The sequence below is a fragment of the Neovison vison genome, chromosome 12 (assembly GCF_020171115.1).
Source record: "Neovison vison isolate M4711 chromosome 12, ASM_NN_V1, whole genome shotgun sequence".
NCBI lineage: Eukaryota > Metazoa > Chordata > Mammalia > Carnivora > Mustelidae > Neogale > Neogale vison.
Genome location: NC_058102.1, coordinates 129,983,813 through 130,230,798, shown reverse-complemented (window position 1 = coordinate 130,230,798; position 246,986 = coordinate 129,983,813). Strand labels below are relative to the sequence as shown.

General features: G+C 40.3%; 2 protein-coding genes and 1 long non-coding RNA gene across 10 annotated transcripts in view; all 3 read right to left on the bottom strand.

Annotated features, from left to right (window-relative positions):
• The window catches only part of MSRB2 (methionine sulfoxide reductase B2), a 20,408-nt gene extending 9,731 nt beyond the window's left edge, over positions 1-10,677 (bottom strand). Inside the window, exons 1-2 of the mRNA XM_044227952.1 lie at positions 10,558-10,677; positions 1,824-1,924 (exon numbers count right to left, since the gene is read on the bottom strand). Coding sequence (XP_044083887.1) covers positions 1,824-1,924; positions 10,558-10,669 — 213 coding nt within the window. The 5' untranslated portion in view covers positions 10,670-10,677. The remainder of the gene's footprint in view (positions 1-1,823; positions 1,925-10,557) is intronic.
• A 48,420-nt stretch (positions 10,678-59,097) lies between these two features.
• On the bottom strand, positions 59,098-156,922 carry ARMC3 (armadillo repeat containing 3). Of its 7 annotated transcripts, none has more exons than XM_044228021.1 (19): positions 156,836-156,922; positions 148,126-148,174; positions 136,824-136,941; positions 129,092-129,217; positions 123,799-123,867; positions 123,385-123,560; positions 120,970-121,164; positions 118,444-118,627; positions 107,980-108,132; positions 107,773-107,878; positions 90,963-91,212; positions 86,927-87,063; positions 85,917-86,085; positions 83,105-83,202; positions 82,082-82,183; positions 81,550-81,657; positions 67,695-67,895; positions 65,443-65,605; positions 59,098-60,358 (listed from the first exon to the last, which is right to left on the bottom strand). In XM_044228021.1, the coding sequence occupies exons 1-19, from the start codon at positions 156,844-156,846 to the stop codon at positions 60,149-60,151; spliced, it is 2,625 nt and encodes an 874-aa protein (XP_044083956.1). In that variant the 5' UTR covers positions 156,847-156,922; the 3' UTR covers positions 59,098-60,148. The 7 variants fall into 7 exon arrangements, with proteins under 7 accessions (XP_044083956.1, XP_044083958.1, XP_044083957.1 ...); XM_044228023.1 differs by having other exon boundaries at positions 81,550-81,645; XM_044228022.1 differs by having other exon boundaries at positions 123,385-123,557.
• A 7,917-nt stretch (positions 156,923-164,839) lies between these two features.
• LOC122891295 lies at positions 164,840-193,259 on the bottom strand. 2 transcript variants are annotated; one of them, XR_006381270.1, is made up of 5 exons: positions 193,142-193,259; positions 179,237-179,407; positions 175,694-175,835; positions 172,724-172,935; positions 164,840-164,862 (listed from the first exon to the last, which is right to left on the bottom strand). It is a non-coding gene; the product is annotated as an uncharacterized LOC122891295 (long non-coding RNA). The 2 variants fall into 2 exon arrangements; XR_006381269.1 differs by lacking the exon at positions 164,840-164,862 and having other exon boundaries at positions 172,232-172,935.
• Between the last annotated feature and the right edge of the window lie 53,727 nt (positions 193,260-246,986).

Below are 246,986 nucleotides of genomic sequence, written 5' to 3'. Positions count from 1 at the left end.
GCAGGGTGCGCACGCTTTCACTGCTGCCTGACCAAAACGTGTGCGACTGAATTCTCAAGTTTGAGTTACCAAATAGAAAACTGAGATGTGTTACTCCCCTTATGTTAGCCAGGCTTACAGTGGGTTCGGCACCATTCTAGAAAGTTACATGTGGACATGGACCAACTGAAAGGGATTATAACATTACTTAAAATAATGGAAGACGCTCATCCTGTAAGATGGCCAAACGCGCAGAATACACTGCACCATCTGTTTGAGAATCCCACAGACTTATTCTCCTCAACATCTGTCAGCTCATCTCCAGGCTCTGTACATATACCAAACCCCGCCGGGCTGTGTCCCTGGGAAGGGGCTGGCTTAACTCTTCTGGGGTGTACTCCGTGTACTGCACACGGAGCCTCACACGTGGCCCCCAACCACCTGCGGTAGCGAGCGTTTCTCTTTCCCTAAGAAGCATCATGAAAGTCCCACCCACAAGAGGTTTGGAAAAATACCAGTACTTTGCAAGAATCTGGGGGATCTGCTGCCTAACGACGTTAGCATCAGAGAAGCGGGGGGTGCGCCGTGACGAGAGGGCCACACGCACACGGTCTGAACTTTGCGGGGACTGCGAAAGAAAAGATAAATTCTCTACAGCTTTGCAAAACCGCTGTGGCCCACTGCCTGGGGCCCGCCTCCCGAGCCAGAATGTCTAGTAACAACGTCCAACGGCTCCGTTCCAATGGTTATATTTGGGTCTAAGAGAGAGGACTTGTGAAGAAGCGCTATGCTGGGAAAACAGAACTATAATGAGGAACCACTCAGGGCAATTCCCTCTAGAAAGGAACGAAAGCCGAGCTTCTTGAATGGCGCTTAAATATCATTAGCGCCTCCCAGCCTGCCCTCCCTCAGCATTCCCAGAAACGTGCTCTCTGAGCACCGGCTCTAGCGGGCCACCGTGTGCGGTGCCAGAGCTGTCCCTGGACGGCAAGGGCTCTGCAGGGAAAGCGCTGGGAAAAGCGAGCCTGGCTTGGGGCTGAGAGAAGGCTTCCCTGAGCCCATGGGATTGGGACTGAGGGCTGAGAGGGAGGTCTGAGCAAACGCGGCGAGGTGAAGAGGAGAGAAGGTCACAGGGGCGAGGGCCTTGGGGAGAAGGGAGCCCAGGGCATCTGAGAGCTGAAAGAAGGGCGGCGTGCTCGCAGTGTGGGGAAGAAAAAGAAAAACAGCCAGACTGAGGATGGGGGCACAAGGCAGGGGGCAGAGCCTCCAGGGCCCAATAAGCCATTTGTAAACCTTCTTCTTAACCTTGGAAGTGTGGGAAGCCCCTGAGGGATTGTTAGCAGTGGGGGGATGTGGCTGGATTTGTGATTTTTAGAACTCTTCTGCCTTTTTTTTCTAAGATTTTACTTTCGTGACCCAGAAAGAGAGAGAGAAAGAGAGAGCGAGAGCACACAGGGCACAAGATGGGGGAGCCCAGGATCCCAGGATCATGACCTGAGCCAAAGGCAAACACCTCACCCCTGAACCGCCTGAGTCACCCAGGGCCCCCCCCTTGGCCACCTTGTAGAGAGCGGCAGCCGCATAGCGGAGGCTGCACATGCCGTCCCCCCTGCGAGAGGGGACAGGAGCAGAGCAGCTGGAGGGTTACGGAGGAGGCAGAAGAGGCCTCGGGGTCTCCTACAAGTGGATGGAGCCCGGTGCCTGAGAGGGCCCGGTGCCCGGGAGGGCCAGAGTGGTGGAGGGGAAGCAGGGGTGAGGGCTTCTGCAGCTGCATCTATCCCAACCCGCCCTCCGGCCCCCCCAACCCCCCCCCCCAGCCCCGACACTATCATCGGGGAGCTTACTGGTTCGGTCCCTTTTTCCTGAGTGACATAGAACTGCTCTGGAGTCAGCTTCCTCCGCCATTCGCCCTTGCTGAGGGACGGCTCATGCTTCGTGAGAGAACCTGTGTTGTTCAAGAGGAATTTTTAAAAAATTAAAACAAAAAGGCACAGTGACATTTTTTCTTTAGCTTCTCTCCTGAAGTGCACGGCCACGGGCAGCACGAGGCCGCCCCTCTCCTAGTCCACAGGGGCCAGAAAGCTCCAGTACAAAATGCTTCAATCGACTCATTAGTTTCACAAGAAAGAAGCAGCAAGCAGACAGGCAGTTTTCTGGTTCCACTGGGGCCCAGAAGCTAAAGAGGCGGTTGAAATATGGAATAATGCAGACTAAATTCCCCTCAGGTACCGGGGGGGTAGAAATTGATCCTCCTTCTATTACTACGCTCAGAGGAGTATTTCCTGTTGGGATACGGCTGGGAGCAGCAGTGATGGAGAGGAAAGAACCCTGAGCTAGTGGGTTATTAAACTCTTCTCCTTGGCTGGTTTAGAAAAATCTCTCTGATTTTGTTTGTCGACGGAGGTCTTTATTAAAAAAATCTTCTTGTGTGGAACAAAGGGGAGACTCCTAGAGCTGATGCCCCTAAAAGGAAATGGAGACCGACCAGAATCTATTCCAATGCCTCGATCTTACTCCCCTTACTCCAGTGACTGTGAACAAAGCAGCTGGGACAATACTCTTTTTCGCCAAAGGGGAGTAGGAAGCCTGACTTATAGAATCAGTGTTTCAAATCATCTAACACTAAAAATTGGAAAGGATATTATAATCTGTCCACCTTGACTTACAAATGAGAAAATAAGAGGGCTGGAGGCTTAGTAAGCTGATCACAGCAACAAAGATGAAAGGTTAGACTTGTGGTATCACCATGAAATATGAAACGTGTCTGAAAATCATATTTGAAATTCATTTTTGGTTACCAAGAGAAAGTCCTGAATTATCTTTTAGGTAAAAAAAAAACTTCTTTCTTCACTGCTAGCTCATAATACTATACAATATGGTATGTTCAGGATTGTATATTATTGATTGCTGATGGTTGTTTATATTTTATTAAAAGGTTTTTAATCTGTTAACTATATTAAAAGTTGTCCTTTCTTAAGGACTTTTTACAAGGACATGGGAATTTCCTGTTTACTCTAGAAATACACCTCTGAAATTGCCTATGAAAATATAGCTCAGGTACACACAATTTTTCTGGAACTCATTTCTTGGGGAGCAAAGCAAAATGCATTTATGTGACAATTATTATTGCTCAGTCCCTTTCAGAGGTACCAGGCAGAATGACAAGTAATAAATGGACAAGGAATGATAAATCTTTTATTTTTATTTAAAGGTTTTATTTATTTATTTGAAAGAGAGAGCCAGAGAACACAAGGTGGGGGAGGGGACTAGCAGAGGGAGCAGGAGAAGCAGGCTCCCCACTGAGCAGGAAGGCCAATGTGGGGCTCCATCTCAGGACTCTGGGATCATGACCTGAGCCAAAGGCAGACACTTAACCTACTGAGCTATACCCAGGTGCCCGGTATGATAAACCTTTTAAAAATCTTTATAATCACTAAAATAATAACTAATTCAAGTAAGAATCAGGGGATTCTACAACCCTGGGTGGGAGACTGTTTTAGAATGGAAGAGCCACACATTTTCAAAATATTACTAATAGCAAAGGAAGAAAAGGTACCTTTACAATGAAAAATGAACAAGTCATCACCTTAACCAAGTAAGCCATGTTAGCATCACCGTCAGTGGGCCAAGCCAACATCGTGTGCCTCCGTGTGTGACGCACTGAAGACAAGCACCCCCCCGGCCTGCACCCCTGCACTGCAGCCATTCTCAGAGAGGCCACTGAGGACTTCTCAGTAAAACCCAGAACACGGCGTCCTTCTCTCTCATTTCTCCGTAGTATTGACACTCGACATTCTCCTGTGGTAGCTTTTATTTCCCTTGGCTTCCATGGCACCCAATACTCTTGTCTCTCCTGTTATTCCTTGTCAGCATCCTTCCTCAGCCCCACTCCCTCTAGCCATCTCCCAATACTGGTGTTCTCCAGATGGATCTATTGCCCTAGGCTCGCTTCTATCACATCACACCTGGCCCTTGAGTGATGTTATCCAATGAGTAGCTTACAGCACCATCCACATGATAAGACTCCCTAATCTCTTTTACCCTCCATTCTAGATCTCTGCAGAATTCCAGATCCATTTAAAAACATACCTGGATATCTCAACAAGAATGTCCCATTTCAAACACCACACACAGAAAAACTTCGTGTACCTCTCCTGCCCAAAAGCAAATCAGCTCCTTCTCTCACATGTTCTAGCTCACTGACCCCATGCTTCAAGCCAGAATTCCAGACCATCAACGCATGACTCTTCCCCTTTCCTTGCACCAAGCCATGTGGGTTCTACCTCCTAAGAAACTCCAGGATCCGCTCCTTCTCACCCCTCTGACACTACCATGGATCAAGGCCACCATTATTCTCTCCAGTATTGACGATCACAAAAGTCTCCTAACTTGTATGCTCTCCCCTATTTGCACCACTTCTTTTTTCTCACTGCCCCAAACTGTTCAGTGCTGTCACACTGAGATGAGAAAATATGCCATGTGAAAGCCTAGGAGAGGAGAATGTAGGCAAGAAAAAAAAAACTAGTTAGGGGTGCTTGGCGTGTTTGGTGAGTAGCAGGAAGGCCAGGGGGAATGGGTGGAGTGAGCAGGAAAGTTAGTAGAATTCACAGCAGAAAGCTAATGGGAAGGGGGCAGACCAACGAGAGTCTTGAAGGCTACGCTTTTACTCTGAGTGTAGAAGTCACTGGAAGGCAAGCAGAGGATTGACATGACCTAGTGTATTTAAAAGGATTACTGGCTGATACACTAAAAGAAATTGAAGGAGGACAAAGGTTGCAGCAGGGCACCCAGGACAGAGGACATTTTAATAACCTGGTTGAGAGATGGAAGAGTCCTACGTAGGGTGGTGGCCGTGGTCAGAGGGGTCGCACACCAGATGTATTCTGCTAGCAGAGCTGGCGGATTTGCTGACGTACAAGAAAGAACACGGTCAAGGGGCACTACTCCGAGTTTCTTGGTCCGAGCAGTAGAAGCTGGGGAAGCCTACAGGAGGAACAGGTTCGGAGCCTTGTTAATAAAAATTCAGTATTTTCAAAATTCAATATTCAGTTCAATATTATTCCAATGGAGATATTAAGTAGGCAGTTGGATATATAGATTTAGAAACTGGGGAGAAAGTCCAAGGTGGAAATGTAAATCTGGGACTCCCCAGCATTAGAGTTATTTAAAGCCATGAGCCTGGAAGATTCCCAAGTCAATGACTGTTGAGAGAACAGAGAGGCCCATGGGCTGGACTTGGAGACACTCCAAGATACACGGTTGAGGAGATGGAGACAAGCAGACGGAGAGGTAGGAAGGAAACTGCAAGAATGTGGTGTCCTGGACAGAGAGGACTAATAAGTAGCTACTGGGTTTAGCAATGTGGTGGTCAGCGGAGGCCTGAAAAGGCAGTTTAGGTGGAGGAGAGAGAGAGAGAGAGAGAGAGAGAAAGAGAGGGAGTGTGTGAATCTGACTGCAACAGATTTGATATAGAATAGGAAGAAGGAAAGGGAGACAGGACAAACAGGTAAGTCCTTTCAGGAGTTCTGGAGGTAGCTTGAAGGGGAAGTGAGGTCAAGAGCACTTTTTCGGATGAGAAAGTTCACAGTATTCTAGTATGCTGTTGGGAATGATCCTGCGAAGAGGATAGTATATGTGCTGCCGAAGCGAGCACTTCCCCGCGAAGAGGAAAAATTGATCATTTAGGAGAAAAAGGCGAGAGCTGCGGAGCTGTTCTTGAGCTTGACCTTGGGTAGATGAAATATGGGAGACCAGTTAAATTGTGAAAATTTTATTGACTGTATAAGTCTGAGATAACTATTCAAGGTAACAATAAAAGGGTTTTACAAAGCAATGCCCGCTTAACCACCAACTGAGTGGTGGAAACACTCCGAAATCTTTTCTGGCTGGGTTATCAGGAAAAGGTGTTTTTACTGTTTTAACAGCAAGTGGGCACCTGGGTGGCTCAGTGGGTCAGACTCTGGATCTCAGCTCAGGTCTCAGTTGCAGGGTGGTGAGATCAAGCCCTGCATTGGGCTCCACGACAAGTGGGATTAGAACTGGTTTTAATGGATGTAACTATGTGTTGAATCATAAGGGAAATGGAAGGCATTCCGTTTTTGAAAGTTTAAAAGACAGAGAGATGTGTGTATATTTTGTAAGACTTCAACAAAGGGTAAGATCTGGCCAGTGCCAATGTGTAGGCATGACCTAACTGGGATTGTTCACACAAAGGCCACCTCAAACAGTGGAAAAACAATGAAGGCAAGAGCAAGATTTGCAAATAGGATGTGATTCCTCCTCCCAGAATCTAACTGGTCTTGAGGGGAATGTGTGTAAACTGAACCCTGGCTATCAGTGACATCTGTTAAGGAAAAGGAGTAACAGAGGACCGTGATAAAACATTTTCTTTACCCTTCGAGTGCCTGTCCGGCCATGCCGCTCTTGGCTTTGGCAAAGATCTTGCATTATTTCTACAGATTTCTAAGAGGAAAACTGACTCTTGGTACTAAGATTGGGAATTATAATCTGGAAAGCTGCTATTATCTTCCCTTCCTTTTGGGGAGGAAGTAGAATGGATTAGAGAGAAAAAAAAGGGATTGTCTCCTGGAAGCCTGGTCCTTAGTATCTTACCACATGCAGTACAATAGTGGACACCAGAGAGTGGGAATTCAAGAACGGGGAAATTCAGCAGGACGCCCACACTCCAGCTTTAACCTAAAGTCCGAGACCCGGATGAACCCCAGCTCCCTTTCCAACTGTTCTGTATTTTACTACATGTATCAGACTGATTACTTGTTTTTGATACTCCCGTTCTCTTTTTTTTAGCTTAAAATTTAAAACTAATATTTAAGTTGTTAGATGGAAGAATCACTCCTTTATTTAGATCAGAAAGTACATTTCTCATGGCTCCTCTAATCCTCATCAGTACGTACCTTTTACATGATGTGTATGAAAGGCTTCATAGGTAGGTAACAATTTCCAGACTAGTTGCTCTTGGAGCACCAATTATGCAAATTTAACTGTAAATCTGCCAGCCTGGAACACTCTGCCTTGATAGCAAAATGACCAGTGGTCAGCTGGGGGCAGCGTGTATGTGGTCCGCATTTACAGAGGGTTCTGTAACCACAGTGTTATGGGTTGAACTGTGTCCTCCCAAAATTCATATGTTGGAAGTCCCAATGCTCAGTACTTCAGAATGCAACTATATTTGGTGACATGGCCTTTAGAGAGGTAAGTAAGGTCAAACGAGGTCACACGGGTGGGCCCTAATCTATCTGGCTGTATTTTGGAGACGGGGCTTTTAAAGAGAAGATTATGTTAGCATGAGAGTGTAAGGATGGGCCCGATCTGACCGGTGTCCTTATAGGAACAAGAAGAGACTCGAGCGGTGCGTGAGCAGAGAAATGGCCAACTGCAAACCAGACAGAATGCAGGAGAAACCAACCCTGCTGGTACTTTGATCTTGAACTTCCAGCCTCCAGAATGATGAGAAAAAAATGTCTGTGTTTCAACCTTTTAGCCTGTGGTATTTTGTTGTGGCTGTTCCAGCCGACTAATATACTATGCTTTAGGAAACAACTAAATTCTGAAGGAAAACTACATTATGCATAAATTCTGATGGTTGTACCAATCAACAACTTGGTACCTGTACATACAACATACAACAAGTGAGAACTTCGACATGAGTAAGGTCACTTGGCCACCAGTGGCCAGAGAACTCTCAGCATTGGTCTTTGCATTCTTTTGTGTACAACTGGGGTGTTTTCCATCCTCAGCCCACATCACCTGGTCCTTTTGGGGCAGGATGTCTTCCAGATTCCCTCTGTATTCTCTTGCTATCTTCACTATGAAAAGATTTGGTTGCTCTCGCTATTGTACTGGACAGCTATACAGCTTTTCTTTGAACTATGTTTTGATAAACTCAGGTTCTTTTGGGTTCCTTTCTCTCTTTGTGCTGTGATTAGCATAGTTTGTCTTCTTGGTCATATATTATCTGAGGTGGGCTTACATCTTCTCTCATCTTTAAAGAACACCGTCTCGGGGCACCTGGGTGGCTCATTTGGAGAAGCGTCTGCCTTCAGCTCCGGTCACAATCCCAGGGTCCCAGGATCAAGCCCTGCATCAGGCTCCCTGCTCAGTGGGAAGCCTGCTTCTCCCTCTCTCACTCCCCCTGCTTGTATTCCCTCTCTCGCTGTCTCTCTGTCAAATAAATACACGAAATCTTAAAGAACACCCTCTCTTGGTCATATGGTCACCTAGCTGCTATACTGCCAAGTGTCACACATACAAACAAGCCTTGTTTCAGTAAATACTTGTTGAGACTAAGGGAATCTATTACAACTGGTACAGAGAGAATCCTCAGCCCACTCTAATTTGCAGACTAGTTTTCTTTCCCAACTCAATGACTGAACTGGTTTAAGCAATGCTCAGGATGGTTTCTGAGCAGAGTATTTCTAGAGTGTTTTCCTGAAACAAAAGTTTTCTCCACGATACTTCTTACTTACCTTCCTCTTTCGGTCTCAACTGAGAGACCTTGCTCTGGTTAGTCTCAACAACAAAATCACAGAGGTTATGCCTCTTGCATAACAGAAGTCTTAGCTCTGTAGAACTGTCCTCCATTACTATCAACATCTTCTCGTTTCTCTCTCAACCTTCCCTAAGTCTATAACATAGGCTAAATGTAGCTACACTTTTGTTCTTTCCATTTATTTATGTAATTATAATTAACATTTATTGTGTGCTTACTAAGTGCCAATCATTGTGATGAAGCATTTTAATTTATTTTTCATTTATTCTGTACAACCCTACTATTATCATTATCCTTATTCTATAGAAGAAAAAAAATAGGTTTAAGCTTACCAAGTTCAGGACGTGCCCAAAGACATATAGCCAGGAAGTGGTACTATCAACACCAAAGCCCTTAGACACCAAACTATTACCTATGTATAATTTTTTTAAACATTTTTTAAATTTTATTTATTTATTTGACAGGCAGAGATCACGAGTAGACAGAGAGGCAGGCAGAGAGAGAGGAAGGGAAGCAGGCTCCCTGCCGAGCAGAGAGCCCGATGCGGGGCTCGATCCCAGAACCCTGGGATCATGACCTGAGCCAAAGGCAGAGGCTTTAACCCACTGAGCCACCCAGGCGCCCCCCCTATGTATAATTTTTAATGGTTGCCTAATGGTTTGCTGAGTTGAACTTCTCTGGTTTACTCAAGCATTCCTTAACTGATAGACATCTGGGTTATGGCCAGTTTCTGGTTCTTAAGAGTGGTGCTGTTAAAAACATCTTTGTACACATAGCTTTGTTCTTTTGAATTATTTCCTTAGAATAAGGAAGGGAGACACCCCCCAGGGAGGGGGTGTCTGATAAGTTACACAGCTCCTGTTATGTATTAGAGTCTGGTCAAATTTTAAATGCTGCTGAAGAACTTAAGTTCCTAAGGCAATTCATTAGGATTTTTCTGACAACACCAGTACAAACATAAAGGACAAGCTTCCATTGAAACCACTATCCTATAAAGGGGAATGAGGAGAGCTCCAGCCCACAAGTATGATGTTTCCTTTGCCTGTGGTTCTCAGAAACAAAACAAAACAAATAATGCTTGACACACAGTAGGTATGCAACAAATATCATTGGGTTGGCTGGCTAGGACACCAAGAGATGCTGAAGGCCATGATTGGAAGTTATGTTGGATCAGCCACTCCTACACACTGCCTGTGCTTTTATTGATTTAAAACTACATTTTGAAAACTTCAGGGGATGAAAAGAATTCTAAGTTGACTAGACACATTTTCAGACAAGATAAGTATCTTTAAATTTCTTCAATGGACACATAACAATCAGATTCAGAGATGGGACTGCTGGGCAGTTGCCCATGAAGCCAATGCACAGGGAACACTAAATTATCCTGAAATGTATCTGAAATACAGTGCCATTGACACAGGTGTCCACAGGCGACTCCATACTAAAAGGTGAAACGCAAATGTAATCCACCAAAGGAGCCAAAGGCATTTCGAAGAAACACACACACACACACACACACACACACACTTTTCCCTGTCTCAGCCATTGACGAACAAAGACTATCAGTCTAAAAGGGAACAAGTTAATAGTCCACACGTCTCCCTGGGGCCGGGACACACACATAGAAATGTAAGGGACACACACAGGAAGCAAATTAACAGGAATCCAAAGCCTGAACTGCTTGCTTCTCACCTGGGAAAAGAAGCACGCAGAATTTAAGAGGGATACAGTGTTAAGAGATCACGGGCCATTACAGGAGGGAGCGCACGGTGTCGGGTCGCTGCCCTAACCACCGGGATTGTTCGCCTGGAGTCCGGGGATAAACACCAGGGGCTCCTGAGCCCGACATTTTACAGGGGATGGAAGTCAGTGACAACCACCCACACCCCCTCTAACTGTACATCCCACCGTCCTGGACGGCAAGGAGGGGCGGGCACGGGCGCCCCAAGAAGTTTCTAGAGAAGGAAGCGCCAGGTGCAGAACCAGCGCTCGGACTCCCTAGTCCAGGCCGTTGAAGTAAAATCGAAAGCCAGGAGGCGGTGGAGGGGCTTGAGCGGTCTGCGTCCTACCTGGGTCCTCGGGATCGGCCCCCGAGCCACCGCTGCCGGCTCGACCCCTCACGGCCCGCAGGGGCGCCCCTCGAAAGGGCAAACGCCAGAGCGCACGGAGCAGGTGCGCCATGACGCCGCGCGTGGGGGCCCCGCAGAGCGTACGCACGCCGTCCCTTTCCGCCCCGCCTCCCTCCCCGCGCGCCCCGCCTCCCTCCCCGCGCGCCCCGCCTCCCTCCCCGCGCGCCCCGCCTCCCTCCCCGCGCGCCCCGCCTCCCTCCCCGCGCGCCCCGCCTACCCTTGCCTCTCCTCCTGCTTCTCTCCTCCCACTCCTTCTAGGATCCCTGCCTCCCCTCTCCCAAGTCCTGCCACCACCCAACTCTCCCAACTCCTGCCACCACGCCTACCCCTACCGGCCTCCCCTTGACCCTCCCCCTCTCCCTTGCCCACCTGCTTGCTCTGGCGTGCCTACCACCTCCCCAGGCTTCTCCCTCGGCCCTTCCCTCCACCACCCCTTCCCTACTCCATTTCCCACCCCCCCCAGCCCAAACACTGATCTGTTTTACTTAGTTAGCAGTTGGTAGAATTGTATGTATTGTAGAACTGTAGATTATTTTTGCATTTTCTTGAGGTACATATAAACGGAATCTTTGTTCATGCTGAGTAGTATTCCATGTATGGATATACCAAATGTATGTATCTAGTCATCTATTGATCGACATGTATATTATTTCCAATTTTCCCTTATTTGAAATAAAGTTACTAGGAACATTCCTGTACAAATCTTTGTATGCATATGTGTTTCCTTTTCTCTTGGGTAAGTAGTAGTATCAAAGATGTCACAGCTCTGCAATGTTAAGTAATCAACCTCATTTTGGATGATTCCAGTGGTGTAATTTTTCCAGTGTTTGCATGCCATGTCCTAAAGTTGTATGTGTAGAATTCATATTAAAATAGTGGGATTACTTTAAGCATGCTGTGTGCTTGGGATTGGAGTGGCAGAGATCACTCACCTGAGCCATACATTTTGTTTAGAGCTGGAAGGTACCTGCAAGATCATTTGCTCATCTACTTTATGTGGTTCATGGGGAGATGGGGCCAGTGTAGCTAGTGGTTTATCAACATCACACAACCAACCAGTATGCAGTAATCAGAATCAGAAATGTGGCTTCCCAAAGCCAGGGCAACACTATTTTTTTTACAGAGATAAATGGAAGTGTCACCAAGCGGAAGACAAGAAGAGAAGTCAGAAGGATGTTCTTGAGGTTTTCTTTCTTTCTTTTTTAAAAGATTTTATTTATTTATTTGACAGACAGAAATCACAAGTGGGCAGAGAGGTGGGGGGGGGGAGTAAGCTCCCTGCTGAGCAGAAAGCCGGATGTGGGGCTTGATCCCAGGACCCTGAGATCATGGCCTGAGCCGAAGACAGAGGCTCAACCTACTGAGCCACCAAGGTGCCCTCTTGATACGGATCTAGATACACACACACACACACACACACACACAGCCCTCTCCCAGTGCCAAAAATTCCTACTTCTTACACTTTCCACCTGAAAGGTACAACATCTCTTCTGGAAGGGACACTTGGCACCAAGCATCTCCGATGTTCCCGTCTATACCTGCAGAATTTGGATGTTCTGTTTAATGTGTGCTTTACTCTAAGTGTAACAGCTTTTTGTATCCTCCTCTGAGATCGCTCCTGCCACTCCCCCTTCCCCTCTTTTGAATTTTGATAGATGAGGCTTCCAATAAAGTTATGCATCTTTTTTTAGCTTTTGTTGCACAATTTCAGTTCAGAAATGGTAGCAAAATCAAGAAGCCAGACAACCGAATTTGAAGCTTTTTTTTTAAATCTTCCCTAACCCAATACTGCAAGCTACAACCTTGCTCATTCTTCTTCAACAATGTATAATGTTTAGCTCACTATTGAGAACCTCCTAGGCAGATCTTCAAAAGTTATAAAAAATAAATAAAAGAATGAATCCAGGATTTATAGATAAAGATATAGAGCTAAACACACATGTATATGTATGCTAGATCAGAAAATACAGTTAGATTGCATTTTTAAAATTTTTTATTCTTCTAATTTTATTAGAAATTTTGTTAGATTTTTTGCATCCATGTTCATGAGGGATTGCAGTCTATAGCATTATTTTCTTGTAATGTCTGACTGGTTTCGTATTTGATTCAGATCCAGGCAGATTAAGTGGCTTGTCCATGATCACTCTGCTACTTGGTTGAAGAGTTTGTAGAGTCCCCCTAAAGTTTGGATTTTAAGAACTATCAAGAAGTAGCAGAAGTATATCCCACTCATCTTCATCCCTCCCAATCCCAATAAATAACTTTATTCCCCAGAAAAAAATTTAACCTTGTGACATTGTGAAAAACCATGGAGTCTGGCCTAAGACCCAACTCAGGGTATCTTATAAGATGTATGATCTTGGCCAAATAGTCAATTTCCTTATCCCTAACTATTGCCCACCACCATTTGTCTAAGTCCAACTTAACCATGAAGACCATGTGCAATCTCTGATTAACAACTGGTCTTGGGGGCGCCTGGGTGGCTCAGTGGGTTAAGCCGCTGCCTTCGGCTCAGGTCATGATCTCAGGGTCCTGGGATCGAGGCCCACATCGGGCTCTCTGCTCAGCAGGGAGCCTGCTTCCTCCTCTCTCTCTCTGCCTGCCTCTCTGCCTGCTTGTGATCTCTCTCTGTCAAATAAATAAATAAAATCTTAAAAAAAAAAACAACTGGTCTTGGTCTAAAGAGAACCCTTGTTTATGTTTTATTACAGATGCTGAGTGATAGAGACTACAAGCTGCCTAGTCAATATCCATTCTCCTGTCTTTATTTACAAAGAGAGCTTTGATTTTATTGAGGGTAACAGTGTGGCTAGCTAAACATGTTTCACTTAGCTCCCTTGTTGCTAGTGATGGTCATTTGAGACAGTTCTGGGCAATGACAAAAGCAGACATCACCTAGAAGCTTCCAGGAAAACAAGTTAAGGAAGATCTGACTTACTTAGTATTGGCCTATTGCTCTTTCTTGGCCCTGGACATTAGTCATGATGGCTAGAGCACTAGCAGTCCTCAGCTATACATGATCATGAACCCCACACCCTGATATCAAAGTAGAAGTGAGGAAGTTGGCCTGGGTCTCTAATGACACTGTGTAACCAATGTAATGGATTGCCTACCTTCAGATTTCTCATTACGTGGACAAGTCTGTATTTTCTTTAAAGCACCGTTACTTGGGGTTTTCTCTTGTTTGAAACTGATACTCTATATCTAGTGTTTGGAATTTGATTGTGAGAATCTCTCAGAAAGGCAAAATTCTGTAACTTTATCTCTTTGTGTATCTAACATACTTCCCTGCAGACTGTAGTACATAAGAAACTACTGTTCATAATAAAATCCTTAAAAAGATAAGAGTGACCCAGAAAATGGGAGATCAGTTCAAAATCCAGTTAGCTTTTCCCTACCAAAAAAAATTTTTTAGAATAAGCTGTGTGCATTTTCTCCCCACCAAAGAAAGCATATGCCTGAAGTTCAGTATCAATGTTCTTATTTTCTATGGCAATCTAAAAAAGTCCTAGAAATGAACCAACGGGGATATACCTAACATCTGTAAACATTTTACGCTTTTAAGATTTATTTTTTTATTTTTATTTTTTAAAGATTTTATTTATTTATTTGACAGAGAGAGATCACAAGTAGGCAGAGAGCAGGCAGAGAGAGAGAGGAGGAAGAAGGCTCCCTGCGGGGCAGAGAGCCCGATGCAGGACTCGATCCCAGGACCCTGAGATCATGACCCGAGCCAAAGGCAGTGGCTTAACCCACTGAGCCACCCAGGCGCCCCAAGATTTATTTTTTTGAGAGAGAGAGTGAGAGAGAGAGAGAGAAAGAGAGACCTGTGGGGGGAGGGGCAGAGGGAAAGAATCTCAAGATGTCTCCCCACTGTGCTTGGAGCCCAATAGTGGCTTGTCATGGGGCCTGTTGTGGGTCTGCCATGGGCCCGTCCCAGGGCTCAAACCCATGACCCTGAGATCATGACCTGACCTGAAATCAAGAGTCGGATGCTCAATCAACTGAACCACCCAGGAACCTCAAAATCCTTAAATGTTATAAAGTATTAAAAGAAGTGAATGAAGACTTGAATAAATGGTGTGATAGAAGAAGTACCAAATGAGAGGCAATATTTTCAGATATTCTCTAACCAGATATAGGTTTGGGGGCCTTGGTTTGATCATCTGTAACATAGGGTAAGTACAGAGCGGGATGGTCTAGAACTAGAAATTAAATGATATCTGAACTCTCGTAAGTCTGTAATCATGTGACTTTTTGTGAAAAATGGAGAGTTATATTCTTCTTCTGACCAGAGAGCTGAAATAGTGAAGATTAAAATAACATTCAAGTTAATGTATAGATTTAAGCAATATCATTTATAATTTCAATGAGTTACTTCATCAAAATTGACAAAATAATTAAAATAAGTGCAGAAAAAAAGAATACTTTTGAATAAAGATAACCCTGGCTATACCATATATTTAAGTTCATTATTAGAAAACAGTATTTTTTAAAAGACTTTTTATTTATTTATTTGACAGAGACACAGCAAGAGAGGGAACACAAGCAGGGCGAGTAGGAGAGGGAGAAGCAGGCTCTCCAAGGAGCAGGGAGTCTGATGTGGGGCTCAATCCCAGGACCCTGGGATCATAACCTGAGCCGAAGGCAGCTGCTTAACAACTGAGCCACTCAGGCACCCCAGGAAACAGTGTTTATCAAAAATAGGCTAACCAAAAATTAGGCCTGGGAGGCAAATAGAGATTCCCCAAATCAATATATATTTAATTTATTACAAACAATGGGAGATAAAATCATTCAATGTGTGTTTTGGGGGAAGGTTAATATCAAGACAAGAAAGTAAGTTCAGAGTCTAAGTCTTAGAGTGGTAACTTACATCAAGCAAAAGTAGTAATTTTTGAGTTAAATTTAGTGTCATATATATGTGTGTATACATATGTACCCATAAAATAAAACAAGGCTACACAAACCCATTTGGAAAGAAAAAGGATTTTGGGGCAATGGAAGCAGCAAAAGGAATTGCCCATGAATCCATGCAAGGATGGACAGGTTCAGGTGCAGGAAAGTTAAAATGCATACATGCTGACCACAAAATACAGAACAAAAAATGATTGGTCCTTGATCAGGGTTGGCCAGAGACACAGAACCAATGGGAGGTATATGTAATATAGAGAAATTTATTGTAAGGGGTTGGCACACATGAAGATGGAGATTGAGAAGTTTACAAGCTGGAGACCCAGGAAGTCAGGTTGTAGTTCAAGTCCTGAGGGATGGAATGTTCAGAAACAAGTGAGCTGAGGTCAGGAGGAGACTGATGACCCATTTCAAGCCGTCAAGTAGAGAGTGATTTAACCTTCCTCTGCCTTCAGTGATTGGATGCTGGCTCATGCCGGGGAGGGCCACTGGCTTCACTCAGCCCACCAATTCAAACACGAATCTCCTAGAATCGCCCTCACAGACACACCCAGAAACAATGTTTAACTAGTCATCTGGGTATCCCATGGCCCTGTCCAATTGACACATAAAATGAACCACCGCAGTCCCAAATTGGAAAAGAAAAAAGGAAAACAACAATAATGTATAAACATTTACTATTAAAATATAAGGGAAATTAATATTATCTATATGGGCAAACTCAGATCTGAGTGGACAGATGGTAAAAGGGTTTGAGCAGATGGTTTGCACAAGAGAAAATACAAATAGAGAACAAATGCTGGGAAAAATGTTAACTTCCCTAATAATTAAAGAGTTGCAAGTTAGAATAGTCCAATATACTGCTTTATATATATTAAATTATTAATAACAATTTTTTAACCAGAGTATAGTACCTTTGGGGACTCAGGTATACTCGTACATTGATTGTAGAAATGGTAACATCATTTTTCTAGAAAGAAATCTGACAACATATACCCAAGGATCACTGAACTCACCCTATCCTTTGATTTGGCAAATCTGCTTTGGAGAGCAAATCCTAAGGAGAGAACTCAGTAAGGGGAAATGCCCAATTTTTGCAAAGATGTTTATAGCTGTGACTTTCATAATGGTGGAAGAATCTAAAATCTTTAACAGATGGGAAGTGGCTAAGTAAATCTTGCCATAGTAATACAGTGAATCATTATAAAACCATTAAAACATCCAATATGAAGATTATTTGGACTTATGGAATGATCTATATGAGCTAATGTCGAGGGGAAAAGTAGAAAACAAAATAGGTAATACCAAGAATGAAAACACCTAAATGTGTGCAGGGTGAAACCAATCTGTTCTGAAGCATAAAATCTTGGAGAAAATATGTTTTGGTGAAAAGACACATTTTTTGTACTTTCAAAGTATTTTCTTTTAAATTTCACAAATGCTCATGTTACCTTTGGATAAATCAGAAAGTAGAAGTATGCAAAAAAATTCTTGAGCTCTGTCTCAAAAATCCTTAACTGATCATATTTTGGGGATATCTTCTTGAGGTCTTTTTCATATATACTTTGATTGATATGTTTTAAATACTTACCCTTCTCCTTGACCTCTACTTTGATTTTTCTTTAAAGAACGAACTCTTGCCCCACTCAGGTAACCACACCCCCAACCCCCATTCTCAGTTATGTGATTTGAGTAGGAAGGATCTAGAGCAAGGTTTCTCAACCTCAGAACTTTAGACATTTGAGGACAAATAATCCTTTGATGTGTGTTGGAGGGAGGGAGGGAAGCCGTTGTACAATGAATGCATTGTAGGGTATCTAGCAGCATTCCTGGGCTCTACCCACTAGACACCGAGAGGATCCTCCTCCAGTTGAGATGTTGTCAAATGTCCCTTGGGGGCAAATTCACCCTCGGTTGGGTACCATTCATGGGATACAAATAACTTTAAATTATTGTTTAGGGTGTTTTTAAGCCCCACATAAGAGGTATCATACTGTTGGTATGCTTTTACAACTTGATTTTATCTTTCAGTATTTTATATGTAGACAAATACAGATTTCATTCATTCATTAAACTGCTGTATGGACTATGTTGGTGCGATAAGCCAGAAGATATTCATTATTCTACTTAGAGACAGTGGGACATTTTCATTGTTCAGCTCTTGCAAACCATGCTATGGAGGCGTAACTGTATACAAACCTTGTTCATGCCGGATTTCTCTAGAGTAGACCTCTAGAAGTGGAACTGTTGGATCAAACAAACAAATGAACATCTTCAGCTTTCCAGGCCTTTCTTATTTCTCTTCAAAGTGGTGGTACCAGGGCGCCTGGGTGGCTCAGTGGGTTATGCTGCTGCCTTCGGCTCAGGTCATGGTCTCGGAGTCATGGGATGGAGTCCCGCATCGGGCTCTCTGCTCAGCAGGGAGTCTGCTTCCTCCTCTCTCTCTCTCTGCCTGCCTCTCTGCCTACTTATAATCTCTCTCTGTCAAATAAATAAATAAAATCTTTTTAAAAAAAAAAGTGGTGGTACCAACAGCATGCACCACTTGCTGTTTCCCCACACCGTCAGTATTTCATGTTACGGGATTTACTAGTTTTTACCAATACAATGGTGCAAAATGGGGCTTCATTGGTCTTTAATTTTCATTTCCCTGATTGTTAATGGGGTTGAGAACCTTTACAGACATTTACTACCCAGTAAGGTTTTCCGTTTGTGAATTGTGTGCGTTCTTGTCTCCTTTTCTTTTAAAGATTTTATTTATTTATTTGACAGACAGAGATCACAGGTAGGCGGAGAGGCAGGCGGGGGAGGGGGAACAGACTTCCTGCTGAGCAGAGAGCCCAGGACGCTGGGATCATGACCTGAACCGAAGGGAGAGACTTTCATCCACTGAACCACCCAGGTACCCCTTGTCTCCTTTTCTTTTAGATTGTTTCTCTTTGTTTTATAGCTTGTTAGAATTTTTTTATTATTATGCATATCAATTTTTTGGTGAGTATACATGTTTCAGTTGCTTTCTCCTATAATGTGAATTGGATTTTTACTTTGCTCATTATACCTTTCGTATGGAATTTTTACCTTTAAATAGTCAAATCTATCTACCTTTACCTTTAGAGTCTGTTTATGCTCTTTAACTATTTATTCTCATATGTGGTGGGCATCATATTCCACAAACAGTACACACTATTGTCATCATACGGTGTGTACCCTTCTCCAGCTTGCTTTTCTTAATATTTTGTTTTAAAATTTAACCTGTATGGATTTAAAAGAAGCTCTAATTTATTTGAATGGCTCTTATGTAATAGACATTCTTTAATGTTACCTTCTAAAGCTTCTAGTTTTATTTCACACATTTTACTTTTTTAGTCCAATTGAAATTAATTTTTGTGTATAGTATGAGGTAAGGGTCTACTTTTGTCTTTTTCTACACGGAGAGCCAATTGTCAGAACTACTTATAACTGTTCATTTACTAAACCATTTATCAAAGAGTCTATTCTGTTCCATTGCCCTATATGTTTATCTCTGTACTAGTACCACACTGTTCCAATGCTATAATTTTATATTAAGCTTTAATACTTAGCAAATATAAATCTCCCTTCTTCAACACTGTATTGACTATCCTTGGCTTTTCATTCATCCATGTTAAATACAAAAGCACCTTCCATATATTTAGTTGCATGAAAATAACTCTTATTGGGCTGTTGGTTGGAATTGCATTGAATTTATAAACTAAGGGGTAGACAATTGCTATTTTTGATAATATTGATAAAAGTAATGTAGGTCTTCATCTGTTTAGGTTTCCTTTTGTATTTTTCCAGTGAGGTTGCCTGTATTTTATTATATTTATTTATAGAAACTTTGTAACTTCTGATGCTATTATGCATGTTTAATTACATATTCCAATTTCTAATTATTTATTGTGTATCTGAATACAATTTTGGCATATTGATATTTTATCCAAGAGTCTTTCCAAACTGTCTTCTTATATTCAGTGGTTTGTCTTGAGGAGCTTCTTGAATTTTCTATAAAAACAATCTTATTGTTAAATCATCTTTCTTTCTTTCCAATCCTTATATCTTTAATTTCTTATTGGACCTGAAGTAAGTCTTGAATGGATACGGGGATAGCAGGAAACTTTGTTTTGTTCTGACTCTTAACAGAAATGCATCTAATATTTCTCCAATATACATGATGTTTGTTGTAGATTTTTGGTAATCTTTACTAGGATAGAGATATTCCTCTATTCCTAGTACACCAAGTTTTTGTCATAAATGAGTCTAGACTTTTATTTGTTGGCTTTCTTGTATCTAGTGAGATGATAATATATGGCCTTTCTTTTTTACTATGTTAATGTAGTACATTAGAGTAATAGATTTTCTACTAGTGGTAAACCATTGTTGAAATCTTGGTCATGATTTATTTTTTACACATTTTTCAGACAGTTTGCCAATATTTTATTTAGGATTCTCACATTTATATTTAAAACTGAGCTTCCTCTGTTGTCTTCCTCGTGGTACTACTGGCTGGTTTTAATATCAATCTTATGCTAGTCTCACCAAGTGAGTCTAGAAGGTTTTATGTCTATTGTTCAAAATCAATCAATGTAGCTAAGTCATAACTTTAATGACTTCACTCTTATTTGGATTATCAAAATTTATTTACAAACCTAAGAAGACATGATGTGTAGTTTGTCACTAATTTTAATTGTGAGAATGGTAAATAATTGATAAAATCAAGTTTAAAATGATTTGTTATTTTCCTGATCTACCTGGTTCTGCCCCCATATCACAGACATTTCCTGGCCAAATTGGTATGGCTGGCACTTACTTTTTCACTGAGGTTCAGTTCTCCCTCCAGTGGACTGACATACTGTTCTGAAGACTGACATCATTTCAGATAACCTGAACTGGCCCAGGGAATTTTGGGTTGGCCTGTGATCTCCCGCACCATCTTGTCTCTATCCCCACACTACACTGATTGGTTTTCCGTTAAAATATGAAGGCTTTCTTTGCCTTCTGTGCTCCTCTGAGTCCTCTGCTTTTTGCTTATTCTAAATTGTATCTATGCTCTTCAAGGGAGTCAGCCATCATCTGACATTCTAGAATGATCCAGAGAGCGGAGTTCTGACTTAGAGTGATTTCCCCATTAGTCCCTCCCTTCACTCCCTTTCCTTTTCATGAGCCTTTCTATTTATCTATATACATTACAATTACAGGACAATTTTCCACAGTGGTTGTTTTTCTTTGTTTGTTTGTTTGTTTGTTTGTTTTTGGTCATAGCTTTACAAGACTCAAGCCAGTCCTTAAAACCCATATATCGCCCTCCTGGGGCAGAGGAATATTTCAGCATGGAGGGAGGTCTAGATTTTCCTCTCATTGCATTTTAATTTCACTGGGTCAACTGAGCAAGGCTTTCATAGGAAACATCACTGTGCCTTAGAGCACCTTCAGCAACCCCTTCAAAATCATGGTGGCAAATCTCTGAACGTATTTCCCAGTGATGGTGAATGTCCCCTCTCCAGATGGCTCACCACAACAAGCTAATCCCACTTCATGTTACTGGTAATTGAATTCTCCCCAGAGAAGGAAATTGTATGAGATCCATGCACATTTGATGTATGGATATTTCTAAACAGCCTGACTTGGAAAAGATTAAAACAGCCTTGTATTCCCAATCCCTCAGACCTCCTCACCAGCAGGACCCAGATTTTAATCTGCTCCAGGTGGTGAAATTCAGGAAGGCTTATAACTCCCGGCATCTTCAATTAATGCCAAGTGTAATCGTAGTTGGCAGAGTGCAGGGTGTTCTGGCACATTTAAGGGATGGGCTTAGAACCTTACTGCCAAGTCCTCAAAGTACCATCTCTTGGATTCCACTTTCCATAATCAAAAGCTCCTGTGATTAATGAGCGACAGGCCATGGGTAATCCCCTACACTTAAAGAATCAGAACCAGGGGGAAGGAAAAAAACAAACTAAGAACAAATTATTCCGCATAGCCCTGGGTTTCCCAACCTCAGAAGCTTTGTGCAAAGCCTTTCTTTTCGGACCCTTGCCACGCAGACAGCTGAGTCTCATTGAGTTGTGTTATGTCTGAGTGTGAGAGAGGCTGTCTGCCGCTCTGCACCAGTGTGTGTATCTGTTTTAATTTTGCTCATGAGCTCAGAGACGTCTGGATTTGGCCACATTTAAAAGTAAAACAAAAGCATTGAAACACTGGATTTGGGAAATAATCACAGAACTGGAATGGCCTATGCCTCCTAATTGGTCTGAGGCCATCTGAGTCGAGATGTCTCTAGAGCTAATTATTGGGACAACTCCACAATGGAAATCTCAATGCCTCGGACACCACCTCCAGCAAGCCAAGAGAGTCCGATTTATATTCTAGGATGGAAGTTCTACCCCAAGAAAGATCAGGAGTTGAGTCAACGTTTTTCCTTCCTTTGGTAGCCACTGTGAGGTTTAAAAAGCGAAGCATTCTAAATTTCACTAGAAAAGCAAGGAAATCAGTCACCAAGCAGATGAAATTCTAGTCCTTGTGCTCAATGCCTAGTTAGAAGTACTACCAACATGGAGGAATGAACAACCACCTTCAAAATCTGTAATAGACTTACAACATTTTTGATGTGGGTAATATCTTGGCTTTCATGATTGTCAAGAGGTCATGAAAAAACAAGAAAATAGTGTTCATATGTTTTGAATAAAGTAAAAAAAAAAAACCTCAGTAAGTCATTGGCATTTCTTTCTGTTTTATAAATTACTAAAGTTTGTATTTAAATTAGATTTTATTAGTTACTGTAAAATGGTGCATTGACTTCATTACACATTGCTTTTAAAAGCTGGAGAAATGGAATCCTAATTCCATTTTATCACACATGACATAAAAGTCTCTGTAATGACTTTGTCTCAGGAGACTCCCCACCAGTTGGGTGCATTGTAAATCTCCCGTTGCACAGTTTATAGATGAAGATAACAAAGTACATGAAGGTTACACTGCTTGTGTTCACATTACAAAGGCAGTGGTGGAATTAAATCCGAGACATTATCTGTGAGGGAAGGACTTGCCTTAATACGTAAAACTCTGAGCCCTTCATTGTGTCGGCAGAGAAGAGCTGTAGAAGGATATCTCCAGACTGAACAAAGAGGGTCCACACCTGGGTCTCTATCCTCTCCCGTTGGACACCGTCCAGTGTCCTGTGCTGCCAACAACAATAACAATGGAAGAATCTACTGGATTCCTTTCTTAGCAGCACCTAGGCCAAATGTCAGTTTCTAAAGAATGGGAGTCAATGCAGAAGGAAAGTCAAAGGAACAAACAGAATCAAGTTCTTCCATTTGCTTCTTCTCTCCCCTAAGCTGGTTTCCCTGTGCCCAAACTCTTCTTCCTCCAGCTTCCCTTCCAGTGTGTCCTCTGTAACTCCTTCTACCATAAACAACCTCCTGCTTTGAGGCTCGGGTTACTTGTGTCTACAATACCCATGACCTGTCCCTCAGTCCCTCCATCTGTCAACCTTCAGGTCACTCTCTCCCATCCGCTGAGGACATTTGCACCTGCTCTTTGTCTTTCTCTGCAGCCCAGCTGCTGGGTGATCTAGAGGACTATTCGACACCCTAATGGCAGGTCGGTAGGCTCCGAGTTTAATACTTTCCATCACCTCCTGCAGCCAGATAAAGCATCAGAATCATTAAGCCAATCAACTTAAGTAAAAGGTGACAACCAGAGCTTTTTGTCTCTAGCTGCCACAGTGGAACTCCCAGACACAGAATCAGAAATACCTCAATCACTGGGGAACTAGCTCTTAGTCTTAAGATGTATTTTACTGGAGGCAAAGGAGATTCCCAAGCTGCTTCTTCAAACTGCTAGGAAAGAAGGTCCTAAAATTTGTGGGGCGTACCAGAGAGTCAATGGGGATTATTAAAAACCCACTCATACTAATTTAATATTAGAACTAATTAATTAGAATTAATATGAATATGTAAATTATAGTAGGTATTATCCTTGATTTTGGGTCCATCCTTACATGATTTCGTGAATATAACAATCTTTGTAAGGGTTTTTTCCCCACAGGAACTGAGCTACCCCTACCTAGGACCATAACACTTGTTTGGGGGAGGGGGATATGGAGTTATTTGCTATTTGTTTTCCAGTTGTCCAACTTTTTGCTTCTTTTTTTAATCTCCTTCCCTGATTTTTTAAATACATTTTTTTTCTTTCTTTGGTATTTGATTTTTCTCCTTAAATAGGCTTTTTAGGTTATACCTCTCTGTTTTTATTTTTTTAAGATTTATTTATTTAAGTAAGCTCTACATCCAATATGGGGCTCGAACCCACGACCCTGAGATCAAGAGTCACACACTCCTCCGACCGAGCCAGCAAGGTACCCCACCACTGTTTTATTTTTCAATGATTGCGCTAGAGATTATCATATACACCCTTATCTTATCACATGCATAGCATACACACTAGCTGACTTTTTAAGGTTCAATTTTTAGCGTTTCAACTATGATGTGCCTGGATGTCTTTATCACTGTGTTTATTCTGTATTGTTTGAGGTTTGTTGAGATTCTTAAATCTTCAGGTCGAAATATTTCCACATGTCTTCAAATGTTCCACATGTCTTCCATTATGTCTTCAAATGTTTTTTCCTGTCTCAATCTGTCTCTCTCCTCTGCTTCTGTGACCCTCATTATGGGTAGATTAGATTACTTGATGCAGACCCACAGGTCACTGAGGCTCTGTTAAAGTTAACTGAAAAAGTTCTTTTTTCTCTCTGTGCTTCTGCTTTGAAAGTTTCTATTATCCTGTATTAAAGGTCATGTGCTTTTGTCGTGCAGTGTGTAATCTGCTATTAAACCATATAATAAAATTTATATTATAAATCACATCATTATATATTACTATATATTTTTATATAATTACATTATATTTAAATTTAAATATTTTATTTTTCAGATATATAGTTTCCATTCATTTTCTTTTTATTATACTTTTAATTTTTAGGCTGAGAGTCCATATCTGTATCTCATATTCATCTTTTCCTTTAAATCCTTGAACCCATTTCTCACATCTGTTCTAATAATTCCAGTAGGTGTCATCCTTGGATCTATTCCTATTCATTCTCATTCCTCCCAGTGATGGGTCACCTTTCTCTGCTGCATCGCATCTAGTAATTTTTTTATTATATACTTTGAAAAGACTACTTTGTGCTGCATTTTGATGTCTTTCTTTAAAAGGTGTTGGGTTTGCTTATGGCACTCGGTTGATTTATGGAGGGACCAGTTGACTCCTGCTGAGAGCTGTTCTAGGCTTTGCTAGGGCAGATGACAGACTGTCCTTGCTCTACATGTAGCCTTTCTGAGCTCTCAGCTCAGTGCCTCAGGGGTTTGGCAGGTTCTCTTTCCCCTGGGTGGTGGGAACTCCAACATCGTCCAGCCCTGCATGGCCGAGGGTGACTCGGTCCTGCTCAGACAGGGTCTCAGCCCAACAAGGTCTCACCCTGCATGTGCACAGCTTAGACCACTGCCAAAGACTCAAGAGGACCCACTGAAAATCCAAGGTCTCTGGAGCTCCTTTTCGGTGAAGTTCCTCCCTCTATAACATTTTATTCTCTTACCTCCATTTTAACACCCTTGAACCTGACCTCTGGTTCCTCAGCTCTGTCTCTTGGGCCTCCGTTTCTTGCATCCTAGTTTGGAAACCACCATCAGGCAGATCACAGGGTGAATGCACAGTTTCCTTCCTTTCAAAGATCACAACCTTGTGGTGTCTGTTGTCCACTGCCTGAAACAGCTGCATGTACTGTGTTTGGGTTTATAGCTTTCATATTAGGAGGGTGACGCTGGTACTTGTTACTTCACCGGGACCAGAAGCAAACAGCTCAAGGGTTTTTAGAAATATAAACCTTCACGTTTGGGGGAAGGAGTACTATATTTGCATTTGGTCATTCATCTTCCTAAGGTGGCACTGGAAAGATTTCTAGTCCTTTCCCCTTTTTCTCCTCTTTCCTCTTCTCTATATCCCATTCCTTCTTTTTCAAATTCTCTTTAATAGGACTGACTTGAGGTTTGCTCATACACAAACTGGAGTTTTGGCAGCTACAGAAAAGTTTTATACACCAGTAAATCTGCATCTACTAGAATTTTACTTAAGAGAAATCAGAGGGGGACTGATGCATATAAGGCGTATAAACATCTAGGTTTACAAAGCTGGCAGGAAACTTGCTTGCCCTTTTCCCCCTCCTAGTTCCATGTTCATGTCCATATGAACACACTCTGATTTCTCACTATTCAAGAGTGGTCACAAAACCCTTACTTTTTTTCTTAGACAAGGCCGAGGGATACCAACCAGTTCAAGCTTCCTGACTTCCCAGAACCTTCAATTCATTTTCTAGTCTCGGACAGTGCCTTGATCCCAAGCAAATAGCAAGACGTTTACGGTCCAAACTCTGAATTTAATCATGGTCCAAGTGAAATCCCACCCTCAAACCTATCCAACCCCAGCCACCCAGCTAGAGAATAGTCAGCCCATTACAGTTCATGAAAAAACGTTTTGATGATACCATAATCTTAACATTCAGAAGTAAGAACTTGAGCACATACTAGAATCCCAATGTCGTGCAAGGTTTGTGTTGAACGTACGAGTGGAAAGTCACCAGGTTTGACCTCTTCATTTTCGTCTTAGCCAACTGAGGTCCAGAGAGTCTGATGTTGTCCTTGATTTCACACATCTAAAGGATCAGAACCATTTCTAACCATTAGCGGGGATTCTTTATGCTTCACACCTCAACACAAATGTGAGTTTACTTTGTCCTGATTCCCTAGTCCCTAATAGATCTGTTTTTCAATCCATTCTAGTCACCGGAGAACTCCCTAGGAGGACCCGGATGAAGCAGAAATAGCAAAAACGATCCTATCTGGTTTATCTTGAATATATCGGTGCATTCTAACTTTCTTAATTCTTGGTTCATTGCTCCTTTAGAGCCCATGTTTTAATTAAACATACTCGTTTTTGTGATGACAAGTGCATACATTTTATTTCAAAGTATCGGTTTGCATGTTTTAACAGCTGAGTAAGCAGTTTGTTGCAGCCTGTTTCGATGACATTTTACCTCACTTGTCTTCACTTACCCAGATCTGCGTGGGCTTTTGGATGACTGGATTGCAACAAGAAAAGCCGAGCATCACACACCATTTCTCTGAAAACCAAGTTCACGTAAATCCAGTAATTCTCTGCACAGGTTATCACCTATTTTTGTGCCTTTGTAAATAATCTTCCCTTGAATAAAAATCATTTGCTTCTCGATTATTTATTATTCCTAATTTTACAGAACTTTAGTAGGTACAAAGTATGATCTAAAGAGACATCATCTCAGGGTGCCTGGGTGGCTCAGTGGGTTAAAGCCTCTGCCTTCGGCTCAGGTCATGATCCCAGGGTCCTGGGATCGAGCCCCGCATCAAGCTCTCTGCTTCAGCAAGGAACTTGGTCCCCCTCTCTCTCTCTGCCTGCTTCTCTGCCTACTTGTGTTCTCTGTCAAATAAATAAATAAAACCTTAAAAAAAATAAAAATAAAGAGACATGATCTCTAACCTGTCAGCATTTTAGCTCCTCTCTCAGGTAGGGACTTAATTCCATGAGTATTCAGTCGGTGCTTATAAAATCCACCAAATAAAGGACATGCTGTTATTATCGTCTTTATGATGTCTCTCACCCAGCGGGGCAGTCAAGATGTTGACCCACAGGAAGGGAAAGATCCTCGTGGCTGAGCCGGGTGAGTTAGGGATAGTGTTACAGATGTGAGAATGATTGTACGTATGGAAAGAGAATTTGTGAAGCTGAGGGGGGTAGGGGGGAAAGCACCCAAAGTGAGAATAGCCCAGCCAACAGGAATAAAGAAAGGGAGGAGGCTATCCGTGGGGACTACAGTGGTTGAAGGAGTGAAGAACCAACAATGTGTGACATTTCTCGAAATCCAGGCACTCGACCTATCCCTGGACACACATGATCCTATCTCGTTCCCCCAACCACGAGGCCTTGGTTGTCAGCTGGCTTTGGTAGAAAATAGATATTGTTCCTGCCCCTCTTTCACAGACAAGGAAATTGAAGTTCCAGGGGGAAGGGACTCTAGGCAGTCACCTCAGCCAAGAGTGACAGGGACCAGGTGGCAGCATCTGATATCCAGATGCCTGTCCCCGTGGCCTGGGCGCTCACCCCTGTACTCTAATCTGTCTTCTACGAGGGGCTCAGGGCTGACCACAGCCCAGGGTTTTTCTCTCTTCATACCGACTGTGTGAGACTGTGGGGCTGATTCCAGTGATGTGTTTTGCAAATAGCGCCAGGCTCGCTGCGCTCCCCTGCCCTGCAAACCGCAAGGCCCAGAAGACTCACGCCCGCTCAATACTCTATTTCCATGTGCACTCAGAGTGGGCTTCCTTGGATTTGTCTCACGGCGGGCTCCAGCCTCCGCCGGCTCTGTGACCTGCGTCCTTTGAAGATGACTCTCTCGTTGTGGGTAAACTCTTGTCATAGCCGTGATTACTTACTAGAGCTTCTCATTTTCAACTTCTAACCATGATCGCAGAGAGGTGAGACGTGAAACAGGTCTTCAAGAAGTCAACCAGAAGGAGTGACGGGTGTTATAGGTCTGAAGGAAAACACGCGCAGAGTCCTGGGGTGTCACCTGCTGTGTCACAAGTACTTTGGCTGGCATTACATTTCTAGTTTCATGTACAGATTTATATCTCGGATAACAGGTGCTGAAAATGATTTCTGCTGAAATGTCAGAACGCCGTGCCACCCGAGTCTGATTTGTCTTTAAAAGGACTCTGCTGTTCAGCTTTATCCTGTTACGGTAAAGGGTGAACCCTGAGATGCGATGTCATCTGAATGTCTACCTGTGTTTTGTAGATGTGTCGTGTGTGTGTGTGTGTGTGTGTGTGCGTGTGTGTGTAAATGCTGAACATTCAGAGGGGTATCTGAGGATAATGAGACTCTCAACACATAATATCACTATAGAAACCAGTATTTAATTAGTCTCTGAACAACAACAGATTGGTTAATGCTTTAATCCTTCAAAATTGTGGATATTTACTCATAGAACCAAAATATTCCTAGTACTTATTATAGGCAAGAGTAAGGAGACTTTTTCTGTTGGAAAGGGTACCCCATAAGAGTATCCGTGGGATGAATAATAAGTCAGTAACATTTTCTGGGCGCCACACAGTGCTTAAACCAATATTTACATTTAATAGTTGATGGAAAATGTTTGCATTGATTCTGATGTGTCAGGCTATCTCTCCAATGGAGATTTCTGTTATTTGATTTTCTAACTAGACTTCAGTCATTGACCAAACTATGTAAGTCAAAGTTTTTAACTCACCACAGAGAGAGAGAGAGAGAGAGGGAGAGAGAGGGAGAGAGAGGGAGAGGGAGCACTAATGAAAAGCTCTAGTCATGCATGCATATTCATTAATTTCTCCCCAAGGAACACTCCATCAATCTTAACATACTAATGCCTGACAAGTCGAGCTGGTTGAAAGTTCTCTTTGAACCATGAAGTAATATTTTCCTGTGTTGTAAGACACGATGCATAAGGAACTCTCTTTTATAAGCTAAGAGATAGCATGGTTCCCAAACAATGAAAGAGAAAACCACAGCACTTACACCCTCATAAACAATGGAAATCTGGAAGGTTCCCTGTACCAGTGGGTCTCCTTTTCTTCTTCCGAGTGAACTTTTTAGGAGTTAACTCTGAGAGAAGTGAAACAACACACTAGTTCTTTCCCTGAGGGCTTTTGTTCTACTCCACTTCTTGCTGAGTTTCCATTATTGGACATAAGCAAATTCTGCCCACCCCCCCAATTTTCTTTACCTTAATTTTCTTCTTTTTTTTCCTAAGATAATCACTCATAGAAATTGCCATGCCCGCAGAAGATTTCTCTCTGATCCCCTCACGGGAGCCTTAACAAGTAGGAACAAAGAGCAGTGATAGACTTCTTAGCAACACATGACATGCATTGTCTGCAACTGGGGCCATGCAAGACCCTGGGGGATGTTGCCAATTTTTGGCCTGGTGTCTAGTCAGGTGCTCTGTACTGGCGAGTCTTGAACCATGAGAGTAGCCTGGGAAGACATGGGGTACAGTCCCACCCCAACCAACTTCCCTTCATTTCTCGAGAGATGGGAAAGGTAATCTAATCATTCCGATGGCTCCACATAAAGAAGAATGGAGCCTAGAGAAAGGGTAAGAGCTCGGGGGCTTCCCAGGAGGTCACCAAGCCAAAGGATGGAGTGCTCCATTCTGGAAGAAGGCTGGAAGTGTGGACTGCCAGAGAGGACAGATGAGATTATCACTCTGAGGGGACTCTGGTGACAGAGGAGGCTGGGATGAAGCCAGACACCACCAACCAAGCACCTACGTGGAGTCTACCCCCTGCCCCCCCACCAGGCCACCCACTATTAGACCACAGGAGAGCTGTCATTCTGAGCTCTATAAAGCAGTGTGTCAAAGTCATCTGTTCGCTTGCACTTGAACATCCAGCGGCATACAGAGTTACCGCAAGACAGTCAGAGCAGTTCCTGGAAAGTATTTCATTATCATAACAATGGCTACCTAGGAAGTACTGCGAGCACAGTACTCTCTAAGCACAGCGCTGTTATGGTACTCTTGCCTTAACCTTCCCCTCTGCTCCCAGCAGAGAGCAGAGCTCCAGCAGAGTGGGGACCGCCGCTCTCTCCAGACCCATGCTGGGATGGGAGAAAGAATGGATGTGCAAACCATGACCCAGACCCCACTCCAAGCCCTTGGCCCCCAAACCTAGCCTGTATCAGGGACAGAAGGTACTTTGAATTGAGTTGACCATGTTTTAATAATTGAAAGTAACCAGAAATTATGGATTCTGCCTGAGCTATCATTAGGAGAAGGGACTCACCGAAAGCTGTGGTTGGGGGAAAATAATATCTATAGTCTCAAAGAATTGAAATTCTTTGGTAAAGCAGTTACCTATTTGGTTCATTGTAGAAAGATTTCCATCCAAGGTGGCTGGGTTTTTACTTCCTTTTTTTTTTTTTAAAGGTTTTATTTATTTATTTGACAGAGACCACAAGTAGGCAGAGAGGCAGGCAGAGAGATGAAGGGAAGCAGGCTCCCTGCTGAGCAGAGAGCCCGATATGGGGCTCTATCCCAGGAATCTGGGATCATGACCCGAGCTGAAGACAGAGGTTTTAACCCACTGAGCCACCCAGGTGCCCTGAGTTTTTACTTCTTGAGAGTTTAAAGAAGCAAGCTATCTAGAAAATTAATTTATGAGTTGCTAGGGGTTTTTTTTTTCAGATTATATATAAAGTGTTAGTATACTTCCTATTTCATCCATTGTCTTAAAAAATGGAGGGAAATTACTGTAATCAGAGATGGATATTGTCATTAGTGGAAGGAATTCTTTAAATAGAAGACATCTTATCTCTTTGAGTATGAAGAAGATATCACTTATATTCTTTTTTTTTTTTTTAAGATTTATTTATTTGACAGACGGAGATCACAAGCAGGCAGAGAAACGGCAGGGGGGGTGGAAGGCTCCCTGCTGAGCAGAGAGCCCGATGTGGGGCTCAATCCCAGGACTCTGGGATCATGACCTGAGCTGAAGGCAGAGGCTTCAACCCACTCAGCGACCCAGGCACCCCGATATCACTTATATTCTTTTTTTTTTGAAGATTTTATTTATTTATTTGACAGAGAGAAATCACAAGTAGATGGAGAGGCAGGCAGAGAGAGAGAGGGATGCAGGCTCCCTGCCGAGCAGAGAGCCCGATGTGGGACTCGATCCCAGGACCCTGAGATCATGACCTGAGCTGAAGGCAGCGGCCCAACCCACTGAGCCACCCAGGCGCCCCACGATATCACTTATATTCTTAACTGGAATAGCAGTTTTCCAGATGGAGACCGAATGAAATGCACTTACGTATCTAGCCAACTTGAGCCAGGAAGACCTCTCACCTGGAAGACTTGTCCCCATGTGTCACAAGAATAGGAAGTAGAGCTAGTGAAAAAACTACAGGACAAAAAGGGGCATCTGGGTGACTCAGCTTCCAACTCTTGATCTCAGCTCAGGTCTCCATCTCAGGGACGTGAGTTCAAACATTGCATTGTGGCGCCTACTTAAAAGAAAAAAAATTACAGAACAAGATACGGATAACCCATTCTTCTTTTGTTTTGTATGAGTTCCTTTGTTTTCGTTACAAGATCTATGTAAGCAGCCCCAACCCCACCACCAAGACCAGAGTGAAAATAGACAAATTCCTGTCATGTTAACATGTAGAATACAAATCTGTGCCTCTGTTTTCGATGGTCATTTGCTAAAATTTTCACTTTGGCTTTGTGACACTTTTTAGTATTTGGTATTAGAAACACTCTTTTATTTTACAGAACCTTTTAAGATAAGCACTTGATATCCTCTCTACGTGGCGTTAGGAATGAAATATGATGACTTTTTAAAAAATGAGTTTACAAAACAAAATTACTTTTATTGCCAGAGCTCCTCCTTAGGCTTTTCTGGGTGTGCAAAACCTTCCCGGGTTTTACGTCGGGCTGTGCACACAGAAAGGGTACAGAGGAAGGATGCTGGAGTGAGTGGGGGCAAGAAGTAGAAATTGGGACAGGTGAACACATGAATGCACTTTTTAGATTAATCTCTGTTTGCTGATCAAGACCGGAGAAAGCCTGGAATAATTTGGGGACTCTTCACAATTACAGATAACTGAGAGTCAGATCCTGAGGTCGATCAGCACTCCAGGACATAGGCTGGTTTTGAACTTGAGATGTTGAGTGCCCCTGTGGACCCACAGATTCAGGAGGACATGTGGGAGGGCGTGCATGACCTTTCTGGGAAGGAGGGCTAAAGCAATAATAAAGAAAACATGATTTTAAAATGCCCTACCTTTGAACAACGCTTCAAAGTCTTTGTTTCTCCCATCTTAATTTTCAAGCCAGCTATGGAATACGTTTTGCTACTTTAAAAAAAAAAAAAAGTATTTATTTATTTATTTATTTATTTATTTTTAGGGAGAGAAAGAGAGAGAGGATGAGAGCAGGGGGAGGGGCAGAGGGAGAGAGAGAATCTTAAGCAGACTCCATCCTGAGCCAAGAACCTGACACAGGGCTCAATCTCATGACCCTAAGATCATGACCTGAACCAAAATCCGGAGTCAGATACTTACTCCAACTCCAGGATTCTTTTCCTGATGGGCTCGAGTGGAAGTGAATCCAACATGGCCAGGCCATCTCCCATAGGAACTGATGTGCAGGAAAATTCTTTCAACCTAAAAATCGAGGAAAGCCTTTCTTTTGATGACTTGCTATATTTTCCTTGGCTAGACAGCATGAATTTTGCGTTTCTCCTATTTTCCTTTGGCTGCTGAAAAGCCCAGGCCCCAATTTCTGGCCTGGTCTCCCATTTTGGAAATTGCATGAGAACTTCTAGTCCTATTTTCCCATTCCCCCCGTGTAATTCCTCACCCTGACGTATAACTCACATTTCCTTATTTTAAAGTGGCATATATATTATAAGCTTTTTCAAATTATTTGTAGGACAAGGTGGGATATAAATATATAAACCAAAAAAAAAGCAAGTATGTGACATCTGACGGCTTTCTGGTTCTAGAAGCAGAACCATCATTCCACACAACAACGCCTAACTAGATCTTTCTACCTCTGCTTGGGCGAATAACCAGCTGTATACATAGGGACGTTGCAAAGCATTCAAGCAAGAGTTCCTGACAAACATTTCATTATAACAACTGTTTTTGTGGGGTTTTTTTGTTTTGTTTTTTTTTTTATGGTGGGCCGTGAGCACAGGGCTGCCGTACGTGGGCTGCCAAGAGATGGTTCAAGTTCTTCACGTTCCCATGGGAAGCATGTGTCTTTGTCTTCAATACTGAGGAAATTCCCACCCGGAAGAGGCATAAGTTTGGACATGCCAAGTAACCAATCTATTTGGGGAAGGGAGCCCGTGGTCCTACAGCGGCTTTGTCTGCTGATTGCCTTGCCTGGCCATTCTTCTGCCCCCAGTTACACCCCAGGTCCCAAGTCCCACCCAGTCTGTGCTCGGTGATAATGCGCAGCCCAGAGCTCCCTTCTCCTCCTTCCTGGAATCCTAAAATTCTTTCTTTCTTCTTCCTGCTCTCTGTGTAGAAGAGCTGCACCCGTACTTCGTAATCTCATTGGACCAGGACACATACAGTCTTGAAACTCAAGGAAAACGTGGCCATCACTCTGTAAAACCTCAGTCTCACCATCACATATAAATAAAGCACATGGGGGCACCCGGGTGTCCAACTCTTGATTTCGGCTCAGCCCCTGATCTTAGGGTTGTGAGATCGAGTTCCAAGTCACCCTCTGCACTGGTCATGGAGCCTCAAGATTCTCTCTCTCCCTCTCTCTCTACCCCTCTCTGCTCACACTCTCTCTCTCAAAAAATAAAAAAATTAAAATAAGGACATGATGTAATTAAATATGCTGAACCACGTAAAGCTTAGTTGAGAAACCACATGACACAACTTTTGAAAAGACACCGAAATTTACAGCTGAAAATTTATAAGCCTACCATGGAATTTGGATGTGTTTATTCTGTCATTTTTTTTTTTTCCACCAGTGTCACCATTGAGAGTCCTACTCAGGCAGTTATAGACCTGGTCCTTGTTTTCTCATCACCGTCATGAACTATGACAAAGGAAAATAATCCCTGAATAAACATGGACTTGGGCCGAGCTCTTTGCTGAGGATGTCAAATCTTTAAGACTGTGAAGCTCATGGTGGAGGGCATCTTTCTGGCACAAAGGATTTAGCCAAAGCTGTACTCTGAGCACATAATTACACATGAATTACCCATATAATTACACATTAGCTCATTTGTATTATCAACCTACAAATCTGCGGGGCTTGGGGCCAGTGAGTCAATGGCGAGTCATTTTGATAAAGATACGGTGGAATTTGCTCTCTCTTTCCCAATTTAAAAATCCTGTGCTACCAGGTGGGCAATCTCCTTCCTTGCTTTCGAATTATTGCATTTAGATCTTAACTCTTTGCTTTCCATTCTTTGTCCCAGACATCTTAGAGATTCTGCTGACTTGCAATATATTCAGTGTACACAGTAAGAGAAAAAAACAGTCGAGTATAACTTTTTTTGGGCCCAAAGACCCTCAAGGTGGTGACAGCTGTTATTGGAGGTTGACCCATTTCTGAATGTAGTGCTTTCCTTACTTCTAGTGATAACCTCTCTAGTGCATGAAAAAGGCTAAAATGGAAATCCCATAGTTTATTAATGAAGAGACTTTAGAGATTCTCGAAACTGCCCGTGTCCTTTAGTTATAAACCAAGATGGTGGTTACCTCTTCAGGAAGGAGTCGTATCTGCCATGTTTCTTGGTACACAAACATTGGGAAAGGACAGCTAGCCTAAGTGGAGCTTTCTTCAGATTTTAGGTCAGTGGTTCTCAAATGGTAGCCCCAGACCAGCAGAGGCAGGATAATCCGGGAGCTTGCTGCACATGCGGATTCTCAGGTCTCTGCCCAGACCTCCTGAATCAGGTCCTCTGAGAGTGGGGCCCAGTACTGAGCAGAATACAGGAGATTCCGATGCCCACTGGAGTTTGAGATCACTGCTCTCTTAGTCTAGCGTGAGAACAAACCCTTGACTAGGATCTCACTCTGAGAGCAGTGAACACACTTCAGCTTCTTGTATCAGAGTGTATACCCTGCTTTAGCTGATGCAACGTAGGAGTTAATGAAGGGAACATAAAAGAACAGCTTCTCTTTTAAAGTGGCTTGTGGCTTTGGGGTCGTAACTCCTTAGCCTCAGTTAATGGTGTAATTACTTAACTGTTTACAATTAGACAATGATGTCAACAAATTGGGTAGTTAGCTTCCAATCTTCTGGAGAGATGCTTGATCCTCGGCACAGCCCACAGCTGATTACCCAACCTTGACCAAGGGCATATCGGAGAGAAACGACCAGATTTTGTAGGGTGCATTATTTCTTGAATGGCAATGAACGGATACCGCAGACAGAAGTGTTTTAGCCCTTGAATCACTGATCCTTGTCTCCTCTCTATTTTTCCATGTCCTTTCTTCTATGGCCCTCGTTTTAAATATATGTCCAGTTCTGCGTTTTACAACGGTTTCCATAAAACTGTGACAAGAACTTTATATCAGAGTGTACAATTAAAAAGAGAACTTCTGGCATTGGCATTCCTGATAGATCTTTCTGGACCTTAACCTCCAGGAACAGCCAAGAGAGAATGTCTACTCAGCCTGAGCGAGAAAAAGTCTTTCCCTTTCTTCGAGCTTCCTGCGAGAGCTTCCTGCGATTAATGAGATAGGCAACCGCAAAGGAAATCATTGGGGCCAGAATATAGTAGTCTCTGCCCTCGCGTCCTCGGTTTCTCTCTGCCTCAAGCAGCTGCCGTCACCATACCCCCACCATGTCCTGTTCTTCCTCTGGGACACGAGTGGGAATTGTTCTTTCTCAGGAAAGAACTATTCGTCTTGGCTTCCCGAAGGTATCACTATGAGACCCAGGGGCCTCAAATCAAATCCATTTGAACAAGGTAGGAATTAGCATGTCTCAAATAAGACCGAGGAGTAATCACCGTCTGCATGAACCCTGTTTAAAAAAAAAAAAAACAAAAAACAAAAAACAGTCACCCCGGCCATATATTTATGTCCTGCCATTTGCCTAAATGGAAATACCATTCCCAGCCTAACGTGAACTTGAGCCTGTAGCTGAGGAAAGGTCTCTCCAATCTTCCTGAACAAGCAGACAGTTATGAATGGAGACGTTCTCCCTTCTTATAGAAGAACTAACATCTGTTAAAAATGTCTTTGCATGGGGTTGCACAAATGATGGATACAAGAACCTCTCCCTTGGAAAAACACAAGCCCTGTGATTTCACCATGATGTTTCCCAGAGTTCTAGGTGAGGGCAATAGGACTTGAAAAGTTACAAGTTAGAGCCATCTGCTGTCATCCTGGGCTAAGTGTACAGGAGAGATTTTTCCGTTGGAACCATCTGCTCTTGAAAGAGAATGGGGTCTGGGCACCGGAGGGAGCAGAATGTGTGTCTGGGGGAGTCCTTCCGGGCCTCTCGAGGTAGCCGGGTAGTAGCCTGGCACAGTGTGCTTCTTCCAAGGACCCCTCTGAAGCTCAGAACAGGGGAATGTGCTCTATTAGTGGAGATGGGGGGTCTCCCTTCCTGCCTGCTGCGGAGGGCGACTGCAGGGAGGGAAGCGGGAGGCCGAGCCAACACGTCCCATCTTGCTCGCACGTCGCCCCAAAGGGCATTCAAGCCCCTGAACTTCACTTACGTTCGGGTGGAAACCAGCAGGCTCCAAGTGCCCGCGGGTCGAGCCTCAGCTACTGCCGGACCCACATGTCTCCAGCCCTTGGCTTCTTCCGGTCGCGTCTCTGCATCCCTGGTTACCCCCAGCGTTTCGCTCTGTTTTCCTCTTGGAGGGTCTCCCTAGGAGCTCGGGCCGCAGGGAACATCGCTGCAGAGTGCAGCAGCTCTTGGCTTCACGGCTTTCTCTTTCCTCCTTCTGCCTTCTTAGGAAGCCGTTTTTGGAGAGTGAGGGAGCTGAGAAGGTCTCCACGGTGCTGCGGGATCACTAGAACAGAATCATTCATTACCTTCCTAACTGGCGTCCTCCCGAGAAACAGGCATTTCCCAAAGGGGCTGAGGAGGCGACGGGGTCTGTGCTGTGCGCGCGAGGAAGGGCCACTAGGGGGCGCCCGGCGCCTCGGAATGGCTCGCCTTTCCGCACACACAGGGCAGGCGGCCAGCCCTGGTCTTGGGATGCCTCCGACTCCCAGAGGCTCTGGAACTGTTCCTGGAAGACCTTCATCTGTCGGTTAATGGGTTTGACAGAGAAGAGCACCGCCAGCCCCCGACGGGAGGGTGAGGAGGGGGACCAGGGAGAAGGAAGTGGTAACTGGTGAGCTGGTGAGGGCTGCAGGACAGGAGGGAGAGGGAAGAGAGGTTGCTTTTTGTGGGATTGGGGAGCTCCAGAGACACCGGGATATGGTGTTTTTGCGGAGCAAATGGAGGGGCAGTGCTGGGGTTAGGGAAGGAGCCGGGTTTGGCCTTGATTGGGGGAGAAGAATGTCTCCAGGCGCAGAAGGTGGTGGGCGTCCTGTGGGCCTGGCTGTCAGGGTCACTCAAGTGCTCCCAGTCCCCTGTGTCAACCGCAACCTCCGTGACTTTTGTCTCTTGCTTTAGAGTCCCGCGCCTTCCTCACGTCCTCTTTCTGGAAAACAGCAATGATCCATTTTGACTTCAGGACCTGCCTGATGGAAACAAGAGGCAAAGACGGAGAAGGCCAGTTTTGTATTGGCTTCCCGCCTTTTAGAATGCCTAGGTGGTTGTGATGGACGATTTTGAACCGGGAGATAATGAAACAGGAAGGAGCTTGTCCTCTTGCAAAATGTTTCAGGCTAAAAATAGTTTGGGGCTCTTCCTATGCTGGAGGAACAGGTGTAAACACTTAGAACCCGAGCCATTTAAGCCTCACAGCCACTGATGAAGGAGTATTTTAGTTGTCTCTGTTTAGCAAGGTAAAATGACTCAGCCAAAGTCACACGGCCAGCACACAGTGGGGCCACATCGTGGCCAGACAGCTTGACCTGTACTGCACTTAATTGTCCTTCCTAAAATAAAATTCAGTTAAGTGACAAAACTGGGACTCGAATTCAGAACCTCCACCTTCAAATCCTGTTGTGTGCCTTACATCATTGTTCTCAAAGGCTTCCGTCTCAGGACCCCTTATTGAAGACCCTGAAGAGTATTGCTTCTGTAGGACAGATCTATTATGATTGACTGTATTAGAAATGAAAACTGAGAAATTTAAATATCTATTAATTCATTAAAAATCACAGCAATAAACCCATTCCAGGTTAACAAGCAATACATTTTTATGAAAAAGAACTACTTTCCAAAATAAGAAAAAAATTAATGAGAAGAGGGTTCAATTTTCTGGTCAATGTAAATGTGGTATTATGTGATACAGAAAAGCAGGATGAAAAGAAAAAAAACAAAAACCACCTGCGGGGCACCTGGGGGGGCTCATTCAGTTAAGTGCCTGACTCTTGATTTCAGCTCCGGTCATGACCTCAGGGTGGTGAGATCGAGTCCCACACTGAGCTCCATGCTGAGCATGGAGCCTGCTTAAGATTCTCTCTCTCCCCCTGCCCGTTACCCCAGCTCACACATGTACTCCGCCTCTCTTAAAACAAACAAACCCACCTGCAAACCCACCACCTAAGAGAGAACCACTGTGAGTATTTTTATACATTGTTCTAGCCTGCTAGAAAGACTATATCTGCCAGACATTGTGCCTTCCAGAAACTAAAACAGTAACCTTAAATTGTAGCCATTTAAAAATTCCTATAAAATCGGGGTGGGATACCTCAAAGTTGAGCCCAGACCTAGAGGGGAAAGGAAGGGATTCTTGACCACATATTTCTAGATGGAATCAAGGCCCTAGCATTCATTATCCAGAAACCTGGGCTTGGGCAAGTCATCCAAATTCCCAGCTTCAGGTTTCGTCTCTCAAAGGGAAAATAATAATTGTACCTTCAAAGGATTAGAGATAATTAAATGAGTAATGTGTGCAAAGACTTTGAACAGTACCTGAAAAGTAAGCATTCAATGTTATTATGCTTACCATTTAGAATGATTTTTTTGCACCATTTATATCCCTTATTCAATCATATGTTCCCTTTGGCTTTAATATCTATTGTATGTTGTTATGTGTAATCTTAAATAATCAGGTAATTCTGGAGACAGAGATAACATCCATCCTGGTATAGTTCAATCTCAGAAGATCATGATTTCTATTCTATCTATTATCACTTGTGGTTTTCTTCCCACACCAAGAGATTCTGATAAAGATGTAGGTGTTGTGGATCCTCAGGTTGGGTAGAGAAAACTTCTTACTGTTAATCTGTTACATGTCCGTGAGAGTATACTATATCATCTCTGTATAAAGGAAAGAGGTTGGCAGTTGGTTGGCACTGAATGCATTGCACATTAAATGGACAAGTTAGTGGAACTTGATCTGGCCCATAGCTCTCTGAGCAGCTTTCTTCAAAATCTGGAGGTTGGAAATCATCTAAGTGTGGGATGCAAGCAGCAGAGGGCAGGAGGTCTCTACTGTACAAAGAAGCCGTCTTCTTTGTAAGGTGTTCATTCAGTAGGGATGATGCCAGGGGAGTAGGAACACCTTCCATAAACGATCCGTACACCCTGGCAGGCTGCTGAAGATTCCTGCTCATTACCTGCCCGTAAGATGAGGAAAGAGCAAACAGGTTTCCCAAGGGTCCATTTGTCTACCTACTAGAGCAAGTAACCCTGCCTTTTGGCACCAGGATAGGGACGAACATAATAGATCTACTATTTTTTAGTGAATTCCCAAATATTCCATATTAACAAGCCAATCTCTCTCTCCCTGCACACATACTGGGATTGAGCATATCGTTGTCCCCAGATCTTTCCCCCTCTCTATATTCACTCCTCTTTCCTTGTGACTTTGCAGTTTTTCCTACCAAAGGGGCAGAGTATATTTTCCAACCCTCTGACCTTGTGCTTGACCACATGAATTGTTGTGGCCAAAAGAACAGGACAAAAGACCTGCAAGTTCTGAACCCAGGTCTTGAGGGGACTAGTGGGTTTTCACCTCTGCTCTCGAGATTTTAGCCATTCCGCTGAGAAGAACAGGCTTAGGCAGACTCTCTGATCTGAGAAGGGGGATGAGAGACAAGGAGCAGAACCATTCCAGTGAAGCCCCACCTAGATCAGCCTATCTCTAGCATACCCACAAACATGTAAGCTAAATAAATGCTAAAAGTCTACGGCACTAGGATTTATAGTTGTTTGCTACACAGAAATAGCTAAGTCATACACCAGCTCATCATTTGGCTGGAGTAAGGAAGAAGGCAAATGTGATAGTAAGAGAAAAGCCCTTTCCCTCTACTGGTTGGAATGTGGGGAGTCAGAAAAGAAGTAAGCTGAGAAGATCAGATGCCAACCTTCTTATTCTTTCTTTGTTCTTGAGTATGATGGATGGGGATGGCAAGAGACATTCTGTCGATTTTGGAAAACCTGAGAACTTCGGGAACCAGTGGCCCATTTTCCTGGGCTAGCATGGGGGAGGCTGCGAGCCTCCAGAAGATGCCTACATTTTGCTTAACACTGTGCCGGGGAACGATCATAGAGGTTGGACAGGTGTCTGGGCTAGTGGTCATGGCACTCAGTGCTTCTGGCTTTCCCCAGTCTTTAGAGAGTTTGTGGGGGATCTAGAAATTACTGCGTGCTCCAGAAAAGAGGCTTAAAAGGGTCAATGGCCTGACGGAAGCCCGGTGTTAGAACAGAGAAGTCAGAGAACAGGTGGAATTTGTGGCCAGAGACAAAGGGCTGGGGCTTTGGTGTCAGCATAGTGGTCCCTCCTCCCTGAAAGCCAGGTCAGGGACCAGCGGCTCTCTGTCCATGGTCTCTCTGACCCAGCGGGGCTCTGCAGACCTCTGCGCACCCAGACATCATGGCAGGGAGGAACGGGGTGGTAGGCGATGCACAAGGAAAACCTGCCACATCAAGCATCAACCTGAAAGATGCTGGGTCACCTCTGCCCTTCCCCCCAAAGCAGCATCAAATAGCAAGTGGCTCATCTAAGGGGTTCCCTCGCCACTCTGGGTATTACGACCAGTATTCTTGCGAACTTTAAACCGGTTCCTGAGCTTGGTTTGCTCTTCCTTAGAACCTTATTCTTTATCATGTTGTTTTCTCAAATGGTAACAAATGTTAAGGTTTTCGTTTACAAAGAGCTCCTCAAATGCCACGACCCATCTAAGACGTCAGCGCACCAACATATGCCGGCCAGGACCAGTTCAAACGTCTTCCTTCAGCTGTTGCCTGTCAGCAGCTCTTTGCGGGCTGGGTTAAGTTGGACAGGAACAATTGTAAGGGAGGGCCGCATGGAATTATCCAGATGTTATGTAACCGAAACTGTATTTTCACGGCAGAGAGAACAGAAGCAGGCCTCGGAGCGGATTTCAGAGCCGTTCCCGATTCTCATGCCCAGGTCCGGGATCCAGTTTCCTCACCTCGTTTTACATTTCAGCAAAAGAGCAGCGCCTCGCAGAGTTTATGGGGCCAATGTCATCTGAGAAGGCAACGGGGTGATTTGTGGCCGTAGTGATGTGCTAACTGGGGCCCAAATGCTATCCAATACCCCCCACCCGTAAACCTCTTCCTGGGGGTTGAAAAAGGAGCTGAGCCTTTTGGCAAGTTTATCTTTCTTTCTTTCCTTTTTTTTTTTTTTTTTTTTTTGAGGCCTTCCAACGTTTTGGTTGCAGCTGGGTGTGCTCTCAGAGCAGAGGAGATGCTCTGGGAAAGCGCAGACACGGTGTCCATCATCCAGGTTGGCTGGGGCAGCAAGACCTGGAACCTTCCAGGCACAGCGTGCCCTGCCTCTGTGTCCCAGCTCCGCCGCCTGCAGGGCCCAGGGGCTCCGCCGATGGGGAAGAGTCCCTGGGCTGGTTGGATTCTCCAGGAAGAGCCTCATACAACCAAATGACTTCTCAGCTCCTGTATAGTGTATTTTCCCCAGTCAGGCATCTTCCCCAAGTATTTGTTAAGCAAGTGGTGGACACCCTACTGGGAGCTCACGACCATTTGTCAGTTATTCCTTCGGAAATAGTTTTCCAGGCAAAACGAAATGTTTGATGATTAGCAGAACTCCTTACTTCCCTACATACGCAGTGCTGCCGGACTTAGGATCAGATCTAGTTTGAAAACACAGTGTTTTGCGACTTTCAAACCCAAGCCCAGGGTTCAAGGGTCTTGAGTAGAGTTCTTGCGATTTGTTCCCAAGACCGTTGAGGGCCGAAGGGATTTGTGGGAAATGTAGTTTCTACTCTTGAGGCTTCCTTTCCCACCCCCACCTCAGTAATTAGGAAGGAGTTTTAACGGGCAAGCAGGAGTCTTCCCAAATGGGTAAGAGGTTGCTGGAGGTGGGGGTGTGAACAAGGCCCCGGTCCTGGTGCCTTGGCTTCCCGGGAGGCATTTGGATGACTTACAGCGAGGGACACTGAGCAGCCGCGGCACGCCTGCAAATTTATCTCCCTGAACTACGGCCTCCCCATCTGTTCCAGCCTCTAATTACAAATGCAAAAAATAGCTAATTTGCAATGGCATCATAAAAAGGGAAAATATAAATGATTTAAGAGCTGCTCTATGTTACGTTGTTCATGTTTTACACACTCCGGGCCGAGACGAATTGCTCTCTCTCCCCACGTCAGGAGAGCTCCTTAGCCAGTGTCTGATTTGGCCAGACTGTGGGAGAATTCCCACAAAGTTGCAAAGAGGAGGAGGGGTCCCAGGACGGGGTCGGGTGCTGGGGTTACTGCTGAAGGCCAGGAGTCGGCCGCCATGATTTCTGGATTATTTGACCTCTTTGGGAAAATCTATAATGTGAACATAATACCAGGAGTCTATGATCACTAGGAATTATTTTTTTAACTGTACCTATGATGAAATAAAGAGGGTTTGCCATGAATCGTCCTAGAAAAAAGATGTAGAAATGTGTATGTATGCACAGAGCCAAAAATCTGACTTCCTTTTCTTCCTCTCTTCCTCCTTGCCCTGCCCTCCGTCCTCTACCATCTGTTTGTAATTACCACGAGTGGCAGAGGCATGGGACAGAGGAAGGAGCAAGTGGTTTGGAGTTCGGGACTGCCTCTAGATTCCTGGTGTGCTCCTGGCACCAGTGATTACCTAAAAACAGAGCAGGTGACAGCCTCCCCAACATGGCTTCTCCTGGGTGTGTGTGGGCATAAGCTGCACCTGCTGTTTCCCAGGTCTCTGTGGTCATCCCATGGCCTCCTGTGTGGCAGTGTTTGGTCAACCAGAAATCCCCGGTCCTGTCCAGCCCTTTTATCCTCTATCACGCTTAACCCAGAGCCTCACCCTTGCACTTGGCCCCAGCACTCACCCCTGTACTCACGATGCATTCCACACTCCCTTGGAGGGGTCTAGGGAGGTGGAGACAGGCTCTGGTGGAGGTCACGGGGGAAAAAAAGTCACTTTCTTTGCTTTTCGGATCGAGTTGGTCCCACTTTAGACCTCCTTCTGGAGTGGAAAGACAACTTCCCTGGGAGTACAGAGATCTGTATTCAGAACTAGTGTTGCCAGGAACTGATTAAGAACCCTGAGCCAATCACTTGGTTTCTCTGGGTCTCAGTTTTTCCCTGCTATAAAATAAGAAGGTTGAACAAGAGGGTATCTAGGAATTCTTTAAGCTTTAAATCACTATTGTGAGAATATTATTGTGTCTAGGGCAGCCTCTTTTTTTTTTATTAACTGTAGATTTGAAATACACATTTTCTCCGGGATGCTTTGGTTGCCTTAAACACGCTATGACTTGTCTTTTCCATTTTTAATGGTGGTATATGTGCAAAGGGAAGATAATACACAAAAGTTCTTTCAGAAAAAGTGAAAACAGGGATGCCTCGGTGGCTCAGTTGGTTCAGTGTCTGCCTTGGGCTCAGGCTGTTATTCCAGGGTCTTGGGATCGAGTCCCATGTCGGGTTCCCTGCTCATTAGGGAGCCTGCTTCTCCCTCTCCCTCCACTGCCTGCATTCTCTTTCTCTCAAATGATTAAATAAGATCTTTTTTTAAAAAAAGAAAGAAAAAGTAAAAACAAAATATCAGTGGACAATTCATCTAGGTAAGCTCTAAATAAGTTTTAAGTAGTGGGTTTTTTGGGGTGCCAGGAAAAAATTATTCTGATATTTGTTAGAAGGATAAGGAAGGCTGTATTGAGGACTATTGCAATAGGCATTGCTGTATTGCCTGTTGCTGTAGGGGAGAGAAATCAGGCTTAATTCCAAATGCAATAAAGACAGCTAGGGATTGGGACCCCTGGGTGGCACAGTTGGTTGAGAGCCCAACTCTTCGTTTTGGCTCAGGTCCTGATCTCAGGGTCATGAGATCGAGCTCCATGTCAGGCTCCACAGTTAGGTCAGAGTCTCCTGAGTTTCTCTCTCCTCTCCCTCTGCCCTTCCTGCTCATGCTCTCTCTCTCTCTCTCTCTCTAAAATAAATAAATCTTAGAAGAAGAGGAAGAAGAAGAAGAAGAAGAGGAGGAGGAGGAGGAGGAGGAGGAAGAGGAAGAAGAGGAAGAGGAAGAAGAAGAAGGAGAAGGAGAAGAAGAAGAAGAAGAAGAAGAAGAAGAAGAAGAAGAAGAAGACAGCTAGGAATTTATAGCCCAGGAGCAGAGTGGAGGGCAATGAAAAAATCACTAAGTGGAGACATCAACGGTGGGGTTGGTAAAAAGCAAAATTCAACTGAGTACATTTTAAAGGTCTTTTTGGCTTTGCACAATGATCCATGAATCACGTAGCATCCAGTCTAGCAGACAGAAAGAAGCTCCAAGGAGACGGGAGCAGGAACAAGGAAGTTGTTCTAGGCAGAAAAGCACGTGGTTATTGCAAGGTCACTTTCCTTACAGGGGATGACAAGGCTCTATCAGGAAGATTGCCCAACTGGGGCTGGTCAGGAAATTCCTGATTGGTTTCAGATTCCATTTCCAGGAAAGCCAAAACTGTAGTTAAGTCTTGGTTTGATGAGCTGGGTCTTAGCACAAGCAACTCCATTTTGGACCTGTTGTCCTGTTTTTAACAAGAGATTCTTGATAAACCCATACAACAGGATGCTCATTGGAGGCAAGATAGTAAAGGTGGGGGAATTCTTACCAAACTGACTTGGCAGGATTTTTGCTACAACTGGACGAGGCAGGCCCAAGACAAGGTCTGAGGATGAGACCTAGTTGAAAAGGAACCTCAGGAGAGCCTGCGTAAAGTTTGGTCAAGGAGAGAATCTTGGTCAGTGGGAACAAATAATCTATTATCTAGGATAGTGAAAATCCTTTTAGGTGATTTTTTAGTACAATTATCAGATAATGGGTTCTTCATAGTGACTTTACAAAGGAATTAAATGATAGAGGAGGGGAGGGTCATGTAGGATTTGCACTGGAGTTCGGTATCTGGGATTACATGAGACGGGGAGAAACTACATCTGAGTCCACCATCTACGTCTCCGTGAAAAGAGCTGCCATTACATGATGTTTCCCAGGAAAAGAGTTCTGCTGGAATATTTCTTGGATTTCTCACAATCCCATCATTTTGCACGGAAAGAAGTTTTAATAACCCTGGGTACTATAGACTAGTGTTCAGAATGTGCTAAGTAAATTTCTCAGCATAGACACCTATCACATTGTCTGCAACGCATGCTTCTAGCCCCTCCCTCTTCGTTACTTCTCCGTCCCCACTGAACACTCAGGATCCTTGGTTCTGGGGGTTCAATGCTACTGTCTGCAGAACAGTTCAAAAAAGAGAACAAGTCTTCTGGGTCCTAATCCACTATTTTAATCCAAGATTTAAAAATGCAAACAGTTTTGAGAGAGTGATTTTGAACTAAGGGGACAACATCCAGGCTGCTCTAGGGGCTGGGATAAGGCTGGTCTGGACTCAATGGGGATAAGAAGGCAGACACAATGGTCCCGTCCTTCAGGAGTTTTTGGTAATGGGGTAAAGCTGGTTGGAGGTGCACAGAACCACTGGTACCGCTGGTATGTTAGAGAACACTCAGGAGAAAGGTCAGTGCAAATGGGAAAAGAAACCTGAGCAGAAACCACCCCCGAAGACTTAGAACAGTGGAGACTCGGAAAAATGTCCATTTCTACGTGGCATTCTCGGGGCTTCAAACCCTTTCAGAAGCAGAAGAGAAAAATGGCCAAACAGAAGAAACAGAGCACCTTTCTGCAAAGGGAAAGAGAAAAATGTTTCCCACATACCGCAGCCAAGGAGAGTGGAGAGCATTAAGAAAACCAAAAAGCTTTTTGCTTTTCATTTATATGTATGAATACTTTGTTGTTTCCAGTGGCAGAAAGCAGTTTTCAAATTGTACTCGCAGACTGATTTTGCAGAATAGATGCAGCCTCATTTTATTCAATCGGGAAATAATTCTTTTCAATTATAACCCTATTTGCAAACAGCGCATTTTAGGAACTTTGGGAGCTGAGATTGAGTCTGGGAGTTGTGATGTTTGTATTTTCTCTATTCAGGCACACAGACTTTGGAACCTGTGTGAAAAGGCATTCTTCAGCTGTAAATGGCACAGAAAAAAAAAAAAAAAGCGATTCCTTTGCTCCCATCCGCAGTCCGAGGGACTTCAAGAAAGCATTCTCTGGTTAATCTGGACACAGCTAACCCAGCTGAAGTGGATTCTAGAAATGACTTTAAACATAAATTGTATTCCAGTTGCTTCCATCTAAGCCACTCTCACTTCCTGGGCTCCTAGAATTCTGATTTAGCATTTCCATAACACCTCAGCGAATTAGAGGAGCTTTCTGGGTAATTAGCATGCAAATGTGCATTTCAATGCAAGATCTAGACAAGCTTTCACTCTCCTGCTGAGGGACTGATTTTGTTAGAGGGCCCTAGAAGGTGTGTTTTTCATTTAGACATGCTTCTGGCAAATTCCATGTAGGACGTAATTGATAAGGAGCCTTATGAGAGATGAGCTATATCCCCACAGCAAGTAAAAAAAAATATATCTGCGCCCTGTCCTGGGCTGCATCTGCTGGCTGCAGGACAAGGAATCAAGGACTGTTCGTTTAAAGCAATTTCTGCTTTGTATGAATTTAAAATGTTGCAAAGGGGCTTTAAAGAAAGCTTCAGTCATTATCTGCAAAATAACTGTATTAGAGGACTTTATTAAGTCTCACAATCTGACTTCATTTATTATTTCTAAGAATGACTCCCATAGGAGTGAGGGAATCAAGCCTTTGTTCGGTCTTCCCTCCCAGGAAGGAGCCCCACTGGAGAGAAGTCTGTGAAGGTTTTCCCTGGTGACGTTCAGGACGATGGTAGCCACGCTCTTGGGCAAACGGTTCTGCTTGGAGGCCGAAAATGTGTACCAGATTTCCAAGTTTTTCTGTTTTGTTTTCCTTATTGCTTTTTTGTTTTGTTTTTGTAGTAGGATATTTTTCCTGTCTGGGTTGAGATTTTGTGGATGGGAGGACCCTCTTTGTAGCATGTGAATTCAGACCGAGCAGGGAGGATTTGGTGTAAGGCATCAGGGCAGCTCCAAGCTTCTGGAACCATCTTTTGACAAGTAAGCAGTTGCCCATCATTTGAGCTCCCTGTCCTTTGAACGAGGGGAAGACAAACTGCCCCCCCCCCAGTGGTGGTGTGGAGAGCAGGGTAGCTTTGTCCTTGAATGGGTGATGATGAGGTCAGAGGATGAAAATGCACCACTTTTTCCGCACCAGGGATTATGGGTATGCCCTTTTTTTTTTACACCAGAAAGGGGACAAAATGTTAACAGTGGTTAGTCACCTCTGGTTTTGGGACTGTGAGTAGAGCAGCTTCTTTATATATTTGCAGAACATTTTAAAAACTCTCTACAATGAGGCTGTATTACCCACAGAATCCTAAAGCACTATTTTAACCCACCCACCCGCCATGCAGGAGGAGGTCACAAGGTGTCACAGAGCTGATAATAACAGGAAGGCATCAAAGCCAGAGACCAGCCTCGTTTGGGCTAGATCTCCTCCTGAGGCTCCACGAACCCGGACCGTGGCGGCCACAGCGTGGCTCCCCACTTAGGAGAACTCCCATTCTTTGCCCCGTGCTCTGAGGGGCCGCCTCTGCTCCCCGTCCTCCCCTTGCAGGGCTGCGGGACCTGCGTTTGCTGAGAGCTGCCCTTGACTGTGGTACCAGCTTCTAGCACGTTGATTTATGGAGCTATTTGGTGTCAGGTAATTGCCCATCAATATCCTATTTATCACCCGGCTTGTCACGGGTTGTGGCTGCTATTCCACAAAGCCAAGGCCTTTGAGAAAGGTCCAGGGGCTCCAAGCACAGGAAGAGGAGGTAGGAAATGTACCATGGCCAAGTTCTTTTCTCCCCACTTGGCTTATTGCTGGGCTTTCCCTTGAGCGAGGGGAGGGACGGTGGCACGTGTCCAGAGAGGGGAGCTGCTGACTGTCGCATGACTTCTGGACGCCAGGAGGATCTCTCTTGTTCCAGCCCTTCTCCCCCTAGCATCCTTCCTAAATAAATGGGATCCACATTGGAGAGGAACAAAATCGGCTTCTTAGCAGGTCATTAAGTTTTTTTAAAAAGTACATATGAAGAGGCTGGAAAGAAATCTATCAAAACACAAAAACTCTGTGGTTCCTGGAAAACTTCTTTGCCTTATTTTCCATACTGTCTGCAATAAGCATGTATTTCTTACAAACAAACTAATGAATTCAACTTCCCGTTGTTTATATCTTTAAAATGCAGATTCGCAAGAGTTCATCATTTTAGAAAGAAGCCTTTGGAATTGATAGGCCACCAGAGAGCTGGCTCTGAAGAGCCTGAGGGTGTGTGGGGGCTGGTGGGGGTGGGGTGTGCTGGGAAAAGAGGATGGAAAGCAAGCTGGGAAGCCAGGCTTGGCCACCACAGGGTTTGCTGGGGTGCACCTGCCGACCCAGCACGCTGGGAGTCTCAAGCACAGACATGAAGACGCACCCCGCTTTGCAGCACTGAATTCCTGGAAAGCCCAGCTGTTGTCTGGAGCCCTGGAGATCAGGAAACACTGGACTTCCCCAGCCCTCCCTGCCCTTGAGTTTCAAGGGCTCGGCCCGGATGCCCTTGCCACCTCCCACCTGGCTCTGCAGGGGGAGCAAAGGAAGCTGGAGCTCTGGAAGTTTCACAGCAGAAAGTCCTGACTCCTGACACTGAGTGATTAGAAGTGATTTTTCTTTCAAGAAAAAAGAAGCCTTTTATCATCCTTCTAGGGCTGTCAGAAACCATTCGGGCAGATTTTCCTGGTCTTGTGTTTTTAGATGCAAACGTGGGAGGGCTGAGCTGTCCTCACCCCAACTCACTTTTCCCAACCATGGGGAGAGGAGAGAGGGTTTCTGGTGTGGTCAGGGAGGTGGCAGGCTCCACTGTTCTTACATCCAGTGCGACCCTCATCGAATGGCAAGAGGCTGTGGGTTGTTTCAACCCCCAGATTCCCCTTTATGTGGATCATGTCTGAAAATCTGGGGCTCGGGACGTGGTGTGAATGGGCTTAGGAAAGTGAACATTTGCTGGATTTGTTCTCTGTGCCAGGCACTATCTATAACAGCGTTGCGTTTATTCATCAGTTCAAGTCTCATAATAACCCAATGAGAAGGGAGCATTGTCGCTGCCATTTTCTTGGCGAAGAAAGAGAGAGCCAGAGTCACTCATCCAAGACCTTGCGTTCAGTGAGTAGGTGACCCAGGCTACGGACCTGGCCTTCACCCGATAAGCAGACTCAAGTCTCCCACCATGGTGTTTGCCCATGGTCATTTCAAATTTTGCTTACAGCTGTGCATAAAAGTTTTAAAGATTATAATGAGATACCTTTCTAGGCATTATGCTAATTACAATGTGCTCACAATTTACATGCGTAATTAGGAGACTGGGGACTGCGTGATTCCATTGCTTGGAAAGGGAGAGTACAAATACACTCTCTATGGAAACCACATACCCAAGTCCCAAGAATAGAACTAGCATACCAGCGGGTACTGGCGCCCAATGGGAACTCATCCTCCAAATATTCTCAAGGCCCAAGGATTTTAATGATTGAGTATCTCAGGGCCAACCAGTTCAAGCCTGTCCTCTTCAGTGCAGGGGAGGGGAGAGGGTCTTTTTCTACCTACCTTCTTAGGTTCTCTGGCTGGAGTTCTGTAGATTGAATGGACAAAATTCCATAACAAGAGAAAAGCATGCAAATTTACTTAATATAAGTTTTACATGACACAGGAGCCTTCATAAGAAAATGAAGACCCCCCAGAAAGGTGAAACCTGTGTGTTTGTATACTAGGTTTGATGAAAAGTGAAAGTCATGGAAAACACATGAGGACAAAGATATGAGTTAATTGTTGTAATGTTGGAGAAAACTTAACAAATCCTCTTCGTTCAAATTCTTCTCAGAGCCCTTCAATCTCAGAGTTGGGCTGTCGCCCTCGACCCGCAAGGACGACAAGAAGCCCTGGTTCAGATGTATCTTCTCTCTCTTTATTTCCGCAAGTCTACACAATTATATACGTTTACATGACCAATCAGTGAACAAGGTGACCAATAAGGGGCCAAGCAATGGGGAGAGCCAATGAGAGTCCTGTTACTATGCTGATTAAATTTGAAACAGCCAATGACTATGTCCTCCTTTAGGCAAGCTTCACCAGAAAGTTCGTTGTTTACTTGCAGCATATTTTGCTGGCAGTGAGCCAAGCGCCATCTTGTAATGGCGGGGACTTTCCCGGCCGGAGGCGGTCCCCGACATTGGGCTGTTCCTTTCCTCTGGACATAGAGAGGGCACCTCTCACATGAGGATCTCATGACCTGTTTTGGGGGATGCAGGGAAAGTCAGGGAGATCTTCCTGTACCTGGCATTTCTCAAATTCCTTCAGCTAAAAATTTTGTCAAGTTGCCAGATTTTGGAACAGTGTGTGAACCCTGTCATCAGTCAACGAAACTGGAGTAACAAAATTTTAAAGCCAATGGCATCTTGCAACCAAGGCATTCAGGGCAACACGCATCTCAAGTTTCTTAGACAATTTATTTCATATATTTTTAAATTGTCTTTATAGAAATGAATACACTCATTAAAAAAATTTGGGGAAGAAGCCTGGCTGGCACAGTTGGCAAACCATACAACTCATGATCTTGGGGTTGTGAGCTTAAGCCCCATGTTGGCTGTAAAAAAAAAAAAAAAAAAGTTTGGTTCTTTTTTTTCAAAAAAACTTTGAAGAACAGTTACTTGCAAATCTCTGCTTGGATTAATGTCTTAACATCCACACTTAACCTTTGACATTGAAACCTGAGCTAAAAGAACACTTTGGAACACTTGCTAACGACCCACTCTGACCTTGCCTGTGGACATTTCTAGTTCATAGCTGACCTCTATAGGTTGTTGTGTTCTTTCTACATGGTGTCTTTGACAGAGATGCCAACTGTACATGAAAAATGATAATAGAACATGTCCTTGGGGAAGCTATTCTCTGAGCATCCTCTCCCAGGCTCTGAAGCTCGGCCAGTGACAGGCCGAAGGCAACACTTGGCTTCTTTCCTGGAGTGATTTACTTTATAGCTCTGGCCTAGATTCCCAGCCAGACATCATTCCCAATCTAACCCAGGCCTTCGGGACTATGCCAATAATGTAATGGTGAAGCTAAAACTAAGCATAAAAGGAATCAGATGGTAGGTATTTAAGAGAGAAACCCAAGGCTTCCTCATTTCTTCATTGGCTTTCTATGGGATTTCATATTCGTGAGCATATTCTCTGAATGTGTTGGTGTAGCAGTGGCACATGGCAATCCTGAGTCCCAGGGCACTCATTTAGTAAAGAACATGAGCGAGAAGGGAGCATTTGAGTTATCTTATAAATGTTTTTAACTCACCAATAATGTCTGTGTAGCTAGTAATCGTGGCTCCCGGCATGGAGAGGGCTTTCCTGTGGTTCAATTTTGTGCTGATCCTTAAAGCCAGGTAGGGTGATTTCCATATTATTACTTCTGAGTGGGGGCAGTGACGTCCATCTCTGGCAATTCTTAGCTTCCTTTTTATTTTTTATTTTATTATTGTTTTGTTTGGCTAGAGAAAATAACTGCATAATGAAAATCTCATCTCATCAAACAATTAAGTTCTCTCTCTCATCCTAATCCTTAAAGGAATAAATAATTGCATACAAGCCAAGCTTTTTATTCTGTAAGCCTCTATCCTATTGATCTCTCTTTCTGCATTTCTCTCTTTATGTATTAATAAAGTTAAAAGAGATTAAAAATTTTTTCCCCAAAAACAAATAAACGAAATCACACAGAAAATTGTGTATGTAGGATTGACTTTCAATGATTTAGCAGATAAATGACTTGATAACAAAAATATAAATGCATTCATCTGGGGTTTTCAAAAGTTTTTTTTTTTCTAAAAGTAAAGACTATAGAATCAAAGAGGAAAGATAGACACTACGATTTTTCAAAGAAAGGAACCTATAAATAACTAATTGGACTATCACTTGATTTGTATGTCAGATATGTAAGTACTTAGAGAGAACACTGTTTGTTTCAGCTGTTCTCATCAGTATGATTAATGACTACTTAAAAGTGCTTGATTCCATTTGTATGCCAGCTGTTCTTGTGTAAAACAAACTGGGACTTTTTCAAGATAATCAGAGTCGGACTGTCTGCAGGATTTGGGGGCTGATACCTATGAGCTGGAGAAGGAAATTGATGGCTCTCAGCTCATCATCCTGAGGTCAGACCCAGACACTCGTGACTGAAATATACTCAAAGCAGATGCTCACTACAAGGGCCTGCTCCTTTGCAGAATTTGGGTGATGGCGAGATCTCAGCCAATATGGAGAATTTGCGTGCTGTTAGCAAGTTAACAACGACCTGAGAAGTCTTCACGACACAGATTACTTGAAAAGGTAAATATGCAAGAAGAATCATTCAAAATCACAGGCAAGCTGGGCCAAGCAGCAGTACAAAATCATTAAACCACGGAAGCGATGCTCCACTCTTTCCCACTGAAGCAATCACGACAGGTTTCATCCTGTGGGTAGGCAAGGTGATGGTTATGTGGGAACGCACAATGAGGATGATTTCAGACAAAATCTCCAAAAAGAGGGAGCGGTTCTGACTTTTCATTCCCCATTGCACAAATTCAAAAGTGGCGGTGCAGTCATCATCTCTTCTACACTGAAAGGTAGAAGGAAACCAGTACCTAATCGGAGATGGCAGTGTTCTTGTTCACCCCTTGGCTGATCTCATAAGCACCCAAGTGAAAATGAAAATCCCCTTTCAGTCTTTAAAGTCAGTTAGTTTAAGGCATCAAGACAGTCAACAAATATCACTCAGGTTAGCCTTGTGCCGGCAACTCTCTGCTGGTAAGGGGTTTGCCAGACCTGAAATAGCTTTCCGTCTCATTGGAGGAGATCAAAGCATAAGAGCTAACGATTGTTAGCTGCTTACAAGGGTTAGCTCCGTACTGAGCACATTACATGCGCTGTCTTATCTATTCTTTAGAGCAACTTTATGAAGTCACTACTATTATTACATCCTCATTTTAAAGACAAGAAAATCAAAACATTTGCTCAGCATCCCACAGCTAATAATGGCAGACGGAGGACACAAACCCAAGTTTCTCCAGCTCCAAGGGCACGTGTGCTCTCAACCCGATAGTTACATGTGTTAGGAAAATGGCAGTGCCGGGCAGGAAGTGTACGGGGAGAAGCCAGAAAGTGTGCCGAAGATAGGGTTGTAGAGGTCATCAGAAGAGTGAGAGGCATGGGGGAGCTTAGGGGAGAGAGTGAGGCTTATCTGAATTTGGGTTTGAACTTGCAGACAAAAGATTAGTGGATGATATTGAGGATAACTACCATACTCTCTCACCAACACTTCTTTGACTCGAAAGAAATTTGGACGCATGAGTTATTGAGCTGATACACAAGTCATTGAACTGATATATAATGTATTTACACAACATTTTATAAAAATATATATATTTTATAAAAAATATATATATGAAAATTATAGAGACAATGGCTAGGGTAGGTTTTCATATCCATGTGTTAATTATCTCTATTTTATACATGAGAAATTCCATAAAGCCTTTGATACTATAAGAATTGATCAGGCTTCTGGGAGACAAATCTCCATGAGTCTCCTTTGTTTCTGTGTGTCTTATAAACAGAGGCTTCCTAACTTCCCTTTGTTCCAGATTATCTTTTCAAGGATGTTGGCACACAACCTGGAAAGATATGGTGTCTCCCTCTGGTGAAAGGGCAGGTAGGCTTACTGCCTATTATAAAAGACTGGGCTCTCTAAGCCCAGGGTCCCCCTCCTGAAATGCAATCCACTGCACTTATAGGCATCCTTCCGGGTCTATCCGGGTTATCCCCATGACACCTGGGAGTAAGGAGAATTAACCCACTGCCCTGGCTCATGCTGCTTGCTGTGCTATGAGTAACAAAGTCCTTTGTCTCTAACCCAGGAGTCTCATGTCTTACGCCAGCAACCATGAAACCATGGCAGTTAACTTGCCACTGGGGTAAAATCTCAGGCCCTTCACACTTTAGAAGACAGGAAAATTTATTTTCTAGAAAGGTCAAATTTGTCCTCATCCTTATAGAAAAATAAGGCATGTGTTTTGGCATCTGTTAGATTAATATCAAGTAGGTCCATCTTAGAGCCTAAAGAAATAAAGGAAGACAAAATGGCCGTAGGTGGGGGGTGCCCTTGAATGTTAGCCAGGTGCTCAGAGACAAGGCTAAGTAGAGTACTACTGTTCCCATGTCCATACTTTCAAAATGCTCATCACTGAAAGCAAGGGTTGACGGACTGGCCCATAAGCCAAATCTGGCCCACACCTTTTTCAGTAAGTAAATTTTTATTGTCTAGGCATTATTGGTAGCGCTTTGTGTGTGACAATAGCAGAACTGAATGGTTGCAACAGAGACTCCATGGTTTGCAAAGCCTAAAATAATTACTTTCTGTTCTTTTTCAGGAAACACTTGGTGACCTCTGGTCTAAAGAAATAAACAGATTCACGTAGAATAAAGAATTCCCCCAAAATGTGCTGAAGAGGTATGAACAGAACATGATGTGGGCATAAAAAAGAGAGCCGTAAACACAGGCACATCCATGTTTGTCCACACATACACACACACAAGCATGTACTCACATGTGTACACGTCCTTTCCTGCCCCTAATCATATGCCTGTCATTCACCTGGTGGTCTTATTTCATCTCCACAGCTGGGCTATTAGACATATAGATTTGGGAGCAGAGCCACTGGAGACAAATTCAGTCCAAATTTAAAACTTTGCTACTTACTAGCTGAGGGATTTTTTAATAAGTCACTTAACTTCTCTGAGCCTCAGTCTTGTTACTTGTGAAATTCCTACACCTACATGGTCCATGGAAGGATCACACAAATGCATGAAATATTTGTTATTGTGTATCCCCATTTTCCAGCAGAGGAACTGAGGGACAGAGAGGTTGGGTATTTTTTTTAAGGTCACATAGGTAGGAAAAGGTAGATGCACAACTTAATTTCAGCTCTGGCTTTAAAATCTGGACCTTATTACTGCTATTATATTGCCTCTCAATATTAAAGGCCTATAGAATTCATACATAAAATCACAATAGAATTTACCCTTTCCAGCAATACTTATTTTTAAAATTGTGACTTGTGGGTTGTTTATTGGCAGATCCTACAGATCTCTTGTCCTGTCTGGGTTCTGCAAGAGCCTTATTTGAATTCATTATATTAATATATTCCCACCTAATGCTTTGATGGTTATCCTTTGAAGTCAAGTCCATTTTTATTATTAAAATAATAACATTCATGGTTTTAAGAGTATAAGTCTAAGCAAAGCTTTTGCCAGTTACCTATATAACAATATTCAGGTAATTTTAATGAGAGAATAGTGCTTTTAAATACTAAACTGTAGATAAGTGATTTGTTACTATTGCATTGTTTTAAGAATCAACCCCCAAACAGCGATATTTTCCATATAATTCTCATAGAGTCCTTGATCCTACCCTGAGCAGGGCTGAGTTAGAGGGCTCAGAGGGGGGAAGAAAGCAATGATCACCACCAGTATGTATATTCCAGGCTTTCTGTGAAGAGTTCTAAAGGAAAATGTACCATCTCCCCAAACTCCTTATGTTGTATCCCCAGATACTCCTTGGGCAGAGGAATAGCCTGGTAATAATCTTACTGTGAAACAAGTTAGCATATTTAGAGAATTCTGTGTCAATAAAAAGAAAAGGTCAGTACTCATTCGATTTTACATATTATTTTGAGCATCTAGAAAAGTGTTTCTCATAGATGACAATGCCGCTTCTTTGACAAGGAAACAATACATTTGCCATCTGATGTACGCTACTTAAAGTGCAGTATAGTCTTGAATCCTCGTTATGATACCTGCCCCAGAGGGGAAAGGATTTTACTTAACTGTCCATTTCTCCATGCATAGCTGCTTTAAAAAGTTAGATATTAATTTTAGGGGTGCCTGGGTGGCTCAGTTGGGTAAACATCCGACTCTTGATTTCAGCTCAGGTTATGATCTCAAGGTCATGGGATCAAACACCACCTTGGGCTCTGTGCGGGGTGTGGAGCCTGCTGAAGATTCTCTCTCCCTCTCTCCCTTTCTTCCTTTCCCCACCTCTAAAGAAAATAAAGGTCAGATATTAATTTTAATGAAATGGTTTGATCTCCAGAAGAGAAACTGTGGCTTTTGATTCTGACAGAATAACAAGAAGCTACTTTAGATCGTTTTGAAACCTCACAGCCACAATGGCTGCCAGAGTTTGCACACTTTTTAGGTGACAGGGTAGGATTCTAACTCAGATCTTCTTGGTTCCAGACATTACCCAATATTTCCTGGGTCTAGTTCTGACCAAATTACATGGTATGTCAGCAGAAAGCAGGTGATTCCTGCATTGGTGGTATAGTGGTTAGCACAGCTGCTTTCCAAAACAGGTAATTCCTGAAGAAGATCCTCAGCCTCTTCTCCTCCTAAGCAGTGGCTTAGAAGGTCCTATATTCCAGGCTGCTATTGGCCTGGGTCCTTGGGTGACTGTGTGAAGCAGAGCCCCTCTACCGACCTCTGTTTGACATGTAATGTGATAAAAGACAAGCTCCTGAGATCTGGGAATTGTTTGTTGCCACCGTATAGATGTCTTATTTAAATACTGTTGTCTTTGGCTATTCTCCAAGTGCATTGTCCTTTCCTCATTGGTTTATAGAAACTCTTTGTTAAGGATATTGACATGGTCTGTTAATGTATGCTGCAATTATTTTCCTCCTATGGTTTTGCTTCCTTTTTTTTTTTTTTTTTTTTGCCGAACAGAAATATTTTTGCTTATGCTGTATTTTTCTGAACAGAAATTTAAAGTTTTATAGAGCTAAACTTGTCAGATATTTTCTTCTATGGCTTCTAGTTTATCTGTCAGAAATAGAGGATGTTCCTTTGCTAAGATAAAAATTTTCTCATAGTCATTTACTAAATAAGTTATCATTGTGCTATCATTTGCCTTGTTCCTGGCAGAGAATTAGAATTAGATTTATCAATAATAAATCTGTGTATGTATATATATATATATTTCATTTTTTAAAATATTTTTTATTTATTCATTTGACAGAGCGAGAGAGAGAGACGGAATGTGCCCAAGCAGGGGGAGTGAAGAGGAGGAGGAGAAGCAGGGTTCCCACTGAGCAAGGAGCCAGACATGGGGCTTGATCCCAGGACCCTGGGATTGTGATCTGAGCTGAAGGCAGACACTTAACCCACTGAGCCATATTTTATATATACATATAAAATATGTATCTGTGTCTGTACTCTTGATATTGTTCTATTTTTATGCCCATTCCATACTAATTTCTTACCACTTTTTAATATATGTTCTGATATATGATGGACCCAGTTCCTCTTCATTTATTGCAAATATTATTGGCATGCACATGCATTCATTCTTCCAGATAAAGTTTCCTATCTGTCAGGTTTCAGAAAAGGCCATGTGCTGGGATTCTAAATGAGATACTAAATGTATATATTAATACGGGGAGCACTGAAATCTTTATATTGCTGAGTTTCCATCAAGGAAAATGATGTGTATCTTCATTTATTCAGATCTCATGAAATAGTTTTCCTTATTAAATCTATTTCTAGGTACTTTATACCTTGTGTTGCTATTGTGAACATGTTGTCTTTTGGTAACACAAAATAGATGAACTTCAAAGAACTGTCTCAAAATAGAATTTAAACTCAAACCTGCGCAATAATTTCTTAGAAGCCAGCTGAGAGAGACATTATACACAAATGTTTCTTAGATGAGAAAAGGGGAGGGGGATGGCCCTTGGCCTGTACCAGGCTGAAAATAACATTGTCTACCCGATCCGCAGCACAGTGGCTCCGACGGGAACTTTTGCTTCATTCCATCTTGCCGTTAGGCCATTGCCTACAAAAACCCTTTTCAGGACTTACTAGGAGGTTGTTTTTCAACGATGTTATTTTCTATATTACATTTGTCATCTGTATGAAGCTCCCAAAGAGGAATTCCCCTGGTCTTTGTTCCTCCTGAGAAACTGCTTTGTGCTTTTAGCCAGCGGACCCTATTATAAATCATGTAACTGATAGCATTTCCCACTGCCTTGTCTGCTAGAGAGCTTAGCGTCAAATTTTCACCCACTGCTAACAAATGCATGGGATTTTCATGGATGCATTTGAATTCTAAGCTTATTCCTGGCCTTGTTGAACTTGCTTTCCAACACTTACGCCTGTTTTTCATTTATTTTTATCTTGTTACATCTTACATATCTTTGTAATCCACTTTAAATGTGTTCTGGATCAAAACAGACTTGAAAATGCTTAGACGGGTTTGCATCCTATAATCCATGCCCCAGTTCACGAAATTGCATGATAAATATAATTACCACACCATTTGATATAAAGAACTTTATTTTGAAATAAGGAAATACAAATTCTTTGAAGTTATACATCGGTTCATACAGAATCATCTCAGCCTTCATTTCTAAAACCAAGCTGACTTTTAAAAACCTTCTAGTAAAATGATTACAGTAAACTTCAGACTTAAAGTCAGGCTAGGATATGTGTAGTTTAGGACAGTCATCATATTACTAGTTTTTATTTATCTTTTTAAATGTGTGTTTGTTCCCTGTTTCGCTCTCCATACTCAGAACACAATTTCTCACAAAGATTTACTCTCTTTCCTTATCTGAAATTTTCCAAAAAAGGATTTTTAGGCTACACAAATGCAAACAGCTCATTTCATGGCCCAGCATGAAAATGTGTAAAAGCAAATCAGAATTGTTTTTAACTGGAGGTATATATTAAGTAAAACTCAGACAGGACAAAAGACAAACACAGTTTATGGGAATAGGTTTTAGAAAGATTTTTAGTTCAGTGACGTATATTAAGTGATTTTCTTAATACATTTTTTATAGTGGGAACAAAAAATTTTTAGAATTTGTAATACTAAAATCGATCTATAGATATTCAAACTATCAATACTCTGACTTAGTGAGACAAGACATAGTCTTAGTCACTTAGTCTTAGTGACTGAAGACATAAAATACTATTGAATTTATTTAACCTAGTGTTCCTGAAGCTTCTGGACATGACAGGCATGAGGCCATGGGATTGTCCCTGGAATAGTGGTCAGAAGCTGGGTGTTTTACCACAAGGTTCCCAAAGGGCAGAGGCTCCTCAGGAAATAGTGGGATGGATTAATTTTGACAATAATAAACTTTACATGAGGGTCAGTGTGCGTAATAGGATCTAACCAGACTGAACTCTCACCAAGAGCCTGAAATCAGAACCACCACCAAGTTCAATCCACGTGTCCTCGTTTCTACACAGAGAGAACATTTCTAATACTTTTATTTAAAGAAATAAAATCAATCGGTGAACTTCATAGGAAGTGTACATAATACATTTCTTGTGTGAACCCTTTTTTTGTTCTTTTGGTAGCTTAGAGATATCTGTAAAGATCCGCTTCTTTACTTTTTAACTTCATCAACCCACCTGGGTGGAACATGAGGTCAACAATATATACCTCAGGGGGAGGGAGAGCCCCAATCAGTCCCTTACGAGTTTCATTCATCAACTTAATTTCATTCCAAGCTCTGCCATACTCCCCACGAACCAGAGAGCAGCCGATGCCAATTTTATCAGCCAGCGCCTGTGGGAGAAAACACAAGAGCAACCAAAAGTGGGGAGGGAGAGGGACAGGGAAAAATCCTTAGCCGGAAAACCCACCTTGTTGAAGGTGAAACGTACAACTCTTGCAAAGAAGGGCTTAGAAAGGAGGCTGAAAAAAATGTGGAATGTTGTGGTAGGAGCAAATACAGTATGATAAGTTCCCTTGTTCCCTGAGATCCTGTAGACTCAAAATCTCTGTGTAGGTCCTGCTGGGAAGTGACATTTTTCAGGCAGTTACACTGCATTGTATCAGCACAAGATTGATAACGTCATTGGAGGAAAGCTATTCCACGGGCTTTCAGCGCTACCACGCCCATCAATCTTTCTGTGTTTCTAGGCTGCTCTGTGGGTGTGATATGCAGTGGATAGAAGGGAGGGATCAAATCGGTGGGGACCTTTTCCTTGCTGATTTATTCTGTGTGATGGGGACGGTGCCGTGCGCCACGGGTCCGTCCTTCTTGGGCTGCCTGATGCCACTTCCTCTGGAGTGGCTTATGTCCCTTGGAAGTGCGCTCCTCAGTTTGCCCTGATTTTGAGGTTATTTTAAAAAGTGTCTTTAAAATAATCTGGAAACTTCTTAGCCACATCGTAGCGTCTTAGCCACTTTCTAGTTGTTGTCAACTCGGGCAAATGACTCAGCCTCCCTGTGCTTCCATTCCTTCATCTGAGAGATGAGAACAACAGAAGAGCCTCCTTCCTCGCAGGGTGTTTGCGGAGATGAAGGGGACGAATGCGAGACAAGTGTTTAGAGTTATGAATGCTGCACAGAGTGGGGACTCAACAAGGGTTCCCAGTAGTAGAAGGGAAGAATTGTGTGGTTTTAAAATAATCCGTGTATATAGTAACGTGATTTATTGATTATTTACAATGTATTGACTACACCAGGTAGACTTTTTTGGGTGGACCAAGACGATTAAGACATGGTTGTCCCTCTTAGAGCCTTCCGTCCTATCTAGTCTGAGCCTGCCTGATAGTCAACTCCAATACAACAGTATACAAATGGATGGCATTCTGTGGTATCATCATTTATAATAAGAAATACACATTGGATCTTTGTCCCATTTCTGGCACGGAACTCCTAAATCCTTGGGATCTCCTAAGCGATGAGAACCATAAAAGTGTCTTTATGTTTATGAGGTGACTTCTGGACCACACTTAAGGATGGGGGCTGTTTGGCAGGGGAACCAATCTTAATTGGAGGGTTACAACATTCAGTCCCACCCCCACCTCTGGGGAGAGGAGAGGGGTTGCAGGTTGAATCAGCCACCTGTGGCAATGATTTCATCAATTGTGCCTATGAAATGAAGCTTCCCTGAAAACCCAAAAGGTAAGCGTTTGGAGAGCTTCTGGGCTGGTGACCATGTGGAGATCCAGGGAGTGTGGTGCACCTAGAGAGGGGGACCGAGGCTCCAAGCCTTCTCCCCATACCTTTATCCATGCATCTCTTCCATTTGGCTATTCCCGAGTTATATCCTTTTATGATAAACTGGTGATTTAGTCATTCAAACGTTTCTGAGTTCTGTGAGTCCCTCTAGCAAATTAATCAGCCCTGAAGGGGCTGTGTTCTCGGGAACCTCCAATCTACAGAAGCACAGATGACAGCTGGGGCTTGGGACTGGTTGGCTGAAGTGTGTGTGGCGGGGACGGGACAGTGTTGCAGGACCAAGCCCATAACCTGTGGCGTCAGATGCTGTCTCTAGGTGGGTAGTGTCGGAATTGAGTTGCATTGAGCTAGCTGATGTTGGAAGACTGGCTGGGTGTATAAAACTGCCCCCTACCCCCGGGTCTGCCACCCCTCCCCTCACTGGAACTGGTACTTGGATCCTCTTACATTCATTGTCTAGTGGGGTAGAGAGTTGAAAATAAACACGTTTTCTGAAATAATATTTATTGCTCTCTTAATTCCATGTCAAGGCCCTTTAAATCATCAAAATAATTTCATAAAATAGATAATGATTTCCCATTTTAGATAGCATTTCCCATTTTATGGAGAGTAAAACTGAGGCCAGATCAATTTCCCGAGGAAGGTCACCATAAGTGGTGACCTGATGTGAAAGCCAGGGAATCTGTCCCCAGAATCTGAGCTCCTAAGCTCAGGGTGATCCTGCCTCCCACTGAGTGGAATGAGTTCCCAGCTGAAAGTTTCCATCTTCTCTGTGAAGTGGGAAACAAGGTCGTCTGCTCCAAGAAAGAGGCAGAGATGAAAGTGTTAGTAGAAGGACAGGCAGGTGTAGGGCAGAGCTGCTGAGGTGAAAAGGGAAAGCTTGTGACCAGGAGCTGGAAAGGAGTGGCCAGGCTACATGACTGTCCATGTGAGTTGGGGATGCTGACTTGGCTGTGGCATTCCCCATTGTCAAGTTCCAAAGCCCGAGCATCACGGTGGAAAGGGCAAGCAATCCAACTGGGCCTGGGGGGACTGGCAAGGTAGTGGGGAGGACAGATGGGGTCAAGAAAGTGAGGGAAGTTGGTGAGCCAGTTATAAGGTCCAAGGATAATTCATCCCGGCTGCCAAGGGGGAAAAGCAAAGCCAAAAAGGAGGCAGCAAACTGGAAGAAAATAGGAGGATGAAGAGTATTCATAGGAGTGAATGATTTAGGAGGGCGGAAGGATAAGATTTCATCATTGGTATTGGCGGTCAGAATGTCAGGGGTGGGCAAGACCCGGCTATTGAATTGTGTGACTCTACGCAGGTGTGAGGGTAATAGTTTCACTCTGGCATGATGAGGCTGAATATTCGTGCCCCTCCCCACCCCAAAAACATATGCTGAAAGCTTGATTCCCCAGTTGGGTGGTATTGGGAGATGGATCCTTTAGGTAGTCATGTTCAGAGGAGGCCATGAACATGGAGCCCTCCACTGTGGGATTAATGCTCTCGTAAGAGGAGGAAGAGATCAGAGCCATCTGTCTGTCTGGGATGTGAGGACTCAGGCAGAACGTGGCCATTGCAAATCAGGAAGAAGGTCCTCACCAGATGCTGACTCTGCTGGCAGCCTGATCTTCGACTTCCCAGCCTCAGCAATTGTGAGAAAAAAGTGTTCACTGATTAAACCCCCCAGAGTATGAGATTTTGTGAGGGTAGCATGAGCACACTAATACAGTGCCTGGGAGACACTAGGGTGCAGCCCACTGTGCGCAGACACACAGATCAGGAATCAGGAGAGGTTTGTGAGACAGAGGAAAGAATCTGGGTGCCTTTGGCAGTTTGTATTTAAGGCCATGTGACCGGAGGACCTCACTGTAGGAAATATATAAAGTAAGAAAAGAGAAGGTCTGGGGTGGAACCGTGAGGGAGCCCCACATTGAAGAGGGGTCGAGGAAAAGAGGTCACCAAAGGTGACTGAGATGAAGGGGAGAGAGTTCAAAAGACTAAAGAGAGTGGTGTCAAGGGACAAGAAGGACCAGTGACAATTTTTTTGACATATCAAGTAAGACAGACGATAGATTCCTGGGGTCCGTTCTAACAGGAAGCCAAGGCCAGGCTTCAGTGGGCTGAGGAGAAAAACTAAGGAAACAGAGGAAGGACAAGGTGCTGAGATGATTCTGAATTTTGACCCAGAATGAGAATTATCTACATATAGAAGCAATGTGGTAGGTTTGATTCAGATAGGCACGGGTTCAGGCTCCAGTTGGGCTTCTGGTTGACCTTGGGTAAGTTCCCTCTTTGAGTTCAGTTTTCTTGTCTTTCAAACAAGGGTAGTAATTTCAACCTTTGGCATTTCTGAGACTTTCACAATTGCATTTATCAAGTGCTTGACACGTAGTTCAAAATGATGGTGGTCATGGTAATAGGAGCTTTGGGAGTAGTTGTAGCTATGATGAGAAAAGATTTCTATTTCCTCTTTAAGTAGTATAGACTTAACTTTAGATTTTCAAGGAAAAACAGCTAATAGAGAGAAAGATTGAAGATAGGAGAAAATTCGATAAAGCAAAAAATCCAAGAAAATAGGGAAGACTGGCATTTGGATTAGAGATCGAATTACCTTAGAACTGGAAACAAGATACACATGGATGTAAAGAGGTTTGTAGGTATTTGGGAGGGGGTAGGAATCTTTACATTCAGTCTATATTTCAAAAACCATTTTTGCAGCTACTACTATAGTCCAATACTTGAGACAATGGAGGAAAAAACCACCTACTTCTTTATTGAATCTGATCCTTTTTGAGTGTCCTCATCTCAGTGACTAACGCCGTCATTACCAGTTGCCCCGCCCAGGACCTGAAAATCACTTCTCATGTTCTTCTCATGCAATCAATCCCTCATACCACACCTAGGCAGACACCAACTGTTTTCAGTTGTATCTCTTAAATCTCCCTGTACACTCACACCTTTTTCACGCCCTCACAGCTATGGCTGTAGTAAAGGTCATCCGTAGTTCTTGCTCCAGTGATCTTCCAGTTGGTCTTTCTGTCTCCAGTCCTGCCCCTGCTCTAATCGATTCCCCATTCTGTTGTCTGAATGGTGTTTCAAAATCACGTTACTGCTTTCCCCTTAACCACATTCAGTGGCTCTCACAGATTTTAGGGTCAAGTGCAAACTCCCATGGTGCTCTGTGATCTGCCCGTTAGCCTCACCCAACCCCTCCTCTTTCCTACATCCAGACAAACTACTCTGCATTCCTCCAATGGACCAGGGGCTCTCATTCTTGTTATTTTGTATAAGATGTTAGCTTTGTTTAGAATGCTCTTGTCTTCCTTCTTTACCTGCTGAATTTCTACATAGTCTCTAATATTCAGGCTGCATATCACTTCCTCCCCTGAAATTTTCCCTGACACCTCCTTAGAACCCACAAGTCTCCTTGGGTAGCTGGTGGGCTACCAATTTCATATCTCTATATTCCCAGATCGTAGAAGAGCCCTTGGCCTATAGTAGATGTATGATAAACGTTGAATGAATATGTTTCTGATAGTCTAACAAATATACACATACATACATATCTCAAATAGAAGTAACTCTAAATGATAGGATTAATACGAGCCAGTTAAATGTTAGCCACTGGCTCACACCATCATGATAAAGACAAACAGTTTTACCTACTGGCAAATGAAACAAAACATTTTAAGTACCTTGAAAAGCAAAGCTCGATGGTAGAAGATTCCTTGTTTGATCAGTCCAATTGGTACGACATTGGATTTAAGTTGAAATTTTAGTTCACTTATATGAAGTTCCCAGCTGAAATCATGTAGTTTCTCTTTTGAAACTTTACCACCCATTTTTTCTGCCACATACCTGTTTCAGTTACATTGAGATCATATTAATCAAGTTTAATATCTCACTTTAGATGCTTTGAGTATAACTATATGTGCAAAAACTGTATTTCCTCTGACTTTTATTATTGGCTTTATTTTTTAAACGTACTATAAGAGTGTTAACATTATGCCTGTTGTCTTCAAACTATCATGTGTAAACTGAAATTCTCTTTCATTCAACACAATTCAAAACTCTTTCATTCAACACAAAGGAAGAAATAAATGTTAATTTCAATATTTACAACAAGATACAAATCAATATCATACTAAATTTGTATCAGAGCAGTCTTAAAGTTCTATCTTGCTCTTGAAAAATATTTTCAAACGTTTCAATCTGAAATCCAAGGCATTGTACTAAATATAGTCCTTCTTTTAAGGAATTTGAACAAAAGGATAATAAAAACACACTGGAAATTTTCCCATTGGGAATATATTTGGAAATATTTTCAAGTCCTATAAGTGTTTTCCTTTTAAATTGTCTTATATTTTTTTATTTAGAGGCATTTATGTAACACTGAAGTGAGAGGAGAGTGGAAGGGGGCAGAAGGAAAACTAATTAAGTTGGGTGGTGTGCTTTGCCTGGGGGTTTTCTCCTTATTGGCTCTCCCAGCAGAAGTTAGTACACACACCTCCAAAAATCCTCTGTTGAAGGCTCCTACATCTTGGAGTAGAAGCAGAATTGCAAAGTTTAAGAACGAATTTCCTCTTGCTGCCCATAGGATCAAGCAAAGAAGAACCATGCGAAAACCAGAAAGGGGTGGGGAGAGAGCCGTCCCATGGGCTTTGCCAGGAGTCCTGTAATGAATGCCCGGAACCAAAAGCACAGGGACAAAGCTCTGGATCTCGCCGCATAAAGGGCTCAGGTTAAAAAAACAAAAACAAAAAAACACAATTATTTGGGAATGATGAAAAGTCTTCCTGATAGGAACAGAGCATGGGGCACGTGACAAATGCTGAAATGAGCTCAGAGTTCTGCGCACGTCATCACTTCTCAAGGACATCAGGAAAACTTCCGTCGCCAAAAATGTTCTCTTCCAGTTCTGGCTGCCGAGAAGTCAATGATCTGGCGGCTGTGTTTCTTGCAGTTGTCACACCCAGGTTTGATGAGTGCAAGGCACGTCTACTTGGAGTAGATCCAGGCTCTTGTGGAGACTACAGCTGCTGTAGGATCCACTAGCTCACTTACGGGTTGTCGGTGCCAGCTACAGAGGCCACCCTCCGCTTCCTGTGATTCCTAATCCCTTACAGCTACCAAGTCCAGTTCTCAGATTTCTCTTAGTGGACTCACATTAAATGTTCTAATGAGGAAGGTAACGTTACCTGGCGTCTGCAGAGTGTGGAGCCTGCCCAAACAGCCACCCCATAGAGCGCGCACACCCTCACTTGAGAGCAACGCAAAATGCAAAATACCAGACATCTATCTGATCAAAAAATCAGTGACAGCTGTTTGTATCAGAAAAGAATTTGTGGGGCTGGGGTAACCTGGTGATGGGCATTAAGGAGGGCGTGTGATGGAATGGGCACTGGGTGTCATAGAAGACCGATGAATCACTGAACTCTACCTCTGAGATGAATAATACACCACATGTTAATCCACTGAATTTCAATTTAAAAAAATCAAAAAAAGGAAATAATTTGTGAGTTTGCAAAGAATTCACAACAGGATTCCTTTAAATCATGAGTACCCCATGTACCTAAGGGGTAATTTAATTTTTTCTTTCTTTCTTTTTTTCTTTATTTTTGGAGTAATTTAATTTTCAAACTTTTGATTCATTCCTAACTTCTCCAGGATCACATCGAACGATGCCGTTAATGGTTCAGCTGGAGAAAATGACAAAAGCATTTTTCTTTAAGCAATTTCCAGCTCCTAGCTCTGATTCTTGGTGGAAATGGGACCTAAAATAGAAATTGGGCATTTTTTCAATTTATTGTGTTTCTGCTTCAGGGTCAGAAGTGGGGGCCAGAATTATGGTGTCGTTAGCTGAAAATGGGCTAAGAAATGCAAACCACTAAAATCAAAAACTTTGCTTCAGAAACTTTAAATGCCTATGTAGATAGAGACAACTTACTTGGCAAGAGCCTCAATCTGCTCCTTGATATTCGTTATGGGGAATATTGACTTGGTCACTTCATACACATAAACACAGAAGTCCGGGTCGGAGGGAGGGTACCATTCTTTATCGGGGCTCCCTTCTCCAATCAGTTTGGGGACTGCTGCAACCTCTTCTTCCTCCTTCACTTTTTCCTCTTCTTTTTTCCCTCGGCCTTTCCTTTGAGAGGAAACGGCAGCAATCAGAGTCATGAAATGAACAGGCAGTAACTGCGCTCCGAGTTCATCTGAAGAGCACCCCAGAAATAGAGTATTTTATACCTTAACGACCATATCATATGCAGCTTTCAAATTTTTGATGACAACGATAGCATTTTATAGTCTCTATGTTATGTAAGAGAAATTAGCTTTCAAGATAATATGACATGACTGATACGTATTATGAAAATCGTACACTGGTCTTGCCTACGATTGCCTAGCCAGATGTCTGGTGCATAGTAGGTACATAATAAACATTTATTGAATTGGGGAAAAAATAGGTGGCCTCCTCAGGGAGTCTAAGCCAGTCTTACATCCCTTCTTGCTTCGGTTGAGACCTTCTGAAGGAAGAGCCTGAATCACTGTTTTTTTAAAAAAGAATGATCCAAAACATGGAAAAAAAGCAAAACAAAATAAGGCTGACATCCATGTCACACAGGAGTGAAGACTTACCTAAGTTTATCTTTTTTCTTTTTTAAAGATTTTATTTATTTGACAGAGAGAGACAGCATAAGCAAGCAGAGGGAGAGACAGTAGTAGGCTCCCCGCTGAGTAAGGAGCCCGATGCAAGACTTGATCCCAGGACCCTGAGATTTGGACCTGAGCCAAAGGCAGTGCCTTAACTGACTGAGCCACCCAGGCATCCCTTACCTAAAGTTTATCTGGTGAAATGCACTTAATTCTGTATTTAGGAAAACTGGAATGTACTTAGTTGTAAAGATACTGTTTAATTAAAACATTCTGTGAATTAATTGCTTCAAACTTAGAGAATTTGCTAGCTAACATGTGTTTGTTTAGTAGAGATGCAAACTATTTCTGTGGATTGAGAAGATCTTGCCAGAGGCTATAGTTTATTGTCCTGTAGGATGCTAACTAGTTGTTGTTGTTGTTGTTGTTTTTTATGTAACTCAGTGATCTTTTCCTAACATTCCTTAATTAAACTGGATATAAATACCTAGATCCTCAAACGTCCTTTGGACCAAATGTCCTTTGGACTAATATTAATGTCTTACTGGTTCCCTCATTAACTTCTGAGTTGGGCAAAAGTAATGACATGTGTTCTCATTCCAGGTAACATGGAGTAGGCACATTTAATCCTGTTTCTCCTACTGAATACAGTCCATCAAACCTGGACAGGATTCGACCACTACTTGAAGACTCTGAAAAGCAAATGGTAGCAGGAAGATCTGAGAAAATCTTTTTAATTATTAATGAACAGATGGTGAGTTTATTTTTTCCTCCAGTATTCTCCAAACCAGACACAGCTCAAATCTGGAAGTAGGCATTCGCACAGACAGAGCTCAAGGAGGAGCCCTCTTGAGAAACAGGAAAGACACAGGGTGGAGGAAAGCTGTGTTTTGTTGTGTTCTTTTTTTTTTTTCCCCTCCATTCTTTTGTGCCCCAGCCCCTAAGGAATCCTGTGACAGTGGTGGCAGTGGTGACATCAGCATTTCATAAGAACCTAAAATAACTTTATACTTGCTCAGTCCTCATGTTGTTTGGCTGGAGATATAGGGGCAGTCATGGTAAGAGTATAGCAGGGCAGGATAAATGAAGTTTTCTGGCTTGAGGACCAAAAAGAAACCTCCAAGGAACCAACAAAGACAAGGGAGATCACGAAGAGCGAAAAGCTCAGGAAAAAAAAAATCAAGTTATTTATGAATTCTTAGGCTTACCCGCTGCCCACCCCCAAGCTGTGTATACATAGTTCTGACCCTAAACAGTACATCACAGATTTTAAGGATGGAACAATGGAACTGACCACCACCCAAATCCTAAGCTGGACACACAGTCAGGACTGTTCCAAATAGCACTGCCAAGCTTTTGGAAACCAGACGGACTGTGGAAATGACAACCCACAGAACACTGGCTGAAACTTGCTGAAGATTGGAAGCAGCTGAGTCTGGGTGCCTGACTGTCTCAGTTGGAAGAGTGTGTGATTCTTGATCTTGGGGTCGTGAGTTTGAGCCCCCACGCTGGGTGTAGAGATTAAATAAATAAAATACAACTTAAAAAAATACAACTTAAATAAATACAACTTAAAAAAAGAAGAAGAAGAAGAAATCAACTGCGTCAACTACTGGCTAAAACAGACACACAAAATAGACATTTTTCTTAGAAGGCATATAAGACTCATTCACTAATATCTTGATTACTGTATTTTTATCACAAATCATTAAATCAGAGAGATTCAACTTTATTCTTCTTTTTCAAAATTATTTTGTATACCTTCCCATAAAGTTTTTAGAATTAGCATGTCTGTATCTACAGAAAATCCTACTGGAATTTTGATGGAATTATACCAAATTTATAGATCAATTTGGGAGAAAACCGACATTTTTACTATGTTGAATTTTCCAACACATGAACATGGTATATCTCTTCACTCATTCAGTGACTCTTTGATTTCCTTTGTATTTGATGGTTCTCAATGTATAAGTGTTGTTTCACTTTCATTTTTATTTCATATTTCCTTTTGAAATCTATTAAAAATGGTAGTTGACAAATTTTGGGGTTTCAATTTTTTATTGTCAGTATATAGAAATAGGATTTTTGTGTAGTGACCTGATATCCTGATCTGTTGTTAAACTCACCTATTAGTCCTATGAGTTTTTTAAAAAGTAGATTCTTGGAGCACCTGGGTGGCTCAGTGGGTTAAAGCCTCTGCCTTCGGCTCAGGTCATGGTCCCAGGGTCCTGGGATTGAGCTCTTTGCTCAGCAGGGAACCTGCTTCCTCCTCTCTCTCTCTGCCTGCCTCTCCATCTATTTGTGATATCTCTCTCTGTCAAATAAATAAATAACAACAACAAAAAAGTAGATTCTTTTCTTAACAACAACAAAAAAAGTAGATTCTTTAAGGATTTTCTTTTCTTTTTTTTTTTTAAGATTTTATTTATTTGACAGACAAAGATCACAAATAGGCAGAGGGGCAGGCAGAGAGAGAGGAGGAAGCAGGCTCCCCACAGAGCAGAGAGCCCAATGCAGGGCTCAATCCCACGACCTGAGCCAAAGGCAGAGGTGGTTCAACCCACTGGTTCAACCCACTGAACCACCCAGGTGCCCCTCTTTAAGGATTTTCTATTTAGACTATCTTGTTGTCTGCAAATAGGAATTATTTTTCCCCCTCACTTTCCAATCTTCATACTTCTAAAAATTGCCTTATTGCAATGTGTAGGCCTTCCAATACAATGTTGAATAGGAGTGATAAGAATAGTTACCCTTGTTTTGTTCATGATCTTGTCAGAAAAGCATCCAGTCTTTCACCATTAAGATATAATCAAGTAGTTTTCTTCACCCCCCCGTGGATGCCTTTCATCAGATAGAGAAAGTTCTCTTATATTCCTATTTTGCTGACAGTTGTATTTTTTTTTATCATAAATAATGTTAAAATTTGTCAAATACGTTTTCTGCATCAATTAATATGATCATGGAGTTTTTTTAATACTGTCAATATGATAGATTACATTGATTTTCAAATGCTGAACTGGCCTTACATTCTTGGGATAAACTCCTTTTGGATGAATTATTCTTTTTATGTATTGCTGGATTTGATTTGCTAATATTTCATGGAGGACTTTTACATCTGTATTCATGATGGTTACTCAGCAGTAATTTTCTTTTTCTTTTTTAAATATTTTATTTTTTTATGTATTTGTCAGAGAGAGAGAGAGAGAGAGAGCAAGCGCACAAGCAGGCAGAGGCAGAGAGAAAAGCAGGCTCTCTGCTGAGCAAGGAGTCTGATGTGGGACTTGATCCCAGGACCCCGGGATCATGACTAGAGCCAAAGGCAGTGGCTTAACCGACTGAGCCACCCAGGCATCCCCATAATTTTTTGTATAACTGTCTTTTCTGATATTGGCATTAGGATAATACATTGGGAAACATTTTCCCTTATTTCCTGGAAAAGACTATTTGGAGTTGTTATTAATTCTTGAAATGTTTAGCAGAATTTACAAATAAAACCATCAAGGTCAGGAGATTCTTTTTAGGAATGGTTTTATGAATTCAATTTCTTTCATAGTTCTGGATTATTTAGTCATCTATTTCATCCTTGGTGAGTTTTAGTAGTTTGCAGTTTTTTTTTTTTTTTAAGATTTTATTTATTTATTTGACAGAGAGAGATCACAAGTAGGCAGAGAGGCAGGCAGAGAGAGAGAGAGAGAGGAGGAAGCAGGCTCCCTGCTGAGCAGAGAGCCCGATGCAGAACTCGATCCCAGGACCCTGAGATCATGACCTGAGCCGAAGGCAGCGGCTTAACCCACTGAGCCACCCAGGTGCCCAGTTTGCAGTTTTTGATGCATTTGCTCATTTCCTCTAAGTGGCTGAATTAAAGTGCTCATAGCATTATCCTTCAATGTGTGGAGGGTTTGTGATGACAAATCCTTCTTTCATTTCTAATATTGATAATTTACATATTTTCTTTTTTATGTTTTGTCAGTCTTGCTAGAAGTTTTTCAATGTTATTGATGTTTTTAAAGAATAAGCTTTTGATTTCATTTGCTTTCTCTGCAGTTTCTGTTTTCAATTCCATTGATTTCTGGCCCTTTTTATTTTCTTCCTTCTCCTTGTATTGGGTTTTCTTTGCTTGTTTTTTTCTGGTTTGAGGTAAGAGCTTAGCTTACTGACTCAAGACCTTCCTTTCTTTTTTTTTTTTTTTTAAGACCTTCCTTTCATTTTAATATAGTTAGTAAAATAAATTTCCCTCTAAGCACTGCTTTGCTTTTATCCCGCAAATTTTGATATGCTATATCTTCACTTTCATTCAGTTCTTTGTAGTTTTAAACTTCCTTTGAGACTGTTGTCCCATAGTTTATTTAAAAATGTGTCATTCAATTTCTGCCCATCTAGAGATTTTCTTGTTGTCTTTCTGTTGTTAATTTCTAGTTTGTTTCTATAATGGTCAGAGATCATATCCTGTATGATTTCAATTAATTTAAAGTTGCTTAGCTTTATGACCCTGGGTATTTGTAAATGTTCCACATGAAGTGGAAAAAATACGTTTTCTGTTGTTAGTGGTGGAGTGTTCTACTATATATTGATTAGATACTATTTATTGTTGTTCAAATCTTTTATATCTTTGCTGATTTCAGGTCAAGTAGTTCTGTCAGTTGCTCAGAGGAGAGTGTTGAAATCCTCAGCCATAATTTTGGACTTGTCTATTTCTACTTTCTGCTCTATGAGTTTTTGCTTCATGTATTTGAGGATCCGCTGTTTGGTGCAACGTTATTAGACCATTATGTCTTCCTCATGGATTAACCCATTTTGTCATATGTAATGTTCCTCCTCTTTGTCTCTAGAAGTTCTCTTTGCTCTGAAGTCTACTTTATTACATATTAAAAGGCCACTCCTGCTTTTTAAAAAATTAATGTTTACATGGTATCTTTTTCCATCTTTTCACTTTCAACCTACCTATACCAATGATTTGAAGTGAAGTGTCTTTAAACAGCATATAGTTCCACATAACATTTTAAAAAAGATTTTATTTTTAAGTAGTCTCTACACCCAACATGGGGCCCAAACTTACAACCCTGAGAGATCAAGAGTCACATGCTCTACCAACTGAGGCAGCCAGGTGCCCCTCCATCATAACTTTTTAATCCACTCTGCCAATCTCTGCCTTTTGATTGGTTCTTACTCCTCTGTTTTTCCTTTTTTGACTTTTTGTTGGTTACCTGAACATTTTTTAGTTTTCCACTCTGATTTATTTGCACCATTTTTGAGTATAGCTCTTTGTATAAGTTTGTAGTGGTTACTGTAAGATTTTAGTACACATACATAGTTTATCACAGTCTGCTGGTATCTACATTTTACCACTTTGAGGGAAGAGTGGGAACTCACATCCATGGAGGTCTCTTTACCTTTCTTCATTTTTGTTTCAATCATCAAACATGGTTTATAAAACTCATAAGGAAATAGGCTATTGTGTATACCCATATTCCAATTCTTTTTGCTATTCCTTCTTTCTTCCTTGATGCTTCCAGTTTCTTTCAACATTTTCTTCTTGTTTGAAGAACTTCTAGTAACTAGTCAGTATGTAAAGGTAGAACTATCGAGAATAAATTCTTTGTTTTCCTTTGCTTGGAAATGTCTTTACTTCCCCCTCTTCGTTGCTAAAGGTTAGTTTCCGAAGAGACAAAAGAAATGGTTGATTTCTTTAGCAGTTGAGAAATGTTATGCCATTTCTTTTTAGCCTGAGAGAAATGTACTATCATTCAAACTGGACTTTCCCTATAGGAAACTGGAGCATGTGCTTTTATGAATTTTGGATTCCATGACTCAGGTGGACTTCCTTGGGCAGAGTTATCTCCCACAAGAAAATTGCTTCCTATGCTATGATAGCAGAAAGGGAGGGAGGACAATTCCCTCTGTGTGGGAAGGACAGAAACCTCTGTGTGATTTCTATAGCCTTTGCTTAAGTGTGTCTTTTTCCTGCAGCTCCTGTATTATATCTTTTGCTATAATAAATCTCGGCCATAACTGTATATAAATATAAATATAATATATCCCCAGCTAGCCAAGAAAATGGGGCTAGGTCAGGTGAATTTCCCAAATTATGTCCTTGCAACTATTGAGCATTCTGTTCCACAAGCAGTACATTGGCAGGAATTATCTTTAAGTATTTCTTGAAGTACAAGGTGAAGGGAGGGGGGATCAGCTAAAGGCCACATGAATTTTCTCTTTATTTTGATGTAAAAATACAAAAATAATTTTATGAAATGCTTTTGGAGAATTACACAAAACTCTGTGATCATAACAAATACTGAAAGTTTTATATTTTCTTTTTTAAATTTATTATTTATTGGAGAGAGACAGAGGGAGAAGCAGGACTCTGCTGAGCAGGGCCTGATCTTAGGACCCCAGGACCATGACCTGAGCCAAAGGCAGATGTTTAACTGACCGAGCCTCCCAGGAGCCCCAAGTTTTATATTTTCTAATTCAATATTCTATTGACTATAGCTAAGTAAAGGGTTGAACCTAATCATGTATGAAATGCACTCACCACATATTATGGTAAAATCTTTAAGCAAAAATTAGTATTTTTCCAGCTCTACCATCTAAACACTTTCCTTTGTTTTTTTGTAAATGGAACATCTTCACACCCATAGGAAGACTTTGGGAAAAAGCAAAGGACCACTGGAAGGTCAATTAGAATGGTGGGAAGCATATTTAGGTTTACCTGTTGAGGGTAAACCCAGTTACAGGGTAGCTTTGTAATATTGGACAATTTGACTCAGAGCCACCTACAAAACAAAGCAGGTTGTATTTCTCACTGAGTGTGCCTCCAGGAGAAAGGAAGAATGATTTGGCACATAGAAGATGTTAGCCAGCACACAGGGCTAAGTGCATCATGGAGGGCAATCTTATTGAACGATTAAAAAGGGATAATTTAATGGAGCTCTTGAAGTGTAGTTTCCCACAGCTCTTTATGGAAGTATTTCATTTGGACTTCTTTCCCATGAAGTCTGCCCAGTTGTGTTAATAAGGGCTTTAATACTTAAAGGAATTTCATTTCTAAATAAATATGGAAACAAGTGCTCAGAAATAACAAAATTAACTCTTGTAAAATTAATCCTCAGAAAGAACATCAATTTGTGATTAAAGATAGCAGGACTTTTAACTTTCTTACAGAGGCTTGAGCAAAACTACCTCAGAAAACAGAGATTTACTGTGGGAATCTAGAAAAATAAAGATCGTTTCTGTGTTCATAGGTAGATGGGAAGGTAGGCAGCTAAGATTTGTCTGTCTCCAAATTGTGCATTGACATTTTCAAAGTTTAATCACTCACTCCTTTTTGACATCATCAACTATTTGAATAAATTAGAAGGCAAGCCTGCTGGGAGAACTGTAAGTCATGAATCTGGCCCACATGGGGTTTCAATTTAGGCAGGAAGATTTTGGTATATGAAAAATAACTATCATGCCTGGTAGTGTTCAATAAACTCCACATGAGTGATAAAAATACGAAACTCAAGATGTTCTAGAAATCTATCCCAACTGGGCGTCCTGTTCCACCTACTCTGTTCCAAAGAGAATATTGTACAAAGTGGACACACAATGTATTCTGGGCTTAGAAGGATGCATGCATGTGTGTGTGTGTGTGTGTGTGTGTGTTGTGTAGTTTATTTTGTTATTTGTTAACGTCCCAGTAGGGTGTAAGCTCTTTGAAAACAGAGGTTTTTGTTCACTACTCTATCTATAACACTAGAACAACTCCTAGCACCTAGTACAGTAAATATTTGCTGAATGAATGAATAATCTCAAGAAAAGAAGGTGAGAAGGTATTTAAATGTGATTAAGATGTTAAGGGTGATTAAGAGACAGTATCTATTTCTGAAAGACTTTTGTAGTCAGTCCAGATTTGGGGGGGGAAGGGAAAAAACGGCTAAGCTAAGGTTAAAAAAGAAGGGCTCGAGGGAAATTATTTTAAAAATAAAAATGTTTTAGGAAGTCACGATGATGAAGATCAAGACAGAACAGCAGAAATGTTTAAGTACATGTGGTAAATTTCTAGAAGACTCCAGAGATAAACAGAACGGAAGGGAACAAAATAGAGACAGGAAAGCAATAAACTTTTAAGTGTGTATAATAAACTCACACACAGTCAACTTAAATATTTATGAAAATTGGTCTGAGTACAAAAATACAGCACAGATAGAACTTATAATACGTTTACAAATAGGTATAGTAAATGTTTATTGCAAGGAGAATGGTCTTCATAAAGAAAAGCTTCAGAGGGCATATTAGATTTGTTGGTTCCGGTGAAGCCTAGGAACGTATCAAGGATAAAGAGGAAACTAATCACCTCTCCCATGAGTGTTTTTCCATGAAGGACAGCATGACTGAAACCTTCACATGCAAAAATAATCCGGTTGCTCGTTACCCAGTGAGACCATGTTGCTTCCAGATTTTAATATATGTAGAATATGGTGACGATATTCATGAGGAGAAAGAGAAAAATCATTCCTTCCTTATCCGTATTAGGCTACCCCACACACATAATTGATTTGCTTGTTTCCCATCCCTTCTCTCCATTTCCCTTCAAGTTAGCCACTTTGTGGCCCTAGATGGCTCATTATTCTTTGTCAGTATCTCTCAGTAACTTTGTGGTAACATTAAACATTCTCAGATGAATAGAGTTAAAATGTTTTATTCAATCTCCACGATCCAAAGGACTAATAGTCACAAGACAAGAAGGGTTGACCAAAAGACAGACAACAAGACAACAAACAAGATTATGACCAACCTATCTCCCCAGTGGACCCAGGAATAAGGAAGGGGTAAAGGTCTGGACATAACTGATCACTTAAGTATGCCAAGCAATGGTTTAATTACTGGGCAAACATAGTTTCACTTACTGTCCCAGAACCTCTATGAGGCAAGGATCTTTTCTGTTTTAGAGATATGAAAACAAAGGACCAGTTTTGTCTGAACGTAAAATGTGTGTTCTCCTTCCTGCTAACAATCTGTTTGAATGTTGGGAGTACATCAGGGTTTATCTTCAAGTGGGGAGAAGATTCAGGGACAAGGAGGAAAATGGAAATGGTGTGAAATGAAATAATTATCTTCATTTGTTTACTTATTCTCCTGGAGCATTTTTGGAGGGAGTCAAACCTCTATTCCCTTCAACAACCAACATTCAATACTTGAAATTATTTATGAATATTTAATCTATAAATATTTATTGACTGTCCCCAGTGTTCGTAATACTATTCTAGCCTCTACGACTATAAAAATGAAAAAGGCCTGGTCCCAGGTCTCAAGTTGTCCATTGCTGAGTAAGAAAGACAAATAGCTCAAAAGCAAGAAGTTCAGGTTACATATGAGACCATTTGCATTCATGAAGGAGTGAACTCAAAGAGAATACCTAATGTGGGGTGGCCAGGGAAGGCCTCACAAAAACAAAATATATAATGAGTCAAAATTTGCCATGCCAAAAAAAAAAAAAAAATTTGCCATGCATAGGAGACATGTAAGACAATCAGAAGGGGCGCCATGATGGCTGTTTGGACTTCATCTGGAGGATGGCAGGGAATCATTGCTTTAGGCAGAATAACATCATCAGCCTTTCATTTCAGGGAAGGTAATTCACGGGGGTCGCATGGAGGATGGGTTTGTGGAGGGCTATACAAAAGGCAGAAGAATCTTACAAAAAGGAGGTTAGTGACTTGAGATGTAATACAAAGGCCTGAACTGGGGACATAAAGGTGAAAATGGAGGAAAACCATGACTTAGGAGACATTGAATGCATGGGACTGAGAGTCAGTGTAGGATGGGAAAGGAGAAGAAGGACTTTAAGATGATTCCTAGGTTGAGCAATTACATGAGAAGATGGTAACATTCACCAGCCTAGGGAAGAGAGGAGGAGGAAGTTTGGCAGTTGGGGGAACAATGAGTTTCATCGGGAACACATTGTTTACAGGGCAGCAGGAGAGAGAAGGCTGGACTCAGGAGAGGGGTATATACATGTCAGCAGTAGCTAAAACCATGGAGAGTGAGAGCGGGAGTACATGAAGAATCCTGGAGAATGGGAGTAAATGCAGAATTCTGGAGCATGTCAGTATATAAGGTAGTTGTGATGGGTAGACGAGGATATAACAAAAAGGGCCAGAAAAGAGTGGACTTACCATCGAACAAGAAGGTAGGGATCAAATGAGATAAACATGTGAGTAGTACAGAAAAATCAAACTATCAAATATTGTAATTAAGAGCCCATGGCTATCTGAAGATCAGCACTTTTAAAAATTGATTTAAATTCTAGTTAGTTGACATAGAGTTCAATATTGGTTTCAGAAGCAGAGTTCAGTGGTTCATCATTTACATAAAACACGCAGGTCTCATCATCACAAGTGCCCTCCTTAAGCCTAATCACGCATTTAGCCCATCCCCGACCCATCTCCCTCCATCAACCCCCAGTTTGTTCTCTATAGTTAAGATCTTGTCTCTCATAATTTGTTTCCGCCTCTCTTTTTCTGCCTCCCTGAAGATCAACATTTTGATATTTACAAGTAGGGCGCCTGGGTGGCTCAGTGGGTTAAGCCGCTGCCTTCGGCTCGGGTCATGATCTCAGGGTCCTGGGATCGAGTCCCGCATCGGGCTCTCTGCTCAGCAGGGAGCCTGCTTCCTCCTCTCTCTCTGCCTGCCTCTCTGCCTACTTGTAATCTCTCTCTGTCAAATAAATAAATAAAATCTTTAAAAAAAAAAAACACACACACAAAAAAACACAAAATAACTTTCAAACCAGTTGGACTGTCCATTCTCTCCCCAAAGATTTAGGATTAAGAACCAGACTAAGCTATAAGAAAAACAAGGCGATATTCTGCCAAGAATGGCAGAATCACCAAGGATTAAAGCTGATGCGTTATCAGAGGCACCAGAGGGAAAAGTACACTTTGACTGATGATGTTAAGTACAATATATGTGCAATGGTCTCCCATCAGACCAGTGCCTACCCTTCCCTTATCAAGAGGGCAGAAGGCCAGTTCTTCCCCAGGGCCATGGCTAGGTAGACCAAAGGGAGACACCTGCCTCAAAGCCAGCCCATACGTTGTGTGGCCTATGAAGGGGAAGATGGTCTCTCTGACAAGTATGCACTGGATAGTTCTTGGGCTTTAGAACTGAAAGTTTGCTTGGAACTGGAGCGAGATCTGTCCCCATGGCAAACCAAAGTCACATAAAAACTACGGTTACAGATGAGGCAGTAACCAAAAGAAAGTCAAGGAGGATAACAAAGCATCTGTAAAGAAGATGCCACACACATGGAGAGAGAAAAAGAGAGGGAGAGAGACAGAGACTCTATTGACTTCCTCCCAGCTCCCGTCCTTGAGGGGATGGCTGCATTTCCCGCATCGGACTCTGGCGTCTCCTCCGCATCCCTGCAAGGGCTGAGTGGACTTGGGCTCCCTGCAACTGTCTCCTACAACTGTACTGACTTTGCTGAGTGTCTCCTCTGTGCCAGGCACTGCTCTATACGCTTTCCGCACGCTAATTTATTTAAGCCTCAAAACACCCTATGTTATGTCCATTGTACTGAGGAGGGGGCTCAGGCAAAGAGAAAATAAACAACTTGCTCAAGACACATGGTTTATCACGATGGACCTTGTCAGAAATAATCTTTTCCTGCAGACGTTCAGATTTCTATCCTCTTTTTTTTTTTTTTTAAAGATTTTATTTATTTGTTTGTCAGAGAGAGAGAGAGAGAGAGAGCGAGCACAGGCAGAGTGGCAGGCAGAGTCAGAGGGAGAGGCAGGCTCCCTGCGGGGCAAGGAGGCCAATGTGGGTCTCGATCCCAGGATGCTGGGATCATGACCTGAGCCGAAGGCAGCTGCATAACCAACTGAGCCACCCAGGCGTCCCAGATTTCTATCCTCTTGAAGAAACATGAATGCCTCTGTATGCCCACCAAGCCCTGGGCTAAGCACAAGGGATGGAAAGAGAAATCACTCAAGTCAGAACATGGTCTTGTCCTCAAGGAGGTCTCCATGCAAGTAGAATGAAGCACAGAGAAGCCCAGGGAGGAAAGGAAAGACAGGAAGAGAAGGTGGGGGGCGGGGCAGGATAAGGAAGGGAGGGGAGAGGCAGGAAGGAGCGGGGTGGAAGGGAAGGGCAGTATCAGTCCTGGAGCAAGAGGGGCAGATAAGAAGCAAAGGAGACTGACAATAGAGAATGAGGTCAGAAATAGATGAGAAACAGCTCTGAGGTCTGAGGAGAGCAAACCACTGCCTGGACCTCAGGAGACCGTAGAGGGCCGTCTCAGTTTAGAAAGCGGATGCTCGAAACATGTGCCAACAGCCTCCAATACCACAGTGGTTCTGAAGGGCTTAAGTCAACAATAATTAAAGGGTCACGGAGTGTGGCGAGAGGTCCAAGTGGGTTTTTGAGGAATCCAGGAAAGTGCTCATTAGAGAAATAATAGGTTTAAAAATACGTAAACATATAGAAAGCATGTTTGAAACATGCCAGGCCTAAAGAGCATGAAACCACATTCTAATTGTTCTATCAAGGCAGAACTGGGTCCTATTTCCCTTTCCTCTCTCTCCCTGCCTCCTGAAGGGTCAGAGGTTTCTCTGGGTGAGCAGGATGCCCGGGGGGGGGGGGGGGGGGGGGGTTGGGTTGGGTGGGAGGGGCTTGAGGGGGTGATAGAAGCACAAGGTAGACAGAGAGGGGACCGCACTCCGGTGTGTGGGGCTCACCACCTGCGAAGGCAGTGGGGGGGGCATGGGTGGGAAGGGAGGGCAGAGGGTCATTTTACGTTGATTGCGACACAGGGCTGGACTTTTAAATGACTGGGTAGAGACTGCTGTTGCTGTTTTCAAATGCACGTGTCTGTAGGACAGTACACAGTTGATCAAAGTGACCCAAGTTCTCACCCAGAGGCAGGAGAAGAAATTCCCTCTGGGTGGGAGATTCCAAGAGACAAAAATTCCAAGAGATTCCAAGAGACAAAAACGAAGTTACTTTTTAATTACATTTCATGAGTCTTGCCTCGTACAACATCCTGATTCCACAAGAAAAGCTTCCTATTTTAAAGGCCGCCCCTTCGGTTCACCAGCTTCGGTGGGGAATCCAAACCTCCCATGATGATCATTTGGAAAAGGAGACAGTCCCACATTTCCTACCTTGATCCTTTCTCTTTAATGGCAAGTTTGCTAAGAGCCGTATTTCGTCCAGAAGTCGGTTCTGATCTGTCTTCCGTAGGGGATCCAAATCCGGCACTAAAATGAAGACTATTTGTTCTTAGGACAAGATAAAACTCATCATTGATTTCCATCATGAGAAATAATAAAACATTACATTTGCCGGGCATTTGGTCATTTGGAAGACGTGTTTCTTTGCCATGACATGCCTGGGCTCCCTTTCCCTTCAGGAGGCTGAGCACCAGGCATGACTCCAGCAAAGATAATCAAACAAAGCCAGCTCACAGCTCCAATGTCCTGTGCTCCAGGGCTCACTGGAAGTTCCCAGCACACGGCACCCAAAGCCTACTTGTCCCAGAGATCTTTTCCACAACAATTTAAAAAGGCAATTATGAAATGATCATACTAGAAGCATGAGAAGAATTAACTGGCCCAAATCTACACTCTAATTTCGTTCTTACTCCCAGACTGAGGGGAGAATTATTTGAGTACAGAAAAGATACCGTTTTCTTACTTTGTCTTTTCTTTGCTTGCTCTTCTTAAAGAAGATGAGGAAGAAATACTCCGTCCGTAACCAATGTCTGATGACTTATCTTCCATAGATGGAGGTGGAGAACTAAAATTTTTGAAATTATATACAAGTTAAAATGCTTTATTTTTCAATACCAGATTTGTCCTACAAAACAGATTTCCCCTCCCCCCCCCCCAGAAAATCACAATGGGAGCTGACTTTTAACAGTGACAGAATGAAAGCATAAAGGAGAGGTGAAGGTAGGACAAAAAGATTTACTGTTCATGAGCTGGAACTGGAAATATTTTTATAAAACACATCACATAGGGGCGCCTAGGTGGCTCAGTGGGTTAAGCCTCTGCCTTCAGCTCAGGTCATGATCTCAGGGTCCTGGGATTGAGCCCTGCATCGGGCTCTCTGCTCAGCAGGGAGCCTGCTTTCCCCTCTCTCTCTGCCTGCCTCTCTGCCTGCTTGAGATCTCTCTCTCTCTGTCAAATAAATAAAATCTTTAAAAAAAAATACATCACATAAAATAAATTATGACAGATATGTAGATATACATGAACACTTTAAGGAAACATTTTGAAGCTTTCATTTTTAGCTTTACTATTTACTTCTTATTTTATATTTAAAAAAAGCAACAACACAGAAAACCTCTGGGCCGAAGTTAGAGTCCTGCATACAGTTGTGGAGGCTTATAAACATAATTCGTTTTGGTTTGCTCCTATCTACTTACACTTTCTTCAATTACTTCATGTTACCAGCAGAGTAAGAAGCACTGACTACAGAAATACATCTGGAATTGAGTGGTAAAAGAGGGTCAGAGGAAAAACCACGTTGGTGGTGATTTCATGGTCTTTACTATAGCAGGCTATGAGTTTACGGATTGGTGTTTGTTTTCGGGGTAATGCCAAATACAGGGGGGCAAAAGGATACCGTCCTGGAAATCTTATATATTCACGTGATGATGGACAGACAAAAAGCCTTATGTGTTTCCCTGCACCCCTCCTCCCCCACGAGACTCACATGTCGGATTTACTGTTAACTAAGAGTACAGCACGTAGATCACTGGGTTCTTGTAAGCAGAGGTCCTTCAAAGGCAAAAGTTTGGTGCCGGGATTAATCTGTAGGTAATTTAAGAACAAAAAAGTAATATCCGCATGGGTTATATTGTTTTAAGTGAATACTGATGTTCTCGACTGTTTGAAGTAATGTAATTTCACACACACAAAGGCACAGTCAGAAAGAGGAACTTGAACTTGTGGGCAGCTCGCCTCCGGTTCCCCACAATCTGTGTTGTTTTATTCTCTCAGCTGTTTCGCACCATCATTATCAGTTCGGCCCCTGAAAATAGTTGAGTTTTTGATGTATGTAATGTATACATAAGAGAGAATTTGTCTGTGAGAGTAACTAATTACCAAACAGATGACTGACAATGTTGTGAGGATATGCAAAAACAGGCTAGTCCTGGTCCTGTATTAGCAAATTTACTAGCCTGCTGAGGTGGATTAGACCATACCACCTTCTGGGGTCTTTCCCCAATTGTATTATACTGAGATCCCTCTCTCATCCAAGATACTTTACAAGATCCTTTAAAAATCAGACAGAGCATGTCATTTTTCTGCCCACAACTCTGCCAAGTTTTCCTACTTCATTCAGAACAAAGGCGAAACTCCTTCCGGTCGTCTACAAGACTTACATGGTCTGGGCTCTACCCCTGCGGGTTAGTCCTTACTAGTCTGCTCCTTGGGTCACTCAGCTACAGCTACACTGACTGCTGTTTCTTAACGGTACCAAGCACACATATTCCTCTGCTTGGAAAGCTCTTCCCTGAGCCATCCCCGCAGCTAAGTCCCTCAACTTTCTAGTCTTTGCCTTCCTGACCACAATTTCCAAAATTACTGTAAACATCAACCCCAGTCCCCACCCAGCACTATAGAGCCCCCTTATCCTGCCTCTGTTCTACTGCCCCCACCAAGCTCTGATCATTTTGATCATGTGATAAACGTTATTTATCTCTTTGTCATGTTTACTGCTTATTGTCTGCTTCTTCTCACTGGTGTCATGAAAGTAGAGATCTATGTCTTTTATTTACTGACATCTTCAACCTATAATACTAGAAACTTAATATTTACTGAATGAAGGAATCAGTGAGTTCTCCTTTATAAAGAATATGGTTTCATTAAATTTTTTAGAAAAACTGTATGAACAAATACATTTGTCACAGTTTTATCTGATTTATGGCAACATTTTCCTGAGGAACTTGTTCTTTGTTGGTTTTTCTGCTCTTTTCCTCATCTCTCTCAGAGCATCTTTGTCCTGATAATGGTGTGCTTGTTCTTTTTGAACGACGCATCACTGAATGAGATGGGCTTTCTGGGAGCACTGATTTCTCAGTGGCGTGTGTGTGTGTGTGTGTGTGTGTGTACACGTGTGTGTGTGTGTGTGTGATGTTAGGTCAGGTGGTGGCGGCAGCCAGGGAAAGCAGAAGGAACAGCAGGAGTCCAGTTTTCGGCTAGCCATTTTTCATTATTCAGAATGTCTCAGGACGCCTGGGAGGCTGTGTCGGTTAAGCCTCTGCCTTTGGCTCAGGTCATGATCCCAGAATCCTGGGATCAAGTCCCACATCGGGCTGTCTGCTCAGCAGGGAGCCTGCTTCCCCCTCTGCCTGCCACTCACTCTGCTTGTGCTCTCTCTCTCTCTCCGACAAATAAATAAAATCTTTTAAAAAATGTCTCCAGGGGTGACTTGTTGGCTCGTTGGTAGAGCATATGACTCTTGATCTCGGGGTGATGAGTTCGAGTCCCACATAGCGAAGATTACTTGAAAAATAATATAATTTTAAAATGTCTCCAATTCTATTACCACGATAGTGTTTCCTTCAAATACAGTTGGCTATGTGATTCTTTCATGGCCCTGTCTCCTCTGCCTTTTTGGACCAAACTGGTCCAAACTGGTTTTTGGTGCCAGCCTTGCTCAACCCAGGTCTCTGGTCCTGTACCTGCCTGGCAAACAGAGCATTTGGCTTTTGCATTTCTGAGCTCTCCCCTCAGCTGAGAGGGGGATGGTGTTTTCCAAGACCTGCTACCACTAGCTGCAGCTGCCTTGCCCCTCTCTGGGCTTCTTTCTTTCCCCTTTTCACTCCTCTTCCTGCACTCCTTTTGTCCGATCTCAGGCATTTTCAGTAACTCCTACATTTTTTAAAAAATGAAGTCTGGGATCATATCTGTTTCCTAGTTTTGCCGAAAGTGGCATTTGTATATTTAAAAAATTTTTTCCATTCTCCTAATGGCTCTTGGTTTCCAGAAGAAAGGAAAATGCTGGCTTAAGCAGCAATGCTGAAAAGTCCTTAAGATTCTAATTTTTAGCTTCCCATTTCTCTTGACATTAACCTTGAATTACACTGCATATTGTTTTTAAAATCATAGAAATGCAGCTTAAATAACGTTCTTCTATACTGCATTTTAAAATTTGGTATTACAGTCTGCTTAATTTCAGTTAGATTATAATAGAATGAAACACTTATACTTCTATCCTTATCACGGTTTATGAACCATAGAAATATTAGAACAGAAAATGCTCCTTCTTTTATGTCTTCTCCGAAACTTGAGAGTAGCCTCAGCAAGCTGATTCTAGTACAAGTAATCAGATTCTAGTTAAAACTGTACACAAATGCAAAATCTTACAGCCAAAGTTAAGAATAAAGCTCTGATTCCCAAGTTTCTGCCTATAAAAATATACATTCTGTAAGGTGGTTATAAAATTGCAATGAAAGGGCACTGTGATTAAAGAAGAAATGATCGTATATACTAAAATACGAATTAGTGCTGTCACTCACCCGACCATAGTCATAGAATCCATCACCAATTATGTTACTTGATGACAAATAGCCAGTCAGGCTGTATTTCAGAGACAGGTAGTTGTTGAGCAATTTGTTATAAGCTGCCTCACTGAATTTATTTTTCCGACTTACTGATAGATTAACTTCTTCAAGGATCTCTAAAGCCCTGTCAATAAGAGAAAAAAAAAAGCATTATTTGCTTTAAACAAGCAATCCAGCATTAAGTTCTCATTTATATACCCGGCCCAGACCCTGAATGAAGAATTGAGATGGAAAGGTTAAAGTTATCTCACCCTATTAGATAAAGCAAGACTGACAGAATTATGAAGACAAATCAGTCCTTTTGAGAATATATATGCCACCTAGTGACTCATATTCAAACAGCTGAAAAGGACAACGAGCGGTGTGTGTGGGGGGGAGTTCTTCATTTAAAGCGGAAGTAGTATTGGGTTCCCAGTTTTCCAGCTAACCAGGCAATATCCACGAACACAGAGATGGTTAGAAGTAGGGTGACCCCATCCGTGGAACCTGAAAACCCTATTTGCCGGTGTGCTAAGGCAACTCGCTCACCTGCTGCGGCTGGAGAAACCATTCTGGTGAGGCTGGTGAATGCCTAATTCTGACGGAGAGGTCTGGGTGGAGGAAGGAGACTCACCTTTTATTTTCACTTCAAAAGTGGCGACGCAGAATTGCGGGTTAGCAATAGCAGGAGGAAAGGAAAGAGAGGGATTGATCAGGGTGAAGAGGTGGACAGGGAAATGGTGAAGATGGTTGTGTAAGCGTGCTGGAAAGACCTCCAGTTGGAAAGAATGGAGAGGGACCCCCCACACCCCCACTGCCAGGCCGCCCCTTCCCAGGGAAGACCCACTGCACGGTCCCAGCTCTCGAGGGCTCCGCCGCATGCACGCGGGAGTGTGGACTCTGCCTGACTTCCTTGGACCCGAAAGATGTGCACCTTCGTCTTCTGCCCTTAATCTGAGCCTGAAACTTGAGGCCGCTCCACTCACCCAAGCTTGCACAATTCACCAGCCGTCAGCTCGTCGCTGGCGCAGACGGTCACAGCCCAGCTGGCGTGCCTTCTCACTTCATCATTCTTGGAGCGCAGTAGCTCCACCAGTGGCCCCAGGCCACCCGAATTTCTTAACTGGACGTGGAAACCGAAAGTTTATGCATCGGAAGTATACAGAATATAAACACTGATTTTTTTTTTTTCAAATCTCATTGGATTTTTAAATGACTTTAACCATGTAAGAACATTTTAGGATTTTTAGAATTGATTACATCCAGAGGGAAACAATTTATTACAAAACCTTAGAGACAGGAGCCCAGATTTCTGTTCAAGGTCAAGAGGAGGCCACAGTCAAATAATCGAGGGAGGTCACTGTGATTTTTTGCATGGGAGGGAGACAGAGAGCCTGTCCTCCTGTTCCCCTGTGTTCATTCATTCTGCTCATCAACACTGAATGTTCATTTGGCCCTGTGGTACAGAATGATGGTCCCCCAAAGGTGTCCTTTTCCCTGGAAGGGATTTTGCAGATGTGACAAGTTAACAGTTTTTTTTTTTTTTTTTTTACAAGTTAACAGTTTTGAGATGGGGAGATTGTCTCGGATAATCAGGTGAGCCCAAGTTAATTGCAAGAGTCCTTGTAAGATGGAGAGATGGGTACCTGGAGCCAAGAGCGGAGCCGTACAGACACAGAGATTGGAGTGGTATCCTCTGAAGTTGGAGGGAGGGGCCATAGCCAAGGGATGGGGGGGGGTGGATGGTAAAATCTAGAAAGGATAGACTTTCCCTTAAAGTCTCCCGAAGGAACATAGCTCTGCCAACATCTTGATTTCAACCCATAAGACCTGTGTTCAGACTTCTGATGTCCTATACTATACGATAATAGATTTCCATTACTTTAAACCATGATGTTGTGGTCATTTGCTACAGCAAGAATAGGGAAGGAATCCAGTCCCCAAGGCTGGGCAGGAGGAACCGATACAGTGACACCAGGGGACCCATGTCACTGGCCACCACTACCAAATCATCAGTGTGGCCAAAGAATTACCATAGCAATGCCCTAGAAAAAGACTGATTTTTGTTAATGCTGCATAGTATCTTCTCTTCATTTCTCCCAGGAGTGAGGAAGAGATAAAAAGAATAAGAAGAGAATTGGACAGAACTACATTAATTACACTGTTAAAGGAAATTCAGGTAATAAAGGTAATTATTCATGGATAAAATTATTCTAATCGGGGGAAAAAAAAGATTTGACAGAGCTCTTTTCTCACTGTCTGAAATGCAACACTCTATCATATGAACCTAGAGGACAAAAAAAGAACATTCTAGCAGTTTCTATGTGTAGTATCTGAAGACAAGAGCCATTATGGGGTATGATCCATTTGATCCACAGTCAGTCATTTTCCATCAATGTCCGGAGACATTTTCTTCTCAGGGATCACACTTTAGTACATGGAACATTACAGCTTCAAAAAGTTTACTGGAAGCATCTTAAGCTCAGGAACTCAAATTTCTGAACCTCTTTATTTCTGAGTATAAGAGAAGATAGTCTAACTCTTCATGTGTTCTTGTGGCAAAGATCTAATTCATTGATTAATTCATTTCCCTATTCATTTAATGACTGTTTATTAAGTGTATGCCCTCTGTGCCAGATATTTATTAATGGCATAGACACAGGGAAGGAAAAACTCCTAGGTCCCTTCTCTAAAGACTCAAGGAGCTTATAGTCTTTCATACAAGAACCATATACGCAAAGCAGAGGACACGGGAAGCATGCACAGAGCGTAAGGGAAGCATAGAGGAGGGCGGTTCCCAGCTTGAAGACTGAAGAAAGGCATCATAGAGGACAGGATGGCTTGAAGGACTTGCATTTTGAAAGAGAAGTGTGATTTTATCAGGTGGACAAAAGTGAGAATATTTCTCCAAGTGGAGAAATCAAAGACATATAAATAAGAGAACAGAGCATATGGACAGAATTACAAATAGCATGGGATTTCTGGACTATGGAGTTAAGCCTGGTAAGAGACTTCAAGAAAGGTGGGTAGGTGCAGGTCACTGGGCGTCCTAGCCCACCATGCTAAGCAGCTGAACTCTTCCTCTGGGGCAATGGTGCACCAATGGCCACATCAATGATGTGATGACAGTCATATATTTGAAATCTCGGTCTGGGGACAGTGTGGGAAGCAGGAAGTGGCAGGCGTAGGGAGAGCAGGAGACTTAGCTGTGATATTCCTGGAAGGAGACGGACTGTTCTGCAGACAGCATGGACACAGAACCAAAGCGCTTTGATTGCCGTGTTGCTGAAGACTAGCATAGTGCCTGACATGGAATAGAGGGCAAATAAATATTTGGTAGTCTTGGGGCACGTGGGTGGCTCAGTCCGTTGGGTGTCCAGCTCCTGGTTTAAACTCAGGTTTTCGTGATCTCTTGGGTGGTGCAATCAAGCCCCCTGTTGGGCTCCTCACTGAGCATGGAGTCCGCTTAGAATTCTCTCCCTCTGCCCATGCCCCCGCTCTTGTGTGTGCACATATTCTCTCTCTAAATAAATAAATATTTTTTAAAAATTTGGTAGTCTTAATGCCTTAATGGATGAATACAAATGAACTGGAGTCAATGGGAACAAAGAAGGGGATAGAATAGAAAGGGACTGTCTATTCTTCCCTAGGGGACAGAAAAGCTTTTTGTTGTCTGAGCAGAGAACCCAGTGCAACAGCTTGGGCTCTGGATGGCATCCCTGATATTCTAATTTACCAACTCTGCTGCGAGTATAATGTGTCTTTAAGCCTCGTTTTCCTCACCTATAAAATGGGGATTACAAACATGCCCATCACAAGTGATGGTGTATGCTTGTAGAGTGCTTAGCACAGTGCCCATTGCCTAGTAAGTGCTCAGTAAGTGTTCGCTACTGTTATTTATATTGGCGGGAGAGGAACAAAGCCCCAAGATGTTTGAATGAGTGCCCTGTGACAAGTAAATAGGAGAAAAGAAAGAGAAAAAAAAAAGATATGTGTAGGTTTGCATTATTTTTATGAATAGAATAAAACACACTTTTATATGGTACACTTGTTAAAAAAATACAATTCTAGGTTTTAAAACTTTGAAATATGCAAGAAACACGAGAGTATGTGGAACCCACCCGTATAATGTAACACATCATAGTAAAGGCACACCTGTTTGTCTACTGATCAGTTTAAGAAATGACACATTTAGATGACCTTGAACCCCTGTTTGTTCCTCTCAATTACATCCACTCCCTTGATTCCCTAAGAGGATTTCTTTACTTTGCGGTTAATCAAGGCCTAATCATTGACCTTTGCCTTTACAGTTGCAACTCACATGTATGTTTACCTAAACAATATCTTGCTTAGATGTGTATATTTCTGAATGTTACATAAATAGAATCACAAGTTGTATTCTACTGCAACTTGATTTTGCTCAGCATTATGCTCCGTTGATGTCTGTAGCTATAGTTCATTTTCACCGATATGAAGTTCCATTTTATGAATATATTACAAATTTATTTACCCATTCTCTTAAAAAATGAGACAATTGGTGTGTTTCCAGTTGCTTAGGTATTAGAAACAATGCATCCTGGTGCAAAGAGGCAAGAGACCGTCCTAGGTAGAATTTAGAAACAGAACTGCCAGATTATACCGGATTAGAGGATTTGCTCTTCTTTGCTAGATAAAGCCAATTTGCTTTCCAAAGGGTCACACCAATTAAATAATTTTATCTTTTTAGAGTAGTTGTAGGTTCACAGCGACATTGAGCAGCAGGTGCAGAGGTTTCCCACACTCCCCTGCGCCCAGGCAGGAGCTGCTTTCCCATTATCAAATACATCCCCTGTCGGACTGGTACATTTGTTACAACTGATGAAAGTACACTGACACATTATTATCACCCCGCGCCGGTGGCTGAAGGGCTGCACCAATTTTGAAGGCTCTAAATGATGGGTAGGTTCAAACCCTTGAAAATGTTTCAAATTAATCCACCCGTAGGCACAGACCGGAAAAATGAGCGGACAGACAAGCTCTCACCTCTGTCCGGGCCTCCACGTCGCACGCCGTTGCAGCCACCAGGAGAGCCGCCTTGCTCTGCACGACCGTGTTGGAGGAGCGGAGCGGGCCGATGAGCGCGTGCATGACGTCGTGGTTCTGCATGTTCACCCGCAGGGGCTCCTGCATCGCCATGTTCGCTAATACTGTAGCGGCGCTGGCGATGGCTCCGTCTCGTTTACTCGACAGGATGCTTATCAGTGGATCAATTGCATCGGCTTCCGCAGCAGCACTGGGTACACAGAAGAGAAATGCGCGTCATCTGAGTTCAAGAAACGGTCCTTGGAGGGTACAATGGAGTTTATTAAACAAATGAGTACATAAATACGGTTTTAGAAAAAAAAAATTAACGTCCAATGCAATGAACCCAGACTTGAGGTGCCAGTGATTTAAGTGGAGGCTGGGAAAATGTCAGTTAAGAGTGAATTTAAATTGTCCTTTTCCTACTTCTACAGCTTGTCATTATAGAAAAATGCATGACTACTTCTTAGAAATCCTCCTACAGCTGTTTTTTTTTTTTTTTTTTAACTCCGTGATACTTATAAGACCAGGAAATTTTATTCAAAGAAAGTCAATTAAGATATTCTCAACCAGTAGGAAAGCAAAACTATATATTTCTTTATTCTTTTTTTTTTTTTTTTTCTTAGAGAGGAAGAACCTTAATCTTAATCTGGGCCTCAATCTCACAGCCCTGAGATCAGGGCCTGAGCCAAGATCAAATGTCAGGCACTTAATCAACTGAGCCACCCAAGTGTCCCTAGAAAACTAAGCCTTTAAATAGGGGGAATGATTGAGTGAGAGATGCTCCTGGTTTGAGTTAAAACTCTTTAGCTCATCCTCCCCCTCTTTAAATGAGGTTGTTAATTGTAGGCAGGGGTTAACACATTTGAAGCCAGCAAAACATTTTGGAGGTGAAAGCTGATTTACAAAGTAAATATCAAAGATCAAAGTCATAATATTGACATAATGACTAGTTTTAGTAATGTAGGCATATTCAGTTGCTTTATTTCCTATTTCTGCTATAAAAAGACCATAATTATCCGTCAAATACATTAATAGTCTCACAAGTAATAAGCCTCTTTTTAAGAAGGCCCTACTCTCTAAAGTCCTTGCTTTCTAATCACTTAAAAAGCTCATAACGTAGTAAAAATTAAAAAGGGGATCATTTTAAGAAGAGGTAGATGATTTAATTATGTTCTTTAATATTTGGAATTCTTTCAAATAAGAGATGTTCCAAGCCATAAGATATACAGAACATCCTACTTTCAAAGGAAGACCCCAAATTCTGTGTTAAAAACCCATTTACATCATCATGGGAATAGAAGTAATTAAGACAATAAAAACATACCTGAGACTCCAATAACATGAACATCCCTTTACGTTTTATATCTGACAATTTTTTTCCACTTAAGATCATATTAAGAATGAAATCTGAAAACAAGTGAGGCTATAGGATTCAGCCCATCACCCTGTATTCTGATGAATATTCTGATAATTAAATTTAATTTGGTAGTCACTTACATTTGCTGATTGTGAAGAAGTGACAATCTCGAGATTAGAGGTTATCACAACTGTCTGAGAGAGGGCACAATGTAAATGAAGTGCCACCAGGGAGAAAGGAAGCTGTGATTGTCACTCAGACCAGCTCTGAAGTGGACCGAACAGCAGCTACTGGGCTGCGATGAAATGACCAATGAAGGCGGCTACTCTGGGGAATGCTGGGCTCTGTTGGTGTTAACCCTGAAGGCAGCTCCCACCCCTGGTTTGACTAAATCCATCCAGAATACACACTAGATTGCTATGAAGGCAAAGTCAGAGTTTGCTTCCATTTCTTCCCATAGTCCTTGGTACATATTTAATCCTTCCTGTGGGGTCACCCATTATTTTCCGGGGAAGGCATCTCTTTAAAAATTGGTTAGATGACCTGTAACCAAAGTTTGTTTCTATAAAAATATAGGAAGGATCTGCCTGCATCTCACTACGACAGCTTGAGGGCCAGCATTTGCCCTCCTGTCCTAGGGGACAAAATAAACACTCAAGATAATTTTACTTTCCATGCTTCTCCTACTATTAATCAAACAGGGGTCATTTGATTGTATGAATAAGGAAAAATTTGGAGGCACTAGTACATTAGTTTCTCAGAAACTTCTCATATTTTTTACTTAGAGCTTAAATATTGAGTTTTTAAAAACTGCCAGCAAGAATTTTAAATTATGCATATTTTCTAATTAATATAGACATAAACCTATTAAAAATTGTTTAATTTCTTTGACTTATTTTTCATGTACTGAATGCAATCAGTCCTTTCAACCAAAATACTTTGTACTTCGTAACCACTGGAAACATGCCTCAGTTAGAAGGCACGATTCCTTTGTCATTTAGTGATTTATCCCTTGACAACGTTCAAGGGAACGTTTTTAAAACGTCCCGGAGAATCAGGGAGGAGCACACAGTGGAGGTGTTTCACTGCAACCGTGTTAGAAGCTGCAAGTATTGTAGGAAAGCGCCTACCAGTACATTCTACAGGGCTGTGTCTTTTGTATGCTTCATGGGTTTTCTGGAAAATTTAAGTGAATACATAGGATCACACTTTGTCGTTTGATTTCTCTTATTTATTAAAAACAAAACAAAACAAAAAACAGGCTGCAAGCTCCCGTAATGTTCACCAGATGCATCTCTGCTCACAGGCTTTGTGCATGTGTTTGCTTCCTCCTCTCTCCTGGACAAAGGCATATTTTGCCTTGGTTCATTTTTATCTCTACCTTCTGCTCTTTTCTGTGCTCTTTAAGAGCCAATAAGGAGAAGTACATAAAATCCTAACTGTTTAAGAAACGGGAGATTCTAGTGCACAGTGGAATATAGCTTTTACTAAATTGAACATAACTCCCAGCACCGAAAGACAGATCGCACGCATGCAGCCGGGAGACCGAGCTGCACTGTGTGTACAAACCTGCCCGTAGTGTGCTGTGTGCCGTCTGCTTAGGTGTAAAAAGCATAAGCGAAATTAAGTTATTATGGTGAAAAAAAATCAAGCTATTATTTTTACCTAAAAAAAACCACCAAAAAACAATAAAGCAAAAAAAAAAAAAAAAACCCTCATTTCATTATAGAAACAGAGCACAGAATTTACTTTTTTTTTCTTTTTAAAGAATCGCATTAATTCTGTGTTTTAAACCCAAGACATTCTGTTTTATTTTTCCCTGTGTCTGATAATGTATACAGGCTGGAGCCTGTCATATTTTAAAAACACATTTCTGTTTCCTAGATAGTATGGCATTATCCAAATGAACGGGACACAAGTCAAACTGCTTTGTTACAAAATCCAGAATTATAGGGCCATATGTCATCATGATAATCTGAAAATATTTTGATTCTTACTATCGTGAACCTCCATCAGTTGGAGTTTCATCAAGTAAGAGTTTAAAATGTACATTTCAAAAAAAACCAAAAAAAAAACCCAAATATGGAAAAGTATAAAAACTTCTGTTTATATCATTTGATGTATGTAAACAGAAGTGAAGTTCGGCATGTCGTGTGTAACCAATTTATTACCAAGTCCTGACTCTTTTCCGCCTCCCTATTTCTCGAATCTCTCTCTTCTCTCCAGCTCCGTCTCTTCCATCGAATCCATTCTGTCAACCCCTTGCGAACTGATGTGCTCTGCTAACAGGTCTCTCACAGCACCCCCGAGTCTTTCTCCAACTTCCAGCTAAAGGAATCTTCTAAAATAATTACCAGATGATTATAATTATATACATCATACGCATCATCAGATTTTCCCCCTCTTTAAAAAGTTTTTCGGGGCACCTGGGTGACTCAGTGGGTTAAGCCGCTGCCTTCGGCTCAGGTCATGATCTCAGGGTCCTGGGATTGAGCCCCGCATCCGGCTCTCTGCTCCTCGGGGAGCCTGCTTCCTCCTCTCTCTCTGCCTGCCTCTCTGCCTACTTGTGATCTCTGTCTGTCAAATAAATAATCTTTGGGAAAAAAAAATGTTTCTGGTTTCTCATTGCTCAGGATGAAGCCCTAAATTTCCCACATGGCCTCTGAGGCCCTGCTCGAGCCCACCTGCCTCCCCTGCCGGCCCACACCCCCCTCACTTCTCCCTGTAGCTTTGTGCTCGGGGCCTCTCTGGCAACCTGCAACACGCCAGGCTCCGGCTTATCCCTGGGTATTCTCATATACCCGCCGTTCTAACTTCCCGATGAACTCTTCCTCCTGATAATTCCCAATCACCTTGCCAAGCTCAGCACAAGTGCCTCATCCTCAAGTTAGCATATCTTGAACTTCCCGATGAACTCCTCCTCCTGATAATTCCCAATCACCTTGCCAAGCTCAGCACAAGTGCCTCATCCTCAAGTTAGCATATCTTGAGCCCCAAACTGGATACCTGGTCTCTTTTCCCCACGAGCTCAAGATTATTTGTTTGTGAAACATATATACATTTTTTAAAAAATGCTGTTTTGGCACAAAGGGTCCCACAGAATGGCAATGATCTTGAAATATTCTGTTACAGAAGCTTGTTGTGTAAAGGACTGACCACAAAGCGTTTTGGTTGAATCCCTGAGCCCCACAGTGAAAAAGCACTTAGAGGAGGGGCACTAAGAATATGGTTAAGGAAAAATACAATGACTGTACACACATAGTGTCTGCTTACGGCTCACTGAAAATACTATGCGATTTCGTGTCTGTGTGTCTTTGCATTCGTGGTTTCTCTGCCCGAAAGGCCTGGCCCTACCTGTCCACATCCCTTTCCCGGGGGAACCGTAGTTTGCCCTTCAGAACCCACGCAGCTGCCCCTTCTGCTGCGATCATTCTTGCCCATCCCCGCCTCTCCTGGTTACTCACTCCTTCCTCTTGCTATGTCTACACCCGGTCCCCACGTCTTGAGTCTTATCTATATCCCCAGTGCCGAGAAGATCAATATATATAAATTGACTTGACTCCACTCAAGGGAAGCGATGAAGAAAACCTCAGGAGGAGTCGAGAGAGGGTGAGGGAAAATACCCAGTTCTGCTTTATGGTTTCAAGAAGGCACAGAGGCATAGGAAAAAAAAAAGCACAGGACCCCAAAGAATTGAGGAATTGAGATCTCTGCTTGGAGCACTTACAGCCGCTCTCCCCAACCCCAACTCTTCCCTAATTTAGTGAAGGAATTTTTATATGGAGTTTAGGGAATGACATTTTATACTTTAGAACACGTCTTAGGGATATGTCCATTTATAAACCAAAGGACATCCACGTTTTTTCTTTGCAGACATGGGCGGCTCCATTCGTCTGGGTGGGGTCACCAGGTGACCCTCTTCGGTAGTTCTCAGAAAATCCTGGCTGCGGTTCGGAGATCCCATTTAACCCATCGGCAAAGGCTGGTTACATGAATCAAGGGTGACCTTGGGCAGGACAGAAATCTGTTTAACAGAGCCCACATACAGGGTAATCTGTGGAACCCGATGAAACAGATGGTAATATTGGCAATCAGAACCTTGTTTGTTAACAGTGATTACAACCATTCCCACCAGCCTGACTTTTCATATGTCTCGGTGAGGTTTGTCACACCGAGGAAGACGTGTTGGCCGCAGACCTGGTGCAAGTGGTCAGGAGAGGTGCTTAGGCAGCAGGCGGGGTGGGGGTGGGGGTGGGGCACGTTTGAGCCTCGCCGGCTCCGCGTGAGTCTACACAGGTGCGTGGGGACGGGACGCTGGCGGGGATGATAAACGGGTCTACCCGTTATCACAGCCAGATTTGGAATGCTGGGAGCAGGATTCCTGACTCTCGTCCAGCCAATTTTTCAACAAAAGTAATGATCCAAAAAGTCAAGTGTGTTCGTTAAATTGATCAATTTCTGCGTACATCCGAAACAACTCTGACCCCGGCACAGCCCCACGGTGGCGGGAGAATGGGATGTTTGTCCCCAACTCTGGCCGAACTCCAGGACTGACAAAAGTAGCCAAGAGAATTTTCTCCTTTTAAAGAAATCTTATTTAAAGAAACTTATCAGTAGTTAAGGGCTCTTCCTTAACACAATTAATTGAAGGTGAATGCTTAAAATGAAGGATTTTTTTTTTAAAGTAGCATGTAATTACTAAAGTAAAACCCAGCCACAAAAACAAATGCAAGCAGTTTTACATCCTATAGCAAAATAGGGAAGACGCCAAAAATAAATAAATAAATAAATAAATAATTTTTTTTTTTTAAAAGTATGTGACCTAATCGTTTCTTTCATATTGATGTATCTCTGTGGCATAATTTTGAGAGTTTTGAGAGTTTGTGTTCTCTAGCTGGCTATGACATCATGGGTTCTAAAGAAAGAGCGGCAGTTGCAGAGAGGCTAACCTAGCACTTGACAAGCAGCGTGCAGGTTTTTGTTACCCATTATAAGGCAGTCAATCAAAATCTAGGGAAATCAAATGTAATTTTCTTACAAGTGACGTGGAATCCTTATTGACCTCTCTGTTCAATCGCAATACTTCACTTCCATACACGCCACCTTCTGTTTCAAAAGCTGGACTGCCTGCCAATAATTAACTAGCCGCCATCAGGAAAGAACAAGCATCTTCATTTTACATGGCTAACTTGTTTCCTGATAAAATAGGAATAATGGTCAAGGTGTTGGAATACTTATAATAAATGGCTTTTGCAGCTACCGAATATTTCTGTTTAATCCGGAAATCGGTCTATTTATGCATCTGTATGTGACAAGTGACGCAATCCCTAAGTAATTAGAGGTACCATGTTGATTTTTCTTCACTAAATAATAAGGACGCCACATGCTTTCATGCGACAGGACAGAAAAACCCAAGGCACTTGCTGAGCTGCCTTATTCTCTCGGCAGCTCTAATGTCACTTCTTCAGAGAGGCTGTCTTGGATGAGCTCTATGTCATCGGCCCTGACCCTTTTCACAAAAAAATGTCATGCATGCTCCTCTCTAGGACATTGTGCTGCTGTATTTAATTGATACTGTTATCACTTCTGAAATTACCTTCTTAAAGTTACTCCCTATGGCCTGACAGCAGTCTGGTGGAACCTTCGATGTGCTCCGTATGGTTTCCCTACAGCCTCGAACAGTGCCTAGACATAAGAACCCCCAAGTAATGGTGAAAGTTACAAAAGAAACTTAAACTCGTAACTTCCTTCACCTCTGCGATAAAATGATAAAAGTAATAAAGAATGATCCCAACTAGTTCCTAGTGGAAGTTGCGCTCAAGACTCCTTATGATGCTGGATAGAGGGTAATTAGTAGATGCACAAAATACAACACATAATCTAGGCTTGCTTTTCTTTGTTTTACAGTGAAGAAAGATAACGTAGAGAGAGATTAAGATTTGCTCGTGAGGCAAGTCAGTCAACCAACACAGGATTAAAAGTCTGGTGGTCTGACGTTGAGTCTATAACCTTTTTTACAATCATCCATCTCTGCAGCTTTAAAAAGTATGAGGTTTTCTAGGAAAAAAAAAAAAAAGATGCCGGGGAATGAGAAATGAGGCAAGCCATTTTGATATGTAGCATAGTGGGGAATTCTTACTAAGCAGTGGATATATTTTTTTCAGTTTTCCTTATTCTCTTTGCAGAAGGAGGGGGAAGGAGAGGAAGGCTAATGGAAAGGAAACTGGGAGGAGTGGAGGGAGTGTAGGAAGGAAAGGAGAAAACGAAGACTCACCCCTCCAGAGGGGCCTGGCCAGTCCAGTCTAGGACTCAAAGACATCAGGAAAGCAAAGAACAAAGAACAGCATTTTGGTGAAGATCTGGAGAAGTTCAGACTCAGATACTGAGCAGGAGGCAGAGAGAGAAAAGTTGCCGGAGGGGAGACTAGGAGTTTCAACTCCCTCAAACTCCCCTATCAAGGTGCTAACAGGTAGAAAGGAAAAGCATCCATTCAGTAAACTTGAATGGAAATAATACAAGAATAAATTTACTACAAAGACTCTTCCCAAAAATAGTAAATAAATGTTTTAAGTTCTTTGAGATATCATCCTTAATACAAAAGTTTAAAATAGCCTTATATAAAACTGAATTTTCTAAAAGGTTATGACACTAACTCAGTTATCTTGTAGGATGCTCATATTGTGAGCATTCTAATTCAAAGGAGGTAGCATCTTTTTTTTTTTTTAGTTTATTTATTTGACAGACAGAGATCACAAGTAGGCAGAGAGGCAGGCAGAGAGAGAGGGAGAAGCAGACTTCCCGCTGAGCAGGGCTCGATCCCAGGACCCTGAGATCATGACTTGAGCCGAAGGCAGAGGCTTAACCCCCTGAGCTACCCAGGTGCCCCAAAGGAGGTAGCATCTTACAACAAAATGATACTAATAAGAATTTCAAAACAAAACAATCTTTTCTATTATATAAAGTCAAGAGCAAAAAACAGCTCTAGAGAGACTACAATAACAATGTGATTAACTGTGCTGTCCAAGCATATCTATTAATCTATGTGGTTATTCAGCACCACAGCTATTCCGTCACTTGAGCAAGGCACGTGTCAAAACATTTTAAAGTGCCTGCACCTTACAAGGGACCAAAGACAAACGCAAGTGTCTATTAACACACATTTAGCAGTAGAATATTCTTTCTTCAAAAGCAACAAAATGAAATGCTTTTGAGACAATATTTTAATGTTTTAAAATATTATTTTAGACGCATCAGAGAGTGTTTCAGATTAAATTAGTGTGCCTTTCATGACAATACAGAGCTCTTTCCGTTGCCTTTTTTGCCCATCCCCCAACTTCCTCCTCAATGACCACTAGGGGTCAGTATGAAGACATAGTTCCCTTCACCGTTCACAAGGAAACCAGAGCTCTGGAAACATTTTACTGGTGAAAAATCCTTAGGCAACAAAGACAGTAACTGTATAGCTTTGGCATTCTGAAGTCCAGCCGAGACAGCAAGTCTATAACATGAGTTTGCATTTTTCACAAGACTGAATTTTAATTTTGTAAATCACAGTGGGTTAGTTCTACAGTGGATGTTTCTTTAATAGCAAAGTATTCAAAGTGACAAGATGGTTTGCCCTAAGTGTATCTGTGTGCTTTGGCCAAGAAGCATGTCCTAAAGGCAGGTGGGTGGCTTAGTTGGTTAAGCATCTGCCTTTGGCTCAGGCCATGATTCTGGAGTCTCAGGATTGAGTCCTGCATCAGGCTCCCTGCTCAGTGGGGAGTCTGCTTCTCCCTCTGACTCTCTGCGCTCTTGTTCTATCAAATAAATAAAATCTCAAAAAATAAATAAAAAAGAAGTATGCTCTAGAACAGATAGTAGAATTTATTTTCAAAGAGTGAGAAAACACCACTCTAGCCATCTCGGAGCTGTACACCCCATCTCTCTTATAGAGGAACAGAGCTGGAAGTGAAGCTTGTGGTGTTTTGCCAACTTTAGGGGAGATTTTCTTTCTCCTTCGAAGTGACTGTCCTCATTCAGCACACATTAGCCTTGAGAGCACAATATAACCAATTCTAAGAGACAGCATTAGTCTACATACTTAAGTTTACAAATCAAAAGAAATATTTGTAAAAATAAATATATAAATATATTACCTTCCACCAATTCTATTTAATGGGGTGAGAATGGGAGAAAAAAAAAAAAAAAGCTTTGAAAAGTGCTTTCTATACATACCAGGGAGATTTAACATTCCAAGAAATGACTTAGAGTCAGGCTCTCCCCTGACAATGCCCAGTGACTGACGGGGAGTTGGGTCATGGTGAATGGATGAGGTCCTGCCTTTTCCGGAAGGGCTGTATAAAGTTCTGCAAGTGGCATACCTTTGAAATGGTTTCTCTACACCTTACATGGTTTCCTTAGGCATGGTACACCAGGAATAATTCTACCATTTAGTTAATGTTTTATTTCTAAATTAGCGAAGAGAAATATTAATACTGATAATACAAAATGACAGGTTATCCATAGATAATAAAGAACATTCAAAAGTTCCCAAAGTACTCAAATATACATCCATATAATTTGGGGGCCTTTTGTCTCTTTCTGGAATCCCTTTGAGGTGTACTCCTTACTCATCTCCTCATTTCCTTTGCTGTGGTCCTCACCGTAGGTCACACAAAAGCAGACGGGTCCTTACAGAAGAGCTTTGTCTCTAGAAGCCCCTGGGTTGCTCAGTCAGTTTAAGTGACCTGAGCCCTGAGCTCAGGTCATGATCCTGGGGTCCTGGGATTGAGCCCCGCTTCGGGCTCCCTGCTCACCAGAGAACCTGCTTCTCCTTCTCTCCCCTTGCTTGTGTTCTCTGTTGTTATCTCTTTCTCTCAAGTAAATGAATAAAATCTTTAAAAAGACAAGGAGGAGGAGGAAGAGGAGGAGGAAGAGGAGGCCGAGGGGAAGGGGGGAGTGGTGGGCTCTGTCTTTCATATTGCGGAGGCCTGCAGTGGCCCAGCCATCAGTCAACTTTCTGTTTGTTTAAGTAACCACTATATGTGCTGTCATTAATCAATCATTAATCAACTATTAATCAATGATTGATTAATCAATCATTAATCAATTATTAATCATTAATCAAGTAAGAATTAACTTACTTAAGTCACTGTTGTGGAAAGCCAAGAAGGGGTACAAGAAATAAAAAATAAAGAAATGGAGATAAGAAGGTCTCTCAGCCTGAGTGAAATTGCTCAGTTCTACATGGAGAGAACATGGAAGTAAGGAGTATGAAAAAGCGGGATTTAGTATGATCTGTGAATAAACAACAGAGACTGAATTATGTATTTTCTACAGCAAAACCACAGTTTGTACTTACTTCTCTATGGGTATTCATTGTATTATTACTTTTTATGTTTCCATTTTATTCATTGTCTTATTTCCTAAAATAGCTGTATCTTTTGAGATCTAGTCACCAATCCTCCTATTTTCTAATCTTTTCATAGTTTACTAATAGCCAAAATTTACTGAGTGTTGGCAAGGAAAACGAAAAACATTGAACTCTTTTTATTCTTAGGATAACTCAAAAACTAATTCTGATCAGATCCAACAGATGGCAGTGATGTTATAAATTAACAATTTAAAATACTTTTGTAGTATGTAGAGTCTGCCCCCCAGAAGAATGTCAAGCAAAAATAATTCTCTAGATATTTGCATAAATAATGCACAGCTTTGATATGAATAACTGGATAGAAGAGTACAAGGTAAATATCACATGAAATTTTGCTGAAATGGTATTTCCTACATCAAAAATCAACTTTATCCTTTCCAAAATGTATTATAAATTGAGAATTGTCAGAAAGATTAGCAGTGAACCAAGAAAGGATAACAGTGTCCAGAGTAACTAAATGGGTTACATTTTTTTAAAAGATTTGTTTGTTTATTTTGAGAGAGAGGGTGCATGTATGTGAGCTGGGGGTTGGGGGGCTGGTGAGGAGGAGCAGGGGGAAAGGGAGAGAATCTTCAAGGAGGCTCCTTGCTGAGAGCAGAGACTGACGCAGGGTTTGATCTCAAGACCCTGAGATCATGACCTGAGCTGAAACTCAGACGCTTAATTGATGGAGTCACCCAGCCACCCCAACGGGTTACATTTTTTTTTTTTTAAAGATTTTATTTTTATTTATTTGACAGAGAGAAATCACAAGTAGGCAGAGAGGCAGGCAGAGAGAGAGAGAGGGAAGCAGGCTCCCCGCCGAGCAGAGAGCCCGACGCGGGACTCGATCCCAGGACTCCGAGACCACGACCCGAGCCGAAGGCAGCGGCTCAACCCACTGAGCCACCCAGGTGCCCCGGGTTACATTTTTATATAAAAATTCATTATTGCTCTCTGGTTTCTATTTTCACCTACTTCTTCCTTTCAGCCTTTTTGCTTTTTATTTATTCACTTAAAAAATAATTTTACTTTTTCTTTTCCCCTATCACTTTCAGTGAATCTGGCTGTTCTTGTCCTTTTTTTCCTACACCTGCAAACTATTATTTTTATTTGTGTTCGTGGCCTTTGTGTTTTTATCCACTTTAAGTGATTTTTACCCTGTAGATAATAAAGAATGAAAAGTGTGACTAGGAAACTCTTAGAGGTGAGTTTCCACTGTTGCTTTTGTGATTCAAATTATGTAAAAATGAGCGCACAAAATGATCACTTTCTGTTGGAGGTTATGGGCTTTGGTGGATGTCAGAACTGTTTTTTCACTGTCCTGTTGCTTTCCATTGTATCTGTGGTAAGTCTACTTCCCCCAAATGCCTACTCCGCAATGGGCACATTCTAGATGCTTGAGAAGTATCCGTGAATTAAACAGACAAAGGCACGTCCTTCATGGGTGCTGGTCAGAGAAGGGTTGAGGACAGAAAATAAATAACATAATGAGTCACATAGTGTATTAGAAAAGTGCTACAGAAAAGGGGCAGCAGGGAAGGAGTTTTGAAAAAAAGTGTGTCTGGATACAACTATAAACACTGTGGTCACGGTGGGTCTCTTTAAGAAGGTGACATTTGAACAGACTTGAAGGAGGAGAGAGCCATGGGCATTCTAGGGCCAAGAATATTCCTTGCACGGAGACTAGTCCAGCCATAAGGCCTGAGGCAAAATACTCCTGAAAGATGTACCTATTTCCAGAAAAGTTTTTATGACCTACTTCACCTTTCATTATTTTACTCCCCAATACTGGCTTATTTGTGAGCAAAGGGATTTGTGTCTATTAGATTATTATTGTTTTTTTTTTTAAGTACAGTCTCAATTGTCTATATAACTCAAATACCTGGAAACTTCATATATTCAGAATATACATGAGTACTTTCAGAAAGAAAGAAAGAAAAGGAAAGAAGGGAGGGAGGGAGGGAAAAAGAAAGGAAGAAATGGTCACTGAGGACCAAAACACCACTTAGAGAAGAGGTCTCAGGTCCTTACTTGTGGCTTTTATGTAAGATTGCATACAGCTCAGTTACCTGGTATCCAAGCTTTTAACTGACTGAAAGGAGGGATTTGAGGAGAGTTTTGGCAGGATCAGTCCTGCCAATCAGATCTATAGACAATAGTGAAAATTCATACCGACAGGCTGCCAATGAGGGGTCAACAAAACGCATCAACACCTTTGCAAAAGGCAATGCCACCAGAAGGCCACACTCGGAGTGAGGCAAGCATCTACCCTCCCTACATGGCCTGACACCATCACCTTGGAGCACACGATGGCCATCAACTGAAAATGGCAACCCTCCCCCGCCAAAGTCTAAAAACAGTATGATCAGTTTCAAAAGTTGGAGGGAAGGATTTCAGATTTTAATTCAAATGCATTATGAATTTTTAAAAAAGTTTTGATTATAAAGAGTTTTCAAATATATGGAAAACTTGAGCATCTAGGAATCCTCATTCGCAGAGAATATACCACTGAGGCAAAATCTTTTGGCACCAATTAAGGTGATATTTATAATTAAAGTAGAAAGAGGTATGGATGATGTGGCTATTTATTGGTCATTGCTAGCAAAATTACTCATTGTCTTACCATTCTCTAGCATATGGGTGTGTTTTCTTTCTTAAGAAAGCAAGATGTGTGAAAATCTGACTATAGGTATTTTAGATTATAAATTTGTATAAAATTCTATTTTTAGACTGTGAAAATATTTTATTTTTTAAAAGCATTTGTCAATTTTACAAAAAGAGTCACCACAAAGTATATTTTTCTTTCCTCTGGTTGATTTTTTTTTCTTTAACTTAGAAAATTTTTATTTACCCACAACTTTCCAGGCAAAAATCCATTGTTACATAAAGGAAATTATATCAGCATTACATGTAATCATAACACACCAGAGAAAACTCAATTCATGAAATGGGCCTCCAACGCCAGAAGTTACCCTGGCTTTAAGAATTATAGGCACATAGAGATACAAATGTTAGAGAAGGGTTGTCTTCTAACAAACAAAATTAGTATTCACAGTGCTTAACTGCAATTTTTCTTTTTAATTAGCCCAGCAATTATCAGGTATCTAAACAGCTATGCAGTACACCTGGAAGCCATTAGCTCTGGGTTTTTGCCTTCTTTTATCACTAAGGTGTGGCAGAAAAGCAACATTCTTTCCATCTTCTAGTCCTACTGCCCCATCAGCAGAGCTATGACTCAGCTCACCAACCTCTATCCCACAGCTGGGAAAGATGATCTAAGGCCCTGCTTCTAAAATGTGATGCTAGAAATACTCATCAATGCTGGGTTTAAATCAGTATGTTTTTAAAGATGATCTGAGTAGAAAATGCTTCTTATTAACAATAATCAATCATGGTTGCTGTCTCTTCTGTTGTGGTTCTAATTACTACTCTAAGAGGTTTGCTAGAAAGATAGACAATGTGGCTTATTTGTTTTCATTCCTTTTGGTGGGCTATAGAATCTTTGTCAACTCCAGTCTTTAACATTTGACACAAACATGTCAAATCTTACTCCATTTCCTTCTCAGAAACATTTATTTTCAATATCTTTTAGCCAAGCAAGTCCAAAGTAAAAACTATGTAAGCCTCAAAAGACATCCATAAAACCACTTTCATTCATGTCCCATGTCCCAAACCAAACACAAATTGAAAAACAAACAAACAAAAAAATCAGAATGGACCATATATAATAGGTAAAAGAAATAAATGCAATTGGAAATTTATCAAAATAAAAATAAATTAAAAAATAAAGAGGGGTGTGGCATCATTTAGTGTTAACTGACCTTTCTGTATTGACACAATGGAACTATAGAGTCAGATGACAAAATTCTGTGAAACAGATGATTAAATTGCAGGAGAAAAACTGGGGGCAGCCTCTTTTGGAAGCTACTTAACATCCTAATTTTCTCTGATTTTATATAAAACTGTGAGATGATAGAAGCCAGGCAAACTCACATCAAATTGCAATGTCTGTATACTCTGGGGGCCTATTAAAGTATTTCAGATACTGTATAATCTAAATGTACCTAAGCCAGAAGTGTTTTAATGTCACTGATAAGACTTCTGCACCAGCACATTGATACTGGAACAATCACTAAATATGCTATTTTCAAACTGCCACTTACTATGACTCAGTATTCTAGAAATTCGTGTGGTTCATGTAGATGATGATGAGCCTGAATTTCAGAAATTACCGTGTCAACGATTATAGCTATTTAAGGAGAACAATTTTATTCTGATGTTTATACATTTTGGCTGTATTTTAATCAGGCATTGTTAGATTTTTTTAGTCATTGAATAAGGCCTTGTAAAACATTTGTGTGGGAGGAGAGAAAGGGAAAGAAAGGGTAAGAAATAGATTAAGTATATGAGGGAGGTGGAGGAAGATTTATTTCAAATTTAGAAAGAGTGATTTTAACCACAATATCACAAAGGAATAATATACAAAAGTTATTGTCTTGCGTATTGTGAAGGTGGGTTTTTTTTTAAAAATCATTTTATTTTATTTATTTGACAGACTGAGATCACAAGTAGGCAGAGAGGCAGGCAGAGAGAGGGGGAAGCAGGCTCCCAGCTGAGCAAAGAGCCCGATGCGGGGCTCGATCCCAGGACCCTGAGATCATGACCTGAGCCGAAGGCAGAGGCTTAACCCACTGAGCCACCCAGGCGCCCCATGAAGGTAGATTTTATGTGTCAACCTGACTGGGCTAAACAACATGCAGGTAGTTGGTAAAACATTGTTTTTGAGTGTGTCTGTGCAGGTCTTTATGGAAGAGGTTAGTATTTGAATCAGTACACAGAGTAAAGGTTGCTTTCACCAAAGTGGGTGGGCCTCACCTAATCCATTGATTCAAATAGAACAAGAGAAATGGAAAGGTGAACTTGCTCTCTACCTAAGCTGAGACATTCATCTTTTCCTGCCCCAGGACACTGGCTCCCCTGGCTCTCAGGCCTTCAGACTCTGACTAAATTATACCACCATCTTTCCTGGTTCCAAGGTTTGCAGATGGGAGATCATGAAACTTCTTGACCTTTAGAATCACGTAAGCCAATTCCTATAATAAACCTCCTCATCTATGTATATTATGACCTATCGGTTATGTATCCCTAGAGAATTCTGACTAATAAACATACCAAATGTGATATAGGGAGGGTAAATAATTATTTATGAAAGTTGCCTTCAAGAAATTCTTACTCTTTTAGGGGCACCTGGGTGGCTCAGTGGGTTAAGCCTCTGCCTTGGGCTCAGGTCATGATCTCAGGGTCCTGGGATCGAGTCCCGTACTGAGCTCTGCTCAGTGGGGAGCCTGCTACCCCTCCCTTCTCTTTGCCTGCCTACTTGTGATCTCTCTCTCTCTGTCAAATGAAGTAATAAAATCTTTAAGAAGAAAAAAATAATAAATTTTCACTCTTTTATCAGGTGGACTTCTGCAGAGAAAAGAACATAGATTCTGGAGGCCAGGAGACCTGGGTTTAATTTCCAGATCAGCTATTTTAATACATTTGTATACCCAGGAAAATTGGGTGAATTTCAGAGCCTCAGTTTTCTCATTTGTTGACAGATTATCTTGATAATTAAAATTCTAATGAATACAGATCATGTACCATAGTGCTTGGCATGCAGAGGGCATTCCTTTCCAATCTTTCCTCATAGTATTTACCCATAATATGTTGTTTCGGACTGACTTTCTAAAATGTTTCTAGTTTGCCTAATGTTTATGTCATTTTAAAACAGATCTTTTAAATTTTCTCTAGCTTTATCAAAGGTTTATATAGAGTTGTCTTTAATATTTCCAGCACTATCCAGTTCTGTTTGTTCTGGAATCTTCCACAAGAGAGGGTTCCTGAGGAATAATCCAAGATAGAACAGCTGACAGAATATGTACAATGGCTTGAAAGCCAAAATATTATAATCAGAACATACCGGACTGTTGGAGGTCCCCAGAAGAGGCGGCGTGGAGTTGTGTGGTACTCACTTTGCATTTGCGGCGTTGCATGTGGTCAGATTAGCCAGGGCGAGGGCCGCAGCTTCCCTCACTTCTTCATTGTCACTCCTGAGCGACTGAATTAACTGTGGAATCCCTGCAGAAGCAGAAAGGGGAGACGTGAGTCTATAAACATCCAAAAAAACAACAGTTTGGTGGCCTAAAAATGTTCAAAATGGGTCTGTCTGGTTTGCTTACCCTGATTATTGAAAAATTCTTTGCTGCTTGAATTCTCACACATCACCGAAATAGCTTGGGAGGCAGCAATTTTCGTTCCGTCATTTTCAGAACCCAAAAGGGCTACAAGGCATTTTTCGACCTCTTGTTCGTGAAAGAGTTTTCTATTTTCGGCTTGCATAAACCAAAAGGAAAAAAAAATTCAGAATGTTGCTGCAAAAACCATGCAAGCGTAACTACTTCCTCATCGAAAATATGACGAGAGTTCAAACTATTTCTTAGCTTCAGTCACAAAGACTCTAAACTAAACAAAATATACAGCTGCTTAACCTTTAGAACACAGTGATGATGCAAAATGACTTATGGTTAGTGGAATTGTTTTCCTGTTCCCTAATATGATATCAATAACACAGCAAAGAAAATTCTAGGACTTCCTGGGTGGCGCAGTCAGTTAAACCTCCAGCTCTTGGTTTTAGCTCAGGTCATGATCTCAGGGTTGTAAGATTGAGCCCCGTATCAGGCTGTGTGCTCAATACGGAGTCAGCTTGAGAATCTCTCTCCCTCTGCTCCTCCTGCTCATGGTTTCTCCCCCTCCCCTCAAATAAATAAATAAATAAATAAATCTTAAAAAAAAAAAAAAGAAGGAAAATTCCATAATAATAAAAAGTCAAGTTTCAGATTTAGAGAGAACTTATTTAACGTCCTTCATGGTGCCTGGAGTGATGCTGTCTTCACACTAAGGACAAAGCCCTGTTTATTCGATCTTCATTTTAAATACAAATCTCAGTATTTGAAGGGTACCTAAGGTGTACAAACTGGCATGCTACATGCTTGAGAGAAAAAGAGAGAAGAGGAGAAAGTAAAAACGAGTAATAGAGTTTGCTTCCTAGTCTCAAGGATTTATAATCCTCTATCAAAACCTCATAATCATTTTTATCTCATTACAATACATGCTGTTGTAGCAGAAATGAAATATTTAATTGCTAAATTACCACCAATATAATCTAAACACATATTAGTATGTTTTTCTTTATTTGAAAACAAATAAAATTATGACTCTAAGTACATAGCTTGATATTTACCCCATTATAGAACACTAAATGAAAAACCGAAGTATTTTTAATGCTCTTTTTTCCCTAATGTTTTTCTCCTGATTTTGTTTCATTTTTTAAATAAATGACAACCTCATTATTATACTAAGCAAACATTACATTAAACTAAATTAGAACATTAAAACCTAATTTTTTGGTCTGTGTTCTATAGTTAATTCTAAATAAGTTACTATTTATTAAAGGCATGTACTCAAAAAAAGGTATATTAAACCAAACTCAATTTTAATACCATAAGAGGTGCCAGAGACTAGTTTGAAAAGCAACAGCTTACAAATAATTTTTTGCTCATTTATTCACAGTTCCTTCAAAATACTTTGTCATAGGGTTGATTCTCCATTAATGGACTTTCATAAACTCAGTTTACTTGGTTAAAACAGAAGAATGTGTGATACGTGTCTTAGGATTTTGATATACATCGGAGAATACTATTCCGTTAAAATAAAAATCTCTGTAAAAACAGCTGATACTAATTTAGGTCATACATAACATCTGCATGTGGAAGTAATTCATTATGTGCATATACTGTAATTAACTTGTTTTTCCAGGAATATTCTCAGAAGTTATCGAAACTGGTTTTCCACTTTAAAGTTAATATATGATTTCTATCTTCTTCCAAAAATAAATTTTTAAAATTGCCTCCTTCACAGAAACAGAGTCACATTCAGATGCCACCATTTTTGCAAACATTTTTGGCCCTTGTTCATCTGATACACCGCAATCTGGGCGTAACAGGCATCAGCTAAATTACTAACACTTCTGGTCATTTGTCTTAAACCAATTACAAACCATGTCCGGTAATCCTATCATTTTAATCCCTTGCTCCTTTCATTTAAAATTAGAATTCAATCAGGTCAGAACTGATTTATAAAAATGTTGTGATTAATAGTTAAATCTCAACTATGTGGCTTCTGCAATGTTTTAACATATATGTAGTCCTGATTAGTAATCCCTGAATAAACAAGATCTGAAAGTTTTCTAGAGTCTCTGACCTAAATTGTTTAGATTTATTATTAAGACTTCCCTGAATTTAAAGCTCTAAATCAGCTTTACTAAACAGAACAGTCTGAGAGTAAATTTCTACCAGGGAAATCAGTCAAACAAATTAATTTGTAAAGACTAACTTTGGAGTATGCTGTTGTTGCATTCAAAAAACAGTATATATGCAATTATTGGGAAGATTTTTCAAAATAGTCTAAATACTGCGGGCAATTAGTTTCTCAGCCCTGCTGGGAGTGTTCTCGAAATCCAGCTGTGTTCACCAAACCTCAAAAGTGCTGACTGCAGTGTGGCTATAATAGATTTAAAAGATGAATTAATGTATTAACCAAGCACCGTCATTGAATTGCTACGCCAAGAAGTAAAGTATTTATGTTTTAATTACACAGATAATAAAGATGGGAAGGTAATTACGTGACTAATAGAGTAATGTGCTTTAAAAATAACATTTGTGCAGTATCACTAAAATAAAAAGCATGAGGTTTTGTAACTGGAAATAAATTTCACGTGATGATGCTTTCTTCACCCATTCTAGGAAGCTGCTGTTGTACCACCTTTGCTCCTGCTGAGATGTTAATGCTGGTTCATAAACCTCATGGCAACGTGGTAATTAACACCTTCCCCCTCCTGGTGCCAGGTCAAAGGCATACTGAGCTGGGCTTTCTATGGTGGGGACCCGTGTTAAAAAGTATTCAACAAACAAAACTTCAAGGTTGTGTGTTAATGTGTTTGTGTATTTCAACTGTGTTTTTGACATGCAATGACAATGCATTACCTAACCCAAAAACATGTTTGATGATGATGGAAAGTAAAAAAGAAAAAATGTTATAAAAGAATACTGATGGTTACATTATTCTTAACAACAGGATAAAGAGCAGTATTTGTTAAAACCTGCTTATGAATGGAGTTTTCTAACTGTGCAAATAGCTCCTCTCATTTGGTAGGCTGCCTTTTAGTCTTGCTGATGGGTTCCTTCGCTGTGCAGAAGCTTTCTATTTTGATGTAGTCCCAATAGTTTATTTTTGCTTTTGTTTCCCTTGCCTCAGGAGACATATCTAGAAAAATGCTGCTACGGCTGATGTCAGAGAAATTACTGCCTGTGCTCTCTTCTAGGATTTTCTAACTGTGGAAAATTATTTTGAAACTTCACAATCATTTATCTTCAATACAGAAATACTAGGGGGTAACTTTGTTAATCCTTGTTAAGTTTTTAGAGTTTATCATTGTTACTAATTAATATAAAAGATAGCATGCTAGATCAGGCTAGGTCTGGCAGAGAGAAGTCAAGGCAGGCAACAGTTATAAAAAGGGGTAGACAAGAAATATAGGTAGGGTTTGGAAAAAAAAAAAAAAGCACAGAATAGAATGTAAGCAGGGAAGAGGAGGTGGTTATTGTTGATCTGGCCATGTAAACAGCATAAGGATGTAAATAAACAAACAGTAGAAGAGAATAATCAGCTAAATGAAACGTCTGTAAGATTTAGGAGTTGGGAAGTCAATGTCACATTCTACAAAGACTGTTTTGGCAGAATGGTAGAAACAGAAGTCACATGCTTAAGGTTAAGAGATGGAGATAAGATATTGCTAATCTGTGGGGACATCACCATCCGTTGTTTGTTCCCTTAACCCTAATTATACTTTGGAAAGGGGTCCCTTCATTTGTCTCTTTATTTAAACCATCCGGAGTTTACAGAACTGTTTTTTGCCAAAACCATATTTGGGTGATAAAGTGGCAATCTTAATATCAAATTAGAATTTAAAGCTAAAAATCAGTTAAGTGAGATTTAAAAAAAAAAAAACAATAGTGGATATAAAATAACACTAAATAAAGCAAAGTCAGTTAAAATAAAATTACAAGAGAAAATCAACAGAAATAACATAGTGAGAAACTTCTAACATACCACTCTTCTTCTGTGATATCAAAGAATAGATAAAAATAAAGAGGACAAAAACTGTACAATGTAATTTATAAAGTTGAACTAAAAGGTAAATATCAAACTCTACATTCCACAAACTCTAGATTCCATTTTACATCTTTTTTCTATTCAACAAATATTTGTCCACTTATTTTATTCATTATTTACCTTTATCTTCTAGAATAATTCCTTGCATATAGCATGCATAGAATAAATATTAGGTAGTAAGAAAAGAGCATATCTTTTCAAGATTTCATAGAAGACCTGTATACACTGATTGTCTCCTAGACCTCAGGAATAATATTGAAAATATTGAATAATATTGAAAATGCAATATTATTTCCAAGGCAAAATTTACATTTTTTAACTACAAATTTAAAAAATGTTAGACTTTAAAATGGAAGCCTTTGAATTCTGGGTTCAAAATGGGGATCTGGGGTTCACTGTAAAGTTTTCCCTCAAAGTGTTGGCTCAGTTTGCTGACATGGTCAAAAGGCTGATTAAAATACTTGCTTCATAAAACTGAAACTGAAAATAATCATAAGATAACCAAATCTTTATATTACATAAAATGATGGTGCGTATTTTTAAAATGCTGTTTATAATACATATCACCTCACTTGAGAGAGACATGGTGAACAAGAGAAAGTCCAGAAAAAGAAAGAGGATGATTACAGGATAGCCTACAGACATGATATATAGGGAAAGACTAAGTAAAATATAGGTTCTTCAGTCTGGAAAAATGGTGGCTAAAGGGAACATGAAAAAATCACAAATGACATCGATGTAATAAATACAGATTTAGTCATTTGATTCTAAAATAAAGAGTGAGGAGACACAATTTGGAACTGGAATATAGTCTTTTTAGAACTAACATAAGGAAGTAGATTCATAAAACATAAAGTGCCAGATGGGATTTAAAGACTCTCTGTTGAGTTTCCTTGTATTACAAATAAAGAATGGATTTCAACAAATGGTGCTAGGGAACTGGATTTCTACTCGCAAAAGAGTGAAGTTGGATCCTTACCTTATACCCGTATATAAAAACCACTCAAAATGGATCAAAGACCTAAACATTAGAGATAAAACAATAAAATTCTAAGAAGAAAGCAGGGGAAAATTTTCCTGACATCAGATGTCTTAATGATTTTTTGGATATAATACCAAAAAGTACAAGAAACAAAAAATAAATTGGATTACATCAGAATTAGAAACCGTGCATCAAAGGACACAATCAGCAGAGTGAAAAGGCAACCCACGGAATGGGAGAGAATATTCACACATCATCCATCTGATAAGGAGTTACTATCCAGAATATAAAAAGCACTCCTACAACTCAATAAAACAACAACAAAAAACAAAACAAAACAAAACAAAAAACACAACCTGGTTAAAAAAATGGGCAAAGGATTTAAACAGGTATTTTTTCCAAAAAAACAAATGGCCAATAAGCACATGGAAAAAACACTCAACAACATAATCATTAGAGAAATACAAACCCAAACACAATGAAATAACACCTCATAGGCATTAGCATGGCTACTAATTAGCTAACTAACTGACTCAATAAATAAATAAATAACATAGCAAGTATTGGTGAGAATGTAGAGACATTGGAACTCTTGTGTCCTGTTGATGGGAATGTGAAATGGTGCAGTTGCTATAGAAAAGAACACGTCAGCTCCTCAGCAGATTTAATGCAGAATTACCATATGATCCAACAATTCCAATCATGAGTATATCCCAAAGAACCAAAAACAGGGACTTGAAAAGCTATTTGTGTATGCATGTTCATAACGGCATTATGCACAGTAGCCAAAAAGTGGAAGCAACCCAAGTGTCCATCAACAGACAAATAGATCGGGTGCCTGGGTGGCTCAGTCAGTTAAGCGTCTGCTTTCAGCTCAAGTCATGATCCCAGGCTCCTGGGATTGAGTTCTGCATCGGGCTCCCTGTTCAGCAGAGAGCCTGCTTCTCCCTCTGACTCTGCTTGCCCCTCTGCCTACTTGTGCTCTCTATCTCTCTGTCAAATAAATAAATAATAATAAATATTTTTTAAAAATAGACAAATAGATCAACAAAATGTGATATATACATCCAATGGAATACTAGTCAGGCTTAAAAAGGAAGGAAATTCTGATGTATGCTAGAATATGGATGAACCTGAGGATAAGTCGTGCAAAGTGAAATAAGCCAATCACAAAAGGACAAATATTGTAGGGTTCCACTTACATAAGCACTTAAAATAGTCAAAATCATAGAGACAGCAAGGATGGTGGTTATCAGGGGCTGCAAGAAGGAAGAAGTGGGGAGTTCGCGGTTCCATAGATACAGGCTGTCTCTTTGGCAAGAGGTAAAAGAGTTCTGGAGACGGATGTAGGTGACGGCAGCACAAAAATGTGAATGGACTTCATGCCACTGAGCTTAAAACTGGTTAAGACAATAAACTTCATATTAAGTTTATTTATAATAATACGTTTACTTATAATATTAAGTTTATTTATAATCAACTTTATTTATAATAAACTTAATATTAAGACAATAAACTTAATATTATGTGTATTTTGTGTATTATGTGTATTTTGCCTATTTATTTATTTATTTTAAAGTTTATTTCTTTATAATCTCTACACCCAACATGGGGCACAAACTCATGATCCTGGGATCAAGAGTCGCAATGCTCCACTAACTGGAGCCAGCCAGGCACCCCTCTTACAACCATTTTTAAAAGAAGAATAGAATTCATTTCCTTTCTTTTCATCAAAAAATCATTTCTATGAATGGCACCATTCTGCTTCTAGCCATCCCAGCCAGAAACCTGGTCTTATTCTTGACATTGCCTTTTTCCTCCTCCCACCCAGGTAGTCAATCAACAAACACTTATGGACCCTCCCAATGTGCCAAGCACTGTGCTGGTGGTCCTCCTTGCAAATGTCTGTTTCAGGATACTCTCATCTTCCACCTCGATTACCATAGCAATCCCCTTCCTGGTCGTTTTTGGGTCTGGTCCTGCACACTTCTAACCTCTCCTCCACCTTGCAACAAGAGGGTGCTTTCCTTAAAAAGTGACTATCTGTAATGGTCCCTCAGCTCTCTAAGCCACTTCAGTGGCTCTTTGTTGCTAGCAAAATAAGGTCCAAAGCCTTTAACTTGGCCTCTATCACCCATTAGCATCTGGCTTCTCTTTCTACAGCCCTCACTTTTAGTTTTCTGCTGTATTCTATTCCCTAGGCATTCTGAAAACTTTCAGTTCTGGAATTTACCATGCTCAGTCTCTCCTCTGGCCTGTATACACTGTTCTTTCCCTTTAGAGCACAGGTGATCCTTCCCCATCTCACCATGACCCTCTTTGCCCAGCCAATTTCTATTATTTACTTTAGGTCCTGCTTATAAATCACATATGTCAGGAAGATCTATTTGATCCAAGTTGACATTTAGTGACCCTGCCCCTCCCCCCCATCCTGTTCTTCCACCATCAAGCCCATTTAACACTACAGTGTGATCACCTGTTTCCTTGCCTGTTCTGGGTTTATTGACACAGAGTGGGGGCTCAATAAATCATTAATAAAGAGGTCCAGAGAGGCTGTGATTCCCTCATAGTCACAACCTAGGTCATTGCAGTGCCAGTAGTGGCACTAGCAGAACAACTGCACCACCAGGGACTCTCCGTCCAGTGCTCTTCCCAATGCTACATCACATGATGACTAATAAATTCATGCAACTCACTATCCCAAGAGGGGCTGCAACCATCTTGAAATAAGAGAAATTGTAAAAATTTTAGGTCTGATATTGTCCATGGCTCTTGGTCTCAAATAGCTAAGAAGTCCTGAGAAAGTTGGAAAACAACTGATCAGGATTGATAAGTTCTAAACTCTATTTGACAGAATACTGAATCAGGCAACTTATGCCAGTATTAAAAACTTTAATTTCACAGCCTGTCTAGATTTGCCAAGTCCCCTCTATGTTAACTATGCACTGGATGGTGAAACTCGGCTTACTGCAATAAAATTCTGCCTTCAAGAAATCAGTATGGATTGAGAAGGAAATGTTTCCCATAATATACACATAGACAAATATACAGATGTGAGTATATAGGTTTAGAATATAAATCACTTAAACTAGTCAGAGCTGTCATCGTTTATAAGAGGAGTGATGTGGAAGGGGGAAAATAAAATCACTTCTTTTATTAAATAAAAGACTCCAAATATACATAAATTAAAACTATAATTTCATCTTCAGTACTTGTGATATAATTTATCCCTCATATTTTACAGATTTATGTCAACATAGCTTGCCACTGAAATGAAAATTGTATTATGTATATAGTATGAGCATATTATTTTTCCCAGCTCTATCACATGGCACTGGTTGTCTCCAGCTGACATTGAAATGACTATATAGATACCATTCCAAATGTCGGTATACTGAAACAATGTTTTCAGGATCACAAACAATGCACAGATTCTGTAGAGTTTCAAAATCAAGAGAAATAAAGACTTAAAAACAATTTAGGCATGAATTACTTAATTAAAAAAAAGACTCATAATTAAATCAAAGTTTATTATATCCCTGACAAAGCAATCTCTCGTTTTACTCATTGGCATTAGGATGAATTTTGCTGCCAGATAGTAAATACGGCACCTATTCTCAAATGACCATTTAGAAGAAGACACAAAAAGATGGAAGAGCATTCCATGCTCATGGAATAGAAGAATAAACATTGTTAAAATGTCTATACTGCCTAGAGCCATCTATACTTTCAATACCATCCCGATCAAAATTCCTCCGGCAATTTTCAAAGAGCTGAAACAAACAACCCTAAAATTTATATGGAACCAGAAGAGACCCCCAAATTGCTAAGGAAATGTTGAAAAAAAAAACACAAAACAAAACTGGGGGCATCACGTTGCCTGATTTCAAGCTTTACTACAAAGCTGTAATAACCAAGACAGCATGGTATCAGCACATGATATAGCATGGTATATGCTAACATGGTAGAGCCCGGTGAAACAGAGTAGAGAGCCCAGATAATGGACTCTCAACTCTATCGTCAAATAATCTTTGACAAAGCAGGAAAAAATACACAATGGACAGTCTTTTAAATAAATGGTGCTGGGAAAATTGGACAGCTATGTGAAGAGGAATGAAACTTGACCATTCTCTTACACCCTACACAAAGATAAACTCAAAATGGATAAAAGACATGAGGCAGGAATCTATCAAAATCCTAGAGGAACACATAGGCAGTAACCTCTTTGACATTGGCCACAGCAACTTCTTTCAAGACATGTCTCCAGAGGCAAAGGAAACAAAAACGAAAATGAACTTTAGGGACTTCATCAAGATCAAAAGCTTCTGCACAGCAAAGGAAACAGTCAACAAAAAAAGAGGCAACCCACGGAATGGGAGAAGATATTTGCAAAAGACACTACAAACAAAGGGCTGATATCCAAGATCTATAAAGAACTCCTCAAACTCAATACACACAAAACAGATAATCATGTCAAAAAATTGCAGAAGACATGAACAGACACTTCTCCAAAGAAGACATACAAATGGCTAACAGACACATGAAAAAATGTTCATCATCATTAGCCATCAGGGAAATTCAAATCAAAACCACATTGAGATACCACCTTCACCAGTTAGAATGGCCCAAATTAACAAGACAGTAAACAACATGTGTTGGAGATGATGTGGAGAAAGGGGAGCCCTCTTACATGTGAATGTAAGTTGGTGCAGTCACTTTGGAAAACAGTGTGGGGATTCCTTAAGAAATTAAAAATAGAGCTTCCCTATGACTCTGCAATTGCACTACTGGGTATTTACCCCAAAGATACAGATATAGTGAAAAGAAGGGCCACCTGTACCCCAATGTTCATAGCAGCAATGACCACAGTCACTAAACTGTGGAAAGAACCAAGATGCCCTTCAACCCCTTCAACGGACGAATGGATAAGGAAGATGTGGTCCATATACACTATGGAGTATTATGCCTCCATCAGAAAAGATGAATACCCAACTTTTGTATCAACATGAATGGGACTGGAGGAGATTATGCTGAATGAAATAAGTCAAGCAGAGAGAGTCAATTATCATATGGTTTCACTTACTTGTGGAGCATAAGGAATAACATGGAGGACTTTGGGAGAAGGAGAGAAGTAAGTTGGGGGAGACAAACCATGAGAGACTGTGGACTCTGAGAAACAAAATGAGGGTTTTGGAGGGGAGGGGGTGGGAGGTTGGGTGAGCCTGGTGGTGGGTATTAAGGAGGGCACATATTGCATGGAGCACTGGGTGTGGTGCATAAACAATGAATTTTGGAACACTGAAAAAATATAAAAGACAATTAAATTTAAAAAAATAAAAGCAGACAAATACTCTAGTGCTTGTTAATTCTAATCTAAATCAAGAATAAAAGAGGAAATATGTGTGCTTAGTTTATATAAAATGAGACATACGATCATAAGCTGCTTTAGTTATTGCTTTTGCTGCGTTCTTCTGAATGTCAGGAATTGTAGAGTTTTCTGCAAATGACAGGAGCTTCTTAAGACCCCCCGTCTGCTGAATCAGCACCAAAGTATCCATATCTTCAAGGCAATTTGCGATCACGGAAAGTGCTTCTATATGAAGGTCATTCAATTCCTAATAATAAAAGCAAACATAACTTTAGAAAATTGTACTAAAAGAGATGGATACTTCCTAAATTTTACTGTTAGGACAAAGGTCAGTCAAAACATAATGCTGTTAACTTTGTTGTGACAGATGCCCAAGGAAACAGTTTTGTTTACGATCATAACATCCCTCTCCCTCACTATTTGCCAATCTCTTCTTGTTTCCCCTCCCCCAGAGAAAAAAAGATAATTACTGGACATTTCCAGTAATGGTAGCCAAATGAAGCTGCTCATACAACCTCCTACCAACAACACCTTTAAAATCTGAAAATAATATTCTTTTTTTTTTTAATATTTTATTCATTTATTTGACAGAGATAACAAGTAAGCAGAGAGGCAGGCAGAGAGAGAGGGGAGGAAGCAGGCTCCCTGCTGAGCAGAGAGCCGGATGAGGACTCGATCCCAGGACCCTGAGATCATGACCTGAGCCAAAGGCAGAGGCTTAACCCACTGAGCCAGCCAGTCTCCCCTGAAGATAATATTCTTTGAAAAAACAGACAGAAGCTGAAGGAAAGCATATTCCTTAAAATCTCCTACTAGCAGAGGAAGAAGTATTATGAGTTTGTGGCCTTCTTGCCTGACAAATCTCCCGAATCCCCATTGCTGTGGAAAACTGCAGCCTTCCCTGAACAGCAAGACATTTAAACTGGGAATCCTTAGAGTGAGAGGAACACAGGAAGGATGCTCATGGAATTCCCTGTCTTACCATGATCCCCACCATCCTGAAGCAGCTGGCTTGACAGAATGGCCTTCTGAAGACTTAGTTACAATGTCAGCAAAGTGGCAGTACTTTGTAGGGGCTGGGCAAGTTTCTCCACGAGGTTATGTTCTGAATCAGCGTCCGATATAAAGTGCCCTTCTCCCATAGCCAGTGATGGTGGGTCCAGGAATCAAGCGGTGGAAATGGGTGTGGCAGCAGTCATGATTACCCCCAGGGACCCATGAGCAACATTTTTGCTTCCTGTCTCCCAGACCTTAGGCTCTGCTAGCCCAGAGGTCTTAGTTCCAAAGGGGAGAATGCTTCCACCAAGAGGCACGACGATGATTCCACTGAATTGGAAGTTAAAAACTGCCACCCAGCCACTTTGGCCTCCCCATGCCTCTAACACAGGCAAAGGAGGGAGTTACAGTGCTGCTGGGTGACTGATCCCAATTAGCAAGGGGATGTTGGACTGTTACTCCACAGTAGAGGTAAGAAGGCTGTATCTGGAATATAGGAAGTCCTCAGGGTGGTGTCTCTTAGTATTACCACGCGTTGTGATTAAGGTCAATGGAAAACTGTAACTATGCAATCCAGGCAGGACTACTAATGGCCCAGACCCTCAGGAATGAAGACATGGATCACCCGACCAGGTAAAGAACTGCATCCAGCTAAAGTCTTGCTGAGGGCAAAGGGATCATGGAATGTGTATTGGAGGAAAGTTGTTAAAAATACTAACTACCACCATGTGGCTACCTATAGACAAAAGGGTTGTAACTGCCATGAGTATTTCTTCCTTATTTTGTTATAAATCAGTGTATATGTATGAAATACCTTTGTTTTTCTCCCCCTCTCTTATCCCCTTAGGTAACATAAGATGTACTAACTTTAAAAAATTAGCACTAGTTTTACATCACAGTATTTGTGTTATAGGATATCAAGGAGAAGACTAAACATCATTGCATCCTGTTCTGGAGAAAGGGTTAGTATGTTTTGGTTGTACACGGGATAGTTACATCATGTCAGGCAGAAGTAGGACTCTGTTATTGCCTTTACCTGGAGATTGAGTATGATTTAAGGAGATGGGTATGGGTGCCAGATTTATAAGGGATGGACTTATGATGATTATTAACTTGGGTAGGCCCTGGTATCCAAATATTTGGTCAAACATTATTCTAGATGTTTCTGTGAAAGTATTTCTTTAGATGAAAATAATATTTAAGTCAATAGACTGAGTAAAGCAGATTACTCTCCACAATGAGGAGTAAACAACTCTTCTTACTTTACCTTAGAGAAAATTATGGCTGATAAAGCTTAAAAAACTAATTCTAGGTACTTCAGGAAATCATAAAGAAGGTCCTAAACAAGAATTTTAAAATCTTAAATTTCTAAACCAGAAGACTAAAAAAATTATTTTATAATGGCTTTTATCATTAATCTGATTTAATCATGCTGATAAACAATGTAGCAATAAGCAAATTAGTCCATTGTACTTAGTACTATGCTTAAATATATTAAAATTTCATTTTTAAAAATTCTACAGTACATATTTTATAACAACATTTAGAAGAGATACATTTCCTTGTAGAGAGTTGAATGAAAGTTACAAATACCTTAGTTTCTAGGATTTTAATAAGGTGGTCCATTCCTTGATTGTCCCTTAGCATCACCCGTGCCTCCTTATCATTTGTGATAACACCTAAGGTTTTGAGAGCCAACAATTGAATAATTGGATATTCTGACTTCAAGAGATCTAATATAGGGGGGACTGCATTTAGTTCTTGAACTGTAGCTCGACACTGAAAATCCTGCCATGAAATACAAATGATCAAGTAAGTAACTTTGAAAGCAAAATACAGTCAATCTCAAGAATGGAAAACTCTATCTTCTAACGAAGGACATTCTAAGTTTCCCATCTTTTATTCCAGATTCCCTTCCAAAATAACTCCCCCAAAATATAAGCAAACCCTCAACCAGCAACACCTAAATATTCATTTTAACTCTGCCGACATTGTCGATAAGAGGAAGATGCGATCTATGACTTCTGCAGTATCTATTGTTTCTTTATTATCCAGCAAATTTCTTTTATTACAAATAGCATTATAATAAAATCTGTGCATAATCAAATTCTTTTCACACACTGTACCCTATTTCAAATTGTATTTGATAAAATGAAATGATGGCATCAATTCCTTATTATCTTTATTCAAATGGGATGTTTATGAAACGTATACATGCACATAGTGCTGTTGGTAGGCCCTGTGCACACAGATTTTTATCAGGTTTAGTTCAGACACATGACCTTTATTTAAGATGTTTACAATATCAAGGGGTCATTAGAGTCTAGATGAGTTGCTCTGCAGTTTGTCTATAATTTTGTGTATATGAGTGGTGGGGACAGGGCTAGCTGCAGTCAGCAATGGAGAAAACGGAGCAAAAAGTCATGAAAAGCCCCCAAACTGCTAAATCATGACACTTAAAATCAAAACATCACAAATGTAAAATAGTATTAAAGGTGGAAAACCCCTACTAACTAACAGCTTAGGTTTCTCTATCCATTCTTCAACAAATGCTTCCTACAAATATAAAAATCGTGGGTGGCTATTTGTTATAGGTTAAATTATGTCCCTCCCAAGCTATAAGCTGGAAGTCCTAACTCTCAGAATGTGGCCTTATTTGGAAACAGGGTCATTGTGGATGTCATTAGTTAAGATAAGGTCACAGTGGAGTAGGGTAGGTACTTCACGGTGTCCTCCTAAGAGTGGTCTTTAAAAGGAGGAGGAGAGATTGCAGTGATGCAATTGTAAACCAAGGAAATTAATATACTGTTATTAACTAGTATATTTCTGTTCTAAGGAATAGTGAAAGTAAGCTTTTAATTTGTGTTTGATAAAAAGAAAAAATACAGGGAAATCAAAGCTATGAGGAGTCTTGAGATAAAAGACACTAACACATTGACAGGATTATTTAGGCCTGTGGGATGAGAGAAGGTAAACAGCTGAGCTTCCTTCAGCATGTCTCCCTCAGGAAGAACAAGGGTAAAGCCAATGAGTGCCCAGCCCTGTGGCAATGACTTCTAAGGCCAGGAATGTAGGTCTGCTTTGCTGTCTTTGGGCATGAGCTCATCACCTTTCCATGAAATGGAGGCCTCATTTTCACTTCACTATCTCTTCTTTTTATACTCCACTCCTGGCTACTTAAGATGGTGTTTTTGTATCTTCAGTTGATCTAAAGATTATCAAGTGTGTATGGGAATTTTTCAGGAACCTGAGCAGGGAAAGAAGCAGAGAAGGGTGTCCAAAGTGTCAGGAAGGGGACCTGTTGTGGGTGTGAGTGTGTGTGCCTTGTGGGGCTGCAGCTAAGGGTAGGGACATAGAGCAGCACGGGTGGAAAAGGCCAAGGGAGACTGTTTCTTTCCATAACAAAGGAAAACTGTTCAGTGACATAGCATCTTAAAATTGTGACCAATGAGTTCTGTTCCATGTACTCAACTTACTGGATTTTCACCAATAAATAAGCCTAATCCAAAATGTTGGTACACTGAATAAGGCATATATTGCACCCAATGTGCTTAAATCACCAAGGTTAGGTCAACAAATGACTGCCTGTGTCAAACTTAGTTCAATATATTAGATATCCTGTTTCAGAAGAAATACCTTTGTCTAGTATAGTCCTGTCTTAATTTGCAAGCCATTCTATTCTTTCAAAATTTAAATACACTCCTAAAATGCCCTTCCATAAATCCGAACTCTGAAAACTATAAAACATTGAAAGAAATTGAAGAGGACATAAAGAAATGGGAAGACATCCCATACTCATGGATTGGAAGAACAAAGTCTGTACTACCCAAAGCAATCTACACATTTAATACAATCCTTATCAGAATACCAACAGCATTTTTCACAGAGCTAGACCAAACAATCCTAAAATTTGTATGGAACCATAAAAGACCCTAAATAGCAGAGCAATCTTGAAATAAATTCTAGAAATAGCTTAGGTCAAAGCACACTTTTAGAAATTACCCTCACCTGGACCAAGTTGTAAATGCACTCAATAGAGTTCTTCTTCACATCAGGGTCTGGACTGGCCAGCAGTCTGATGAGTGGCTCTAACCCACCATGCTCAAATATTTGCACTTTGCTGGTATACTCTGCAGACATGTTTGCCAGGCAAAGACTGGCAAACTCATGGATAACCACTTCTTCTGTGCATCAGAGATAAACAACACAAGTATGCAAAAGGCTTACTCAAGCATTATATTAAAATACGTTTTGAAAACCAAAGCTTTGCAAATCTTACTTGGTTGGAGTCCATCTTGGTTTGAGAGATTTTAATGACAATTCACAGCTGATACCATGTAAACTATTTTCAATGACTAGTTTAGCCTAATGTGAAAAACAAACCAGCCCCGCTTTTGGAACAGACGCACGATGGAAAGTTACCTTCTGGAGCAAGTTGAGCAATGACGGAACTCATGACATCTAATTCCCTTAACAGTTTTTTAACGTCATCTACAAAAGGAGACACAGAATATTAATGTTTATTACGACTACGAATAATGGTGATGTTGTTGGAATAGACCCTTATGAAGAAGGCTTTATTATTACCTAATTTTACAGATAAAGACATTGAGCCTCAAAAATCGGACAGCGAGTGAGTGGTGGGACCAGGTGGCCTGTCCAGGGCTACCTGACCCGAGACAGACTCTGGCTTCTGCTCCTTGATCACTGAAATATACTTTCTTCAAAAACACCAAAAAAAAATACAAAATGTTCCTGGAACATAATCAGTACATTTGAGTAACTGTGCCCTACATTTGTGTATTATATAGTAGAAATTCTTTGTTGTGTTGCTTTGTTGGGAAGTGCATTCTTAAATTTTATATTTTAATAAAACTTGTACAGAATGCACAAGAGAATTATCCTCAGCCTTTTCAATGAATATATCTTGTTTGTATTCCATTTTCTTATCAGAGATGCCAAAACTGATTAAAGATAAGTACACCGATTTTTTAAGTTCACTTTTGTATTATTTATGTGAGCCTAATTAAGTCCACGCAGGTATGCCACCGCTCATCTCCTGCCATCTTTAGCCCCAATTTTCTGAGAAATAAGGCATAGGTACTAATTAGTTTTTGTAGTTTCTCTTCTTGGTCAATTATCTTTGCTTGTAAGCCAAAATTAGCATCAGCAAAATTCTGGAAAATTTCGCTTGGCAGCATCTAAGGCAGATGGTCTCTGGATGACTTTTTCCTCATTAACCACTGGGCATACTTGACCTCCACTGGACGCCTTTTCCTGCAGGATTCCGGGATGTGGCTGTTTTTCTACCCACCGAAACTTCTGCTCTCTCTGTTTCTGTTCAAAATGGCTACAGAGGGCCAGCAAATTTACAGCTAGCTATAGGTATGTCAACCCAAGCTTGAAGTACAAAAGAATAGTAGAGTGTCTGAAAAGCATAGTGCCCCAAAGTGAAGGGCATTATTTTTCAGTCAACACTCATTCAAAAAACAAAGGTATTACCTTGACAGGGAATTAACTCAGTTAAGGCATAATACTCAGATCTTTCCAGGTGTTTTGGCGAGCTATACAGGTGCGTGCCCTCCGGAAGAACTGTTTTCTATTCTCGTCTCACTGTGAAGAGTGCAGTCTCTATTTTTCAAAATGAGAAGGCCATACCAGTCTATTTTTGCATACTTAACACTAAATATTTCTGGCCTTTACATTTTCAAGCTCATTCCCCATTTGGTATACAAAATAACATATTGGGGATGTTCAGGCTCTGTGTGCTCTCTGTTCCTCTTGCTTCTCTGCAGGAAGGACCTGCTCCTGGAGAGGCCGGCTTGCTGCCTCCGTATGTACCATCCCCCCTTGGTCTGCCCTAACAAGTCCAAAGTTCTCATCAGAGGATTCTCTCTGCTGTGAAATTCCCTTTGCGATATATATTTAGCCAAATCTGATAGATCTGGTAGATCTATCCACTAAACCATTTTCTCTTGGCTCTGTGGATGATTTGGATTCACTGACCGGTCTTACAAATCGGAAGCATAGCTGATCAATTGGTTATTCTGCTTTTTGACACTAAATTGCACCCCCCCATCTTTCTTTTCTTGAGGTTAAATCAGTAAAATAAAAATAAGGGCGAAGCTGCTGTTTTCATCACTTTAAAAACAATATTGCCCTCTGTCCCCTTCTCTCTCAACAGACCCCCCCTATAATGGCAGCCGACTTGTGGTTGGCCCACATAAATCTACTCTTGCTAAACAGTGTGACACCTACAATTTTAGGTTGTTCCAGAACCGTCAGCACCTTCACGTCCTGGAGTACCTTCAAGTATCTGTTTTCATTGCACTCTTATTTACAAGTTTTGGTTGCATAATACTGACCGTCTAAATTTACTTTTGGCCTTATATATTCTTTTACATCAACCATTTCTTAAGATGGCAAGCTCTTCAGACTGCCAAAAGCAATGTAAATTCTGAGCTTTGAGGATTGCAATGAACTCTCTCTTTAGCTGACTCCATTAAACAAGTCTCTGTTAGATGGCCTCATCAAACGAAATACAGACTGGCAGGTAAAAGGAGACAGCGGCTCCATTTGATAAAAAGGTTTAGCAAAGTAATTTAAGTGCCTATCTTGAAGGACCCAGGCTTGGCATGGGCAGGTAACTCAATCACTTCAGAAAAAAAGACAAGGAAGAAAAAGTAAGATTTGTTTGCTCTCATGGCAATCCTTTTAAGACCTGGCATCTGTTGTTGGAACATTCTGTTGGTTCATCCATATGAACGTAGTGACACAATTGAGTACATAAAAGCCATGTAAAGATAAAAATTGCTAAAGTAAAATTAGTTATTTTAAAACAGCCCAAAGACAGCTTGACCATGGAGCCACCTCTGTGTACATTTATTTACATATTCATCTGGAAATATGCCTTTTGATTTAGAACACATGACTGCAGCTCATATTTTATTCCATGTCAACCTGGACATGTATGCAGAGTGAAGCAACAGCCATTAATGTGCTGGGTGTAGTAACAGAAAAGAAACTCCACAAGCGGTTGAGGACGCCATGTATTCAAATAGAAAATGAGTTCATTCCCATAATCGTTTGATTTTTTTCCACCTAATTCATAAAATCAAAAGAAAGCTCTTGGAAGTTCACTCATCATATGTAGGACTCCGATCGCAAATACAGCAAAGCTCTTTCCATTGGTAGGCTTCGTGGCTGCAGACTGAACTCGCCCAGCACTGGTGGCCGCCCAGCCAGCAGCCATCAGAGGAGGACCCGAGAGGTCCGAGTACCATCGCATTTAGCACTCAGACGCAACAGTCATTCTCAATATTGTGGGGTCACAGGCTCCTTTAGAAACTCATGGAATCCACTATATAGATCCTGCCCAGGAAAATTTTGCCATTTGGAGGGCTTCACAGGTTAAAACTCCTCACATATTGGAAGATGGAAATATCAAACTAAAATGAGTAATAGAAATTAAGAACACAAGTAAACAGAAAAGAAGTCACAGAAACCTAGACATTAAATTAGAATATATAAGTATACACAGGCAATTAAAACTCTCCATTCAAACAAACCACATTCTTCCCCTACAAAATCACTTAGAAGGAGAACCTGACTTAGCATGTGCACTAATGTTAGGGATCAGAGAAGATCCGAGGAACAGAAAGCCCACTCTACTATGAGCCAGAGAGTACGTTCTAATTCTAGCTCTGATCTCACCTCTTCTACTAAGCACCTGCATGACTGAGCCAGGAACTTAACCCCTTCAGAGCCCGTTCCTGTTTTTAAGATGAGGACTTGCAAAAGACGTGTTACAAAGCACCACTGGTTCTCAAATTCTGTGGTGTGTAAACAGAATAAAACATAAGAAAATTTTTAGTCTTCCGTTTTTTGGTTTTAAGTACATTCAATGAGGCTTATACAATATGGCAGAATAAGTATACAGGCAGCCCCTGAGATTAAATTTATGAGAGCTCCGGGTGCTGGGTGGCTCAGTGGGTTAAGCCGCTGCCTTCGGCTCCGGTCATGATCCCAGTGTCCTGGGATCGAGTCCCACATCGGGCTCTCTGCTCAGCGGGGAGCCTGCTTCCTCCTCTCTCTCTCTCTGCCTACTTGTGATCTCTCTCTGTCAAATAAATAAATAAAATCTTTTTAAAAAAATTATGAGGGCTCCACAATATAAATGATTACTACCTCGTTTAACTGCCCTGTGCCTCAGTTGCCTTATATGTAAAGGGGACGATCATAGCGCCGACCTCGTTAAATGACAATATGCAAACAGCACGTAGAGCAGCGCCTGGCACACTGGACATGCTGTGTAAGGTCTGACTACTGTTACCATCATCTGGGCTGGTGGAACATCCTCATCCCACAGCTGTCCTCATCCCACAGCCATCTGCAGGGCCCGCGCCTTACCCAACAGCCACCTGTAGAACTCACGCGCACGTGCTGCCCAAATCCCTTTCAGCAACAGCCCCGACGGAGCCCCACCTGCCCTCCACCACTGCAGGGGCTGTCCCTGCCGGCTCTGCAGCTGAGGCTGAAATGGCACAGATGCCACAGAAAACGCTCCTTGCCCTTCTCTTCCCATCTTCCTGTCTCGGACTAATGCGACAGTCCCTGCCGGACACCATGAAATAAGGAGCGCCCCCATTCCCCGCCCCGCCCTGTCTCACACGTTCAGGAAAGTGGAGGGGGGGGGCGGAAGCTGAAGGAGGAAACTGTTTTCGCTGAGACTGGTGAGAGGGAAAATATGGTAATTTTAGCCAGATGCCATGAGGGACAGAGAGACATGTTTATTCCTAGCTGCCTGAGTTTCATGTTAGAATTCAGTCTCTACCAAGAATGTCATTTTTTATTATAAAGTTAGAAGACTTTCACTGGCTAACTCAAAAAACCTATCATTATAACATGAAAATGACTTTCAAATGGAAAATACATCCTGTTCATTAGTCAGGCGCTGCCTTTATTGCCATGGTTTTGGTCAAACTGATATTCTAACAGACACAATAGCATGTTTTGACTAATGCTATTATTCCACCATATTAAATACATGAAAATATTCAAGCAAGTAATGAGTCTGATTTAAGAAATAAATACACATCTAAAATTATTTTTGGCAAAATATATTTAATAGTTTCAAAAAAACCCAATGCGTCAAACCTCTTTGGCCTGGGCTACTTTGACTGTGACATACATATGAAGTGTAGCTTCATATAGGCAGACAAAGTGCATTACGCTAACTCGAGAAAAAAAGCCATTTTAATTTTAAGAGACAATGACTGCCTTCAACTTGTTAGCCTGGAACATACATCACCACCTTTGACAAATTTTGCATGGATATATTTGTACATATTTTCATATTTTAAAAACATCTCTTGGGGCACCTAAGTGGTTCAGTTGGTTGCCTCTGACTCTTGGTCTTGGCTCAGGTCATGATCTCAGGATCCTGAGATCAAGCCCCGCATCTGGCTCTGCGCTCAGCAGGGAGCCTCCTTCTCTGCCTCTCTCTCCTTCTCCCTCTGTCCCTCCCCGCTCCCCGCCACACCAGCTGGCACTCTGTCTCTAAAATAAAGAAATAAAATTTTTATATGTACTTAACTTTTTGTTAACATTAAAGTCAGTTCAAATAAAATTCAAACAAATCCCTTAAAATTAAATTTAAAAAAGAGAACGCATTATATGAGATTATTAGATTATTTTTTTTTAAGTTAGCACTTACTGTTAGAAGCCAGGATTCCAAATATCATAGTAGCATTTCTTCTTACAATTTTGTCTTCATGGGTGAGCAGTTTGGTTAAGGGCTCCACGGCTCCAAGTTCAAGGAGGGTAGCTTTATTTTCTTCACCTGATGTCACAGGTAAAATAAAATCATGCATGGACATTATCAGTCTCATCAAAACTCTTCCTCGTGTCATTTTAATTTCTTATTTGCCATTTGCCTCCCATATTCATCTTTGCTTCCACATATATTTCTCTCGGAATAAACTTTGGAACACAGGTAGCCTAGACATGAGCTGCTCTCCTTCCTCCTGACGGTGACAAAGCTGGTTTCCTCTTGTCAGCCCACACTGCACCTGCTCTGAGGGGTCTCCCCTGACCCCCTTATCTAATGTTATCACTACATCCAAGCCTTTCTTATCCTTCTTTAGTCTGCCTTCTTCATACCACTTGGCGATCTCCTTGCTTTGTCTGCCTGTTCCACTCTAGCTTAATTTCCATGAGGACAGAATCCCTTCCCATTCTACTCTCTCATATCCCCCATTGCCTAGCATAGTACCAGTCATGGATTAGCATAATTAATCACAAGACTTCCTTAACATACACAGTCCCCTCTTTGAGTTAAAGTGGGGTCGTGGCTGAGTTCCAGGGGTTCATTTTTCACCCAACGGGGTTATAGCTATTTTGTCAGGCAGATGTACCCGCAGCTAGCATGGAGGTATGCATGTAGAGGGGAGCAGTCAGGGTCACCGGGGACTACTTAGCTGTGGCAAGAAGCCCCAGAACCAGAAGGCCAGGTAAGGCCAGAGTCTTGCTTACCTGTAGAAGTTGTCTGTCTATATCTATATGAGTGAGATAGCATTGTACAAAGTCAGGAATAATGTTTACATCCTGATTAATTTCAGCTTTTCAATTTCACAGGCAATGAAAATAGAGATTTCACTTTCAAAATTAATTTGAGAGTCATTTCAACTTTCCTTGCCTTAGTTTTCTCATAAAATTAGAATATTTTATATTTTAAGTTGTAGGTCCACATTCTCATAAGACATGGACTGTATGTTCTTAGAGCTCATGGAACTGCCCCGTATCTGTATGGTCAAATCTGTCACCTGGTAAGAATATGTTGAAATATGCATCGTTGACTCTTACAAACTTTTTTTCAAATCTTCCAATATTTGTATTTTATGGAAATTTAAAACTTAATTTCTTAGATGAAAACATTTTGTTAAATGATCTTAATTTAAGACAAATTTTAAGATACTTATGCTTAAATAAAAACATGTATTATATATCAGATTGTTATAAAAGTTAATGGCTTCTTTAAATTTTCATTCTGAGACTTTTATTATGTAAGTTGAATTATTTCATTAAAACATATTTTTAAAATTTTTTAAAATAATGCTATATATTACAATTTTATGATCATTAGAAGAAGATTTGCAAAACAACCTATGTCATCTTTTACATCTATTTTTATTCTTTTTTAAAGCTTTAATGAGATCATGGACATATAATAGACTGCATATTTAAAGAGAACCACTTAAGTTTTGACACATGTTTTACACCAATGAAACCCAACGCTACCATGAAGAACATACCTAACACCCCAAAAGTGCCCTCTTGACAGTGGGATATCTCTTCCTCCTGTTACTATACATTATTTTGCTTTTCCCTGAACTTTTATATAATCATGCAGGATGAATTCATTATTGCCTGGTTTTGCTCACTCAGTCTAATTATTTTGAGATTAATTCATGTTGTAGCATGTACCATAGTTCACCCTATTTATTGTTATTTACTATTCCATTATATGGTTATACCATGATTTGGCTGGACCATATATGGTTGGTGTGCATTAACTTTTCGAGAAATTGACAAACTCTTCCAAAGTTAATGTGAAAGTTCCAATTTTTCCCCATCCTAGCCAACACATCTGTCCATATTTCTGATGATAGTCATTAGAGGGTGTGAGGTATTATCTCATCATGGTTTTAATCTGCATTTCCCTCACAACTGATGATGGTGAGCATAAGGTACATTTTTGCCATCTATATATTTCTTTGGTGAAGTGTTTGTTCAAATCTCTTGCTCGTATGTATTTTTAAATTTGGTTTGTTTTATTATTGAGGTTTTTTAAAAAAATATTTTATTCATTTATTTGACAAAAAGATAGAGCACAAGTAGGCAGAGTGGCAGGCAGAGGGACAGGGAGAAGCAGGCTCCCTGCTGAGCAGGGAGCCCCATACAGGGCTGTATCCCAGGATCCTGGGATCATGACCTGAGTTGAAGGCAGATGCTCAACAACTGAGCCACCCAGGGGCCCCTTATTATTCAATTTTGAGAGTTCTTTAGATATATGATTAATAAAAATTTTCTTCTAGTCTATAGCACATGTTTTTTAAAAAATTACTAGACTTTTCTTAGCAGTTTCAAATTTATTAAAAAATGAACACGGGCACCTGGATGGCTCAGTCAATTAAGGCTGCTGACTCTGAATTTCAGCCCAGGTCATGATCTCAGGGTTCTGGGATCGAGTACTGTGTGGGCTCTGGGGTCTCTCTCTCTGCCCTTCCCCCTCACCTCTGCTCATGTTCTCTCTCTTTCTCTCTCTCAAATAAATCTTTTTAAAAAATGAACAAAAAATACAGAGTTCTCATATACTCCATCTCCCTTTCCTCCCCCATTTCTCTTATTATTAAAATCATGCATTAGTGTGATACATTTGTTTCAATTGATAAACCAATATTGATATGTAACTATTAAGTAGAGTTGATAATATATATTACAGTTCACTGTATGTGTTTTACAATTCTATAGGTTTTGAGAAATGTATAAGATCATGTTCAGCTTTCTAAGAAACTACCAAATCATCTTCCGAAGTGCCTGTACTATTTTGGACTCCCACCAGCAATGAACGAGAGTCCCTGTTGTTTCCACATCTTCACCAGCATTTTGTGTTGTCAGTTTTTAGAATTCTAGCCATTCTAATTAGTGTATAGTGATATTTCATTATTGCTTTAATTTGAAATTTCCTGATAACATTTGATGTCTTTTCATGTGCTTATTTGCCATCTGTGTATCTTTTCTGGTGATGTGTGTGTTTCGGGTAAATTTGATAAAATCCAATCAATTGTCCTCTTACGGATTATGTTTTTTAGGGTCATATCTAAGAAACTTTTGGCTAACCCAGATACCCTTTTAGTAGCATCCCACAAATTTTTATTTTTATATGTTATGTTTTCATCTTCAGTTTGGATTTTCCTTTTGCATTCTTTCACTGACAGATTATTTAGAAGTGTGTAATTTACTTTCTAACTATTTAATGATTATCCAGAGTCCTTTGTGTTAAGTGATTTTCAATTTAATTCTATTGTGGTATGACACATATTTTATATGATTGTAATTCTTTTACATTTATTAAGACTTAAAAAATAAACTTATTAAGGCTTGTATTATGGCTCAGAATATCACCTATTTTGATAAATGTCCTGTATGCATTGAAAAGAATGTTATTCTGCTTGGAGTATTCTATAAATATCAATTAGGATAAATTCATTTATATTGCTATTCAAATCTTTTATATCCTTACAGAATTGCTATCCATTTGTTCTTTCATTTATTAATAGAAAGTTATTAAAGTCCTCAGCAGTAATTGTGGATGTTTATTTCTCCCTGCATCTCTAACTTCATGTATTTTGAAGGTCTGACATTAATAATTGTTTAGGTTTTTTCATAGCTTCTTTTTTTCCCCTTTATTTAAATTCAATGTAGTTAACACAAACTGTAATATTAGTTTCAGTGGTAGAATTCATGATTCATTAGTTTCATATAATACCCAGTTCTCGCTACATCAAGTGTCCTCCTCAATGCCCATCACCCAACTACCCCATTCCCCCACCCAATTCCCCTCCAACAATCCTAAGTTTGTTTCTTATAGTTACGAATCACTTATGGTTTGCCTCCCTCTCTGTTTTCATCTTATTTTATTTTTCATAGCTTTTTGATTAATTGACTCTTATTATTATAAAATAATGTTTTTTATCTGATTCTGCTCTTTTATTATTCTGATATTAATATAGTCACTCCAGCTTTCTTTTATTAGTATTGATATAGGATATCTTTTTTTATCCTTTTACTTTCAAGTTATTTGTGTCATTACATTCTAAATGCATTTCTTGGATGTAGCATGTAGTTTGGTCTTGCTTTTTATAGACGATAGCACTATCTCCCTGTTAATTGATTACTCAGACTATTTATATTTAGTTTGATAGTTGATATCATTAGGTTTAAGTCTACCATCTTGTTATTTGTTTTTTCCTTTTTTCATCTTTGCCTTCTTTATATGAATTGAATATTATTTTGATGATTCCATTTCATTTCCTTTGTTGGCTTATTTGATATTATTCTTTGTTGTTTTAGTGGTTGTATTAAATTCTGTAGTAAACATCCTTATCACAGTCTACTTTCCAGTCGTGATAGACCACTTCACATATAGTGCAAGAAACTTACAGTAGTATACTTCCATTTTTCCCCTTTCTACCTTGGTTCTGTTGGTTTTTTTTTATTTATGTTATTTTTATCTTATTTTATCTTATTTTTACAAGTGTTTCTGCACAGGAAATGGTTACTCTTTTTGTTTAAAATAACCAATTTTAAGTGATCTAAATAATGAGAAAAACCTTTGTGTGTTACCATTTCTAGTGTTCTATCTTTATTATTTTGTGTAGATCCACATTTCCATCTAGTGTCAATTTTCCTTCTTCCTGAAGGACCTACTTTACTACAATTAGTAGTGTGGGTCTGCTTGCAATAAACTACTTCAGCTTTTGAATGTCTGAGACATTATCTCACTTGTGTTTTTTGAAAGATATTTTTGCTGGGAATAAAATTCTAGGATTAAAGTTTATTTTTCTTTCAGTATTTTAAAGATGTTGCTCCACTGACTTCTTGCTTGCATCATTTGTGTTGATAAATCTATTGTCATCCTTATTTTTGTTCCTCTGAATGTAATGTGCTTCTCTCCTGGCTGCTTTTTAAGATTTTCTCTTTATCATTCTTTTCAAGCAATTTGATTTTATTGTACCTTGGTGTAGTTTTCTTCATATTCATTGTGCTTGGTTTTGTATGATCTTCTTGGATCCAGAAGCTTAGAGTTTTTGTCATGTTGGGGGAATTCAGAGCCATTAATTCTTCTAACGTTTTTTCGGTCCTTCTTCTCTTCTTTACACTTACACATACATTGTGTCAGTTTTTATTTACTGATGACTTATCTTTATTATGGGTTATATTTTCCTGTTTCTTTTCATGCCTGGTAATTTTTTTTATTGGATGCCAGACATTGTAGATTTTACCTAGTTGGTAAATGGTAATTTTTGTATTCTTCAAATTTGTTTTGGGACATAATTATCTGGAAACAATTTGATCACTTTAGGTCTTGCTTTTTTAAATATTTATTAGGTGGTACTAGAGCAAAGCTCGATCTAGGGCTAATAATTTCTAACTCTTGAGGCAAGACCCTTCGGTGTATTCTATATAATTCTCCATGAATCTTGAAGTTTTCTAGTCTGGCTGATGGAAATAGACACAACTTGTGACCCTGTGTGAGCACCAGGTGCTGTTAAATCTGATCCTGTTAAGTGCTTTGTCTGACTTCAAGTAGTTCCCACATACGTATCTCCTTATCAGTACTAGCTGAACACTTGAATCAGACCCTTTGCCACTCTCCCGAGTTCTCTTTCCTCTCTGTTACTGAAAACTCTTGCTGCCTTTGTCTCCCTGAACTCTTAGATCTGTCTTCTCAGAGTCTACAAGGCTCTGTACAGGATACCCCTTCCTGTGATGTGGTCCTGGAAATTCTCTGAAATCAATAAGCTGGGGTAATCAAAGTTTATTTCTTTCATTTCCTATCTCTCAATGGTCTGTCATTCATTGCCTAATATCCAGTGTTTTGCCAACTGTTATTTCATAGATTCTTATTTTCTTAGTTGTTTCAATCAGGAAAGTAAATTTGACCCCTTGGTCCATCATGGCCAGGAGGTAATTTATCTTAAAAACACAGTCAGAAAATACTGCTAGTATAGAACACAGACTTACAGTAATTTCCGTATTGATTTCACATATTTCTTTACCTCATGTCATATAAAAACAGATGGCATTTGATGATTCTGTATGGCTGAGTGAGACTCAAGTTGCCCTAACTTCATGATCCAATGTCTCCCTGAAATCCAGCCCAGAATTCTACACAATTACTCATGAACCATACCTGCCAGAAGTAATGATTCTGGTTTTTATCTGGATTCCCAATAACTAGAGTGAAATATATCAAGGTGAGTATTTCACCATTTGCTACTTGAGTGATTTGTTGCTCTCTCATACAAGTCCCAAAACAATGTTTAGTATCATTTCCTTAAATGTAAGTATCATTTCCTTAAAATTCAAATTGCTCCCTTCTTAGTTTAAATGGTTTTGTTAAAAATACAAAGTTATACTAAACTCTTCAGTATTCTCAATTAAAATGTTATACAGTATAATAAAAGTCTACTTTTATCATCACTTGGAATGAATTAGAATACAATTACCATTTGTGATTATAAACCCTCTATGAATAATCCTTGAGATAGGACCTAACTTGTAACATGTATAGTGTTTTAATAAATTCCAATTTCTATATGGTTTTAGTTTTACAGAAAAATTGCTCAGATAAGACAGAGTTACCACATATCCTAAACCCATGTTCCCATTATTAACATTTTGTTAATTATTAATAATAATTAATAAGCCAATATTAATATGTTACTATTAATTAAAGTCCATGTTTATTCATATTTCTTTACTTTTAGCCTAATGTTCCTTTTCTGTTCCAGGATCCTATCCAGGGTCCCCTGTGACATTAGTCATATATACTATCCTCAACTCCTCTTGGCTATGAGTTTCTCAGAATTTTCTTGTTTTTGCTAGCTATGACAGTTTTGAGGAGTACTGGTTAGATGTATTTGTAGAATGTCCCTGACTTGGAACTTGTCTGATTTCAGGGTTATAAGTTTTGGGGGAAAATAACAGAAGTGCCATTTTTCATTACATCATGTCAAGTTCACATATTATCACTATGACTTATCACTATTGATGCTGATTTTGATCACCTGACTCAGTAGTGCTTGTCAGGTTTCTCCACTATCAACTTACTCTTTTTTCCCTGTTTCCATATTGCAATCTTTGAAAAGAAGTCCCTATGCAAAGCCCACACCCACAGAGTAAAAAGTTACATTCTGCCTCCTTGAGGTCAGAGTACATAAATTATTTGGACTTCTTCTGCATGGGAGTTTTTTATTTTCTCTCTCATTTATTTACTTATTCAATTATTTATTTGTATCAGTACAGGCTCATAAATACTTATTTATACTTTGGGTTATAATTCAATACTACTTTATTTTGTTGCTCAAATTGTTCCAGCTTTGACCACTGGGAGCTCTTGCAGCTCCTGTGACTTACAATTTTTTAAACTACAATTAAACCTTCAACATGACTATTCTATGTAGTGACTAAATTACTCCTTAAGATTAAGATAGGCACTTAGGGAGATATATTACTTTCAGGTAATGCATTAAACGATATTCTGGTTGTTTGAAGGAATTCATCTGATAAGAAGTGAATTAAAAATAGGAAGAAAGGGCCCATTATGTAGTAAATATTTTAAGAAACTAATGAAATGGAAAAATAAACTGAAAAAAACAAACCTTTTAAAGCAAATCTATAAATGGCTTCACATGCTTTAGCCAAAATTTCTTCTTCTGGAGAATTAAGCATTAACACCACAGTTGCTGCTTTTTTGCTTTCAATTGTTAAGGGGTCAAACTGAAATGTAGAGAGAAAAAATGTCAGGTTCACATATGAGCTTTAAGAAACACATAAAAAAATGAACAGTGTCTAGAAACTTGAAGAGAACGTAATCATTCAAAAAGGATGTGGTCGCTGCCCACGAAGTGCACTGTAAAGTTTTCATTTAAAAAAATCACTGATAGATAGTGCCACTATTGGCTTTGGAATTCCTGGAGTAATGGCAGGAAGAGCAAAGCATTTTGGAATCTGACAGATCTAGTCTTTCAACTTAGCTATGTGGAATCAAGCAAGTTACTTATGATGCTAGAATTTCAGTTTTCCTTTTCTGTATAATGGGCATAATGATACATATTCTCCCTGAAGGATCAAGGAGAGGATTAGATATCAAATATGTAAAGCACTTAGCACATTGTCTGGCACATAATAGATGATCATTAAATAACATATACTAGCATAATTTTAAGTTGATACACAAGAATCCTTGAGTACCAGTATATATTACATGCCCTGACAGTTCTAATAATCAGTACTTGCTTCTAATCACTACTCTTTATGAGAAAGCAGAAATTACGTAGGCAGAATAACTAAAAAACAATAGAAAACCGCAATGTAAAATAGAAAACCAAAATGTAAAACCCATTTGGATAAAATCTGAAACAGGGAAAATGGTAATACAGTGTAAAGAAAAAGTATAGAGCTCTAGGAAGATCTCTATTGTTTTATGAGATCTTGAGAATTCATGGGTAGCCATGATGCACAATAACAAATTCATGGCTCCTATGGGTTTTCTTCAGTCAAGGTGAAAACACATTATCACACCATTTTTCTTCCATTTCCAGAGACTGGAGAAGGAGGGTGTTCTGTTTATGTTAAAGGGGAAAAAATAAATTTCAAAGTTTTAGCTGGCCTTTTGTGTTGGCCCTTCCTAAATGGACACCTTATTGTGTCTAGATATATAACAAAAATTGATGTTCAGTTTCAGGCTAAGAATGGAGGGACAGATTACTCTGAATAAGGAAGCATAATTGTCTAAGGTTGGGAGAGCAGAGAAGACAGCAGTAAGCAATGACTTAAAAGGGCACAGCTGGAATAAAAATGCCCCTTGTAGGGGAAATGGCTGTTGGATGTCAGGACAGCATCATCTAACATCCAAATTAAAGCTGTTGTTTGTGTATGTCTTACTCTAAGGATCTTACTCTTCTTTTTTTTTTTAAGATTTTTTTTATTTGACAAACAGAGACCACAAGTAGGCAGAGAGGCAGGCAGAAGGAGAGGAGGGAAGCAGTCTCCCCGCTGAGCAGAGAGCCCGACTCGGGGCTCGATCCCAGGACTTTGGGATCATGACCTGAGCCGAAGGCAGAGGCTTTAACCCACTGAGCCACCCAGGTGCCCCTAAGTGTCTTACTCTTACTTCACTTTGTTTTTTATCCTGCTTAGATTTAATAATCTATTATTTTAATAACACTCCTGCCAAACCCAAAATAAATCTTTGTGTCCTTCTGTCTTCTTATCAAATCAATTTTAGAATATCCAAACCATGAACAGACACTAAGAATTTCTCTCTTTGTATTTGCACTCAAGCATCTGAGCATTCTTAGAGAACATTAAACTATAGGGAAAAACAGTATTACTATAAATTCATGATCAACAAATTCACAACAGCCTCACATATCCACAAGAGCCTCTACACATATCCCTGTATTATATTAAAGGAAATGCTTCTTCTACTACCTAAGCCCAATGTCTAATGTGTGTTTTGGATTATTAACCTATTCATCTTTAATTCACTCATTCATTCAATAAACACTCATTCAACCCCTAATAAATGCATTTCACTGAGAAGAGCACACATTAAACAAGATAACCAATTCCCCCACTCTCATAGAACATACATATTCCCAGTTATGTCATACCATTAATCATCCTTTTTTTCTCTTGAGTAATCACCTTCCACCTAACAATTAAATTATTCCCGTTGCTTCGTTTGAGTCTACTTTACAGAGGGCCAACTTAGATTTGACAAAATCCACCCAAGTGTAAGTATGAGGAATTTTATTAAACTCATATGTATAACCAATGATATGTGGAACTTTCCATTACCTCAATGCTCCTGCCTCTCTCTCCAGTTGATTCCCTTTCCCATATCCACTCTAGGCAACCACTGATCTGCCTCCTTTTGCTATAGATTAATTTTAACTATTTAATATAAAATTATTACATAGGTACACTTTATGTATGGCTCCCTTCATTTGGCAGAATGCTTATGAGATTCATTCAGATTGTTCCATGTATCAGTGATTCATTCCTTTTTAACAGTGAGTGGTATCTCATTGTATGAATACAACACAATTTATTTATCCAGTCAGCTGATGGGCCTTTGGGTTGTTTCCATTTGAGACCATTATGAATAAAGCTGCAACGGGCATTTTCATATAAGTCTTCTTGTAGAAATGTGCTTTCATTTCTCTTGAATAAATACCTAGCAGTAGAATTTCTGGCTTATCTGGTACTGCATGTTTAGTTTTACAAAAAAAATTTAACAATAATAATAATAATAATTTTTTTCCAAAATTGTTTTACTGTTTTGTGTTCCCACCAGCAATGTATCTGTATCCAACAAGTATATCTCTTCACTTCTCTTCTTTAATTTGTCTCAGCAATGTTTTATAGTTTTTCAGCATATAAGCATTACATTTACTTTGTTAAATTTATCTCTAAATATTTCATTATTTTTGATGCTAAGGACAAATGGTATCATTTTTTCTTCATGTATTTTAAACAAGTGTTACTAGGTGAAAAACATTTAGGACCATTTTTCCAAATGAACCTTTTCATTATGATGATATATATCTCTTTTTCTCTGGTAATATTTGCCCTGCAATATAATTCATCTAGTATTAATATAGACACTCCAGCTCTCTTATGATTATTTCAGTTTATCTTTTTCCTTATTTTTACTTTTAACCTATCCGTATCTTTATACTGAAAGGAGATTTCTTATAGACAGCTTATATTTTGGATCTTGTTTTTTTATTCAGTTTGACAATCTCTCACTTGTAATTGGAGTATTAAATCATTTACATTTAATATAGTTATAGATATAATTGGGTTTTAACGGACCATCCTGTTAGTTGTTTTCTATTTCTCTTATTTGGTCCCTGGTTCCTTTTTTCCTATCTTCTTTTGGATAGTTGAATATTTTTAGTATCCAATTTTATCTTCTCTATTGGCTTAACAACTGAGTTTTCTTCTGACGAGATCACATATTTCTTTGCATATATAATAATTTTTATTGGCAGCTAAACATTGTGAAAATTATGTTGTTGAGTGTCTGGATTCTTTTGGGGGGGTTCTCTTAAAAGATGTTGAATTTTGTTCTGCTAGACAGTTGTTTTATTTATGGTTCAGCTTGATCTATTTAAGGTGTGTTTTAAAGCCTTATTACAGCAAGCCTGGGGAAGCTTTGCTCTAGGGCTGGATTAACCATTCTACTACTAAGGCATGACCTTGCTGGGGCCTCTATTTAATACCCCAGATGTTCAATAAGATCTCTCCAATCTTTTGGGTCAAAATCAGAATGTCTTCCAGACCGATATGAGTCTAAAAATTATGCAGCTTACATCTCCCTGATAGTTGTTCATGCCTGTTCTTTGTCATGAGCATGACTTTCACCCTGTGCTGCTTGACTTCAAAGAATCAAGGGGACCATTAACCAAATTTCTGGAGCTATTTTTCTATGTATTTCCCTCCTCTCTGGCACTCGGCCCTGCAAATTCCAGCCATCTTAGCCTCTCTAAACTCTGGCTTCTCAAAACTCTCTTATTTTAAAACAAAAATAATCTTTTCCTAGATGTTAATCACCTTCCAGATGCTATCCTATCACTCCTTCCCTTTTGGTCAAAAATTCTATGAACTATTGATTTTTCTCCATTTTTTCCTTCTCACACTTCCTGCTGAACTTCTCTAAACTGACTTTGATCCTCATTAGTTCACCAAAATAGTACTAAGACCATCATCAGTGATCACCATGCTACCTATCACTTGCCATTTTTATCTCACTTCTAGAGAATTAAAATAATAATACTTGAAACTGTAGAAGCTTAAGTCTGACTTTAATTACCAGGCCTCCATCTTTCTGGATAATGTTTTTTGCTTTTTATTCATGGTAGTTCAGATATTGAAAATCCTTGGTTTTTGTTGTTGCTTGAGGGAGTCGCTTTGTTTTGTTTTTTTTTCACAGCTATATTCCTCTGAACTTCTCTATAATAGCACTCAAGACATTGCATTGTTTCTTTGGTGTATGCGTCTTCTTCAATAAGTTGACCATCATTTGCTCAGTTGTTCAAGCCGGACCTTGAAACTTCCCCCAACTCCTCTTCTTCTCACACAACGCATGCAAACCATCAGCAAATTCTGTCAGCTCTACCCTCAACATGGATCCCAACTATGGCCACTTCTTGCCTGCACAATTACCATCTGGGGCTAGCTGCAGAGTTCATGGCTCCTCTGTTAACAGCCTCTGAATTGGTCTTCCAGTTTTCACTTTCCTTTCACAGTGGAGCTAGAATGCTCTTGTGCTTTTTGTTTTAAATATAAATGAGATGCTGCTAATCCTCTACTTGTAGCTCTCCACTGGATTCCCCTTTTTGCACATTAGGAAAAAAACCCAATCATCACCACCATCCCACCACCTTTGGCACCTAGCTTGTACTCCCTGCTTCATAATTTCCTGTCATACCAACTTTCTTGGCATTGCTCACACATACTAAGTAAGGCCTTAGTTATTATTCTCTGGCTGGGGTGCTCTCTCCAGATATTTGCATAGCATACTTCCTCATTCCATTTGTCTTTCTTAAGTGTGACCCCACTGGGAAAGCTTTCCCTGACATGTATTTTATTTAAAGTAGCCTGATCACTCTCCAACCCTATAGACTACTTTATTTTTCCTCATTGATCATTGCTATCTGAATTACATTATTGTTTGTTAAGTGACTGTTTCCACCAACTAAAATATTTACTATTCTGGTATTTCAATATTTTTAAAGCTGACTTTATAAGCATGTGAATAAATATGCCATATTAAAACAAGGCTATGTCATGACACAATGACTACAATTGTCAAAGGAGTACATGAAAATATATTTAAACTAAAACTATCATAAACATCTTTAATCCTTCTTTATTGGTTGAGAAAACACTTCAGTATTTTGCCATGTCTTCTGGTCATCCTTAAGAAAAAGGTGATATGGGTTACAAGAAGCTTAAAGGGAAGATCCAAACTGTGAGAGCCACAATCTAAAGGGCTATTAAAAGAGGGAAAATACCAATATTTGGCAGAGAGTGGAGAAACTTGGCATGATGTTTGTTTCTCCTACAGAGCCTACAGCATTATAGTAATTTTTTATTAAAATGGGTGCTGAGAATAAAATGATAGCTATAACAGAATGCCATACAACTAAATAAATAATACTGTGCTGTAATTACATATCCCATCTGCTTTCCTGTGAGGAGCTCACAGTCAGTCACCAGCAAGCTGGTTGTGAAATTATAATTTCACGCTCTGTACAAAATAAATGATGAACAAAAGTTATTTATAGAAAGAGTGTAATAAAGGGGAAGCATTTTGGCTAAACTTGAAATTTCAAGCTCACTTAATTAGAGAAGCCACAGACTCATAGAGATATTTTTATATCTCTGGTAAGGAAACAAGATTGTCTAGAACGGTGCTGCCCAGTAGAATTTCAATGATGGGAATGTTCTGATTCTGCATCGTCCAATAGAGAAGTCACAAGCCACGTGGGGCTTTTGGGCACTTGAAGTGTAATGTGATGGAGGAACTGAATTTTTCATTTAAGTTTTAGTTGTCAATTTTGATTGATTTTACTTTAATTATTGTAAATTTTAATTTAAATAACCACATGTGGCCAGTGACTACTGTATTAGCACAGGTATAAAAGAATACAAAATTATAAAGTTGAACTCAGTGAAAATATATAAATCATGACAGTTTAGTGACTTTTATGGTACCAATAAGGGCAAATAAATGGCTTTTTTGATGTCAACTGGAATGTGTTTACTACATCAGTGGTCTCAGGTCACAAGGAACCAATTACACAGGAAAAGAGAGACAGATAAACAGAAGCAAGCAGACTACCACTCTAGTATGAACTTTTAGTAAAGAACATCTAGACATCAGTTAAAATCTGCTAAAAAGTGTAAAAATGAAAATGAAAACAGCTAAAATGATCTCTGGTTTTCTCTATGACCCAAATTAAAGGTTTAGAGCTAGGTAAGCAAGCTGATAATTTTTTATACAGTTTTGTATATGTTTATTAATTAATAATAATTTTCATTAAACTATGACTTTTTAAAGATTTATTTTATTTATTTATTTGACAGACAGAGATCACAAGTAGGCAGAGAGGCAGGCAGAAGGAGAGGAGAGAAGCAGGCTCCCCACTGAGCAGAGAGCCCCATGCGGGGCTTGATTCCAGGACCCTGGGATCATGACCTGAGCCAAAGGCAGAGGCTTTAACCCACTGAACCACCCAGGCACCTCTAAACTATGACATTTTATTTATCTGTGATGAGAGCAAAAGACAGGAAAATAAAGTCCCATGAAGCTCCATTTCTGAAACAAGTCCATTTTGGCAGTAGGTGGCAGAACATTAAGGGTTGCATTCTGAGGTTGATGAAAGCTTCCTGGAGAAAAAGGACCCTGTAGCCATCCCACTCCTGCAAGGAAGTGGGTTTTGTTGCCCATGTGAGGGAGCAAGTTCTGTTATTGCCTGTTGCTCTGACTCAATACTCCTCCCCCATATGGTACTGAACTATGGAGAAAAGGTGCTGATGCATGAAAATAAACGTTCTTTAACTTGATACTTAGTGAGATTCCAGAACCATTGTCCCTAGTGAGTTTAGATGCTGTGGATTTATCCACTGAAACTTGATTTCCTCTGAAGTATTAAGCAAATGCTCATAGACTTGAAGACCTGACCGTGAATCATAATGGCCACACCCAGGCCACCGGGAACTTCAGTGGCCAGCGGGTCTTCCACAGCTGATCTCCCTGCCTCCTTAGACAATTCATAAAAACTCTAAAGTTTTACAGAGTAATGAAGAGTACCCTCAACTACATGATTCAAAATAACCACTTTTACTAAATTCTTATCTAGTGCCAAGCACCGTTCTAAGCATCTTCTATTTATCTACGTTGTCTCGTTGCTGTGAGTAGATATGAGGTGGCTATCATTACCTCCTCACTGGAGTGGACAGAGGTTGGAAACTTTGCCCCAGATCAAATGATGGATGATGGAGTGAGGATTCAGGTTCTGGCAGTATAACTCTGCAGCCTATGTTCTCAGTCACTGAATATCTTGCCTTATATTAAATATTGTCTACTAAGGTCCTTTGTTAGTAACTCTCTTATGCAATCACTCTACAGGAAGTTTGCCTTTTATTTAAAGCATCACAAACAACCTTTCAGCTAGACATGGAAATGATGTGGGAAGGCAGAATCTTACACTGCTCACTTAAGCTGTATCTTCCCCACATCCAAGCATCTTCTTAGGTAGTGGTCAATTTTATGAAAAAGAATGGAGGTCAATAAACCATACAGGCATATATTAGATGTATGCTTTGACAATGAGAAAATAAGAAAAGCAAAGGGAGCTTTTTGTTTTAACCATATAACTGAACATTCTTCTTTCTGTCCCCATAACCCATTTTAAATAGTAGATGAAAGTCTAATAAAAATACAAATCTTTGGAAATAATGTTTTTAGGAACTCTATAAGGAAGTTGTTATTTGTTGACACAGGAAAGTTTATTTTCTTAAGCAGTTATATATTTATCTTTTAAATTTGGTATTCCTTTAAAATTTGTACAAGAAAAATTTGTAGACTTTGAAGAGCTATACCTCAGAAAAAATTCCAAGTTCAGATAGCTTAAACTGTGGCATACTGTTTTGAAGTATTTGAATTTTCAAGATAGAAAGTGATTACATACTTTCACACTAATCTATCAGCTTTATTAACATAAAGTCAGAGTAGGGAAAGGATGGAAGGACCTTGAGGAAATGCAATAGTCAAGGACCATTGGTAACTGTAACGTGCCCTTTTTTGGGGGGGGGTGTCTCACTCTATTTTTTTTTTAAGTATAATTAACATAGGATGTTATATTCGTTTCATGTGTACAATATGATTCAAAAATTCTGTACATTTCTCAGTTCACATCAAGATAAGTGTATTCTTAAATCCCCTTTATCTCATTCATCCCCCACCTTCCTTCCCTCTGGCAACCAACAGTTTGTTCTCTGAATTTAAAGTCTGTTTTTTCTGTTTGTCTCTTGTTTTGTTTGTTCATTTGGTTTTTTCTTAAACTCCATGTATGACTGAAATCATTAGGTATTTGTCTGTCTTTGATTTCCTCCTTCACTTAGCATTATACCCGCTAGGTCCTTCCACGTTGTTGCATTCTTTTTATAGCTGAGTAATATTCCATTGTATGTATATATGTGTGTGTATATATATATGTGTGTGTGTGTGTGTGTGTGTGTATAAATCTCATATATTCTCTATCCGCTCATCTATGAAGGGATACTTGATGCAATCCCTATAAAAAATACTAACAATATTTTTCACAGAACTAGAACAAATAATGCTAAAATGTGTACAGAACCACAAAATATCCCAAATAGCCAAAGTAATCTTGAGAAAGAACAACAAAGCTGGAGTTATAACAATACCAGATTTCAAGATGTGCTACAAAAGCTATAGTCATCAAAACAGCATGGTATTGGCACAAAAATAAGACACATAGGTCAATGGAACAGAATAAGAGTCCAGAAATAAACCCATGCTTATATGGTCAATTAATCTTCATCATAGGAGGCAAGAGTATACAATGGGGAAAAGGCAGTCTCTTCAACAAATGGTGTAGGGAAAAGAATGAAACCGGACGACTTATACCACACACACAAATAAACTCAAGTGGATTAAAGACTTAAATATGAGACCTGAAACCATAAACTCCCAAAGAAAACACAGGCAGTAATTTCTTTGACATTGGCCATTGCACACGCTTTGGCTGTCCCTAAGGCTGTTGTGAACCTCATAAGGAAACAAGAGCTAAATTTCTGGTAATGCTAGGATTAAAACTGTTTCTCAGGCCCTTGACTGTGCCCTGCAAGGACTGCAATACAGAGGAAAGACACTGCAAAATTATAGAAAGTGTATTAGACAAATATTTCTGTTGTTTAATAGTCTCTTAATTCCAATTTTAATCAAACAGTGTTCGTCAGCAAGTACTGTGTTCATTAGTCCACTTTCCGGTAATAAGATGTCAATAACGCTATTTTGTGGGGCACCTGACTGGCTCAGTGAGTGGAGCATGCAACTCTTGATCTTGGGATTGAGCACTTGAGCCCCACACTGGGTATAAAGATCACTTAAAAGTAAAATCTTGGGGCACCTGGGTGGTGACTTAGGCACCTGACTGTTGACTTAGGCTCAGGTCATGATCTCAGGTCCTGGTGTAGAGCCCAGCACTTGGCAGGGAGTCTGCGTATGCCTCTTTCCCTCCCCCCTCAGCCCCTCCCCCTGAGTGTTCTCTCTGTCTCTCCCCCTCAGTTAGATAGATAAATAAAATCTTTTAAAAAAATAAAATAAAATCTTTTAAAAATGCTATTTTGCAATAAAAAGTGGTAATGTAAAAACAAGAGAATTTGGAATGTTTTAGGAGTATGTCCAAAGGGAGAACAACTAGAAGGATGAAAATGTATCATGGACCACAATGACCGTCTATCTCTGCAAAGCTTTCCTAGACCTGGGCAGACAGATGCTTCTGCTGTCTTTGTTCCCAACTATACTGAAGGATCACCCACAAGGAGTTACATAGGGTGTGTGTGTGTGTGTGTGTGTGCCCGTGTCAGAGTCTAAAGGAGTCCCATAATAATAGGTCTTATTTACTAGTGTTAACTATGTGCCAGGTACTGAAAATTTGATGTGCTTTATTTCATTTTAATTCCTACAACAACCAAAATGAATTGGACATTATAATTCGCACTGAAGAAATTTTTTTTTGAAAAGCTGAAATAACTCAGCCACAATTGGCAACTGTGACAAGTAACACAGCTCATGAGAGGCAGAGCTGGGAAGTAGCTCACATTTGTAACCACAAAACTCCAGTGTTGTTGGGAAGATCTTGCGCTAAGCTCAGCTTCCCTCAACTATAAAATCCTGTGAGTCTACTGACTGACTATAAGCAGTTTTTTATGTACATTTTATTTGAAGAAAATGATACCAAATGTCTGTTTCAAAAGAAGTTTCCACACTGAAAACTGTCCAAGTTCATTTTCTATTTTTAACACAATCTTTCAGTAATTGATAAACCTTAAAGAAATAAGATAAAACCATGCTTTTAAAAGAGACAGGGGGCACCTGGGTGGCTCAGTGGGTTAAAGCCTCTGCCTTCGGCTCAGGTCATGATCCCAGGGTCCTGCGGTTGAGCCCCGCATTGGGATCCAGCCCCGCATTGGGCTCTCTGCTCGGTGGGAAGCCTGCTTCCTTTCCTCTCTCTCTGTCTGCCTCTCTGCCTACTTGTATCTCTGTCTGTCAAATAAATAAATAAAAATCTTTTTAAAAAAATTTTTAAAAAATTTAAAAATAGAGACAGGGTTTCGTATTGTAGGAAATGCATTACTCAAATATTGGGAATAGAAAAAGAGGATGAACCCACACTTTCGTCTCCATAGAACTGGAAAATACAAGACTTCTGATGTCCAAACGGTGGTCTTCAGACAACCTTCTACCCCCATCTAATAGCTATAGCATAAACTCTAGTTATCTTTGAAAATGCACTTGGATGATTAACATTAATGAGAGACAGGCAAATATAAATTTAAAATATTTAAAAGAACAAACCAAAACTATTTGCTCATTAACTAGGCTTATAAACATGCCATCCACATACTGGAAAAGCTAATAATTACTCTCTAATTGTGCTAATTATGTAATGACAACATTGTAAATGTTTGTTTATATAATGTTAGATTTCTCTAACTAATCTTATCATTAGTCAGACTTTGGACTTCTGCCACTGTGTACTCATGTATATACTGGTATGTGCCAAACTGTTTGAACAATTTATTTTTAAAACTGGTTGTTAATGTGCTACTATAATATTCAAATCAGAAACTTACCACATCCTTAGGAGGTGGTTCTGCTTCCTTCTTTATCTTTTTACCCATTCTGGAAAAAGATGCAATAAATAGTTAAATAGGAGCGCCTGGGTGGGTCAATTGATTAAGCATCTGACTCTTGATCTCAGCTCAGGTCTTGATCTCAGGGTTGTGAGTTCAGGCCCCATCTTGGGCTCTAGGCTGGGAGTGGAGCCTGCTTTTTAAAAAAAAGTGTCATTTGTACATTGTTTATACAATGTACAAATCCATGTCACCTATGCCCTTAGAAAGAGATTTATTTCCTCATTTTAACTGTACATAAAAAGAGACTATGCTACTAATATTAGTATTTCTACTAATATATGTAGAAATTATTGTACATGTACAAATATGTTACCTACATTCTTATTTCAAATTCTCAGTGTTTTTGGAATTTTTTGAGCATTAGTTCTGGCTTCCAGGTCGTAAGGAAGACAATACATTAGAGACATAACTTTTACTTACATAACCGGGAATAGTTTACCATGCTTACAGCTCACTTAGAGGGCTTGGGAGACTAAATCCAAGTTACTTTTGAGATCTGCAAGAATGTTTCGCCACAAAAGGATGGATTTTGGTCTGCTTTCTCACACTGATCTATCCCGAGAGTATCTGGTGCACACTAGGCATTCAATATTTATAAAAATCATTAACCGTTTTTCCTGGGAGTATGATTTTATATATGATACCCAAGACATACCAATACTAAACTAACATTGGTGTCATTTTCCCAAATAACCAGAAGTTTTCTCTAATATAACCCATAGCTCAATTAAAAAAGTAACTGAGAATGTGAAGAGTTGTATATTGGGGAAATTGGGGCTACTGCTTGCGAGACCCTTTTTACCTCACATGTCCTTGACTGTGCAGGAAAAACGTCAAGAGCGTAGCTACTCACAGTTGATACACCACAGAGGAGTAACTCCACTTGGGTACAGAGGACTTTCCCGATGTTGATGACTGCCAGAATAACCCCAGAAATCTTTTGAATTTTCTCCCATGAGAGTTTGTGGGGTTATGCTTGGCGTTTGTGCAATCTCAGATGGTATAAACTAATCTTGAAAAAATTACTATAGTTTCCAGAGAAATTCTGGGAAGTGAAAAATCCTTGGAGAGAATCTACAATGTCAGAGTTAGTCCAGATAGTCTGTCAAGATACAACTGCAACTCCTAGCATTAGGGACACTGACCCTAATTTATCACATATTTTTAAAAAGCCACATGTTCCTAGAAAAACTCCTAGGGACTTCTGACATCCCTAAGCTCAGGTCACATAAATTTCAAGATCTTTGAGGGTCTGGGCAAGTTTATGCTGTGATGCACTACCTCACATTACATCCAATACATTGAACATTAAAATGTACCCACATTCTCCATTAAATATAATTTTTGTCTTATAAAGTTTTGAAATTAAGCATTTGAAATTATTCAGCAGTTTGTGCACTTGGAAATTCTTACAAAATGAGAAAACTGTTTTCAAATGTAACAATATTAATCAAAAAATTTAACATTAATTTTTCAATTTTCTTTTCAGATTTTAGAGGCAATATTTTTTTTCAAAATTCAAACATCATCTCATAGATGCTTAACAAGCACAAAGACCCTAGGCTTTTGTCTATAATATTCCAAGCAGATGCACAGAAACTATTCTGGACAAATGAAAATCTATCCTACGACTGACCTCTAGGAAAAAGAGACTTCATAGCTCTTTGCGACCAATTCCAAGATACAGCAGCCTTTGATTTATATAAGAACTGCTTCTGAATAATGTTTGAGAACTGAATTACACCTGTAATTCAGAATTACTGTAGGTCATCTGATTTTCACTCAGGAACTGATTTTTCCCATTTTAAGATAGTGGCTTTGAATAATTGCATATTGAAGAGTGCAGAGGTTGGAATAGCCTTAACACAGGATTATAGCAATGGAGCTGTTCCTACACAATACCATGAAGTAGGAAGCATTTAGTTTGTGTTTTTATTGCCATCTTGAGCATAACAGTTAATGCAGGAGGAAGTATACAACTGACATAGAGCCAGAGGCAATAAACCTCAAAAATAATCCTAAGGTGTTTTTTTTTAACTTTGTAAATTCAACATTTTACTTAAAATCAACATGCTACAACAAAATTACCTTATATTATTTTATTCTTTAAAAATTTGTTTTCCTTTAAGGCTTCAGAGATGTCAAATTAAGAAAATAAATCTTTTCTACTGAAGCAAACCTGCTTTCATTGACTATTTTACCACCTGCCCATTGATGACTTTTATTGTGCTAAAATAAACATACTATAAAATTTGCGATTTTAATCATGTTTAAGTGTATAGCTCTGTGTCTACTGTCTACTTTAAAAGGTAATACATTTCATTACAGAAAATTTGGAAAACAAGGAAGGGCACTTAGATTTAAAAAAAAAATCACTCAGGAAAAAACTCAGGGAGATCAGCACTATTTCAATATAGTTCCTTTTTCGTGTTTTCTACAGTGATTTTACCAGTCTACCTGGATTTCTAGCCCATATTCTCAACTTCCTAATGTAGTAGGAAAATGGAACCATTTTCCTCCTATATTAAACTGATGGACAAGTTCAAGAGAGTTCATTCTCCATTTATTGCTCCAATCATCTCCAATGAATCAGCGTATCATGTCATTTAAAATAATACTGTAGGGGCGCCTGGGTGGCTCAGTGGGTTAAAGCCTCTGCCTTTGGCTCAGGTCATGATCTCAGGGTCCTGGGATAGAGCCCTGCATGGGGCTCTCTGCTCAGCAGGGAGCCTGCTTCCTCCTCTCTCTCTGCCTGCCTCTCTGCCTACTTGTGATCTCTGTCAAATAAATAAATAAAATCTTTTTAAAAAATAAAATAATACTGTAAAGTCCACTATTTATCTGGACAGTCCCCTATTGCTGAGCATTTGTTTCCAATTTCCTGAAATTATGGGTTAGTCTGCAATGAACATCCTTAAACCTAAAATGTTCATCCACATTCTGTACCTGCTTCTCTAAGGTAAAGGAAAATAACTGAATGAAAAGGCATGAACTTCACGGCATTGGGTACGAAAACAAATCTGCTTTAAATGTGCATCTTCCCGATTATTAGAGAGGAGCCACATTTTCCCCCCCGCAAATGTACCAATCATTTGTACTTCTTGGTGAACTTTCAGACTACACGACTTTAAATTTTAGTCTACGGGGAGATCTTTTTTGAGAAAACTTACGGGGAGGAGGAAGGCTAGAACAAGTGGGGACTCGCTTCTTGATTTGCTGAGAGTCAAGTAGCGGAATCTTAGACCCTCAGATGCCCTCTCCGGGCCTCAGTTTTGTCACCTTAAATGGCAGGCAGCGGGATGCTTAGGAAGCCCACCCAACCCCCGTCTAATACTGCGGGCATAGAGCAGGGACCGACAACCCCCACAAGGTGTTCGTTCGTTCCCTCAGGTGGCCCAGATGTCCCCACCCGCGGGGCACCTTCTCCTTGCCCAAGTTCTGCTGGGGCCTTGGCCCTGGGCTTCTCCAAACCGGGGGAGTAGCTGCTCAGCCGCACTCCTACGTTTACCTGCCAGGAGATCCCTCAGAGCCGCGGCTCCTCGGACCTGGAGAACTGCACCCGCCGCGGCTGGCGCGCGCCTCCTAGGCCACTGTTGTTCTTGGTTGCTAGGCGACACCGGGCCGCGGCTGCGCGCGCAGCGGAGCGCGCGCCTCCGCCCAGGAAGCTCGCGCTCGGCCGCCAGAGGAACTCATTGTCCCGCCTTAAGAAAGCGGTCCGTAGGGAAGGAGCTCGGGCGTCCTCCGCTCCCAGAGTCCACTGCTTTGAGGCAGGATAGACGGGAGAATCCTCCCCTTCCTAGTAGTTGCAGGCGAGCGCAGGTGCAAACTGTAAATCAGCAGGCGTGCGGCCTCAGCTTCTCGCCTGCGGACTGGTTCTGGATTCACGAACTCGGAGATGCTACCGCTTTCTCCCCAGGACAGGGCTGGCCAGAATCCTGGGATGACTTAACAAATCTCCACTTTCTGTCCGGACTCCACGATGCCGCAGACCTGCAGGGCCCACACCCTGTGTGCACTAGGATGTCTACTCTGCCCTCCCAGAACTTATCTTGGCCCTTCAAAATCTCCCTTTCCGCCTTTCTTTCCTCTTTATGCCATTCTTCCCAATGGCCTAGACCTCCGTTTCCCTTCTTCGTCTTCCGCCCTCTCCTCCAATCAGCAGTTAAGGCAATTGGCCCTCTTCATTTGGCCTTGTATTCATTCAAAAATATTTATTAAGCATCTACTATTTGCCAGGTCATGTGCAACTTGTGTAATTCTTGGAACATTCTTTCATTTCTATTTAGTTAAGCCCAGCTCAAATGCTGTCTTCATAAAATACTCTTTGATTGGATCTTAGCAACAAAAACAAACAAACAAGCAAACAAAAATATCTCCCTCTCTTGAATTCTTATCACACTTTTAAAACTCCATCCCTTGCCTGCCTCTGCTGGTCCCCCAGCCCTAGGAGAGTTAGATGTTTCTTATAGTTGCTTCTTTCATATCGCTTTATGTCCTTATATCACCTTTTAAATTACCTGATAAACAGCTTTATTCATATGTAAGAATTTTTATATTAAATTTTCTATCAAATAACTTGTGATTTCTATCTTCTGATTGGGATTGGGCGTTAAATAAATAACACTCCTGGATCTTCAGCCTTTTCCCCTTCGATATGGGAATACTGTGAAGTCTCTCCTTTGCCTCATACAAAAAGCAGAAACAAACAAAAAAAAACTCCTTTCAACCTGTATTGCCTTCATTCCGTTTTTCTCTTTCTCTTCTTGACTATGAGTTTCCAAAACAGTAGCCTACATTTGATATTTCCACATGTACTAACTTCCATTCACTCTTTAAACCACAGTGATCTGGTTTGATCCCACTGCTAAAACTACTCCTATCCATTGGCTGTTTCTTAGTTTTCATTCTCCCTGACATCACTGCTGCGTATAACTCTCTTGATAATACCCCATTCTTGAAACACCTTCCTTGGTTTCCTTGATACTACTTGTTCTTGATCCTCCTACTTTTATGACCACCATTTAAGGTCTTTTCTATATAGACTTAAGTGTTGATATTTCCCAGGGTCCTGTCCCTGGTTCCCTTCCCATACTATATGCTTTTTGAGGGTCATCTTTATTTTTGTGACTTCAACTGCCATATATATAGCTCCCCAGCAGACTTCAATACTGAGCTCTAGGTTCACATATCCTTCCTCTTACTGGAAAGCTCTAACTGGATGTCCACAGGCATCTCAAATATCAACACTACCCACCTGAACTCATCATTTCCCTTTAGGAATATGTTTTTTCTATATATCAAGAGGTACCACTACCCATCTAGATACCCAAGCATGAATTGTGAATGTCATTTCGGAACCATTTTCCTTCATATTCAGTTACGTGAATTCCCCTAAAACCTTGTTGAATTTATTCTCACCTTTTCATTCCCATAGCTAAAGCACTGAATGTCACCATCCTTTACCTGATTTCATCTAACAAGACTTCTGACAGGTCTATCTCCCTCTAGCTTCATCCTAGCTTCAATCCACTTTCTCCAAGATGACCAAAGTAATCTTTGTAATTTGTTTCCCTCTTTGCTGGCTCCCAACCACTCCACCACATGCAGGATGAGATACAACAAGATTCTTAAATTAGCATTCCAGAGCTTATTCTGGCTGACTCCTTCACACTGCAATAACTTCTCTAATCACTCAAGAAAGAAAGAAAAGGAAAGAAGTGGCAAACTGTGGGCATAATTCTCCAAGTACACTATGACATTTTATGCCCTTCACTCTCCTAATTAGGATGAAAACCATCTATTTGTCTTTCAAATTTTATCTTAGTCATGATTTCCTCCGCAAAGGCTTCATTGGCATCTCCAAACATGGTGAAACATTTCTCATTTTTTTGCCATCACTGCGCCTTACACTTGCTCTATTTCTGCTCTTTTCACAAGATACTGTAATTTATTTATGTGTGTGCCTCCCCACCTTAGGCTCTTTCTAAATGTTCGTAAATAACTAACATTTGTTGAATGCCCATATGAGCCAAGCAGTGATGAAGCATTTAATTGCATCATTAAATCTCCACCATAAGCCTTTCAGGTGGAAATGAAATAATTAGTGTAAGGTCACTCTATTCATAAATGGCAGAGCCAGAACTTGAACTGAAGTCAATTTGAATTTTATAGCCTTGTTCAGAACCAATGCATCATACTAGCCCATCCTGAAAATACACTTAACAATGTTAAGTTGTAGAGACAAATTGTAGAGTTTTCATAAAGCAATTTAAGCTACTCTCTTAATTATTTTCCCCAGGCTCTTAGTCTTTACTGTGCATGTCTATATTTTGGGGTCCTTTTTATTTTAACTGGATGATTTTTGATAAATGTTTAAAGTTGTGTAACCATTACTACAATGAAGCTGTAGAGCATTTCCATTATCCCAAATTTTTTTCATGCCCCTTTGAAGTCAGACTTTTCCCTCCAGCCTTCTTCTCCAGGAAAAACTGATCTGTTTTCTCTCCCTATAATTTTGGACTTTTAGAATATCTTATAAATTGCACCATGCAATATGCCGCCTCTTGTATCTGGCTTCTTAATTTAGCATAATATTTTTGAGATTTGTTCATAGTATGCATGTATCAATAGCTTGTCTCTTTCTGTTGCTGAGTAGTATTGCACTACATGGATATACAACATCCGATCACTGGTTGATGGACATTTGGGTTCTTTCCAATTTCGGACTGTTATAAATAAATCTGCTCTAAACATTTATACACAGGTTTTTGTGTAAACATATGTTTCCCCTTCCTTGGGAAAATACCCAAAAATGGAATTTCTGGGTCTTATGCCATGTGTATGCTTGATGTTATGAGAACTTGCCAAACTGTTTTTCCAGAGGATCTATACTATATTTGCATACCCACTACCAATGAGTGATTGATCCAGTTGCTTCCTATGCTCTACAACACTTGATATTATCAGGCCTTCAAATTTTAGCCATTCTATTGGGTGTGCAGTAGTGTCTCCTCTGGTTTTGATTTGCTTTTTCTTCATGACTAGTGATCAGCTCTTTCTACGTTTTGTTAACCATGTCTATATCTTCTTTTGTGAAGTATCTACTTAAAATATTTGTCCTACTTTTAAATGATCTGTTTGTCTTATTACTATTGCCTCATAATAATTCTCTATATATTCTGGATACAAGTCAATTGTCGTATATAACTTGGAAATATTTTCTGCCCAGGTTCATCATAGTGGAAAATTAAATGTAGAGAGCATAATTTAAACACATGGGTTGCTCATTGCAACTGGGTTGGTCACTGTTTCTAGGTCTTCTCAGAAGCCTGGTGAGGCTACAAATTCAGCACACATTATAAATCAGAAACTTATAGATCCAGACTGTGATTACAAGAGACAAGGTATTGCGTGGCAGTCACTGGAACTCTCTGGTTCTCTAGCAATCACTTAAACTTAAAACTCTAAACCTGTCATTTTCTGTCTCAGAACTACTAAATATAATTAGAAGTAATCTGCCCAGTCTGCATCCCTTATGGTGCTTTTGTTCACTACACTCTGCTACAGCATAGCCACTTTGGTCCTGTCAAAACTCTCTCCAAAAGGTACTTCTTTCTAGGAGACCACAGGTGATTCCCATCAGAAATCCTCTCAAAGTAAACAGATCTCTTCACTGTTTTCAAACTCACTCATGTTCAACAACCACTTCCAGATTTACATCTTTGGGTTTCTAAGGTCAGCAGCAGCTTCTGGTACCAATTACTGTATCATCTGAAGTTCCACTGTGGACAACAAAATCTATTCTAGTTGACAGGGAATTCGAGATTTATAGCATTGTTGCGAGGGCTGGAGGAACAGGTGCTAGACTTTTGGAGATGATTTTCAAAAACAGTACTGCAAAGCATTATCCACAATAGCCAAGATATGTCAACACTAAATGTCCATTGACAGATGAATGGATAAAGAAAATGTGTATCTATATACAATGGAATACTATTCAGCCATAAAGAAGGAAATTCTGCCATTTGTGACAACATGGATGGACCTTGAGAGCATTATGCTGAGATAGGTCTGACAGAGAAAGACAAATATTGTATGATCGCACTTAAGTTTGGAATCTAAAAACATTGAACTCATAGAAACAGAGTAGAATCGTCATTGTCAGGAATCCAGAGGTCCAGAAAAATGGAGAGACATTTGTTATTAGGTGAATAAACTCCAGAGATCTAAGTTAGAGCATGGTGACTGTAGCTAACAATAACTGTATTATATACTTGAAAATTGTTATGCAGGTAAAGCTTTAATATTCTCACCACTACCGCAACCACAATAAAACAGTAATTATGTGAGGTGAAGGATATGTTAGCTAACCTTATTGTGGTAGTCATTTTACAATATATATGTGTGTTAAATCATCACATTGTACACCTTAAACTTATACAATATATGTTAATTACATCTCAATAAATCTGGGAGCAAAATAAATATATTAATATATACTAATAAACACATAAATATATATCTGTATTTAAATATTTATATATAACAAATATACAAATAAATATATCTTAAACGTAGGGGCAAAAGTGGGCAACCAACAAAGCCAAGGAATCAGAAACCTTAAATCATGCAGAATAATGAGGATTACCTGAAATTCATATGTATGCTTTCCAGTAATTCATTTAATCCTCAGCATTTTTTTTTTGTCATGGAAAAGTTATGAAGTGAAGCAACAGTGCCTAGCAAATCAGGCCATTTCCCCTCCAAAAAGATTTGAACTTCTTAAAGCATCTGTGAGCTTAAAATTTTAAAAAGAATAAATTTTTTATGAAACCAGTTACACCTGTATGAGATGAAGTTTAATTTCATAGCAATAGCCAACTCGCATACATAATTATAGAATCACTCAATTTAACAGCCTATGTTAAAATTGCCCATGATTGGGGTGAGCAAGATAAGAACATGGAAAAGATGTAATTTTTGAGCAATATCACAAGTAGATGCATTTACGGCATGTGAGTTGCCATAGAGATAGCCCTAATCTAGAAATCAAACATTGATCAATCTGTAGGCAATACAAAGTATACCCAGTTAATAAATCTAGTTAGACTACCTAAAGAGAAAAGCTTCAAAAAACCCATTATTTGTTCTGCAGAAAGGTACCAAAACCAACTTTTTGAGATAAGATATTTAAAGTGCTAAATGAATATGTTGAAACAAGTAATATAAATTAGGTAATAAAAATGTTTAAGATGTGTATACTGATATTTTAATTCAAAGTCAAAGGATGTATATCAATAGTTGGTTTCCAAAATGCCATCGATGAATGAACTCACAGTTAATTACAGAGAAATGTTGGTGTAAAAATTTTCCATGGACCTGTTTTCCACATTAAATGATATTCTCAGAATGGTCAATCTAAGCCACTAGAGTCATACTTGTTTAGAAGTTTATGCAAAGAATTAAGATCAGAAAAATATACTACCAGTTCCTACCAAAGAGGAAGACCAAAGAAAATTTTCTCAAGTTTCTGAGCTAAAAAAGGAAATGAAATTGTGAGTATAACTGTGGGTATAAATGATTCTTACTTGCAGATAAAGGCTGGTTTATTGGTTCAAAAAAAAAAAATGTGTCAACAAGGGGCGCCTGGGTAGCTCAGTTGGTTAAGCAGCTACTCTTGGTTTCGGCTCAGATCATGATCTCAGGGTCTTGGGATTGAGTCATGCCTTTGCACTCTGTGGGAGAGTTTCCTTCCTCTCCCTATGCCCCTTCCCCAGCTCACACGCAATAGATGTGTTCCAGAAAACATGTTTTTGAAAAGGATTTTTGGAATCTAATTATACTTTAAGAACATTAAGAGAGTTCACTATTTAGGGAAATCTGGAAATGAATCACCTTATACTGAAAATGAAAAGAGCCCTTCAATAAAAGAAAGCAATTATCTATTATTTATCTACTTTACAAATCTAAATTTGTTAAAGTGAGGGGGTACTTTTGTATAATTTAGATAATTTATCATTGTATGTTTCTTTTAATGTATTCTTTGAACTCATTTCCATTCAAATTGAATTAGTCATATGGCTGATTGTTGTAAATCAATTGAACTTGGTTGAAGATAAGTAATAAAAATGTAACTTCTGTCTGTAACATTCAATTCAGTCTTAGCCATGTAAGAAAAACCATAAACAGTATGGTAACCTTCCACCTTTCCTAGAGCCTAAACATACATGTTTGCCAACATGTACTATAAATAGTTGCTATTTTTCTCGAAAGTAGATTGCCACAAGGCAGTTTCTTCTACCACAGTGTGTTATTTAAAAGTTATCTGCTTTTTTGGCTGCTGTTCAAGAGAGTTCTTTGCCTGTAAATCCTCTTTATCTCATGCTATGGTTGAAGCAAAACCTTGGCAGAGTTTCAGTGCATTTGTCTCGTTGAACTCGGGGAGAAAAAAATTAAGGACCCCAGAGACTGACAATGTTCTGCAAATGGTCACGAATCAGTGGGGAGCCCAATTGGCTTTTCAAAAGGGTAATATCACTGAGTACCCACTGTGAAAATGAGATCTCCTTACACGAAATGAAGCCACACCCTAAAAAAGATCATTTAAAAGCCTGAGAGAAAGAGTTTCCAAATAAGCAATATTCATTGTTTATTTTACTCCAGGCCTTGAAAATCAGCCTAACTTAGTGGACTGAGTCCGTAAGTAGGACTCAATTAGCTCTTAGACTTGATATTACATTCCTTGGACTCTGAACTCAGTTTCTGTAATTTGCACTATGGAAATACCAGCTTGTTTGCTAGAGGTTGTGAGGTTGAGGAGAAAACAGGATGTATTCCACTTAAAGAAAAAGATTGATAACAGGTGTCTCAGACAATATATTCTTTTGCGAAGACATCTCATGCTATGAAGGAAGCCTTAAAATGACTTCTTCTCCCACTAGCCAGGTACCTACATGAAACGTGAGCCTATGCTTGTGGAAGAACAGTAGAAATTATGGTCTCAGCAATCCCTTGACATGAAGATTCTTTTAGTTTGGCTTCTGGCATTCAGCGTGCTTTAAGAAAGAAGAAGGAGAGGGTGCCTGGGTGGCTCAGTGGGTTAAGCCTCTGCCTTCAGCTCAGGTCATGATCTCAGGGTCCTGGGATCGAGCCCCACATCAGGCTCTCTGTTCAGCCGGGGGCCTACTTCCCCATCTCTCTGCCTGCCTCTCTGCCTACTTGTGATCTCTCTCTCTGTCAAAGAAATAAATAAAATCTTAAAAAAAAAAAAAAAGAAAGAAAGAAGAAGAAGAAGAAACAGCAGCAGCAGCAGCTGAACAACTCTGTCTATTTAACAATCTCAGCTTAAGGACCCCTGGCACTGAAAATAAGTGGGTTGATCAAAAATACAACCCAGATCAGAAGCACCAAAATAAATAAACTCTATTGAATAACCTGGGACTCCCCAAGAAAACCCGTGTGTTGGTGGTAGAAAGAATGGTTCTCCAAGCCCTTCTCTTTGCCTGTTATGGTGAGGGGTAAGGTAATCCAATAGCAAATTGTAGGCCAGGATGCCGGGTCAGATCTCACGTTGACTTTCTTAATCAAATGGGCCGAAGATTTTGATTGGATCATGACAGATAAGTGATTATTGCCAGAAAAGGAGTCTGAGCATAAGCCTTTCCAGGAGCAGGTGCTGACCATCATCCTGGATCCTGACTATGGAGGGTCCTTTGGCCCCTCCTTATTTGAAGGTCTAGGCCACCCTACATGGATCTGGTTCTAAGGCAAGATCATTTTAGGTATAGTTAGTTTAGTTTCTACAAATTATTGGAGAATTGTGTCTAATTTAGGACAAAATTATCAATCTTTCATTTCCAAATTTTTTCATTTTCCATCATTTATTTCAAAAAATGCCAAGTAAAATAAGCTTTAAAAACAAAATTGGGACACTTGGGTGGCTCAGTCAGTTAAGTGTCTGCCTTTGTTTGGCCCAGGTCATGATCCCAGGCTCCTGGGATCGAGCCCCACGTTGTGCTTCTTGCTTAGCAGGGAGCCGGCTTCTCCCTCTGCCTGCCGCCCCCCGACTTGTGCTCTCTCTCTCTCTCTGACAAATAAATAAATAAATGAAATATTTTTTAAAAATGAAAATTCTTACTTAAAATTAATTTAAATTTGGGGCACCTGGGTGGCTCAGTGGGTTAAAACCTCTGCCTTCGGCTCAGGTCATGATCCCAGGGTCCTGGGATCGAGCCCTACGTCAGGCTCTCTGCTCAGCAGGGAGCCTGCTTCCTCCTCTCTCTCTGCCTGCCTCTCTGCCTACTTGTGATCTCTGTCTGTCAAATAAATAAATAAAATCTTTTAAAAAAATTAACTAAAATTTGACCTAACTTCTCAAAAAAAATAGGCAAAAGATGATAATAACCAATTATAGTATATTTTGAAATAAGTAGAGAGGAAAGGTTCCCACTGTTTGTGTGTGTTTTAAAAAATTAAGTGAAATAAGTTAATCAGAGAAAGACAGTTATCATACAATCTCTAATATGAGGAATTTGAGAGGCAGGGCAGGGAGTTGTTGGGGGAAGGGAGGGAAAAATGAAACAAGATGGAACCGGGGAGGGAGACAAACCATAAGAGACTCTTAATGTCAGGAAACAAACTGAGGGTTGCTGGAAGAGGGGGAAAGAGGGGTGGGAGGGGCAGGATGGCTGGGTGATAGACATTGGGAGGGTATGTGCTATGGTGAGTGCTGTGAACTGTGTAAGACTGATGATTCACAGACTTGTGCCCCTGAAACAAATAATATATTACATGTTAATAAAAAGAAAAAAATTAAACCTTCAAATAATTATAATGGATAAATATATCTACCAGTGACCGTCTTAATTATTAATTATTTAAAGAAATAATTACTAGTTTCAAACAGAGTATACTCTATGATAAGTGAAACTTTATAAATTTAAGAAAATCATAATTCACAAGAGATTAGCATTATCTAAAATGTATCTTTAATTTTGACTAAACCCCCAACTTCAGAAAACCCTGAAGGAGCTACTGATTTTTTGAGCAGTTGATTGCAGGAGTATAGCCCTGATTTTAAATATGACTTTTCTGTAAGAATCAAAAACTTTTTTTTTTTAATCAATTTTTTTTAAGATTTTTATTGATTTATTTGACAGAGAGAGATCACAAGCAGGCAGAGAGGCAGGCAGAGAGAGAGAGGAGGAAGCAGGCTCCCTGCTGAGCAGAGAGCCCGATGCGGGACTCGATCCCAGGATCCTGAGATCATGACCTGAGCCGAAGGCAGCGGCCCAAACCACTGAGCCACCCAGGCACCCAAGAATCAAAAACTTAAAGAGGGATAAAATATTCTGAAATCTGTATTTAATGGAAGACCGAGATCATGCTCACACAAAGATTAAGCAACAAAACAAACTCGTAAATACAAGAGATTTTCTCTATCACATTAGTCTAATTTAATTTTTCACCATGGAACTGATATATATTGAAGAAGGAAAAAATCCAAAAAGAAAATGATATCAAAATAAAGAGATTTAGTTTTCTTCCCTTCAAAATAGGACAAATTCTTTATTTCAAAGAGTCTCTAACTCTTGTAAGCACATTCCTACCTTGCAGAAAAGAAAATGTAGTTCTACATATAATCCACTTCTTATGCACTTTGTTTTCATTGTAGTCATAACATACTACTTGGTCCTTATACTTGAGAAATTAAGCATAAATCAGTGCTACTCTACTGTTCTTACTTAGCATTCAAATTATAACAGGAATTAAACACTAGTGACTTTTTTCTTTTAATACATTAATGTTGACCACATACAATATATTTCATGTAGATCTTGCAATTTTGGATTATTCTCATTACATTTTTGAACATCTAATAAATACAATAGAAATCCAAAACTATCCTTCTAAGTTTGGCATTACTAATTGGAAATTAATTAGTTCAAATAGAAAGTTGCTATGTTTGGGGCGCCTGGGTGGCTCAACTGGTTGAGGTCTGACTCTTGGGGTTTGGCTCAGGTCATGATCTCAGGGTCTTGGGATTGAGCCCTGCATTGGGCTCTGGCCTTGGCAAGGAGTCTGCTTGGGATTCTCTCTCTCACTTTCCCTCTGCCCCTCCCCCCATGCACGCTCTCTCTCTCTCAAATAAATAAATAAATCTTTTTTTTTAAAAGATTTTATGTATTTATTTGACAGACAGAGATCACAAGTAGGCAGAGAGGCAGAGAGAGAGAGAGGAGGAAGCAGGCTCCCCGCTGAGCAGAGAGCCCGATGCGGGACTCGATCCCGGGACCCCGAGATCATGACCTGAGCCGAAGGCAGCGGCTTAACCCACTGAGCCACCCAGGCACCCTAAATCTTTTTTTTTTTTAAAGTTAGTATGCTTTATATTTATTCAAAAGTGTTTTTATAGAATGTTACCGTTTTTGTGATGAGAAATATTTGCAATTTCTATTCTTACTATAAAATTTTTAATTAATTGGTTCACCAGAATTAAAAATAGCAGATCATACCAGAAGTTCTACCTTCCACTAGTTCTGAATACTACATTTTATGATTTGAAGGTTCTAAGGTTGTCCTTTGAGTGGCTTCAATCAAGAAAAAACTCATCTTAAAAGCCAAAATCAAGAAAATATATCTCCTAAAATAATTGTTACTTTGGCCTTAAATGCAAGGCTACTGGATTCTATTTCCATGACAATTTGCCCTATGATGTAAGTAAAATGTGTAGTGTTATGGGGATATGTAACCGATTCAAATATTTAGACACATATTTAATTATGAATATGGATTTGCCAGTATTGTGACTACTGAGAAAATTATTTGATAGCCAAAACTACTTTATAGAGCACTATTGTGCAGTACCAGCAACATTATGAGACAGAATAATTAAGCCAAGATAGAAAGAAGGAAAGAGCATACAAATTAGAAAGGAGGAAGTAAAATTATCTCTGTTCACAGACAATGTGTTATACACAGAAAACTCTAAAGACACCACTAAAGACTATTAAAACAAATAAATTCAGTAAAGTTTTCAGGTACAAAAATTAGGTGTGTTTCTATACACAAACAATGAACTATCAGAAAGAGAAATTAAGAAAATAACCCCATTTACAATAGTTTCAAAGTGAATAAAATGCTTAGAAATAATTTTGTTTTTAAAGATTTTATTTATTTATTTGACAGAGAGAGATCACAAGTAGGCAGAGAGGCAGGCAGAGAGAGAGGGAGAGGAGGAAGCAGGCTCCCTGCTGAGTAGAGAGCCCGATGCGGGGCTCGATCCCAGGACCCTGGGATCATGACCTGAGCCAAAGGCAGAGGCTTTAACCCACTGAGCCACACAGGTGCCCCCTTAGAAGTAAATTTAATCAAGGAAGTGAAAAATGTGTACACTGAAAACTATAAAACACTGATGAAAGAAATTGAAAAAGACACAACTAAATAGAAAGATACTCCATGTTCATGAATTGGAAAAATTAATATTATTTAAGTACCCATACTACCCAAAGCAATCCACAGAGTCAATGCAATCCCTATTAAAATTCCAATGACATTTTTCACATAAATAGAATAACAAATTCTAAAATTTTTATGGAACTACAAAGGACCCCGAATAGACAAAGCAATTTTGAGAATGAAGAACAAAGCTGGAGGTATCACACTTCCTGACTTTGAACTATATTTTTAAGTTACAGTAATCAAAACAATATTGTATTGGCATAAAAACAAAAAGATTAATGAAACAGAATGAAGAGCCCAAAATAAACAGATGCATACCTATATAGTCAATTTAATTTGACAACAGTGCCAAGAATATACAATAGGTTAAGGACAATCTCTTTAATAAATGGTATTGGGGAAACTAGACATACAATGCACCATACACAAAAATCAATTCAAAATGGATTAAGACTTGAATGTAAGACCTGAAATTCTCAGAAGAATACACAGGGAGTAAGCTTCTTGACACTGGTCTTGGTAATGATTTCTTAGATTTGACACCAAAAGCAAACAAAACAAAAGCAAAAAGTAAAGCCACATCAAACTAAAAAGCTTTCTGCATAGCAAAAGAAACCATGAACAAACTGGAAAAACAACCTACAGAATGGGAGAAAATATTGGCAAATCAAATATCCATTAAGAGGTTAACATCCAAAATATACAAGAAATTCATATACCTCAATAGCGATCAGTCAATCGATAAAAATAACCCAATAAAAATGGGCAAAATACCTGAAAAGACATTTTTCTAAAGAAGACACACAAATGACCAACAGGTACATAAAAAGATGCTCAACATCACTCATCATCATGGAAATGCAAGTCAAAACCACAATGAGATATCACCTCATACTGTTAGAGGACATCTATTATCAATAAAACAAGAAATAACAAATGCTGGAAAGGATTTGGAGAAACGGGAACTCTTGCACACTTGGTGGGATGTAAACTGGTATAGCCACTATGGGAAACAGTATGGGAGTTCATCAAAAGATTAAAAATACAGTTACTTAAGACGCCAGAGTGGCTCAGTGGGTTAAAGCCTCTGCATTCGGCTCAGGTCATGATCCCAGGGTCCTGGTATCATGCCCTGCATCTGGCTCTCTGCTCATGAGGGAGTCTGCTTCCCTTCCTCTCTCTCTGCCTACTTCTCTGCCTACTTGTGATCTCCGTCTGTCAAATAAATAAATAAAATCTTTTTAAAAAATTAAAAAATAAAAGCATAGTTACCATATGACCTAGCAATCCAACTTCTGGGTATTTATCCAAAGGAAATGAAATAATAATCTCAAAAAGATATTTGTATTCCCATGTTCATTACAGCATTATTCACAAAAGCCAAGACATGGAAATAATCTAAGTGTTGACAGATGAATGGATAAAATAAATATGATACACACACACACACACACACACACACACACACACAAAATGGAATATTATTCAGCCTTTAAAAAAACAACAACAACACAACAATCCTCCCATTTGTCACACCATGAATGAACCTGGAGAACACCATGCTAAGTGAAATAAGCCACATAGAAAAAGACAAATACTACAGGGTATCATTTATATTGTGGAATTGTTTTTAAAAAGTCAAACTCATAGGGGCATCTGGCTGGCTCAGTTGGAAGAACATGCGACTTTTGATCTCAGGGTCATGAATTCAGGCCCCACATTGGGTATAGAGATTACTAAAAAATAATAATTTGAAAATAATAAATTAAAATAAATAAATAATAAAATAAATAAAAAATCAAAATCATAGATACAGAGGGTAGAAAAGTAGTTGCCTGGGGCTGGGTGCTGGGGGAAATAGAAATCAATAAAAGAAGAGAAGAGAAAAAGAGAAATTGAGGAAGAAAAGTTGATAAAAGGGTACAAACTTCCTGATGAGTAAGGTCTGGGAATCTAATGTATAACATGGTAACCAGAGTTGATACAACTATATTGTAGAGTTGAAATTTGCTGAGAGAGTAGAACTTCAGTGCACACATACACGCACACAAACACAGACACACAAAGGTAAATATGAGAGGCAGTGGATGTGAGAATCCACGCACTATGTATACAAATATCAAATAATATCAAATCTCAATAAATATCAATAAATACACTGTATACCCTTGATATATCAAATAACATTGTATACCCTTGATATATCACAATCTTGTTTGTCAATTATATTCAAAAAAGCTGAAAAAAAATATTCATTCTAGCACTACTTGCAAGGGGATGAAATCAACATAAATGTCCCTTAAGGACGGACTCGTGCAATAAATGAGAGTTTATTTACCAATGAAATTATATGCAGTTGTTAAAAAAAAAGATAATAGCATATATGTATTGACTTGGAATAGTCTCAAAAAGATATTAAGTGAGTAGGGTGCAGACCACTGTGAATATCATTCTACTCTTTGCAGAGAGAAAGCTCTGGAAGACATACAAGCTATTGATAATTGTCACATCTGGGGCAGAACTGAATGGCTCGAGAGCCAGGGTAGGAACGAGACTTATTCTCAGTGGTATAACATTCAATATCTTTGTGTAATATGGGATTACACTGATGATTTAAATATAAAAAAGATCATTTATAAATAGAGAATTAAAGCAAAAATAAGAAGGAGAGGTGGAAGAAGAAATTTGGATCTGGGCAGCCCTACCCAGAATGCCCTACTGGGCTTGTAAAACCATGGGTGTATCCAGTTGGCTCCTTTTTTGTTTTTTAAGACTTTATTTTCAAGTAATCCCTATACCCAGCATGGGGCTTGAACTCACAACCTTGAGATCAAGAGTCACGTGCTCTACCCACTGAGCCAGCCAGGTGCCCCCAGTTGGCTCCTTAAGCCAGAATTCAAGGTCCTCAGTACGGGACAGTCTGAGGTGACAGGAAGAACAGCCAGCTCATTCCACTGCTGATAGACCACCAAACCCAGTGTTCTCCTGCCCCAACCAGTGGAAAAAGAATTTAGTTCCTTAGAAACCTGTGCATTTCGGAAACAAATCTGTCCCCACCTCTCTTTTGACAGCGAGTGCTCACCATATCTGAAATGGTTAAGAAACTCGAATGCCCACCTCCCAAGTCAACGAAGATCTTTCTTGTTTTTCTCTCTGCATCTCAGGAGGACGGGAAGAGGCAACAAAACTCACTTGTGTTTTACTCATACTCCATCTCTGGAACTAGGAAATTAGTCTTTAATTAGACTCCTAGTTTCAGAAGCAAAACTGTAACACCAAGAAGAATTTATTGAAAAATTACATTTGATTACTTAAGTTTCTGCCTCACTCCTCTATCCAGAATTTGGCTTATTGTATATTTAATTAACTAAATATAAGACCCTCTTCCTCAGGAACATATAGTAAAGAATATAGTAATTACAGTACTTAGACTAGTGCTTTATTTTAGTAAGGTTTTTTACTTAAAAATTATTGTTTCTTTCTACCATTTATGATATATAATTATTTTTCTGCAAATATATTTAGAATATCTCTGGAGAAATACACAATAAATTGTAGTATTAGTGATTCCAGGGAGAGAACTGGGGGACTAGAGGCAAAGGAAGACTTGTTTTTACAGTATATTTTTTGTACTTTTTGAATTTTCTATCATGTGTATGTACTTCCATTTTTTCCCCAATTTGTTCTTTAAAAGTCACCATTTACCTGACTAGATAGTAAGGCTAAATAAATTCTGATCATTGGTACAAAAACAAAACAATTGTTGTTACATAAATGTTTTCTACTTTGATTCATCTGAATTGCATGAATGGGTTAAAAATAGCTGCACTATACCTATAAAAAGGGTAAGGTAATTAATGACTACAAAATCGTTGTCTTTTATAAAAGCTGTCAGTAACTCCCCAGTTCTTGGCCTCCATGATTAGATATGAAACTATCGGGGGGAGCAACAGATGATATTGTTCAAGAGACATGTTCATTTGACAAGTTCAGGAGGGAAGGAAGAAAAATACAGGAGAGCTCCAAAAAGTGGGTGATACAAGCTGAATTTCAAGAAATGATTATGTTTTCACCAGAGGGACAATAGGTGGCTCTCATTTCAGATAGAGGAAATAATATTAACAGGATACACTTTGCAGACTGCAAGAAAGTTACTATGAGTCCCCAGAGTCTGTGTGAAGGGACAGGAGGTAAAACTGGGAGGTAGAAAGAGACCTCAAACCCAAGACATTGACATAAAACGTTTTGGGTTTTATCCTGCAGACTTCGGGAAACCACTTTATAGTATAAACCAACTACTGAGATTCATAAAACTAAAATAGAGTGATTTGCATCTAGGAAATTCTACACACAGATAGATGTCTTTACAAACAGTATGTTGACCTGTCTTTATCAACATCCCACACAGGATGTCCCTTGTAACCTTCTTTGGGGAGGGATCATTAAAGGAAATCTAGGTTGACTAGCTGTCCTTCCTGATGGTACAAAAATTCAGACAGTGACCTGCCAAGTGATAGAAAACCCCTCCTTCCTAAATTTTGCTGTGCTTCTTTTCCCAGATTAGTATCAGATTGAACTGGCCTGGAAGTAAAGGCATACTTTGCAAAAATTAGAAATCAAAAGGTCATTACTCAAGTTTTCCAGGAAACATCCTCAGGCAGCATGGCATGAGCCCACTACGGGCTGGGATTTTGCTGACCAAGATCCTTCACGGCACCAGTTTTGGGGAAGGTTAGTGACTACTCCCCACCCCCCCACCCAGGATAAAGGACCACATCCCCAGCTTCGTTCTGGGCTCAAAATCTGCAGCACAGATGTCACTTGGGTGTAGATGGCTTTTCGTCTGCCCAGCTATGGCCTGGTTGTGAAAGAACGAAAAGAGGCTCTGGCTCCTTGGGTGTTGGGCAAGACAGTTTGGCTTCTCTCTCCTTGCAGGGATAGGCTGCAGCTGGCTTCCACTGACTCAGCTGGGAATTAGAATTCTTCTGAGACCACAGACAGCCTAGTCCTCCTGTTACAGTGACAGAGTCCATCTATCTTACAAAAAAATGCCGCTTACTCTGCTGAAAGAACATTTGCCTCCTACTTGGGTATGTTTCCATTAAAACGTGCTCTCCCATCCAAGTACTAACTAGAAGGTATTATGCTTAGCGAAATAAATCAATTGGAGAAAGACAACTATCATGTAATCTCCCTGTTATGAGGAAGTTGAGATGCAACGTGGGGGGGTTTGGGGGGTAGGAAAAGAATAAATGAAACAAGATAGGATCGGGAGGGAGACAAACCATAAGAGACTCTTAATCTCACAAAACAAACTGAGGGTGGCCGGGGGTGGAGGGAGGGAGAGGGTGGTGGGGTTATGGACATTGAGGAGGGTATGGGCTATGGTAAGTGCTGTGAAGTGTGTAAACCTGGCGATTCACAGACCTGTACGCCTGGGACTAATAATACATTATATGTTAATTAAAAATTAAAACATTAAAAAAAACAAAAAACAACAATAACAACAAACAGTGCTCTCTGTTTTACAAGAAAATCTCTTCGTGAATCAGACAGAGAAAGCTACCTTTCTCCATCTGTTTTACTTTGATTTCCAAATTCTTCTCATGCTGGAGGGGTGGAGGGAGAAGGGGAGGGTCACAGATTAAATCCTCCAGAAAGCAGCTGTGGGGGTGGAGTCAGGGTTATAAACGTTGGATTGCGGAGCACAAGTTACAAAGGGAAAGGGGAGGAAACAAGACTAGGCAGGGGAAGCTGTAGGACCACAGTGCAGACCCGGCAGAATCCACCACCAAAAGGCAGGACCCTGGATCAGAGAGTACCCTTCAGAGAAGTTCTGCCTTGGGCAGAAATGACTAAGACTTTGATCCATTGCCTTGCTCATCACTGACTAGAAGCCATCCCGAGAATTGTGTGATGTTGGCTGAAAGCTGAGGAAGATCCCCTCAGCCAGCACCTGGATGAAAAACACCCTGCAGAGTCTCCCAGAAACACGTTGAATGTCATGTGCGTGAGAAATCTTTGTGAATGTCATGTGCGCGAGAAATCTTTGTTGTTTTCAGCTCCTGAAATGTGAAGATCTTGGGTATGTGGATTCATAGTTTTCATCTATTTTGGAAAATTGTTGTCTTTTATTTCTTCAAATATTTTTCTGCTCCTCCTTCCCCCTCTGGCTTGTGACGGATACCAAGTATCTAGATCAGTGTCTACTAAGAGGTCCTTCTAGTCACTACTAGTAAAGAACATCACAGTGCATATGGGTTCCGGAAATGCATCGTTCCTTCCTCTGTGCTGCTGCTTTGCCATGCACTTCCACTGTTGTGTATATAAAACTGAGTATTAATTTCCTGGGACTACTGGAACCAAGTATCACAAACGGGGTGGCTTAAAACAAGAAAAATTTGTTTGTTCACAGTTTTGGAAGCTAGAAGTCCAAAATCAAGAGGTAGGCAGAGCCAAGCTCTCCAGAAGGCTCTAGAGAAGAATCTTCTTTTTTCAGCTTCCTAGCTCCTGGTAGTTGCTGGCAATCCTTCACATTCTTTGGCTTGTAGATACATCATTCCAATCTCTGCCTCCATCTTGGTGTGGATTTGTCCCCTGTTTTTCTCTGTGTGTTTGCCTTCATATGGCCTTCTCTCTGTGTCTCTGTCCAAATTTCCTCCTTTTTTATTAGGATACTAGTTATTGGAGTAGAGCCCACTTTAATCAAGTATGGACTTATTTTATCTTGATTATCTCTGCAAAGACTCTATTCCCAAAGAAAATGGCATCCTAAGTATCAGAGGTTAGGATTCTACATATTTTTTTGGGAGACGTAATTCTATGCCCAACAAACTACGTTATCCTTATTTGCTTATATGTAAATTTTCCTTAGTAGACTGTTAGCTTCTTGAGAGCAGGAACTTTACCTTTAAACTCTTAGTGTCTAGTATAGCATCTGAATTATAGTTGGGTGAATTTATACAGATGTATCTCAGTAAATTATTGTATAAAAGGCATATATAATGTATAGATGGAAATTTAACCAAATAAGAACAATGCTTGCATTGCTAAAGACCAATTTGGGGAAAAAAATGTAAGAGAAATAATAGAATATTAAATACATATTTTAATTTTTGACTGAGACTCCAAGTCTTTATATAGTATTCCACTCACTATATAACTTTTGGTTGTAGGTAAGCAGAAAAATCCAACTCACACTGTCTTACAATAAAATGGGAACATTGGCTCATGCCTCTAAAAAGTCCAGAGATAGAGTCTTTTTCATGTGATTCATTGGCTCAATGATACTAGCCAAGAGAAAATGTAGATTTCTTTTTTCAACCATGACAGAATACTGGCACTGAACTAATCATAAACAACTAGAAAATTGGACAAAATGTCTGAAACAACAGTTTTTAGACACTGTCAAACAGTCAGGACTGCGATACTTGAAAGAAATGAAACAAATAAGGTGAAACTGATGATCACTACTGGCTTCTGCCTAGAGGCATATATTATATACACAGACTGTAGCACAATAAGGGGGAGCTAGGCAGACCACAGTGTTGTCCCTGAACTGAAGAGAGTGGGATTAGAGTTTGAGGGCACTTAGGTGAATGGAATTTGCAGGGCAGAATGCTGGGGGAAATGGAAACTGTGCAGAACAAGAGTTCAGGAAGTGTGCAAATCTTCATAAGACTGCTTAGTTTTTGGCTGGATACTACATGGCACATGTGCAATGCAGAACTCCATGAGGTCTTGCAAAAGAGCTGTAAGCTGAAAAATTCCCAGAGCTCACATGGGGCTGGGAGATGTTTGATTTTCCAACTAGTGAAAAAGGAGAAACCATACTGATAACATAGAGCATCCAGTGGAGACCCCAGAAGTTTAACAACTTAGTGCTAGAGTAGTCCAAAGCTGAGGCTACTGTACGCCCACCTTAACAAAGTTTATAAAGAAGCACCAAAAGAATCAAACTGATCCACAAATAACTTGCCTTCCAGTCATAACAAACTTCAGCACTCTTTGAATGAAGTTTTCATAGGGATGCCTGCGTAGTTCAGTGGAGTAGGATGCCAACTCTTTGTTTTGGCTCAGGTCATGATCTCAAGGTCATAAGATGGAGTCCTGAGATGGCTCTGTGCTCATCAAGGAGTTTGCTCTTTCCCATTCCCTCTCCCTTTGCCCCTCTCCCCACTCATGCTTGCACTCTCTCTCAAATGAAGAAATAAACCTTTAAAAATAAAAGAATAAAAGAAGACACCCAACAATGTAATATTCACAATGTCCAGCATCCAATAAAAATTACTAGATAGGCAAAAAAAGCAGAATACTGTAACTAATATAAGGAGAAGAAATCTGTTAATAAACTTAGATCACTGGCACCTGGCTGGGTTAGATGGTAGAGCACATGACTCTTGATCTTGGGGTCATGAGTTCAAACCCTACAGTGGGCATAGAGTCTAGTTAAAATAAAACTAATAAAAAATAAAATAGACTCAGAATGATAGTGATAATAAAGTTAGCTGAAAAGGACTATGAACTCATTATTAAAAATTTACTAAGGAATTAAAGGAATACATGAACATAATGAGAGAAATTAAATCATATAAAAGTAACTTTTAGTGTTATAAAATACAAAACCTGAAATGAAAATTTACCAGATAGATTTAACAGCTGGCTGGACTCTGCAGAAGAAAAGAACAGTGAACTTGAAAACATAGCAAACAGAATCTAACATGAAACATGGAGAGAAAATGGCTAGAAAAATAATGAAAGAGTCTTAATTATCTGTGAGACGTGATTACATATGTGTAATTGGAATCCTAAAAGAATAGGGAGCAGAAACAAATATGAAGAAATAATGGCAACCATTTTTCAAATTTGGTAAGTATAAATTCTCAGATCCAATATATTTTCCTTCTTTCTGAGTATGATGACTTTGTAATGTGCCAACTTGGCTAGGCTGAGCTACGTTTCCCAGAGTTCCCTTTCTTTTATGTTTCCAGTTAGACTTCTCTCACACGTTGTTACTGATCTCCTAATGTGTCCCACAGGCAGGAAGGAATTGCAGTTAGTCTTGAAATTGTTTTACCTTCCTCTGGATCATCCTTCCACTTCTCTGGCACCCAAGCCAGGCTTGCATGTTTAGTTCCATGACACAAGGCCTGGCTTCTGCAAGATACCTTTGTCACCAATGTCAGAATTAACAAGAATGGGCACAGATTTCAGTCTCTCCTCAAGGGGTTCCAGTTGGTGTTTGTGGGCTCCATCCTGCTCATGATCTTTCCATGCTGAATGCTAGCCCTGTGGATTTCAAGCTTCAGTATCAAATGCAGAGACAACAGTTTCACAATCTGCTTAACCAGCTCTCACAATCATATAGGGACCTAATATATACCCCTCTACAATTATATAGAATCATATATATATATATATTCCTTAGCTCCCACAGTTACTTATATTCATTATATATCACATATAATTAATATTTACTATATATCATATATAATATAAATCATAATAATGAATAATCAATCATATATAATTAATATAGTAGATATTAATATATGATATATAATATTTAATTATAATAATATAATAAAATTTAATTAATTATTTAATTAGTTATTACTATAACCAACATAATTAATATAATATAATTAATTAATATGATATGATTAATTATTAATTATTTATTAAATTAATATAATAATTGACATCACATATAATTAATATAGTAAATATTAATTTTATATAGTAAATGTTAATGTTATATAGTAAATATTAATTATGTTTGATTAATCATTATTAATTATAATCATATATAATTATATATGATACTAATTATATGATATACAATTATATATACACTTATCCATATAGAATATAGGGATATTTATAATAAATATATTTATTTATATATATTATATAGGGATAAATACATTTATTCCTATATAATCCCTATAACTAATCCCTATATGTAATACCTCTATATATATACACATTCCTATATATATTCCTATGTACAAAGAGATTTGTTCAGGAAATTGGCTTACTCACTTACTGGTATATTTATATCCACTTATACAATATATATGTAGTACTTACACAGTATATATAAACATATACATATATATATAGTTTATGGATAGTGTGAGATACACACACACACACACCCCTACTCTCCCTGTTTCCCCACTTCCCTGATACACGGCAATATATCTATTAATTTTTAAAAATTCTCTTCCAGCAATTACTCTTACATTTCCAGCCATGACTTTTAAAATTTGAACTTGTCTGCTTTCCATATTTTACAAGCATCTCATAGTTTTTGTTCTGCAACTTCCCCTCACCACCACCACCAAACAATCAGGGATTTATCAGTTTTTTTTTTTTTTAATTTTTCTCTTATTTCTAGGATTTGGAAGGTATAGAATAAGGCTTTGGTCTGAGCCCAATCTGCTATCATGAACCAGAATCCTTTAGTAGGCTGGGGTTTCTTTTGTTTTCTTTTGTTTCTTATGTAATCTTTGCATCCAACATGGGGCTCGAACTCATGACCCAAAGATCAAGAGTCACATGATCTGCTGACTGAAGCAGCCGGGCCCAGTTAGTTGGGAGTTTTTTGTTTTTTTTTTTTTAAATACAGTATCTGGAATCATTTTTTGATAGGCTTAAAAAAATGTCATCAATATAGCTAAGCCTTCTTAGTTTGGACAGTATGAATTTGTGAAAGGTTTAAATATAGAAATTTTAAAGGAACAAAGTGTGAAGCCGTAACTTTCTGCAGCTGAAAATCACTGAGAGGTAGGTTGGTATATTGTTAGAAGTAAAGAACATGTTCTCAAAAAGACATATGATAGAATTTCTACCTATTTAGGGGGAAAAGGAACAAATAGTCTGCTTAAATGGCAAACAGCTTCTTTCTGAGAAGAAAATTAATTATCAACTTTACCTTAATTTTTTTATGTCACACTAACATAAGCTTGATTTCAGAAAAAAAAGAAAACTCTCAAAAAACTATTGTCTATCAAACTTTGAACTCTCAAATTTGTAAAATGTTAACTACATTAACAAAGCATTGTCACATAACAGAGTTCTTAAATGAATCTCAATTAGCATATCAATTCTTATGTAAATGATGCTTCTGGGAGCTAGAGAAATGAATTCTAGCAGGATTTGATTCTTAAATAAATTAAGTTGAATAATCTTTTTCCTCTGTTAATTGTCACTCAATTTTCAAATTATTTATTTATGTTCTTTTACACTCTGACTAGCAATCAAGGGGATACGGTGTATAAAGCATTTTGTAAACTACAAATCACCAGGAAAAGGTAAAGTAGTATATTGTAACCCTTGGTTTGGGTAAGCCCTAACCTACTATAGTGGTCACTGAAAATGTCATCTCTCACTTGTACATCTCGTAATATTAATATTACATCAGTAAGCCTTTCACATTGTTAGGAGGAAATTGTACATGAAGTTTAAGTAACCAAAGATGAAAGTAACCAAATTAAAGTGTGCTAATGGTATTTGAAGACTAAAACCTCCCTAAGCCCCAATTTGCTCTTTTCTGGTCTTTGGCCTTATTATATAGTTAGGAAAAGAACACAGACTCTCCTGGGCATCATCTTGCCAGTTCCAAGATCTGTATGGTGATGAATTAACTTGACTCAAGAGAGGTTTGGCCTTTGTCCCTGCTCCTGGGAGTTAATCTTTGTACCCTTGGAATTTCCGGAAGAATTCTAATAAAAATGTGTTATATTCACAGTGGGCCCTCAGACTACACCTAATAGTTTCTGCTAATTAGATGATTCATTGTGGGCACCTGACTGGTTATGCAAAGAGATAAGTCAGTAGAGGGGCCCTGCCTACACCAATAGTTTTAAAGTGAGCACAGACCATACTGTCAAGACTTTGAGCCACATTATGACCAATCTTACCTCCCAGGAGGGGAGAGGGCTGGAAACAGGGCTTAACCATAATATGGGCCATGTTCAATAGTCATGCTTAATGAAACCTCAGTAAAATCTCAACACCAAAACTCAGGTGAGCCTGTTACCTGACCACACTCCATGTGTGTATGGCCACCAGGAGAGTAACACTTCCTTGAGGACATGCAAGCTTCAAGCTTGGAGTCTTCTCAGTCCCAGATTCTGCCCAATGCATATCTTCTTTTGGCTGATTCAGATTTTTATCTTTTGCTACAAAAACAAACAAACAAACAAACAAACAAACAAAAACCTGTATTCATATACATAGTACTTTCTTGAGTTCTGTGAGTCATCCTTTCAAACCATCAGGCCTGAGGGAGTCTGTGAATTTGTGCCCAGTTAATCTGATGTGAGGGTGGCCCCGGGAACCGTCAAACTTCTGGGTGATGTCAGAAGTCTTGAGCAGACTTGGCAGTTTGGAGGACAGTGCCCTTCACCCAAAGCTGAAGTAGAGATATAAGATATGCAGGGGCTGGATTTAGTGGCTGATTGGAATTTGGAGTCCTGAGGTGGGAGGTTGTCATGGAGGACTTGAGCCAGTTAGATACCCATATCCCAGTTCTTTATCTCCCTAGTGCCTCTGTAACACGATTTGCTTCCAGTTCTAGTGGGACCGATGAGTGACTTTTCTTTCATTCATCCATTCAACAAACGTCTCTTGGGTGTCTATTGTATACCCAGCAATGTACTAACATTGGACACTTCTTGTTCTCATGACCCCCACAGACCAGTGAAGAAGAGAGATATAGAATAATTACCCCTGCAAATATTGAGAACAAGGAACAGTAGGCCCTGAGTTAGTCTTAGGAGTCAGGGAAATCTTCCTAGAAGTAGATGAGCATTCTAAGCAGAGTGATTAGCATATGCAAAGGCCAAGGCAGGATGAAGTAGATCCCACTGGAAACTGAAAGGGGCCACCCTGGCTAGGCAGCAGAAAGTTGAGGTGAGCAGAGATGGGGAGAGGGAAGATTGTGCTCATGCAGAGTCTGGTGCATATTAAAGATTTCAGAGTTAATTCTTAGAGACGTAGGAAACAAGACTTTGAAGGGTTTAAAGCAGTGACGATTATTTTTGTGCATTTAATAGTTACTTGACATGCATGGAGAAACCTACACACACTCCAGGGATATGACTGGTATTAGATAACTGTTTCGAGGTGGTGATAGGGCGGTTAGGAGTGGTGGAGATAAGTGGATAGATTTAAGATGATGCAGAAGCCGGATTCAATAGGACTGGGTGCTTGACTGGAAGTTGGAGTCCTGATGTAGGAGGTCATGGATGACTCCCAAGTGTCAGACTTGGACAACCAGGGACATGGTGGTGCCATTCACTGAGGCATTATACTGGAAGAGGACAGGTTTGTCAGGGAACAATCCTAAGATCAATTGAACTTGCTGAATTTTTTTAAAGATTTTATTTATTCAGTTGACAGAGAGTGAGAGAGAGAACAAGCAGGGGGAGCAGCAGGCAGAGAGAGGGGGACAAGCAGGCTCCCCATGGGGCAGGAAGCCTAATGTTCAATCCCAGAACCCTGAGATCATGACCTGAGCCGAAAGCAGAAGCTTACTTGCCTGAGCCACCCAGGCGCCCTGAACTTGCAGAACTTGATGTACCTAGAAACCATGTGTTTGGAGATGTCTATTATAAAGTTCCATTTATGGGTCTGAAGCTCAGAGGGTCTGTGCTGTATATGTAGATCTAGAAGCTGTTGGTATATAGAAGGCATCTGAATTTATGACAGTGATAAACTTACCTAAAGAGAAGGTGCTCAAAGAGAAGCTCTAGTACAATGTTAGCTCTATGCTCTGTTCAAACACATCAACCCTTGGGACCTTTATCAGGGAGGAAAGAGTAGAGTAGAGCAGAAGATAGGAGGAAGAGCCAGAGAAAGTAGATACAGAAGGTCATCATCTTTCCCTCCTTTTCCTCCTTCCTCCTCAAGGAGGAAGTTACAGAAAGTTGTAATGGAAACGGGTAGATTTTAGGCATTGTCTGGGGGCTGTCTGGAGATCAAACTCTTACTGCTGTAGGCAACTGCCTTCCCAGAGCTAGATTGCTGCTCCTTTTGCTAAAAAACATGCAGTAACTACATAGCTAGCAGCACCGACTTTTCTGTGAGGCAATAAAAGTGCTAATGAACTAGATGGGGGGAAATCCTTTCACAATTTTTACTATATCAAATCATCATGTCTTATACTTTGAATATCTTACAATTTTATAGTAGGTCTCATTAAAGCTGAAATTTAAAAAATATAATAACTTCACATAGCTTTTTTTTTTTTTAACTTTGTGGTTTTCTTTTTCAGGGAACAGGAAGATCTGTTTTCCATGTAAATATTCAGATTTTACTTTTTTTTATTCTTGAATGCTCGAATGCTCTTTTTTTATGATTTTATTTTTAATTAAAAAAAAAGATTTTATTTTTAAGTAATCTGTATACCCAACATGGAGCTTGAACTCAAAACCTCAAGATCAATCAAAAGTCTCACACTCCACTGACTGAGGAAGCCAAGCACCCCTTATTCTTGAATGTTCTAAGGCTATTCTTCAGAGTTTCCCAGAGATTCTCAGTCAGAAGTCTTGTGGGGAATGAGACCTTTCACAGGTCACGTACTATTGCCAGCCCATTTCTCAGCCCAGAGACTCCACAATAATATGTCTTTTCAACCCATTCAGATATACCAGGGTTAAATCATATTCTATGACACAGAAAAAGTGAAATAACATGAAATCCTCAGCCGCATTCCCTCAACATCAATATTATAAAATGATTTCAGTCTCTTCAGAAGAGGGCCTGACAAAATAGTCACTAAGCTATGGAAAGACTGGGTTTTAGCCAATATCATTTTCTGTCTTTAACCACTTAAATAGCTATATGGCCATTCAGCTGTCATTATGACCTTCATTTGTCAGGTGCTTGAAAATAGCCCAGACACTTTTTCCTCCAAAGAAAGGCACCCTCCTGGGAAAGATGAGCCAGAAAGAGAGAGAAGGGGAGAGAAAGAGCCATCAAGCTCACAGCAGGAGCTAGACGTCCTATTTCCTGGGAGAGCCATTTTTATTTGTGCATTGATGAGACTGCTTTCTGCCTAGGAATGCTCTTTAAGGTACGCAGCTCTCCCATCCCAGGCGTAATGTATGATTTCATCTCTAGCTTGGCCGTGTTTGCTTCCTTGCATTCCCATTTACCCCCACGCTGGCCCTTTCTGTGAGCCTCCCCCATCCCAACCAGGCTCCAGAAAGATTTTACACCAATAAAGCTCAGAGATAGCCTTCCAAACATTTTTTTTTTTTTTTTCAGAAAAATATACATAAAGTGCTTGGCTACTTGCTCTGCTTCTCAAGCTCCTAGTTACACAAAATATTTCTAGAGTATATGTTGGACGCCCAGTTCTTCTTATGCCAAGGGAAAACTTTGGCTGATGAAAAATGTTTATCATCTTTACAACATTTCATGGAAGTTGATATAACTGAGAACTATACTCTCTCTCACATCCTACTCTTACATTTAATGACCATGTGAGGAAAGAAAGCAGATTAAGAAGCCATTTGAATCTAAATCACTCTATATTTGAAACTAAGTGAGAGCCAGGACAAATACAAATACGCACAATAGTCGAGATGTCCTTTGTGGCCAAGCCTCTGTTCCTGGCATGATTCCTTGAGAGTTTCTTCATATTTGTGAGGGTCCATAATCCAGGTTCATGGTCATTGATGAAAATGCCCTGAGCACAAAAGGGCTGGTTTTCACCACATCAACAATATCTTCTTGGTTATTTACGCTGATCCATTTCAGGGAAAGAGAAGGAAGAGAGCAAGGTCTTGATATTTGTGATATTAAAAGAAAATCCAAAGGATCATGAGGGAACTTCTGTGGTTCTGTTAATATTTCATCTCATGGATTCTAGTTAAACAGCTATGTTTTTTAATGACAAGTCACCCAATTATACTTACTATCTGTGCATTTTTCTGTATGTTTAATACTTCAGAAGAAGTTCATATTTTAAAAAAATCCATTAACATAATTCATCTTCCAAAGCCTAATGAGCAGATGACATCCAATCCAAGGCAAATTTGACCTAGAGCTGTGTGGTCGAATATGGTATCCACTAAACACATGTAGTTATTGAGAATTTGAAATGTGGCTAGGCCAAATTGAGATGTGTTGTAAGGATAATATACACACTAAATTTTAAAGACATGGTATGAAAAACAGGTAAAGTATGTTATTAATCATCTTATATCAATTATATGTTTAAACAGTGTAATTTAGATATATAGGACTAAATAAAATATATTGTTAAAATTAATCTCACCTGTTTCTTTTTGCTTGTTATATGGCTACTAAGACATTAGATATTACATCTGTGGCTCACACTATGTTCTCTTGGACAGCATGGCCCTAGTGTCACCAACTCTGCCACTATGCTGAGTGTGAGGTCAGTTAGTGTAAATCCTGGCTTTACACACTCATACCTAATGCATATGCACCAGTTCCCAATGAAACGGCACAGAATATTTTTTTATCTTCCAGGGAAAAAGAACAATGATTTACCTTGATTTGTAAATTTGGGTTAAACATACACACATTGTACTTAACTTATTTTAATTAACACTCAACCAAATTGTGAATTAATAACAGTGAATGGTGTAAAATGTTTGAAAGTTAAAAACAATAAAAGTAGGGACACCTGGCTGGCTCAGAGTAACACGTGTGACTCTTGATCACTCCTGATCTTGTGAGTTCGAGCCCCATGTTGGGTGTACAGATTATTAAAAAGAAAAAAAAGCAAAAGTAACACTTCTAAATGGGCAGACCTGGGAAGTCAGAATTCAGACAATCATTAGTCCAGGCCACTCTAGATAGGGAAATAGTACATTCTTTCTCAGGTTAAAAGTTTTCCCCTTTGTCTAATATTTCTACTTTCTGCTGGATACTTTTTCACAATTGATATTCAAGCTGTAGAAAACATTCTTCCATCAGCGGAATCTGGCACAATAAGAGGCTCTTTAGATAGCAGGGTTGGCATTTTTCAAACTCACTCTGGATTTGTTAAGTGGTTTGCAGCTGAGAAGCTAGACGAGCTGACTTTTCACTGTATGAATTCTAAAAATGCTTAGAGGCAAGCATCTTAAGAACTGCAATATTCTGTGGGCTATGTAATCAGTACATTATCAAAATATATGCATTTTTGATTATTACAGTAATCTAAAAATTGCTAATTATATAAGAGCTTGCTAACTAAAACATAATTATGGTTAACACATTATTTGATGTGTATTCCGTTATTGGCAAACTCTGAAACCAGCTACATATTTTTCCTTGAAAATTTGAAATCCGTTCCAAAAGTGTTAGGCTCAGTCAAAGCTAGAAGCATTGCAGTAGGCTTAGGAAAATTACAATCTTCTACCATGACAGTTGCTGGGGAAACATCTACCAATGGAAGTTTGAGAAAATTGTATACCATAGGCAAGGGGGACGGAGGACTCATTGTGATTGCTTTCTTCTGTTTGCCAAGGTTCTAATTCCCACTCTTAAACTGATTATTCCCTTGCACAGAGCTCACAGCTAGAACATTTGATGTTTTTGTATGTAACACTAACCATTTTTATATTTGGTAGCTGTTGGAAAAATCAAAGCCTCAGCATCTATAGGACAAACATTCTTTAAAAGCAGCAATACTATCAAATAAATTTCATTCGGTCTTGCACTTGACTCAAAGATTGCTCTACTTGTGCTACTTACTGTAAGCCAGGTATTCAGAACAAGAAAGAATGTGGGAAATAAGAGGGAGGGAGAGGGAAAGCAAGGCTGTTGAGGGGAAGGAGGAGGAAAGAGAATGGGATGGTGCATCTTCTGGAAGTCAAAATCGCTGATTTGAGCTTATCTTATACTTGATGTAAATGGTATAAGTGTAAACCCATCCAAACCCTAGAAAGGCAAGTAGGCTGACAAAATAGCTATAGTTAACTAAGTAATGCTAAGTAGTTAGTCTTTAGAGCCTATTAGGTTTGAAATTTAAAATATATTGTCCTTACAGCAAGCCAGAAGCCATTTCTTCCAGGCATGTGTTGGCTAGCTCCCCAGCCTACATTCCTTTTTACCACCATTTCAACAAGACCCCATCTGCCCTAATATCCAGGTATCCTATTTGCCAGGCCAGAGTACTCTGTTAAGGAGCAGGAAGAATAGCCAATCGGTGTAGTGGGACATAAGAAGTGATGTTTGGGGGCTCTCTGGGAGAGAATTATCAGAGTTTCCTGTAAGGTGCTTGCTCTTCTCCCTACACAATCATGAAGCCTACAGCCCCAGTTGTGTCTGGCACCGTCCGGAAACTGGAATGGTTAACCACTTTGAAAATGGAGCTGATTCCGTGACACACAGAGAGGAAACACAACTGGATCCCTGGTGGTATCTTTGCTTATTAAATCAACTTTATTAAGATATCAATAGCATAAGATAAAATACACCTATTTCAAATATATATATAAAGTTGGTAGTTTCTGGGTGCCTGGGTGGCTCAATCCGTTAAGTGTCCCACTCTTGATTTTGGGTCAGGTGTTGATCTCAGGGTTGTAAGATGGAGCCCACCTCTGGCTCCACCCTGGGTGTAGAGCCTGCTTAAGCTGCTCTCTCTCCCTCTACCTCTCCTTGCGCGCCACCTCCCCCGTCCGCACTATTCACACTTTCTCTCTCTTAAAAGAAAAAAAATTGCCAGTCTTTTTAACTTTTTATTTTGAAATTATTTTGGACTTACAGAAAAGTTGCAGAGGGAATATACAGAGCTCCAAAACACCTCCCCAGCTCTCCAGTGTTATCGCTGCTCAAGGATTTAGAACCTCCATCTTGAACTTGTCTCTGTCCCCTTTCATGTAATAGTATACCACTTCACACAGACAGCATGGTTTGCTCACCCTCTCCTGTCCCAGCGCTGCTGTCATCACACACTTTGCTTCTACATGTGGTAAAAGCCACAAATACATTCTCATTCATTTTGATTGGCATACTCAATTATTTGAAAAATAATAAAAAATGAGGAAAAAAGTCATTAATATTTACTAACATATTTACTGTGTCTGCTATTTTTCATTCCTTTATAGATCTGAGTTTTTATCAGGGATCTTATTTCATCAGTCCAAAGAACAAATTTTCTTAAACATTTTTTTTGTTAAATTTGTAAATTTTGTAAAATTTGTAAACAAATCTTGTTTTAACTTTTTTTTTTGACTTGCCCAAAAATGTCTGTGTTTTTGTCTGTCTTTTTGAAGGATATTTCTTCTAGATATAGAATTCTAGGTTGACTTTTTTCCCCTTTCATCATTTTCAGAACAGAAATATTCTGTCTTCCAGCTTGCATTGTCTCTGATGAGAAGTCGCTGAATATACTTATTTTCCTCCCATGTGTAATTCTTCCCATCCCTTCTCCTCGTACTGTTTTTAATATTCTATGTTTATCATGGTTTCTCAATAGTGTGGTTATGGATTTTGTTCAGCTTATTTGGAAAACTGGGGGCTATTACTTCTTCAAACATCTTTTACTTCGAATGAATTGTTTTCTCCTTTCTCCTCGTCTTCTGTACTCCAATTACATGGATCTGGACTGCTTGATATTTATTGTCTTCCTGGGTGTTAAGTCTCTGTTCATTTTTTTCATGTTTTTATTCTTTCTTTATATACATACAGATAGATAGATCTATATGTATACTTGAGAGAGACTGTGTATGAGAGAGCACGAGAAAAGAGGAGGGGCTGAGGGAGAGGGAGAAGCAGGCTCTCCACCGAGCAAGAAGCCTGATGTGGGGCTTGGTCCCAGGACCCCGGGATCATCCCCTGAGCCAAAGGCAGATGCCTACTAACTGAACCACCCAGGCCCCCCACTTTTCTTCTTTTTGCTTCAGTCTGGCCACCCAACATTCTTCTGCCATGTTTTTAAGTTCACTGCTATGTTCTGTATGTCTAATCTGTTGCCAATCCCATCCAATGAAATGTTTACTTCAGACATTGTGTTTTTCAACTTCAGAAATTTCCATTTCATTCTTTTAAAATTTCTTTTAGCCTCCTCATTATGCTCTTGCTTACCCTTAGATACTTGACCATACAATAGTTGTCTTAGGGGATTTTTCTGTTGATTCCATCATTGCTGTCATTTTTTGATCTTTTACTTTTCTTCCTGCTTTTCTATATTGACACTATTTTTTTTATTGGATGCTGAACATTATGAATATTATACTGTTGAGTATCTGAATTTTTCCCTTCCTGTAAAGGGCATTACACTTTGTTGAAGTTTGTTTTGGCTGGCAGTTAAGTCACTTGCAAGTCAATCTGACCCTTTTGAAGTCTGTTTATAAGCTTTTTTGGAGTATGTCTGGGGTAGTTTTTAAACAAAATCTAATTTAATCCCACTACTAAAATGAGACATTTCTATCAACTGCCTAAGTGTTCAACTAGATCTCTGAGTTCTGACTGGTCAGAACCTGATTATCTTCTAGCCTTGCAGGATTCTGGGGAGGGCTCAGCTTATATAGTTGGTCTTTGCCAGGCTGTAGTACTTCACTCGACATGTGTATAGCTCAGTATTCAACCACAGACTTAAGACCACTCCTATGCAGGCTTACCCATTTCTGGAACTCTGTCTCTGCTGGTTTTCTGCTTGGTGTTAACACCCACACCCACACCCAGCATGGTCTAAGAGCCTGCTAGCTCCAAAACAAGCCACCTTGGCTATGTTGGGGAACCTGCCACTGAATTCAGAATCACACTACCCCTACGGCCATTCCGTCAAATAGATGCCTCATTCCTGCCTCTCGCCTCGACTATGTCAGCTCCAATTAAGTCTCATGTTGTTGGAATCTAAATCATTTCAGGGACTCCAGATGGAAGAGAGTCTGGTTTTTAGATTTCCATTCTCTGAGCTCAGAGAGGCACATCGGAAGGAGATTGGTATGGATCTTTTTAGCAAGGCAATTCATATTGACCACAGAAAAAAAAATATTTCAAACCATGAAAAAAACCAGAGTGAAATTCATGTAATACCCATGAGCAAATCAACCCACTTACCAAATACTAAAGTTTGCCATACCTGTTTCACCTTATTTTTAAAGACATAAAATTTAATAGATACGTTTAAAATCTTATTTTGACCCTTGTAGTCTTCATTCCTTTCTCCAGTGGTAATCACTCTTTTGAATATTCATTTATTTTATTGATATGTGCCAAAAAAGATATATCAAGAATATTCAACACACAAGGGTGATGAATATTTCCAATGCCCAATTTCCATCATTTCTTATTGAAAGATATTTTTAGGGGCACCTGGGTGGCTCAGTCACTTGAACATCCAACTCTTGATTTCAGCTCAGGTCATGATCTTGGGTTGGAGATCAAGCCCTGCATCAGCAGGTAGTCTGCTCCAGATTCTCTCTCTCTCTGTTTCCCTCTGCCCCCAACCCTTGCACCCATTCATTCTCTCTCTCTCTCTCAAATAAATAAATATTTTAAAAATATTTTTACATGTATGTAGCTCCTGTGATGGACACCTTCTTGTGGTCTCCTAGGTGGGTAACCCTCGCTCTCCCCTGAGAAAAGGAAATCTGGGGAAAAGATCATTTTCTCTCTCCAGCTATGTCATTCCTCTCAGGTACATGTGCTTCACTGCCCTTAAATCACAAGGTGTTCTCTGTCTCTGTCCATCACTGACTGAAGCGAATGGGGTGGTGCCTCCAACTGTCCCAGTTATCACCTCCCCAGGTCTGCTCAGAGAATGAAGTGACAACAACCCAGAATCCACGAATGATGCAGCAGTTCTACATTGAAGGGGTCTGAATGTCTACAGAGTTGGGATTTACTGGGACAGCTGTCTGGAAGGGTGCCTTCACTCTGGGTCCATAAGTTCTCGGTCAGAATACCTAAAATCAAACAACTCTTACCAACCAAAAGAATTTTTTTTTTTTTCTGAACCTGCCCAACCCACAAAACATTTCTATTTTCCCACTGATATCATTTTGGCTTTGTTTTATGAAAATGATGTTTTTATGCACTGACAGCATCAACACTATCTCTGACTAGAGTTGCTTCACAATGGAGAAACTCAAATCCACATTACTTCTCCAATTCTGAGAGAAAGAGGAAGATAAACTGATGAAATGGGAAGGGAAAATCTCAGTGCACATTACATTTCACGAACACATCAACAACCTAGACAAGAGGATGAACTACCTCATCCTCAAGATATATCAAAATATATAAAGATATTTTTTCAATATATGAATCACAGGACTCCCTCCCCCTTTTTTTATTCCAATAACTCTATAAAACATGTTGTGCCAAATGACATCTCCCAACAGTAGATGATAGTGTATTTCTGTCAATCGAGAACAGTTATAATATGGCCATGCTCTACGAAACTGGAGATATGATTCTAATTACCCCATTTTTCTTTTACTTTCTTTTGTTTGGTGACATACTTATCTCTCCAGATCTGGTTTCTCTGTGGAAGAAACTGAAATTATGCTCTACAGCGGGTTTCTCTGTGCTTCTTTCTACCTTATCTTTGTAAAGGACAATGGTTTGTCTACAAAAATTTGTTGTCCCATTATTAAATTTTAGAAACCAAGACCTACTATCTAATATGCATCACTTCCTTTCAGAGCTACTTTATTCTTGAGGGCAAAAAAGAAAAAAAAAAAAGAGAGAGAGAGAGAAAGAGATAGCTGACCTAGGTCCCTGGCTAGCTTACAAAACCTTAAATGATTTTTCTTTTCTTAATTTAAAAGATGGCAAAATGATTTTTCTTTTTTTAATTTAAAGGAAGGTGATTTATCTGAAAATTGTCAGCAAATAAATGAGCACAGGCCATGTACCATTAACTTCTTGAGAGTCAGGGTAATGCACTGCATAAGCACACAAACTACAGAGCAAGAAAACACTAAAGACTGAATCACGGCTTTTTTTTTTTTTTTAAAGATTTTATTTATTTATTTGACAGACAGAGATCTCAAGCAGGCAGAGAGAGAGGAGGAAGCAGGCTCCCCGCCAAGCAGAGAGCCCGATGCGGGGCTTGATACCAGGACCCTGGGATCATGACCCGAGTCGAAGGCAGAGGCTTTAACCCACTGAGCCACCCAGGTGCCCCTGAATCCTGGCTTTTAAACTAAATAGATATGTAATTTGGACATAGCATTTTACCTCTAGGACTTTATTTTCTTATCTGAAAAAGGAGCTAATAATGTCTTATCATAGCTTTGTGAGGATCACCTGAGGTAAGTTTTGGATACACCTGGCACATGGTATTCATCATTCATTTTATGCAACTTTTCACTACCTACTTTTCTGAAAACATAAACTAGTTTGAAGGAAAATACTACACTGATGCTCACAATGAGTAATTTTAAGCTTTTGGGGGAAATAATTGATAAAAAAAAATTGCAGTAGAAGTATCTGACAGAGGGGTGCCTGGGTGGCTCGGTGGGTTAAGCCTCTGCCTTCAGATCAGGTCAAGATCTCAGGGTCCAGGGATCCAGCCCTGCATTGGGCTCTCTGCTCAGCAAGAAGCCTGCTTCCCAACCCCCCGCCTGCCTCTCTGCCTACTTGTGATCTCTCTGTCAAATAAATAAATAAAATCTTTTTTAAAAGATAAAAAAAAGAAAAAGAAGTATCTGACAGAGAAATTTAAACTACTTTTACCACTACTGTTGAAATAGATATATATTATAGTTGATCAGAGAGACACTTACAAAATATTCAAAACCTGTGAATAAATCTGTGAAGTGCTATTTTATTTATAAATTTAAAAAAAAACAATTATGTATTTACTTGAGAGAGAAAGCAAGCATGGAGCCAGACATGAGGCTTGATCTCATGACCCTGAGATCTCAACCTCAGCTGAGACAGAGTCGGTCACACAACTGACGATGCCACCCAGACGCCCCATAAAGTATTATTTTAAATAAGTTTCATTACAAATTCCTATCCCCCTTCACATGAGAAATGAACATGAAAAGAAAAAAAAATCTTTTTATTCATAAGCATTTGCCCAGGGACCTCAATATTTAAAGCAGCCATAGATGTCAGCGGAAGTTTTATGGAACATTTTTCCCCATTGACTTCAATTACAATTTCAAGGGGAAAATTTAGTAATTTAGTATCATCCCTTAAATTCTGTTTCAGATACATTCTATTTCAAGGTCATGTCTCCTTGTGTTTAAGACTAAGTCCAAATAACCATCAATAGTGGAGCCGTTAAATAAATTATGGTAGAGCCACATAACCAAGGCCTTAAGTTGAAAAAGACCTCTCTGTGGTAATATGGGAAAGATCCCCCCTTGTTTTAGTTAAAAAGCTGAGTGTTAGAAAGTGTGTAGTATGTGACTTTTTATGTAAGAAGTGGGGGTGGGCAGGCAGAAAAGGTATATAAATCTGTATTGCTATATGTGCATCAAGTAAATTCTAGAAGGACACATCTTTATCTATTATGGAGGAGAAAAGGGTGGATAGGCATGAAAATAGCAGTGGCATTTTTAATGTACATATATTGATATCATCTTGATTTTTAAAAATGTGACAGAATATAAGAATAGAGTTTTAAAAAATCAGGAAAATGACATTACAAATTCTGTTTGGTGGAAATGCAGGTTATGGAGTAATATATAGTGCATGATGACATTTTTGAAAAATTGCATGTACATATGTTCACATGCATGGAGATATATAGCGGGGTGTGGAGCAGAACTGGAAGGCCTGGTAAGATTTCAGGTCACGTTCGCCTTCTTTTTTACTTTTTTTCTGAACAGACTGAAAATCTATGTTTTAAGAACAATTCAACTATGAATAGAACCTGACCAAAGGAGGAAGAAGAGGATGGAAGAGGAGATGAGGAAGGAAGTGTGACTATAAAAATACATCAGCTCTTCATTTGAACTCCTTCAAATCTTGGCTTATTTTCACCTCCTCTCGTCTCTCCAGTCTATTAGAAGTGCAAATTGTACCACTCCCCCCACCTATCTGACCCACCTTTATTCAATTTTTCTATTCTACTTCTCTTCTAGCATTTATCCCCTTCAAACACACAGTATTTTTAACCTCCTTGTTTAAGTACATAGGGGGAAAAAAAAGCCTGGCATTTAGTAGGTGCTCAATAAAAACTTGTTGAATGAATGAGCTAATTATTGTCTTTAGGAAGGTCAGTGGTCTACAGAATTGAACGACAAAACTGCTCACCTTCAGCGACATCCCTGTCACAGAAGACAGAGTATTTTTCTCACTTTAAATTTGCAAGTTCTGTACACAAACACATGAATTGTCAAGTTGTTTTGGAATGATTCAACAATAGGAAAGGTTGTAAATGTATTTTGTTTGTTATCAGATGCCACTAAGGAAGTGGTGATTAAGCTTTCAAACAAGAAAACTGAATCTCCTGTTTCCTTCTTTTTTGTTCCATTTCCTTTGCCTCCATCGTCTTTCTTTGCTCTTCTTTATCAACATCTGTGCATGTTATGGTTTACATGGATTTATTCTTGTGATTGGGGCCTCAGCAAAGTGAAGCCAGAGTGAGGGAGAAGAGTATGAAATCTGGATGATGAGCTTGGCACTAGGTACTAACCCTTGAAGCAGTCTTTTTTCCAAAAGGATGCAGCAAAATCCATCTTGATTCAAGTGGTGTGATTTCCAAAAAGATCCAAGAACAAGAACTTCAAAGCTATAGAAGCAGGAGTCCAAGAAAGAGAGTCATTCTTGAGAGGGGAGGCTAGGAAATGTCCACCGTTTTCCAAGATATGGCCAGCAGATTATAATTTTCCATAGTTATTTATTGATTTTATACAAGCAGGAAGGATTCTGTATTCAAATCAGCTTGGGAAACACTGAGCTAGATAGTGTTTCCTTCATGCAAGACTGTCCTGAGTCTTTAGGATTCTACTATATAATATGAATCTCCAAGGGGGAATTTTCAACTATAGCATTTCTACATCTTTTGTTTGTTTGGAACCCATTTCTCTATAAATCATCTTGTAGACAATTCTTCCATCAGGAACCTTTGAGGAAAAGGCAGAGGGGACTGGCTAGAAATGGGCAGGGCCCCATGTTTTCTGCCAAGCAGTTTGGGGATCAAGTCAGAGCTTGCTCCAAATGCCAAGGGACCAAGGCGTGCAATCTTCCATGGAATGTGTGTATGGCGGAGTTGAGGAGCCCAGGCTTGGGGAGATGTGGTGACCAAACCACAATTTGGTGGTTTGGGCAAGTCCTTTAATCCTCTGCAATCTTGTGTTTCTTCACCAATGAAATGGAGAGTTATGCTCCCTCCCCCTGCCCCATCAAGTAGTGATGAGGAATTAAATAGGATATTCTATGTAAAGCATTCTGCATAATGCCTAGCAGAGTGACTTTTCAATTAATGAGAGTAGCTATATTCAGTAGTTGGGAAAGTTTTATATTTTATTTGGTAGTGTTGAGTTTCTGTAGGCTGGTTCAATTCTTCATGGCATAGGGATATTTTGCAATGCCCTGGATGCCTTGGCTTCCAAACTCTCTCTGATACCTCAGTTTCCAAACTTCTCTCTAGACCTGCAGTTTCTGCAATTGCAGAAATTATTCCAGATCTCACCAGACAAATGGACTCAGGTTATGGCTTTCCATGTCCCTGCCCCTGGCTCTGGTTGGAAAAGCTCAGGACGAGGTCTGAGTGAGTTTGTATGTTGAAAGAGTCAGTACCTCCTACTAAGACTGTAGCTCATTTCTGTATCTCTCCTTCTTTATTCTACATTCCACCTGACATACCAAGAAACAGCAACACAGTGGCTGATCGTCCATTAATGTAACAAACCATATCAGAATAGATAATTGAGTAGATGATTGTTTTTTACATGTGGCCTATTTTTCTTACCAAAACATTTGCATTAACTAAAACCATTTATACATTCCATAAAGAAAATGCCAAGCCGTGAACACAAACAGTCCCAGGATGGACTTTCAGGTACAATACATTCTTTGGGCCACAGTGCAGGGGACGGCCTGACAGATAAAGGGGTACTTGATCACAAAAATTAACAACACCTATTTACTATAGGTCAATTTTTGCAAACAATAGCCTTCATAGCCTGGTCTAGATAATCCTGCATGGCAATGACGGTATGACAAAGTATCTGATTTATATGTTCAATTCAATATAATTTTTTTCAGACTGTCTTGTTCATTTTTGAATGCGTGCTTTATCCAGAAATACTAGCTTGCATATGTTTTTTTTTTCTTCTCATAATCAGAGCATTTGGAGCCGGCTAAGAGGATCTCAGCATATGGCCCTCACTGATTTGCTACTGCTGCTGAACACTTCCAAGTATCTTGTCCAAACTTGAGAGGGGCAGGAAAACACCTGACTTCCTCTTACAGTTGCTTAGGACAACTGATCTGAGGGCTTTTTAGAGAAAAATCCACAAAGGTTTCTCCTTTTCTCCAAATAATCTTGATTTCTAGGCGCCAAATGTATTTTTCCCCATTCTTTCACTGTTTAAATGAGTTAAAGATTCTATTTAGAAAGAAGAAAGAGTTTGATCAAAATTCAGTGACTTTGCCAGGAAGAAAAAAAACAAAAAACAACAAAAAAAAACCCACCTTGGGATCAAACTCTCTTAAGTCGTACGCACCCTTTCCTTGTTCGCTCACTCCACAAATATTTATTGAGCACTGACTGCTGGAAGACCTTACGTAAGATTCTGTGAGTGAAACAAAGATGAATTAAGTCACCAGCCCTTTCCTCAGCAGGCCTATAGTTTCTTAGGGGAGGCAAGATTTAAGCACAAGTGTTTGCAACAACACTTAGAAAGAGTCAGAAGGAGGAGAAGAAAAGGAGATGAAGTGTCATCCACCGTAACTCAGCCAAGGAAGAGATTAGCTCTTCCTGAGGAAAGATTTGTGCATGCTGAGGTGTATCCTTTTCAGAGCTCTCTCTTGACATTCACTCTTCTTTCAATCGATGCCTGATGATGCCCTTAAAGTGTGCGAAACACCAGGGAGTTAGTTCTCTTAACACTGATAAAGGCCTGCAGGAAGATGATGGAGGCATGTGGAGAACGCCCCCTGCACAGAAGAGAAGCCCCAGGAGTCGCAGATAGCCACTCCGGCTGCAAATGTTTGCAAACAGATGCCCTCCGACACAGCCCTGGCATGAAGGGAACTCGGAGAACATGAGTCACTTCCTCACTGGAGGACTGGGAAGGCCAGCATCGGTCTGCTGGCGAACAGCAAAATTTAAAATAACCTGACTAAATGAGAGAAGTGGTCAGAATGCCTCTTTTAAGTTCCCTGGAGATAAATACAGGGTAGTGCCTTCAAGAGAGGGAAATGAAGTGTACAAATAGAAAGTGAGACGTGACTGGCTCCAGGCGAGGGCAGCTAAACAAGAGCCAGCCATGAAAATAGATAAGCAATCAGTCATCACACCAGCTCTTAAACCGCCGCACAGTGTGGAGATGAGCAAACAAGTGCCTGGAGGAACAGTGAGATCATCCTTCCTTTTTACTTGGTATTAGCGCAGCGTTCCCCAGGGCACTGCGTCCATTCCTGAGGTCCAAAGTGAGAGGGACACCAAGAACTCGGGGAACATTCTATCCCTAAATTCAACAGGGATTAGAAAATAAGACGTATGCAAACAAGGGAGAGACAGCGATCATTCGGTCTAAAGAAGAGAAAGCCAAGAGATGATTAGATTGGCGTCTTTAACTGGCAAGCTTGTATACGTATTTTTTTATTCAGCTGTTCTCTGTTTTCACTAGGGAGCAAACACACTTTTTAAGCTCCAGCACAAATATTTGGGGTTAAATATTAAGAGAATTGTCTCAAATGGGGTTCCGACCCTAGTTTCGACAAATTCTTGTCTGGTTGAAAGCCTCCTTTACTAGGGGAAAGGCATTCAGAGAGCTGCTTGGGGTACCTGCTTTTCTTGGTTTAAATTAGCTTAACCCTGGCAGAGATTAGTCGCTAATAGGTTCCGTTTCTTATGATTTTTTAAGGCTTTTGTTCTCTTTCTGGCCTGCAGTTGTAGTACTCTGTTTCCTCTGTGTTCTAATAATTATGCTCTAGTGGGAGCCCTGATCTAGTGCCCTGCCCCTCGCTGGCCATCAGAGAAACTCTCCAGGCTCCTCAGCTCTCACTGACCTTCCTTCACTCACCTTGCCTCACCCGAGACTTCGCCTCGCCTCAAGGTCACTTCTTCTGATTGCCCTCAGGTTTCTTCCCTCTGGTCCTCACTATTTTAGTATCGGGAGGAGGTCGGGCTGCCATCCTCCCTGCTCATTTCTACTCCCACCTCCACCATTGTTTCATCTTGAAGGAAAAAAAGAAAGAAAGAAAAGAAAAAGAAAAAAGAAAAACAACCAATTCTATTCTTAGCCTCTGGCCTACAAGCTCTGCTGCCCCCAGGAGCTTCAATGCACACGTGACAATCATTTGACAAAACGGCCTCTCATTCCTCACATGCTCATCTCCATTGGTTTGCTCTCCTCCAAGTCACCTCCTTTGGTGCACATACATTGGGTCTTGCCATCACGCGCGGCTCCTCATGCTCAGAACCGTGGACGCCACCACGCTCTCTGCACGCAGCTCCTCGCTCCGGGCTCATTCAGCTCCTCCCGCTGAGACCACTGCCTTCAGCCACTTCCGGACTTCGGACTTCCGGACTTCGGACTTCCGGGCTCCCGGACTTCCGGTGCGGTGCTCCATCCGACGCAGGGCACTGACCTTCTCCAGTCTTCACTTCCCTCCTCGTCCCGCAGAGCCCGTGCTTCAGCACTTTTCTGGCCCTGTTGCCAATACTCTAAGTTCCCTTGCCCCTTCAGCTTTTTTGTTTCCCTTGTCTGGCAGAATCTTTCCCCTGCTGACCCTGACGGTCTCCGTCCAGGCCCGAGCGCCTAACCCTTCCGAAGAATGCCGTGCAACAGAGAAGATTTGCTTTTCTGTCAATGCAGAAAAACAAATCACAGATGAAGCCTCTTACTGCCTTTCTCCGATTAGCTAACTCACTCTCCTCCGGCCAGGCCTCTCACCTCCTTGGCAGACGGCGGCACTCAGCACCACGTGCACACACAAGCACGCATTCGCCCCTCCCTCGATCTCAGCAGCAAATTTGCTGCAACCCGAACAAAATTGAAGCTGTAACATGAGGTCTCTTCCGTGGCCTGGATACGAAACATTCACAGCCATCCTTCCACTCGGGCTTTGGCTCCCTTCCGGCTTGTCTCCTCAGGACCCTTGCGCTGTCTGGTAACTCTCCTCCCACGGAGAGAATCTCTCTTGGCAGAATCCTTTTGTGCACACTTTAGGACCTGCCACTTATTCAGCCTCTTATGGCCACTCACCCACTTCTTAGCTTCCTCATCGCTGTCAAAGCTTTTGAGGTTTGGTTTTTGTTTTTTTTATCCTGCCCTCCCCAACCTCCATTTGTCACTTACTTCCTGACCCCTCATTCTGTCGGCTGCTCCATCCTCCACTAAAACTGCTCTTGCCAGGGTCACCATAACCTTCCTAGATCCCTGGTTCAATGGCCACGGCACAGCCCTCAACTCACTGCTCCGATAGCTCTGTGCAACCCACTGACCACAACGTGGTTGTGGGAAACTCCTGGGCTGTGTGATGCAGGATTCTGCTGGTCTTCCCTGTACCTCTCTGGCTGCCACCTCTCCTTTGGGTACTCACCCTCTTGTGCTTGGCCATTAAATAGTCACCGTGGTACCAGGCCCTCCCTTTTTTCCCCCCACTCTGTGTTCTCTTCCCATGCATTTGCATCAATTGCAACCTTTCCATGTGATTAATAAATATCTGCCTTGGGACCAGACATGCCATGGGTGCTTCAGACCCATTTATCCACCTGCTGCCTTTTCTCCATATGGATGTCTCACAGGTACACCTACAGTTCCAGAACTAACTTCTTGATCTTTCAACCCACCAATCCATAGAAGTCTTCTACTTTCCTTTTCTCAGCATAAGACACGCCCACCTTTCCTGTTATAGAAGCCAGGTATCCAGGACTCATCCTTACCTGCCCTTTCTCCCTCACCACATTCTGATCCCCACATCTAGTCCTGTGATTTCATCCCCTAAATATCTCCCAAATGCATTCTCTGTCTCACCCCAAGCCACCATGGCCTCCTGTCCACATGACTTCAGGACCCTCTTCCTGTAACATTCTGGGTCATTCACTATTCTCCCAGTCCCTACACTCTTCCCCCCTCCTCCACTCAGAAGCCAGAGTGACCTTTAGGAAACAGCATTCCGAGAATGCTGCTTTTCTGCTTAAAACCCTCCAACAGGTTGCATTGCTCTAACAATGAAGAAGATGCCTGGCGGCTCAGTTGATTGTGCACCTGGCTCTTGATTTTAGCTCAGATCATGATCTCAGGGTCATGGGATGGAGTCCTGCATGGGGCTCCACACTTAGCATGGAGTCTGCTGCTCCTCTCCCTCTGTTCCTCCCCTGCTCATGCACGTTCTCTTTCCCTCTTTCTCAAATAAATAAATAAAATCTTTTTAAAAATTAAAAAATAAATAAATAAAAATAAAGAAGAAACTCTTTATCCTGCTTCTTCAGATAACTGCCATAGTGGCCTCTCAGGTCATGATTCTTCATGCCAGAGGGCCTTTTGCTCACATAGTTACCTGTGTTTGAAATTGTCAGTTCCTTGGTTAAGACTTCTCTTGTGGCTCTGAGGCAAGTCTCCCTACTATAAAATATCCTCTAGTATGGTTTCAACTTTGCAATTGTTGATATGACTGGTACGATTGTTTGATTAATGTCTTCTCCCCTAACCTGGTGGAGGGCAAGAGAGGGAAGGAGCTCTGTGAACACAAGGACCACAGTTGGCCTATCTCACTCCTGTTATGGCCAGGGTTTGGCACAGAGTCAAGATCAAAGTAGACAATCAATAAAGAGTTGCTAAAGGAAGAAATGAATGAATGAATGAACAAATGAAATGATCAATGAACAAATGAAAGATCAGTATTAATTTTTGGTGTCAATCTTTATAAATATGCACTTACCATCTAATTTATAACTTAATTCTTGGTAAAGGATAATTTTCTTTAAAATCAACTCTTGAAAGAGAGAAGTAGCCTGTAATAAATCCTTTGTTACCCACATGTTCCTCTTCGATTAAAAAAAAAAATCTAAATATTCTGCTCGTCTACCGGTGTTAATTCAGAGTTTCCTGATGGTATATAACATTATTCCGTTTACCATGGATTTCGAAATAAAGAAAATATTTTGGCTTTCTGTTTGCAACTTTTGGTTTCTCTTCTTTATTTTCATTCACTGATTTGCATTTAAGCTTCTACTTCCCCCTGCTTACCAGATTTTGCTTCCTACCAGAGGCCTACTGGAATGAAAGGGTCGTTTTGGGGGGCTGGAGCTCAGCCACGTTGGTGATGGACGGTCACAGTAACTGCATTGTCCAGGTCGGCGCCTGTTACTATTGGAGCTTGGGGATCCTCAGCTCCAGTTCTGGTACACATTGTCCTCTCTGCTGTTCCTCTGATGAGTTGTTTCTCTCATTTTAAATTTGGCTTTGCAGTCTGAGTTATTCCTGTTTTAACCTCACGTGCAACATGGTATCCGCCCATATCTCCTGAGAAGGTTTTCTCTGATGCTTCAAAGGGAGCCCTACTTTGGTCCCCTGTGAGGGATAGACCCTCCCATTCTGTCCTCTAGGAGAGGAAGGAGGTGTCCTTATGGAGGGGACAGACCCACGTGTAGGCACATGTGTCTTATGTTCCCCTGCCCAGTCACACACACCTGCTTATTGCTCCTCCTTCTCCCCACTTGGAGGCCTGTAGCTGCTGCAGCGCCTGCCCATGCTTCCTGTCTCCACGCGCCTGCATGCAGTTCCCACGCTCCCCACCACGTAGGCACTAGAGCTACTCAGGCCACCACCCTGACATCTCCTCTTTGCATGTCACTCGCTCGCTTTGGGAACTCTCTACCTTGCAATGTGGGGCGGCCACTCAGGCCTCATCCTGATTTGAGATGCATATATTCAGCACCCACCTGCCGATTTTAACCATTCACCACTATTTTCATTGGACATAAAGGTGTGTCAGGCAAAGTAGACAGGATGACGGTTCCATAGGAAGTCCCTACTGCTGCAAGCAAAGAGCCTTGCAGTAACCTTCGTCTGCATCACATAGGCTCTATCTGTATTACCAAGACTAGTTCTGCTCCCTCTGCAGTGGGGACAGCTTCCAGTAATCATCCTCCTGTGTGATAACATCTTTCTAAGTGGCAAGTGACATTATTGTCACACCACCAATATAGCCGAGGATATTAGTATGCACGGTACATTCATCCATATACTCTCTCTTCCAAGGTGTGGAAAGATACAGGGGAAGACTCCTAACTCCAGAAAAACTTCCTCTTTGATAATATCCATGGGAAAATTGTCCCCTGGAAAAAACCTAATGATAGAAACATTCAGGCTTTAGCATATAATGACATTTGATAGCGAATGTTGTTCTGTGAATTTATCTTTAAAATCAGGCACTTTCAGCTCGGGTCATGATCTCAGGGTCCTGGGGTCGAGACCCACATCGGGCTCTCTGCTCAGCAGGGAGCCTGCTTCCCCCTCTCTCTCTGCCTGCCTCTCTGCCTACTTGTGATCTCTCTCTGTCTATCAAATAAATAAATAAAAATCTTTAAAATCAGGCACTGTTTACATTAAATGATTGCAATGTAATTATTAATTATAATTACAGTTTGCCATACAAAAGAAACATCCCTGAAAGTCCTTGGCTTTGTATTTAATTTAATTAATGCATTTAATACATGTCCCCTAGATTGCTCATTTTAAACCCTTGCTAAAGGAAGGTGGTTAGCTTGTCAGGAAGAATTACTTACAAATTGGCTAATTAATTACTTACATCCTTATGCAATGAGATTCACATGGAAATAAAAGAGGGCAGTCTAAGGACAGACAAAGAATCTGCATGGTACCATACTTCTTGTCATCAGCTCTAAAGAAATGTCTATTTGTGGACATCAGGTCAGTAAAAGAACTGCTTGTCTAATAAAGCAGATTACCTTCAGGAAAAAATATACATAAATGGACATTTCTATTACTTATCTAAGTAGAGTAAAGAATATACAGTACCAAAAATGAACTTCTAAACATTTAACTTAAAATGAACATTCACACAAATGAACAGTACCCACATATAACAATTTAAAAAAGCAGAATAGAATTTTTTTTAAAGATTTTATTTATTTGAGAGAGAGAGAGAGAGGAAAAAGAGAACAGAAGCAGGGGGTTTTGGAGAGGGAGAAGCAGGCTTCCTGCTGAGCTCCCTGATATGGGGCTCAATCCCAGGACCCTGGGATCATGACGGGAACCGAAGGCAGATGCTTAACCAACTGAGCCACCCAGGCACCCCTAAAACAGACTAGAATTAAGACAAAAATATGTTTACCAGACAAAATAATGGAAGACTGAGGAATTTAATTGTAACAGGGTACAAGGATTCTAAAAAAGGTCATAATGCTGACCTAATAAAGCATTTTACCAAATACAGAGTCTCGTGCTTTGTTCTGAACTATATCTAACTCAGATTGCAAATGACAGATCTCGGACCTACATGGTCATGCCAGCATTCCCCACATCTCAAGAAAGATGCCACCACATCGTAGGATACAAATCCCCGTCCCCTCCATCCAAATTCCCTTCAATTCACAGTGAAGTAGCTAAAACTTCCACATTAAAATTAAGCAAAAGTTGTTGCTGATATGTCTACTAACCTCTGCACTGTCTTAAACTCCAATGGAGCACTATTTCCAACCAGCTATGCCTGAGGTTTTCCTAATAACACGTGTTTTGTGAAAGCTAATTTATTATGTGAGGGCAGCCAGCAAAGTCCTAGTCTTCAATCACACAAGGGCAGTCATGCTCTGAAACATACTTCCGGTCCCACCTTGCATCCTACTCTCCTCCAAGTTCTCCCCACTTGAATGAATGGTGAACAGGTGTGATCATAGTTTCAGCAATTTGTTGAAAAGTTGGTATCACGCGACAGGTTAAGGGCAGGGTGCAGAAGCTGGCTTTAACCCATGGTTTCTGAAGTCGATCTCTTGCATTAGACTCAGAATCTTGCATGTCCTGTGCTGATAATCATTCGGTGGCATAGTTCTGATGTTTTCCTAGAATCAAGGTGCCTTTCCTAAGTTGAAACAAGTTGGTAGAAGAATTAAATATAAGCAGGATGATGGGTGGATGGATCCAAGTGAATGGGATTCTAGCTCTTGTCTGTTCTGTTATCACCCTGACAGCCTGGAAGAACTTGGATCTACTATAGTTTTTAATGAAATACATTGGCTAGGTCTCCAAGTCACCTTCCTATGAGACCTTAAGGAGAAAAATATCAAGGCAAAAATGCAACTTTCCATGATCAGATTTTTAAAATATTAACTATGCGGTATGGATGTCCTTTAGGGAATGCTGGCTATGGGGTTAGCAACAAAGCAAGTATAATTCTCCTTGGTTCTGGCTCTTTCACTCATTTGTTCATTCAAGTCAAGGCAGTGAGGAAAATTAATATTTAGCCTTTATGAGTTTAAGTGGTTCAGTCTATAAAGATGTTGGAATAGCCACAAAATGTAATAGTACTAATGACAAGACTAATTCTTAAAGACAAGATAAACATTGCAGAAACATAATATGATGTTGTTAATTATGTTCATCCAAAATTCCAGATTATATCAACCAAAACTAGACAGTGAAGTATTTCTGCTGAATTTTTTATCTGACCCAAAAGCAAGTCAATAATTCTTTCCATTGAAGTATAATGTAATTATTGACATTAAAATGAGAGAAAAGAAGTCCCAGTATTTTTAATTTACAGCTTAATGCTAGTAGGAAAAATAAGAAGCTATGTATAATAAGCACTGAGGGTTATCACCAATATCCCTTCTTTAGAACTGAGGCCTTTGTTTTCCAGCTGCTGGGAGTATTACCCCTGAAGGCTTCCCCTGGATACCTCCCCCAGGAAAGTGCCCTCAACTGGAGGAGCTCCCTTGCTTCTAGGACATGACCACATGACCCCTCTCCAGGGGCAGCCTGCATCCATGACTAGTGATACGAGAGCATAAATGCCAGGCACTGGCCAATCCTCCCACTCCCGCCCCCCACACTTCAATCTGGAATGTTCTAGAAGGGCCATCCCAATCTCAGAGCTCCATGTGAGTTAGGCTGAGGCCTCTGCTGCAACTGCATCACAGTTCAGCTTCTCTCCGCCTACTCCTACGTTCCTTACACCCTTGAGGATACTGTTCCTGAGCATGTTTTCCAGCAAACTTCTTGCAGGCAAATCTCTACTTGTTTCTTGGGGCAACCAATAACCCTATGTGATTTCAAAGTCAAAATGGGGTGGAAAAGACAAAGGAAACACAGTCCTTATAGTTAAAGCAAAACACAATGAAACCCAACAAAATGTTTACGCAGAGTGCTTTTCGTAACTGAGAGCATGAAACAAGCTGACGGGTAGATGTGTGTGAGTGTGCGTGTGTTAAAACCTCCTCTATTAGAAGACAAAGACGCCCCAGTGGATCAAAAAACAAAATCCAACTGTGTCCTATTTTGTCAGTGTTATTTATTTCATAGATGCTAGCTGAGGTCATCTTGACCTTTTAAAATTAAAATAAAATTGGCTTGAGCCTTTAGATCTATGTCCCTAGGGAAGCACAGTGCCCTCCTCTGATATTTCTGCAAATTCCTGGGCACTTACATTGTCGCTGTTTCTTCTGTTCACCTCTAGACCCTTGATCTCATTCATGACTCATTGGGCTATTTACCACTCCCCTCGCCTCCCGGCCCCTAACTCAAGCCTCGTCCTTGATTCTTCCAAAACATTTCACACAAAGCAAAGGTGTGCAGTGGGGTCGGGGTGAGGGGCATTGTTTTAAATCACAGCAAGGCAGACGACTTCAATTCGGATTTAATTTTCATGCTCTTCAAGTTCTTCGATGTCCAGAAGCAACTCAGCATAGTGGTCTCCTGGACAAAGATCCCTCTCTAGACAGAGCGTAAGATCAACTAGCAAAATACTTTTCATCCTGTATTTTTAATTAAAAAAAAAATTGAACACTACTGAAAAATCCAACAGTAGTGAAGGGTTCCTTAAATTATGGTAGCTCCATAGGGTAGGACATTGGAGAGCCATTTTAATCTTTCATTTTCAAATAATATGGAATGCATTGGTAAAGCCTTCTTGGTATTATAAATAAAAATAGTCAGAAACATAATCGTGTATAGAATAATTGTATACCCTTTCTGAACCAAATTATGTATAGTACCATGATATTAATAAAACAGATTACAAGGAGACACACTAAACTGTTAACTCTAGTTTCTGGGTGCTGAGATTATGATGGCATCTCTTCTACTTTTTACACTTCTCTGAACTTTTTAATTTTTAAAAATGAATGCATGCCACATTCAGAATTGGGCCAAATAGGGATATTTTGAAATATTTATTGGGAATTTGCTAGAGGGATTTAAAACACCTAATTATTTTAGGGGAGGGAAAAAAACAATCATCTATATTAAGTATTTATATTAAGCTTCAAGCCTCTTAATTTTTTATCAGGATGGGAAATTAGGGACTTTTGAAAAGGATAGCGGTATTTTCCATTACTTGGGTGAGTATTTGCTAAAAGAGGGTGGGGTGGGGTGGGACAAGGTCAGGGAGAGAGCAAAAGGGAGAGAGAAAGAAAGATTTACATCTGGAAAGTTAAAAAAAATTAGTTGATTGATTCTATGCTCTAAAATTCACAGACAGTGGGATTTTTTATTAAATGTAATTAGTTTGTATTTGTAATACAATTATAGTAAATATCAACTTATATTAAATAGAAAGCATACCTCGGGGTGACTGGGTGGCTCAGTGGGTTGAAGCCTCTGCCTTCGGCTCAGGTCATAGTCTCAGGGTCCTGGGATCAGGCCCCGAGTCAGGCTCCCTGCTCAGTGGGGAGCCTGATTCCCTTCCTCTCTCTCTGCCTGCTTCTCTGCCTACTTGTAATCTTTGTCAAATAAATAAATAAAATCTTAAAAAGAAAAAAAAAAGAATACCTCTATTATCACATGTGCAGTTGTCTATTTTTTTTTTAAATTCTCTATCAAGTATTGGTTAATTGTAGAAGTGATGTATTCTTTATAAACTTTTAAAAAAAAGATTTTATTTATTTATTTGAGAGAGACAGAACAAGGGGGGTGAGGGTCAGAGGGAGAAGCAAACTCCTTGCTGAGCAGGGGCCCCCATGTGGGACTCAATCCCAAGACCCGGAGATCATGGCCAGAGAGGAAAGCCAACACTTCTTTATGACTGAGCCACACAAGTGCCTGTGATGTATTCTTTTTTTTTTTTTTTTAAGATTTATTTATTTATTTGACAGAGAGAGATCACAGGTAGGCAGAGAGGCAGGCAGAGAGAGAGAGAGAGAGGAGGAAGCAGGGTCCCCGCCGAGCAGAGAGCCTGACACTGGGCTCGATTCCAAGACCCTGAGACCGTGACCTGAGCCCAAGGCAGAGGCTTAACCCACTGAGCCACCCAGGCACCCCTGATGTATTCTTTTCTAAACTACAAGACCACAGGGCACCTGGATGGCTCAACTGATTAGGCAGCCAACTCTTGATTTTGGCTCAGGTCCTGATCTTGAGGATCCTGGGATCGAACCCCTCCTGGAGCCCCACAATGACCCCCCCCAAACCTGTGGAACTCCCCACTCAGCGGGAAGTCTGTTTCAGGTTCTCTTCTTCTGCCCCCTCCTTCTCTTTCCCTCTCTCTCAAATAAGTATTTAAAAAAATAGATAAATAAACTATAGAGATGCCTGGGTGGCTCAGTCAGTTAAGTGTCTGCCTTCAGCTCAGGTCATGATCCCAGATTCCTGGGATGGGGTCCTGCATGGGGCTCCTTGCTCAGCGGGGAGCCTGCTTCTGCCTCTGCCTGCGGCTCTCCCTGCTTATGCTCTCTTTCTCTCTCTCCCTCTCTCTCTGACAAATAAATAAATAAAATCTTTAAAAATAATAAAATAAAAATAAACTACAGAATTCTATGAAATCCGCATTACAGAGTCAGGTATATGTACAGTGTGACAATGGTCTCCTCTATGAAATGGTAAACACAATTCTCTGTCACCAATAATCCTCAGCAGCAGACGAAGAAAATATAGCGATCTCCCTTTACTGAGAGGACAGGTCTTTCCCTCCCCTCCTCCACCCAACCCATCCCCCACCCCCGTGAAAGTGGGTTCCTGGTCACATAACGGAGTCCCGTGGGCTGACAAGAATCATCCCGCTGCCCCAAGAACATGAAGGCGCTGATTGCATCCACTGAGAAAGGCACTGGTTTCTAATTAAAAAGCCAGTGTTCACGTTGAAAACAAAAGATGGATAATGGGCTGAAACAGCTCTTGTTAAGAAGTTTTGTCTTTCATAAAGTCTGAGGAACTGGAAAGAGGAAAAATGTTTTTACTAATTGGCCTCAGGTCCTCCTTTCACCCATGAATCAAATGTATCAGAAATGAGAAAAGGGGTTCTTGTACCAGCACCTTCCTAGTTTCAAGCCACCAACACTCTCTCTGTCAAGGCAGAGCTTGATTGGTTGGATCCAAAGGGGGCTGGGTTTCCTGAAGGTGGGTTTGGTGCCACCTTCAGCAGAACCACCAAAGATCTCTTTAAAATGCAGATCTCAGGACGTCCCCTAGAAATTCTGACTCAGCAAATCCAAAGTGAGCCTGGGAATCTGCATATTTTACAAGTGCCCTGGGGATTCCTGTGTTATGTGGAAAGTTGAGAACCACAAAGCCATGCCGTATGATGGTTTTAACAAACTCTTGGCAATTTAGAAATATGAGGGTTTGGTAAATTCCTATGGTCCATGGTTCAGAATATTGTTACCCCTTTAACAAAATACCTTGCTTATCAACTTCAGTCTTTTGGCAACTGGTGAGAAGGATGGGATTTCAAGAATTCATCTAATTTCTCTTCTGGCAAGACTGAATTGAAATTTGGTGCCATCTCGATTATGCTTTCTGTTCCATTTCTTCAGAATCACTCATGCTACTTCTAAACATTCCCAGACACACAGTTTAATGTATACTTTAAAATACCATTTGAGGGGTGCCTGGGTGGCTCAGTGAGTTAAAGCCTCTGTCTTCGGCTCAGGTCATGATCTCAGGGTTCTGAAATCGAGTCCTGCATCAAGCTCTCTGCTTGGCAGGGAGCCTGCTTCCTCCTCTCTCTCTCTGCCTGCCTCTCTGCCCATTTGTGATCTTTCTCTGTCAAATAAATAAATAAAATCTAAAATAAATAAAATAAAATACCATTGGATGTGACTATATAAATCACTAATCAAGAATATCTGAAAAAAAAGATTATCTGTAATTATTACACACCTGTATGTGTGCAAATATGTGTGGGCACTTCAACCTCTAACTGGTTATAAGATCTGGACACTAATTTTAAAAACGCTTTTTAAAAAATGATTAGAGCCATAATAGAGTCAGACAAAATTCAAACATATGTCAAATATTTAAGATAGAGAATGAAAATCTACCATAATCCCCAAAGCAAACTAGATATTTCTCAATGTGTATATACATATGTGTGTATATCTTTTTTATACACATGGGAAATTCTTGGAACACTTTTTATACATATGGAACATAAATGGAATTCTATAAAATATAGTGTTATACAGCTTGGCAAAACGTGTTGGACTTGTTTCCATGGTAATACCTCCTTCTTTTTATTTATTTATTTAATTTTATTTTTAACGATTTTATTTATTTGAGAGAGAAAGAGCATAAGCAGGGAGGAGGAGCTTAGGAAGAGGGAGAAACAGACTCCCAGCTAAACAGGGAGCCTGACATGGGACTCAGTCCCAGGACCCTGGCATCATGACCTGAGCCAAAGGCAGACACTTAACTGACTGAGCCACCCAGACACCCCCTCCTTCTTTTTAATAGTTGGATAGTATTCATTAAATGGCTGTATGATGATGGCTTATTTAATCATTTTTGTAATTAAGTGGATCCACATTTTTGTTTATTAGAAACAATGTTACAAGAAACAGTGCTACTTAGTCTTCAGATTTCTGCCCATTTGTCTCTTCCTCAAAATATCATCTCTGGCCCCTAAGTTAGCTTTGCTTTCCTAATTTAGGAATAATGCATGTTCTCAGACTACCATGAATCTCTCCACTCTTGTTTGATTCAACTCAAATCTTATGTGTACTTGTGTGATTATTTGACTAAAGCCTAATGCTTTTACTCAACTGTGAACTTCGTGATTTTTTTCTCCATTTTTATCCACTGCATTCCCAGTGCCCATAGATTATCTGGAAAATTGTAGGCTCTTAATAAATACTTTTTAAATGAGCTAATAAATCTCTGCCCATTTCAAAACCTGTTCCTGTAGGATAAATCCCCACAGAAAATTTTTTGGAAAGCCTAAACCACAAGGTATGAATCTCTGTTTAATTTTTAACAGCTTTTCATTCAATTCATAAAAAATACTCTTTGTTATAGAAAAGCTTCACTTAGCTTTTCTACTCAAGGAACAGAATATACAAATATAGTAGTTTATATTAATATGTGAGTTAGAAATTAGTATTTCAATGTGGAGGTTAGTTACTGGAAATTTGTGTTGGTGGAGCGTACAGTTAAGAAATGCTAGGATCACCCCAGTAGAGAAAGAGACAAGGCCCCCGAAGCAGGGCGTTCAAAGCCCTCCACCATCCAACTCAGCCTTCCCCTTTCTGCCTGTCTTCCAGTTTGTGGGCCACGAACTCGGTCATGGAGCTGGGTCGTATGTTGCCATTTCCCCTCCACACTTTACATGCTCATACCTGAAATGCACTTCTTTAAAGTCCTATCTTGTCACTGCCAGATCAAATGTGATGTCTCTCATAAAGCTTTCAGGATGCCCAAATTGGAATTAATTCCTTTCTCTTGAGGAATGTGTGCTAGGAAACCCTTTCTTCCTCATACTATTTTACTCACTCTGTAGGGACTAACATAGTTATTAATGGTCTCCCTCAATTAGATTGTAAATTCCTTTAGGGTAGTAGACATTGTGACAGACAGATGATAGATAGATAGATAGATACTCCTTATGAATGAACTATTCATTTATTACCAAATATGTATTTACAGGATGCTTGCTATGTGCCAGGAGCTGTGCTAGGCGATCACTGTCTTGTATAGATAGACCTTTATTTGGTCTAAAGCAGAGGGAATGGAGTAACGGTAAATGTCTAATGACATATTGCATTGGATATCCCAATGATTTGAAATTGGATTTCTGACTTAATAAGTTTCATTACACTGATAGTTTCTAATTAGCTTTTCCATGTATTGATTAATTTATAACATTATCATTTTTTTTCATTATAAACTCAGGTTTTAAGACATTTATTGACCCATCAAAACTGTATTTAAGAAAGTTTTGTTTGCACCCATTAAACTACTAGGCTTTACTGAGGGGTACAATTTAAGTGCAAGGTGAACAGAATTCCTCATTCATTGTTTCTTTTTTGTTTGTTTGTTTGACAGAGAGAGAGATCACAAGTAGGCAGAGAGGCAGGCAGAGAGGGAGGAGGATGCAGGGCTCAATCCCACCTGAGATCACCACCTGAGCCGAAGGCAGAGGCCTAACCCACTGAGCCACCTAGGTGACCCTCATTATTCTTTTTTAAAATATAAATTCAGTAACCCTGGACTAAACCAACAGAAAATGGTACCTCTACAAATAAAATAGAGTAAGATTCCATTAAAGCCTTGGCTTCCTTCTTCTACCCATCACTGGTGCCTGGCACAATTGGGTCCATCTTTGACTTTATCCTTAAACTTGATTAGAAAACTTATTTCTATTCAATTTCTCTCAGTTTTGGCCATGTTTCTGGGAATTCAGACCAAGTTTGGCAACAAAAAGACTTTGTGGTTTCCTATCGCTGCCAGTGTCTTCTCACTTTTATAGCCGATAATCAGGCTATTTGTCCCATTTGGGCTATTTGTGCTGATTAATAAAATATATATTATCTTTCTGGTAATATTGCATTCCCTCTGACCCCTTTATCTTTCAGCTCCTCACACAAACTAGAGAGAACAAACCAACATTGTGACACTGAGTAGAGAGGGCAGAAGTTTTTTGGCTCTTTTCAAATCCTGAAGGTTTCTGTACACTCAACTTCCCCCATACTCTCCACCATTTCTTCCTTCCCATTTGAGAGAGAGAAGTTTCACTTTCTTTCTCTATTAGTCAGAAGCTGCTTTTTTCTTTTTCTTTTCACACTTACCTTATTAATTTCTTAATAATCTGCAATTTCAAAATGACTTGTGATGAACACTTTCTCAAAAGCACAGGGTCATCTCTCGAACCATTAAATAATTTATAGATAAATACAACTGTATTTAGAAGTGTGCCCAGATTTTAGATTTGAAAGCAGAAATTTATCCCACCCTCCTTCCAAAACAGAACAAAAATAAAAGCTTATACTGCTTGTTATTCTCCATTCTTACCACCCCATTAAACATTATTAAATGTTAGATACAGCCTTGGTTTTTTCAATGATCCCTCAAGGATACTGTGCTCTGATTCATTCACCTTTCATTTAGTAATTCAATATCCATTGACAATGGTTCTATAGCAGGCACTGGGATACACCACGGAGCTCACAGAGCAGTAGGAAGGAGTAAAGAGAGCATAGTAACAGCTGTCGCTTTCAGAAGAATCTTAGATCCCTAAGCTAACTCTCTGCCAGGCCCAACCAATAATCTGTTCTACCCTTTTCTTCCCAACATCACTGAGAATCATGACAGGTGCTAGAAAAAAAAACAGTGTCATTACTAATACGTTTGATATACAACATCTATGTAATCAATCTGTGAATTTCTTCTTTTTATTTTAAAAAAATATTTTATTAATTAATTTAACAGAGGAGCATAGGCAGGGGGAGCAGCCGAGAGAGAGGAAGAAGCAGGCTCCCCGCTGATCAGGGATCCTGATGTGAGGCTCGATCCTAGGACCCCGGGATCAAGACCTTAGCCAAAGGCAGCCACTTAACCAACTGAATGACCTAGAAACCCAATGATCTATGAATTTCTTAAAATAATTTACAAAGAAAAAACCTGCCCCTGGACAAACTTGAAATTCTAATATTCCTCACTTGAGAGTTCATTTCCCGGGGTGCTTTGCTGGCTCAGTTGGAAGAGTGAGAGACTCTTGATCTCAGAGTTTAAGCCCCATGTTGGGTGTAGGGATTAGTTAAGTAAATAAAACTTTTGTTTTGTTTTGTTTTTAAGTGTATTTCCTGGGGCTCCTGGGTGGCTTCGTTGGTTGGGCGACTGGCTCGTTCTTTCAGTTCAGTCATGATCTTGGGGTTGTGGGGATCTCCCCCTGGTGGGGCTCCACTCTTTGTGGGTAATCTGCTTGAGATTCTCTTCCTCTATCCCTGTCCTCACTCACACTGTCTCTCTCTCTCTCTCTCTCCAAAATAAATAAATACGGGCACTTGTGTGGCTCAGTTGCTTATGTGTCTGCCTTTGGCTCAGGTCATGATCTCTGGGTCCTGGGATCAAGCCCCATGTCTGGCTCCCTGCTCAGTGTGGGAGTCTCCCACTGCCCCTTCGTTCCTGCTCATGCTCATTCTCTTGCTATCAAATAAATAAAATCTTTAAAAATAAAATGAAATAAAATAAGTAAATCTTCAGCTGCCGTGGGGGGCTCAGTGGTGATGCAACCAACTCTTGATTTTGGCTCAGGTCATGATCTCAGGGTCGTGAGATCGAGCCCCACATCAGGCTCTGTGCTCAACAGGAAGTCTCCTTGAGATCCTCTTTCTCCCACTCCCTCTGCCCTTCCTCCCTGCTCTCTCTCTCTCTCTCTCTGAAATAAATAAAATAAGATAAAATAAAATAAATAAATCTTTAAGAAAAAGATATATTTCCTTACATCATGTGAATTTTCAAAAATTCATTTCACAGCTTCTATTCAATTAGTAAGGAGAGACTCAAAGTTCTTATAAAACAAAAATATGGCTGAACCAGCAAAAACTTCTTAGATGTGTAAAGTTGTGCAAAATGCCTGCAAACATTAACACGAACACAAAGCATCAACCTATGTATCAACAGTGAAAGGATTTTCCTAGAGAGAGTGACCTGGCATACCACAGAGCTGTAGAAAAAGAAACTCCCTTTATTTTTACAAATGATCCATAAGCCCCATTGGTACAGTTGGAGACTCTAGTCTGAGCCCTTCTGTAGGGAGCAGTGACCCAAAAAAGACCCTGAGGAAAAACACCCCCGTAGAGCTACCAGCCTGTACATGAGAAATGGGAAGGTGATAGGTGCTAAGCTCCAGGCAAGTAGCAACAGTGTGGAGAGCAACAATGGTGGCCAAATATTTCATCCTTATTGCTCTGGTGATAGCCAACCCTCACATTAGAGGATGGTCAGCCATGATATTTGTGGCTAATTGACTACTATATTCTCCTCAGTTATTAAGTGATTTACATTGCCTATGAGGGGAAACTTCCTGAGAGCAAACCAGCTGAACATTAAGAGAGGAGGTAAGCCCAGGATATTCCATGTACTGACCTAAAATGATGGACTCTTTGAATGTGTTCGCATTGTATAAACATTCTATTCTTTTTTTTTTTAATTTATTTATTTCACAAATTGAGAGAGAGAGAGAGAGAGAGATCACAAGTAGGCAGAGAGGCAGGCAGAGAGAGAACAGGAAGCAGGCTCCCTGCTGAGCAGAGCCCAATGTGGGGCTCAATCCCAGAACCCTGAGATCATGACCTGAGCCAAAGGCAGAGGCTCAACCCACTGAGCCACCCAGGCACCCCAAAACATTCTATTCTTATTGTGTTTTCCGAATTGTATTTTTGAAGAGAGACTTGTCTACCTTCCTGAACTCTGTCTTCCTGAACCTCTGTCCGTCTTACGCTTTGTATACCCAAAACTTAGCAAAGGCTTGATATACATTAGGTATTTGGTAAGTATTGATTGAATTAAATTTTAAAGGTGTTATTGTTTGGTAATTTCTATAAAACCTCTCTCTTAGATACATGGAGATCCTGTGATAATGATTTCATCTTTTGCCAAAGCAATAAAACATTAGCTCTTTGAATAAGGAGAAAGACCAAAATTACATTGAGACATACATCACATTTCTACAGAAAGGCTTTTTAGGGGCCCACTCTTGGTTTCGACTTGAGTCGTGGTGTTGGGGTGGTGAGACTGAGCCCTGCATCAGGCTCTGCACTCGGCATGGAATCTGCTTGGGATTGTCTCTCCCCTCCTCTGCCCCTCCTGCTCATGCTCTCCCTCTGTCTCTCTCTCCAGAGCGAATAAATAAATCTTTAGGAAAAAAGAGAGAGAGAGAGAGAGAAAAGGAAAAAAGAGAGAGATGGGTGCCTGGGTGGCTCAGTTGGTTGAGTGACTGCCTTCAGCTCAGATCATGATCCAGGGTTCCTGGGATCTAGTCCCACATCGGGCTCCCAGCTCCATGGGGAGTCTGATTCTCCCTCTGACCTTCTCCTCTCTTATGCTCTCTCTTTCACTCTCTCTCTCTCAAATAAATAAATAAAAAGAAAAAGAGAGAGAGTGAAAGAAAGAAAAGAAGGAGGAAGGAAGAAAGGTAAAAAGGTATTCTTTTTTCTTTTGGATTACATAGTGTAGTTAAAGATCATAAGGTACTCTAAAAAAATACAGAGAGTAAGATAAAATAATAAAATAATAATGCCAATAATTAGTAATACTTATAATACTAAGTCCTGTATGACTATGGATAGAGTTTACTCTCTAGATCACTTCCATAGATACTTAGAAAGGCCCAACTCTTTCTTAAATATGAAAACACACTTTCATAACTAAGGCATTAACCTCTATCTTCTTTCAATGAAAACATGCGTGGGACCGTGTCTGTAACAAGTGTAAGAAGTTAGTGTAAAATGTCTCGATTCGTATTCTTCTGTTCATTAATTCCATGAAACTAGAATCACAGATAGTTAAGGCGAGTCACATGAGAACCTGGGTCCTCTACGTTTTTTCAGAACCCCTCCAGCTGTCTAATTTGGACACTCCTCACCCAGGTTCTGAATGGAGTTGGAAGGTTTTGACGCTGTGTCCCATGTACTGAACCCTCCATTTATTATTCTGGGTTTAGGGAAGCACAGGTCTGCGGGCTTGGGCACTGTTAGACACTGATATGAAGAAACAGGAACACCAGCACACATGCATTATTTTTATCCCGGAATATACCCCATGTGGGACAGCAGATCAAACCTGCCTACTAACAGGTTGTCATAATCCCCTCCTGCTTTCCGCATCTGCGCCTTCTCTCCACTGACCAAGTGGCTGGGATTTGTTCAAGTTGCAGCTTTCAGAGTATCTTGTGTTGTGCCTTTTAGGAAATTCGCAGTTATTACAGAAAAGAAACCAGGCTGGTGTTGCAATAAATCCACCTTTTTTTAAAATATCAAAGCTTAGAGAATTAATCTAGTGTATGAGTGTGTTATCTTGTGCCCTAAACTGCCAGACAGTCAAGTCTTTTCTTTCCACCACACATGTGTTTAATGATGCATCAACCTCATTGTCCAGAACCTTCCATTCTTCTTCAGAATGGCAAGAATCAATATACTGCCCATTTTGTCCCTTTGTCTTTTTCAACAATAAGTTCTCCCAGCAGAGCCAAAAACAGAAAAGCAAAACAACAACAACAAAAAAACTATGACCTTTCCAATATGCCATTAGACCTAGTCAGAGTTCAGAACAAATTACGAGAAATATTCAAATAAGATTGTGACACACGCACAGACATTTTTTTCAGCTTTCCTTAAAAACATTTTTACTTCTTGGTCTAAACTATGAGTGTAGACAAAATGGTATGTGTGCATGTTTGTATGTATATGAAAAGCAATAAACAGAAAACATTCACGAAACACTACCAAATATACTGTGAAATGTATTTTGGCGTTTTCATTTAAAAAAAAAAAAATCAACTGTGCTTCTGTTTCCATAGAAGACACTAGAACTCTCAGAATGTATTTATTCCATTTTCAGCATGTCTTCTTCCAGAGACAGGGAACACAAAAATAAGGGTTCTTTCAATCCAGACTATCACATCACAATCCATCTGCATCCTAAATGCAAGGGCATTTCCAAACAATCATTACATTGTCCTTTCAGCAATAATACACTGTAACACTTTTCAATTGTTTCCACACAGTCAAAGGGATTCATCCAGTGGCAACAGCCACAGGCAAAACAGACACCAGTGTAAACACATCCTTTATAGCTTCTCATGGGGAAATGCAAAAATAGATAACATAAGCACCTCATGACAAAATATTACAGGCTATTTTGACCATGCTAGAGTTGTAGGTGGCACATTCTAGAAAATTACAATCAAATAAAATAGCTCCTTTCCCTCAAGAGTCTGAAATCTATGTGGCGAAAGCATGTATTTATTTGGTCTTGCTCTAAACTGCCCATTTATAGTTTGTCTTTCAGCACATCCAGGAACGCCAAGATTCCTCAGTGCCTGAGGAGAAACAAAGTGGCCTGTTCTGAACCCCTGGGTGGCTTGATAGCAGTTCAAACATCACTTTGCTTCACACGGCGTTCTAATTGCCCTCGTCCTATCTCCTACCCCTTCATCAAGAGGATGGAAGTGGGATTTGACCTCTTTTCTTCTTCAGTTATGCAGTTGATTAGACCAATGGGGGAAAGAGATGTTCTGAGGGGAAAAAAAGGATTACGCATGGACATCATGTCTGTCTACAGTCATTGCCACTGAGCCAAACAATCTGACTCGGCCGACTGAAAAGAAATTACCTGTCAAATCTTCATTAGGCACAGAATCAGTGTAATTCAATTGCTGAGGTCACTATCATCCTGTAGGGCCAGGCATCTCTGAGATGGAGCCTTCCATCTCTATAATCATCCTCAAAAGAAAAACCAGAAAAGGGACGCCTGGGTGGCTCAGCCAGTTAAGTGTCTGCCTTTGCCTCAGGTCGTGATCCTAAGGTCCTGAGATCAAATCCCACATCAGGATCCTTGCTCACGGGGAGCCAGCTTCTCCTGCCTGCCTCTCTCCCTGCTTGTATACTCTCTCTCTCTGACAAATAAGTAAAATCTTAAAACAAAACAAAACAACAACAACAAAAACCAAGAAAGAGAATCACAGGTTGAGATCTGGTACCTCGGTTTCTAGTCTCTGGTGCAAACCAGTCGTTTTCACCGGCCCGGCCCCATTTACCCAACAGAGTTCGGCGGCCCACTTTGACCCAATGATAAAGGTCAGGGCAAGGCCAGACTCAAGAAATGATGATGTGGCGAAGGGAGGGACGGCTGTGTTCAGTTTGGTTTTACTTTTACCAGTTGCTTTAACATTTTTTCAGATCGTCAGAGCAACATGTGCTCAATTTAGAAAATTCAAAAAGTAGAGAATTATAAAGAAACAAAATAGGGAGGCCTGAGTAGAGAAGTCAGTTAAACATTCAACTCTGGGTTTCAGCTCAGTTCAAGACCTGGGTCATGAGATGGAGCCCTTCGTTGGATCTGCGCGCAGCATGGAGTCTACTTGAGGTTCTCTCTCCCTCTCCCGCTCCCACTTGTGCTCTCTCTCTCTCTGAAATAAGTAAATAAATCTTAAAAAAAAAAAAGAAACAAACAAAATAATGCTACCGCCTGGAGAAAAACACCACCTGGTTCGCACCAGAAACTAGAAACTGAGGTACCAGATCTCAACCTGTGATTCTCTTTCTTGATTTTGTTGTTGTTGTTGTTTTGTTTTGTTTTAAGAATTTACTTATAGCAAAAAGTATAGAGAATACTTTTTCCTGGTTCAAGAATTTACCAACAGTGGAATGGCTAGTAAATCTCCCCAAAGCCATGCTGTCATTCCTCTGGTTTCACCTCAAAAGCACCAGAATGGAGTGGTATTTCGTACAGGATATTATAGCTGTCCATTCACTTGTTTGTCATGCCTTGTTCTTGAGGCAGTGTCTGTCACATAGTAGTTATTCAATAAACCTTTTCTTAATTGAAGTTAATTCAATCTAATTAACCAGTAAGGGACACCTAGGCAGACTTAGAATCCCAGAATCAAAAGTTTAGTTTTGGTTCACAGTTTTAGCCAAGAGCAAATCATGTTTTATCTGCTGAAGAGTATATATTTTTCTTTCAAAGTAAAGCATCTACCCTCTTAACCTTTAATTAGCTTGATGGAATTTTCTATCTTTGATGATTCTGACATCTCATAAATGTCCAGAGAGAGAAAGAGAAAAAGAAGTCAGAGAATGGTCAGTATTTAAAAATGTCCAATTAGAGTATTTCCTGTTGTTAACACATATCTTATTCTCAAACTTCATTCATAACTCTAGGTAAATATATATATATATATATATATATATTTATATACACACACACACATACATGCACACACATATATAATCTCAAAAGGCACCATGAGATATAACTGAGAGATCCAGACATAAAGGTATAGGATGTGGGCTTAAAATTTGGTTCTGGTATTTTCTTTTCCCAACTTTATTTTTTTTTTAAGTTTTATTTATTTAGGCAGTCTCTACACCCCATGTGGGGCTCAAACTCATGACCCTGAGATCAAGAGTCACATGCTCTTCCCACTGAGCCAGCTAGGTGCCCTTTCTTTTCCTGTCTTTATCACAACATGGCATAAAATAACTTTAGATATAAAGAGTAACTTAGGTAATTATTATCCTGTGCACTCTATGAAGGAAAAATACTCACACTCAGCCATTAAGGTTGTCTCCTTGAGACAATTTGCCCATCGTGCAGGGTAGTTTGGGTCAAAGCGCTTTTTCCCTTTTCTTTTTAAAATGCCTTTACAGAGAACTTGTGGGAGAGACAATTGTCTTCTTCCCCAAAGAGCTGATTGGGCCACACACTCTTGCGGGGATGAATCAGGAAAGTCACACAATTCGCATCCTGGGACCCAAGATGTTGGTGTAAAAGTTTCACACGGTGAGCAGCGGTCCCATCTCGGGATCTCCTCGGGGAAGGACAGCGGATCGCCCACCCAAGTGACAGCAGTTCCCATTCACCACTGTCCAAGACCTGCTCACTCACAAACTCACTCCTGTCGCTCGGCAGAGTTGACTGGGCTCGGGGGGCCTGATGCGTCCTGACAACATCACAGGAGATGAAGTTAATAAATCTGCAGGCCAGGAGGTTCGCCTATAATAAAAAATACAGTGCATGGATAAATCAAACCCTGACTTCTCCACCCCCAACCCCAGGCCACCCCCCACCCTGCTGTAAGTGAGCTTTGTGGAAAACCAATATATGAGAATTTTGTTTTGTAAGCCTAGAATCGTAACAAGAGAAATTAGTTGTATAATTCAAGGATCCGATGGTATCAAGTATTTGAGCTCTGTCCATCTCACTGAGTTCTTTTGTTGTCTTTCAGTTTGCAGGTAAAACAAAGCCCTTTCGGGCATGGTTATCGGTAGCAATAAAACCGGGGTGTACTGGGACTAAATGTCGTAGTCAAATTTTAGTGCGTGGTGGGGTCCAATCAGAAATGTCCAGCTTGTTGGCCAGATTCCTTGAGTTTTAACATATATATACTATTTAATTAAAATAGAGGGGGGGGGTTAAATTGACCCCCAAAATGCAGCCTGATGGCCAGGATCCTTAAATGAGCACTATGTTAACCTGCCCAGACCCAGGTAGGGTGAGAAGCTATGAATCAGCTGTCTTTTTTTTTTTTTTTTTAAAGATTTTATTTATTTATTTGTCAGAGAGAGAGGGAGAGAGAGTGAGCACAGGCAGGCAGAGAGGCAGGCAGAGGGAGAAGCAGGCTCCCTGCCGAGCAAGGAGCCCGATGTGGGACTCGATCCCAGTACGCTGGGATCATGACCTGAGCCGAAGGCAGCTGCTTAACCAACTGAGCCACCCAGGCGTCCCTGAATCAGCCGTCTTAAGCCTCTTATCCACACCTGTGGCTGGAGAGTTGGAGCTGACTAGTGAGTTAGAGGGGAGAGAGAGAGAGGCAAGCAGCACAGACATGGCCTGGGGGGAACCTTGGGAACCTGGGTTGCTAGACTCACCTGTCTCCGTTACTTGGTAAAGAAACCAAATGTTGCTAGTTTTTCAATTTCATTTAAGTTTCCATCCCTCTCTCCGTGTTTTAACAAAACACTTTTAACAAAATCATCAGTGGGAGCAACTGAAGGGCCACTTCAAAGTAATATGTAAGGGTGCCTGGGTGGACCTAAGCATCTGCCTTCAGCTCAGGTCATGATCCCAGGGTCCTGGGATCGAGTCCTGCATCGGGGTTTCTGCTCAGTGGGGAGTCTGCTCCTCCTTCTCCCTCTGCCTGCTACCTGAGCCCCGCCCCCCTGCTTGTGCTCTTTCTCTATCAAATAAATAAAATCTAAAATAAGTAAATAAACGAATGAATAAATGAATAAATAAAAATATGTAAAATCTCTTTGATTTACAAAACTTCAAGCCAACAAATTGTGCAGGGAAAGCATCTCAAACCTAACTGAGACTGCCCACCAAGAGAACAGGCAGGAGACAGGAATTCCAACTTAAAACAGACTGGAAATTAGCAACATTACCCAACGCCATGATCAGTTTCTCCTGATGAGTTGGGTAAACTTTTAAATCCCACTTGCACAAAACTTGGCCAAAAATGATGAGGGTTTTGTTTGGTTTGTCAATTGTTAGCTTTCCAATTAAACCTTCTTTACTGACTTGATAGAAACATGCTTCAAAGTATTTAATTGAAATAGTTCTGATGGGCTACATATGAAATTTTATTGCAGAAATGTCTTCTAATCCAAGAACCAGTTTGACATGAAATCTGTTGTTTGTCATAAGCTCCCATAAACTAAGAGAAGACACAAGTACCTTTTAACCTAGTGGAGAAAAGTTTCTCTTTCCTTTGCTCCCAGTTGTTTTTAGGCAAAATGAATCACGGTAGAAAGACTGTAATATAGTAACTCACACAAAAGTATTAATGACCAAAATAGCTTACAGTATTGACTCATCCAAATCATTAGTATTTTAACGAGACGATGCCTTAATGTAAAGGAATGAATCACATTTTTGGAATGTCAAGCATCTAAGACTCAATGAGGGAAGAGATGGGTCAGATAACAACACTCCATCAGCAACGTGGCCGAATGGTTCAAAGTGCGAGCTTTGAATTCACTCAGATCTAAATTGGGTCCTGCTTCTGGATATTTCTAGCTGTGTGACCCTGAGCAAGTAAATTACTTAACCTACTTCAGGGTCAGTTTTCTTACCTTCTTCACACAATTGTTTTCTTGGGATTTTTGTTTTTAAGATTTTATTTATTTATTTGACAGAAAGAGAGAGAGAGCACAAGTAAGCTGAGCAGCAGGCACAAGAGAAGGAGAAGAAGGCTCCCTGCTCAGCAGAGACCCTGATACGGGACTCGATCCCAGGATTCTGGGATCACGACCTGAGCCAAAGGCAAATGCTTCACAGACTAAGCCACCCAGGCACAAATGTTATATAAATTAAATGTGGGGCGCCTGGGTGCCTCAGTGGGTTAAGCTGCCTTCAGCTCAAGTCATGATCCCAGGGTCCTGGGATAGAGCCCCACCTTGGGCTCTCTGCTCAGCGGGGTGTCTGCTTCTCCCTCTCCCTCGTCCTCTGCCTGCTGCCTCCTGCTCCCCCTTCTTATGCGCTCTCTCTCCCTCTTTGTCAAATAAATAAAATCTTTTTTAAAAAATTACATGAAATAATCATAGAAAGTGCTTAATGCAGTGCCTAGCATATAAAAAGTCACATGAAATGAGTTTATTAAAGGTCATCCATCAATCCTAAAATCACAAAGGGCTGGATTTTTTTTTTAAGATTTTTTTTTTAACTTAGTTGACAGAGATCACAAGTAGGCAGAGAGGCAGGCAGGGGTGGGGGGTGGGGGAAGCAGTCTCCCTGCTAAGCAGAGAGCCCAATGTGGGGCTTGATCCCAGGACCCTGGGATCATGACCCAAGCGGAAGGCAGAGGATTTAACCCACTGAGCCACCCAGGCGCCCCAAGGCTGGGGTATTTAAAAATATTTTATTTTCTTTATTTATTCGAGAAAGAGAGAAGGAGAGAGACCATGAATGGAGGGAAGGGTGGCAGAGGGATAAGGAGAAACAGACTCCATGCTGAGCCGGGAGCCTGATGCAGGGCTCAATCCCAGGACCCTAAAATCATGACACAAGCAGAAAGCAGCCGCTTAACCAACTGAGCCACCCGGGGGCCCCTGCGAAAGGCTGGTTCTACAAGAAACTTCCAAATTCCACATTGTCCACCATCACCCATTGACATTTAAGGAATATTCTACTAACTTTCTAAGTTTACAACTATAACACCCTTACATTTATGGGAAAGTGGTCTGTTATTTAAAACTATTGACAGCTAGTTAACCCTATCTACCAAGTGATGTATTTTTAGGATCTGGTTTCTATTTATTTTATTTATTTTTTTAAATTTTAATTAGGCTCCACATCCAATGTGGGGCTTGAATTCATGATCCTGAGATGGAGAGTTGACATGCTATACCCACTGAGCCAGCCAGGGGCCCCTAGTTTCTACTTAAATGCAGAGAGTGGCCGCTGGAGGGCTCAGGGGTTAGCATTTGCCACCCTCGATCCAAGGGTCATGAGTTCAAGCCCCACACTGGGTGTAGAGCTTAGTTATAATAAATAAGTAAATGTGTTTGTAGAGCGGGTTAAAGCCACTATATTGAACTCACACTCTCTGAGGAGATGTAGTTCTCTGGGATAATAAAAACTGGTGAGTCAAAGACTAGGACAAAGACAAACACAAAGAATTGAGACAATCAAAAAGGGCATCAGGGAAACCTCTATGAAGACGAAAGATCTGGAAGTGTTCATTAACTCATTGGGGGCAATCCATTCACAGCGAGTATCAAACCAGCTCCCAGGTGGTTTGTACACTTTAACTGTTTTACAGTTTTCTTAGTGGATTATACCTCAATAAGCTGAAAATAAGGAAAACTATATCTTCCATTTACAAAAGAGAGAGAGAGGAAAGGAAAAAAAATTTTCTTCTTGCCAAAATTAAGTAAAGGATGGAGTCATAGTTGAACTTTTTGTTTAAATTTAATTTTTACTGTCCCGATTCTATAAGTGACAGAATGCCTGCAGAAAGAAGAAAGGCCTTTTATAGGTTAAAAGATGCTGGGGGGTTGGGGGGGGCACGCGGGGGGGCACTCCTGGGTGGCTCAGTGGGTTAAAGCCTCTGCCTTCGGCTCTGGTCATGATCCCAGCATCCTGGGATGGAGCCCCGCATGGGGTTCTCTGCTCAGTGGGGAGCCTGCTTCCTCCTCTCTCTCTCTCTCTCTCTCTCTCTCTCTCTCTGCTTACTTGTGATCTCTGTCAAATAAATAAATAAAATCTTCAAAAAAAAAAAATAACCAAAGAATAAAAGATGCTGCAGGGAGGGAAGAGAGAGGCAGTTAACTGGTGTTGGATGAATTTGCAAAACAACTTGAAGCTTCTATGAGGCAGGACGTCCCGGAGAGCCTCGGAGTGTGACAGGGTACACACGTTCTGCTTTTGCGATAAAAATCTGACGATCCAAGTCATGAGCTTATTATATTCAGGAGGAAGCAGCAAGGACCTTAGGAAAAGGAAATGGCATTTTCCCGGGACTGTGACTGCGGTTATCATCAGTTTAAACATTTTATTTTGCACTTTGTGGCAAACAATCAGGAAAGCTCTTGTTTTCCCCGCAGGTTGATGTAAGTACCTCTTGTACGTCCAGATCCGCTGGGAATTTAAATTTCCCTTCATAAGCCTTAGACTTAAATTGTCTTCTAAACTGGTGGGAGCTTAGGCTCATCGTTGTGGAAGACAGTAAAAATTCATCATTCTGGTGAAAAGATCAAGGAAGGGTAACTATCTAAACGTGAGATTTGACAATTTATTTGTCCTTAGCCCTAATGAGATTTAACTCCCAGGTGCTACAAAATGAGACTTACTATTAGGGGACAATTAGTAGAATTAAATGAAGCAGAGATCCTTCATGCTATTCCTCATTTTGATCTGTTGATTAAAATGACAGTAAGCACCTCTCAAGTACTACAGGGGAGGACCTGTTGCGTTCGAACCAAATGTTATGACTCTTCTATTAGAGACAAATGTATGTACTTTGGAATATTCATGCATTCTGACCCTTATAAATGTAGCACTTTCCATCTCATGACCATCAGACATTTTAAAAATTTGATCCATCATTTAAAATTTTTTTTTTTTTTTTTAAAGTAGGCTCCCTGCTTGTAGCACCTTAGGTGGCTCAGGCCATTCAGCGTCCATCTCCTTGTTTTGGCTCAGGTCATGATCTCAGGGTTCTGAGATCAAGCCCCGCATCAGGCTCCACGCTCAACATGGAGTCTGCTTGTCCCTCTCCCTCTGCTCCTATCCCTGCACTCATTTTCTCTTTCTCTCTCTCTCTCCCTCCTTCGCATATATAAATAGTCTTTAAAAAAAAAAAAAAAAAGTAGGTCCTTGCCCAGCGTGGGGCTTAGACTCCTGACCTCAAGAATGAGAGTCGTGAGGCGCCTGGGTGGCTCAGTGGGTTAAAGCCTCTGCCTTCGGCTCAGGTCGTGATCCATGGAGCCCCGCATCGGGCTCTCTGCTCAGTGGGGAGCCTGCTTCCTCTTCTCTCTCTCTGCCTGCCTCTCTGCCTACTTGTGATCTCTGTCTGTCAAACAAATAAATTAAATCTTTAAAAAAAAAAAAAAAAGAATGAGAGTCACTTGCTCTACCAACTGAGCCCGCCAGATACCCCGATTCATCATTTAAAAATTGAAATCAAAGCCCTAAAGCTGAACCTATCAGATTAACGATAATTCTGGGTAGCCTCACCTAGTGACACTGTCTGCGATTCAGAGCTTCATTGGACAAAAAGGAAGAGACTTTGGCCAGGATCCCCATAGACTCACTTCCTCATAAGCATTTGATGAGAAAGGACCACCAATCACTCTGTGCTTGCGACAAAAAGCCACAAACAGTCCCTGCCTTCCAGAACTTCTAAGTGGAGAGGGACAGGTGGACAGACCCGTATCACATCCGCTAATCCAATCTGCACACTCTTGCCATGTCTCAGCTGTGCTGTAGAAATCGAGTGCCCACATTTGTCCCATGCTTGGGCCACAGTAAGATGCAACATCCTGTTATTTCAGTATTCCTCCTTACAGGATGCCCATAATGAGGACCCAGAGAAACTGAGGAAAGGTTAAACTGTATGACATTTTTCAAAGATCTCCATGTCTAGAAAGTTTTTGTTTTGTTTTGTTTTGATTCTTCCAGCTGGATGCTTAATGGTAGGTTTGCACTATCTGGAAATTCAGCTAGAACACGTTATCCTCTTATAGTGCAAATGAATGAATTATTAATGGGCCTTATAAAAAAAAAAGCAGAAAAAAATTGGCATTTTTTGTTACATATCCTATGAAAAAGTGTATGATTTGTCTAAGAAGACATTCTCTAATGTCTAATTCACTTAAGAAGCACGATATCTAAGTATGTAATAAAGATTATTTTCTCTGCTCGAAATCTGAAGAGTCTAAAACCAAACAGAATTAAGGGTCAGAGACACAAGTATCAGGACAGAGCCGTAAACTGTATAAGATTGGAGATCTCTGGCAAATACGCACACAAAATTTGTTTATTGTTTTTATTTTATTCTATTTATTGTTTTCATTTGAATTGGTAATTTTACTGCACTTAAAAATCAGCAAGGGGCACAGTTATGACGTATCACCTGCTTACTTCCAATTAGAGGCAAGGCCAGTCCATTTCAAAGTCTGTATGGTTTCTGCAGGTAGCTAAAAGTTATAAGATCGTTACTTTGCTAATGAAGATGGACTTTTTTTTATCACTTTTTTTTTTTTGAAGAAAGGAACATAGGTCATTATAGTCCCTTATGAAGGAAAATATCCCTCTGTCACATTTTTAAATCTATCTGGGTAGCATCTTTTTTTTTGGTATATTTTTAATAAGGTATCTGAAAATGTTGCCCTATGTTCATCTTCAAAGTTGTTGATGTGTTTTTAATCCAGTTTGACTTCTTGGGAAATTTTAGATTTTTTTTTTTTTTTTTGAAAAATAAGTTTCAAGGGACTTGAACTCAGAAGACAGGAAACTAAAATAATTGGACAGTTTAAACAGGAAGACATATTTTTGTTTTAAGAGAAATGTTTAATAGAAAATGAATTCCTAGAAAACCAAAGATTTTTAACTATTGCATTGGTTCAGGAAATGCATAATTTTTTGGTAAGAGAGCCCTCATCTGAAATCAGTTTGTAGTTGGTTCATGAAGGACATAATTTAATAGACTTCCTTCCTTCCTTCCCTCTTATTTTTGTGAAATGCTCACTTAATATTTTATACTGCTTAGAGTGTTTGGGCCTACAAGGCAAGTCCCACAGTCAGCTACCTCTTCTTTAGTTTCTGATGGCACACATTGCCCGGGGTTAGGCTCCATCCCTGTGTGAATCACGAGGAAAACAAGAATATCGCACTTACTAATGCATTTTGTTCACTGATAAAAGGAAGTCATTCCTCAAAGAATATCTCTCAAAGAATATCAATTTTCTTGAACAGAACTGAAATATCCTGCCCGTTAAAAATGAAATAGGTATGACTTTTTCAGAACTCAAAGAGAAGTTTAGGTTAATGATAGTGCTTTCGCTATTGGTTTTTATAAAGTTGGGTTTTTTTCTTAAGTCTTTGACTCTTGCTATAAATCATGTATAGACATTATTTGTCTGTTAAGATAGCATCTGATTTAACACAAAAGTGTATATTTAACTCCCATATATTTACTTTACCCATATTTCATGGTATTCCATTAAAAAAATCTTATGATTTTGAGGCACCTGGGTGGTTCAGTGGGTTAGGCCTCTGCCTTCCGTTCAGGTCATGATTCCAGGGTCCTGGGATTGAGCCCCGCATTCGGCTCTCTGTTCAGTAGAGAGCCTGTTTCCTACTCTCTCTTTGCCTGCTTCTCTGCCTACTTGTGATCTCTGTTAAATAAATAAATAAAATCTTTTTAAAAAAAATCTTATGATATCTAGATGCTTTGCCACTTGAAACTATTAGAGAACCACTAATATAACTCTACTATTAATTAACATTAAACATTTTGATTGAGCTCTGATTTTTATTGAGGGTAATACAAAATACACAGATATAGTGTATATGAGTGTGTGTAAAACCTGCTCACATTTAATTGTGACTTTTTAAAAGATTTTATTTATTTACTTGACAGAGAGAGGGAGCGCACAAGCAGGGGGAGCGGGAGAGAAAGAAGCAGTTTCCCCGCTGAGCAGGAAGACAATGTGGGGCTTCATCCCAGGACCCCAGGATCATGACCTGAGCTGACGGCAGACACCTAACTGACTGAGCCACCCCAGCGCCCCTAATTTTGACACTTTAAAATTGGACAAGTGTTTTGACATCTGCCCCTCCCTCAACATACAGTATTTTGGGCTAAATGTAAAATAATATACAAGTTTGCAGTCTTCTCAATTCATATCACTATTACCTAATAACCTTTTAACAAACCCTTTCTCCTATTTATTCAATCTGTCCTTCTTACTTTTAACTACTGGTGATGTCTTTTCTATTTAGGTGATGGATGCAGATTACAATGTAGGTTTCAATCACTGCCTCATGAATGTGGTTTACGATTGTCACAGAGAAGGCCATTTTGGTCTTTTACATACTAGCTTGCCTCCCAGCTCGCCGGAAAGACCCTAAATGGCTCGCCTTCCTCTGAATGGGCAGTGCTTGGGATTGGCTGTAGCTCAATGTCTCAGACTTGGCTGCACGTCACCTGGGAAGCTTTTAACACCCACCCCACACCTCCTGAATAAATGAATCAGAATTTTGATCTGAGATCCAAGCAGTCTTTTTTAAAAGATCTCCGGGTGATTCTGGAGTGTCCCTAAGGTTACAGACCACAGCTTTAGACAAAGGTCGTAGCCTACATATTATAGCCTGGCCTCCACTGGATTCTTTAATACAGCACTATTCAAGGACAACCTTCCCCTTCAACTGCCCTCCGAAAAAAACCTAAATAAATGAAACAAAACAGCTATTAAGCAACTAGGAGAAGTCAAGAATAATAAAAACTAAAAGTAAATTACATGCACAAATTAAATTATGTAATTTCATAGAAGATTGAAATTACTGGGGCCACTGAGAAAAGCTCTATGGACAGGAGATAAACCTTTAAAGACAGGCAGGATTTAGAAATGATGGAAGGAAGAGCCTCCTCCAAGGCAGGAAAATGGCAGAGGCAAAGGACCAGAGTTCAGAATGAATGTGGGATGTGCTCAAGAAGCTACTCCTTGTCGGACCCGAAGCTTGATCAGTCAGGTTGGATCAGAAGTTTCTTGGCAGGGAGAGTGGAGTTAGGGTATTGTCATGCACTCTCTGGAGGTTGTATGTTTGTCTGTCCGTCCGTCCATCTGTCTGTGTCTGTGTTTAACGACTGGCCGAAATTTGAGTTTCAGTATAATTTATCTGGTACAAAGTATGTAGGTGAAGAACCAGAAACAGGAGTCGATTTTTATTACTACGATAGCATACGTGATAAGTGGCAAAGAGTGTGCGTGTAATAAGAACTAAAAAGAAAAGGTATGATAGCAAGAAGATTTAAGAAAAAGACTCCATGGGGCATCATGACTATTGAAACAAAGGAAAGAGAAGAGGCCAAAATGACTGTAAGGTTTAGAATCCAAATTAGTGAGGAGACTGAAGGAAAACAGTTCTCTCGGCATTCGAAGACAGCATCTAGAATCCTCTTGTTAGGATTATAGCGGCAATCTCCTGTACACAAGTTAGAAGTAAAGGTCTGTTCATTTCAGTGATCAGATCTTAGGAGGATGTATCAATTACTGAGGTAAATTCAAGCAGACATCTGATGTAACTTATTTTCAGAAGCACACATCTACATTCATTTCAATGCGATTAACTTCTAACTGAAAATGTCTGACAAGCTTTCTAGTTTTATCACAGAAAAAGATTGTCAGTAGGGCAGTCATGTGCACAACATGTTCTGAAAATCTATATCATCCGTGAATTTATTGTCCAGAGTACATCTTTAAATAACCCAAATAAAACACAATCAGAACATGAAAGAATAGTAACACATTTCTTGTATCAAGTGCACATTCTGAATAAATTTCATCTGTTTGAACTCTTTGAGATAGTAAAATTGTTGGAAACATCAGTATTCTTTGGTGGTGCAATACAAAAGAAAATATCCTTTGTAAACACTGGTAGTAATAATGTTTCTAGTTACAGCAATCATGAATAGCAACTACTTATAGCATTGGTAACTTTGGTAAGCAGTGGCAGCATTCTCTGAGTAAAAAGAAATCGCTGGAGTCATCAGATCAGACTCAGACTTTCCCGTATCTGGGCCTTTGCTCATTGTGCCATCTCCCTGAGTTCTTCTCTAAGTGGTTAACTACCTACATTCTATGCATACTCAAGGGGTCTGCTCAAATATCATCTTCCCTTTTCTGAAATTCTATGGCACTTGCTGTCTTTGTACTTTGTCTTAGTCCCTTTGGACTGCGAAAACAAAAACCACAGAGTGGGTGACAAATCAACCGCAGAAATGTATTTCTCATTGTTCTGGAGGCTGGAAGTCTGAGCTCCGGGTGCCAGTATGGTTGGGGGAGGAGGTAGGGGAGCGCCCTTGGACCGCTCTTCTAAGGGCACTAATTTCTTTTTTTTTTTTTTTTCCAATTTATTTATTTTCAGAAAAACAGTATTCATTATTTTTTCACCACACCCAGTGCTCCGTGCAAGCTGTGCCCTCTATAATACCCACCACCTGGTACCCCAACCTCCCACCCCCCCGCCACTTCAAACCCCTCAGATTGTTTTTCAGAGTCCATAGTCTCTCATGGTTCATCTCCCCTTCCAATTTACCCAAAAGCACATACCCTCCCCAATGTCCATAACCCTACCCACCTTCTCCCAACCCCCCTCCCCCCAGCAACCCACAGTTTGTTTCGTGAGATTAAGAGTCACTTATGGTTTGTCTCCCTCCCTATCCCATCTTGTTTCATGGATTCTTCTCCTACCCACTTAAGCCCCCATGTTGCATCACCACTTCCTCATATCAGGGAGATCATATGATAGTTGTCTTTCTCCGCTTGACTTATTTCGCTAAGCATGATACGCTCTAGTTCCATCCATGTTGTCGCAAATGGCAAGATTTCGTTTCTTTTGATGGCTGCATAGTATTCCATTGTGTATATATACCACATCTTCTTGATCCATTCATCTGTTGATGGACATCTAGGTTCTTTCCATAGTTTGGCTATTGTGGATATTGCTGCTATAAACATTCGGGAGCACGTGCCCCTTTGGATCACTATGTTTGTATCTTTAGGGTAAATTCCCAGTAGTGCAATTGCTGGGTCATAGGGCAGGTCTATTTTCAACATTTTGAGGAACCTCCATGCTGTTTTCCAGAGCGGTTGCACCAGCTTGCATTCTCACCAACAGTGTAGGAGGGTTCCCCTTTCTCCGCATCCTCGCCAGCATCTGTCATTTCCTGACTTGTTGATTTTAGCCATTCTGACTGGTGTGAGGTGATATCTCATTGTGGTTTTGATTTGTATTTCCCTGATGCCGAGTGATATGGAGCACTTTTTCATGTGTCTGTTGGCCATCTGGATGTCTTCTTTGCAGAAACGTCTGTTCATGTCCTCTGCCCATTTCTTGATTGGATTATTTGTTCTTTGGGTGTTGAGTTTGTTAAGTTCTTTATAGATTTTGGTCACTAGTCCTTTATCTGATATGTCGTTTGCAAATATCTTCTCCCATTCTGTCAGTTGTCTTTTGGTTTTGTTAACTGTTTCCTTTGCTGTGCAAAAGCTTTTGATTTTGATGAAATCCCAAAAGTTCATTTTTGCCTTTGCTTCCCTTGCCTTTGGCGATGTTTCTAGGAAGATGTTGCTGCGGCTGAGGTCGAAGAGGTTGCTGCCTGTGTTCTCCTCAAGGATTTTGATGGATTCCTTTCTCACATTGAGGTCCTTAATCCATTTTGAATCTATTTTTGTGTGTGGTGTAAGGAAATGGTCCAATTTCATTTTTCTGCACGTGGCTGTCCAATTTTCCCAACACCATTTATTGAAGAGGCTGTCTTTTTTCCATTGGACATTCTTTCCTGCTTTGTCGAAGATTAGTTGACCATAGAGTTGAGGGTCTATTTCTGGGCTCTCTATTCTGTTCCATTGGTCTATGTGTCTGTTTTTGTGCCAGTACCATGCTGTCTTGATGATGACAGCTTTGTAATAAAGCTTGAAGTCCGGAATTGTGATGCCACCAACTTTGGCTTTGTTTTTCAATATCCCTTTGGCTATTCGAGGTCTTTTCTGGTTCCATATAAATTTTAAAATTATTTGTTCCATTTCATTGAAAAAGATGGATGGTACTTTGATAGGAATTGCATTAAATGTGTAGATTGCTTTAGGCAGCATAGACATTTTCACAATATTTATTCTTCCAATCCAGGAGCATGGAACATTTTTCCATTTCTTTGTGTCTTCCTCAATTTCTTTCATGAGTACTTTATAGTTTTCTGAGTATAGATTCTGTGCCTCTTTGGTTAGGTTTATTCCTAGGTATCTTATGGTTTGGGGTGCAATTGTAAATGGGATTGACTCCTTAATTTCTCTTTCTTCTGTCTTGTTGTTGGTGTAGAGAAATGCAACTGATTTCTGTGCATTGATCTTATATCCTGACACTTTACTGAATTCCTGTACAAGTTCTAGCAGTTTTGGAGTGGAGTCTTTTGGGTTTTCCACATAGAGTATCATATCATCTGCGAAGAGTGATAGTTTGACTTCTTCTTTGCCGATTTGGATGCCTTTAATTTCCTTTTGTTGTCTGATTTCTGAGGCTAGGACTTCTAGTACTATGTTGAATAGCAGTGGTGATAATGGACATCCCTGCCGTGTTCCTGACCTTAGTGGAAAAGCTTTCAGTTTTTCTCCATTGAGAATGATATTCGCGGTGGGTTTTTCATAGATGGCTTTGATGATATTGAGGTATGTAAGGGCACTAATTTCATTATAGGGATCTACTGGCCTCTTAAAGACCCTACTTCCTAATAGCATTGCTTTGGCCAGTAGGTTTCAAGGTATAAATTTCAGGGGAAAACCGTCCTTCCTTAGCACACCTCCTTTAGACTGATCATTTTCTATGCTTACTACTTGCTTTCTTTCTTTTTTTAAAGATTTATTTATTTATTTATTTATTTGACAGAGAAAGAGAGAGAGAGAGAGATCACAAATAGGTAGAGAGGCAGGCAGAGAGAGAGGAGGAAGCAGGCTCCCTACTGAGCAGAGAGCCTGGTGTGGAGCTCGATCCCAGGGCCCTGGGATCATGACCCAAGCCGAAGGCAGAGGCTTAACCCACTGAGCCACCCAGGTGCCCCTACTTGCTTTTTTTTTTTTACTTGTTTTTTCTCCACTAGTGACTGAGGAGGAATCTCCCTGTAGGATGGAGGAACCAGCCGAATGATACTTCCTATAGGAAGGACCACATGGGTTCAGAAGACAGCACATTCTACAGTGGGATATTCTGTAATTTAGCTGGTCTTTTCTCTTTAATGAGACGGTACCATGAAAACAGAGACCCTGCCTTATGACATAGTGTCTACAATCTGTAATAATAATCAGGTGTGTTTCATGGTTTCGGGTCAGAACAGTAGTTTGGACAAATGAGGTAGAAAGGGCTATTTTAGGATGATTGTGGAAATGTAATACAAATGGAATGTTAGATAAAATGTCCTAAGTTTATGGACATGAAAAGTTGGAGACTATTAAGTGAAAAAAAGCAACAAACAAGACAAAATAGACAGACAATATGATATCCTAGGGAAAAAAAAATATAGATTTACAAGGATATACACTAAGAATTTAATAGTTTTATCAGTGGATGATGAAATGAGATCTTCTTATGATTTTATTTTTGGCTTCTCTGCATTTTCTAATTTCCTACAGTGTATATACATTGCTTTTTATTACATTGAAATCCTTTTTTTTTTTTTTTAAAGAATAATTCTCCTTGTATTCCCAGCTAATTTGCTCCAGCTTCATGCCTGTTTCCACTCTGACATTACATGTGGGTTTCACCAAGTCCCATCCCGGAACTCAGCCAGCGATCGGGAAGAAACTCTAGGCATCTCATTTTCCCTCACTCATCACAGAGTCTACCTCCTAAACATTCTCCATATCTTTTCCATTCTTTCCTTCTCTTCTACCACTTGGACCTCAATCCAAGCCTGTCATCTCTTACTGGAGGCTAAAATGACAGTTACTCAGCCAACCTCCCTGTCTCCAGTCTCATTCCCTTCTCCATCAGCCACCATGGTGAGCTACCTAAAGTTCCAGTCTAATAATATCATTCTTTTGTTTAAAACCTCTCAGTGGGGGCACCTGGGTGGCTCAGGTCATGGTCCCAGGGTCCTGGGATCGAGCCCCACATCAGGCTTTCTGCTCGGCGGGGAGCCTGCTTCTCCCTCTCTCTCTCTCTGTCTGCCTCTCTGCCTACTTGGGATCTCTGTCTATCAAATAAACAAATGTTTAAAAAAAAAAAAAAACACCTCTCAGTGGTTCTGTATCCCCACAACTCCTGCAGCTGGGGGTTTCTGCTCTCCCACTAGCTGTCACCATTTCTCGGGGCACGCCAGAGGCGGTGCCAGGACTGCGGATCAAAGACTGCCCCCAGAAAGAAAAATATCCACCAAGGGATGATAATAACCTCATCTGTGCTCGGTCAGATTGTGCAGTTACTGGAAAGCCCTGGCCTCCAGATCCCCAGATGCCTACCTGAAGCAACCCTGGGATGTGTCTCTTTCCGTCTGGCTTCCTGCCATGTAGACCTGAGTTTTGTTCTGGCACAGATAGACACAGATGCTCTTTTCCTTCCAAAAAGTATCAGGTGCAGAACTTGACCTACTTTATCCAAACTTACTACACTCTAGTTTAGTCCCAGATATGGGCTCCTGGGCATTACAGATTCTGCTGACCAGTTGCTCCCTTGTCATTGCCTAAACCTCGCTAAGACAGTGGGCCTTATCTTTCCACCTACATCATAAACTCCCCAAGAACAGAGTTAACGCATCTCTATGTCCTTGTGAATCACGACTAGCTCAGTGCCTTGCATTTAGTAAGTTTCAACCCATCTTCGTGGATTCAGTTAAATTCTGAACAATACTTTTCAAGCTATTCATAATTTTGTGCTGATTGCTAACACTATTTTTAACAGTTCAAGAACCGCTCTTATCCTAATCATAGGTTAGTACGTTTAGCCATATCTCCGTCTTTGGAGATTTTAAAGTCTACTACCAGTTCTCATCTGCACACTCCCCATTAATTCATTTCTTCTCTGATTTGCCTCTCAAAAATTATTTTGAACATATTTTAAAGCATCTTTTGACAAAATCACACTGGGATCAGCTATATTCTGAAAATACGCATATTTGATTTTTTTTTTCAACTACCTTCAAATGGATTGTTACATTCTCTTTTTTTTCTTCTAAGTCCTATAGGTATTATTCCATTATTTCCTATGTTCCACTGCTGGAGAGAAGAAGTTGTATACTAAGCTGGGTTAGTTCTTTCGGAAGTTATATCCTTCAATGCCTTCCCTCCTTCAGCCATAGGATGATGGACTGTCAGCTCTCAGCCTCACAACCAGGACAGCGCCTGCATTTTCCCAAGTAGAGTCCTCTGAGGTCCAGTAGACCATTCGATTGCAGAGAAGAGAGAATGAGAGGGCCTAGAGGACAAAGCAAGGACCGGGGTGGGTTCTGGGAGTCACATGCTCAGGGTTTGGAATAGGAGAGCAGGTAAAAAACAAAAAACAAAACAAAACAAAAAGCCACACAGTCTCTGAACAGGAACAGATAAGTCCTCCAGGCCTTCATTTCATAGGAGAGCAGGTGAGTCAGCCTGGATTCAAGGGTTGGGGCTAGAAAGATAAGATCCTTTCTAGATTTGAACATTTAACTACAACATGTACTTTTTTTTTTTATACTGTCTTTGAAACACTCATGATTTATCTTCTTTCTACTCCCTACCTCTACCCTACCAGTGACCACCTACCTCGAGCCTTTGTTCTTAGGTTTATTTTAGATACAGATGTTAAATGCTTTTAGGTTTGTAAAGAGATTTTTTTTGTACTTAGTATTTCTAATCTATTTGTTCTACTTACTTTTTTCCTAACAATAGTTTGTGGATTGGCAGCCCTCCATGTCTGTCTCTTTACTCTAATTATTTCCTGCAGAAGAAAACATAGGAGAGTATTTTTGTGGCTTTGAGTTAGGCAAAGATTTCTTGGATGGGGCATAAAAAGCACAAAAATAAAAGGAAAAATCAATAAATTGAACTTCATCGAAATTAATAATGTTTGCTTCTTGGAAAACACCAGAAAAGAATGAAAAGGCAAGCCACAGATTAGGAAAAAAGTATGTATAAAATGTATATCTGATGAAGGACTTGTATTCAGAATAAAAATAAAACTCCTAAAATGTAATTAATAAGAAGACAAGCAATCTGATTGGACAAATGAACACAAAAGTTTGACTGGACATTTACAAAAGAATATTTGAATGGCCAGCAGGCAGATGGGATGATGTTTTACATCATTAGTCAGTAGGGAAATACAAATTAAATCCATAATGAGATGCTACTACGTGTCCATTAAAATGGCTAAAATCAGAATGACTGCTAATATCAAATGTGGGTGAAGATATGGTGAGAATGTAAACCCCTTTGAAAAAGTTTGACTGCTTCTTTAAAAGTTAAGTATAAATCTACCTTAGGTTTGTACCAATTCACCAATGTACCAACATTTTCATTCCAGCTATCTAAGAAAAATGAAATCGTATGTCCATATGAAGACTTTAACATGAATATTCATAACATTATTCCTAATAATGCCCCAAAAGAAAACCACTCAAATATTTGTCTATGGATAAACAAAATGTTGTTTATCCATACAATGGGCCCAACTAGAAGAAGAAACAAACTTCTGAAATAACACGGAAGAAATTCAAAACCACCATGCCAAATCAGGGACGCCTGGATGGCTGAGTTGGTTAAGACTCCAACTCTTGGTTTCAGCTCAGGTGGTCACCTCCCATGGTGAGATCCAGTCCCTTGTGGGCTCCTCGCTCAGTGGGGAGTCTGCTTGAGACTCTCCGTCTCCCTTTGCCCCCTACCCCTCTCTCCCTCTCAGAGGAATTATGGTGGCACAACCATGTATATTTCTCAAAACCCACCAAACTGCCTACAACGGGGCAATTTTATTGAGTGTAAAATATACATCAATGACACTGTAAAAAGAATTAAATATATATAATTTCCCTGACATCCTAAATCATTCCCTCAAGCTAGTCATCCACACATGATTCCACTCTGCAGGGTTAGATGAAATAATACTTTTTATTGTTTTTGATTTAAGCTTTACTTCAGTGTGTGTGTACTTATTCCAAACATTCTCTTTCATTGAGAACTAAGGAAGTATTTACTACATTTTTATTCTGTTTCATGAGCAAATCTATTTCATGAGGGAAGGGGGGAAGATTCTTCTCTAAGCATTTATAAATTACAAATTCGCTAGTGAATTTGTTCGTAATTCCATTTGTTTTCTATTTTCTCATTTTGGAGTATAATTTCTTGGTCTTTGATGACTATGTTGGGAACCTGTTTTCCAAGCCTCAAAGGCTTGAGGGGAAGGCTCAGGGTGGGTGGAACAGAGGGTGTGTGGGACTCGGGATCTCAGAGCACAGAGGAGAAAGCAGGAGCCCACGGGAGATCTGCATGTCTTCCCCTGCATGTGGAGAGCAGGCCTCCGAGTAGGAGAAGGACAGCGCTGTCCAAGGCCCACTGCCCGAGCATAGACTGCAGAGACTGGAGGCTGAGCACAGCTAGGGCAGAGGGAGATTGGAAGAGTTTAGTGAGGGTTCCAGGTCTCTGTGAGGGCAGAGAACTGGAGAAATGCCTCCAGGCAGAATCTGGAATCACTTCAGTTGATCTCACGGTGGCTCCAGCAAATTTTCTTCTTTACGGATGAACATACAGGAGGCTGAGAGTCAAGGCTGAGTGCCCCCATTAGACCCTCTCCTCCGAGTCCTCTCTGTGCTCCCGGTTGTGGCTCCTGAAACCCCTGCACTTTCAAAATGGGAACGTCCTTAAGGAGCTTTGTTTTTTAAAGGAAAACAACAACAACAAAACAACAACAAAACCATGAGGGCTTCCTTAGGTCTCTAAAGAACATTTGCCTTTGGTTCTCCTGAGGTGGGCTATAGAGCATGGGACCCTCGATCAGAGGGTGGTGATTTCGAGGCCCAGGTTGGGCACGGAGCCTACTTAATAAGAAAGAAGTGGTTTATTAAATGCGATTCTTCCCTTGTAAATTCCATTCCCATCCCTCTCCCTTCCCCTGCCTCCCTTCTCATTTCGTAGACCAAACAATCGTGTGCTTGCCCCCCCGCACAGGTCCGTCTGGTGAGATGTTCTCCGTGCAGAACAGAGCCCATGTTGAAGAGTAGCTTTGCATTTCTGATGTCCTTGACCTTAGTAGACTGTGCAGGACCTATTGTTAAGTGAGGCAGTGGGACGAGAGAATACAGAAGCCTCTCGATAGACCTTCCAATGCAGGTGGAAAGGAGAAATATGAATGATTCGGGGATAATTCCAGAAGGTAGGAGGGAACGAAGGACTTGAAGAACAAATGGGCTCCGAGAGAGTCTTATGAAAGAAGTAGCATCCGCTGATGACCACAGAAAGGAAGAGACGGTTATTATCTAAAGATTCAAAAAGACTGGCATCTTGTTCTGGCCCAGTGCCAGGCAACGTGACGCTCTGGCAAGGATGATCAGAGATCTGTTAAAACACGGGTCGCATGTGTGCTGGGAATGTGTTCTTTCTCTGGGTTGGAGGTGACAGACAGCCACATCACACACCATCCCTTTCTCCATCCTGGTTCCAGCCAGGCAATAAACCCAATTGTCACCCAGTCTGTTTCAGCCATGTGGTTTCCCTAGCCAGCTGAACAAAATATTTTCAGAATGTGGAATGTAAACAAGGTTCCTACTGTTAGCAATTCCGTGTCATTTGCTTGTGGTTTATTTTATTTTATTTTAAGGCGCATTTAAATTCAAAAGATTGCCAGCCTGCAGAATGCATGTAAGCAAATCAGAAATATAGATTAGAATTGCAACTGATTAGTTAGCTGTGAATGTCTGTGTAAATGGAAGAGGGGGGAAAATCTATTATGCTCCTGGGATATTGCTTCTCCACAGGAAATTCAATTGTGAAAAGGGCTTTAAAAGCAATGACTTCAGTCGTCTGTGTTTTCTACACACTGGTTACAGTAAATGCTAATAGAATACCTAGGCAGCCTTCCCCCGGTAGCTTCACAAAGAAAAACAGGGAGCTGTCCCAAGGCGAAGTCCCACAAACATGCATTAGCAGACGGTGATCACAAAATGGGTGTCTCTCGCACTATTGAAGACGTTTTTCAAGAAAACACAATTTTCCAGCTCCATTATTCCCCGTTGTTTGAAAGTACACATCTATGGCGTATGTTGCCAAGTGATAAAGGTTGTGGGAGTCTTCTGGTACTCCCTGAGAATCCAAATCAAGACTTGCCTTGGCTTATAAATTTCCTCGGAACCACTCTCTGTCTTCCAAATCGATAGGAAGCTAAATGAGGCATAACAATTTCATTATTTACCCATGGGCCTGTCCGATTGATGTTTTCCTGGCCCAGCACCATGAATTATACATTTTCTAAAATTTTGTTGACTCTCCCTAGTTACGTTACCCACCTTTTTTATATTGCATGGAAGCTGGTAAGCTAATGTGAAAATGAGCTCCATTATACATTTGTTTGAGTTGTTCATAGTGTCTTCTGATTGCGGTTAAGCAGCAATCCTGGGGTCACAGATGAGGCAGGCGAAAGCAGATGGACACCGTGAGCTCACCACAGACCGTCTTCAGTTGTCTCTTGCTCCTGCGCTCAGAAGTAATTGGTTTCCAGCTCACCTAATTAGTCTCATCACACTTTGTCAAGTGATACCAGCTGTATCGTGACTCATGAAAGAGTCTTCCGCAGAAGAAAGCCCCGCAGAATAATGGTGTGTGCCCTACAAGACTAGGCACCTAGGCAATTGGAGGAGCGATCACACTGAACCACAAATTATTTGAATCATTTGGCAAGAGGAAAAGCAACTTCCTCTAACAGGTGAGATTTGCAGGAGTTTTTATCTGAGAAGGGGAACCGGATAGCTCAAGAATGGGGTCTCCAGGCATGCCAGGAAACATCGGGAGAGGATAATCCACGCTTTGAATTGTGTGGTTCTGCAGATAGATTTCCATCCCACACCTGAGAACCTGACAAACAGTGAAACTTCATTGTTCTCAAGGAAAGCCCCGAAACCAAACAGAACCTTCCTCCAGAGCAACAGGTCAAGTTTAATTTTCCTATACGTTTCTGGTTTCTTTTATAAATGGAAATTTCAACTCAGGCTGTCATTAATTTGTTCTGAAAACAGATCATCCCTGGCCAACTATAAAATCATTATTATCAGTCTTGTTGGATTGCTGTCCTACGCTTTCCTATGCTTTACATGCCCAGAATCTCCTATTTTTCATTGCATTTGCCCCCCCCTTTAATTCCTTTTACTGCAAGCATGAGCAATATAGAAATCTGACCTTCATTAGGCATCTGCTTGAAGGTCATAGCTTGAGCATTTCAGTGAGAACTGCTTTCATTGTGAATAATTCTCACTGAGAGAAGAGTCTTTCTTGATTTAACCTGAATCTCCTTGATCTTAATGAAAACCATGTTTGCCCATTTCATCATGAGGAGAAACATTTATTCCTCCTACTTATAATTCCAATTTGGCCCAGGAAGGAAGCAGCATCTGCCCACATCCCATCCAGGCATGCGGGGGAAGACACTGAAGAACTTGACAACCGATAGGCCACATTTCACCCACGGGAAGGGTCACTGTGTTGTCCTCCCCAAGTCTTTCCTTTCTGCACTCCCTGCTGTTTCCTGTCCTCCTGAGTGCTCCAACATACACTAAAACACACCCCTCCCCGTCAGTACTCTAGGGCCTGGAAGCCTTCAGAGAAAGAAGACAGAAGGCTTACTTTGGCCCAGGGTTGGGACTCATCCTCTGACACAGTCTTCCTGTGTTAGGGGTGAAGAAGTAGGGGAGGAGAGATGTTGATCCGACTGTTGTAATATGAGTGCTCTTTGTTCTCCATGAGATACGTCTTCATTGCGTGCATCTGCTAAAGGCCAGAGGAGATGATGGTCAGGCCCTGCCATCATCTGAATGTTTGTGTCTTCCCTGAAATTCGTATGTTGAAATCCTAATGCCCATTTGTGATCGTATTAGGAAGTAGGATCTTTGCAAGGTGCCTAAGGGTGAAGCCCTTATGGGTGCAGTTAATGCTCTAAAAAGAGACCCCCAGAGCTCCCCTGACCCTTCTGCCTTGTGAAGCTACAACGAGAGGTCTGAACACAGAAGAAGGTCCTCACCCAACCAGGCAGGCACCCTGATCTTGGACTTCTAGCCTCCAGAACTGTGAAAAATAAATTTCATTTTTTAATAAGCCACCTATTATGTGTACTTTTGTTATATAGCAGCCTGAATGGACTCAGACCTCCACACCTAATATCTGTCAATTCTCTGTAGAGGCTACTGTTTTTATAACTGTTTTACATGCAAAATAAGGGCCTGTGTAGGTAGCGAGACACTTGGAAGGATCAAAAAAGAGCAAGTCCTGGTCTCTGTCCTCAAGAAGGTCTCCATTTTATTTCCATTGATTAAATGATTCGAGGGATATTAGTATTTCCATTAGGTCTCATTTTGCAAGCTATTAATAATTGCATAGCTTCCCTTCTGGATATTTCTATTTTCTCAAATGTGATTCTGAGAGTATTCTGCTAGGATCTCATCAAAATGAAATACTACTTGATCTTGCAGAGTCAAAAATTTGCATTGGGGCTAAACTTTAAAAATAACATCTTTGTCTAAACAACAGGCACCCCTTTGGCTGTCTGTGTGGCATCTGCGAGTTTGTCGCTTTCTCTGCCGTTCTTGCACTGCTGGTGGAATGGAATGTGCTGGGAGCAGCTCTCCCTGATTCAGACAGGTATGTGGCACGCATTGTAGCACTCAGCCATCCCTTCTTGTTATTTAGTTAGAGAAGAGCACACAAGGGGAGCCTGGGTGGCTCAGTCATTTAGCATCTGCCTTCAGCTCAGGTCATGGTCCCAGGGTCCTGGGATTGAGCCCTGCATCGGGCACCCTGCTCAACAGTAAGCCTGTTTTCCCTCTCCCGCCCCCCCCCCTCCGCTTGTGTTCCCTCTCTCACTGTGTCTCCCTCAGTCAAATAAATGAATAAAATCTTAAAAAAAAAAAAAAAAAAGAACAGCACACAGCCAGAGAGCCGAATTACTCAAAAAGTTAGACTAAATGTCATTGAATGGTTCAAACCTGAGTGCTGAACAGAATTCGAGTTATTACAATATCTCCAGATTGTTTTGTTCAATTTTTGGTAAAAATGGCTCCAAGTTATGTTGATAGCACAATGTGGTAACCCCTGTTCCAGCCTCCTGAGTTCTCTTCAGAATGTTGTATTTGTTATATCTATGAATTTTTCACTGGGTAGAGTTCTCTCAGGCTGAACTAATAGAGTGTTTAAAAAACTATTTTTCCCTCTCAAAGGCAATTGGCAATTCCCCCAAAAATCCTTCAAGGGACTCATAAATAAAGTTTGTGTTATTTTTTTATTTGAAAGAGAACACACCCTGTTCATAAAGTATTTAAATTCAGAAGAGAACATAACATTCTATTGAATAAAAACAAGAAATAATAAAAATGTAGACATTGGTTATATATTATGTCCACGTTAGGAGACCCAGAGAGAAAGAAGAAGAAGAAAAGAAGTAGAAAAAGAAAAAAAAAAAAATCAGAAGGCCCGGTGGTGACTGTTACAGGAAAAAAAAAAAAAAAAAGAGGATACAAACTGGGAAAAGCAAGAGAGAGAAGAGAGAGAAAGAAGCTCAGAAAAATCAGGAGCAGCATAAGCTTTAAATAGTAACGGCCAACAATGGCTTTTTAATATGTTGCCGTTAAACAATGACCTGTTTTTACAACTAGAACATACATGAAGGAATTATCCTGGGGAACTTGATTTCAGAGCAGACACTTGAGGTAGAACTTGAGGACCAGCGTTCTCCCAGCCTTGCTTTAAAGAAAGAAATGTTAGAAAATAGAACTGAGTTTGGGGCACCTGAGTGGTTCAATTGGTTAAGCACCTGCCTTGGGCTCAGGTCATGATCCCAGGGTCTTGGGAACGAGCCCTGAGTCAGGCTCCCTGCTCAGTGGGGAACCTGCTTCTCCTTCTCCCTCTGCTCCTCTCCTCTCCCACCCCTGTTTGTGCTCTCTCTCTTACTCTCTCTCAAATAGTAATTAAAATCTTTTTTAAAAAAAGAGCTGAGTTATGGTATTATGTTAGAGGTATCAAGTAGGAGGTTGAAAGTGAAAAGAGTAAGTCATAGGAAATAAGAATGTGGCTGCAAGATGGTCTCCATATACCGTATAACCAGCATTTGCCATAAACTTGAGGATGGGCCATCTAACTGTGGTAGGAAACCCAGAGTGAAGACACAAGTCGGAGCCCGTCCTCCTTATTCTACAGCTCCCTCCCCACTTCCCTCTGCTTCCCTGAGAGAGTGCTCCAGGAGCCCACAGGCCCTGGAAACATTGGTGAAGCTGTGGTAGGATGAGGTACGAAAGTGCTAGAAAGAGTTCATAGCGACTTGTGAGAACCAATTATTGCATTAGCAGGAGTCCCACAAATTGCTTGTTAAACATAATCATTATTAAAAATTAAATTATATTGGGGCACCTGGGTGGTTCAGTCGTTAAGTGTCTGCCTTCAGCTCAGGTCATGGTCTCAGGGTCCTGGGATCAAGCCCTGCATGGGGCTTCCTGCTCAGTGGGGAGCCTGCTTCTCCCCCCCAACTCCCCCTGCTGTGTTCCCTCTCTGGCTGTGTCTCTATCAAATAAATATATAAAATCTTTTAAAAAATTAAATTATATCAATGTACAATAAATAGATTATAATTAAATCAATGAGAAGAAATACACAGAACTCATTATTTCCTTGTTATTTTTCTACCTTTTATTTCTACCTATGCCCTCACAACATTCACCTGTACTGTACCTCTATGGCAGGAATACATACACATATATATAATATTATATATTATAATATATATAATAATATAATAATATTATATATTATATATAATGATATACACATCTCTTCCCCACTCCACGTCGAAGGGAGTCATGCTACTAGCTTAAAACCAGCCATGGTGAGAAGGCTTGCACCCTGGAAGTCAGCAAATGCCACAAATCAGGGCTTTTTGTGTTTCAGAGAAATGGTGGTTGAATATTTATTAGCATACCTCTGGATGGCGGGAAAAGTCAAATGCCATTGCCAGATTTCCCAGTGGAAAAATGAAGTTCTGTAAACACTGGAATGCACTAGAATGGTCAAATGTATATTAAAACAACTACTAAGCTATGGCTATAGATCAATTTTGCTTATTCTGTTACAAATATAGAAGTAGTTATTTTGTATGAGGATAGAAAATATAGAACAAAGAGAAGAGATGGGAGTTACCAGCATCCCAGAGAGCGTTAGTGGCTTTCCCACGGCTGTTTGGTGTTGACTACTGAGCCATTGGTCAAAGTAAGTCAATTTGCCAAGTCCAGAGTGAATGCAGGTTAGATATGAACACTTTGGGATCAATCCTGAAATCAACGTACTACCCAGCCAAACCAGGAGTCCTAACATCTTGATATTTCTTCTATAGTATTTCTCCAATATCCTCCCGCTGTGCAAAGATACAGATGTAAACTTTCAAAAGGAAAACAATAATAAAAACCATTGTGTGCATGTGTGTGCATGTGTGTGTGTGTATTTTAGAGAGGTGATTTCTGAAAATAAGGGAACTATGCAGAATGCCAATTAAAAATAGGCACTACAAGGGGCACCTGGGTGGCTCAGTCAGTTGGGCTTCCAGCTTTTGATTTCAGTTCAGGTCATGATTTCAGGGACATGAGTTTCAGCCTCATGTTAGGCTCCACATCATCTACTTAGCAAAAGAAAAAAAGAAAAGAAAGGGAAAAAATAGGCATTACAAAATATTTAGGCACAATTTGCCAACTGACGTGTATTAGCCATTCCTTTTGGGCATATTCTCTTAACCTTCAATTTTTCTCTTTATTTTACTCAGCAGTTAAGTGCATCTATGTAAAGCTACAGTTGACCAGATAGACAAAAGATAGCTAGATAGCTTGATAGGTAGGTAGGTAGATAGGTAGAGAGAGAGAGAGAGAGAGACAGATTTTCCTAGCATACAAAGTATTTTTACTCATTTTATTCCTACGGAATCTAAGCTTCCAAGGATCATCTTCTTCTTTCTTAAAAACTAACAACCTAAAAACACTGAACTCATTAGTTCATGTATGTATGTGCCTTTTAAGGGCTGGGCCTATAAGAAGGACACTTCCTGTCTATATGATATATTTTAAAGGGTACCAGGAAAACCCCTTTAGTGCCCCAATATCCCTTCACTTCCCTAAAGCACAGAATACATGTTTAAAAGTTTTAAAAAGATTTTTATTTGTTTATTTGAGAGAGAGTAAGCACAAGCAGGGAGAGGGGCAGAAGCAGAGGGAGAAGCAGTCTTCCCACTGAGCAGGGAGCCAGATGCGGGGCTGGAACCCAGGACCCAGAGATCATGATCTTAACAGAGCCAAAGGCAGATGCTCAACCAACTGAGCCACCCAGGTGCCCCCATGTTTAATAATTTTAAGTGATCCTTTTACGAATGAGAATTCACTGGTTGATATCTATCTTGGTTAAGTCCAGTCCCAAGAAAATGATATATGATCTAGGGGGAAAAAAAAAAAAAAAGAGGAGTACCAGAAGCAGAGAGAACTTAGAAAAGAGATGTGAGAAGTATTTGTTTGTTTGTTTGTTTGTTTTGTTTTGTTTAAGGCACACTTTGATTATTTTAAAGTTTAGCTCAAGTTAACTTAAAAAATAACTGACTGGTCTGTGAGGTGAGGTGGATTTTTCTGGGGTGTGACGACACCAGCAGCGTCCCCAGTGCGCTGTGTGGGAAAGAGCTGAGATGAGGGCCACCACAAAGTATGCTCTGGTGCTCACTGGGCTGCCATTCTAACTGTGTGTTCAGGCACTGCAAGGGCATCGTGGTTTTGTCCAGTTGTGTGTTAGGGCAGGAAGATCTGGCCTTTATCCCACTCTTGGTAGAAATGCTGAGTTAAGCAACTGGGACACCCCTTACCAGGACTGCCTCTTTGCCACCTCCATGACACTCTTTGCCAAATAAAAATAATATGCTGGGAACTATATTAAGCTTCCTCCTCTTAAAAATCTTTAGATTCTTGAGTTCTTTTCTGATTTTTCAAAATTTATAGTTAATGGCCCTACCCTAACTTTAGTTAGTTTCCCAAGTAGCCATCATTTGTAAGAGGTACTTCTTTCCATAAAATAAGCTCTCTTCCTACCCTACCTTCGGAAAGAATGTAAACTCATTTTCTGATGAAACTGACCTTTATTTTTAAAGATTGAGGATAGGTGTTCTTTCCTTAATAATGTCATCTCTATCATTTCATTCCCTATTAAGAAAGAGGAAACAATTTTCTGGGGATTTTTCGGGTCGCATTTATTCTGAATTCATTATAGTTCAATGAGGAATAATCTGACCTACCTTTTAACTACTTACAAAGAAAGGGTTGCTTTGGTAAAAAATGAGAAGGATTACAAGAGCAATAACTCGCCTACCTAAGGTAAGAACTTCTAGCCACTTTATGAGAGTACCTTTGCTTACAATGAACATTAAAAAATATAAATGCATCACTGCTAGGTATATAAAATAATAAAGGCCCTTTGGAAAACAGTTCCTCGGTTCCTTAAGTGAAACATACACTCACTATATACCCAGCAATTTCACTCCTAGGTATCCTCCCAGGAGAAATGAAAACACAAGTCTGTCCAAAGACTTGTACACCAATGTTCTTCGCAGCATTATTCATGAGAAGCGAAAAGCTGGAAACACTCCAAAAGTCCATCAGCTGCTGAATGGGTAAGTAGGTTGTGGTACACCCATTTAATGTGCCAATAAAAATGAGAGAACTGCTAATACATTCCCCAACACAAATGAGCCTCCAAAGCATGATGCTAGGTGAAAGGAACCAGACACCCGAGACTATGTATTGTGTGATTCCACTGATATCAATATATAGAAGGGGTAAAACTATGGAGACAGAACATAGATCAGTGGTTGCCACAGCTGAGGTGGGTGTGGGTACCATCTGCAAACAGGTGTAAAAGAAACAGGAGGGATGAAGCCATGTTCTAAACTGGACTGTGGTAATGTTTCACCCCGTATAAATTTGCTTCTGCTCGTCTAGATGCCCCTTAAAGTAGAAGAATTTTATACTATGTAAATTACACCACAGCAAAGCTGCTTGTTAAAAGCAAAACACAGGAGCAAGAAAAATTAAAAAGAAAATCTATGACTATTTGCCTTTACAAAAGAGAAAGATGGGAAGGATAAACCAGAAAACCACGATGCTGGTTATATAGAAGGGAGAGTGGCAGTAAGGATTTGGAAGGAAGGGGCATTTGTACCAACATAAAATGGAGAGAAAACTGAAACACAGCAGCCCAGTCAGGTTTCAAATGAATAGTGTAACAACGCAGAAGGAAAACAGAAAAAGGAAGAACAAATCCGAATAATGTATGAAAATTTTACTATGTAACACCCTCAGTTTGTGGTGGAGTAGTAGGGCATGGAGGACATTATGAATAAATCCTGTCCTCTTTTCGGGGGGTTTGTTTTGTATAGAGGCAAAGATGAAGCAATTCTGAAATTATTTTAGATTCGCTATGCAATTTTGAGGAAATAAGTAAATTATTGTTTGAGACCCAAGGTTCTAACTGAAAAAGCCACATGTAAATATAGAAGAGGAGAAGGCAAGAAGAAACCTGCGGGGATGAATGGAATTGAAATTATGAATTTGTGGTATCTAAAATATGTGTATGTCCCCGTGTACATGTGTTGATCTGTGGATATACATAGATGTCTGTGTATATTTGTATGTGTTCATGTACATGTATAAATATCCATTGATTTTCTTGTTCATCCAACTGAAATGTCCAAGAAACAAAGACTCCCCGGGAACAGTGAGCATACTTCACACCCAGATCGTGGTTTTTAATACCTTCTCTCATCAAAAGGAACCAAGGCTCTTCCTAGAAATTGCTGAATTTGGGACTGGGGCAGGTAGATACAAGAAATGCCTGAAAAGGGGCGCCTGGGTGGTTCGGTTGGTTAAGCAACCGCCTTTGGCTCAGGTCATGATCCTGCAGTTCCGGAATCGAGTCCTGCACCTGGCTCCCTGCTCGGCAGGGAGTCCGCTTCTCCTCCTGACCCTCCCCCTTCTCATGCTCTCTCTCTCATTCTCTCCCTCCCTCTCAAACAAATAAAATCTTTAAAAAAAAAAATTACACACACACACACACACACACACACACAGAAATGCCTGAAAAATCTTTTCCTGCCCGATATTAAGGAAGTGCTCAACATGTTGGGTGGGGTGGGGTAACACATATCACTGGGATGCAGAAACCAGCTCGTGGGGGCTCCACTGGCCAAATCCAGGACAATCTGAGCAGCAAGATAATAGATACAAGAGTGAATTATAAATTACTGAAAGCAGAGGTATTGGTGAGTCTACACCTATGATCAATACATAAAGAACTAGAGAGTTCCTGCTTACCGCCAATACTAAGTGCTGAATGATCAATGAAAGCAGAGTAGTAGAGCTGGAAAAGAACATTTTGTGACGGTCATAGGAAAGACCCATTCGGCAGAAATCGATAGAGGCTGGATCCAGATGGAAATTTTGATGCGGAGCAGGATATGTTTGCATTGACTTAAATCATCTCCCCACAGCTTGCATTATGAGACAGAGGTGAAGTAAGTAGAGAAAATGTTAATAGTAGGCAAATCTGGGTAAGCAGTATAGAGATGTTCTTGGTAATATTCTTACTCATCCAACTTTTCCATACTTGAAATAGTTTCCAGATACAAAGTTTAACAATGGAAGGAAAAATCTGGAAGTTGCCCTTTACCCCCAAACCCCTCTTCCTAGGAGCAGGCCCCCATTAATAGTTTAGTATGTGTATTTCTAGACCCATTTCTTTTTCTTTTTCTTTTTTTTTAGATTTTATTTTTGAGTAATCTCTATACCCAATGTGGGGCTCTACACCCAATCCCGGGATCAAGAGTTGCAGGCTTTATCGACGGAGCCAGACAGGTACCCCTCTAGACCCATTTCTATGCCCTTTTTTTTTTTTTAATGTGGTATAACACACATAACACAAAATTTACTATGTCAACTATTTTTAAGTGTATTGCATTCAGTACAAAAGGCTGGAATCCTTCTAAATTTGCATGTCATCCTTGGGCAGAGACCATGCCAAGCTGTCCCTGTGTCGTTCCAACTCTGTGTGCTGCCAAACCAAGCCCTCTATGTGTTTTTAAATGTGCAGGTTCCAACATTATAAATGTAAGCATACTGTGCAGAGGAAGAAAAAGAAAAAAAATAAATAAAGGTGAAAAATGGCTCTTCCTTGTAGACCAAAAAATGTGTGACTAGAAGACGGCAGGAATTTTAAAGGAACTTTTCAGGCAGAGAAAAAAATTATAACAGATGGAAATTTTATTCCACACAAAGGAATAAAGAACACCAGGGAGAGTAAATATGTGGATAAAAACAAAAACATTCTTTCTCCTACTTAATTTCTTTAGAAGATATGTGACTATTTAAAGCAAACATAATAAAGTGTGTGGGGTTTATAACATATGTGCCAGCAAGCTGTATAACAACAATTCTACCAAGGACTAGAGGAGGAAAATGGAAGTGTACAGTTATAAGTACTGAGTTAAGTGTCCTGTTCTTACATGTCACACGAAATGATATAAGATTATTTAAAGGGAGACCATGGGGGTGCCTGGCTGGGGCTCAGTAGGGGAACATGCGAGTCTTCTTGATCTCAGGATTGAAAGTATGAGCCCTATGTTGGACTTAGAGATTACTTAAAAATAAAATCTTTCCAAAAAAATAAAAATAAAGGCCGACTTTGATTGGTTATGATTTGTTAGACATTGTAAATCCTAGAGCAACCCACCAAAAATAATCTTTAAAGGAGGCATAGCTAGTAAGCCAATAGTGGAAGTAAAATGGACTCATGAAAAGATGAGATTAACACAAATGAATAAAGAAACAAAGAGGGGCGCCTGTGTGGCTCAGTCGGTTAAGCATCTGACTCTTGGTTTTGGTTCAGGTCATGATCTCAGGGACCTGAGATTGAGCCCCAGGTCAGGCTCCCTACCCATCAGAGAGTCTGCTTCCTCTCTCTCTCTCTCTCCCTCTGCCTCTCCCCATGTGCATGTACTCTCTCTAAAATAAATAAATAAATCTTCAAAAAGATTAAGAAACAAAGACAAAATGGAAAAAAGAGTATATTGGGATCAATGGAAAACAAATACTAAAATGCCAATGTATCAATAATTACAGCGAATGTAAGTAATCTAAACACTCCATTATTATGTATATCAAACCATCATATTGTATACCTAGAACTGATATAATGTTATATATCAACTATAAATCAAATTTTTAAAAACCCACTCCATTGAAAAACATGGGTGATCAGGTTGGATAAGAAAAAAGCACGATGGGGCGCCTGGGTGGCTCAGCGGGTTAAAGCTGCTGCCTTCGGCTCAGGTCATGATCCCAGGGTCCTGGGATCGAGCCCCACATTGGGCTCTCTGCTCAGCAGGGAGCCTGCTTCCCCTTCTCTCTCTCTTCCTGCTTCTCTGCCTACTTGTGATCTCTCTCTCTCTCTGTGAAATAAATAGCAAATCTTAAAAAAAAGAAAAGAAAAAAGCTTGGATATGCTATCCATAAGGAACTATATGCTGTCTGCAAAAAGCCAACTTTAATTATAAAGACATGGCAGGTTAAAAATAAAAGGGCAAAAAGATTATCCAAATAATTTACAAAAAAGAATAAAAGGATAGGTAAATATATATGCCATGCCAGCAATAGGCAGAAGAAAGGGAATTGGCTCTATTAATATTGGACAAAGTAGGTTTCTGTCCACAGGACCATAATAATAAAGAACCAGCTCATCAAGAAGACATCATAGTGTTATAGAGTTTTAAAACACATGAGGCAAAAACTGATGGAAGTAGAAGAAATACACAAAATTCTAAGTGAGGATTTCAACAGTCCTCTCCTACTAATTGTTAAAATATGCAGACAGAAAATCAATAAGAATGCAGAAAACTTGAATAACAGATCAACCAAATTAAATTAATTGTCATTTATACAACACTCCACCTAACAACAGCAGAATAAACACTATTTTCAAGTGTACATGGACCATTTATCAAGTTAGGCCGTATTTGGGTCTGTAAAACAAGTCTCAATAAATTTTAAAGCATTGAAATCATTCATTCGTAGTATATTCTTTGATCACAGAAGAGTTAACTAGAAATCAATAATAGAAAGATATGTGCAAACACTCCGATGTTTACAAATTAAAAAACATACTTCTAAATAACACATAGGTCAGAAAAGAAATCACAAGTGAAATTAGAAAATACTTTTAACTGAATGAAAATAAAAGCAGCAACTATAAAAGCGGGGTGAACCCAAAGCAGTGCTATAAAGGAAATTTATTACTTTCAATACTTATGTTGGAAAGCAAACAGTTTTTTTTAAAAGATTCTATTTATTTTATTTTTTTAAAAGATTTTATTTATTTATTTGACAGACAGAGATCACAAGTAGGCAGAGAAGCAGGCAGAGAGAGAGGAGGAAGCAAGCTCCCTGCTAAGCAGAGAGCCCGATGCAGGGCTCTATCCCAGAACCCTGGGATCATGACCTGAGCCGAAGGCAGAGGCTTTAACCCACTGAGCCACCCAGGCGCCCCAAAGATTTTATTTCTTTTATGTACTTACTTATTTAAGAGAGAGAATTCATGAGCAGGGGGAGAGGCAGAGGAAGAAACAGACTCCCTGCTAAGCAGGGTTTGAACCCAGAAACCTGAG

Excerpts from the sequence above, each read along its gene's own strand:
- ARMC3 (XM_044228021.1), bottom strand. Across the intron at positions 129,218-136,823 it reads TTATAGATTTGCTTTAAAAG|GTGAAGAAAATAAAGCTACC; the intron begins GTTTGTTTTTTT and ends CTGTGACATCAG. Across the intron at positions 123,868-129,091 it reads TGGAATCCTGGCTTCTAACA|ATGACGTTAAAAAACTGTTA; the intron begins GTAAGTGCTAAC and ends CTCCTTTTGTAG.